The 288,358-nt window shown below is 46.5% G+C and overlaps 1 protein-coding gene across 1 annotated transcript; it reads left to right on the forward strand.

Moving 5' to 3' along the window:
- Positions 1 to 81,660: 81,660 nt before the first annotated feature.
- LOC147112643 (adhesion G protein-coupled receptor F4-like) lies at positions 81,661 to 240,038 on the forward strand. The gene is made up of 15 exons (XM_085997110.1): positions 81,661 to 81,886; positions 161,123 to 161,239; positions 171,906 to 171,972; positions 179,459 to 179,620; positions 191,210 to 191,557; positions 193,894 to 193,994; positions 195,655 to 195,713; positions 210,025 to 210,152; positions 213,095 to 213,267; positions 218,551 to 218,724; positions 228,868 to 230,244; positions 232,042 to 232,083; positions 232,172 to 232,228; positions 232,850 to 232,916; positions 236,311 to 240,038. Exons 1-15 carry the CDS (start codon positions 81,767 to 81,769, stop codon positions 236,379 to 236,381), a joined length of 3,063 nt encoding a protein of 1,020 aa, XP_085853236.1. The 5' UTR covers positions 81,661 to 81,766; the 3' UTR covers positions 236,382 to 240,038.
- The last annotated feature ends 48,320 nt before the right edge of the window (positions 240,039 to 288,358 follow it).

Here is a 288,358-nt window from a genome sequence, read left to right on the forward strand (position 1 = left end):
AACGGCTGCTGATTTTTGCCGGTGGCTCCAGATTGCCGGATAGCTCACCTCCGGATAGCACAAAGTTTCCTGTACAAGATATTTCAAATTTCCCACCTGAACTGCCTCCAATCGCACCTGCACGGACCCCAGAAAATTCCGGCCAATGTGTGGGTACCAATGGGTGGGCATGGATCACCTCTCTTGTATTGCAACATGCCTGCCATTCTTTCAGGGTGCTTCTCTTTTTTTCCAGCACCTCACACTGGAGGATTCCCATTTGGAAACCCATTGATGGCTGCAATTGCTGGAGAAATGAAATCAAAGCTGACATAAGAACATTACTAGGCACTTGGTCTAAGTATTAAACAAGGCTTTAATCAACTGTTTTTCAACATGGAGATCTAGTTGTGTCCTTCACTAGTTCCTGTTAACGAATGTTCTGAGGAAGCTGGGCCCATGCCCGAGTATTTATACTCTCCCTGGACAGCGCCACCAGCAGGCAACCCAGTATAATTTCATAAGTAATTTCCACATGAATGACAAGATTCATGTCAAAAGCCATGAGAGAAAAAAAATGCAGAACGATTAAGGAAAGCAGGCCAGAAAAGGTATCAATGCAGCAAAGTAAGTTTTTCTGTGGTCCTTTAAATGTACTTACTTGCATAGCCCATCAGCCAGTGAGCCTTGAATTGGGCGTTAACTTCTGTTCCAATAAACATGTTTTAAAAAGAAGAAAAAGACTCTGGAGGCCTCAGGACATCACTCATGTGTCATTTAATATTAAAATGAAGCTCCTGCCTGTTTCAATGGGAACTTACGCCACCCCACCCGCCCAGCCAGAATTGCCTGTCATGAGCTGCGGGGGTGATGATAAGGTGTTACGAGACTGTACCCAAATTCCTCATTTAAACATCCCAATGCATGCAACAATGAGGAAAAACAGCCTAATTTTTTTCCGGAGAGAAGTAAAGTTAGAAAAATAAAATATTGCAATCCAGAAGGCTGTAAGAATGTTACTTTGAAAGTTGTTTTCAAGTGGTACTGGAGCTTTGTTGCTTTCTAATTAATTTCTCTACAGCATTGGAAATAACATAGGAACAGGAGTAGGCCATTTAGCCCCTTGAGCCTGTTCCGTCATTCAATGAGATCATGGCTGATCTGCGACCTAACTCCATATACTGTACTTACCTTTGGCCCATATCCCTTAATATTTTTGGTTAACAAAAAGCTATCAATCTCCGATTTAAAATTAACAATTGATCAATTGCCGTTTACGGAAGAGAGTTCCAAACTTCTGCCACCATTTGTGTGTAGAAGTGTTTCCTAATTTCACTCCTGAAAGGTCTGACTCTAATTTTTAGGCTATGCCCCCTAGTCCTAGAATCCCCAACCAGTGGAAATAGTTTCTCTCTATCTACTCTATCTGTTCCCCTTAATATCTTGAAAACTTCAATCAGATCACCCCTTAACCTTCTAAATTCTAGGGAATACAACCCTAATTTGTGTAGTCTCTCCTCATAAATTAACCCTTGGATTCCAGATATCATTCTGGTAAACCTACACTGCACTCCTTCCAAGGCCATTATATCCTTCCTAAGGTGTGCCCAGAACTGCTCACAGTTCTCCAGGTGTGGTCTAACCAGGGTTTTGTATAGCTGCAGCATAACTTCTACTCCCTTGTATTCTCGTCCTCTAGATATAAAGGCCAGCATTCCATTAGCCTTTTTGATTATTTTCTCTACCTGTTCATGACATTTTAATGATCTACATACCTGGACCCCCAAGTCTCTTTGGACATTCACTGCTTTTAGCTTTTCACCATTTAGAAAGTACCCTGTTCTATCCTTTTTAGGTCCGAAGTGGATGACCTCACATTTGCCTATATTGAAATCCATTTGTTACAGTTTTGCCCATTCACTTAATCTATCGATATCCCCTTTTAATTTTATGCTTTCATCTACAATGCTGCCTATCTTTGTGTCATTGGCAAATTTGTCTATATGGCTTTCTATGCCATCATCTAAGTTGTTAATAAATACTGTGAATAGTTGAGACCCCAACACAGATCCCTGCGGGATACACACATCCTGCCAATTAGAGTACCTGCTCATTATCCCTACTCTCTCTCCTGCCACTCAGCCAATTTCCTAACCAGGTCAATTATTTGCCTTCAATTCGATGGGCTTCAACCTTAGTTAACAGTCTCTTATGTGGGACTTTATCAAATGCCTTCTGGAAGCTGAAATACAAGCTTATTGTCTTCAATTTTTCTCACACTAAGCTCATCATATGATAAATATAATAGCAATGTCTCAGATACAATTTGCACTTGTAACCAACTTTTCTTTGGTTTGACTATAATCATTTCGTAATTAAATTCATCTTGATCAACTCAGCCTCTTGATTTGCATTCCATGGGAAAATTTTAGAAACCAGCAAAGGATGACTAAAAAAATAATAAAGAGGGAGAAAATAGCTTATGAGAGTAAACTAGCAAGAAATATAAAAACTGACAGTAAGAGCTTCTACAAGTATAAAAAAGGGAGCGTAGCTAAAGTAAACATTGGTCCCTTGGAGGACGAGACTGGGGAAATAATAATGGGAAACAAGGAAATGGCAGAGGCATTGAACAAATATTTTGTATCTGTCTTCACAGTAGAGGACACTAAAAACATTTCAGTAATAGTAGAAAATCAAGGGGCAAAAGGGAGGGAGGAACTTAAAACAATCACTATCACTAGAGAAAAAGTACTAGGCAAACTTATGGGCCTAAAGGCTGACAAGTCCCCTGAACCTGATGGCCTGCATCCTAGGGTCTTAAAAGAAGTGGCTACAGAGATAGTAGATGCATTGGTTGTAATCTTCCGAAATTCCCTTGACTCTGGAAAAATCCCAGCAGATTGGAAAACCGCAAATGTAACACCCTTATTCAAAAAAGGAGGGAGACAGAAAGCAGGAAACTATAGGCCAGTTAGCCTAACATCTGTCATTGGCAAAATGCTTGAATCCATTATTAAGGAAGTAGTAGCAGGACATTTAGAAAATCATAATACAATCAAACAGCATCAACATGGTTTTATGAAAGGGAAATCGTGTTTAACAAACCTGTTAGAGATCGTTGAGGATGTAACGAGCAGGGTGGATAAAGGGGAACCAGTAGATGTATTTGACAAGGTGACACATAAAAGGTTACTGCATAAGATAAGAGCTCATGGTGTTGGGGGTAATATATTAGATTGGATAGAGGATTGGCTAACAGACAGAAAACAGAGATTCGGGATAAATGGGTCATTTTCAGGATGGCAATCTGTAACTAGTGGGGTGCCACGGGGATCAGTGCTGGGGCCTCAACTATTTTCAATCTATTTTAATGACTTGGATGAAGGGACAGAGTGTACTGTAGCCAAATTTGCGGATGATACAAAGATAGTTGGGAAAGCAAGTTGTGAAGAGGACACAAGGAGTCTGCAAAGGGATATAGATAGATTAAGTGAGTGGGCAAGAATTTGGCAGATGGAGTATAATGTGGGAAAATGTGAAGTTATCTACTTTGGTAGGAAGAATAGAAAAGAAAAATATTATTTAAGTGGAGCAAGCTAAATGCTGCGGTACAGAGGGATCTGGGTGTCCTCGTACATGAAACACAAAAAGTTAACATGCAGCTGCAGCAAGTAATTAGGAAGTCAAATGGAATGTTGGCCTTTATTTCAAGGGGGATAGAGTATAAAAGTAGGGAAGTCTTGCTACAACTGTACAGGGTACTGGTGAGACCACACCTAGAGTACTGCGTACAATTTTGGTCCCCTTATTTAAGGAGGGATATACTTGCATTGGAGGCAGTTCAGAGAAGGTTCACGAGGTTGATTCCTCGGATGAAGGGGTTGTCTTATGAGGAAAGCTTGAGCAGGTTGGGCCTATACTCATCGGAGTTTAGAAGAATGAGAGATGATCTTATTTAAACATATAGGGGGAAAAAGTCAGCTGGTTTGCATCTCCTGTTAGCGCCTTAAGAGGGCGCTAATGGGGTGCAAAGCAACTAGCACCCGGGCGCGGCAATATCTGTGGCTCTCGCGAAATTGACCGGACATTTTGCAGCGGTGCTAAACAATGCCGCCCGATCTCCTGCGCACGCAGATCTTGATGCCATTCGAGTGTGCAACGCCCTTGTGACGCCCCAGGACAGAAATTGAGTGGCGTCCCCCTCCTTTCCGCCTGGCGCAAGCAGCGACAGGTAGACTGGAATGCTTCCCAGTCGCTGTGGGGCTGGGGGAGCGCTATTTAAAGGGGGCCTCTTCCATTTTTGCACCACTCGTTCTGAGAGAGAGAGAGATTTTGAGAGAGAGAAAGAGAGACTTCTGCATTGAGTCAACGCTGTCTGAGGTAGTTTTGGCTTCTGACCATAACTTTGCAGGTACTTTGGTTTTCGACCTTCATAACTTTGATTGCCTAGATACTATGGGGGCAGCAATGGATGGGGACGTCGTCCTTCTCCATCACATTCGGAGGGCACAGAGATGCAGAGAGAGAGTGGCAATCATGGCCAGATGGAGGAGGGCCAACAGGAGACCTTACCCTCCCAGGGTTTTTCGCCAACAGTTCTCCTACATTAATATGTCTGAGGAGCAGTGTTTGCGAAGGCTGCACTTCAGCAAGGAGGTGGTCACTGAGCTCTGCCACCTGCTTCAGCCAGACCTGCAGCCTCAACTGAGGAGCAGGACTTCTCTGTCGGTGGCAGTGAAGATAACAGTGGCTCGCAACTTTTATGCCACCGGCTCATTTCAATCAGCTACTGGGGACACCACCAATATCTCCCAGTTCACGCATCCGGCAGGTCACAAATGCCCTCTTTAAAAGGAGATGAGAGTAGATCTCTTTCCCCATGACCCCGGACAAGCAGCAAGAATGCGCAATGGGCTTTGCGATGATAGCGGGCTTCCCCATGGTGCAGGGCACCATTGACTGCACGCATGTGGCTTTGCGTGCTCCGCATGAGAATGCCGAGGATTTCTGCAACCGAAAGGGCTTCCATTCCTTAAACGTTCAGTTGGTCTGTGACCACAGACAGCTGATACTCGCTGTCAATGCCCACTTTCCTGGCAGCAGCCACAATGCCTTCATCCTGCACCAGACTTCTGTGGCAGACCTTTTCCAGGCACCGCATCACCCAGGAGGTTGGCTTCTCGGGGACAAGGGATATCCTCTGTGCACCTGGCTGATGACACCGCTCCGTTTGCCCAAAACCCCTGCTGAGCTGCGATACGAGAGCCATCAAGCTACAAGGAACATCGTTGAGCACACAATCGGCGTGCTCAAGCAACGGTTCCGCTGTCTGGACCATTCTGGAGGAGCCCATCAGTACTCGCCTGAGCGAGTCTCCCACTTCGTTGTTGTGTGCTGCATGCTGCAGAACCTTGCAATCCTCAGGACCCAGCCAATGCCACCAGGCACTGGAGCACCACCAGAGGAGGAGGAGGAAGAGGAGGAGGAAGATGAGGAGGATGATCATCAGCAGCACCAAGGCGGGAGGGAGGCACACAATGTACAAAGTGGAAGGGCCGTCCGTCAAAGGCTCATAGCAAGTCGCTTCTAGGCCCCTTCTGAGGAAATGGCTTCTGCCATTCAAACAACCTGAATGAAACCATCCCGCAACCCCTAAGCCGGTCAAGGCAACAATGATTGCAAAGACCAAACATGTACATTTTGAATACAGAAACTTATTTATTTCTGCAGGACAAACTAATAGAAACACAAAAAAAAAGTCATTAACATAAATGGCTCTCACAACCTGGAGACAATGTCCAAAACAGTTAAAAAAATTTGACCACGAACCTCGGCCTTTAATAAAACAATGAACAACATTTTGTCACACCTCCTACTTTTTTCCCATCGCGGGTGATCTGCTTCCCTTGCGAAATTACCCCTTCCCACCCTGCAGCTCCTCCATAATGGGACCCCAGTGGCTGGAGCAAGGCTGGTGGAAGGCTGCTGATTGTCACAACCTGAGACTGCAGATGCCCTTGAAGGACGGCCTTGACCAGCTCTGGGCCTGGAGGGCCCGGCTGCAGACTGCACCAACTCTGCATGGGCGGCAGCAGTCTGTCCTACAGGTGGTGGCAAGTGCAGTGGAGAAGTGACAGTGGTGGCAGCAGGAATGCTGTCATCTTGAGAGAGGACAGCACCTCCCTGCTCGACCGACACACTGGCACTCCCAGGGGCAGCACTTCAGCATACAGAGCAATCTGCTGGAGCACAGATTTCTGGCCTGCTGCAGCGTGGTGAGAGCTCCGGGGAAATGTGTCCGAACCAGCGAGAATGGCAGCAGTCAGTGCTCGCGTGGCCTCAATCTGCATCTGCATGAGAGCAGCCAGTGACTGCATTGCAGCACTAAGCTTTTGCGTGGCAGCCACCTGTGCTACAGCGAAGTGCTCCACACTCCTTGCCAGTGATTCAATGGATTTGGGCACCCTTGCCACTGCACCCATGAGCTCAGTGCGCCTGTACTCCACCTGGGCGCTCATTTCAGCGAGGACCCGTTCCTCCTCTGCGTCCACTGCAGCAGGACTCAATGGCATACTCTCCCTCCAGGGAGAAGGCCCCCGAGCTTCCCTACCCCCATCGCGTTGCTGCAGCCCGCTGGGTCCTGGAACTTCACCCTCATCAGACCATTCCCCCTGCTCCCCTGCAGGGAAGGCGTGTTCCCAGTGTGGGTTTGGGCTTCCTCGGGAGAGGGTGGCGCTGATGCTCCGGCTTCCTCTTCCTCCTCGCCTTCAGCTTCACTCCCACTGGCAGCGTCTCCTCACCTGGCGAATCACCATCTGAAAGCAGGGAGGTACAAGAGTGGCTTTAGCTTGAGGACAGGATGGCAGCAAGGGAGGCATGAGTGCAGCGATTTAGTAATTTGGATTGAAAGTGTCAAAGGCTGGTGTTGTGAGGAACAAGTGGAAGGAGAGAGGACAAAAAGGTGATGACCTTACCATTGCTGTCCAGAACGGGGTCGGCGTCTCCAGTGGTGACGGGACCAATCACCCGGCTTGCCAAAATCCTGTGGACGTGCACCTCAAGATCGCTGAGGGGTTGCAGCTGAGGCCGCCCTCCACCGGTCCGTTGCTGCTGTCTCCTATTATGAGACAGCTTGGCCTGCAAGGAAAAGGACAGCGTCTGAGTAAATATACAGCCATGGTCTTGCCTGAAATGCCTCCCATAGTTGAATAGCCCTTACTGTATGCAGCCATGGTCTTGCCTGAAATGCCTCCCATAGTTGAATAGCCCTTACTGTATGCAGCCATGGTCTTGCCTGAAATGCCTCCCATAGTTGAATAGCCCTTACTGTATGCAGCCATGGTCTTGCCTGATGTGCCTCCCATAGTTGAATAGCCCTTACTGTATGCAAACTGTGGATTGTGTGTGTGTGTTTGATGAAAGGGCCATAGGTGTTGGATGAGTGTTGGGCATTGGGGTTTTTAAGACCCTCTGACCATAAAGTGAGGTTAAGATGGAGGGATGAAGAGGTTTTGAAAAAAAGGCACTCACCCTGACGACCCGAGTGAGGTCGTTGAACTTTTTCCTACATTGCACATGGGTCCTAGGCACCATGCTGCTTGAGGACACTCTCTGAGCCACCTCCCTCCACACTCTTCTGTACTCGCATGGCAAAGGCCTCCTGCCACTCTCTGGGTACAGAATGGATCTTCTGCGCTCCACCGCGCCAACCAGAGCCTCCAAGGCCCACTCGCAGAAGCGATATGCTCACTCCCTAGCCCTCTCCATAGTGTTTGGCTGCAAGATTTAGCCACAGGTCTGCCCAGGCCGAGATTCAAGGCTCCAATGAGCAGGGTGTGGCTGCAGAGCAAGATCGACCCTCCCCTTTAAGAACTGACCGGCGCCAGCGTGTTTGTGTTCAATCGCTAACTGACAGCACCTGCGCTGCACCCGCCCTCTGAGGTAGCGCCTCGCAACTCGGCCTTTGCGCCTTAAGAGAGGTGTGTAGCGCCTGATTTAGCGCTCCAATCACCTCCAGGGGCGATAAAAGCCAAGTTTGCTGTCGGAGGTGATAATTAGTGGCAGGCGCTAAACTTTGCGCATGCCGCTAATGGCGCCCCAAACAGGGCGATACCGAATTTCTCCCCCATAAGCTTCTGAGGGGGTTGGACAGGGTAGATGTTGAGAGGATGTTTCCCCTCGTGGGGCAATCTAGAATGAGGGGGCATAGTCTCAGAATAAGGTGTCGCCCATTTAAGATGGAGATGAGGAGGAATTTCTTCTCTCAGAGGGTCGTGAATCTTTGGAATTCTTTACCCCAGAGAGCTGTGGAAGCTGAGTCATTGAATATATTCAAGGCTGAGATAGACAGATTTTTGAGCAACAGGCGAGTCAAGGGTTATGGGGATCGGGCAGGAAAGTGGAGTTGAGGCCAAAATCGGATCAGCCATGATCTCATTAAATGGTGGAGCAGGCTCAAGGGGCTGAATGGCCTGCTCCTGCTCCTATTTCTTATGTTCTTATGTTCCAATGTGTCGCCCCTTTCCTGTTTTTCAAGGGTCTTCTAAATCTAGGCTCCCTTTTTGCTGACCATAGAATTCAACTGACCCTTTGTTTCCTTTGTCAATTAGTCCTCCATTGTATACGTGACTGCAATCAAAAAAAAATTGGCTCAGTAAGCATATCCAGTTAATACATCAAAATGAAGTATTCCTAGACATACACACAACAGCAAACAATATGGCCGGAATTTTCCAGGGGGTCAGCGGGTGGGATTGGTGGTGGGTCGGGTGGGAAGTTTGATATTTTTGACATAGAGTCAGGAACCCGCTGTCAACTCTCTCCCATGCATCTTTCCTGATATCGGGTCTGTCAGCGCTGACAGACCCAACAGGCAGTGGCGGGCAACCCAATTCAGGTAATTAGTGTCTTGTTTAGAGCCACTTAAGAATGATTTTCAGCTTACCTTTTGCATTTTACAGCTCGTCCACGGGGTCCACGTTGGTTGTGGACCACACCTGTCAAGCTGAGGCGGGAGTTCAGTGGCCATTGAATCAGCTGATGAGTTGACAACTTCAAATGTAAAGTAAAAGCTCCCTCCTTACAGAGATATCTTCCCTCAGCCACAAGCTGTTCCTCACTGCATTTCCACAACAAGCTGCACGTGTTTACACAAGCTTCCATCCAGTATGACCTCATTACCTCGCTCACCTTTGACAGATCGCTTCTATCATCTCAACTTCACCTGCCATCTATTCCATCAGCATGGATGCCCTTTATACTCTCTCACCTTGGTCCTCAGAATCTCACGACGATCATCCCCAACACCAGCAGCACCAGGCACACCAGCAGCACCAACAACAACACCAACCTTCTCCGCAATCACCTGATGCTGGACAGGACAGAGGGCATCAGCACTCGACCACATTGCTGGCCCATGGCCAGATTTATTTCACTTCATGCTGTACACCCTGGCTGCCACTTGATGCGCCAGGTTGGCACCACCCCATACCAACACCATAAAGCATCCCTACAATGCCCAAGCCATTCCTTTCACACTCATCACCATTGGGGGGATATCGTTATGTCTCACCATTCACTGCAACTCACTAAGCCACTTCCAAAGGTGCACACAAATCTGTCCAAGAACACAAAGTGTTGAAAATAAAGATTTCAATGTTTGACAGCACATTAACAGAAACTTTACATGAACATTGCATAAAACACCCAAATGCCTACCCTTGTGTGTTATTGTGTGTGATTGGACTAGGATGAGGGCGAGTGTGAGGGGTGGCTAGTGAGATGAGGAAGTGATAATGTAGATAGAGAGGGATGGGTGGAGGTCCAAGGTAAGTTGGTGTGAGTAAGGATGTGCAGGAGTAGGGTAGGGAAGGCAGAGTGATGGAGATGTGATGAGCGACACAGCAGGTTGAGGTTGAGTGTGGCTTTGTACTAACGTTTCGTGATCTACTGAGATCATTGAAATGTTTGCCGTACTGCACCCAGGTCCTCCTGACCACACCCCTGCTTGTGCCCTCCTCTGCAATGTGCAACCAGGCTGTGTTGATCTCCTGGAGAAGTCTCTTCCACCCATGAGAAGGGAAGAGGACCTCCCTGCATGCTCTGATTTCCTCCATAAGCATATGGAGGGTGTCAGGCAGAGCCTGGGAGAGCCTGGGTGCAGCCCTGTGCCTTTGTGCAGTAATTGGCAGTGTTTTCAGCACCTGAATGCTGTAGAACACTGACAGCACAAATGTCAAAAGGACATGGTCCCTTTAAGGAATCCGACTGTTGACGCGTCATCAAATGACGTCACCAGACCCGCTTCCTCTAATTGGCCGGGAAACGACCTGGGCGGACTTAACAAGCCCCATCAACGTAAATCCATTTCACAGAGCAGGATGGAGCCAGCAGCGGGGTCGGGACCCGCAACTGATGTCGCCCACCGAGGTAAGTATGAAATAGGAGGTCCTTTTATGAATGTACTTTAGCAGTGCTTTTGTTTAATATAATAGTACAATCACATGTTCTCCATTAAGTAGTAAATTTTTTTAACATTTATTTTCAGGATGTGGGTGTAGCATTTATTGTCCATCCCTAGTTGCCCCTGAGAAGGTGGTGGTGGGGAGACTTCATGAACCGCTGCAGTCTCTTTGGTGAAGGTACACCCACTATGCCATTAGGTAAGAAGTTCCAGGATTTTGACCCAACAACGATGAAGCAGCCGAGATATATGTCCAAGTCAGGGTGGTGTGTGACTTGGAGAGGAATTTGGAGGTGATAGTGTTCCCTTGCACTTGCTGTCCCTGTCCTAGGTGGTAGAGGTCGTGGTTTTGTGAAGTGCTGCCGAAGGAGCCTTGGTGAGTTGCTACAATGCATCCTATAGAGAGTACACACTTCATCCACGGTGTGCCGATGGTAGAGGGCGTGGATATTTAACCTGGTGAAATGGAATGAAATCAAGCGAACTCCTTTGTCCTGGATAGTGTTGAGTGTTGTAGAGAGGTTTGTGTAGTCAGGAAGTGAGCCACTTGCCTCAAAATACCCAGCCTCTGACCAGCTCTAGTAGACATGGCATTTAATATTCATTAGCAAACAAATAATATGGTCAATATCAAGCAGATTTTCCTGCCCTGCCTCCCCACCAACACTCAAAATGTGCTGCTCTTGTCCACCCTCAGGATCTCTTGTTTCAGGCATTTTAAATGGTCTTAGAGCACTGATAGAGCAGAAAGGCAGGAAAGAGAGACCTGCTGCTGTTTGTTGGGCGTCAGACATTGTTCCATGACACTGCGCCATGTTCCTTGGACAGCCCTGCCCTGGGGTGCCCAACGAGTGGACAAACAGAAAAATGAAGCAGGAGGCTGGGAATGCCCCCTCCTGCCTCTTTAGTATGCCTTAGACTGGCCTGCACAACTGTAGGTGCAGACCAAGCTCCACGTTCCTTCCCCCGCAGAAAAGCCCTGAAAATCCCAACAACATAAAAGGGGCAGAGTCCCAGCAATCTCTTCCCCTTTTGCAGCCATTCCCTGGGATAAAAGTCAGAAAAATAGCTCTAATGCTCAAAGTCCAGTTAGTGAAGTCAAAAACAGCAGTCAGACGCAAGTCTCAATAATATGACAACTTTTCTTTAAATGGTGGTGTTCTACAATGAAAAGCTTGCAGGCCTCTTGGTGCCTGTTTTATATACGTACTCAGTGAATCAAGAGTTGCACTGCAAAAAGATACAGAAAATTGGAAGTGTCACACATTTGTATTGATTTACATAATTTTGTAGTGTTCAATGAGGCCAGTGCTCACACAGAGTGCTGCTTCCAAAACTTTATTGTTCTCCTGTTGAATCAGGCCAATCTTCTCGCTTCTGTGGATTGCCTGTGCTGATGGGGGTGGGGGTGGGGGGGAGTGTGGGGTTGGGTGGGGGGGGGGGTTGTGCCTGAAGTAGTCCACCATATAATTTAACCTAACATGGGCTCAAAGGACTTGAAGAAAATTAGTTGAGTGATTTGATTGGTCAGTTTTATGGTACTTGCTCTATCATGAATGGTAACTTTGAAAAAAATTGAATTAATTGCTTGGTTGGTTTTGGTGGTGGTTGCTAGTTGTTGCTTACCTACCAAATAGAACTGAATTTGGGTTGATTTGCATGTAGTCAATTATATATTTGAGCCAATCATGATGTTTGTCCGATGGAAGTGTGACTTCTTTAAGTACAGTAATATAATACTATGGATAAGCATTATAAACAAGACTTTTAATTGTATATAGGTATAGTATCTATATCTATAAAAGGATATGTCTCTCTGTCTGTCTCTCTGTCTGTCTCTCTGTCCGGCTATACAATCAAAAGTTATCGAGCGTACCTACACATATGTTATATCAAAAGAAAGCTCATCATTAGGGGACTCTTGTAGGCATATTTACTTTTTGCTCGGACAAAAATTGTGCCGATGGTCGGACAAAAATTGTGCCGACGGTATTCAAAACCGTTCAAAATTCTGCTCATTATCCGCTCATTTGCATCAAGTGGGGGCGGGTTCATTGTGTGTGCGGGCGGGCCATCCTACAGTTGAGTGACGTGATGATTGACCAATCCTACAGTTCAGTGACCTGACGGTTCGGTGCGTGTGTGGGCGGGCCTTATCATTCTGAACCGAGGTGAGTGGCCGCCATCTTGATTCCAAACTGTTCATTTCTTTTTCCCACTTTCTGCGTGTTTCTTTTCAAATCTACATTTCCAGCAAAAAAAAAGTTGCTTTTAAAACACAAATTGTTTTTAAAAAAAGTTAATTAATTTGTAAATCTTTTCTCTAACATCTAGAATTTTCCTACCTTTCACCGTTTTTCCAGGCCTGTAAGCCTGGGCCTCTGTTGCCCAGCCACACCCGAGCTAGGCACCTCCTGTCGCGCTGAACAAGTGGCTCGCGATCGCCGCCATCTTTGTGAAGGCTGGAGGGGGCGGGCCTGAGCCAAGCATCTCCACCGCCGCCATCTTAGTAAAGGCGGGTGGGGCAGGAGTCAGCGCGCGCGACTTGAGTCCGGCCGGGCCTCACGCAGTAGGTTGCGCGGCGGCATCTCTCACTCTGCTCTTGAAGCCGGCTCGGGCGGGGGGCGAGGCTCGGGAGATCGGGGTTCGGCAGATCGGGGCTCGGGGGGGGGGCGGGACTCGGGAGATCAGGCCTCAGGAGATCTGGGGGGGCGAGCCTCGGGAGATCATGGGGGGCGGGGCTCGGGAGATCGGGGGGCGGGCCTCCGGAGATCGGGGCTCGGGAGGGCGGGGGGCGGGGCTCGGGAGATCGGGGCTCGGGAGATCGGGGGGCGGGGCTCGGGAGATCGGGCCTCGGGAGATCGGTGCTTGGGAGATCGGGGGGCGGGGCTCGGGAGATCAGGCCTCGGGAGATCGGGCCTCGGGAGGGCGGGGGGCGGGGCTCGGGAGATCGGGGGGCGGGGCTCGGGAGATCGGGGGGCGGGGCTCGGGGAGGCGGGGTGCGGGGCTCGGGGTGGCGGGGCTTGGGCTGACGGGGCGCTCCCCTCCCCACCTCTCCCCCTCCTTCCCCCCTCCCCCTCCTTCCCCCCACCCCCTCCTTTCCCCCTCCCCCTTCTTCCCCCTCCCCTCCTTCCCCCCTCCCCCTTCTTCCCCCCTCCCCCTTCTTCCCCCCTCCTGCCCCTTCTTTCCCCCATCTCCCCATTCTTCCCCCTCCCCCTTCTTCCCCCTCCCCCTCCCCCTTCTTCCCCCCTCCCCCCTCCCCTTCTTCCCCTCTCCCCCTCCCCCTTCTTCCCCCCTCCCCTTCTTCCCCCCTCCCCCTCCCGCTCCCCCTTCCTCCCCCTCCCCCTTCTTCCCCCCTCCCCCTCCCCTTCTTACCCCCTCCCCCTTTCACCCCCTCCCCCTTCCCCCTCCCCCTCCCCCTTCCCCCCTCCCCCCTCTTCCCCCTGTCACTCTCTCTCTTCCCCCCAGTCGCTCTCTCTCTTCCCCCCAGTCGCTCTCTCTCTTCCCCCCCGTCGCTCTCTCTCTTCCCCCCCAGTCGCTCTCTCTCTTCCCCCCAGTCGCTCTCTCTCTTCCCCCCAGTTGCTCTCTCTCTTCCCCCAGTCGCTCTCTCTCTTCCCCCCAGTCGCTCTCTCTCTTTCCCCCAGTCGCTCTCTCTCTTCCCCCCAGTCTCTCGCTCTCTCTCTTCCCCCCAGTCACTCCCGCTCTTCCCCCCAGTCGCTCTCTCTCTTCCCCCCAGTCGCTCTCTCTCTCTCTTCCAACAACAACATGCCCTCAAAAGACCCTTGGCACCGCTGGGCACTTCAGCTAGTATAATATAAAAAATAGCAAACGAAATCCCTTTGTTTAGGGTATGGGTTGGTGCTCAAAACAGGACTTATTTTGTGAAGGGGTGAGAACCAGTTCATATGATTTTGGATCCACACCCAAAACATCAACCTGTTTTTCTCTCTCAGATGCTGACTAACCTCCAGTGCATTTTTCATCTTTATTATTAGAAACATGCCTGTAATTATCATTTAATTGCCATCTATAAGCATGTTCTGGTATGTTCTATTCTTACTAGAATGAGAGGCCTTACATCAGCATTGCCCAGAACACCAATGATATACAAATAAGAAAGCTACTGGGGTCAAAGAAGAAATGTATTGTCGGAATGTCTAGTTCCTATCAAGAGACTGAGGTCAACTCAGGCGATCAACAAACGATGTTTAATATAAAACAAACGGAGTTTAACAAACCAAAATCCGAGAACTACGAAAACAGGTCTAGTCAGTTCGGAGGCTCCACGAGGACTGCTAGGGCGGCCCCGTGGTTGGCGTCATGATGTCATCACGTTTTTCCCACCGTTGGAGATCACGTGATGAACGGCGTGACGTCATCGCCTTTGCCCGCGCTCTTAAAGGGACCGCGCTCTTAAAGGGACTGTGCTCTGTACATTCAAACAGTATATACAAAGGTACAGACTCAGGCTGTAGTTAACACACTGTTAAAGGGAATTATATACATTTGATCGGTGTCCCTTAGTGCCTCCGCCACAGTATCTTATTAAGTTTTAAAAGGTTCAGAACTAATATATGCCAAACATGCTGCAAAAACTGGGTTATAAATGGTAAAAGGCATATCACTTTCTCTCAATATTCTCAGTACTACCCAAAACTTTATTGAGCAACACCACACATATCCAAACTAAGGGATATATTTCTAACATATAATTAAAAAAAGATTAATTATGAACTAAATATGACACCAAAGTGGAGAATCTTGAGCATATTCTCGTAAGGAATACTTAAAGGTATGTCATGCAGCCAATATTCCGACATATGCTCTTCTTAAATTTCTATAGGTGTGCAACAGGAGGCAGTAACAAGACCCAGTGTCTCCCAAGAACATAGAGGTTTCCAGCACTCTGTATTTTCCATTACGCCTGCTGCCCTTGTCCTTCTAGGTGGTAGAGGTCGCGGGTTTGGGAGGGGCTGTTGAAAATTCCTTGGTGAGTTGCTGCAGTGCATTTTGTAGATGGTGCACACTGCAGCCACGGTATGCCGGTGGTGGAGGGAGTGAATGTTCAAGGTGGTGGATGGGGTGCCGATCAAGTGGGCTGCTTTGTCCTGGATGGTGTTGAGCTTCTTGAGTGCTGTTGGAACTGCACTCATCCAGGCAAGTGGAGAGTATTCCATCACACTCCTTACTTGTGCCTTGTAGATGGTGGAAAGGCTTTCGCGAATCAGGAGGTGAGTCACTTGCTGCAGGATACCCAGTCTCTGACCTGCTCTTGTAGCCAAATTATTTATGTGGCTGGTCCAGTTAGCTTTTTGGTCAATGGTGACCCACAGGATGTTGATGGTGAGGGATTCGGTGATGCCGTTGAATGTCATGGGGAGGTGGTTAAACTCTCTCTTGTTGGAGATGGTCATTGCCTGGCACTTGCGTGGCGCAAATGTATCTGCGCACCAGCACAGGCATTCTCACACCACAAGATTTGGGTAATGAACTATAGGAGGATGCACCAAAATACACAAAGCATGAGTGAAGCAGAGCAGTTGGTGATCACAGTAGAAGAGCGGAGGAACAGGCCAGCTCACATCTTTTCTCAGCTGCTGAGTTCGTGGAATCTGACCTCAGGGGATCTGAATTTAAAAGAAGGATGCTACCAGAGCACCACCATTTTCTGCAGCTATTAGATGGTGTGTCAAACACACTGCAAGATCTGAGGGTAAAGGCAGAGGAATCCACTATCCACGTCTGTGCAATCATGCCTTCTCATCACTGCATTCTACATAGATCACATAATGGGCAGAACTTTCAACATCAGCGGGGGGCGTGAAACTGGTGGTAACAGATTGGCCACCCGTTATACATCCTGTCCGATTTTCCTTTCCATTGAAGTTGTAAGTTCTGCCCAGTATTTCCCAGGGTGTGTGCACCTGAGTCCCCTGTGCTCAAAGCCCTAAGCCTAGTCAGAGTAACTCTCGTGAATGCTCAGACTGCTGCTATAGAAGCCTTGGGCTCCAACTACAAGAGGATCTCTTGTCTCAATTCAACATGTTGAGAGATTGAATAGAGAGTGCCGCTTTGCACAGCTTTACCACCCGTATATTTGCCCAGAGTTCTGTTGCCATACAAATTTTCTGGAGTAGGCACTGCCTCTTAGGGTAACACCACCCTCCAGCTTCCCCTTGTAAGAATTCACAATAATTTACAGCTCTGAAGATTAGTTTCTTTGATTAAAGAATCCCTGGGTGATACACCTTTAAAAATTTCAGGGATCAAAAATGGCCTTCAGACCGCATGGCCGAAGACAAAGGACTTGGAAAACAGCTTTCTGTGTCTGTGAAGAAAGGTTCAATGGCAGCCAAATCTGTCAATCAAAGGGAAGTTTACCCCGCCCTGCAGCAGGACAATCGATGCCTGTTTACAGAACGTTCTACAATGTTGACTCTAAGATCAAGTGCTTGAAACTGCCAGCATGAACAAAGGAACTTTGTTTGCTAAGCACTCAAGACTGTCAATCAATTGCGGTTCCAGATGACCACAGGACAATGCTTTGTTTGCAAAGAAATTGAATGCTATTAGCATTTGTTTGTATATCAAGTGGACACATCCAAACTGAGGAGAAACCGTTTAAATGAATGGGAGAACACATTCAAACCCATTACTGGACAATGGGACAGTTGGATCCCTTTTGTTTTAGCCCAGAAACATCCGGATCTGGGTGGGCCCCAAATGGGGGTATAAAAGATCACTTCCCAGAAGCTCTCTCTCTCTCTGGCCTCACCTCCATGTCCCTCTACAGCGTGGGAGTCTGTCTGTAGAAGCGAAACACCAGCAGTTTATTTTAAAACACTGGGGTGTTTTTCACTTCGGGGCAGTGAAGATCTAAGTTCACAGGACACGGAGCAGGCATATCCAGTGGTGAGCATATGTTTTTCTGGCCTTCCACAAGGCAACTTAGAATAGGTATGGGGGTGGGAGTAAAGAGGGAATTCCGTTAGAATTGTGATTTTAGTCGATTTCCTTCATTGTGTCCATTTCTCCTCCCCTATCTAAGCAAGACAGTGTTGCACTTAGCAGAGAAGTGCTATAGTGAACATTGAATTCGGTATTTAAAACTGTATTAAAAGGAATAGCTGTTTTAAAGTACTGTATGTAAAACTGTATTAAAAGGGGTGTTGCATCAAGCTGTAGTGCTGTGGTGAATGCTGTCTAGCTATTTAAAAAAAAATCTATATTAAAGTACTGTCTTTAAAATAAGGTAGTGTTGCACTGGGCAGGGAGCGCTCTAGTGGACACTGAGTGTACTGCATGTATTAAGGTAGTGTTGCACTGGGCAGGGAGCCCTCTAGTGGACACTAAGTGTACTGCATTTAAGCAAAAGTGTTGTACCAGGCATAAGAGCTATATCGATTTTTCTTTCTTTTGTTTTCAATAAATACTGGTCTGTTTTGCACCCAAACCATGAGTCACGTTGTTTTCTGTGTACATCGCCACTGAATAAGTCCAGTGGTCAGAACTCAGGAATAGGGGAGCACTTCAAAACTGCACGGGGGTCCCTGGAGCAGCTCAGAGGCTTCTGACTGGCCAGAGACAAATAACCCCAGCCCCGCTAGCGTGTGTGTGCTAATTCCGTACAAAATGGCGACCGTGGCAGGACCCTCGGCAATGGTGTGCGATGTGGCAGACAATGGTTTGGGTCTGGAAAGAGCAGCAGTTATTGGGTTTCTTTTTATCCCACTGGTTTGTTTGTGGTTAGGTTCCCGCAGGCTTGGGGAGGTTACCCGCAGGCTTAGGAAAGCCAGGGCAGAGAGTTGGGATAGGGAAAGGGAGGTTGAAGAATACCAGGCCATGGTAGAGCGCCTGGTAGTTCAGTTTAGTGAGGGGAAAAGCCACACGAGGCACGAGTCAGAGTACCTGAAGTGCCTAGTTGCAGAGGCCAAGAACAATGAGATGAGGGTGCGGGAGGAGAACGCTCGCCTCATACAAGAATTAAAAGAGCAGGAGGAGAAGGTTAGGGAAGTAAAGGCAGCATATAAGCTGGCCTGTGAGCAAGGGTTTGAGGAAGCAGATCATGGCTCCTGTAGAGCAGAGATAGAAAGCCTGAAGATGGCTTTAAGGAGGGCCAAGGGGATGATATGTCTGATCAGCCCGAAGGCAGGTCTGAACTTTCAGGAGCTCTGGCAGCAAAGGGGGGTGGAGGATGAGGTGGTAGAGACAGGAATTTCCCCCCCCCCCCGGGTCGAGTCACATTTGGAGGCAGTGCGGTCTCTTCTGACTGGCCAGGGGAGCGTAGTGACCCCGTCTGCCCCATCCCACTCCCAGCAATGGCTAGGGCCAGCGCAGCCTGTTGACCTGTGTCCCCGCAAAAATGCTGAGGGGAGCAGGCCCTATGTTGAGTTGGGGGTGGAGATGGTGCAGGGGAGATATTCGGTGGACACTGGAGCCTCCAGCATGGTGGTCCACTCGGAGGACCTGACCCACTCACCCCGGTCTAACAAGGTCCCATTTAGCTTAATGGGACCCACAGGTAAACAGGCAGCTGGGAGTGAACCTGAGAATAGTAATCCCCAGCCCACAGCAGGTCCAAGTTCACAGGCTGCACAGGCAGGCACTGTGGATTGCGTTAGGGGAGGAGCTATTCATGATTTTGAACAGGATTACTGGCAGGCAGCCAGTTATATCAAACAATGCAGTTTGTTTAAGCAGGGGGCAGGGGAACAGGCAGCTGGGATTATAGAAGCTCCCCAGCACTTGGCCTGAGCAATTCCCCCTCTCTTGTGGGACTCCGGGGAGGAGCCTGAACCAGGTTTTAGACCTGAAGTGGAATGCTCTCAGCCACCGGTAGCCAGTGGCAAGGGATTGCCTGTCCCCAGCCCAGGTTTGGGAAGGGAGGGACCCGAAGGAGGAGGTCCCCAGCCAGCAGGGAGTGTGACCCGAGCTAAGGGTCTGCTTGCCAGGGTAGCCCCCCCCGGCAACACTCCCTAGGAGATCTCTTCGGGTGCGCCAGCCCAAGAAAGTACGGTCACCCACTCTACAGTGGAGTAGGGCGGTCTCCCGAACCATGGAGAGGCCAAAGAACAGAGGTCCCCAACCAGCAGCCATAAGCTGTGAGGGACATGAAGCTGCAATCAGTCCAGCCACGCAGCAGGAAGCAGCCTGTGGCAGCCCAACCAGGGACTGAGCTGGCCGCCCGGAGACGGGCGGCGCTTGTATATAGATTTTGGTCAAGTAACGTGTGATTAAAGAATTAAGGTAGAACATGTTATTAAGGTAGAACGTGTATTAAGGTAGAACGTGTATTAAGGTAGAACATGTTATTAAGGTAGAACGTGTGTTAAGGTAGAACGTGTTAATTTTTGTTTGTTATATTGAAATTAATATTAGAGTATAAGTTTGAGTGTGGTATGGTTCCGGAATTGTATTGTGGATCAAGGTCGCGGGACCTGATTACACTTCCCCAAAGCCAGGGGACCTGGCGAGATGTTTTCTTTGTTTTTTTCAGAGTTCCAGAAAGCACAGGGGACCAACGAGTCATGGGATTCGAGAGCGGAAGCACCCCTAGTCCACGAAGGAAGGGGTCTGCAGGAATCAGATGCCCACAACATTTAAAAATGCTGCTGGAAATACAATTTAAGACTAAGAATTTATAGAACTGGTTAATTATTTCATTGCATGTTTGTAGCTAAAGGAAGCTCATTTGTCTTCCATCTTTTAGCAGACATGTTGGCTGGATGACAATCCCTTTAAAGATGTTGAAATTATGTTACAAGCAGTGCAGGGGCATAGGACCCCTCCATGCTTGACTTATTATGAATATAAGCAGTGCAGGGGTGTAGGACCCCTCCATGCTTGACTTATTGTGAATATAAGTGGTGCAGGGGCACTGGACCCCCTCCGTATATTGATTATTTAATTAATTTTGGGTTTTCTGTCAATAGATGCCTGCCGTACTACAATTCTCTCTGGGCAGGGGAGATGGAGGTGTCAGGGGATCAAAGATAGATTTAGTTAAGTATAAGGGAAGGTTGTTTATGGGGGGGTCAGAAATTATTGCTCACTTTTGGCAAGGATACTACAAGCAAGTTTTAGTACCCGATGGGGGACTGTAAGAATTCGCAATAATTTACAGCTCCGAAGATTAATTTCTTTGATTAAAGAATCCCTGGGTGATACACCTTTAAAAATTTCAGGGATCAAAAATGGCCATCAGACCGCATGGCCGAAGACAAAGGACTTGGAAAACAGCTTTCTGTGTCTGTGAAGAAAAGTTCAATGGCAGTCAAATCTGTCAATCAAAGGGGAGTTTCCCCCGCCCTGCAGCAGGACAATCAATGCCTGTTTACAGAATGTTCTACAATGTTGACTCTAAGATCAAGTGCTTGAAACTGCCAGCATGAGCAAAGGAACTTTGTTTGCTAAGCACTCAAGACTGTCAATCAATTGCGGTTCCAGATGACCACAGGACAATGCTTTGTTTACAAAGAAATTGAATGCTATTAGCATTTGTTTGTATATCAAGTGGACACATCCAAACTGAGGAGAAACCGTTTAAATGAATGGGAGAACACATTCAAACCCATTACTGGACAATGGGGCAGTTGGATCCCTTTTGTTTTAGCCCAGAAACATCCAGATCTGGGTGGGCCCCAAATGGGGGTATAAAAGATAGCTTCCCAGAAGCTCTCTCTCTCTCTGGCCTCGCCTCCGTGTCCCTCTACAGCGTGGGAGTCTGTCTGTAGAAGCGAAACACCAGCAGTTTACTTTTAAAACACTGGGGTGTTTTTCACTTCGGGGCAGTGAAGATCTAAGTTCACAGGACACGGAGCAGGCATTTCCAGTGGTGAGCATATGTTTTTCTGGCCTTCCACAAGGCAACTTAGAATAGGTATGGCGGTGGGAGTAAAGTGGGAATTCCATTAGAATTGTGATTTTAGTCGATTTCCTTTGTTGTGTCCGTTTCTCCTCCCCTATCTAAGCAAGACAGTGTTGCACCTAGCAGAGAAGTGCTATAGTGAACATTGAATTCGGTATTTAAAACTGTATTAAAAAGGAGTAGCTGTTTTAAAGTACTGTATGTAAAACTGTATTAAAAGGGGTGTTGCATCAAGCTGTAGTGCTGTGGTGAACGCTGTGTAGCTATTTTTTTTAAAGTCTATATTAAAGTACTGTCTTCAAGATTCAAGATTCAAGATTCAAGATCATTTTATTGCCATATGTAACTAGTACAATGGAATGCTTACTCCCCACTCACTCCCACAATACAAGCATATAATATAAAAGCAAAAAAATAAAAACAAGTATAAATAAAAACAATAAGCAAATAAGCAAAAAGTATAGCAATAACAGTCCAAGTTGCAGGATATGATGAATAGTACAAAAAAGCCTCAATTACCACTGGAATTAATAGTAATGTAATATGGTAAATATATGGTAATATAAGTATAATATATATATTTACATAAACATATAACCATAATATATGGGGCAGTGCGATTAGCAGTTCAGTAGGCGCACTGCCTGTGGATAGAAACTGTTCTTAAACCTGCTGGTCCTGGTTCGGATGCTGCGGTACCGACGTCCGGACTGCAGGAGGGAGAACAGTTTGTGCCCAGGGTGATTGGGGTCCTGGATGATGGAGCAGGCCTTGTTCCGGCACCTGGTCTGGAAGATCTCCTCGATGGACGGAAGTGCGCACCCGATGATCTTTTCTGCCGTATTCACAACTCTCTGGATGGCTTTCTTGTTCTGTGCAGTGGTGTTGCCATACCACACATTGACACCACTCGTCAAGACACTCTCTATGGTGCCGCGGTAAAAGTTCACAAGCCACTGTGTGCTTATGCCGCATTTCCTCAGGCACCGTAGAGGGTAAAGGCGCTGGTGTGCCTTCTTCAGCATAGCCTCAGTATTATGGTTCCAGGCCAGGTCATCAGAGATCTGCAGACCCAGGAATCGGAAGCAACTGACGACTTCCACTGGTGTCCCGTCTATGCTGATGGGGCGATGGTTCCCTCGGTGGCTTCTGAAGTCCACGATGAGCTCCTTAGTTTTGCCAACGTTCAGGGCAAGGTTGTTGTCATTGCACCATCTCATCAGCTGGACTATCTCATCTCTGTACTCCGTCTCGTCATCGTTGCTTATCAGGCCAATTACTGTGGTGTTGTCAACAAACTTGATAATCTGGTTATTGCTGTGTATGGCTGTACAGTCATGTGTAAACAGAGAGTACAGCCAAGGACTGAGGCAGCAGCATTGTGGCACTCCGGTGTTGAGAACCAGAGTGGATGAGGTGTTGTTCCCTATTTTCACCACTTGAGGCCTACCAGTCAGGAAATCCAGAATCCAATTGCAGATGGGGGTGCCCAGGCCTAGGTCCCTCAATTTCCGGACCAGCTTGGAGGGAATAATAGTATTAAAAGCAGAACTGTAGTCAATGAACAACAGTCTGACGTAAGTGTCCCTCCTGTCTAGGTGTTCCAAAGCAGTGTGTAGTGTTAGGGAGATGGCATCGTCTACAGACCTGTTCGCCCTATATGCGAACTGGAACGGGTCCAAGGAATCGGATATGATGCTGCTTATGTGTGTCATGACCAGCTTTTCCAGGCACTTCATGGCTATGGATGTTAGAGCCACGGGACGATAGTCATTGAGGCCTGTTACCTTGGTCTTTTTAGGTAACGGCACAATGGTTGTCTCCTTGAAGCACACTGGTACAACAGACTGCTGCAATGAGATGTTAAAAATGTCCGTGAACACAGGAGCCAGCTGGTCTGCGCAGGTCTTGAAGACACGGGGTGAAACCCCGTCTGGGCCGGCTGCCTTCCGTGCTTTCACCCTCCTGAAGGGTCTCCAGACCTCGGATTCAGTCAGCTGTAATGTGTAATCCTCTGGGTGGCTGGGGGTTTTGATGGCCGGCTCAGTGTTCTCCCTCTCAAAGCGAGCATAAAAAGTATTCAGTTCGTCTGGTAGGGAGGGATCGGTGTTGGTGACTCCCGCTGAGCTCTCCTTGTAGTTGGTGATGGCCCTTAGTCCCTGCCACATGCGTCTGGCATCAGAGCCCCTGCCATACTGAGACTCTAGTTTGTTCTTATAGTCTCTTTTTGCTGCTTTGATAGCCTTTCTGAGGTCATACTTGGCCTTCTTGTAGAGTTCGGTGTCCCCTGATTTGAAAGCGGTATGCCGTTCTCTTAGTTTGTTGTGGATGTCTGAGTTCATCCATGGTTTGCAGTTAGGAAATAAATGGACAGTCTTGGTAGGAATGCATTCATCCACCAGTCTGTTAATGTATCCAGTAACGTGACCTGCGTACACATCCAGGTCTGGGTTCTTGAAAACACTCCAGTCCGTTATTTCCAACCCACCCTGCAGTTGTAGTTCTGTGTCCGCTGTCCAGCTTCGCACCGTTTTTACTGTTGTGGGTGTGCTCTTTAACTTCTGTTTGTAAACAGGAAGTAGGAGTACGGAAATGTGGTCTGATTTTCCGAAGCCCGGCCGAGCAATGGCACGGTAGGCGTGCTTTATTGTTGTATAGCAGTGATCTAGAGTTTTTCCATTTCTTGTCGGACAGGAGATGTGTTGAAAGTATTTCGGCAATACTTTCTTTAAACTACAATGGTTGAAGTCTCCCGCAATGATAGGAACTGCCTCGGGATACCGGTTCTGAAGTTTACTGACCTCACTGTAAAGTTCACTCAGTGCAGCGTTTGCATCAGCTTGTGGCTGAATGTAGACTGCTGCCATGAGAATAGCAGAGATTTCCCTCGGTAAATAAAAAGGGCGACACTTAATTGTTAGTAGTTCTAAATTAGGTGAACAGTGTTGTGAAAGTACCTGGACATCTGTACACCAGTTGTTGTTGATCAGGCAGCAGACACCCTCACCTCTGTTCTTCCCCGTTGAATCAGCTGTTCTGTCGGCCCGAAACAGAAGGAACCCCTGGGGCTGCACCGCCTCATCAGGTATCATGGAGGTTAGCCACGACTCTGTTAGGAACATGGCACAGCACTCCCTAATGTCCCGCTGTGAGGCGATACGGCAATTCAACTCGTCAATCTTGTTTGCCAGAGATTGAACATTGGCAAGGAGAATGCTGGGCAAAGCTGGTTTCCACCCCCGTCTGCGTGATCTAACTAGCAGGCCTGCCCGCAACCCTCGCCTGTGGGCTCGTCTGCACCTACTCCCCGGGGCCTGATGGTTCTGGTCGAGGGGTGGACTCCCCTGCCCCCGCTGCTCTCCATTGTCCCTCAGTACCTCCACAGGAAAGTCTTTTGTTAAGTTTCTTGTTGTGATGTCTGTATTTCCGTGAAAAACCACTGGAATATTCTGTAGTTCCAAGAGTGTTTGGCGACTATGCATAATAACCACTTTCGCACTCAGGATACACATAATAATAAATAAAAAGCAACAGCGAACCTGCAGGAGATGAGGCGGTCGAGCGGCGGCGATGATAAAAGCGGCGGCGAGGCAGATAGGCACAGAGCGGCGACAGCAGCAGCAGCGGTCCTGTGAGGCAGGTATGCCTATATTCGAGGCAAGTAAGCCCATAGGCGAGGCAGGTAGGCCCAGAGACGAGACAGGTAGGTCTAGAGGTGAGGCAGATAGGCCCAGAGGCGAGGCAGGTAGGCCCAGAGGCGAGGCAGGTAGGACTAGAGGTGAGGCAGGTAGACCTAGAGGCGAGGCAGGTAGGTCCAGAGGCAAGACAGGTAGGCCCAGAGGCAGGTATGCCTATATTCGAGGCAGGTAAGCCCAGAGGCTGTGAGGCAGGTATGCCTCGCCTCGAGGCAGGTAAGCCCAAAGGCGAGGCAGGTAGGTCTAGAGGCGAGGCAGGTAGGCCCAGAAGCAAGGCAGGTAGGACTAGAGGCAAGACAGGTAGGCCCAGAAGGCAAATATGCCTATATTCGAGGCAAGTAAGCCCAGAGGCGAGGCAGGTGGTCTAGAGATCTAAAGGCGAGACAAGGCAGGTAAGTCTATAGGCGAGACAGGTAGGCCCAGAGGCGAGACAGGTAGGTCTAGAGGCGAGACAGGTAGGCCCAGAGGCGAGGCAGGTAGGCCTAGAGGCGAGACAGGTAGGCCCAGAGGCGAGGCAGGTAGGTCTAGAGATCTAAAGGCAAGACGAGGCAGGTAAGTCTATAGGCGAGACAGGTAGGCCCAGAGGCGAGGCAGGTAGGTCTATAGGCGAGACAGGTAGGCCCAGAGGCGAGGCAGGTAGGTCTAGAGGCGAGACAGGTAGGCCCAGAGGCGAGGCAGGTCTTTAAAATAAGGTGGTGTTGCACTGGGCAGGGAGCGCTCTAGTGGACACTGAGTGTACTGCGTGTATTAAGGTAGTGTTGCACTGGGCAGGGGGCCCTCTAGTGGACACTAAGTGTACTGCGTTTAAGCAGAAGTGTTGTACCAGGCATAAGAGCTATATCGATTTTTCTTTCTTTTGTTTTCAATAAATACTGGTCTGTTTTGCACCCAAACCACGAGTCACGTTGTTTTCTGTCTACATCGCCACCGAATAAGTCCGGGGGTCAGAACTCAGGAATAGGGGAGCGCTTCAAAACTGCAAGGGGGTCCCTGGAGCAGCTCAGAGGTTTCTGACTGGCCAGAGACAAATAACCCCAGCCTCGCTAGCGTGTGTGTGCTAATTCCGTACACCCTGAACAGAAAAAATTAACAGAAACAGGAAAGACTGGGCAGTCAGCACAGCGGGGGACATGACCCAGCACTTGGAAGCCGAGGGCTTCTTCATTCTAAAGAGGCTCTTACTTCGATCCAGCAGCCAGGCATGTCACTTACTCCACTTACAGCCACTGGGGAGCACCTTGAAGGAGTACATTATCAGCAAGGGAAAGCACTGAGGTAAACCACACTAGAGTAGATTTTCAGGTCCTGGCAAAGTTTAGTTCATAATTGCTAAGTTTAGTGCAGATGCATCCACAAGTATATGGTGGTTACCTGCACTCAGTTTTCCTCAATCAGCTCACTTCCATAATAACAATCAGCTTCCGGTACAGCTCTTACCTTGTGCAGAGCTAGCCCACTGAGAGAGAGGCCAGGAGCAATTGAAAAATTGCAGTGTAGGTGAAAGTTAAAAGCAAATGGCTGCAAAGGGTGACAACAATTCGTACAGCTTTTGGAAAATTTCAGAAGGCAATTCAACCTGTTCATAGTCTTTGCCAAAGGTTGAAGAGGAGACGGAAGAAAGAAGTAGCAGGCAAAAATTAAATAAATAAAATCCAAGGTGGTGGCACAATTTTGGAACCTGGGGCAACCAAAGGAATAGAATAGAACTTAGACCCATCATTTCATGATTGACAATGTGAACATCGTGCTGTATGTGGTGTGTATGAGAACGGTCGCCCTCCGCAGAGGGCATCAGTGCAAGAGAACAAAGTCCTGCAATTGGTTCCCTGCTCACCTGAAGCCTATGAAGGCAAGTATCCTTGGTCACAAGTAAGCTTCCAAGTATAATGGGTGGCATAATGGCAAGTGTGGCTTGTGCAGTTTAATTGCCACGCAGTCGCCCTGGCTTGCTCTATTTTATCTTGTGCCATTTCAACTATAAAATACTGTATTTAAGGCATATGCAAACTATCCCTCATCATAAACCTGACCTCCACTTGCTGCCCACAATAGGACACTGTACCTAGATGCCTCTTGGCTCCATGTGCTCCTGTGAAAGTCGATACTGGAAGAATTTCTATTCATGTGCTGCTATACTATACTTATTGATATTAATTTCCATCTACCACATTTTTGTCCATTCCACCATCTTATCAATATCCTCTTGTAGTTTCCTTTGGTCCTCAGAATTATTTATTACATTTCCTATTTTAGTACTGTCTGCAATACACTCGCTGGCCCTACATCGAAATCATTGATGTACACAGTGAACAGAAGCAGTTTCAAAACAGAACCTTGTGCGACACTTCTACTCACCTGCAACTACTCTGCGAAATTGCCCTTAACTCCTACACCCTGTTTCCTCCCTTCCAAACAGTTTATAATCCAATTTTCTAATCTTTCCCTAATTACATACCTTTTAATCTTCTCCAGTATTCTCCTGTGTGGTAACTTTTCAAAGACCTTCTGAAATTCCATGTACACTGTTGTGGGATTTCTCTCTGCCCCAAAGCAGACGGAGATGAGCATGTACTGGTTCCAAGTGATCTTTATTCAAGCACATGCGGGGAGAGGCACTCTCAATCCGAACTGAGATGGGAGTCTAATTTTTACATTCGAGCAGTTGGCTTATATATAATCTTACATCTTGTTTCCTTCACATCTTCGGGACTTGGCCAATTATTTGTCCAAATCACATACACTTAATTGCATCTCCACAAAACACATCTTGTTTATTTCATTTGCCCTGTTTCCACATCTGCCATTGTTCTATCCAATTTACGTACGCTTAACCTCATCTTCACAAATCACATCTTGGCGGCCCATTGTTCAGTATATGGTCTCCTTGATTCTTTTACTCCCCAATCATCGTGTAATATGCTTTTTCCAACTGTCTTTGTTCTGTCAGACTTCTCCTTTATTACATCAGCCAGCTAGTCAGTTAAGCCGCTGATCTAACTTTTAACCCCTTCAGTCCCCCCTTTTGGCCCTTGGTGATAGCCCAAGATGGCCAACTAACTTCACCTGCCCGTGCTCCTTGTCCCATTACTGCTGGCCAGGCAGGTGGTTTGATTCATACAGGTGTAGCTACTTAAACTTCCTCTAACATTCGCTGCTTCTCTCCCAATCTATACTGTGTTTTAACAATGGTTTATCAATGGTTCTGTTACGGCGTCATTTACATCGAGTACAATACTCAAAAATAAGTATGATGACAATTAGCAACTGAACCATCACCAAAACATTTTTAAAAAATGTTTTATTCATTGATGGGATGTGGGCGTCGCTAGCTAGGCCTGCATTTAGTGCCCATCCCTAATTGCCCTTGAGAAGATGGTGGTGAGCCGCCTTCTTGAACCGCTGCAGTCCATATGGTGTAGGTACACCCACAATGCTGTTAGGAAGGGAGTTCCAGGATTTTGGCCCAGCGACAGTGAAGGAACAGCGATACAGGTCCAAGTCAGGATGGTGTGTGGCTTGGAGGGGAACTTGTAGGTGGTGATGTTCCCATGCGTCTGCTGCCCTTGTCCTTCTAAGTGGTAGAGGTCGCGGTTTTGGAAGGTGCTGTTGAAGGAGCTTTGGCGAGTTGCTGCAGTGCATCTTGTAGATGGTACACACTGCAGCCACAGTGCGCCGGTGGTGGAGGGAGTGAATGTTGAAGGTGGTGGATGGAGTGCCAATCAAGCGGGCTGCTTTATCCTGAATGGTGTCGAGCTTCTTGAGTGTTGTTGGAGCTGCACTCATCCAGGCAAGTGGAGAGTATTCCATCACACTCCTGAATTGTGCCTTGTAGATGGTGGAAAGGCTTTGGGGAGTCAGGAGGTGAGACACTCGCCGCAGAATTCCCAGCCTCTGGCCTGCTCTTGTAGCCACAGTATTTATATGGCTGGTCCAGTTCAGTTTCTGATCAATGGTAACCCCCAGGATGTTGATAGTGGGGGATTCAGCGATGGTAATGCCATTGAATGTCAAGGGGAGATGGTTAGAGTCTCGCTTGTTGGAGATGGTCATTGCCTGGCACTTGTGTGGTGCGAATGTTACTTGCCACTTGTCAGCCCAAGTCTGAATGTTGTCCAGGTCTTGCTGCATATGGACACGGACTGCATCAGCATCTGCCGAGTCTCGAATGGTGCTGAACAGTGTGCAATCATCAGCAAACATCACCACTTCTGACCTTATGATGGAGGGAAGGTCATTGATGAAACAGCTGAAGATGGTTGGGCCTAGGACACTGCCCTGAGGAACTCCTGCAGTGATGTCATGTGATTGAGATGAATGACCTCCAACAACCACAGCCAACTTCCTTTGTGTTAGGTCTGATTCCAACCAATGGAGAGTTTTCCCCTTGATTCCCATTGACTTCAGTTTTGCTAGGGCTCCTTGATGCCACACTCGATCAAATGCTGCCTTGATGTCAAGGGCAATCGCTCTCACCTCACCTCTTGAGTTCAGCTCTTTTGTCCATGTTTGGACCAAGGCTGTAATGAGGTCAGGAGCTGAGTGGCCCTGGCGGAACCCAAACTGGACGTCAGTTAGCAGGTTATTGCTGAGTAAGTGCCGCTTGATAGCACTGTCGATGACACCTTCCATCACTTTGCTGATGATTGAGAGTAGACTGATGGGACGGTAATTGGCCGGGTCGGATTTGTCCTGCTTTTTGTAGACAGGACATACTTGGGCAATTTTCCACATTGCCGGGTAGATGCCAGTGTTGTAGCTGTAGTGGAACAGCTTGGCTAGGGGCGCAGCTAGTTCTGGAGCACAAGTCTTCAGTACAATTGCCGGAATGTTGTCAGGGCCCATAGCCTTTGCAGTATCCAGTGTCTTCAGCCATTTCTTGACATCACGTGGAGTGAATTGAATGGGCTGAAGACTGGCATCTGTGATGCTGGGGACCTCAGGAGGAGGCCGAGATGGATCATCCACTCGGCACTTCTGGCTGAAGATAGTTGCAAATGCTTCAGCCTTGTCTTTTGCACTCACGTGCTGGGCTCCACCATCATTGAGGATGGGGATATTTTTGGAGCCTCCTCCTCCTGCTAACTGTTTAATTGTCCACCACCACTCACGACTGGATGTGGCAGGACTGCAGAGCTTTGATTTGATCCGATGGTTGTGAGGTCACTTAGCTCTGTCTATCACATGAGATGCAATTCTGATCCAGGGGTGTATGTCCATCCTAATACCCCATCCCAAAGTGTCTGCCACCATGAGGCATCTTCCAGCTTGGCCTCCACATCCTTCCCCAGTTGTTTGACCTCTTGCTCAATTCGGTGATACTGCTTAATTATCGCCCCAGCCTCTTTCCTCAGTTCCAGTAGGTGTTCTGGTAGTTTCGGGATGTCCTTCCCCTCAGGGAGTACATATTCGAGCATGCTGTCCTTTAGGTCCTCAGTTGGACTCACCCGTTCCTCGCAGGGCGACCGTAGGTAGGTTATGGTTGCATGTCCGATCGTTGTTGGGGCCCGGGGGCAGATACAGAAACTTGAGCTGGTCACTGGGCACTGGATGTTGCCATACTGGTATTGAGATTCACTGGTGGTCACACAGTATTCTCCTTTTCCCCGGTGTGCTGCTCGCGTTGGCTCATGGTGGGCGATGGAAATTTCAAGGGTACTGTTTAGGGTGGTGTTGAAGATGCACATAGTTCCTGACCCCCGTCCCCATGGGATGTGGGCAGACTACGTTACTCCCCCTTTCTCTGCATCCCTCTAGCGAGATCCCCGTCAGGAAGGAGCTTTTCTGTGTTGCATAACTTGGTGCATGGTGGTATCTGAGCCAATTGCCATCTCTTATGATCCCGACATTCTCTACCTCGTAGACGGGCTTGGATTCCCTTTCCTGCAGACTGGGTACAGCTAATACCATTCCTATCCAGGGAATTAACTGTGGATGTCCCTGCACTGTAAGCAGTGGCTATGTCATTTACCAGATTCCTCTTGCGGCGAGATAGGCTTGACCGCATCCATCCCCCAGAGGCCTGGAGGGCATCAGTAACTGTCATGTCGAGGAGCCGATGGTAAAACGACCTTGTACGCCACTCACACCATTTGGGTAACCCCATCTGGCTAATATTGCAGACAACCGAAACTATCTCATGGTATACATTCTCAAATAAGCGCCTATCAGAATCCTGGATCACGAACCCCCTTTGGGTCCTGAGCTAGGCTGTGGACACCTCAAGGGTTCCTCCGTAGTCAAAGTGTCGTGCTTCGGGGCTCCTGTTACTGGGGTGGTCGGTGTGGTTGTGTTGGTGGCAGTATCCCGGGGGTTCAGCTTCCAACACCAATCATCAGAGTTGGTGCACTTGGAGGTTGAGCACAGTTCCCACCCTCCTTCTTCCTGCTGCGGTACCCTGGACATCGGAGTGAAATCCCTCCCACATCTTAATTGCATAGTACCTCCCTGTACGCATGTTAATGTATCATCACTCTTCTTCCCGAAGCATACCGTCGTCATGTTTGTCTATCTAACAGCCATCCCCATGTTACCCCTATCCCCTGTGTCACCTGGCTTGCTGTCAAATATGGTTATGCCCATTAACCTGGAGCTACAATTTAAATACACTGTTTTATCAACCGTGCCAGTTAATGACCCACGTTCCCAATCGCAACTAACGCCGCTCGAGTTCTTGTAATACAGGCCTCGTTGCTCCCATCGGTCGACCGATGTGGCTCCTTCTGTGGTCGCCGTGGCCAGGCATATCAGTAAGGCCATCCGTATCTGAGTCCTGTACAGGGAGGTAAACAGTGGACGCCGGTTGTCACCGGTTTAGTCCTTATTATTTACTGTGCTTTTGAATTTCTTAAGTTGCGTCCTGTGTTTACACCGACCTTTTCCTTTCATATTTACGCATACGCAAGTGTTGCTGGTCATTAGGACGTTGTATGGTCCCTGCCAGCGAGGTGCCCATCCTGGTCTGGTGGGTAAGACTCTTACCATCACCCTGTCCCCTACTACTGGTAAATTTTATTCTTCCTCCGTTTCCTCCAATTCCATAACTCTGACTATTTGTTGGTCCCTGACAGCCTGTCTCAGATCATGCAGATGTTTGCATAGTTCCTTAATAAACCACCTAATCCTGTCCTAGGCTGGTCCCTTGTCTTCACTACCCGTGATTGTGCCCTCAGGCAGTCTTATGGCCCGCCCAGTCATTAGTTCAAATGCGATTAGTCTGGTTGTGCGATTGGGCATAGCCCTCAATTTCATTAGGATGCTAGGTAGTAGGTCCGCCCATGCCCTGCTGGTCTCGGCAATGGCCTTTGCGAGTGACGCCCTTAAGATTCTATTCATTCTCTCTACCATTCCTGAGCTCTGTGGGTGGTATGGTTTGTGAAACCTCTGCTTTACTCCTAATAGGGCACATGTCTGCTTGATGACTTTGCTAGCGAAGTGTGTTCCCTGATCTGAATCTATTTGCAGTGGCACCCCCCACTCCAGTCGTTCCGTGGGCCGGTACGACCTATTTCTCTGTGGCTAATTTTATCATTTCCCTGACTTCTTCTCGGGTCAGGGGGTTGCTAGACTGTCTAGGTCCCTGGCCCTCTTTGCCCCCTCCTTTGGCCTAGCAATCTGCTCGGCTGTGACCCGTCTTACGACAGTTACCACACCTCTGGTCCTTGTTCCCTTTCTCCAGTTCACATTCGCGGGCCCTGTGTCTGGGTTTGCCGCAGTTGTAACAATTCCCAGAATAGGTCACCGCTGCTACCCTCCCGCCGTGTGCTTCCTTACCCTTTCTGCTTCTTGTAACAACCTCGGTGGCCCACTCCACCACTTCCTCAAAGTCAGTCCCCACCGGTATTCCTAATTCAAGGAGCTTCTGGTGTTCTGCACTGAGTCCTTCCTTCAACATTTTTAGAAACACTGGATCATTTCTGCCTGGGTTATCTGTTCCCGAGAAGTCACAATACGTGGTGTATTTTCACTCCGTGTACTCATGGGCCCTTTCGCCTTTATTCTGGGTTAGTCCCACCACCGCTGACCAGATAGATCGGACTTCCCCTAGTCCTCCCTTTGCCAATCGCTTAAAATGGTTATATCTTTCTAGCTGATTCAATCCCCGTACATCCTTCCAATTTCCGCTAAGGATTAAGTAGGGCATCCCTAGCCAGGTTTGCCGGGGTACTTTGGAATTTACGAGGACGTGTATATCTTCTGGGTGAAGTGAGTGTACATCTATCATCTCCTCTAACTTATTCCAAAAGTCAGTGTTTGCATGGTGTGGTGAAATAAGTCTTATAAGTATATACCTTATTCTATCTGTGTATAGTTTCCTATTGTAATCTATTGTAACCCTGCTGTTTTCTTGGTTGGCCAGGAATGCTGATGTATTGTATACCACTCTGCTGTGCCATTGGTTGTCCTGATCTGTTACTTCACCCCTGGCTCCGCCTCCTAGTTCACTTCTGAGAAGCTGATCAGAAGGCTAACATGTGTGTTCTGTTCTGTCCAGTTCTAAGCTATTAAAAGCCAACTGTTTGAGCTATAACTACCAGTCTCTGTAGCTATTTAAGGTATATCACATGGTTTGTTTTATGGGTCGGGAGGTCCCTTGTCATCATCTGTTTCTCGGCTGGGGTGAACGGGACATATCGTACTGTAGTGTGAGCCTGCCCATTTCCCATTTGTCTAATCTCCGTCGTAATAGGGGCCATGGCCATTACTCCCGTCGTCCTGGTTTCGGGCAGTGGCGGGGCCGATGGTTCCTCTGCGCCATATTTAGGTGGGGGCCCCCAACCCCCATCATCATCCTGTCTGTCGTAATCTGCGGCTTCCTTCTCTAATTCTACCCAGTCAACGTCGTCATTATCATTTGTCACTCCAAACCTTGGTCCCGGTGCCCGCACCGCACCGCACTGATCTTAAACTTTTCCTTTTCTATATAACTTTGTACATGTTTACTGAGTCCTAAGTAGCTACTAATAATTATAAGTATTCCCTTCACTTTCTTACCCTTATACTGGGCACCCCACCATTCCCTTTGCCTGTCCGGACTGTCGTTCGGACTCCAGCCTTTCTTTTTCATTTTCTCAAATAGTTTCTTATTTTTTTCCTGCTATAAATTTGGTTATGGACCCTTCCGGTCCCCAATCTTCCCCTCCTGTGTCCATTTTTTTTTATACCTCTGGCCTGCGCAAACGATAACTTGGACCTTCTTACTACATCGTGGTTCTGGTTACCTACGGCGGCTCGCGGTTCTACTGCGCAGAGATCACTCCAGTACCTGCTAGTCTCCTGTTTGGATTCCCTACAGTCTCATGTTGAGTGATTTCATTGGTCAGTTTTATGGTACTTGCTGTATCGTGAATGGTAGCATTGAAAAAAATTTAATTCATTGCTTGGTTGGTTTTGGTGGTGGTTGCTAGTTGTTGATTGATAGCTTTCCTACCAAAGAGAACTGAATTTGGGTTGATTTGCAGGTAGTCAATTATATATTTGAGCCAATCATGATGTTTGTCCTATGGAAGTGTGACTTCTTTAAGTACAGTGCTATAAAACCTGTCTGGCCACAGGGGTGGTGCCAGAGGACTGGAGGACAGCTAACGTAGTACAGGTAGACTACCCTTTATCCGGACTTCCGAAAACCGAAACCCTCTAAAAACCGAAGGTTTTTTCGTTCAGCATAAGTTGTGCGTACGAACGAAAAAACCTTCGGTTTTTAGAGGGATCCGGTTTCGGAAGTTCGGATAAAGGGTAAGTCGTGCGCACGACCCCCCGCCGACCCCCCCGCGGACCCCGCCGGCCCCGACAACCGCCGACCCCGCCAGCCCCGACAACCGCCGACCCCCCCGCGGACCCCGCCGGCCCCGACCCCCGCCGACCCCGACTGACTTATGCTGAGCGTCAGCGTAAGTCGTGCGCACGACCCCCCGCCGACCCCCCCGCGGACCCCCGCCGACCCCCCCCGCGGACCCCCGCCGACCCACCTTCCGAAATCCGAAATTTTCCTTTATCCGAAACTCGGCTGGTCCCGAGGTTTTCGGATAAAGGATAGTCTACCTGTACCATTATTCAAGAAGGGTAGTAGGGATAAACCAGGGAATTACAGGCCAGTGAGCCTAACAACAGTGGTAGGGAAATTATTGGAAAACATTCTGAGGGACAGAATCAGTCTCCACTTGGAGAGGCAAGGATTAATCAAGGATAGTCAGCATGGCTGTGTCAGGGGGAGATCATGTCTAACCAATTTGATTGAATTTTTCGAGGGGGTGACTAGGTGTGTGGATGAGGACAGTGCAGTTGATGTAGTGTAGTCTACATGGACTTCAGTAAGGTTTTGACAAAGTCCCGCATGGGTGACTGGTCAAGAAGGTAAGAGCCCATGGAATCCAGGGCAATTTGGCACATTGGATACAAAATTGGCTTAGTGGCAGGAGGCAGAGGGTGATGGTCAAAGGTTGTTTTTGTGACTGGAAGCCTGTGTCCAGTGGTGTACCGCAGGGATCGGTGCTGGGTCCCTTGTTGTTTGTAGTGTACATTAATGATTTAGATATGAATATAGGAGGTATGATCAGTAAGTTCGCAGATGAAACGAAAATTGGTGGAGTGGTAAATGGCGAGGAGGGAAGCCTCAGGCTACAGGATGATATAGACAGGTTGGTCAGATGGGCAGAACAGTGGCAAATGGAATTTAACCCTGAAAAGTGTGAGGTAATGCATTTTGGGAGGACTAACAAGGCAAGGGAATACACAATGAATGGTAGGACCCTAGGAAGGACAGACAATCAGAGGGACCTTGGTGTGCATGTACATAGATCCCTGAAGGCAGCAGGACAGGTATTGTTAAGAAGACATATGGGATACTTGCTTTCATTAGCCGAGGCATAGAATATAAGAGCAGGGAGGTTATGATGGAGCTGTACAAAATGCTAGTTATGCCACAGCTGGAATACTGTGTGCAGTTCTGGTCACCACACTATAGGAAGGATGTGATTGCATTGGAGAGGGTGCAGAGGAGATTCACCAGGATGTTACCTGGGCTGGAGCATTTCAGCTATGAAGAGAGACTGGACAGACTGGGGTTGTTTTCCTTAGAGCAGCGAAGGCTGAGGGGGACCTGATTGAGGTGTACAAAATTATGAGGGGCATAGATAGGGTAGATAGAGGGAAACTTTTCCCCTTGGTGGAGGCGTCAATAACTAGGGGGCATAGTTTCAAGATAAGGGGCAGGAAGTTTAGAGGGGACTTGAGGGAAAAAAATTTCACCCAGAGGGTGGTTGGAATCTGAAACTCACTGCCTGACAGGGTGGTAGAGGCAGTAACCCTCACAACATTCAAGAAGCATTTAGATGAGCACGTGAAATGCCATAACATACAAGGCTACGGACCAAGTGCTGGAAAATGGGATTAGAATAGACAGGGCTTGATGGCTGGTGCAGACACGATGGGCCAAAGGGCATCTTTCTGTGCTGTATAACTCTATGACTCTATGACTATGGATAAGCATTATAAACAAGGCTTTTAATTATATATAGATACAGTATATAATATATAAAAATAGCAAACAAAATCCCTTTGTTTAGGGTATGGGTTGGAGCTCAAAACAGGACTTATTTTGTGATGGGGTGAGAACCAGTTCATATGATTTTGGATCCACACCCAAAACATCAACCTGTTTTTCTCTCAGATGCTGACTAACCTCCAGTGCAATTTTCATCTTTATTATTAGAAACATGCCTGTAATTATCATTTAATTGCCATCTATAAGCATGTTCTGGTATGTTCTATTCTTATGGAAAAATAGGCCTTACCACAGTATTGCCCAGAACACCAACGATTTACAAATAAGAAAGCTACTGCAGTCAAACAAGAAATTTATCTTAAATAACAACAGAAAATGCTGGAAAAACTCAGCAGGCCAGGCAACATCCGTGCAGAGAAAACAGAGTCAACATTTCGAGACAAACCCTTTGTCAAAATTTATCTTACTCAGTTTTAAAAGTTTCAGAACTAATATATGCCAAACATGCTGCAAGCACTGGGTTATAAATGGTAAAAGACATATCACTTTATCTCCATGTTCTCAGTACTACCCAAAACTGTATTGAGCAAAACCACACATACCCAAACTAAGGGCTATATTTCTATCATATAATTTAAAAAAGATTAATTATGAACTGAGTATGACACCAAAGTGGAGAATCCCGACCATATTCACGTAAGGAATACTTAAAGGTATGTCATGCAGCCAATATTCCGACATATGCTCTTCTTAACTTTCTATAGGTGTGCAACAGGAGGCAGTACCAAGACCCAGTGTCTCCCAAGAACATAGAGGTTTCCAGCACTCTGTATTTTCTTTTAATTCATTCATGGGATGTGGTTGTCGCTGGCAAAGCCAGCATTCATTGCTCATCCCTAACTGCCCTGGAATAGGTGGTGGTGAGCCATCTTCTTGAACTGCTGCAGCCCTTGTTGTGAAGGTACTCCCACAGTGCTGTTCGGTAGGGAGTTCCAGGATTTTGACCCAGCGACAATGAAACAACGGTGATATATTTCCAGTCAGAATGGTGTGTGACTTGGAGGGGAACTTTGAGGTGATGGTGTTTGTTGTGTATGTACCTTTAAGGGAATAACTGGTCTTAGACTGCAGTACCGGCAGTGACCACCCCTGTATAAAAGGCCCTAGCAGGCTTCTGTAGTTTCAGTTTCAAGCTGCCTCTTGTTCAGTAAAGTACCTGGTAAACTGTTCTCCCGAAGTCCGTGTATTATTGAGGTGCGGACTTTACAGTGTTCCCATTACGCCTGCTGTCCTTGTCCTTCTAGGTGGTAGAGGTTGTGGGTTTGGGAGGTGCTGTTGAAAAATCATTGGCGAGTTGCTGCATTTTGTAGATCGTACACACTGCAGCCACGGTATGCCGGTGGTGGAGGGAGTGAATGTTTAAGGTGGTGGATGGCGTGCCGATCAAGTGGGCTGCTTTGTCCTCGATGGTGTCGAGCTTCTTGAGTGCTGCTGGAACTGCACTCATCCAGGCAAGTGGAGAGTATTCCATCACACTCCTTACTTGTGCCTTGTAGATGGTGGAAAGGCTTTGGCGGGTCAGGAGGTGAGTCACTCGCTGCAGGTTACCCAGTCTCTGACCTGCTCTTGTAGCCACATTATTTATGTGGCTGGTCCAGTTAAGTGTCTGGTCAATGGTGACCCCCAGGATGTTGATGGTGAGGGATTCAGTGATGGTAATGCCATTGAATGTCAAGGGGAGGTCGGTAAACTCTCTCTTGTTGGAGATGGTCATTGCCTGGCACTTGCGTGGCACAAATGTATCCAAGCGCCAGCAGAGGTATTCTCACACTACAAGATTTGGGTAATGAACTATAGGAGGATGCACCAAAATACACAGAGCATGAGTGAAGCAGAGCAGTTGGTGATCACAGTAGAAGAGCGGAGGAATAGGCCAGCTCACACCTTTTCTCAGCTGCTGAGTTCGTGGAATCTGACCTCAGGGGATCTGAATTTAAAAGAAGGATGCTACCAGAGCACCACCGTTTTCTGCAGCTATTAGATGGTGTGTCAAACACACTGCAAGATCTGAGGGTAAGGACGGAGGAATCCACTATCCACATCTGTGCAATCATGCCTTCTCATCACTGCATTCTACATAGATCACATAATGGGCAGAACTTTCAACATCAGCGGGGGGCGTGAAACTGGTGGTAACAGATTGGCTGCCCGTTATACATCCTGTCCGATTACCCTTTCCATTGAAGTTCAATGTTCTGCCCAGTATTTCCCAGGATGTGTACACCTGAGTCCCCTGTGCTCAAAGTCCTAAGCCTAGTCAGAGTAACTCTCGTGAATGCTCAGACTGCTGCTGTAGAGGCCTTGGGCTCCAACTACAAGAGGATCTCTTGTCTCAATTCAACATGTTGAGAGATTGAATAGAGAATGCCTCTTTGCACAGCTTCACCACCCATATATTTGCTCAGAGTTCTGTTGCCATACAGATTTTCTGGAGTAGGCACTGCCTCTTAGGGTAACACCACCCTCCAGCTTCCCCTTAACAGAAAAAAATAACTGAAACAGGAAAGACTGGGCAGTCAGCACAGCGGGGGACATGACCCAGCACTTGGAAGCCGAGGGCTTCTTCATTCTAAAGAGGCTCTTACTTCGATCCAGCAGCCAGGCACGTCACTTACTCCACTTACAGCCACTGGGGAGCACCTTGAAGGAGTACATTATCAGCAAGGGAAAACACTGAGGTAAACCACACTAATGTAGATTTTCAGGTCCTGGCAAAGTTTAGTTCATAATTGCTAAGTTCAGTGCAAATGCATCCACAAGTGTATGGTGGTTACCTGCACTCAGCTTTCCTCAATCAGCTCACTTCCATAAAAGCAATCAGCTTCCGGTACAGCTCTTGCCTTGTGCAGAGCTAGCCTACTGAGAGAGAGGCCAGGAGCAATTGAAAAATTGCAGTATAGGTGAAAGTTAAAAGCAAATGGCTGCAAAGGGGGACAACAATTCGTACAGCTTTTGGAAACTTTCAAAAGGCAATTCAACCTGTTCATAGTCTTTGCCAAAGGTTGAAGAGGAGACGGAAGAAAGAAGTAGCAGGCAAAAATTAAATAAATAAAATCCAAGGTGGTGGCACAATTTTGGAACCTGGGGCAACCAAAGGAATAGAATAGAACTTAGACTCATCATTTCATGATTGACAATGTGAACATCGTGCTGTATGTGGTGTGTATGAGAACGGTCGCCCTCCGCAGAGGGCATCAGTGCAAGGGTACAAAGTCCTGCAATTGGTTCCCTGCTCACCTGAAGCCTACGAAGGCAAGTATCCTTGGTCACAAGTACGCGTCCAAGTATAATGGGTGGCATAATGGCAGGTGTGGCTTGTGCAGTTTAATTGCCACGCAGTCTCCCTGGCTTGCTCTATTTTATCTTGTGCCATTTCAACTATAAAATACTGTATTTAAGGCATATGCAAACTATCCCTCATCATAAACCTGACCTCCACTTGCTGCCCACAATAGAACACTGTACCTAGATGCCTCTTGGCTCCATGTGCTCCTGTGAAAGTCGATACTGGAAAAATTTCTATTCATGTGCTGCTATACTATACTTATTGATATTAATTTCCATCTACCACATTTTTGTCCATTCCACCATCTTATCAATATCCTCTTGTAGTTTCCTTTGGTCCTCAGAATTATTTATTACATTTCTTATTTTAGTACTCTCTGCAATACACTCTCGCTGGCCCTACATCGAAATCATTGATGTACACAGTGAACAGAAGCAATTTCAAAACCGAACCTTGTGCGACACTTCTACTCACCTGCAACTATTCTGCGAAATTGCCCTTAACTCCTACACCCTGTTTCGTCCCTTCTAACCAGTTTATAATCCAATTTTCTAATCTTTCCTTAATTACATACCTTTTAATCTTCTCCAGTATTCTCCTGTGTGGTAACTTTTCAAAGGCCTTCTGAAATTCCATGTACACTTTTGTGGGATTTCTCTCTGCCCCAAAGCAGATGGAGATGAGCGTGTACTGGTTCCAAGTGATCTTTATTCAAGCACATGTGGGGAGAGGCCCTCTCAATCCGAACTGAGATGGGAGTCTAATTTTTACATTCGAGCAGTTGGCTTATATACAATCTTATATCATGTTTCCTTCACATCTTCGAAACTTGGCCAATTAATTTTCCAAATCACGTACACTTAATCACCTCTCCACAAAACACATCTTGTTTATCTCATTTGCCCTATTTCCACATCTGCCATTGTTCTATCCAATTTACGTATGTTTAACCTCATCTTCGCAAATCACATCTTGGCAGCCCATTGTTCAATATATGGTCTCCTTGATTCTTTTACTCCCCAATCATCGTGTAATATGCTTTTTCCAACTGTCTTTGTTCTGTCAGACCTCTCCTTTATTACATCAGCCAACTAGTCAGTTAAGCCACTGATCTGACTTTTAACCCCTTCAGTTCCCCCTTTTGGCCCTTGGTGATAGCCCAAGATGGCCAACTAACTTCACCTGCCCGTGCTCCTCGTCCCATTACTGCTGGCCAGGCAGGTGGTTGGATTCGCACAGGTGTGGCTACTTAAACTTCCTCTAACATTCGCTGCTTCTCTCCCAATCTATACTGTGTTTTAACAATGGTTTATCAATGGCTCTGTTACGGCATCGCTTACATCGAGTACAATACTCAAAAATAAATATGATGACAATTAGCAACTGAACCATCACCAACACAAGATGCAATTCTGATCCAGGGGTCTATGTCCACCCTAATACCCCACCCCAAAGTGTCTGCCACCATGAGGTATCTTCCAGCTTGGCCTCCACATCCTTCCCCAGTTGTTTGACCTCTTGCTCAATTCGGTGATACTGCTTAATTATCGCCCCAGCCTCTTTCCTCAGTTCCAGTAGGTGATCTGGTAGTTTTGGGATGTCCTTCCCCTCAGGGAATACATATTCGAGCATGCTGTCCTTTAGGTCCTCAGTTGGACTCACCCATTCCTCGTGGGGCGACCGTAGGTAGGTTATGGTTGCATGTCCGATCATTGTTGGGGCCCGGGGGCAGATGCAGAAACTTGACCTGGTCACTGGGCACTGGATGTTGCCATACTGGTATTGAGATTCACTGGTGGTCACACGGTATTCCCCTTTTCTCCGGTGTGCTGCTCGCATTGGCTCATGGCGGGCGATGGAAATTTCAAAGGTACTGTTTAGGGTGGTGTTTAAGACGCACATGGCTCCTGACCCCCGTCCCCACGGGATGTGGGCAGACTGCATTACACCCCTTTCTCTGCATCCCTCTAGCGAGATCCCCATCAGGAAGGAACCTTTCTGGGTTGCATAACTGGGTGTGTGGTGGTATCTGAGCCAATTGCCATCTTTTATGATCCTGACATTATCTACCTCATAGACGGGCTTGGATTCCCTTTCCTGCAGACTGGGTACAGCTAATATCATTCCTATCCAGGGAATTAACTGTGGATGTCCCTGCACTGTAAGCAGTGGCTATGTCATTTACCAGGTTCCTCTTGCGGCGAGATAGGCTCGACCGCATCCATCCCCCAGAGGCCTGGAGGGCATCAGTAACTTGTCATGTCGAGGAGCCGATGGTAAAACGAACTTGTATGCCACTCACACCATTTTGGTAACCCCATCTGGCTAATATTGTGGACAACTGAAACTATCTCATGGTGTACATTCTCAAATAATCGCCTATCAGAATCCTGGCTCATGAGCCCCCTTCGGGTCCTGAGCTAGGCTGAGGACACCTCAAGGGTTCCTCCGTAGTCAAAGTGTCGTGCTTCGGGGCTCCTGTTACTGGGGTGGTCGGTGTGGTTGTGTTGGTGGGAGTCTCCCGGGGGTTCAGCTTCCAACACCAATCATCAGAGTTGGTGCAGTTGGAGGTTGGGCATAGTTCCCACCCTCCTTCTTCCTGCTGCGGTACCCTGGACATTGGAGTGAAATCCATCCCACATCTTAATTGCATAGTTCCTCCCTGTACGCATGTTAATGTATCATCACTCATCTTCCCGAAGCATACCGTCATCATGTTTGTCTATCTAACAGCCATCCCCATGTTACCCCTATCCCCTGTATCGCCTGGCTTGCTGTCAAATATGGTTATGCCCATTAACCCGGAGCTACAATTTAAATACACTGTTTTATCAACTGTGCCAGTTAACGCCCCACGTTCCCGATCGCAACTGACGCCGCTCGAGTTCTTATAATACAGGCCTCGTTGCTCCCTTCGGTCGACCGATGTGGCTCCTTCTGTGGTCGCCGTGGCCAGGCATATCAGTAAGGTCATCCGTATCTGAGTCCTGTAGAGGGAGATAAACAGTGGACGCCGGTTGTCCCCGGTTTACTCCTTATAATTTACTATGCTATCAAATTTCTTAAGTTGCGTCCAGTGTTTCCACCGACCTTTTCCTTTCATATTTATGCATGCGCAAGTGTTGCTGGTCATTGTAATGATCAGTAACCTGTCATTCTGGAATGGTACACTAGGTGGTGCTGTATGTATATAAGAGTGGGCTACCCACGATTTCTGTTGTGGCTCAAGGACTTGATTCACTACTGGGTGACAAAGCTTGTGAGGACTTAGAACTGGTCAAGAGAGTATACCGTATAAACTGTGCCATAAGCAGACCGGATGACTCAATGGATTCTGCTCGACTGTGACCCATCTTATGGCCGTTACCACACCTCTGGTCCTTGTTCCCTTTCTCCAGTTCACATTCGCGGGCCCTCTGCCCGGGTTTGCCGCAGTTGTAACAATTCCCAGAACAGGTTACCGCTGCTACCCTCCCGCCGTGTGCTTCCTTACCCTTTCTGCTTCTCGTAACAACCTCGGTGGCCCACTCCACAACTTCCTCAGAGTCAGTTCCCACCGGTATTCCTAATTCAAGGAGCTTCTGGTGTTCTGCACTGAGTCCTTCCTTCAACATTTTTAGAAACACTGGATCATTTCTGCCTGGGTTATCTGTTCACGAGAAGTCGCAATACGTGGTGTATTTTCACTCTGTGTACTCATGGGCCCTTTTGTCTTTATTCTGGGTTAGTCCCACCACCGCTGACCAGATAGATCGAACTTCCCCTAGTCCTCCCTTTGCCAATCGCTTAAAATGGTTATATCTTCCTAGCTGATTCAATCCCCGAACATCCTTCCAATTTCCACTAAGGATTAAGTTGGGCATCCCTAGCCAGGTTTGCCAGGGTACTTTGGAATTTACGAGGATGTGTATATCTTCTGGGTGAAGTGAGTGTACATCTATCATCTCCTCTAACTTATTCCAAAATCAGTGTTGTAATGATCAGTAACCTGTCATTCTGGAATGGTGCAATAGGTGATGCTGTATGTATATAAGAGTGGGCTACCCATGATGCACTAGGCTACCCAGAAGGCAGCAGTCAAGATGGATGCCTCTACAGATACTGTACCTAGTCCATATGTGCTCAATAAAGTGTCTAGCAAAAGCTAGCTGTTCTTAATAAAAATGACTAGTTATTAATGAACATAACATGGTACCAGGATTGGTAAGATCTGCTGAATATTGTGCAACGCGACATGGAGAATTTGAAGCCACCAGAGCGTTTGAAACTCACAGGAAATGTCGACTACAATTGGTAGACTTTTAAACAACAATTCGATCTCTACATTGCTGCCATCGGGTACGGTACGAAGCCAGACGCAAGGACAATAGCGTTGCTGCTCACGGTTTCAGGCCCACAGGCGATAGAGGTATTTAATACATTTGTATTTAATCCAGAGGAGAACAGAGAAAAATTAGACAATGTGATACAGAAGTTTGATACACATTGTTCTCCCAAAAAGAATGAAACCTATGAGAGGAACATCTTCCATTCTCAGACACAGAAGCAAAATGAGACTTTTGATAGCTTTGTGACTGATCTGAAACTGAAAGCACAGACATGTAATTTCTCTGAGCTGAAAGCATCCATGATTCGAGACCAGATTGTGTTTGGTATTCATGATAAAAAAAGTCAGGGAACGTCTGTTGAGAGAAACCGAACTAACATTGGAAATTGCTGTGAAAATATGCCAAGTCAGTGAGCTAGCTCGAAAGCACGCGAAGACTTTCAGTGAAATCAATAATGATGCGATTGTAATGAGTGATAATGCTGCTGTCGGTGCTGTGTCCTACAAGGGGAAGAAACGTGGGCAGAACAGAAATGAAAAGCAATTGGAGGATGAAGTTTTTAATTGTAAACGCTATGGTTACAAATACCAGTTAAGACAATGCCCAGCGTTTGAAAAAATGTGCACAAAGTGTAATGGAATGAACCACTTTGCCAAACAATGCTTTTCAAAAGTAAAAACAAAGAAAGGGCAATGAGTTAATGTGATTGAGGACACTGATTTAAGTGAGACATGTTTTGTAGGAATGGTGTCATGTGACAATATCAAAAAGGATACAGAAAATGTGCAGCCCTCAGGAATTAACAATGCTGAACATAAAGTTAATGCAGTAAAGGAGGACAAATGGATGATCCCACTGCAGGTAAATGGAGCATTAGTTACATTGAAACTAGACACTGGGGCAAAAGCAAACTTAATCAGTATGAGTGACATTAAAAATATGAAAGAAAAGCCCAAAATACAGAAAAAGTCAGTACTACTGAAGGACTATAATGGACAGAAAATAGATAGCTTAGGTGTATGCAGACTTAAAGTGACAGTCAAAGACAAAGTGCATCATCTCATGTTTTCTGTTGTGGCTGAAGGACTTGATTCACTACTGGGTGACAAAGCTTGTGAAGACTTAGAACTGGTCAAGAGAGTCTACCGTATAAACTGTGCCATAAACAGACCAGATGACTCAGTGGATTCTGTAGTAAATAATTTCCAGGATGTGTTCAAAGGACTTGGAGTTCTACCATTCACTTACAAGATCCAGCTAAAGGAGAATGCTCAGCCAGTGGTACATGCTCCACGAAGAGTTCCAGCACCCCTGCGTGACCGGCTCAAGAATGAACTGGACAGAATGACCACACTAGGAGTCATCAGGAAAGTCGAAGAGCCAACAGACTGGGTTAACTCCATGGTATGTTAAAGAAAAAGAACAATGATTTAAGAATATGCATGGATCCAAAGGACTTAAATGCAAACATAAAACGTGAACACTACCAGATTCCCAAGCGAGAAGAAATCACCAGTGAAATGTCAGGTGCCAGATAATTCACAAAGCTCGATGCCTCACAAGGATTTTGGCAACTAAAACTGGAAGAAGAAAGCACCAAATACTGTACCTTCAACACACCATTTGGCAGGTATTGTTTCCTCAGAATGCATTTCGGGATAATATCTGCATCTGAAATCTTTCATAGAGCGATGGAACACATAATTGAAGGTCTGGAAGGAGTTCGGGTCTATGTTGATGACATCATCATCTGGGGCTCCACAGTGAAAGAACACAATGAGAGACTGACTAAAGTGCTACAGAGCATATGCCGGAATGGACTGAAGCTCAACAAAGCCAAGTGTCAGTTTCACGTCCAGGAAGTCACTTTCCTAGGAGATAATCTATCTGGTAAAGGAATAGAGCCAGATATGGAAAAAGTAAACGCCATACTCAAAATGCCCCGAACCACTGACAAAGAAGGAGTACTACGCATCATGGGGATGATAAACTTCATTGGAAAGTTCATTCCTAACTTGTCAGCCAAGACAGCCTGTCTGCAAGACCTGCTACATAAAACAAATGAGTTCGCATGGACAGAAAGACATGAACAAGAGTGGATGAATCTTAAAACAGTGCTGACAACCACACCTGTACTCACTTTCTTTGACCCAACAAAGAGAATCAAAGTGTCAACGGATGCATCAAAAGATGGCCTAGGCGCGGTCTTGCTACAAGCAGAGGGTGGAGATTGGAAGCCTGTTGCCTATGCCTCCAGGTCTATGACTGATACTGAGTGTCGATACGCCCAGATTGAAAAGGAATGTCTAGGCTTGGTAGTTGGACTAGAAAAGTTTCATGGCTACATATATGGACTTCCCACCTTCACAGTTGAGACAGACCACAGCCCACTGGTTGCCATCATAAAAAAGAACCTGAATGAGATGTCTCCAAGGATTCAACGACTCATGATGAAGCTGCAAAGGTATGACTTTGAACTGATCTACACACCAGGCAAATACATAGTGTTAGCAGATGCACTATCCCGAGCACCCACAATGAGTCATGTGAGCTCTACTGAAGAAGACGTGGATGTTCATGTGAGTATGGTCACTGCTGCGCTGCCTGTGTCAGACACAAAATGAAAGCAAATAGCAGAAGAAACAGTAAAAGATACAGTATTACAAACAGTAATAGAGAACATTCATCATGGTTGGCCAAAATGTTCCTGGCCAAAATATTTTCACATAAGGTCAGAATTGAGTGTCGCAAATGGACTATTACTAAAACAGAACAGAATAGTCATTCCACAGGCTCTATGTCAAGACATGCTCAAAAGGATTCATGAGGGACACCTTGGAATTGAAAAATGCAAAAGTAGAGCAAAAGACACTGTTTATTGGCCTGGCAGAAATAAGGACATTGAGAACATGATAGGCAAATGTGGGACATGTCAGAAACACCACAACAAACAAGCAAAGGAACCAATTATAGTAGCTGACATACCAACAGCACCATGGCAAAAGGTTGGTATGGACCTTTTTCATTTAAATAGTAAAGCATATCTCATAGTGATTGACTACTATTCTAACTATCCTGAGATGGCGCTGCTCTCAAGCACCATAGCAAGCAGTGTCATAATGCATGTGAAATCCATCTTTGCCAGACATGGAATTCCCAGGATTGCCGTTAGCGACAATGGTCCATGCTTCAACTGTAAGGAGTGGCAACAGTTTGCAGCACATTATGACTTTCAACACATCACATCCAGTCCTTTGTATGCTCAGTCGAATGGTAAGGCAGAGAAAGGTGTTCAAGTTCTCAAGCAGCTACTGAAGAAAGCGACAGAAAGCAAGTCTGATCCTTATCTCGCCCTGCTGAGCTACCGAGCCTCACCTTTAGACTGTGGTTCTTCACCTGCTGAACTCCTAATGGGTCGCAAGTTGCGTACCACGCTACCCTGCTGTGCAAAAGAAAAGCAGAGTAAGGAACTGAGACAGAGACTTCAACTGTTAAAGCTGAAACAGAAATCATACTATGACAAGTCATCCAAAACGCTGAAACCATTGACAAGGGATGATGTTGTCAGGATTGAGGATCCAGATGCATGGAACAGGAAAGCTACAGTTCTTGAGAAAGTAGGACCAAGGTCATACACTGTTAGAACTGAGGAAGGACAGATTCTCAGGAGGAACCGCCGTTCCCTCCTAAAAACACAAGAGTCTATCGAAGAGCAAATCGATGACAATGCCGCAACTGAATCTTGTCACTCACCACCAGAACAATCTAACACAAATACACATACAGGCTCTCATGAAAACACATCAGACTTACCTGTGCTGAGAAGATCCACACGTGAAGTAAAAAAGCCTGATAGACTTAATCTTTGAGTACAAAGAAAACTACATTGAAAATGTATTGACTTTTGAAGATGTTTATGTTGTTATTGATTGATATTGATTGATACTGATTTTGTTTATCCTCAAAGAAAGGGGGGTGTAATGATCAGTAACCTGTCATTCTGGAATGGTACACTAGGTGGTGCTGTATGTATATAAGAGTGGGCTACCCACGATGCACTAGGCTACCCAGAAGGCAGCAGTCAAGATGGATGCCTCTACAGATACTGTACCTAGTCCACATGTGCTCAATAAAGTGTCTAGCAAAAGCTAACTGTTCTTAATAAAAACGACTAGTTATTAATGAACATAACAAGTGTTTGCATGGTTTGTTTTAGGGGTCGGGAGGTCCCTTGTCATCATCTGTTCCTCGGCTGGGGTGAACGGGACATAACGTACTGTAGTCTGAGCCTGCCCATTTCCCATTTGTCTAATCTCCGTCGTAATAAGGGCCATGGCCATTACTGCCTTCGTCCTGGTTTCGGGCATTGGCGGGGCCGATGGTTCCTCTGCGTCATATTTAGGTGGGGGCCCCCAACCCCCATCATCATCCTGTCTGTCATAATCTGCGGTTTCCTTCTCTAATTCTATCCAGTCAACGTCGTCATTATCGTTCGTCACTCCAAACCTTGGTCCCGGTGCCCGCACCGCACCGCACTGACCTTAACCTTTTCCTTTTCTATTTAACTTTGTACATGTTTACTGAGTCCTAGGTAGCTACTAATAATTATAAGTATTCCCTTCACTTTCTTACCCTTACACTGGGCACCCCACCATTCTCTTTGCCTGTCCGGACTGTCGTTTGGACTCCAGCCTTTCTTTTTCATTTTCACAATTAGTTTCTTATTTTTTTCCTGCTATAAATTTGGTTATGGACCCTCCCGGTCCCCAATCTTCCCCTCCTGTGTCCATCTTTTTATACCCCTGGCCTGCGCAAACGGTAACTTGGACCTTCTTACTACATCGTGGTTCTGGTTACCTACGGCGGCTCACGGTTCTACTACACAGAGATCACTCCAGTACTTGCTAGTCTCCTGTTCGGATTCCCTACAGTCTCATGTTGAGTGATTTCATTGATCAGTTTTATGGTACTTGCTGTATCATGAATGGTAGCTTTGAAAAAAATTTAATTCATTGCTTGGTTGGTTTTGGTGGTGGTTGCTAATTGTTGATTGATAGCTTTCCTACCAAAGAGAACTGAATTTGGGTTGATTTGCATGTAGTCAATTATATATTTGAGCCAATCATGCTGTTTGTCCTATGGAAGTGTGACTTCTTCAAGTACAGTGCTATAAAACCTGTCTGGCCACAGGGGTGGTGCCAGAGGACTGGCGGACAGCTAATGTAGTACCATTATTCAAGAAGGGTAGTAGGGATAAACCAGGGAATTACAGGCCAGTGAGCCTAACATCAGTGGTAGGGAAATTATTGGAAAACATTCTGAGGGAGAGAATCAGTCTCCACTTGGAGAGGCAAGGATTAATCAAGGATAGTCAGCATGGCTTTGTCAGGGGGAGATCATGTCTAACCAATTTGATTGAATTTCTCGAGGGGGTGACTAGGTGTGTGGATGAGGACAGTGCAGTTGATGTAGTGTAGTCTACATGGACTTCAGTAAGGCTTTTGACAAAGTCCCGCATGGGAGACTGGTCAAGAAGGTAAGAGCCCATGGGATCCAGGGCAATTTGGCACATTGGATACAAAATTGGCTTAGTGGCAGGAGGCAGAGAGTGATGGTCAAAGGTTGTTTTTGTGACTGGAAGCCTGTGTCCAGTGGTGTACCGCAGGGATCGGTGCTGGGTCCCTTGTCGTTTGTAGTGTACATTAATGATTCAGATAAGAATGTAGGAGGTATGATCAGTAAGTTCGCAGATGAAACGAAAATTGGTGGAGTGGTAAATAGCGAGGAGGGAAGCCTCAGCCTACAGGACGATATAGACGGGTTGGTCAGATGGGCAGAACAGTGGCAAATGGAATTTAACCCTGAAAAGTGTGAGGTGATGCATTTTGGGAGGACTAACAAGGCAAGGGAATACACAATGAATGGTAGGACCCTAGGAAGGACAGAGGATCAGAGGGACCTTGGTGTGCATGTACATAGATCCCTGAAGGCAGCAGGACAGGTATGGTTAAGAAGGCATATGGGATACTTGCCTTCATTAGCCGAGGCATAGAATTTAAGAGCAGGGAGTTTATGATGGAGCTCTACCAAATGCTAGTTAGGCCACAGCTGGAATACCGAGTGCAGTTCTGGTCGCCACACTGTGGGAAGGATGTGATTGCATTGGAGAGGGTGCAGAGGAGATTCACCAGGATGTTACCTGGGCTGGAGCATTTCAGCTATGAAGAGAGACTGGACAGGCTGGGGTTGTTTTCCTTAGAGCAGAGAAGGCTGAGGGAGACCTGACTGAGGTGTACAAAATTATGAGGGGCATAGATAGGGTAGATAGAGGGAAACTTTTCCCCTTGGTGGAGGCGTCAATAACTAGGGGGCATAGTTTCAAGGTAAGGGGCAGGAGGTTTAGAGGGGATTTGAGGGAAAACTTATTCACCCAGAGGGTGGTTGGAATCTGGAACTCACTGCATGAAAGAGTGGTAGAGGCAGGAACCCTCACAACATTCAAGAAGCATTTAGACGAGCACTTGAAATGCCATAGCATACAAGGCTACGGACCAAGTGCTGGAAAATGGGATTAGAATAGACAGGGCTCGATGGTCGGCGCGGACACGATGGGCCAAAGGGCCTCTTTCTGTGCTGTATAACTCTATGGGCTAGATTTTCAGTATAGGCAGTTTTGGGGCGCTAGCTTTAGCGCCCGCCCGAAGTTAGCGCCCGCCCCAAAGTAGCGCCCCGTTGCCGGGAATTCAGTGGCTTCGCCCTAAGAGGTTGGTGGAGCGCTAAAAGAGGCGTTCCACTACTCTCTTTAGGCGCTAAGCCGGCGGTCCAGAGGGATAGCGCCCAGGCGGGGCGCAGCACGGGTGCGGTCATTTTTGCACTGACAGCAGACCCCGTGGTGCCGACCAGCTCTTAAAGGGGGAAGGGACGAATTGGTCTGCTGCCACGCCCTGCACACTGCAGCCTTGCAAAGAGGCCTCAACACTACTGCTCAGCCCCAGGGAGTCATGGCAACGCCAGAGAAGGCCCGTCAGCGTGCCCTGCGCTTCTCAGAGGGTGATCTGGACATAATGGTCACAGCTCTGGAGGTGAGGCGCAAGATCTTGTTTCCAGAGAGTGGGAGGAATCCAACCCACCACGACTACACCAAAGCCTGGAAGCAGATCGCCCAGAGGGTGACGTTCACCGGCGAGGCCCCCAGGACCCACAAACAATGCCGTAAGAAATACAACGATCTGACCAGGATTGTGAGGGTGAGTAGCCTTTCCAGTCTCCTCCTCATTCTTGCATGTACACCTGACATGATGGGCAAAGGGACCTGAAAGTCCTTTTGGCCAGCCCTCAGCCAGCAGCATTGGGACAGTCATGAGCATCAAATGGCCATTCGGCACTCTACACTTTGGCCAAGCTATTCCTCCATGGGAGGCAGTGGACAGTACATCAGGGCTTCACTCTGTCCAAGCTATTCCACCATGGGAGGCAGTGCACACTACATCAGGGCTTCACTCTGTCCAAGCTATTCCACCATGGGAGGCAGTGCACACTACATCAGGGCTTCACTCTGTCCAAGCTATTCCACCATGGGAGGCAGTGCACACTACATCAGGGCTTCACTGCGCACTTACAGCCCGTCCTTTCTCTTGCAGGCTAAAGTAGCGTTTAATCGCCAGGCCCGTGCCAGGGGTGGCCGCGCCAAGCTGCAGAAGCTCACTCGGCTGGAGGAGCGCGTGTGTGTGCTCATGGGAGCCCGTGTGATTGTCCCCACAGCGTGCGGTGTATCCGACCCTCCACTGCCCGGCAATGGTAAGGACCTCGCCTTTTGGCCCTCTCGCGTCGCACTGGCCCATCCGAGCTACCTCCTTTGCCACTGTCCCACCAATGCGCTGAATCCCACCAGTCCTAACTCCCTCGCTGACACCGTCTCCTCACTCTGAAGCTACTCTTGTGCATTCCTGCTTTCAGCTGGTGACGACCAGGACCCTGAGGCTGCCAGTGACAGCACCTCCAACCAGGAGGAGGAGGAGGAGCAAGCCGGACCTTCGGGGGAACAGTCACGTCCCGCAGGAGAGGAGGAAATGCTTGACACCTCCTCACTGGACGAGTGCCTGGAGGAACTGTCGCAGGGCAATGCAGCTTCTGGGACCAGTGGCGTCCAGCCACCCAGCAGCCGTGCGCGTGGCCCGCGGCCTTCCCCCCAAAGGGGGGAAGGATCAGAGGGGAGTGCTGCTGCTCGGCACACTCGCCGTCACCAACGCGGCAAGGGTCTCCCAGTTCGGCCCCCTCCTCCCCAGCGGGAGAGTCGCGACTCCAGTCCGGACACCTTCACTTCGGAGGAGGTGCGGAAGCTCGATCAGATGGCCGATGACTCGGACCGGCGCCACACGGAGCTCATGAGCGTGGTGGGGCGCATGCCTGAGGCCATCGAGTCGCTGGCGACCAGTGTGCGCGAGTTCGGGGCAGCAACTGCCGCGACTGGCCGCATGCTAACTGATGCCGTCAAGACCCTGGCGGATGTGATGCGCGCGCACACCAGGACCACAGGGCCACTCACTGCTGCCACACGCGCTGTCTCAGGCAGGCATCGCCAGGGCAGGCGCCGCGCTGGACCATCCCAGCAAGCCGGCCGTCGGCTGATTGCTGCGGATCCTGCAGTGCGGGCCCGGCCGAGTGCCACCGCGCCACAGCACCAGCCAGCGCATCCCAGACGCCAGCTGGCCCACATTGCGCCATCCGTCGCCGCCATTCCCCCTCTGGGGCGTCGACGGCAAGCGGCTGCAGCTGATGGTGGCCAGGCTCAGGTGCGCCACTCAGCAGACGGCCCCTCGAGGCCCAAACGCCGTGTAGGCCGCCCCCCAGCGGCATCTGGCGGAAGGGCATCTGAGTCTCAGGCGCCTTCCCCCAGCCTCGCAGCAGCCACTGGGCAGAGCTTGCGAAGGAGCAGCAGGCAGGGCAGGGGAGGCAAAATGCTGGCCAAGGTCTCGCCCTCGCGGGCCACTCAGTAGAGGGTGTGGCCAGCTTTCCTTTAATATGGCGGTGGCCATCTTTATTTTGCCCATGGTTGTGCTTTTGGAGGGCTTTTTTTTTGCGTTAGGCCGACGTTGAGGCCCGGTTTCAATAAAGGTGGAGTGGCTCCTCCCCAGTTTGTGGGAGTGAGTCGTTTGTTGGGCTTTTTGTGGGGCCCGTTTATTGTTTTTGGGGATTCATGTGGGAAGGGCTTTTCATTTTTGTGTAATAAAAAATTATCTTTATTCATGCAGTCTCCATGGTTGTTCTTCTTAGTGTTTGTTGGCTTCGCCGGCTGAGGGCTTGCGGAGCGGCTGCATTCATCTTCCCTCATGGCCCCTGGCCATTCCCTGACAGGGGGCTTAGAAGTACCGTGTAATAAGGTGGCGTCGTGCGGCCCTTGGCCCTGGTCGCTCCCTCCTGGGAACGTACTCCTGCTCCTCCTCCTCCTCCTCCTCATGCTCCTCCTGCTCCTCCTCCTGAGGTGCTGGTCCAACGTCAGGTGGCAGTGCCTGAGTCCTGCGGATAGCCAGGTTGTGTAGCATGCAGCAAACCACCACAAATTGGGAGACCCGGTCCGGCGAATACTGGAGAGCTCCTCCGGAGCGATCAAGGCAGCGGAACCGCTGCTTGAGGACCCCAATAGTTAGCTCGATGATGTTGCGGGTGGTTTGATGGCTCTCGTTGTAGGCCTCTTCAGCAGCGGTCCTGGGCGCGCGGAGCGGGGTCATGAGCCAGGTGCACAAAGGATAGCCTTTGTCCCCGAGTAGCCATCCTCTTGGGGGAGGCTGTGCCTGGAACATGTCATGCACAGTACTCTGCCGCAGGATAAAGGCATCGTGGCTGCTGCCTGGGAAGCTGGCATTGACTGCCATGATGCGCTGCTTGTGGTCACAGACCAGCTGCACATTCAGAGAATGGTAGCCCTTCCTGTTGCGATACTGCTCGCCATGCTCCAGAGGGGCCCGCAAAGCCACATGCGTACAGTCAATGGCGCCCTGCACCAAGGGGAATTCCCCGAGTCTGGAAAATCCCAATGCGCGCTGATGCTGGCTCTCCAGGGCCATGGGGAAGGAGATGAATTGGCTTCTCCTTCTGAACAGTGCTTCGGTCACCTGGCGGATGCAGCGATGCGCGCCGTACTGGGAGATGTTTGCTATGTCCCCAGCAGCGTATTGGAAGGAGCCGGTGGCATAGAAGTTCAATGCCACTGTCACCTTCACTTCCACCGACAGAGACGTCCTGCACCTGAGCTTTGGCCGCAGATCTCGGCGAAGCAGGTGGCAGATCTCTGCAATCACCCCCTTTCGGAATCGGAGCCTTTTAACACATCGCGCGGCACTCATGTTTAGGTAGGAGCGCTGCTGGCGGTATAGCCTGACTGGGTAAGGCCTACGTGGCCGACGCCTGTAGCCCCCTCTGCCTCTAGCCAGGGCTGCCCCTCTCACAATGCGTCTGCGAGCCCTACGGACATGGAGCTGCAGCTCCGCGTTGGCACCCCATGCAACCCCCATCAAATCCTGGCAAACACTCTAATTTCCAAATGGCCACTTGCAGCGCTGTTGCCTGAGTCCAAAAATACCTGGCTCTTGCTGCTTGAAACCAGTTAGCTATCCTCCTTGTTGTGTCTCCAGAAATGCGTTGCACAAGACTGTTTTCTGAAAAAAGGATGGCCTTTATACTGGAGAGGACGTTCCCTTTAATTAGCGCCCCCCGGGGCCCGCGCTGGTTGTGTTGCGTTCCTTTTTCCAAACGCTCCGGCCGCCCGCCGCACAATGGGGCGGTCCGACTGAAGTTTGCAATCGGGGCGGCCAAAGGGCGTTGCACGAGGATGTGACGTCATTTTCTGCGCGCGCATCCGGGCGGGCGCTAAACTTTGCGCCGGCGCTAACGGGCAACTTAATTTGGGGCGGAGCGCAAACTGCGCTGCGCCCGGGCGCTACACGCATAGCGCCCGGAAATCACTTCTCTTAAGGCGCTAACTGCTGGCGCAAGCTACTGAAAATCTAGCCCTATGACTCTATGACTATGGATAAGCTTTATAAACAAGACTTTTAATTATATATAGATACAGTATATAACATATAAAAATAGCAAACAAAATCCCTTTGTTTAGGGTATGGGTTGGAGCTCAAAACAGGACTTATTTTGTGATGGGGTGAGAACCAGTTCATATGATTTTGGATCCACACCCAAAACACCAACCTGTTTTTCTCTCTCAGATGCTGACTAAACTCCAGTGCAATTTTCATCTTTATTATTAGAAACATGCCTGTAATTATCATTTAATTGCCATCTATAAGCATGTTCTGGTATGTTCTATTCTTACGGGAATGATAGGCCTTACCACAGTATTGCCCAGAATACCAACAATATACAAATAAGAAAGCTACTGCAGTCAAACAAGAAATTTATCTTAAATAACAACAGAAAATGCTGGAAAAACTCAGCAGGCCAGGCAACATCCGTGGAGAGAAAATAGAGCCAACATTTCGGGTCAAACCCTTTGTCAAAATTTATCTTATTCAGTTTTAAAAGTTTCAGAACTAATATATGCCAAACATGCTGCAAGCACTGGGTTATAAATGGTAAAAGGCATATCACTTTATCTCCATGTTCTCAGTACTACCCAAAACTTTATTGAGCAAAACCACACATACCCAAACTAAGGGCTATATTTCTATCATATAATTTAAAAAAGATTGATTATGAACTGAATATGACACCAAAGTGGAGAATCCCGACCATATTCTCGTAAGGAATACTTAAAGGTATGTCATGCAGCCAATATTCCAACATATGCTCTTCTTAACTTTCTATAGGTGTGCAACAGGAGGCAGTACCAAGACCCAGTGTCTCCCAAGAACATAAAGGTTTCCAGCACTCTGTATTTTCTTTTAATTCATTCATGGGATGTGGTTGTCGCTGGCAAAGCCAGCATTCATTGCCCATCCCTAATTGCCCTGGAATAGGTGGTGGTGAGCCATCTTCTTGAACTGCTGCAGTCCTTGTTGTGAAGGTACTCCCACAGTGCTGTTCGGTAGGGAGTTCCAGGATTTTGACACAGCGACACTGGAAGAACGGCGATATATTTCCAGTCAGAATGGTGTGTGACTTGGAGGGGAACTTTGAGGTAATGGTGTTCCCATTACGCCTGCTGTCCTTGTCTTTCTAGGTGGTAGAGGTCGCGGGTTTGGGAGGTGCTGTTGAAAACTCCTTGGTGAGTTGCTGCAGTGAATCTTGTAGATGGTACACACTGCAGCCATGGTACGCCGGTGGTGGAGGGAGTGAACTTTTAAGGTGGTGGATGGGGTGCCGATGAAGCGGGCTGCTTTGTCCTCGATGGTGTCGAGCTTCTTGAGTGCTGTTGGAGCTGCACTTATCCAGGCAAGTGGAGAGTATCCCATCACACTCCTTACTTGTGCCTTGTAGACGGTGGAAAGACTTTGGCGAGTCAGGAGGTGAGTCATTCGCTGCAGGTTACCCAGCCTCTGACCTGCTCTTGTAGCCACATTATTTATGTGGCTGGTCCAGTTAAGTTTCTGGTCAATGGTGACCCCCAGGATGTTGATGGTGAGGGATTCGGTGATGGTAATGCCGTTGAATGTCAAGGGGAGGTGGTTAAACTCTCTCGTGTTGGAGATGGTCATTGCCTGGCACTTGCGTGGCACGAATGTATCCAAGCACCAGCACAGGTATTCTCACACCACAAGATTTGGGTAATGAACTATAGGAGGATGCACCAAAATACACAGAGCATGAGTGAAGCAGAGCAGTTGGTGATCACAGTAGAAGAGCGGAGGAACAGGCCAGCTTACACCTTTTCTCAGCTGCTGAGTTCTTGGAATCTGACCTGAGGGGATCTGAATTTAAAAGAAGGATGCTACCAGAGCACCACCGTTTTCTGCAGCTATTAGATGGTGTGTCAAACACCCTGCAAGATCTGAGGGTAAGGATGGAGGAATCTGTAATGTATGTACCTTTAAGGGGGGAACTACTTTCTACAGCTCATGTATACTGTAGTACCGGCAGTGACCACACCTGTATATAATGCTGAGTAGTAATCTGTTGTTTCAGTTGCAGTTTGAACCACGCTGAGTAAACACCTGTTGTACCGTTCTCTGCAGTCCTTTTCTTATTATTACACGGACGTAACAGTGGCGACGAGCAAGTTTGAACCTACCTGCAACTCTGCATCACCTCCCAGGGATTCGCTCCTGGAGAACAGTGGAAGAAGGTCGAGTCCAGAAGCACGGGCGTCGACCACGGGCAACCGCCCAGTCATCCAGCGGAGATTTGAGCATCGCAGGGGAGGCTGTCGAGAGCCAGGCTTGGCTTTCCAGTCACGGTGGTCCAGCGAAATGGGCTGGCAACAGGTACTGCGCAGACCCTTCCCGGACAGCGACAGGCTAGAGCCTGACCGAGCGGCACAGAAAAAGGCCGAGCAGCGTCGATGGGGGAGAGAGAGAGGGCAGAGTGCACAGGGCACAGCCGGTGTTCAGGACTGAGCGGCGTCAACAGGGGAGAGAGGCGAGAGAGAGCAGAGCGCAGCCGGTGGTCAAGGGCAGAGCAGCATCAACGGGGGAGAGAGGCGCGCAGGAAAACGCGAGGCGCTGCCATTGCCACGAGGACCGCAGAGAGCGGCGTTGGCAGCAGCGCAGGAGCAGCGCACGAAACCCATAGGGCGTTGCCATTTGCCACGAGGACCGCCGAGAGCGGCGTTGGCAGCAGTGCGGGAGACGCCATTTTAAGCCGCAGCGGGGAAGAAAGGAAAGCATGGGAGACGCCATTTTAAGCCAGTCTAACCACACCCAAAAATGCCGAAGAGTGGCAGTATCACAGCGTTCGACAATGAAGTCGAAGATTGGACGACATATGTCGAACGCATAGAAGTATACTGCAAGGCGAATGAAGTGCCAGATGACAAGAAAGCGCTGGTATTGTTGAATTCAATGGGTGCAAAAACGTATGGCTTACTATGAAACCTAGTAACCCCAGAGAAGCCAGTAGAAAAGGATTTTGAAAACATAGTGTCAATCCTACAGGACCACTTAAACCCCACACCGCTGCTGATATCAGAAAGATTTAAGTTTCACAAAAGGAACCAGCATAAAGATGAAAGTAATGCTGAGTATTTAACGGAACTGTGCAAGCTATCGAAACACTGCCAGTTTGGTACGGGACTAGCAGATACTTTAAGGGACAAGTTTGTGTGTGGGCTTCAAAGTGAAGGAACCCAGAAACGGCTTCTATCAGAAAAGAATCTTACGCTGGACAAGGCTTTCAGCATTGCAGTATCACACGAAGCAGCATTACGGGGCGCTGCAGAGTTATAACAGAGACCACAAGAGTATGGCACAAATGAAATGTCATACGGAACAGTGAAGTGCTATCGCTGCGGCAGAACAACACACGACCATAATGATTGCTGGTTCAAGGGCAAAGTGTGCAGACAGTGTGGAAAAGTAGGACACATAGCAAGAGTCTGCAGGTCGGGAAAGAAAACCAGCAGCAAGAAATCTCCACAGGAGAAGTACAAGAAGGTACATAAGGTGACGGAGAGTAGTTCAGATGAACAGAAGAGTGATACAGACTCCGGAAGCAAGGAGCTGGGTTGTCTGAAACTACATAATGTGATCAAAACAGAGGATCACCAAACTATCTGGGTCACGCTCAAGATAGCAGGAGTCCAAGTGAAAATGGAATTGGACACAGGATCAGCCCTAACAGTCATAAACCGAAGGGACTACAAGCGGCTATTCTCACATATACCCTTGAGAGATACAAAGATTGTCTTGAAGACGTACACGGGGCAAAAAGTCTACCCCAGAGGAAAAATAAGGGTGAACGTTATATATAGCGGCAAGGAAACACCAAAAATGAACCCAGATGGAGGACCACCACTACTAGGACATGAATGGATCCGGAAGATACAGCTAGATTGGCATTCCATGCAAGCACTGACTGTAGATGCCAAAAAGGATGACGACGTCACACCTGGACGACTGTCAAAAATGCTAACTGATGCACAAGAAGTGTTCCAGCAGGGACTCGGAACACTAAAAGGCATAACAGCGATGATCAAAATAGAGGAAAATGCAAGCCCAAAGTTTTTTAAGGCCAGACCGGTACCTAATGCAATCCGCCCAGCCGTCGAAGCAGTGCTGGAAGGTTTGGAACGTTCAGGAGTACTGTCCAAAGTGGACTGGAGCGAGTGGGCTACACCCATCGTTCCTGTAATGAAGAGGTCATTGAGTAATATGCCTGGGGAACCAAAGAAGGTTCGCATCTGTGGGGACTTTAAGGTGACAGTGAACCCAGTCCTTCACACTGTACAATATCCGCTTCCGCGGATTGAAGATATTTTTGCCTCGCTATCTGGAGGGAAAGACTTCACTAAGATTGATCTGGCCCAGGCGTACCTGCAAATGGAGGTAGAAGAAGCCTCGAAACAGTACCTCACGATCAACACTCATAAAGGTCTCTACCAATACAACCGGCTGGTGTTCGGGGTAGCATCAGCTCCGGCTATTTGGCAAAGGGCAATGGAACAAGTCCTGCAAGGGATTCCAGGGACCCAATGTTATTTGGACGACATCCTGGTCACGGGCGAAAATGACAGTGATCACCTCGCCAGCCTGGAGCAGGTGCTCACTAGATTGAAGGACTATGGGCTCCGAGCTAATCGCCACAAATGTGAGTTTTTCCAGAAGCAGATCTCGTATTGTGGCCACGTTATTGATAAAGAGGGGTTACATAAGTCCCCTGAAAAGATTGAGGCAGTAGTCAAGGCTCCAGCACCGGAAAATGTGTCACAACTGAGGTCGTTCCTCGGGCTGGTGAACTACTACCATAAGTTCTTACCGAATTTGTCTACCGTACTACACCCACTGAACACCCTACTGCAAACGGGGGTACCATGGAAGTGGAGTGACGAATGTAAACGAGCTTTCCAGAAGAGCAAAGCATTGATCACATCAAAAGAGGTGTTGGCTCATTTCAACCCAGCACTACCAATTCGGTTGGCGTGTGATGCATCACCCTATGGCATTGGAGCGGTGCTGTCGCACAAATTCTCAGACGGCTCAGATAGGCCAGCAGCCTTTGCGTCTCGGTCACTAACCTCAGCCGAGCGTAACTATGCCCAGGTTGACAGGGAGGCCCTCAGCCTAGTGTGGGGAGTGAAAAAGTTCAATCACTATCTGCACGGGCAGAAGTTCACCTTGCTGACTGACCACCAACCACTTGTCTCCATCTTTAATCCAAAGAAGGGCATTCCGGTGATGACTGCGCAACGGCTACAAAGATGGTCCCTTTTTCTAGGGGCGCACCAATATGAAATCGAGTATAAGGGCACGAAACAGCATGGAAACGCTGATCGGCTATCACGCCTGCCACTGCCTACTGTGGAGGAAGCACCAGCAGTGGATCCTGTTGAAATATTTCATTCGACTATAATTGAATGCTTGCCAGTAACTAACGCTGGTGTAGAGAAGGAGACCCGAAATGACCCGACACTGTCTCGGGTATATGATTTGACGGTGAAGGGATGGCCAGCACATGGCGACTCACTGTTGCCAGCATTCTCATCCAGAAGAGAACAGCTGTCAGTATGCCAGGGGACCTTGATGTGTGGATCCCGAGTGGTAATTCCACCCAAGTTAAGGGAGAGAGTGCTCAATGAGCTTCACGAAGGTCATCTGGGAGGGATGAAAATGAAAAGCCTTGCTAGGGCTTATGTGTGGTGGCCGGGGATCGATCAGCAAATCGAGGACCTGACAAAGAGCTGCTCAGGATGCCAGAAGGTCCAAAATGCACCACCACATGCCCCTCTACACCCATGGGAGTGGCCCTCATCTCCATGGCAGCGGGTGCATATTGATTTTGCTGGTCCATTCATGGACTCAATATTTTTAATAGCCGTGGATGCGCACTCGAAATGGCCTGATGTGATCAAAATGTCCTCCACCACCACGAAGAAAACTATTGCAGTCCTACGGACCATTTTTGCCAGGAACGGCTTGCCAGAGCAGATTTGCTCTGATAATGGACCACAGTTTGTGTCTGAAGAGTTTCGAAGATTTATGAAAAGGAATGGGGTAAGGCATTACACATCCGCCCCGTATCATCCAGCCACAAATGGATTGGCTGAGAGGTTCGTACAAACCTTTAAAAAAGCAGTAATGGCCATGTGCGATGACGACATTCCACTGCAGCATAAGGTGGACAATTTCCTGTTAGCCTACAGAAATGCGACCCATGCAGTCACCAACCAGGCCCCGGCCATGATGTTCTTTAACCGAAGGTTGAGCTGTCGTCTGGATTTGCTCAGACCAAATGTACGAAGAGATGTTGAGAGTAAGCAATTCCAGCACATCAATGAGAAGCCGACAAGGAGCTTCAATGTAGGGCAACCAGTCCTGGCCCGCGACTTCCGAACAGAGAAATGGCAACCAGGAACGATATGCACACGGCAGGAGCCACTAATGTACACAGTGGACGTTGGGGAGAGCATCGTGAGATGCCATGCTGACCAGATCCTAGAGTCAAAGGAACGAGTCAACCCCATGCCTCGCCCATACGTACCTGGTGATGAACCCGATGTACAGGTCGCATCTACCCCAGAAACAGTAGCATCGGAAGCTGATGAACCAACCAACGACAGGGGGCCAGAATCGCCTCCGCACCAAGAGCAAGACACTCGGGAAAGGCGCTATCCAGAAAGGATCAGGAAGCCTCCCCAAAGACTGAATTTATAAATAGACTATTTTCAGCTAATGTTGCATGTTAAAAGTGTTAATTGTAATTAGTTTGATATTTAATTGTTAAATGAGTGTTATGGTACTGTTAATCTAAAAGGGGAGGAATTGTAATGTATGTACCTTTAAGGGGGGAACTTCTTTCTACAGTTAATGTATACTGTAGTACCGGCAGTTAACACACCTGTATATAACGCTGAGTAGTAATCTGTTGTTTCCGTTGCAGTTTGAACCACGCTGAGTCAACACCTGTTTGTAGTATATGTACCTTTAAGAGGAACTATGTTTTTGAAGCCCCTGTGTACTGTAGTACCAGCAGTGACCACTCGGGTATATAAGCCTGTATAGCGTCTTGTGTAGTTAGTTCACCTCCAGGCTTTGTTCAGTAAACACTTGTTAAATCAACTCCTGCATTCCATGTCTCCATTAACACACGGATCTAACAGTGGCGACGAGTTAGCAATGAACTTACCTGCAATTCGGCAGCGCCTCAAGGAGATCGATTCCTCAGACGAAGGTCGAAGCCAGAAGCAAGTAAAAAAAAAAAAAAAAACTGGTTTCACCAGCTAAACGGGCTGGTGGCAGGTAGTGCACTGATCCTTCCTGGGCTGCGGCGGGCTGGGGCTCGATCGGGTGGCTCTGCAGCGGGGCCGGGCAGCGAGTCGGAAAGCAGAAGCAAAGAGAGACAGAGGGTGGAACACTCAGGAGGCGGCCGGTGCTGCAAAGCAGGTCGGTGTTCGGACCGAGCAGAGGGAGGGGAAAGTCCCAGAGGGTCCGCTCCATGACGGGAACAGTTCTCCAAGTAACGGAAAAACTGTTTAAAAGATATATATATAAAAAAAAATAGAAATAACGCGAAAAGCTGCAGGTCGCAACGGGAACCGCGGAGAACAGCGTTGGCAGCAGCGGCAGCGGCGGGAAAGCACAGGAGGCGCCATCTTGACTCAGCGGGGAAGAAGGAAAAGCGCGGGAGGCACCATTTTTGATTTTCAGGATGCCGAGACTGGCAATATTACTGCTTTCGATAGTGATATAGAGGATTGGACCACATATGTGGAAAGAGTGGAGGTATATTGCAAGGCGAATGAAGTAGCGGATGATAAAAAGGCATCAGTACTTCTAAATCTGATGGGCGCAAGGACATACGGGCTGTTACGAAACTTGATCACTCCAGCCAAACCGATGGACAAGAATTTTAAGGAGATTGTTGATACCTTACAGGAGCACTTAAACCCAACACCGCTGCTGATAGCGGAACGATTCAAATTCTTCAGGAGGAATCAGCACAAGAATGAAAGTAACGCTGATTACCTCACCGAATTACGAAAACTGTCAAAGCACTGCCAGTTCGGGGCAGGACTGGCAGATTCTCTACGAGACAAATTCGTCTGTGGTCTCCTAAGCGAAGGAACACAGAAAAGATTACTTTCTGAGAAAGATTTGACACTGGACAAGGCTTTCAGTGTGGCTGTATCATACGAAGCAGCAGCAAGAGGAGCTGCAGAGATAAAGCAAAAGCCACAGGACTGCGGCACACATGAAATGACACGGGGTTTCGAGAGATGTTATCGCTGCGGCAGATCCACCCATGACCAGAAGGACTGCTGGTTCAAGGACAAATCATGCAGGCAATGCGGAAAGATGGGACACATTGCACGTGTATGCAGATCTGGAAAAAAATCCGCTGACAGTAAAAAGGTCAATAAGGAAAAGTACAGAAAGGTACAAATGATGACGGACAGTAGCTCCGAAGACCAGAAGAGCGATAGCGACTCCGGAAACAAGAGACTAAGCTGTCTCAAATTACATAATGTAATTGCCAAAGAAGATTACCAGACCATTTGGGTTACCCTCACGATAGCGGGGTCCCCAGTCAAAATGGAGCTAGATACAGGATCAGCTCTGACGGTCATGAGTCGACGGGATTACGAACGGCTATTTCCGCATATACCTTTGAAAGACACATCCATTGTCTTGAAGACATATACGGGGCAGAAAGTATACCCCAGAGGGAAAATAAGGGTGCCTGTTGTATACAACGGCAAGGAAATACAGAAGTTGTATTTATACATTCTGCAAGATGGTGGTCCACCGTTGTTGGGACATGAATGGATCAGAAAGATAAGTTTAGACTGGCACTCCATTCAGGCACTGACGGTGACCAGTAAGAAAAAAAACGATGATGACGTCGTACCTGGACGATTAAAAGAAATCTTGGCTAACGCCAAAGAAGTGTTTCAACAGGAACTAGGAACCCTGAAAGGCGCCACCGCCTCAATAAAAGTGGAAGATGCGGCAATTCCCAAGTTTTTTAAGGCAAGGCCGGTGCCATACACAATTCGTCCAGCCGTCGAGGCAGAGCTGGAGAATTTGGAAAAAGCAGGCGTGTTATCCAAGGTAGATTGGAGCGAGTGGGCAACACCCATCATCCCGGTAATGAAGAAAACGTTGAATAATGATAAATCTGAAGAACAGAGAAAAGTTCACATCTGTGGGTACTTCAAGGTGACTGTAAACCCGGTTCTTCACACGGTACAGTATCCTCTTCCGAGGATAGAAGATATTTTCGCCTCACTATCCGGGGGGAAACGTTTCACCAAAATTGACTTAGCACAGGCATATCTACAGATGGAGGTTGAGGAGGCCTCTAAAAAGTATCTCACGATAAACACACACAAAGGCCTGTACCAGTACAATCGACTGGTTTTCGGAGTGGCATCAGCTCCGGCTATCTGGCAAAGAGCTATGGAGCAAGTCTCAATGCTACCTAGATGACATCCTTGTAACAGGGGAAAACGACAACGAGCACCTTGCCAACTTGGAGCAGGTGCTCACGAGGCTGAGAGAACGGGGCCTACGAGCAAATCGCCCCAAGTGCAAATTTTTCCAGAAACAAATATCATATTGTGGCCATGTCATTAACGAAGAAGGGTTGCATAAGTCACCTGAAAAAATTGAAGCGGTCGTAAAAGCCCCCGCGCCTGAAAATGTCTCACAATTAAGGTCGTTCCTGGGATTAATAAAGTACTATCATAAATTTTTACCAAACTTGTCAACGGTTCTGCACCCTCTTAACGCACTGCTACAAATGGGAGTAGTTTGGAAATGGAGCGATGACTGTAAACGTGCCTTCCATAAATGCAAAGGCTTGATCACGTCCAGGGAAGTGTTGGCTCATTACAACCCATCACTGCCAATCAGACTGGCATGCGATGCATCCCCTTATGGCGTGGGAGCGGTATTATCGCATAGATTCCCTGGTGGCTCGGAGCGGCCGATAGCTTTTGCGTCACGCTCATTGAACTCAGCTGAGCGTAACTATGCCCAGATCGACAGGGAGGCACTCAGCCTGGTGTGGGGGGTGAAGAAATTCAACCATTACCTACACGGACAAAAATTTACCTTGTTGACTGACCATCAACCCCTCGTCTCCATATTCAACCCTAAAAAGGGCGTTCCCATTATGACAGCGCAAAGGCTACGGAGGTGGTCCCTTTCCCTAGGGGCACACCAATATGACATAGAATACAAAGGAACAAAACAGCATGGGAATGCTGACGGGTTATCGCGCCTACCATTGCCAACGGTAGAAGAGGCGCCTACAGTGGACCCAGTGGAGATATTCCACTCGACCATAGTGGAATGTCTACCGGTGATAAATTCTACCATTGAAAAGGAAACGAGAAATGACCTGACTCTCTCACGAGTCTATGATTTAACGGTGAAGGGATGGCCAGCACATGGCGAACCACTGTTGTCAGCATTCTCGCAAAGAAGAGAACAGCTGTCAGTGTGCCGAGGAACATTGATGTGTGGATCCAGAGTGGTGATTCCACCCAAACTCAAGGATAAAGTGCTAAAGGAGCTTCACGAGGGGCATCTGGGTGGAGTGAAAATGAAGAACTTAGCCAGAGCGTTTGTGTGGTGGCCAGGTATCGATGGAGACATCGAAGAAATGACCAAGAGCTGTCTAGGATGCCAGAAGGTCCAAAACGCCCCACCACAAGCCCCTCTACATCCATGGGAGTGGCCCTCATCTCCATGGCAAAGGGTACATATCGACTTTGCTGGTCCATTTATGGACTCAATGTTCTTAATCGCGGTGGATGCACACTCCAAGTGGCCGGAGGTAATAAAGATGTCCTCCACCACCACGGAAAAAACCATCACAGTATTAAGGACCATATTCGCCAGGAATGGGCTGCCTGAACAGATCTGTTCTGATAATGGACTGCAATTTGTATCCGAAGAATTCAAGAAGTTCTTAAAAAACAATGGGGTTAAGCACTACACGTCCGTCCCATACCATCCCGCCACCAATGGATTAGCGGAAAGGTTTGTCCAGACCTTCAAGAAGGCCATAAAGGCCATGGGTAATGAAGACATAAATCTACAACATAAGGTAGATAACTTCTTGTTTGCGTACAGGAATGCAACACATGTGGTTACAAACCAAACCCCTGCCATGATGTTTTTCAATAGAAGACTAAGATGCCGGCTGGATTTGGTCAAGCCAAACGTCAGAAGGGACGTAGAGAACCGGCAATTTCAAAGCATGAATGAAAGGCCAACTAGAACCTTCCAGATAGGTCAACCAGTTTTGGCCCGGGACTACCGTACCGAGAAATGGCAGCCTGGAACTATTTGCACACGGCTAGGACCGCTGATGTATGCCGTGGACATTGGAGAAAGCATAATAAGGCGCCATGCTGACCAGATCATAGAGTCATCCGAAAAAGGACAACCTACACCACAACTCTATACGCCTAGTGAAGAAGCAGAGATACCCATAGTATCTACCTCCGATCCGGTGATACTGGAACCAGATGAACCCGACACTGGCATTGAAGCCGAATCGACCTTGCCAAAGGAACCTACTACACCACCGAAACCTACTACAGCACCGAGGCGTTATCCGGACCGAGTCAGGAAGCCTCCAGAGAGATTGAATTTGTAATTGATTTACTTCAGCAAATGTGTAGATTATTGTTCTTGTAAAAATGTTATTTAATGATTACTTAAAATGTTATGTACTATTTATCTAAAAAGGGAGGAATTGCAGTGTATGTACCTTTAAGAGGAACTATGTTTTTGAAGCCCCTGTGTACTGTAGTACCAGTAGTGACCACTCGGGTATATAAGCCTGTATAGCGTCTTGTGTAGTTAGTTCACCTCCAGACTTTGTTCAGTAAACACTTGTTAAATCAACTCCTGCATTCCGTGTCTCCATTAACACACGGATCTAACATTGTTGTACTGTTCTCTGCAGTCCTTTTCTTATTATTACACGGACGTAACAGAATCCACTATCCACATCTGTGCAATCATGCATTCTCATCACTGCATTCTACATAGATCACATAATGGGCAGAACTTTCAATATCAGCGGGGGGCGTGAAACTGGTGGTAACAGATTGGCCGCCCGTTATACATCCTGTCCGATTTTGCTTTCCATTGAAGTTGAAAGTTCTGCCCAGTATTTCCCAGGATGTGTGCGCCTGAGTCCCCTGTGCTCAAAGTCCTAAGCCTAGTCAGAGTAACTCTCGTGAATGCTCAGACTGCTTCTATAGAGGCCTTGGACTCCAACTACAAGAGGATCTCTTGTCTCAATTCAACATGTTGAGAGATTGAATAGAGAATGCCTCTTTGCACAGCTTCACCACCCATATATTTGCCCAGAGTTCTGTTGCCATACAGATTTTCTGGAGTAGGCACTGCCTCTTAGGGTAACACCACCCTCCAGCTTCCCCTCAACAGAAAAAAATAACCGAAACAGGAAAGACCGGCCGGTCACCACAGCGGGGGACATGACCCAACACTTGGAAGCCAAGGGCTTCTTCATTCTAAAGAGGCTCTTACTTCGATGCAGCAGCCAGGCACGCCACTTACTCCACTTACAGTCACTGGGGAGCACCTTGAAGGAGTACATTATCAGCAAGGGAAAGCACTGAGGTAAACCACACTAGAGTAGATTTTCAGGTCCTGGCAAAGTTTTGTTCATAATTGCTAAGTTCAGTGCAAATGCATCCACAAATATATGGTGGTTACCTGCACTCAGTTTTCCTCAATCAGCTCACTTCCATAATAACAATCAGTTTCCGGTACAGCTCTTGCCTTGTGCAGAGCTAGCCTACTGAGAGAGAGGCCAGGAGCAATTGAAAAATTGCAGTATAGGTGAAAGTTAAAAGCAAATGGCTGCAAAGGGGGACAACAATTTGTACAGCTTTTGGAAACTTTCAAAAGGCAATTCAACCTGTTCATAGTCTTTGCCAAAGGTTGAAGAGGAGACGGAAGAAAGAAATAGCAGGCATAAATTAAATAAATAAAATCCAAGGTGGTGTCACAATTTTGGAACCTGGGGCAACCAAAGGAATAGTATAGAACTTAGACCCATCATTTCATGATTGACAATGTGAACATCGTGCTGTATGTGGTGTGTATGAGAATGGTTGCCCTCCGCAGAGGGCATCAGTGCAAGAGAACAAAGTCCTGCAATTGATTCCCTGCTCACCTGAAGCCTATGAAGGCAAGTATCCTTGGTCACAAGTGGGCGTCCAAGTATAATGGGTGGCATAATGGCAGGTGTGGTTTGTGCAGTTTAATTGCCACGCAGTCTCCCTGGCTTGCTCTATTTTATCTTGCGCCATTTCAAATATGAAATATTGTATTTGGGGCATATGCAAACCATCCCTCATCATAAACCTGACCTCCACTTGCTGTTCGCAATAGGACATTGTACCTAGATGCCTCTTGGCTCCATGTGCTCCTGTGAAAGTCGATACTGAAAGAATTTCTATTTATGTGCTGCTATACTATACTTATTGATATTAATTTCCATCTACCACATTTTTGTCCATTCCAGCATCTTATCAATATCCTCTTGTAGTTTCCTTTGGCCTCAGAATTATTTATTACATTTCCTATTTTAGTACTGTCTGCAATACACTCTCGCTGGCCCTACATCAAAATCATTGATGTACACAGTGAACAGAAGCAGTTTCAAAACAGAACCTTGTGCGACACTTCTACTCACCTGCAACTACTCTGCGAAATTGCCCTTAACTCTTACACCCTGTTTCCTCCCTTCCAAACAGTTTATAATCCAATTTTCTAATCTTTCCCTAATTACATATCTTTTAATCTTCTCCAGTATTCTGCTGTGTGGTAACTTGTCAAAGGCCTTCTGAAATTCTATGTACACTGTTGTGGGATTTCTCTCTGCCCCAAAGCAGACGGAGACGAGCGTGTACTGGTTCTAAGCGATCTTTATTCAAGCAGATGCTGGGAGAGGCCTTCTCAGTCTGAGCTGAGATGGGAGTCTAATTTTTACATTCGAGCAGTTGGCTTATATATAATCTTACATCTTGTTTCCTTCACATCTTCGGGACTTGGCCAATTAATTGTCCAATTCACGTACACTTAATCACATCTCCACAAAACACACCTTGTTTATCTCATTTGCCCTGTTTCCACATCTGCCATTGTTCTATCCAATTTACATACGCTTAACCTTATCTTCGCAAATCACATCTTGGCGGCCCATTGTTCAATGTATGGCCTCCGTAATTCTTTTACTCCCCGATCATAATGTAACATGCTTTTTCCAACTCTCGTTGTTCTGCCAGACTTCTCCTTTATTACATCAGCCAGCTAGTCAGTTAAGCCGCTAATCTAACTTTTAACCCCTTCATACACCCACTACATTTTCCCCCTTCCCCTTTCACCATATTTGTCACCTCCGCAAAGAACTCTATCAGGTTTGCCAAGCATGACCTTCCATTCTGAAATCTATGTCGGCTACTTCTAATTATTTTTCCTTCATCTAGGTATTTCGTTTCTAAATAGTTAGCTTTGCCTCCTGCTTTAAAATTGGATATTACTTTGGCCAATCTCCAGTCCTCTGGCATACATCCAATCTCAATAGAATCCTGATATTTGGCCTTGAATTTCCTGAATACTTACACAATGTCATTATTTTATCACAGATGTTCCAGGAAATTATGGCCTTATTGACTGACGCCATAACTTACCCTATGCTAAGATTTTCCGGTCTATTTATGCTGCTCCACCGTTGCCCTCACCGAAACAATATTTAAGCTATTATCATAGCTGCGCCCCCATCAAAATCAATGAGAATCCAAAATTTCCTGACTGGACACTTGTTTTCTAGCCACTTAGACTGAAAAATAATGGAATGGTGACCTTGTGACCTCCAAGATCAAAATGGAAAATGGAAACCCATTCATTTAACTTCATTAGGTTTTACACTCATAAGAAAAGTAAGAATTGTCATTTTATTGATTTCATGGTTATTATTTATTGTACATAAAGCCCCTTGAAAATGTCCTTAAATTTGATTACACAGTGAATTAAAAGTCTGAAATCTCAATAAAATTTCCAGAGTCAAAATTTGATTGAATTGGACACTAACCAGAACCATGCATGTAAGGACACAATACCAGCAAAAGCAATATTCTAATGTGTTTTCAATATTGAGGAAAATACCTTGTGCATTGTTTTGATGCAACAGAACAAATTATAACAGATAAAACTGCAGAGCCCAAAGTCACATTAGCCCAATAAATAACCATGATCACAACTTGTCTAGTTAATGGTCATTTATCACTTGGAGATTACTGGATCTGAAAGGCATTCACAGGGCAGATAAACTCCAAGCTGAAATTAATGAAGCACAATCATCATCATGCAGTATAATTCAGCTGACAGCAACTTTTGTCAGGTTCATTGCCTTTTTAAATACTACTTTCCAGTTTATTGCTTCATCAAATTCGCATAGGGCGATTTAAAATTGTTCCATTATCATGGATCAACTTCGGAAGGCAGAAGGAAGAAGTGGGGACTTCGATTTGGTCACAATTTTAAATAAAAGATATAAAGAACATTAGACTGTTGCTAATTACATAAATTTAAAACAGAAATAGACAGTTTCCTAGAAGTAAAGGGAATTAAGGGTTACGGGGAGCGGGCAGGAATTTGGACATGAGTCTAGGTTCGGATCGGACATGGCCCTGTGGGTAGCAGAGCGGGCCCAGGGGCCGTGTAGCCTGATCCTGCTCCTATTTCGTGTGTCTAATTCTGTTAGATTCAGGAGATGGTTCTGTGATAGTGGATTGGCGGTTCGGATCAGATCAGCCATGATCTTATTGAATGGCGGAGCAGGCTCGAGGGGCCGATTGGCCTACTCCTGCTCCTATTTCTTATGTTCTTATGTTCTTATGTAAGACCCAGAAACGAATTTCAGTAAAATTATCCAGAAAAGTTTATCTACTCAGAAATAGATTAATAAACATATTAAAGGCTAAACTGCTCTAATGATGAGATTACTCTTTTTGATTAAATAACTATGTTTTTGTAGTTTCAAGAATTAATATAAAACAATCATTGTCATAGACAGATGCCACATGTCACTAAAGGATATAAAATATCAGTATGATTCCAAATATTTATAGCAAGATTGCCAGAGGGTCCTGAAATATCAATGGTATATGTAGAAACCTGCATCAGAAGGTAAAACAAAAGCAAAATACTGCGGGTGCTAGATCAGAAAGTAAAATGCTTTGTAAAAATGTTGAAACCTCTTTTCTTATCTACATTGATCCTCTCTACAGCATGTATTCCCTCTTTCACCAATATTGCCACTTTTCCTTTCTTCCTACTTTAATAGCATCTGCCCAATCAAGTGATTCACTCTCGAACTATCACAGCAGGGTATCTGCTACTGTCTTCATGTCAGCTGAAAAGGATCTCTCTCTACCTCTCTCTCTCACTGCCACCCTAAATTAGGGCTTATCTTTATCTAATAGCAAAATACTGCGCATGCTGGAAATCTGAAATAACAACAGAAAACGCTGGAAAAACTCAGCAGGCCAGGCAGCATCCGTGGAGAGAGAAACAGAGTTAACGTTTCAGGTCGAAGACCTTTCATCAGAACATCTTTATCAGTCTGGTTATCCCCTGGACCACTCAACTAGATCCTTCTTTGTCTTCCTTCAAACAGTGTCTCACTCCCACTCCCTATGTAAATCTTTCTCTTACTACTGTTCAGACCTCGAGAATTACGAATTAGCTTAACAATGACAGACAAGGATGTGATCAATAAAATTGGTCTTTATTCACACTATAGTTCAAAATTCGAGTGTGCATAGAAATACCTTTGGCAATAAATTCAAAAAATTCTCGGCAATGAATATGCCTGCAACTTATTAATTCAAATGTACATAAAAGTACCCCCTTAACAATTCAAACGTACGTAAAAGTACCCCTTTAACAACACCTAAGCTTACGTCCGACTTTCATACATACTCCTTTATCTCTGGGTGATCGGTCGAGAGAAATTGTAAGTCGAAACATAGACTGGCCAGCTTTCTCAGCTCATTCTTCCTCCTGCTCTGTCTTCTGGGCTTCTTCTGAATCCCTCTTCGTTCCTTCGGTGTTCCTTCTGAATCTTGAATCTCCTGCCCCTAGGTTACTTCTGTTATCTTACTGTCTGCCTCCCTCTGATAGGTCAGTTTCACTCCAAACCTCCCCTGATTGAAGTTCCTTCCGCATGACACATTCCTGTTCCTGTGAGATGTGTGGGGGTGGGACCTCCTTGTCAATCATGTTCTTCCTTCTTGTCCATGTGACCTCTCAAACAAAGGACCATGCTGACCACTAGGCAAAGGACCCCCTTGCTGACTTCCACCATTTTGTGTCTTCACAAACAAAGAACACATGCTGATTTCCTACATTTTGAATCCGTCCGTTATCATCTCACAATTTGTTCGCAATTTCGATCTCCACAAGGTAGCAGCAGTTTTATTACAATTTTCAGAATCTTACAGTCCTCCCTTAAATGTCTCTCATGTTTATTCATGTGCAGACATTTCACCAGAGTTGGAGTAGTATGTATTCCAATCGGACATAGTTCCCTTTTATCCCCTATAATACAATATTTATACCCCATTTCACATTGTCAAAGCTAATTTTGTAACAGTCCCCTCGTATGCCTAAATTGTCTTCCCTTGTTCTTTCTTTGGTTACGTCTTGCCCGCATTCCTCAGTCCCACATAAGCATGATCACACACATTAGCTGTAACCATAACAGAGCTTGTGAGCACAGTCTTGCATATGGAACTAATTCTATACGATTAAATCCCAAATCCCACCAACAAGTCGCCTCGTTCATTAACGAGTTTATTATTCTGGCATTAGCACCATTCCTCCCTTTTAATACTGAGAATGTCCTTCCCACTTCGCCAATCTGTTTTGCAAACTCAGTGAGATTTTCATTTATCCATGGTAACCCATATCCAAAAATGGACATGTATTTCCCCAAATCATCTATCTCGGTTGATGCCTTAACATGCATTGGATTCTGATCCATTAAAGGCAGAATAGTCCTGTTCCCGATTTTTACCATCCTTTTAGGTTTAATACACATAGTACTGTTAGATACCAGACATATTGATAATAACCTCACTTGCATCTAATACAACATCATGTAACATTGACAACTCACTCGGAACCAACACCAATCCGTTAATTGGAGCAGGGAATGGGGTGGGGCACTTTTCACTCCCCTCATCAGGTGGCACTGGTTTCTCTCTCCCCTTTAATTGAATGGCTTCTTTGGACTGATCAGGACATTGAATATTATCATAACGATTTTTAATTTGAGGATCATCATGGGAGAAATTTCTGTTTACACAGATAAATGTGATTACTTGACCAGAAATTTGTCCAACAGTAACTTGTCCCATCAATTAACGGGGTAGCTACGATTCCTCTTGCCTTCCTCAATCTCAAGTTATTTGTGGTCTCACCTGGTGCAAACCGGAGTTCTAGGATCGTCTCGTTTGGTTTAGTCCTTTGCCCCTCTTGCACCCTCTGCTCCGTTACCCTCACTGTCCAATTATGGCATTTTATAGTTAGATTTTTAATTGTTACATTCATCTCATTTACAACAGAAAACCCTGTATCCAGTGAGGTTATGGTTCCATTGGTGCTGTTTCCGAGCTGCCGTGATTCCTGATATAGTTCAATCCCATCCATTACAAGCATCAAAGCGCTCAATGCATATAGGAGTTTCCCCATCCTGGAACTGCACCTTCAACACTCATCTGGCCCCCTGCTTAAAAGAAAAAACAGACAATCCATTGCGGCTTTCCTAAGAGCCAAATGGATTAATTTGTCAATTTCCAACCCCCTTCTCTCAATGTGGGGAACATCCACTCAAATTTAAAACTTAAAAATTTAACAATGCCCAAAATGTTTACAAAACCCACATCTGTTTGTGGAGTTAAAAACAGAGTTCACAGCTGTTTGTGAAAAGAATGAACTTCTTTCTTTTGCATTTCAAGAGAAGACAAACACAGACATCAATCACTGTCAGGTTTGCTCACACAGCTTCTCACAGCTTTCAAGTAATTCTTTACTTTTGCAAAGTCTTGTAATTTTAAATTTTTTGTTAAGATCCTGATCAATTCACTTTAGCAGGTAAAAAAAAACATGAGACATCCTAAACATTCTGTGAAGCAACTCCACACAATAGCATTTCCTTTTTTTTCCTGGTCACCCATACTTGCAATTAGTCAAAAATTTCCAAAAATTGTTGATGTGTTTTTGCCACATATCCAGAGCTAGTAGCTTCCACACAAATTTACACCAACCAGAATTTCACCGTGGCCGCAATAAAAATCTGGTTTTAATAAGTTAATTAACCTCAATAACTCCAATTCAATTCAAACTGATATTTTTAAACTAAGCAGTATCACTTGAAAAACAAAGGAAGAAGTCACACTAACAAAGAAACATTCACACATACTTTGTTAGCATTCAAATTCATTTTATTACAGGCACATTAACTTCAAGGAGGAAGCTTATCTTTTGTAAAACAATTAACAAACTTAAAACAGCACACACTTGTCCATCATTCAAGACAAAACAAGCTCTCAGTACAGAAAAAGTGGGTGGAGCTGAAACAAACACACCAGACACTTTCTTTCAAAGACAGAAAACTACTACACTTTTAACACACACTTTCACACAAACTGAAATTCCAGCATTCTTTTCTGATCCTTTCACTCAGTAAATCTTGTGTTTTACTTGTTTTGGACAGAAACTAATAGCTTCGTGTCGGTAAAACTTTAATTTTTCCCTTCTTTTTCATTTTCTTAAATTGCCTCAACAACTTATTCTCCCAGTCATATCTCACTTGCAGTTGCATCATGCAGCTCCAACTATCCACTTTATTTCCCTTTGGGATTACCTACACCTCTCCTGATTTATCCTCTTCTGCTGCGCCCCACAAACAATTATTATGCAGGTCCACTATCATATTGTGGGCCAGCCTCCAATCAGAGCCTAGCACCCCATGCCCGTCCTTATCCCAATTCATAAGAACACATTCCCACTTCAATTCTAGTCCCCCTACCTTAACTTTTAAAGGTCTTGATACCGCCCCTGCCTTTTGGTTGCTCGTGAAACCGGCTAACATGTATGGTGTTCCTGACAACCATGGGGAACTATCAGGACATTCCGAGTGAATCACGGTGCTTGAGGCTCCAGTATCCACTAGACATGTCCCGTTTGTATGTTCTACTTCTACTTTCACACATGGTTGTCCCCAATTGTCGTACCTGAGGGGACACAGGTACTCAGGCTGGGCACGGCCCCTTCATTGTGATCTTAGTGGTGTATCGCTTCCTTTTGCAGCAGTCACCTTCCCAGTGACCCCCAGTTGTTTCAGGGCTTCCACTAAGGCCAGCACCGCCTGATCGGTTACGGTTGCCTTTGTCTGCTCTGTAGGCGCAGTGGGTCTTATAATTGGTTCTTCATTTCTATCCTTCCTCAGTCTTCTGCAGTCTCTAATAAAATGTCCCTTTCCTCCACAATTAAAGCATCGCTTATCCTCCTTTGAGGGGTAATCTCCTTCCTGTTTCCATCCCCTTGTCTCACACGCCTTACCCTTTTGTCCCAACTTAATAAGGCTCCCTTCTACCTCTTCCTGTCTTTCTCTTTCAAAAGCTAGGGTTATTTTCCGCAAGGTCTGTACCTCAGTCTGGTCGCCTTTGGGGTTATACCATGCTTCTGTCACTGCACTAATATGTGGCAGGCTATTGGCTATTAATGGTCACAGCCAATGATTCAGGGACCCTGCTGCAAGGTTAGCTCTAACAAGTATCCCTCCAGAGGCATTGTTATATACCAGCCACAACCTTTCTGCATAACTCTCAGGGCTCTCCCCGGGTCTTTGCTTAGTTTTGCCCACCTGTTCGAATGGGTTACCTGACCCATACCCTATTGCTATCGTGATTTGATCTTTAACTTCCTGCAATGTACCTGCACCCCTTTTTGTGGCGGTTGGTAAGACAGTGTAAATAGTAACATCTTAATGTGTTCTGGTTCATCACACACATTTATCGCGGCCGCAGCTGCTACTTCCTGAAACATAATTGTAGGGTCATCTCCCATTATTAGTTTCCCTAAATCACCCACCATTTCTTTCAATTGCGTGGTGTTATACGGTATGGTATATTCACTCTGTAACACCCCTCTATTCTGTGCTCCTACAGGGGGACCACATTTGTGCTGCCTCATAGGATTCATTGGCGGTGGAACCAAAGGCTCCGGTACTTCTGGCAGGGGTCTCAATTCACTGTATTGTGGCCAATCATCAGACCACTTTCCTTCCCCCTCTATATCCCCTTCCTCTGGGGTCATTAAGCATATTATCCCCTTCTCTACCGATAGACGAGCTTTCAATTGCTCAATTTCCTTTCGGCATTTAGTGTGATCAGCTTCTCCTGCATTTTGTTGCTGCAACACCTTAAATGCTGTTTAAACATTGCTTAACACTTCCTCAGCCGAGGCTGCCTGTCGCTGTTGCTTATGGCTTTCCTTCTCCCATTCATCAGCTCTTCACCAATACTCCATCACCTGACACTGCAAGTATTCTATGTTACTTTCTCCTTTTACTTTTTCAGCTTGTCTCTGTTCTTTTAATTCCTCTAACTCTTTTAATAAATGGTTCACCACTGTTTCCCTGTCGCTCGCCTTTTGTTTCAGTTGCTCAATCTCTTTCTTACTTTGAACTAATTGTCTTTGATAGGCTAACAGCCATATCGCTTTATACCATGGAACCTTTCCAAATGGACCTTCCGTCCATTCCTTTGCTTTTTGTACAGGGTCATTGTTGTGCACAATATCTCTAACCCATGGTTTATCTGTATCAAATTTTCCATTAATATATTTTGCTACCAAATCCTCCATACTTCTCACTTTCTTTTCCGACATTGTTATAAAAATGTTTTTTCCTCTCGAGGTCCCTTCATGGTCGTCAATTATGTAAATCTTTCTCTTACTACTGTTCAGACCTCGAGAATTATGAATTAGATTAACAATGACAGACAAGGATGTGATCAATAAAATTGGTCTTTATTCACACTATAGTTCAAAATTCGAGTGTGCATAGAAGCACCTTTGGCAATAAATTCAAAGAATTATCGGCAATGAATATGCCTACAACTTATTAATTCAAACGTACATAAAAGTGCCCCCTTAACAATTCAAACATACATAAAAGTACCCCTTTAACAACATCTAAGCTTATGGCCGACTTTCGTACATACTCTATCTCTGAATGATTGGTCCAGGGAAATTGTAAGTCGAAACATAGACTGGCCAGCTTTCTCAGCTCATTCTTCCTCCTGCTCTGTCTTCTGGGCTTCTTCTGAATCCCTCTTGGTTCCTTCAGTGTTCCTTCTGAATCTTGAATCTCCTTCCCCTGGGTTACTTCTGTTATCTTACTCTCTGCCTCCCTCTGATAGGTCAGTTTCACTTCAAACCTTCCCTGATTGAAGTTCCTTCCGCATGACACATTCCTGTTCCTGTGAGATGTGTGGGGGTGGGACTTCCTTGTCAAAGATGTTCTTCCTTGTCCATGTGGCCTCTCAAACAAAGGACCATGCTGACCACTAGGCAAAGGACCCCTTGCTGACTTCCACCATTTTGTGTCTTCACAAACAAAGAACACATACTGATTTCCTACATTTTGAATCCGTCCATTATCATCTCACAATTTGTTCGCAATTTCAATCTCCACATGGTAGCAGCGGTTTTATTACAATTTTCAGAATCTTACACCTTCCTGCCCCCAATAGTGCCTGTCTTCTTCTCCTCCACCCCAGTGCTAAACTAAATAATTCTTTACTTCTCTTTTCATCTCTCTGCATCTCCTTTGCTCTCCTATTCCTTTTCTGAACTTTCTTAATCTTCTGTTCTACATTTCTTTCCAGTTTGCTATTGCAACATTTTCCCTCACTACCAAATCCCAGCTCATCTAAAACTCTACTGAAACATCTTGTCCCACACTGAGTCCCACTCACCCATCACACTTGTCCTTGCCAACCTCCAGATGTTTCTTGTCGTCCAACGCATTGCATTCAAAATCCTTGTCCCTGTTAACAAATATCTCCATTCCCTCACCTCACCTTCCCTTCTCCAGCCCTATATTGCAGCTTGCTCCCCTTGTCCCTCCAACTCTGACCTTCTGTGCATTCATTCCATTCTCCATTCCTCCATTAGTGGTAGAGATCTTCAGCTGTCTCAGCCCTACTTAAACCCCATCACCTCACCCCCTCTCTCTTTATCTTTAGAAGCCTCTTCAAAGCCTATATTTATGAATTAGGAGCAGGAGTAGGCCACTCGGCCCTTCGAGCCTGCTCCGCCATTCAATAAGATCATGGCTGATCCGATTACTCCACATTCCCGCCTACCCCCGATAACTTTTCACCCCCTTGCTTACCAAAAATCTATCTACCTCTGTCTTAAAAATATTCACAGACTCTGCTTCCACCGCCCTCTGAGGAAGAGAGTTCCAAAGACTCACGACCCTCTGACCACACGTTCGTCATCTCCCCAATCTTTCATTATTGCTTTTCATCTGATTCTGCTTTGTGAAATACTTTGTCATGTTTTCTCCATTAATGGCGCTATATAAATACAAGTGGTTGCTGGTGTTTTGATTCTATTCTGCTATTTGATCAATAAAATGATGAAAAGTTAAAATAAGAACTTTAACTTGCAATAATTAATGCATACAATAAAATTAAAGGTGCTGCTGTTGATATCAGCAGTTATGAGGGTGCATGAAAATAGTTGAGAAACCATCAGGTTGAAATTGGTTTAAGCCCATTTTTGGGTGCAGAATGGACACCACGCTCGGAGCATACGCCCAATCCGTGGACACAGCTGAGGCCCCAAGTTGGTGCTCCTAATTAATTTAAATAAAATAGGTATGCATTGTTGACACCATTTAAAGGCAGCCTGCACATTTTAAAGGGGAAGTTCACTTTGGCTGCAGGCAACTGTCACTGAAGATTGTCGATAATGGAAAGCAGAGAAGCAACTAGGGCCCCCCTCCTTTTTCTGGCACTGTATTGGAGGTATTGGTGGAGGTGGTTGGCTGATTAAGAGACATCTTCTATCCACCAGGCTACAGGAAGATTTCAAGGCAAAAGCAAAATACTGCAGATGCTGGAAATCTGAAATAAAAACAGAAAATGCTGGAAATACTCAGCAGGTCAGGCAGCATCTGTGGAGAGAGAAACAGAGTTAATGTTTCAGGTCGATGACTCTTCGGCAAAACTGGAAAAAGCTGGAGATGGAACAGGTTTTTAAGCAAGTGTGGGGCAGGGAAAGGGGGGAGGAGAGGAAAGAACAAAAGGGAAGGTCTGTGATAGGATGGAAGGCAGGAGAGATTAAGAGAGATTAAGAGATGGTGCAAGGCAAAAGGAGATGGTAATGGGACAAGTTAAGAAACAAAAGATGGCTCTAGATGAAGTGTAAATAGCATTGGCAGATTTCAAGGCAAGCTGCCCAACACAAATGGGCAGAGGTGGCATAGCAGGTGAGCACCAGGAGGATCTCCCCGAGGAGATGGCTGAAAAAAGTTCAATGACCTCACAAGGCTAGCTAAGGTAAACCTCCTAACTCATGTCTCTCATTACTCTCTGCTTAGCCCTGGACTACCTGTTTCCCCAGCTCTCAAAGCCCTTCCCTCCCCACTTCCCAGTGCTTTCCTTCAATCACTGCAGCACACTTCACTCCACCTCTTTCTGCTCCTTCTGCAGCACTCTGCTCCTACTACTGTCCTCACTATTACTTCCCTCACCTCTTTCCACCGCTGCCATCTTTCACACACCAGTAACACTATTATACTCTGACATGCATATCGTCAAAACTTCTCACTAATCTAATACTAACGCATTCCTTTCTTCTTTGCAGGGCAAGTTGAACACAATACAGGGAGCAGACCACTGCAGGAGGAGGAACACGCTCATCTTGAAGAACAAGTTATGGATATCCCAACTCCATTTTGTATTGAAAGATTCTGGAGCATGAAGCAAACTATTATGAATCATGATACTCACTCTGGACTGGACTGAAAGACTCTAGCTGAGCAGTACAGACAACAAACCATTGTTTCAAGACGTAATGTTTCTGACTGAGTAAACCCTTACAGCATGTGGACTTTCAGAAACAGAAGATCATACCTGAACCTTGCAAAGGAGCAGTGTGTACGGTGGCTGCATTTCCACAGGGAGACAGTCCCTTACCTGTGCCACCTGTTGAAATGAGAATTGGAGCCAAACACCAGATCGTACACTGTGACAGGGAAGGTCAGGGCGTAATGGTTTGCTCAGTCAAAAGCTTTGGCATGGCTCAGATAATATCTGCGTTGGTGCCAGGGTTCCTGAAAAAGGTCATGAGCCAGTTGGTGAGGGGGTACCTCTTGTCCCCCAGCAATCTGCCACCTGATGGTCTGGGTGGAACAGAAAGGGTATTGAGGACTGGCGCAGTATGAATGCATCATGACTACTGTCAGGAAACCAGGCACAGGCCTGCATGAGTCACTGCCCATGGTCACAACAAATTGAACATTGAGTGCATGGAAGCCCTTCCTGTTGAAAAACAGTGCTGGTTTCTGATGGGAAGCACACTGGGCTATGTGGGTGCAGTCTATAATGAGATGCACCTCAGAAAATCCAGCAATGTTCGCAAATCCTAGCGCTCTTTCATCCTGCTTGTCAGCCTTCATAGGAAATCAAATGAACTGTTGTCACCTCGCAAACAGTGCATCAGCGACCTACCGGATCGCCGTGTGCACAGCACAGATGTTGCTAATGTCACCAGAAGTTTGGAAGGAGCCAGGGGCATAAACGTTTAGAGCCAAGGTGACCTTCCCTGTCACAGTCTGGTGTTTGGCACCAATTCTCATTCCAACAGGTGGCACAGGTAAGGGACTGTCTCCCTGTGGAAATGCAGCCACCGTACACACTGCTCCTTTGCCAGGTTCAGGTATGATCTTCTGTTTCTGAAAGGCCTCCTTTGCCCTCATCTTGCAGCCTGTTGAGGTCTTTGCTGCCTTCCTTGTGCTACTCTTCCTCCTGTTTTGGGAGCCTCGAGGGTAAACCCAGCAGCATAACCATGTTCACCAATTGAGAACAAGCAAATCTTGTGCTCAACTGCCTTGCTGAAAAATATTATTTTGTGTCTTAAAACAGCATCTTTGTTTAATGAGAGTGTATATGAAGGAATGGGAATGAGACGACGTTTGAGAATGCCTTCTCTTCAATCCGCCCTCACAGGCCTTCATGAATCCTTAATCAATGTTTAAGGGTTTGCCCTCAGCTAGTAGATGCACCTGCACACACTGCACCTCCGTTCGCGGTGTCTGTTTCAGGGAACTGATTGATTGCTCCAGCAGCTCGTCCCGTGTCTGGTGGGCGGCGCTTGAAGTCACTCTCAGCGACTCTGCAGCAGCAGATGAGGAAGTGCTTGACCATATTTAACTCGAATCTTTCATCAGTTTTCCAGCGATCTTCACACGGGACAGGAGCTGATGACAGTGATTTAAACGGAATCAGTCTTTTTTTCGGAGAAAAGGTAGGAAAAAGTTACCGTTTAAAAAATGAGAACTGCTCATAAGGAAAAATTCTTCAAAAGAAAGCATAAATTACTGTTCACGTATATTTTCAGTTTCCGATATGCAGAAGAATTCCTTTGCGTGTTCTGTTTAATGAGATCGTAAACTTGTTGTCTATAAACGAGATTACCATTACTTTAGCAGAAAGCTAATATGCCCCCCTTCGAAGCGTTCAGGCTCTTTGTACCAGGATACAAGAGAGGTTTTGCAGGAATCATACCCCCTTTGTCAAATTCTTCAATTATTAAGGTTGAAATTCTCCTGCCACTTGTCGCTGCAAAACGGGTTCAGGTGTGTATGGATTTGCAGCGTGTCTTTGGGAGTTAGGGCCTGATGTGAATTTTTAATGCACTAAGGCAAAGTGTTAGGGGTTTGACACGGTTTGGAGTACCACTCAAGTCTGGTGGTGTTAGGTTTAAAATTACTGAGGTGGTCTGTTAAATTTCCTGGGCACTTTAAAAGCTTAGTATTGAGCCTCTTTAATGTCACGGGAAAGTGGATACCACCCCTTGCTCTGTCCCAATTCTTAAAATATACTTTCCCATATCTGTGTCCAGGTAGTCAGCAGCGGAGGTTCTAAACAGGTGCAGTCTATCAGCCCTGGCTCAGTGGGCAGCACTCAGAAGGTTGCGGGTTCAAGTCCCACTCCAGGGGCTCGAGCACAAAAAGAATCTAGGCTGGCACTCCAGTGCAACACTGAGGGAGTGCTGCACTGTCGGAGGTGCCGTCTTTCAGATGAGATGTTAAACCAAAGCCCCGTCTGCTCTCTCAGGTAGACGTAAAAGGTCCTATGGCACTATTTCAAAGGAGGGCAGGGGAGTTATCCCCGGTGTCCTGGCCAATATTTATCCCCCAATCAACATCACAAAAACAGATGGTGTGATTGTTAACACATTGCTGTTTGTGGGAGTTTGATGTGCGTAATATGGCTGCCACGTTTCCTACATTACAACAGAGACTACACTTCAAAAGTGTTTCATTGGCTGTAAAGTGCTTTGGGATGTCCTAAGGTCATGAAAGACGCTTATATAAATGCAAGTCTCTTTTTTTCTTTACTTATGCACCCACTGCAGATTCTCAGCCCCAATATGTTTGATTACACTCCTGTGAAGCACCTTGGGACATTTTATTACATTTAAGGCACTATATAAATGTGTGGTTCTTAGAAATTGTTTCTTATAAAATGAAAAGAAATTATATGCAAAACAAAGATACTGTTTTACACTTTTAGATTGAGAAAAATATCAAATGCTAGAAATCTCAAATAGACCCACTAAATGCTGAAATGCAGAGCAGATTAATCAGTATCTAAAGAAGAGAAATAGCTGCATGATTTAGGTGCAGCCCATCATCAACGTTGTCACAAAGGGTCTTCACCTAAAATATTAAACTGCCTTTTCTATTTCAGGTGCTAAGAGGCCTGCTAATTTTTTCTGGCAATCATAGTTTCTCTTTTTATCTCTACTACATACATGAACTGATTAGATAAGAGACTGTTAGTATCAATGATATTATTTGTATAATTTATACAAGAAACTGGCTGGGATGGGAATAATACAAGATTGAAGCAATGGTGGTCCAATAATAAACAAGTGTCGGGACTGTGTCAGGGATTTGAGGGCAGGTAGGTTGATTGAAGGATAAAACCAGCTACTAGGAATAATCAGTGTTCTCTCGGCACAACTGAGTTTAAATCTGTTCTTCCTGTTTAAAAATAATTCCTGTTGTTTCAAGCATACTGATAAAGATTGGGTCATAATTTTAATCCAGATGATAACTTAGATTAACAAAACATTTGTGAATTATTTTTGTTTAATATTCTTGGTGGTCATGGTTACCTCTGAGTTTTAGATTCCAGATACATAGAATCATAGAAAGTTACAGCACGGAAGGAGGCCATTTCGGCCCATCGTGTCCGCGCCGGCCAACAGAGCTATCTAGTCTAATCCCACTTCCCAGCTCTTGGTCCGTAGCCCTGCAGGTTACAGCATCCCAAGTGCACATCCAAGCACTTTTTAAATGGGGTTAGGGTTTCTGCCTCTACCACCCTTTCAGGCAGTGAATTCCAGACCCCCACAACCCTCTGGGTGAAGACATTTTCCCTCAAATCCCCTCTAAACCTTCCCCCAATTACTTTAAATCTGTGCCCCCTGGTTTGTGACCCCTCTACTAAGGGAAATAGGTCCTTTCTATCCACTTTATTTCGGCCCCTCATAATTTTATACACCTCAATAAGGTCTCCCCTCAGCCTCTTCTGTTCCAAGGAAAACAGACCCAGCCTATCCAGTCTTTCCTCATAGCTAAGATTCTCTACTCCCAGCAACATCCTTGTAAATCTCCTCTGTACCCTCTCTAGTGCAATCACATCTATCTTGTAATGTGGTGACCAGAACTGCACACATTACTCCAGCTGAGGCCTAACTAGTGTTTTATACAGTTGAAGCATAACCCCCCTGCTCTTGTATTCTATGCCACGGCTAATAAAGGCAAGCATTCTGTATGCCTTTTTAACCAACGCAACACAACGCAAGCCTACATTTCGTTGTACTGCACTTGTGCACTAACAATGACAATAAAGTTGATTATTATTATCTACCTGGCCTGTTACCTTCAGGGATCTGTGGCCATGCACTCCAAGGTCCCTTTGTTCCTCTACACTACTCAGTGTCCTACCATTTATTGTGTATTCCCTTTCCTTGTTAGCCCTCCCCAAATGCATTACCTCACACTTCTCCGGATTGAATTCCATTTGCCACTGTTCTGCCCACCTGACCAATTTATTGATATCTTCCTGCAGTCTACAGCTTCCTTCTTCATACCAGGTAGGAACTTTGCAGCTGTTTTGATAAATCAGGATTCCAGGAAAAGGGAGGTGTCCTACATGGTGACCATGAGAAACTGATAGTCTCACAGTCTGAAGTCTGCTGTGCATATATTTAAATATTCCTATATGATAGATGCACCAGTAACCCCCCACCCCACTTCCCCACCTTGCCTACCAAAAAAAAAACTCTGGGAGTTGGTTTTAATAATTTGTTGAACTAATGGTTTTATTTACATTACATTACAATCAGTAATCTTATCTAGAATTTTGGCCTGGGTAACTTCCATGCCAAAAATGATGTATACTTATACTAATGATTATTAATTAATTGATGTCCCCAACAATTTTCTCCCTTACTCTTTTGAAGACACTGACATGTTCCACCAGCTCAGGTAATGCCCGATACTTTGTAAAAATACCATTCTTCTTCTGTGAGTGTCAACAGGGTTGGTACATGCTGACAGGCTATTGACAGGCGCTGAACATCCTAACCAAGCCCAGTTCTGTCCTTTTCTGATGTGTATGTGTGCAGTATAACAACCAAGAGTTCTGGATGATTTCCCCCCTGTATAGCCCAGGAATACTATGACTAAGCCCTACCACCACTTTGGCAAAGACCAATAATTATAACAGCGGCCTTCCTAATCTGTATGACATAGTTCCACACGTTTTTTTTAATTGTTCGTTCATGGGATGTGGGCGTCGCTGGCAAGGCCAGCATTTATTGCCCATCCCTTGTTGCCCTTGAGAATTGGTGGTGAGCCGCCTTCTTGAACTGCTGCAGTCCATGTGGTGAAGGTACTCCCACAGTGCTGTTAGGGAGGGAGTTCCAGGATTTTGACCCAGCGACGATGAAGGAACGGCGATATACTTCCAAGTCAGGATGATGTGTGACTTGGAGGGGAACTTGGAGGTGGTGGTGTTCCCATGCGCCTGCTGCCTTTATCATTCTAGGTAGTAGAGGTCGCGGGCTTGGGAGGGCACACCTAGATGGCACATTAACCTACTAAGCTATTAAGGAATTTATTTTTTATGGATAATTTATAAAATAATGTTTGATTTTATGAGTTTTATAACTTCAGTTAGGCATATATGTATTTTAATATCTTGCTTTGGAGGTAAAGTGGGATAAAGTTATAGGTCCTAAAGTTCCTTGTGATTTAATCCTGGTGATTACATTTGCTTCGTGATTAGAGGGCAAGAGAGTATACTGGATTTAGGCAGGGGTTGTGGAAGAGGGAGTGGGAAGGAGCAGAGGGAAGGGAAAGGTGGGGAGAGAAGGACAAGGGGGTGGGAGGAGAACTAGAGGGGAGGTGAGAAGGGGGAAAAGGGGGGGATGGGGAGAGGTGGAGTGGTGGGTTGAGAAGGGAAAGGAGGGGAGGGGATTGGGGCAAGACGAGGAATAGGGAGAGTGAGATATGCGGATGGGAGTAGCAAAAGGAGGGAGGGGCTGGACCAAAATTAGTTTTGTTGGGTGGGTGGGCTTTGCTGAGTAAAAGCTTCTTTCCCATCTAGGGGAACAGAGAAGGAGATGGAGAGAGGGGCAAGAGGGAGGGCGATGAGTATGGGGGTAGCAAGGGAAGGTAAACAACTTCTGCCCTTCCTGGCCCCGCTTGTCTTGGTGTGATTTGGGGGGGGGGGGGGATTGCTGGTTGAGGTGGCTTTTCCTTCTTTGCCAAGCTTGTTTTTCTCAGAGTTGGTGGGGGGTAATTTCATTGCATACCATACAAACGTCCATTTTCTTCTCGGTAATGGAAGGAGGGGTTAGAATTTATCTCCTCCCAGGGCTTGGTTTCTGTTTTGGGTGGCGGTGGCATTGCATTCCCTATAAGGCTCTAAGGGAGGGTGGGGAGAGCATTCCCTATAAGGGAAGCCCCAATTTAAGTTTCACTGTTGGGATTGTCTTGATATGAGCACAACCAAAGGTTCAACTCGATTGAGATTGTATCGTTCATCGGCTGGGTCTTCTACTACTTAAACCTCATGGGGAACATTACCACTGCTTCCTAGGGCCTAAAAAAAGTTTCATAATTTAAAAATCTGCTATTAAATCTCCTGTTAGTCTGTTCTTCTCTAGTGGAAACAGTCCCGGTATCACACCTCTCTCCTCATAGCTATAGTTTCCCATCCCTGGCATTATCCTAGTGAATCTAAGCTGTATGCTCTCTATGGCTTTAATTTCCTTTCTATTATGGGGGGGGGGGGCACAAAACGTCACACAGTATTCTAACTGTAACCTTAACATTTATACATATTTGTACAAATTTAACTTCTTTACTCTTGTATGCCCCAATTTATGAAACCCAAAATGCTGTAGGCCTTTTTAAATCACTTTATCTACCTACACTCACACTTTCAGTGAATTATGTATTTGAACTCCTAGATTTATGTTCCTCCACACCCTTCATTGTCTTTCCATTAAGTGTATACATCTCATTACTAGCTTTATTTCTCCAAAAATGTATTGCCTCACATTTCTCCACATTAAATTTTATCTGCCACCTGTCTGCCCATTCTACTAACTTGTCTGTCTTCCTGAAGTCCTCTTCACTGTTTACCAAACCTTCTATTTTTGTGTCAGTGGCAAATTTTGAGATATGCTTCTTATGCCCAAGTTAAAGTAATCTATATATACAGAGAACAAAAGTGGGCCTAGCACTGACTCCCATGGTATACTATATCCAACCCTTCTCCAATCCGAGCAACACTGATTTACCCTAACTCTTTCTTCCCTGTCCATCAGTCAAGCTTCTACCCATGCTGCTACAGCTCCACTTATACCATGCATATGATTTTTCTTTCTAACAAGCCTTTTGTATGAATGCCTTTGGAAAATCCATATTTACTGCATTCCTTTTATCTATCCAATTTGTCACTTTCAAAAGACACTATTAAATAACTCTGGAGTAGTACGAAGATTTAGCTGCAGAGCGGAAGAGGCAGTTTTGCTTGAGGTGGTCCAGCCAGACCTAGCAGTGAATGACTAAACCAGTCATGTGCCAGAGGGGCTCAAGTCTGCAGCCCTCAGATTTGAGGATGCAGAGGTGGAAACAATACAGGTGGAATGATGGTGGAAGAGCACAAGAGACTTGGGGATGAAGCCATCAAAACCCAGGGAGCTGGTGAATAAGTTTATAGGAGATGCGGTGTTATGGAGATTGTAAAAGTTAGGAGTGTGTGAGGGAGCTTGAGGAAAGTATTTACCAATGATGTAAGTTAATCGAAGTGGAGGCAGACCAGGAGGTATGGATTTTGAGGGCGGTGAAGGTGATCAGAGATGACTTTATCAATGACTGAAACCGCCGAGGTGGCGAGTATTCACATGGTGGTGAGGTCTGTTGTGTATGTACCTTTTAAGAGAATAACTGGTCTCAGACTGCAGTACCGGCAGTGACCACCCCTGTATAAAAGGCGCTAGAGAGCCTCTGTTGGTTAGTTTCGTTTATGCCTTTCACCAGTAAAGACTTGTTTGTTTCTCTCCTGCTAGTCCGTGTCTCAATCATTCACGGACCTAACACTGGCGACGAGTTAGAAATGAACTTACCTGCAACTCAGCAGCAGCTCCGACGACGTGTTGAAGGTCGGAGCCAGAAAAAAAAAAATAGGCCATTGAAACTCGAGAAACGGGCGTCGACCGTCAATCATCGATTTCAAAACTTGCAGGAGAGACTGTCCAGAGCCAGGCTGGGTTCCTCGGTCCGTGGTTTCCCAGCTAATCGGGCTGGTGGCAGGTAGTGCTCTGATCCTTCCTGGGCTGCAATGGGGCCGGGCAGCGAGTCGGGAAGCAAGGAGAGAGAGAGAGAGAGAGGGTGGAGCATACAGGGCGCGGCCGGTGTTTCGAAGCTGGGCAGCGTTTGGACCTCAGAAGAGGGAGGGAAGTGTTCCAGAGGGTCCGCTCCACGACGGGAAAATAATAAAAGAAAAAGAATACGCGCAAGAAACCGTGGAAAACAGCGCTAACAACAGCGGGGAAGAAGGAAAAGCGCGGGAGGCGCCATTTTGTTAAATCGGAGAAGAAGGCAAAGCGCGGGAGGTGCCATTTTAGATTTGCAAGATGCCGATGATGCGCTGCCGATGATGCGCTATCAATAACTCAAAAGACTGAGATTAAGCGAGTAATTAACAGGCTTTTATTAACAAGAGAATGAAGGTGTGCCTCGAGTGGTCGACCGGTCCAGAATACAGAGGGACTGTGGAGCAGTCACCTTTATACCTGGACTCGTGGGAGGAGTCAGCCGAGACATGTACAGGCATGTACACAGTGGAATACAAACAGTGGTTTACCACAGCCGAAGACTGGCTGTATCACTGCTTTTGATAATACATTAGAGGACTGGACCACATATGTGGAAAGAGTCGAGGTATATTTCGAGGCAAATGAAATAGCGGAGGGGAAAAAGGCATCAATATTGCTAAACGTAATAGGTGCTAGAACGTACGGCCTATTGCGGGATCTGATTACTCCAGCCAAACCGAAGGCGAAGAGTTTTAACGAAATTGTTGCTGTTCTACAGGAGCACTTAAACCCTGCACTGCTGTTGATAGCAGAAAGATTTAAATTCCACAGGAGAACTCAGCACAAAGATGAGAGCAATGCTGAGTATCTTACGGAACTACGCAAGCTATCAAAGCACTGCCAGTTTGGAGCAGGACTGGCAGATACCCTACGGGACAAATTTGTCTGTGGACTCCTGAGTGAAGGAACACAGAAGAAGTTACTCGCAGAAAAAGAGCTGACGCTAGATAAGGCTTTCAGCGTGGCAGTATCGTATGAAGCAGCAGCCAGGGGAGCTGCAGAAATTCAACAAAAACCAGAGGAATACGGCACCCACGAAACGACACGGGGATATGCAAAATGTTATCGCTGCGGCAGAACTAACCATGACCAGAAGGACTGCTGGTCCAAAGACAAAATATGCAGACAATGCGGGAAGATTGGACACATTGCACGAGTTTGTAGGTCTGGGAAGAAGACCAGCGACAACAAAAAGGCTACTAAGGAACCGTACAAGAAAGTACAAAAGATGAGTGATAGTGAATCCGAGAGCGGGAGATTAAGCTGTCTCAAACTTCACAATGTAATCGCAAAAGAGGATCACCGAACCATTTGGGTCACCCTCACGATAGCAGGGTCCCAAGTTAAAATGGAATTGGATACAGGATCAGCGCTAACCGTCGTGAATCGACGAGACTATGAGCGGCTATTTTCACACATACCCTTGAGAGAGACATCCATCGTCTTGACGACGTATACGGGGCAAAAAGTATACCCCAGAGGAAAAATAAGGGTGCCTGTCGAATACAATGGCAAGAAAATACGGAAATTGTATCTCTACATACTGCCAAATGGTGGACCACCGTTATTGGGACGGGAATGGATCAGGAAGATCAACTTAGATTGGCATTCCATTCATGCAATGACGGTGGACGGTAAAAAAGATGAAGACGTCACTCCTGGACGATTGTCAACAATCTTCGCTAACGCCAAAGAGGTATTTCAACAAGAACTGGGCATGCTTAAAGGCGTAATCGCCTCATTAAAAATAGAAGAGAATGCAGTTCCCAAGTTTTTCAAAGCGAGACCGGTACCATATGCAATTCGTCCAGCTGTCGAGGCAGAGCTGGAGAATCTGGAGAAGGCGGGTGTGTTGTCTAAGGTTGACTGGAGCGAGTGGGCGACACCCATCGCTCCTGTCATGAAGAAAACGTTAAGCAATAAGTCCAGAGAGCCAAGGAAGATTCGCATCTGTGGGGATTTCAAGATGACGGTGAACCCTGTCCTTCACACAGTACAATATCCTCTTCCAAGGATAGAAGACATCTTCGCCTCACTGTCTGGAGGGAAGCATTTTACAAAAATTGACCTAGCACAAGCATATTTGCAGATGGAGGTTGAAGAGTCCTCTAGGAAGTATCTCACGATAAACACTCACAAAGGTCTTTACCAGTATCATCGATTGGTATTCGGAGTAGCATCGGCTCCGGCGATATGGCAAAGAGCGATGGAACAAGTCCTGCAAGGGATTCCGGGGACTCAGTGTTACTTGGACGACATCCTTGTGACAGGTGAAGATGACAGTGAACACTTTAACAACCTAGAACAGGTGCTCACTAGACTACGGGAACATGGGCTGCGAGCCAACCGCCCCAAGTGCGAATTTTTAAAGAAACAGATATCGTATTGTGGCCACGTGATTGATGAAGAGGGGTTACATAAGTCCCCTGACAAAATTGAAGCGGTTGTTAAGGCCCCAGCGCCTGAAAATGTGTCGCAACTGAGGTCATTCCTCGGGTTGGTGAATTACTATCATAAGTTTTTGCCGAATTTGTTGACAATTCTGCATCCACTCAACTCCCTGCTACGAACGGGGGTAGCATGGAAATGGAGCGATGATTGTAAACGTGCTTTTCAGAAGAGTAAGGACTTAATCACTTCGAAGGAAGTATTGGCTCACTAAAACCCAGCACTGCCAATCAGGCTGGCGTGTGATGCGTCTCCCTACGGCATTGGGGTGGTACTGTCACATAAATTCCTTGATGGTTTGGAGAGGCCGATAGCCTTTGCGTCACGCTCGTTAACTTCTGCCGAGCGTAACTACGCCCAGATTGACAGAGAGGCCCTCAGCCTAGTGTGGGGGGTGAAGAAGTTCAATCACTATCTGCACGGTCAAAAATTTACTCTACTAACCGATCATCAACCTCTTGTCTCCATTTTCAACCCTCAGAAGGGCGTACCGATAATGACGGCGCAACGGCTGCAGAGATGGTCCCTTTTCCTAGGGGCACACCAATATGACATCGAGTACAGGGGAACTAAACAGCATGGAAATGCTGATGGATTGTCACGTCTACCGTTGCCGACGGTGGAAGAAGAAGACCTTGCAGTGGATCCAATGGAGTTATTCCACTCGACCATAGTCGAATGTCTCCCTGTGACGAATGCAAACATAGAAAAGGAAACACTGAATGACCCGACACTATCACGGGTCCATGATTTAACGGTGAAGGGATGGCCAGCACATGGCGAACCACTGCTGCCAGCATTTTCGCCGAGAAGAGAACAGCTGTCAGTGTGCAGAGGAACCTTGATGTGTGGATCCAGAGTAGTAATTCCACCTAAGTTGACGAATAGAGTGCTCAATGAGCTTCATGAGGGTCATCTGGGTGGGGTAAAAATGAAGAACTTAGCCAGAGCGTTTGTGTGGTGGCCGGGAATCGATAGAGAAATCGAAGAGATGACCAAGCGCTGTGCAGGATGCCAGAAGGTCCAAAACGCCCCACCACAAGCTCCTCTGCATCCATGGGAGTGGCCCTCATCTCCATGGCAAAGGGTGCACATTGATTTTGCTGGTCCCTTCATGGACTCGATGTTTTTAATTGCGGTGGATGCACATTCAAAGTGGCCAGAGGTAATAAAAATGTCCTCAACCACCACGGAAAAAACTATCGCAGTTTTACGAGCCATATTCGCCAGGAATGGGCTGCCTGAACAGATTTGCTCTGACAATGGACCACAGTTTGTGTCTGAAGAGTCCTGGAGGTTCTTAAAGAACAATGGTATTAAGCATTACACATCTGCCCCATATCATCCAGCCACTAATGGATTGGCCGAGAGGTTTGTCCAAACATTCAAGAAGGCTATCAAGGCAATGTGTAATGAAGATATACCCCTACAACACAAGGTGGACAACTTCTTGTTTGCCTACCGGAATGCGACACATGCGGTTACCAACCAAACTCCAGCCATGATGTTCTTCAATCGAAGACTACGATGCCGCTTGGATTTGGTTAAGCCAAACGTCCGAAGAGATGTGGAGAACAGGCAGTTTCAGAATATGAATAAAAGGCCGACCAGGAGTTTTAAGATAGGTCAACCAGTTTTGGCCCGGGACTACTGCACTGAGAAATGGCAGCCAGGAACGATTTGTACACGACAAGGACCTCTCATGTATACCATGGACGTTGGGGAGAGCATTGTAAGACGCCATGCTGACCAGATTCTAGAGTCACTGGAAAACGTCAACTCCACACCACGATCTGATACACCTGGCAATGAAATCGACGTTCCAATTGCAGCTACCGCAGAACCGGTAATATTGGAAGCAGATGAACCAAACAACGACATTGATTCCGACTCAACATTGCCAGAAGAACCTGATACTCCAAAGAGGCGTTATCCAGACAGAATCAGGAAGCCTCCTCAAAGACTGAACTTATAATTGCTTAAACTTAACCAATGTATCTAGCAACAGTAATTGTGATTGTAATTCGTTATCATTAGTTGTTAAATGAATGTTATGTACTGTTTATCTAAAAGGGGAGGAATTGCTGTGTATGTACCTTTAAGAGAATAACTGGTCTCAGACTGTAGTACCGGCAGTGACCACCCCTGTATAAAAGGCGCTAGAGAGCCTCTGTTGGTTAGTTTCGTTTATGCCTTTCACCAGTAAAGACTTGTTTGTTTCTCTCCTGCTAGTCCGTGTCTCAATCATTCACGGACTTAACAAGGTCCATTGGGTTGGCTGAGTTGTGGGCAGCAACGTTGATGTGCAGGGTGAGGTTGAGTGAGGGGAAAAAGAGCAAAGAATTCAGAGAAGAAGTAGGTCATGGTTGAAATCCCGAAAATAAGGATTTGCTTGGTACAAAAATTAAGTGAGGCAAATAGGGCAGAGATCTCAGTGAGGAAATCACTGCAGGGCTTTGAAGCAGTGGACCATATGGGTTTGAAAACAAAGCAGTGAAGCTATGGCAACACGAGGCAGTCATTTTATAATCAGATAACATTTTCAGAAAACAAGGAAAGCCCCGAACTCTCTTGATTCAGTATTTTGCTTCCTGTCTCCCAATTGAACAGGTTTTTTCTGAGCATTGCATTAAATAAGAATTAGGTAGTGAACAAGAAAAACTGGCATAAGGGGGCAGGAAGAAGGAATGTAGAGAAGGGATGGGGGGAGCCAATTTAGTACAGCGGTTGGTGGCTTCCATGGAGTTTAGATTTTGATATTTGATAATGCAGGTGAATGCCCTACAGTCTACCAGCTCCCTTAATGGCTTCATATTAAAAAATCCTAAGGAGCATACACACTGAAAGATCATCGCAACCATGGTTTCAAGTGGGTACTATTATGTCCGTGTATAATTGAGACACGGACTGCAGGAGTTGGTTATAACAGGTCTTTACTGAGTGGAGACAACCTGGAACTACTATGCAAAAGTTACTACACAGGCTTATATACAGGGGTGGTCACTACTGGTACTGCAGTATACAGGGGCTGCAGAATATAGTTCCTTCTGCAAAGTACATACACTACAGGTACTGCAGCAGTATCTTAGATTCAGGGCTAGGTGGTCCGTTGCACTGAAAGTTTGAGACTGCTGTAACTTGCAGAACATTTGAGAATGGGAACAGGGTTTAGTGGACCATGGCCTGTATATTGGAGGAAGAGAATGAAGAACAGAAAAAGTCAGTCTGCTGTATTGGGTGGTATTCATCACTCTGTGCATTCCCATCAATACTGAACATTACAGGTATACCATCCTAGGCAGAGCTACTTGGAGCAATATCTTAGGAGTCTCGGGCTAAGCCAGGAATTATTGACCGAGCTCTTCCACTGGCTCCATCAGCACCTGCTGACCACATCTACCATTCACACACTGGCCGTGAAAGTTACCATGTCGGTCAGCTTCTATGCCCCGGAGTCCTTCCAGGCCAGCAGAGGGAACATCTGCATCATTCAGTTGCTGTGCATAAATGTATCAAGTAATTGATGGATCCCTTATTCTGCAGGATACACAATTTCAACACCTTTCCTAGATGTATCAGGCCAGGTCAGTACAATTGTACAGGTCTGCTGGCCTCCTCCGAGTCCAGGGCATCACTGATTGCATACTTGCAGCCACTTGGACCCCTGTGCACAACAATGCTCTCTTACTCCATAAATATCCAGCTGGTCTGCAACCAGCGGCACAGAATAATGCAGGCGAATGCCCTACAGTCTAGCAGCTCCCTTAATGGCTTCATATTAAGGCAATTCTCTGAGCCCCTTTAATTGAAGGAGAAGTATGAATGGACGGTCGACTGCTGGGAGACCAGGGCTGCCTTTTTCAGCCTTGGCCCATGGTATTTTTATGTCAACCATGGACAGAACCACAGAATCTTGCAACAAAGATACTAATAGAGCATACCATTGGCATCCTCACACAGTACAGCTCCTCTGCCACACCTGGGTTCTTCAATGCATGTAGTATGCTGCATGCTACATAATTTTACTCTTCAAAGAGGAATGACGATGGAGAAAAATGCACAGTATGACCAAGCCAGGTCACAGAGGGAGAGATAAAGTGATACTAATGAGGCAGCTGTAAATTTCACAATGCAGCAAAGATCGCTTGTCCATCAAGCACTCATTCTGGATGTCTTCCTCTTCCTATAAGTTCCAGAATTGCCACAGTAACAACATAGAATTCTCAGATAACTTTGGCATTTGACAATATCACCATCTTTCTTACTTCTCTGCCCTGGTACCATCTGTTGGCAACTTTATGTCAGGTCCATGTCTATCATCCCAAATGACACACCAAGCCTCAGTACTGTATCTAGTTACAAAGTGCACTTCTTTATGCAAATAAGTGTGTTGTGAATGCTGTCAGCATGATTTGCGATAGTCCTTTTACTTTGTGCCAGCTTGCATGCATTGTATGACTCCTACCTTCCTATTGAGATTCTCCTTTGGATTCCCCAATGGAAGGAGCGCGTGTGCTAATTGTTGCAAACTTGCAGGGTATCGCTGCACACTGGCTGGGATTCCGGTGGCACAACACCTCTGTGGACTATGGGCAGAGATGCCAATTGTTGCTATGTCTGTCACTTCCTGATTGTGACTGGCACCTGAGCAAGGATGCATGGTGGTCTGGAAGTGGCATTGAGAGGAGAGCCAATTGCTAGTTCCTTAACAGTGATCCTGCTGGAGAACACCCTGTGTGCACTGACCTGTCTGAGAGTAGAAAAGTAGGCATTATGAGGTTTGAAAATCCTTGCCTCAAAGTTGACTGAAGCCATTTTGCAAGCTAGTTACTAATGCCTCAATAATAGCTTGCTGCACAACAGGTTGTAGTGCACACAACCTTTCCTCCATGGCTGCACAGATTATGGTAGCAGACTCTTCCTTTCTGCTCCCAAGATCTTGCATGTTTAACATGGAGATAAGGGATTCACATAATCCTTTCTGCTAGAATTCTGTGTTGTGATGTTTGAATCCCCAGGTGCTGCAGCAGGGCGGGGTTCACGTGTTGGGCCACTGCCAAACAGGTGGCTGGCCTTGGGCACCCATCACCACTCACTCCTCCTCACTCAGTAATTCCCCCATTGCTTCTGTGGGGGAGAAATTCAATATTGTTGCGCTCATTTTACAGGCGTAAAATGGACATGCCGATGAATGTAGTAGTGCAACAGCCCACCTGAAACAGGAGTTAGGCCCTTCAATATGTTAATCAGAGGCCTACCGCCTGTTTAAGGACTGCTTGGAGAAATTCGTCAGTGCTGAGCAGAGCAGGACACATTCCCGTGTTTGCTGAGGCCTAACCAGCAGCCGCCAACAAATGGATACATTATTTTTTAAAAGCAACTTTAATGTGGAGCCAGCAGGAGCAGAAATTTATCTTTACAAAGGTTAGAATTTTTTTGAATACCTAAAACTCAGTTTTCAGATCTTAAAGGAAAATGTTCCTCGGTAATGTTTCATTCAAGTAGCAGGATATCGGTCTCGATAATTTTTGAAATCCTTACCAAAGCCACACGGAAATAGTTTCCTTTAAGCACTGGTGTCAAAAGATCACTCATCAGATAATTCTCTTACAGCATTTAGGAAGTAGTGATTTAAAAATCTTTATTTGAAGAAAATCAAGTTGATTTATGGTTCGGTGAGTTTGCAATGAATAGCTGAGTCATACAAAGCAGGAAAGCCGCAGGTTTAATTCTCAGCTTATATTGAGTTACAGGTTGAGCGTCCAAAATCCGGAGTTTTGGAATGTTCTGGAATCTGGACTCCGAGACGATTGGTGGCAGTGTCGTCCGGAATCCGTAAATTGTTCCGGAATCCGGGCACCCTGTCAAACTGCAACCTGGGCCCAGGCATTTCCGGACTCGGAACGTGTTTCTGATGTCCAAAGTCTGGAAACGCCCAAGCCCAGGTTGCGATATTTCCAGACTGCGGACATCAGAAACACGTTCCGAAGTCCGGAAAAACATGAAAACCGGCTCGGCCTCGGTCCCGAGGTTGCTGGATTCAGGACGCTCAACCTGTATCAGTTTTCTGATGGAGCAGCAGTAGCATCATTATAATCAAAAGGCTCTCAGATATGCAGGGGGAAACTTCTTGAATCATAGATTGGTTACAGCGCAGAAGGAGGCCATTCGGCCCCTCGAGCCCATGCCAGATCTCTGCAAGAGCACTTCAGCTAGTCCCACTCCCTCGCCCTTTCCCCGTAGCCCTGCAAATTTCTTTCCTTCAGGTACTTATCCAACTCCCTTTTGAAAGCCGTGATTGAATCTGCCTCCACCTCCTTTCACGAGGTACATTCCAGATCTTAACCATTCGCTGTGTAAAATAGTTTTTTCTTATGTCACCTTTGGTTCTTTTACCAATCACCTTAACTCTGTGTCCTTTGGTTCTCGACCCTTCTGCCAATGGGAACAGTTTCCCTCTATCTACTCTGACCAGACCCCTCATGATTGTGAACACCTCTATCAAATCTCCTCTCAATCTTCTCTGCTCCAAAGAGAACAACCCCAGCTTCTCCAGTCTATCAATGTAACTGAAGTCCCTCATTCTTGGAATCATTCTCGTAAATCTTTTCTGCGCCATCTCGAAGGCCTTCACATCCTTCCTAAAGTGTGGTGCCCAGAATTGGACACTGTTGGGGCCGAACCAGTTTTTTTTATACAGGTTCATCATAATTTCCACACTTTTGTACTCTATGGGGTCGATTTTAACTGAGCCGTCAGGCGGGCTTTGAGGCATGCGGGGGGTTAAAATTGCTAAAACTGGCGGGCGGGACCCCCCCCCGCCTGGTTCCCGACCCCGAGCCATTTTAACCCAGGCGTGTCTGATGGTCCTGAATCAGTCCCGCCTCCAACAGGCGGGACTGGTCATTAAGGTCCTTAATCAGCAATAATTGGCCTTTATAATGCCATTTTAACAGGCCCTTGCATTTTTAACCCTTTTCCCACATAAAACACACCTGGTGGGGATCACGCCTGTGAAACCTGGCGTGAGCACTATTGGCTTGCTGACTATCAGCTGCAGGTCAACCATTAAAGAGGAGATTTGATCAGTCATTTGCAGGTGGCAGGACTTTGTTGTTTCAGGCCTGGGGCAACTTTTACCAGGCTTAACCATACCTGTGGAAGGTTGGAGCCTCTCACACATCTCCAGTGTGAACTCCTGGGAAACCCCTCTCACTACCCTCACTCAGTGCTTCCTCAGCGGAGGCATATGCCAGAAGCATGGGAGCCATTTTTCTCCTTCCCTTCTTGGCATTAGAGGAGCTCGAGCACCAGGCGCGGCAGCAGCAGAACCAGGAACAACAGCAGCACCAGCAACAACAGCAGCAGCAGGAGTGACAAGCTGCTGCTCACCCACCTGAGGCAGCACAGGCCAGAAGGGGCCAGCGCATGGAAGCCCGTCGGCATAGGAGATACCCCCCAAACAGGGTCTACAGACACAGGAAACAACAACAGAAAATGCTGGAAAAGCTCAGCAGGCCAGGCAACATCCGTGGAGAGAAATTAGAGTCGATGTCCCGGGTCTAACCCTTTTTCAAAACTGGAGAGGAAATGAAATAGATTGAAAGGTAGGGCTGGGACAGAACAAAAGAAGTGAAGAGACATTAAGAGGTATTCAAAACGAGATGAGATGGTGATAGGACTAGTGGAGACAAAAGACGGCTCAGATTAGGTGTGAAATGTTCTGGCAGAATGAGAGACAGCTGCCATGTGGGAGAGAGAACAAGGAACGGGGGTGGGGGGGGAAGGGAGAAACTGCAAAGGGGTGGATAAAAAATATAAGTAAAAATGAATACCTCTTAATGTCTCTTCACTTCTTTTGTTCTGTCCCAGCCCTACCTTTCGATCTATTTAATTTCCTTTCCAGTTTTGAAAAAGGGTTAGACCCGAAACGTCGACTCTAATTTCTCTCCACGGATGTTGCCTGGCCTGCTGAGTTTTTCCAGCATTTTCTGTTGTTGTTTCGGATTTCCAGCATCTGCAGTATTTTGCTATCTACAGACACAGGGTCAGCTACCTCAACATGACTGAGCAGCAGTGCCAAAGGCAGCTCCGACTTTTGTGACAGGTAGTGACTGACATCTGCGCAATGATACAGCAAGACCTGCTGCCCAGAGGACCAGGTGGACACTCCTTACCAGTGGCCATCAAAGTCACCACCACACTCAACTTTTTTACCTCGGGCTCATTCCAGGGATCATCAGCAGACATCAGCGGCATCTCCCAGTCGGCCGCACACACTTGCATCACGCAGGTAACCGATGCCCTCTTTGCTCTCGCGCGCAATTACATCCATTTCACCAGGGATCACGCAAATGTGACGGCGCGAGCAGTTGGATTAGCTCATCTGGCAGACTTTCCTAGGGTGCAGGGCGTCATTGACTGCACACATGTGGCCCTTAGGGCACCCCATCGTAATCCAGGTATTTTTGTCAACCGCAAGGGCTTCCACTCCCTTAACGTTCAGCTGGTGTCTGACCACAAGAAGGAGATTTTGCATGTTTGTGCCAAGTACCCTGGCAGTTGCCATGACTCCTTCATACTGCGCCAGTCTAGTGTGCCTCTGCTATTCAGGCCGCCAGACCAACTTCACGGATGGCTACTTGGAGACAAGGGCTATCCCCTGAGGACTTGGCTAATGACGCCATTGAGGAGGCCAGCCAACGAAGCTGAGGAGCACTACAGCTCCAGCCACATTTCCACCAGATCCATAATTGAGCAAACCATCAGCTTGCTGAAGATGCGCTTCAGATGCCTGGATAGATCAGGTGGAGCCCTGCAGTACTCAGCAGCCAGGGTCTCCAGAAGCATCGTGGTTTTCTGTGCACTCCACAACATGGCACAGCGTCGTGGCTTGCAGATTCCTGAGGACCAAGTGGCTCCTCACATACCCTCCTCAGATGATGAGGAGGAGGAGGGCGAAAACGAGCATCCTGCAGAGGCCCATCAACCTGCGGCAGCATTACATGAGAACATTGCTGCCCGGGATGCAAGGAACGCACTCATCCTGGCCAGATTTGCTTAGCCTAGTAAATCAAACACTTTTGCCTCGCAGCTTCTTACCTGAGCATCGACAATGGCCAAACCCTGCGGATTCCTAGCTATTTGACCAGCATCCTGACAACTGCAAGTAATCCTAAGCCCTCAATGTGTGAGCCTCATTCGCGAAATGACACATGCCAGAACTGCAACAGTTGCCATCAGAATTTTTATGCACAGGAACCAACTGATGGCATTTTTACAATATACACAACATTTCACCCAAGTGACTGTAGTGTATGTAACCGTTCCACCTTTAAGAGAACTATTTTAAGGGTTGCACTACTTTATCTTGGCTACGGTATACTGTAATACCGGTGGTGACCACACCGGTATATAAGTGCTGTGTAAGGATTTATTGGGCAGTTCCGCCCTGACCTTCGACTAGTAAAGACCTGTTAAAATTTACTCTTGTGGTCTGTGTAGTAATTCTCAATATAACACACAGACTTAACAGTGGCGACGAGTATGATCTTACCCTACGGCAGAGATACATCCAAGGCAGTTGACGGGCGTTGAGAAGAGGCATCCGCCCTCATCATTCTGCTGAGAAAAGACTCGGGCCTGCAGAGCAAAGGAAGAATTCTGACACGAAGCCTTCCATCAGCAACAGGCAGTGATCATCCCTTCTATCACGGTGGTGGGTAAGCCGATCAGCGACGAGCAGCCAGTCGGCCACGTTGGCTGTGAAGTAGGGGAGGGAAAAACGGAGGACATAAGGGCGGAGAACTCGACCACGGCCGGGGAAAAGAGCTGGAGTCGGGGCCAGAGGTGCTGAGACTGGGGCAGCGTAAGGCACGGAAGCCGCGATGAATGCAAACGCAGCCGGTGTGAGAGACCGGGCTACAAGCGGGCTGGGAGATGCAACAGCGTCGAGAGAGAGCTCGACCGCGACCGGTGAAAAAGGCCGGGCAGCTACCGAGGCCGCGAGGCGCAGCGACCGGGACAGCGTAAGCGCTGGAGAAAATAAATAAAAAACCACGGCGAACTCAGCCGCAGCCGGGGGGGAAAGGACCGGACTGCAAGAGGGGCTGGGAGGCACGATTTGAAAACCGCTGGGGAGGGCGAACGCAGCAATACAGCAATCGCCATTACAGCCAGTGGGGGAGAAAGGCAAACGCGGGAAGCCACCATTTTCGTAGGCGGGGGAAGAAGACGAGCGCGGGAAACCGCCATTTTGAAAAAAAATAAAAGAAAAATTTCTTTTTGTCTCTCAAGAAGATTGCGAGGATGCCTAAGCGTGGTAACATCAATGATTTCGATCCCGATATTGAAGATTGGGCCACGTATGTAGAACGCATAGATATGTTGTAAGGCAAATAAAATATCAAATGAAGATAAAGCACTAACCTTACTAAACTCAATGGGTGCGAAGACATACGGGCTATTGAAGCATCTTCTATCACCAGCTAAACCGGCGGATTAGACTTTCGCCAATATTGTTGCTGTCCTGAAGAATCATTTGAACCCCACACCGCTGATGTTAGCGGAACGATTTAAATTTTATGCGAGAACGCAACTGAAAGAGGAAAGCAACGCGGAGTATTTAATTGAACTGTGTAAGCTAGCGAAATACTGTCAGTTTGGGGAAAGACTGACAGAGGCACTGAGAGACAAATTCGTGTGTGGATTGTCGAAAGAAGGAACACAAAAGTGGTTGCTTGAAGAGAATGATCTTACACTTGATAAGGCTGTCACTATTGCAGCATCGCACGAAGCCGCAGCGAGAGGCACTGCGGAAATGCAGCTGAAGGCAGCGGTACTCAGCATAGATCAAATGGCTTTGGGTACAATGAAATGTTATCGTTGTGGAAAGACAACACGCGATCAGAACCAATGCTGGTTTAAAGACCAGGAATGTAGAAAATGTGGCAAGCTTGGTCACATAGCTAAAGTATGCCGGTCAGGAAAGAAGACCAGCAACAAAAAGTCACCGCAGGAAAAGTGCAGAAAGGTACATAAGGTGGCTGAGAAGAGTTCGGATGAACAGAATTCGGATTCAGACTCCAACAGCAAGGAACTGGGTAGTCTGAGAATTCACAATGTGAGTAAGGAAGCTGACCGACAAACTATCTGGGCCACACTGCAGATAGCAGGAGTCCAAGTGAAGATGGAATTGGACACCGGATCGGCATTGACGGTCATGAATAAGCAAGATTACAAAAGGTTATTCAAACATATTCCCCTACGGGATACGGAGATAGTATTAAAGGCATACACTGGGCAAAGTGTATACCCCATCGGAAAGATAAAAGTCAAGGTGGTACACAAGGGCAAAGAACACCAAGGAATGGACATATATGTACTACCTGAGCGAGGTCCACCACTTTTGGGACGGGAGTGGATCAGGAAAATAAATATGGACTGGTACTCCCTAAAAGCAATAACGGTAGATTCCGAGAAAAACAAAGATGTCAAACCTGCACGATTGTCCAGAATATTGGATGAGGGCATATGCAGCAGTGACAGTGACAAAGCAGAGAGTGAGAACTCGGTGAAGACAATCAGCTCAGACTCTGGTACTGATGATGGTAAGACCAGCCCATGTGCAAAAGACCAGTCCAAAATGGACTTGCAGACTAATGATGGAAAAACGAAGGAGTGCATAAATGCTTCAGGAGAGAACCAAGTATCAGAACAGAATTCCACTGAACAACAACAACATAGTTTGACAGAGAATTCTGCGTCTGTCCAGTCTACCGACATGCACATTTCTGAGGAACACCGGGCTCGAACTCAACTCAATTTCAAACTACAACAGCAATTAGAACAAATGATTCGCCGTTTTGAGCAAGAGATGAATGCAAAGAAAAAGTTCTTTGACGCAGAGTTGGAGAATCTGGGAAGACAGCAGAAGCAGCTGATTGAGAAAATGGAACAGGAACACACAAACCGTCTGCGCGATGAGGCCAAACGAATCAAAGCTGAGCAAGAAAGGGAATATGTCAAATTCGTCGATCAGTTGAAAGCTAAGAAGAAAGAGCACCCTTTTGTGAGCAGTGTCAGCAGTAATAAGCCACTCAGGGAATTGGTGGCAGAGGCAAAAGCTGAAGTGATGGATGAAATAGAAGACAATAGAGAAGAAGCAGAAGATGATGACTCATCTGAACCATTATCACCCCTACCAGGTCACGCACGTGGTCCCTCCGAACTGAGCCAAATCAGTCTGGAAATAGAAAAACTTCCCAAGGTACTCGAGCCTTTAGAAGTCAGCAATGCTGGTTCTGAAGTTATGAAAGTTCAAGCTGTTAAGTCCAGTGAAGGACTATTAGATGAGTCACCCCAGCAACGAGAACCTACTACACCACCGAGAACTACTACACCACCGAGGCATTATCCGGACCGAGTCAGGAGGCGCAGGAGGCGCCTCCTCAGAGACTGAATCTGTGAACTGTTTTTACATGAAGTTGTGTATATATGTTATGATGTTATGTTTAATGGGGAATATATACTGTTAAGCTAAAAAGGGAGGATTGTAGTGTATGTAACCGTTCCACCTTTAAGAGAACTATTTTAAGGGTTGCACTACTTTATCTTGGCTACGGTATACTGTAATACCGGTGGTGACCACACCGGTATATAAGTGCTGTGTAAGGATTTATTGGGCAGTTCCGCCCTGACCTTCGACTAGTAAAGACCTGTTAAAATTTACTCTTGTGGTCTGTGTAATAATTCTCATTATAACACACAGACTTAACAGTGACGACCCTTGTGACTACTTGTGCTTTATTTTCCTCTTACGTGTGCTCCTACGTAGTGGTTCCCCTGTGGCTTCAGCAGATGTGGAGGCCCCTTGCTCACTTTCCTGCTGCTCCTGTCTCGACACCTTTGGCGGGTGTCCTCTGGGGTGGCGAGCTGTGCAAGGGTTGAAACATCTATCTCACTTGGGTGTGGACTCTGGCGGGGCTCTGACCGAGGGCTCTGCAGTGGCATGGAAGTGTGAGCACTTGGAGAGGAACTCCCACTTCCTTGAGGCCTGCCACCAACCTCCCTCTCATGGGTTAGCTCCCCCTCCGTGCCTGCAAGTGGCTTGAGAGCACCTTGCTGCACATCAGGAGGGCCATGGGGACCCGTCTCTGCAATGGCAGTCCTACTCAGAAGGACTTCCATGAAGGTCTGGTTTCTCTGTTCAGTAGATGCCCATCACTCCTCAAGAGATGTCATTCTATTCTGAACACTCACCATGTTTTCCATACCCTGGCGACTAACCTCCTCCATGGCCGTAGCCCTCCTCTCCTCTACCGCAGCCAGCCTTACCACGGAGGCAGCAATCATTTCCATGTAGGTAGCCATCCTTTACGTGTTGATGCATTCATGCGCCACTGACTCCACAAAGGCTCTGCTCATGTTCGCTGTGGACTCCTCCGTTCGCTCCACACTCACAGCGACCCTGGAGACAAAACCTGCCAGAGACTCCTGCATCTGTGCATGGAGTTCCATCACCTCTGATCTTATGGATGGACCCAGAGGCAGAGGGCCGACATGCAGCTGAGCTGAGCTGGCAGAGTCCTGCGCCCTCCAATGAGGAGTCTCCACTGCTGTCCCTGTCTCCACAATCTACTGATGCTCACTTGTGAGCTGTGATACACCAGGTGACAACACTACTCTATGTCTCGAAGGTCCCACCGAGGTGTGAGTGTCTGCGCTGGTGCTGGTTGCGCTTATTTCTGCTGACGCTGCGGCCTCAGAGGTTGCAGATTCCTCTGAGGAGTCTGGAATCTCAGGCTCTTCCTCCTGCACAATGGGGCCGGGGGCTCTCGATGGTCCTGTGGGGGAGTCAAGGAAAAAGTTAGCGATGTGATGCCAAGGTTACATGCACATTGCATTTTGCAGATGATCATAAGTCCATATGATGTAGCTTCAGAATCATTATCAGCGACTCATGCAATGTCAATGAGAGAGATAGAAAACTATTCTGTCACCAGCTTGCAGGGATGCACCTGTCGGTCCTTCCCCAACTTCCGCATCTCTGTCAGCCCCGACAATCTCCAGGACGGCTTCCTCCCAGGGGGTGAGCTGGGCTAATGAGGGTGGCCCTCCTCCTATCCCTCTCTTGTTGTGAGCTCTCTTTTCCTGCATTGAGGGAGACAAGTGGAGGTTGAGTGAGAATGAAGGAGTGAGTGTAGAGATTGCATAGCATAGATACTTCGAAGGAGACAAAGATGGAGTGAGGTTGCAAGACCAAGGGCCCTCCCTGTGTGTTGTCAGTTGTGTTCAAAGCATCAGAGTGAGAGGGAGTGTGAGGGCTGCATGGTCAAATAGTTAGGTGAATGTGAGCATAGAGAGAGAGGGAATGGCTAAGGGTGCATGGATGTGAGTGTCAAGTGGGATGTGGAGGAAGAGATTGCTAAAGCTGTGTGCTGGTGAAGAAAGGCAATGAGGATCAGATTGAGGGTGATGGAAACTTCATACTTACTTTTCCAGTGCGATGAAGGTTATGGAATCTTTTCCTGCACTGCATCCAGGTGCGCCGTGTGAGCCCCAAGGAGTTGACTTCCCCAGCCACCTGTAGCCACACAGCCTTGGTCTGACTGGGAGGCCTCTTCCTCCCTGAAGAAGGGAACAGGACCTCCCTGTGGGCCCTAGCCCCATCCAACAATGCCTGCAGTGATGCCTCATCAAATTTAGGTGCAGCTCTTGCCCTCCCGCTGGCCATTGTTCCTGCAGGCTCCTGTGCCATCATAAGGGGAAAGCGTGGAAGCCTGCAGAGGAAGCAAGGCTTGCTGTGGACCTTAAATGCAGCAGCAATGATGACGTCATCGGAGGGAGCTTGCAGTCATGAAAAACCCATTTGCAAAGGCTTCCCACACGTTAGAAATCAATTGGCCAATTGAGTTAAAATTGCATCAATCTCACACATCCATTTAGATTCGTGTGGGAAACACTAAATTTGGGGAACCCGACAATTGCCCGCACCTGAGCTAAAATCGACCCCTATACCTCTATTTATGAAGCCCAGGATCCTGTATGCCTTTTTAACTGCTTTCTCAACCTGCCCTGCCAAATTCAATGATTTGTGCACACATACCCCCAGCTCTCTCTGTTCGTGCACCCTCTTCAGGATTGTACCATTTTGTTTATATGTTCTCTCTTCATTCTTTCTACCAATATATGTTCTCTCTTCATTCTTTCTACCAAAATGTATCACTTCACACTTTTCTGCGTTAAATTTCATCTGCCACGTGTCCGCCCATTTCACCAGCCTGTCTTATATCTTCCTGAAGTCTATCACTCTCCTCCTCACTGTTCACTATACTTCCAAGTTTTGTGTCATCTGCAAATTTTGAAATTGTGCCCTGTACACCCACGTCCAAGTCATTAATATATATCAAGGAAAGCAACCCCTGGAGAACATCACAGTATATACCTTCCTCCAGTCCGAAAAACACCCATTCAGCACTACTCTCTGTTTCCTATCACTTAGCCAATCCCGTATCCATGCTGCCACTGTCCCTTTTATTCCATGGGCTTCAACTTTGCTGGCAAGCATATTATGTGGCACTTTGTCGAACGCCTTTTGGGAATCCATGTACACTACGTCAACTGCATTACCCTCATCAAAGAACTCAGGCGCTTTCCTGCTTCTGATCACTATTCTTTGGAAGTAGGTTGTAGGTGAATGATGGGAGGTGGTGCCCTGTGACACCCACCCACGCTATGGTCAAATCAATTGCCAACATTCACTGTTAAATCTGAGTGAAACCCAGAAAAAAGTGAATGTTACATTTCCAGGATGAAAATCATGGGGAAGTTAAATGTTAATAAAAAAACTCAGCAAAAAGAGCAGGGGAGTGAGACTAATTGGATAGCTCTTTGAATCAGGCAGGATGGGCCAAATGACCACCACCTATGCTTCAAGATTCTATGAAAAACTTGTGCACTTGTTTACTTTATAGAGATACTAGCTGGAGTGCCCGGCGGTGCCGAGGCTTTTTCGAGGGCATGTTGTTGTTGGAAGAGAGAGAGAGAGAGAGAGAGAGAGAGCAACTGGGGGGAAGAGAGAGAGAGCAACTGGGGGGAAGAGAGAGAGTGACTGGGGGGAAGAGAGAGAGCGACTGGGGGGAGGAAGGGGGGGAAAAGAGGGGGGAAAAGAAGGGGAAGGGGGGAAGGGGAAGGGGGGAATGAAGAGGGGGGGTGGGCCCTTCCCACCTTCCCACCTTCCCACCTTCCGCCCGTGGGCCCTTCCCACCTCCCGCCCCCTTGGAATGGGTGGGAATTCGTCAGGAATCGGTGGAAACCCGTATGGCCGGGACAGAGGCCACCTGGTGACACAAGGTAGGTGGCATCTTCTGTGGGTCTCGCGTTCAGGAAGAGGGGTGAATACGGGGCAGAGAAGATCTATGATTTCCTTGCTGGGCCCGGAGGAGCACAAAGGAAAGAAAATATGTACTTTTTTTGGCCTTTTCTGGGGCTGATCTTCTCCTGGGTTGGCCTGGCAGAAAAGCCGAAGCAGCTCAGGAGAAAAGGTTAAAATCACGGGCGGTAGGATCCTGGCAGCTCCAAGCCGGATAACTAAATTGTACTCTTGCTTCTCCCGGCTCCATATTAAGATAAATTATTTACTTTTTTGTTGCAGGCATTCTGCAGGGTTGGTTTCCCTGAGTGCAGCCTGCGATGGCGCTGCCTGCCTCAGGGCAAACCAATCTTGCAGTGAGGACCTCAAGCAGGCATTATTTGCATATGCAAAGGTTCTAATATCTGCTTCAGGCATGGGTATCTCCTTTCCCAGTATAGCAACCTGGGATGTAATGTTTAAGTTATCCACCAGATGGAGCCAAATGTTAAGGGTTCACATTCACCAGTATTTAAGGCAATGGGTCAGGTATTCAATGTCCTGGTATACCAGTTAACACTGTAATGTGGCATTGCATTATGGGTATGACTCAGAGGTTGATCCTCCATCTTGTCTCGTGCAATAAGAATTGTATGCCTGGCCTCCAGCTTGTAAGAGATATGTTCCTCTGTTACACCGTGTAAATAAACAGTTGGGTTTGTTCCTAATATCTTGCTTCTCTCAGTTTCTGACCTTACCACTAGGATATCACATAGTGGCGACGAGGATAAACAGATCACAATTTGACAAAGAAAAAAAAAGAAAAGGAACACTGAATAATGGATCATGGCTACTACGGTAGGAATGATCTCTGCTTTTGATGTTCAGACGCAGACCTGGGATGAATACTGCGAGGTGTTGATGCATTTCTTTGAAGCAAATGATATAATTGATGTCAGAAAAAGGAGAGCTATTTTGCTCACTTCCGTGGGAAGTCAGAAGTATAGTTTAATGAGAAACTTATGCAGTCCTGCAAAGCCTGGAGACAGATCATTTGCTGACTTAGTGGCCTTGCTAAAGGACCATTTCAATCCCAGACCGAGTGAGATTGTACGGCGTTTCAAATTTAATTCACGGAACAGAAAACCGGGAGAGACTGTATTGGATTATGTGGTGGTGTTGCGGAAATTGGCACACGATTGCAGTTACGGCAACAACCTGAAAGACATGCTGAGAGGTAGGCTAGTTTGCGGGATAATGGATGATCGAATGCAGCGGAGATTATTGTCCAAGACTGGGTTTACGTATGAAAAAGCGTTGGAACTTGCTCAAGCCATAGAGACAGCGAACCGAGATGTAAAAGAAATACAAGGTTCAGACTGGGCTACTACAAAGCAAGTTGCAGGTCAGGTTATTGTGCACAAGTTACACATGCGTCAGAAACCACAATGTGAGCATGTAAAGGCATGTTATAGATGCAATGGTGATCACCTGGCGAGGGAATGCAGGTTTCGGGAGGAAAAGTGCCACAAGTGTGGGGAAAAAGGACTCATAAAACGGGCATGCAGGGCAAAAGCAACCGTGGAGGAATATAAACCAAAAGGGGGAGGAAAGCAAAACCTAGGAAGAGAAGTGAAAAAACAGGGCGCACATCGCATCAGCGGAGAAGCTGAGAAAGAAGACGACATGTTCATAATGCATAGTATGGTAGAGAACATTCCAAAAGTGGATCCTATCACTTTGCAACTGAGAGTAAATGATTCTAAAGTCAACTTTGAAGTGGATACATGATGCGGTGTAACCATAATGAACAGGGAGGAGTACTCAAAATTGTGGAACCATGCAAAAGTTCCAGAGTTAAAGTCTTGCTCTATGCAGCTTAAAACATATACCGGTGAATGAGTGGCGACATTGGGTACAGCTACTGTAACTGTGCAACACAGGGACACCGTGGAACAGCTACCTGTAGTTGTAGTATCAGGTTCCGGACCAAACCTGTTAGGTCGGGGCTGGATACAAGAACTTAAATTAGATTGGGGAGCAATAAATCAAATAGAGGGAGGCAAACAGTTGTCTTTGCAAGAAGTGTTGATTGAACATGAGAACGTGTTCAAGGAAGAACTTGGCACATTTAATGGCCCCCCAGCTAAGATTTATGTAGACAAGGAGGCACTGCCAAGGTTTTTTAAACAATGACCTGTGCCGTATGCCGTCGGGGGGCACGGTGGCATAGTGGTTAGCACTGTTGCCTCACAGCGCCAGGGACCCGGGTTCAAATCTGGCCTCGGGCGACTGTCTGTGTGGAGTTTGCACATTCTCCCTGTGTCTGCGTGGGTTTCCTCCGGGTGCTCCGGTTTCCTCCCACAGTCCAAAGATGTGCGGGTTAGGTTGATTTGGCTATGATAAATTGACCCTTAGTGTTAGGGGATTAAATACGTGGGGTTACAGGGATAGGGTGGGATATGTGTCGGTGCAGGCTCGATGGGCCGAAATGGCCTCTATCTGCACTGTGGGGCTTCTGTGATTCTGTGTGAAACTGAAGGTAGAGGCTGAGCTTGACCGTCTTTTGAGAGAGAACATACTGGAACCCGTGAAATGTTCAGAATGGGCAGCTCTCATTGTACCTGTTTTAAAACCAGACAATTCGGTAAGACTCTGGAGATTATAAATTGACAGTAAATAGGGTGTCTAAACTAGAACAGTATCCTATTCCCAAAACAGAGGATCTCTTTGCAAACCTGGCTGGAGGGAAGAAATTCACGAAGCTGGATATGAGTCATGCATACTTGCAGATTACACTAGATGAGGAATCCAAGAAGTATGTAACCATAAATACACACAAATTCGGTGTCTCATCTAGTCCAGCTATTTTCCAGAGGACTATCGAGGGTGTACTGCAAGGGATCCCACATGTTTCAATCTATCTGGATGACATTCTGGTGATGGGAAGAACCGACCAGGAGCATCTGAGCACTCTGAGAGAGGTACTACAAAGACTGGATAAGGCTGGGTTACGGCTCAAGAGGAGTAAGTGCACTTTCCTGGGGAATGAGGCCGTGTTCCTGGGACACAGAGTGGATGCCACCGAGCTCCATCCAATCAAGGAGAAGGTACAAGCACTGCAGGAGGCCCAAGCTCCTACCAATGCGACTGAGTTAAAAGCTTACCTGGGACTGCTAAACTATTATAACAGATTTTTACCAAACTTGGCAAGTGTTAGCACCTCTTCACAAACTTCTGCGCAAGGAGAAACAGTGGCAGTGGGAAGAGGAACAGAGGGTTTCATTTGAACAGTCCAAGAAACTGATGCTGTCCTCGGATGTGCTGGTTCACTACAATGCAGAGAAAGACCTCATTCTCTCTTGTGATGCTTCACCTTATGGGGTGGGGGTGGTTCTTTCACACAGCTTGGAAGATGGAACAGAAATACCAATAGGGTTTATGTCTCAAACTCTGACACCGGTGGAAAAAAACTATTCCCAGTTAGATAAAGAGGGGGTTAGCAGTAATGTTTGGGTTACAGAGGTTTCACAAGTACATATATGGCAGGAAATTCACCATATGCACCGATCATAAACCTCTTCTATCTCTTTTTAATGAAATGAAAGCAGTACCACAGATGGTGTGACCCCGGATCCAGTGGTGGGCAGTGACGTTGAGGGCAAGTACCATGGGAACGCAGATGCCTTGAGCCATCTTCCACTGCCAGATACACCTATCCGTGCAGCTCCAGAGGACAGAGTTTTGATGTTGGAGAACACTGACACGGCAATTGTGACCGCTGAACAAGTAAGGACATGGACCGGTAAAGATCCAGTACTGTCTAGAGTCCGAGAATATGTGATGATGGGTTGGCCACAGCATCCGGAAGGGACTGATTTCACACCTTAGTGTCAGGAAGACAGCTGGGTGTGCAGGATGGTTGCGTGTTGTGGGGAGCACGAGTGATTATTCCACAGCCAGCACAACAGTCTATCCTAGGGCAACTACATCAGTGTCATCCTGGAGTTTCGCATATGAAAGCCTTGGCAAGGAGTTACTTGTGGTGGCCAAAGCTAGATGAGGAGATAGAAAATCTAGCCAAGACATGCAGCACTTGTCAAGTACACAGGAAGGCACCAGCAGCAGCTCCTCTCCACCCCTGGGAGTGGCCGGATAAACCATGGAGAAGATTACATGTAGATTATGCGGGTCCATTCATGGGAAAGATGTTCCTCATAATCATTGATGCCCATTCCAAATGGATGGATGTTTATCCTGTAAATTCTGCTTCATCTACTGTTACTATAGACTGCTTGCGTAGGAGTTTTAGTAATCAAGGGCTACCGGAGATCGTAGTAAGTGACAATGCCACATGTTTTGTGAGTACAGAAACAAAAGAATTCATGAGAAACAATGGCATAGTGCACGTGACCTCAGCTCCATATCATCCGTCTTCAAATGGACTTGCGGAGAGAGCCGTACAAACATTTAAGGAGATGATGAAAAAAAGTGCGGAAGGGAGTTTGGCAGCCAGGGTGTCATGAGTTCTGTTCAGCTACAGAATAACACCTCAATCTACCATAGGACTCTCCTGCTGAGCTGTTGTTAGGACGTCGACTACGCTCCACTCTTGACCTGGTTCACCCAGATCTAAAAAGGAAGGTGGAAAACCGACAAATCAAACAAAAGGAGAAACATGACCGAAGGACAAAGAGCCGCAGTTTTGGAGAAGGAGATGCAGTCCTTACCAGGAATTTCAGTTATGGTCCAAAATGGATTCCTGGCGTCATAGACTCAATGACCGGTCCAGTATCATATACGGCCATGGTGGGAACTGGTCAGGTAGTACGCAGACATGTAGATCAGATACTGACCAGACAAGGGGAAATCGAACTGGAGGTTCCAGAGGAGATGTCGGAGGACAAGTTGGCCCCCAGTTATCCAAATGCATCGGTGGTACCACCACCATGAACAGAGCCAGTTCCACCTGGACCCCTTCATCAAGAGGAAACCATCGTAGCAGAGTCAGATACTCTGAGTACTGCTCAGGAGCAGCAGGTGGCTCTACCACAACCAAGCAGGGACTTTACTGTAAGACGTTCACCAAGGGCTCACAAGCCGCCAGAGAGATTGATAACGACCTGCTGGATTCGTTCAGTATGGACTATCGTTAAAGGAGTTTCCTTATGGAACTTTTTAAGAATGTTGTTAAGAAATTAATGTTCAACTTAAGAGGGGAGGGATATAGTAATCTGGGATGTAATGTTTAAGTTATCCACCAGATGGAGCCAAATGTTAAGGGTTCACATTCACCAGTATTTAAGGCAATGGGTCAGGTATTCAATGTCCTGGTACACCAGTTAACACGGTAATGTGGCATTGCATTATGGGTATGACTCAGAGGTTGATCTGCCATCTTGTCTCGTGCAATAAGAATTGTGTGCCTGGCGTCCAGCTTGAAAGAGATATGTTCCTCTGCTACACCGTGTAAATAAACAGTTGGGTTTGTTCGTTAAATCTCGTTTCTCTCAGTTTCTGACCTTACCACTCGGATATCACACCCAGTATGGTGGACAGCGCACTGCTGGATGGAAGTGTATGCGTGCTTCCGGCATTCAATTTTGGGGACTTAGGAGGCCGCGTCACACCTGAAAAATGGCACTGCACAACCCAATTGCTAGGGTCTCTGCTATCTCTCTTCCCCAAAACACCCAGGGCTACTTGGATATATCCCATCTGGAGCTGGCAGCTTGTCCTCCTTCAGCTTAACTTCTCTAATTCTTTGCCCTTATTTATTATTATATCTTGCATCCTGCTTTAAACCAATTAGGGTTTTGCCTCCTCCCCAATATCCTCTTTTAGAAACACTGATGCAAAGTAGTTAATTATTTCAGCCAATTTTCTTTTATCCTCACTATCCTTTTCTCTCAGGGGTTCCATCTCACATTTGTTAATTCTCTTTTTACTGATATATTTGTAGAATACTGCTCCTTTTAATACTTTTTATGATTCTCTCCTCATTTTCGCTTTGCTTTCCTTATTCATTTCTTAGCCTCTTTCCTCATTTTCTCATTCTCTCATTTTTGTCTCATAATAAGAAAGAGCATGCATTTATATAGCACCTTTCATGACTTCAGGACTTCCTAACATGCATTACAGACCCCTATGCAAAGTAGTTAAGTATTTCTTCAAAAGTACCTTCTTCAATTTTAGTTTGTTTGCAATCTCATTTTCAAAAATATATCCAATTGTTAATCTACTGTCCTGTCTGCCAAATTCTCTTTCCAGCTTACCTCAGCTAGATCATTCCCCAACTTTTTAAAATCTTCCCTATTCCAACCTGGTGCCTTTATTTTTGTGGTAACCTTTTCCCTTACTATTTTAATATGCAAGCTCTATTTCTTTATATTGACTCTCTGAACTGCTCTGTGTGTGTACATCAGCCCATTCTTCAGCAAGTATTCCCTTCTTCACCAATATCGCCACTCCTCTTTTCTTGCCTATTCTGTCTCTCTTAAAAAAATATAACCCAAAAAAAAAAAAAAATTGGCCCTTAGTGTTAGGGGGGATTAAATACGTGGGGTTACGGGGATAGGGCTTGTGTGGGATGGCTGTCGGTGTAGGGACCGGGTGCTAGGGTTTGGATGATCAGCCATGATCTCGTTGAATGGCGGAGCAGGCTCGAAGGGCCGAATGGCCTACTCCTGCTCCTATCTTCTATGTTTCTATGTTTATTTTTCTCTTCTGCCCAATGTGCAGCCTTGCCTCTGTTAGTGCTGTTCAATCTATATCTTCATGTGCCATAATTGCTTCTAATTCCCTAGTTTATTTCCCACACTCTGAGCATTACAATACACTTTATCTTTTGTTGTTTGTATTTAATTCTACTCCTTTTCTCTTGATTTGTTTTGTCCAAGCTAACACTTCATTCTTTTAACTCAGTCTTTCCCCTGCTTATTTCTTCGGCATGCTATCCCTTTTGCGACTTGTTTGTATATTTACATCATCTATTTCTACCTTTTTCCTATTGCCTATTTTGCTGCCCGATTTCTTCCTTCCTAGTTTAATGACTCTTCACTTTCTTTTTTTATCCACTTTTCCAGGTCATTAGCTCCCCGCTTGTTCAAATGAAGCCCATAACTCCCATTCTCCCAAGAACTGGTGCCAATGTATCAAAGTGTAAACACTTTTCCTGACACCATTCCTTTAGGCACATGTTGGGCTTCCTATCCTGACCTATTCTAGCATGTGGCTGGGGAAGTAATCCAGAGATTACCACTCTTGAAGTCCTACCTTAAGCCTGTTTCCTAAACTCCTTTTGCAGGACTTCAGACCTCTTCTTTACTATATTGTTCGCTCTCAGATGGACCATGATGATTAGCTGCTCTCCCTTCCCTTCCATAATCTTTTCTAGTCATTCTGAAACATCCCTTATCCTCGCACTTGGAAGGCAACAAAGTGTCCAGGACTCTTGGTCTGCTCTGCAAAAGAAAGTGTCCACCTCTCTAACTATTGAGTATACACCTGGACAGCTTCACTGCTGCTTGTGGATTAGGATTAGGTCTGACTAGATGACAATATCACACTCTTCAAATTGTTTCAAAGGTGAGAGTTATATTGTGCTATTGATCCAGGATGTACATCCAACAGGACCATCATTCCATTGCCTGGCTGTGAATCACATTATACAATGGAGCATTGGTTATTTTCAGTCAATACATTTGGAATAGACTACATTGGTATATTAAAATGAATGTCTCACTGCAAATGTAGGTCAGAATGTAACAGGGAATTCAGGGTTTATGGCAAAGTAATCAGTCACACTATTAAAATAGGTTTCAGTTAATTAATATATATAAGTTTCATTGGTCCATTTCCTGGTTGATTGTGATTTGACAACAAGCTATATGTGCAAAACAGAATTGTCCAGTGTAACCTAGTCTACATTCCTCACATTAGTTCTATAACACAGTGGCTATGAAATTCATCTCCTCAGTGCCGGCTGTTAAGGCCGATTTCGGTGAAAAAAATAGTGGCTTCCTCACTTCTCACCACTTCCAGCAGGTCCCATGGCAGCTGCAATTTTGGGCAGGTTGGCAGTGCTACCATTGCCTGCGCTCACTGGAGAAATGGTAATGAGGCAGATCATAATGTCAATGAGTGTGCAACTCTGATTTGATGCATGACCTGCCATTTTGGATGTCACCGCTCCATTCAACACCTGAAGGGATAATTACTAGTCCTAGCTCTTTTTGGGCTACCCCAGATCAGGCATATTCCCCAGACGTTCACCTTCAACTAAAGTTAAAGATGGCCGAATTCTATAAGATGCTTAATTGGGCCTAAAGGAAAGGAACGACGTGAAGATGTTACCGTCCTCCGTATAGCACTTTTAATAAGTTTAACTAGACTGTAACCTTCCGGATATTATGAGTGTCCGGAATACCCCCCAGAATTCTGCAACTCCTTACAAAAGAGTGTACAGAAATTGAGTTCGCGAGTTTGATACAGAAATACTACTTGAGACAATTCTAAAAATATATAAATTTATTTAAGAGCTGACACACAGTTAATAGCTGTTGAGTCAATCGCAACATTAACTGTTCAAAAACAAATAGCTTACATTTCTTATCCTCAGAGATCCTTATTCTCAAATCTTAACTTCGTACATTTTTACATTTCTTATTCTTAATTCTAATCCAGAATATCCACCAAAATCAAATTAAATGTACCTTGATCCCCGAGACTCGAGTTAAAAACTTATAGAGCGTGCCCCTGAAGTTGAGAGAATCGCTTTGCCCCTTTCCAGTGACTTCTGACTGTCTATCTGAAAAGCTCTTTTTTTATACCTTTTTTTAGTGGTTTATCCTTTGAAGTTTTCTGCTGATGTAAGCTAATTCTCTCTAGTCATCTTCCTATTGACTTTTCTCTATACTTACTGCCAATTCAACTGTTAGCTTGCAGACTTCTGTCTGTTGTTTAGGTGTTCCAAAAACTTATCATATAAAATTGTTATTACAGAATTATCTCTGATGCCATTCTTATCGAAGGTCTTCCATTCAATTCTAAAACCACCTTAACTGGTTACAACCACAGACTCCTGTCTCCGTGGTGTTCCAAGTTCAATACAAAAACCATGTGATTGCTTGGTGCATCTATTGAAGTCATATCTTCAAAGTGTTCTGTTGGTATCATATTTACAACATGTTAATTAAAGACACTTCAACTAGGGTGTTTGTTTTCCTAGCCATCTTAGTTGGTTATATTATCGTGTTTCCTGTTTCATTTGATGTTACTTTTACAAAGGCATATTTTTTTTAATATTCTGTGTTCCTGTTCGAAGTGTTAGTTTTTAACACTTTACTTGGGTCATTCCATTGTGTTTCTCCCAAACTTCAGACCTTCTGGAAGCACCAAACTGCTATTTCAATAGGGCCATTCTTTTAGTATTTTTAACCAATTCCCATTTCAAAAGCTTGCGGTGTTTACAACTTTTGTGTTATCAAACCATCCCATCTTAGAAGCCTGTTTGCACAGCTTGTGTTGTTGAGGCTTTAGATTTTTAAACCCACTATATCATGTATTAATAAAATCAGAATTCTGTTCATATGATGGTGTATTTTTCTGAAATATGGCTTATTCCTTCACACACCATCTCCAAATCACAACCAGCTGAACATGCGCTATTTAAAGGGATCAGCAACAAATTGCAGATGATTGCTTTTTGATTTCTACTGGCTTTTTGTAAGTTTTGTGCAACTGTTTGGAGCTTTCTACTGCTATTTAAAGTTGGTGAGATGACAGGGAATGGATACATAAGTGCAGAATTTCTTGCTTCTGATTGAAAGGGTTCTGCTCACACCACGTGCTCCCAGTCATGGGGGCTTTACTTACCGTCACCCTTGAGAATGGCAGGGAGACGTAGCAGAGGCAGCGAAGAAGAGGACAAGCTGCTTGCAAAGGGAGGAGGGGGAGGAGGGCTCTCAGCAGGAGGCCTTACCAACCTAGGGTCTTCCGAAAGCAATTCTCCTACCTGCACTTACGCCAGGAGCAGTGCAGTAGGAGGCTCCACTTCACCAAGGAGGTGGCCACAGAACTCTGCCACCTCCTACAACCAGACAGGCAGGCTCAGAGCAGGGTGATCACGGTGCTGCCAGTGGCCTTCAAGGTCACCGTGGCCCTCAATTTTTTTGCTACCTGACCAGATCCTTTCAGTCTGGAGCAGGAGACATAGTTAACATCTCTCAGTTTGCCATCCATCGTTGCATCTGGGAGGTCACAGAGGCTCTGTACTCCAGGAGAGGGGACTTCATTGTCTTTTCTCTGAACAGAGAGAAGCAGAAGCTTTGCCAGGCTATCAGGCTTCCCCATGGTGCAGGGCGCCATTGACTGCACACGTGATTTTGCGGGCACTGCATATCAATCCTAAGATGTACCACAAAGATTATTACTCACTTAATGTGCAGTTGGTGTACAACCATGCCCAGCACATCATGATGATGAATGCCTGGTATCCTGGCAGCAGTCATGATGCATTTATTCTGTGCCAATCCAGTATACCAATAATCTTCCAGCCAACACGTTGAACCCGAGGGTGGCTGCTCAGAAACAAGGGCTATCCACTCTGCACCTGGCTGATGACTCCCCTCCGCAACCCCACCAGTCGTGGCCAGCAAACATATAATGACAGCCATGCTGCCACGAGGAACTTCATCGAGCAGACCATCAGGATGCTAAAGTAACGGTAATGCTGCCTTGACCGCTTGGGAGGAGCCCTCCAGTACACGGGTGTCCAATTTTGTGGTGGTCTGCTGCATCCTCCACAGCATGGCCATCATGAGACCGTTGCCCTTGCCACCACAGGTTCTGGGACCACCGCAGGAGGAGGAGGAGGAGGAAGAAGGGAAGAGGCAAGTAGCAGATCCCCGTTACGAACAGGCGTCATCAGACTCTGGTTCAAATGAATGAAACCCTAGATCCCTGTTGCTCACCACTTTCCCACCTTACCATCCCGCTATCACAGAACATCACAGTGGCCTCCTGGGCACAAAACTAAAATGAGAGTCACCACAAAACAAACATTCTAACATAATTTTTAAATTTATCAGTTCCAATACTACACAGCAACGTCAACTAATCATCCTTGTGCATTTCTTTAGTGTCTGTCTTTTGTGTTCTTTTTCTTACTCTAGTGCTCCTATGCAGTGCTACCCCAGTGGCTGCAGCATGACTGGTGGAAGGCTGCTGACTTTCAGTAGGGGAGACTGCAGATGGCCTTGCAGGACTACCTCGAGCCGCTGTGGGCCTAGAAGGTCTGCACCACCTCGGCGTGGGCGACAGCAGTCTGGGCTGGCTGGATGACAGGCAGCAGCAAGGGTACTGGTGGAGTGGCAGGGGTGGGAGTAGGAATGGTGTTATCCAGGGTGGTGTCTCAGCATTCCTAGCCATCTGTTGGAAGACAGATTGCTGGACTGCTGTGAGACCCTGCAATGGCAAGCCTGTTGGAGAGCCTATTGTCAGTGTCAAGGAGCATGGGGGAGTCCGTTTCCAACATGGCATGGGGTATTGCGTGGAGCTTGGAGCCTGTGATTTCCAGGATGGAAATGATGGGCAACTTCATTAGAGAAATCTCCTTTCCACACTCGTAAATGCAGCCACAATGGCAGCAGTCTGATCTTGCGTGGCAGCAAGCTGAGACTACAGTACTGACACGTTGGGTTGCTTCCGCCTGTGCTGCAATGGAACCTGTGAGATCGCACATCACACCCAGTTGGGTCCACAAGTTCTCTAATAAAGTTGCCCATCATTTCCATCTTGGAAATCACAGGCTCCAAGCTCCACGCAATACCCCATGCCATGTTGGAAATGGATTCCTCCATGCTCCTTGACACTGACAAGAGGCTCTCTGACAGGCTTGCCATTGCACCAAGCATTTCTGTGTACATGATCAGCACCCTTCTTCCAAAGGCTGCCCCATTGAGGTCATCATCTGAGTCCTGTGCAGCAGAACTCGTACGCAAACTCGCCCTCCGGGGAGCTGGCATCCGAGTTACCATTTCCCCCTGGCCTGGCTGCAACCCACTTGTGCTCGGTGACTCACCATGTGCAGATTCCGCCTCTATACTCTCCTCTAAAGTCCGTGCAGTGCCATTTTCTGAGCTGGTGCCTGGGAGTGTCAGATGCAGTGACGGTGCCTCTTCGCCTTCACTCTCCTCCTCCATATCTTCGGTGACAGGCTGGGCTGGTGGGACTTCTTGGGTATCTAAAAGGAGAAATGCACAAGGGTCGGGTTGTGGTGAGGGAATTGGTGGTAAAGGAAGATGTGCATTCTTACACCATCAGCAGCTTGTAAGTGAGAAGAGATTGTGGGATGAGGGGGAAGTGGGATGTGAGAAGAAAGATTCGGTATGAGCATACCGTCATCATCAACAATGCTTTCAACTTCGCCACTTGCCATGGCCTCTCCAATTATCTCCAGTACTGTGTCCTTCAGCTCTGTGAGGTTGCGAAGTTGGGCTTCCTCTCCGCCTGTCTGCTGCTGCTCTCGGCTGTTATGAGCCACCTTTGCCTACAAGAGAAAGGAAAGTGTATCAATGAGTGTGGTGCAATATGTCTGGGTGGTGTGCCTGCTATGGTTGAATAGTTGGCAGTGTGTGCAAGGTGTGAGATGTGGGTGTGAGTCTTGCAGCAGTGGTAAGTGTTTGAGGGTGAGGTGAAGCTATGTATGTGAGGTACGAGTGGTGATTGCTAGAGATTGTTGGTAGGTGAGTGATGGGGGTATGGTGTATTGAGCAGTGTGTGAGGTTAGTGGTGCAGTTGATGGGATATGGCATCTGAAGATGCATTCATTCACCTTGACCACTCGTGCGAGGTCATTAAATTTCTTGCAGCACTGTTGTGGCCTGTGATCAGATGGTGGAGAGTTCAGAGAAGGATTACTCCGCACCGTACCTACCGGTCATTCTAGGCTGGCACACTTCTGTATAATACATAGCTACCTGGTGCTCGGCAAGGAGGAATATATGATGAGACTTGGGCTGAGCAAAGAGCCCTGCTGTTTTCTGTGGGATGATTTACATCCAAGTTAATGAGAACATTAGCACTGCCAATGGACTTCAAGGTAACCACTACACTGCATTCCTATGCTTCTGGGACCTTCCATGTACCTGCCAGAGTCTTGACAGGAATCATCTGTCATGCAAGACACCACAACATTTGTGATGCATCTGAAGCTCTCTACTGGAAGAGATACCAGTTCTTTGATTTCAGCATGGAACATAAGCAGCTGGAATGAAAGAAAGTTCACTTTTGCCTCCTGTCCCACTTGCCCAGATAGCAGGGCATTATCAACTACACCGACGTTGCCACTTGTGTACTTCCTCATAATCCAGGTTCAAGTATGGATGTAAAAGGCTTTAACTCTCTCAATGGACAGATGCAATGTAGAGGCTGCACCATTTACAGCTGCATTTCTGCACTCCTTTGCTGGCTATCCTTAAGTCAATGTACTTCTTCTTCATAGCTTGCCATGCCTTTTCGAGTTTCTGAGAAAGTGTTGATGCTCAGTAATACATGTCCAGGCAGTCTGGTCCAAACCTTGGTTATTGGGTTGCCGTCTGGTCCTAGGAGGGTCATCTTGTTTCTTATGCATGCTGTCGAGAAGGATGGTGATAATCACATTCAGAATGTGTGCATTTGGATTTCCTCATTGTATAGCTGCAGTAATGGTGACTAAGCAGCTCAGTCACTGCTGGAGAAGTATGAGCATGAGCATCCATGCAGGTATTTGCGGATTGCCCAACAGAAACTGGGCAACAACGTTATCAAATTTGTGGCTCTAACCAGAAGAAACCCAGTTTTGCCCACCATTTTTGATTGGCAGGTGATAGTCACAAACCGGAATGACTGAACTTCAATTATTTCTAAAGGAAATAATGTGGTAGTGTATATTTAAATAGGTTTTTATTTCATCCCTTTTTGCCCATAATATTACTCCTTCGAGATTAATAGCTCTGCTTAGAAGAGTAGCATGGATAGTTTCAAAATTATAATCGCTGCATCTGTCTATTAAACCTTGGTATGGCAGCTTACTTGTATTACCGGTTCATATATGTCAGCTGACATTCCTATGGTATCTAAACAACATACCGTCATAAGCATTATTTTTCTCTAGCTTCCTGGTAATTAGAGGAGAGATTTTCTGCTTTGATTCACCAGCTGCACGCCAGGAATGTGTATAGGAAAATTGTGCACTCTCAGCCTATTATTTTCTGTCTGTCTTTTAATGGGTCTAAGCTCACTGACTGGGAATAAGCAATTTTCCAGTGTGTGTCAGGAGTGCTGAAGCAGAACAACTTCCCCATGATTTCCTCATAGTAAGTTCATTCCACAATGGTAACTTCTATAAAAGGCCTTGTAGAGATTCACGTATCTCTGGTAAACAGGATCGAGTGCAAACCAATATGGTGGATATATTGTGTTTAATCAGAGTTTAGGACGGAATATAACACACTAGTAATACAGCAAAAACATACGATCGTGATGAGCAGCTTGTAACGGACCCGATCAGACAGATGGCTGGCATGCGTGAACAGTTCTCTGGCTTCTGGCCTCTCTCTCTCTAGGGCCTTCGATGGTGAGCATGGGATCACTCTCAAAAGAGCGTTCGACCAGCCCAACTTCTCTTTGCAACTTCTGTTCGCTCTCCCTCCACAGTCTGTGTGCAAGCCCTTGGGGTGTCACTTTTTATTCTCTTTTTAGGGGTGGGCCTGAGGCCAAGTTATTGACAAGACCATTTAACCTATAGAGGTTCCTCCAAAACTTCATCAACCAATGACAGCTAAGTTCTTTGGCTTGGTTCTTGGGTGAAAGCCCTCCCCAAAAGAGGGTCTCATTACTTCATCCAGTTTATCTTTCTTGTTTTTACATTTTGAAGGTTCCTCCACTGGAATCCATCTTATCTCTTTTGACTCTATCCTCTTTAACCCAGCAAGTACAAGGCCCAGCCCTGTCCTTCTTAATCATGGCCCCAGCCAGAGCTGTCGCACATTAACCAGTCGCTATCTCACCATTCTGACCTTCACAAGTAAGGTCTATGATTCCCTCCCCTTTTCTGCTGTGAGCTTTACTATGAGAAATACATAGCAACTTGCAGCTGCTTAGGCTATCTCACCTTCATCTAACAAATGGCCCATTCTAAGATGGATAACTTAGCCTCCTCAAATTCCTTTCATTCTATGTCTTTTCCTAATTACCTTTTAATTATCTTCAAAAGCAGTTCTGCTAAACAAACTCCAAATTCTATCTGTGGAGATTATAATATGGTTATTAGTAATAATGGAAGAAACATAGGTTGGGCCTTCACTGGCCAAATTAAAGATACATTAACAAAGTCAAAACCCTAACTTACAAACAACAGATAACTAGCCTGGCAGGACCATCCTATGGGCCCCTGTGTGGAATGTTTATGTTTCACCTAATCTAACTGATTAAAAAGACTGTCTCAAATTCTAATGCAAGCTTTCCAGGAAAACAAAACTTATCATTTAAACACAGTATTATTTGTGTAGCCATATACATTTTTAGGCACCCCTAGTTTCTAACAGCCTGTATTTATATAATTGCTCAAAAATATATTTGTTGTAAAGTATTTTATTTCATACAAACTACATCATTGTGGTCAGAATTTAAAATACCTCAGTGTTACCAGAACTTCTTGCTTCTTACCCATGTTGACAACGATTTGAAGATGACTGACTATTGATTGGTTTTGTAGTAGATACTGGTTCCTTGTTGAACATTTTGAAGAAAAAAGATAAATTTGGTCAGTTAGTTTTGTGAGCTTTGTGGGTTCCTGGTAGTGGTAGCTTAGCTGTTCTTACCTGTTAGATATTTGAGCAAATCAGCACAATTTTAAGTCAGTTATTAAAGTATGACCGATGACTCGTGATTCGATGGAAAAATATGCTGCACACATTTAAGATGTGGTGCACACTAGATGCAAGACTTTGAATGATATATTGATGGATTGAAATCCGCAGCTCAGAATGATTAGTACATTTAAACGTTCCATTCATCAGATTATTGAGAGTATTTGAAAAACATTTAAATGAATCCTTCATTTTATAGCATGCCATGCTGTGATTTGCATTCTTGAAGATCAGTCATTGTACTGTGGTGAGGCTTGGACACTAGTAGGGCCCATCTTGTTGAGCCTGTAGTTCTAGCGAATCTGTGACAGGTGTACATGACAAGTATGTACGTGCACTTTGCCATCCTATGGTTGCACGACTGTACATGACCCATTTTTGCAGCGTGGCACATTCAATGCTTCACATCTTCTCAAACACAACGTTACAAATAAGATAGACAAACTCAATTTTAAAACCCATGCTGCTCTCCACTCTAATTACCCCTGGCATGCCTCTCATCTGATGATCTACATTATTATCTCTTTGGCCTGCTAAGACCCTCTGCCTGTCTGCACTCAGTGCCTTCTGTTGTATGCTGACATCTTGTAAAGTACTGTGTTTATCAGAATGTTTGAATGTGAAATGTGTTATATCCGTGTATCTTAATGTTGTGTCCTTCAATAATCAGACAAAGACTGCAGGGAACGATCAACAGGTGTTTACTGAATGAGGGTTCAAACTGCAACTGACTGTACAGATCACTACTCAGGGTTTATATACAGGTGTGGTCACTGCCGGTACTACAGGATACAGGAGCTGTAAAAAGTAGTTCTCCCCCTTTAAGGTACATACATTACAATTCCTCCCCTTTTAGATTAAAAGTACCATAACACTCATTTAACAATTAAATATCTACTAATTACAATTAACACTTTTAACATGCAACATTAACTGAAAATAGTCTATTTATAAATTCAGTCTTTGGGGAGGCTTCCTGATTCTTTCTGGATAACGCCTTTCCCGAGTGTCTCGCTCTTGGTGCGGAGGCGATTCTAACACCTTGTCATCAGTTGATTCATCAGCTTCCAAAGCTATTGTTTCGGAGGTAGATGCGACCTGTACGTCGGGTTCCTCACCAGGTACGTATGGCCGAGACATGGGGTTGACTCGTTCCTGTGACTCTAGGATCTGGTCAGCATGGCATCTCACAATGTTCTCCCCGACATCCACTGTGTACATTAGTGGCCCCTGCCGTGTGCATATCGTTCCTGGTTGCCATTTCTCTGTTCGGTAGTCGCGGGCCAAGACTGTTTGCCCTACATTGAAGCTCCTTGTCGGCTTCTCATTGATGTGCTGGAATTGCTTACTCTCAACATCTCTTCGTACATTTGGTCTGAGCAAATCCAGATGAGATCTCAACCTTCGGTTAAAGAACATCATAGCCGGGGCCTGGTTGGTGACTGCATGTGTCGCATTTCTGTAGGCTAACAGGAAATTGTCCACCTTATGCTGCAGTGGAATGTCGTCATCGCACATGGCCTTTACTGCTTTTGTAAAGGTTTGTACGAACCTCTCAGCCAATCCATTTGTGGCTGGATGATACGGGGCGGATGTGTAATCCCTTACCCCATTCCTTTTCATAAATCTTCGAAACTCTTCGGACACAAACTGTGGTCCGTTATCAGAGCAAATCTGCTCTGGCAAGCCGTTCCTGGCAAAAATGGTCCGTAGGACTGCAATAGTTTTCTCCGTGGTGGTGGAGGACATTTTGATCACCTCAGGCCATTTCGAACGCGCATCCACGGCTATTAAGAACATTGAGTCCATGAATGGACCAGCAAAATCAATATGCACCCATTGCCATGGAGATGAGGGCCACTCCCATGGGTGTAGAGGGGCATGTGGTGGTGCATTTTGGACCTTCTGGCATCCTGAGCAGCTCTTTGTCAGGTCCTCGATTAGCTGATCGATCCCCGGCCACCACACATAAGCCCTAGCAAGGCTTTTCATTTTCACCCTTCCCAGATGACCTTCGTGAAGCTCATTGAGCACTCTCTCCCTTAACTTGGGTGGAATTACCACTTGGGATCCACACATCAAGGTCCCCTGGCATACTGACAGCTGTTCTCTTCTGGATGAGAATGCTGGTAACAGTGAGTCGCCATGTGCTGGCCATCCCTTCACCGACAAATCATATACCCGAGACAGTGTCGGGTCATTTCGGGTCTCCTTCTCTATACCAGCGTTAGTTACTGGCAAGCATTCAATTATAGTCGAATGAAATATTTCGACAGGATCCACTGGGCAGGCGTGATAGCCCATCAGCGTTTCCATGCTGTTTCGTGCCCTTATACTCGACTTCATATTGGTGCGCCCCTAGAACAAAGGAACATCTTTGTAGCCGTTGCGCAGTCATCACCGGAACGCCCTTCTTTGGATTAAAGATGGAGACAAGTGGTTGGTGGTCAGTCAGCAAGGTGAACTTCTGCCCGTGCAGATAGTGGTTGAACTTTTTCACTCCCCACACTAGGCTGAGGGCCTCCCTGTCAATCTGGGCGTAGTTACGCTCGGCTGAGGTTAGTGACCGAGACGCAAAGGCTACTGGCCTCTCCGAGCCGTCTGGGAATTTGTGTGACAGCACCGCTCCAATGCCATAGGGTGATGCATCACACGCCAACCGAATTGGTAGTGCTGGGTTGAAATGAGCCAACACCTCTTTTGATGTGATCAATGCTTTGCTCTTCTGGAAAGCTTGTTTACATTCGTCACTCCACTTCCATGGTACCCCCGTTTGCAGTAGGGTGTTCAGTGGGTGTAGTACAGTAGACAAATTAGCAAGAACTTATGGTAGTAGTTCACCAGCCCGAGGAACGACCTCAGTTGTGACACACTTTCCGGTGCTGGAGCCTTGACTACTGCCTCAATCTTTTCAGGGGACTTATGTAACCCCTCTTTATCAATAACGTGGCCACAATACGAGATCTGCTTCTGGAAAAACTCGCATTTGTGGCGACTTGCTCGGAGCCCATATTCCTTCAATCTAGTGAGCACCTGCTCCAGGTTGGTGAGGTGATCACTGTCATTTTCGCCCGTGACCAGGATGTCGTCCAAATAACACTGGGTCCCTGGAATCCCTTGCAGGACTTGATCCATTGCCCTTTGCCAAATAGCCGGAGCTGATGCTACCCCGAACACCAGCCGGTTGTATTGGTAGAGACCTTTATGAGTGTTGATCGTGAGGTACTGTGTCGAGGCTTCTTCTACCTCCATTTGCAGGTACGCCTGGGCCAGATCAATCTTCGTGAAGCGTTTCCCTCCAGATAGCGAGGTGAAAATATCTTCAATCCGCGGAAGCGGATATTGTACAGTGTGAAGGACTGGGTTCACTGTCACCTTAAAGTCCCCACAGATGCGAACTTTCTTTGGTTCCCCAGGCGTATTACTCAACGACCTCTACATTACAGGAACGATGGGTGTAGCCCACTCGCTCCAGTCCACTTTGGACAGTACTCCTGAATGTTCCAAACCTTCCAGCTCTGCTTCGATGGCTGGGCGGATCGCATAAGGCACCGGTCTGGCCTTAAAAAACTTTGGGCTTGCATTTTCCTCTATTTTGATCGTCACTGTTATGCCTTTTAGTGTTCCGAGTCCCTGCTGAAACACTTCTTGTGCGTCAGTTAGCATTTTTGACAGTCGTCCAGGTGTGACGTCGTCATCCTTTTTGGCATCTACATTCAGTGCTTGTATTGGAATGCCAATCTAGCTGTATCTTCCGGATCCATTCACGTCCTAGTAGTGGTGGTCCTCCATCTGGCAATACATATAGGTCCATTTTTGGTGTTTCCTTGCTGTTATATATAACGTTCACCCTTATTTTTCCTTTGGGGTAGACTTTTTGCCCCGTGTACGTCTTCAAGACAATCTTTGTATCTCTCAAGGGTATATGTGAGAATAGCCGCTTGTAGTCCCTTCGGTTTATGACTGTTAGGGCTGATCCTGTGTCCAATTCCATTTTCACTTGGACTCCTGCTATCTTGAGCGTGACCCAGATAGTTTGGTGATCCTCCGTTTTGATCACATTATGTAGTTTCAGACAACCCAGCTCCTTGCTTCCGGAGTCTGTATCACTCTTCTGTTCGTCTGAACTACTCTCCGTCCCCTTATGTACCTTCTTGTACTTCTCCTGTGGAGATTTCTTGCTGCTGGTTTTCTTTCCCGACCTGCAGACTCTTGCTATGTGTCCTACTTTTCCACACTGTCTGCACACTTTGTCCTTGAACCAGCAATCATTATGGTCGTGTGTTGTTCTGCCACAGCGATAGCACTTCACTGTTCCGTATGACATTTCATTTGTGCCATATTCTTGTGGTCTCCGTTGTATCTCTGCAGCGCCCCATGCTGCTGCTTCGTGTGATACTGCAATGCTGAAAGCCTTGTCCAGCGTAAGATCCTTTTCTGATAGAAGCCGTTTCTGCGTTCCTTCACTTTGAAGCCCACACACCAACTTGCCCCTTAAAGTATCTGCTAGTCGCGTTCCAAACTGGCAGTGTTTCGATAGCTTGCACAGTTCCGTTAAATACTCAGCATTACTTTCATCTTTATGCTGGTTCCTTTTGTGAAACTTAAATCTTTCTGCTATCAGCAGCGGTGTGGGGTTTAAGTGGTCCTGTAGGATTGACACTGTTTTCAAAATCCTTTTCTACTGGCTTCTCTGGGGTTACTAGGTTTCGTAGTAAGCCATAAGTTTTTGCACCCATTGAATTCAACAATACTGTTAAGTCTTGTGTTATAGTGAGAATTACTACACAGACCACAAGAGTAAATTCAACAGGTCTTTACTGGTTGGAGGTCAGACTATACTGAATACAATATTATTACACTGTGCTTATATACTGGTGTGGTCACCACCGGTATTACGTATACAGCAGCCAAAGAAAGTAGTACCTTTCTTAAGGTGGACCAGGCTTAAGTTCTCTTAAGGTGGAACAGGTTACATACACCACAATCCTCCCTTTTTAGCTTAACAGTCATATCCCCAAATAAACATAACATATATACATATATAACTTCAGGTATAACAGTTCAAAGGTTCAGTCTCTCAGGAGGCTTTCTGATTCGGCTTGGATAACGCCTTTCAGTGGTCTCTGATTCTTGTTGTTGAGGTGCCTCCTCTAGTTGGTTGCCAATGTATTGGGTGTCATCATCATCAAATACATTCTCGGCCGAGGTAGATGCTTCAGGTTCATGAACGTCTTCCACAGCTGTCTCTGTCACAACCATGAGTTCGACCCTTGCTCTCGACTCTACCAGTTGATCCGCATGATGCCTTATCACCTTATGACCAATATCTACGGTGTACATCAGAGGTCCTTGTCTGGCCCGGATTGTTCCGGACTGCCATTTGTCGTTTCCATAGCCCCTTGCCATCACTGGTTGTCCTACGTCGAAAGTTCGAGTGGTCTTGCTGTTAATATGCCGAAACTGTTTGTTTTCCACTTCCCTCCGCACATTTGGTTTTAACAAGTCCAACTTGGACCGCAACCTCCTGTTATAAAACATCATAGCAGGACTTTGGTTAGTCACGGCATGATCGGCATTTCTATATGACATCAGGAACTTATCGACCTTGTGTTGCAGCGGAATCTGATCATCATTCATGGCCTTAATAGCCTTTTTGAATGTCTGGACAAATCTTTCAGCCAACCCGTTTGTCGACGGATGATATGGGGCAGAGGTATAATGTTTAACTACATTCTTCTTTAAGAATTGTTGGAATTCTTCCGATACAAACTGTGGTCCTTTGTCCGAACAGATCTGTTCTGGCAATCCGTTCCTTGCGAATATTGTTCTTAACACCACAGTTGTCTTTTCTGAAGTAGTGGTATTCATCTTGATGACTTCTGGCCATTTGGAATGTGCGTCCACCGCGATTGGGAACATGGAGTCCATGAATGGACCAGCAAAGTCAATGTGTACGCGTTGCCATGGGGCTGAAGGCCATTCCCATGGGTGTAGCGGTGCTATCGGAGGTGCATTTTGCACTTTTTGACACCCAGCGCAGCTTTTCGTTAACTCCTCAATCTGTTGGTCAGTACCCGGCCACCATACGTAAGCCCTAGCAAGACTTTTCATTTTAACTCCCCCCAGATGACCTTCATGTAGTTCTTTTAAAACTCTTTCCCTTAACTTGGGAGGAATAATCACTCTTGTCCCGTACATCAAAGTACCATGGCAGACGGACAGCTGGTCTCGCCTTGCCGAGAATGCCGGTAACAGAGGATCACCCCGTGTTGGCCATCCTTTCACTGTCACCTCGTAGACTCTGGACAGTGTCGGGTCGTTCCTGGTTTCTCTTTCAATACTTGCGTTGGTGACAGGTAAACACTCGATAATGGTCGAATGAAATAACTCAACAGGGTCAACTTCCATCGTGTCTTCATCTTCAGGTAGTGGCAGGCGCGACAGGCCATCAGCATTGCCATGCTGCTTCGTACCTTTGAATTCTATCTGATATTGATGTGCCCCTAAGAAAAGAGACCATCTCTGGAGACGCTGTGCTGTCATCACCGAAACACCCTTCTTAGGGTTAAAAATGGACACCAATGGTTGATGGTCCGTCAGAAGTGTGAATTTTTGGCCCTGCAGGTAATGATTAAACTTCTTCACTCCCCATACAAGGCTAAGGGCCTCCCTATCGATCTGCGCATAGTTGCGCTCAGCGGAGGTCAATGATCTGGATGCAAACGCGACTGGCCTTTCCGTGCCATTTGGCAATTTATGTGAGAGTACTGCCTCAATACCATATGGAGAAGCATCACAAGCCAACCGAATAGGCAGTGTCTGGTTGAAGTGAGTCAACACTTCCTCTGAGGTGATCAATTCTTTGCTTTTGCGAAATGCCGCCTTACAGTTTTCGCCCCAGTCCCATGGCACCCCTTTTTGTAAAAGAGCGTTCAACGGATGCAGCACCGTGGATAGATTTGGCAGAAATTTATGGTAGTAGTTAATTAATCCTAGAAACGACTTCAACTGAGAGACATTCTCCGGAGCGGGAGCCTTTACAACTGCCGCTATCTTGTCAGGAGACTTATGAAGCCCCTCCCGGTCAATGACATGACCACAGTACGAGATCCGCTTCTGGAAGAACTCACATTTCTGCCGATTTACCCTAAGTCCATACTCTTTCAGTCTGTTGAGCACCAGTTCCAAGTTAGCGAGATGCTGTTCATCACCATCACCTGTGATCAGAATGTCGTCCAGGTAACATTGTGTGCCTGGAATTCCCTGTAATACCTGCTCCATGGCCCTCTGCCAAATTGCTGGAGCCGATGCCACACCAAAAACCAGCCTATTGTACCGGTACAACCCTCGATGCGTGTTGATCGTGAGGTATTGGCGTGACTCTTCTTCAACCTCCATCTGCAAGTACGCCTGCGCCAGGTCTATCTTGGTGAAGTGTTTCCCGCCAGACAGTGAAGAGAAAATATCCTCAATCCGTGGAAGCGGATACTGCACCGTGTGAAGCACCGGATTAACGGTGATCTTGAAATCTCCACAGATGCGAACCTTCCCTGGATCTCCTGGCTTATTGTTCGCAGGACGTTTTATAACGGGAACAATGGGCGTAGCCCACTCACTCCAATCTACTTTAGACAGTACCCCTGAACGTTCTAGTGCTTCCAGCTCCGCTTCAACCGCAGGTCGTATTGCATAGGGTACCGGTCTGGCTTTAAAAAATTTTGGTTGTGCATGTTCATCAATCTTGATGTTTGCCGTAATTCCTCTCAGTGTTCCCAGTCCCTGCTGGAACACCTCTTTAGCATCATCCAATATTCTGGACAATCGTTTAGGTTTGACAGCTGTTTCCCCGGAATCTACCGTTAGTGCTTTCAAGGAGTGCCAGTCCATATTCATTTTCCTAATCCACTCCCGTCCTAGTAGTGGTGGACCTCCTTCAGGTAGCACATATAAGTCCATTACTTGGCTTCCTTCGCCCTTGTGGACCACTTCTACCTCTATTTTTCCGATGGGGTACACTCTTTGCCCCGTGTACGTTTTCAATATAACCTCCGTATCCTGTTAGGGAATATGTTGGAATAACCTTCTGTAATCTTTCTTATTCATGACCGTCAATGCCGATCCAGTGTCCAATTCCATTTTTACTTCGACTCCTGCTATCTTAAGAGTGACCCAAATTGTCTGGAGGTCTGTATCCTTACCAACGTTGTGTATTCTTAAGCTATCCAGTTCATTACTGCTAGCGTCTGAATCTGACTTCTGTTCGGTCAAACTGTTCTTTGTCACCTTGTGTACCTTTGCATATTTTCCTTGTGGTGACTTTTTATTGCTGGTCTTCTTTCCTGACCGGCATACTTTAGCTATGTGGCCAAACCTGCCACACGTTCTGCATTCTTGGTTTTTAAACCAACACTAGTTCTGATCGTGCGTTGTCTTTCCACAACGATAACATTTGACAGAACTCAAACCCAATTTGTTTGTACCGAGTTCCGGTGGCCGTAGCTGCATTACTGCCGTGCCTCTCGCTGCGGCCTCGTGTGCTGCTGCCATAGTGACCGCCTTCTCGAGAGACAGCTCATTCTCCTCGAGCAGTCGCCTTTGTGTATCCTGTTTAAATAAACCACACACAAATCTATCTCGAAGTGCCTCTGTCAGTCCCGTTCCAAACTGACAATATTTTGCTAGCTTACGTAATTCCATCAAATATTCAGCATTGCTTTCATTTTGCCGCTGTCTTCTATCGTAAAATTTAAATCGTTCCACTAGCATCAGCGGCGTGGGGCTAAGATGATTTTTTAGGACAGTAACAATCTGTTCGAACATCTTATCCGCCGGTTCATCTGGTGATAACAGGTGTTTCAATTGCCCGTATGTCTTCGCACCCATTAAGTTTAGTAATGTTAGTGCTTTATCTGTCTCAGGAATTTTATTTGCCTTACAATAGTTTTGTATGCGTTCTACATACATAGCCCAGTCTTCTATATCACTGTCGAAGGCATTAATGTTCCCATGTTTAGGCATCGTAGAAATTTATCGTATTTTTAATGTTATCTAAGATGGCGGCTTCCCGCTCTTGCTGTCGTCCTCCGCCCACAAAATGGTGGTTTTCCCGCGCTTGGCGGTCTTCACCCATCCCCCGACGCTGTCTCCGCTTCACCGCGGCTCTCGCGCCTTCAGTTTCCCCAGACGCTGCGCCTTTAGCCCGAATGCGGCCCTTATCTCTGGTCGCGATCGATGTCCCGCGCTGCGCCTCTCGCTCGAAAGCGGCCCGGCCCTTATCTCCGGTCGCGATCGACCTCACCGCCCTTATTCCTCCGTCTTCCCAGCCCCGTCTGTACAGCCAACGCGGTTGACTTTCTGTCGCGTCGCTGCCCGGCTTACCCACCACGAGGTAGTAGAAGAAGCTGACAGTCGCTGATGGAGGCTTCGAGGTCAGGATGTCTTCTGCACTCCGGTTGCTCGATGCCTGCCGCTCGACGTTTCTTCCCGTAGGTGATGAGGGTGGAAACCTCTCTTCGACGTCCTGTCTGTGGACGAAGTCGCCGTGGAAATTACGGCAGCAGGGTAAGAATCGGACTCGTCGCCACTGTTAAGTCTGTGTGTTATAGTGAGAATTACTACACAGACCACGAGTAAATTCAACAGGTCTTTACTGGTTGGAGGTCGGACTATACTGAATACAATATTATTACACTGTGCTTATATACCGGTGTGGTCACCACCGGTATTACGTATACAGCAGCCAAAGAAAGTAGTACCTTTCTTAAGGTGGACCAGGCTTAAGTTCTCTTAAGGTGGAACAGGTTACATACACCACAAATACCAGCGCTTTCTTGTCATCTGGCACTTCATTCGCCTTGCAGTATACTTCTATGCATTCGACATATGTCGCCCAATCTTCGACTTCACTGTCGAACGCTATGATACTGCCACTCTTCGGCATTTTTGGGTGTGGTTAGACTGGCTTAAAATGGTGTCTCCCGCGCTTTCCTTTCTTCCCCGCTGCGGCTTAAAATGGTGTCTCCCGCGCTGCTGCCAACGCCGCTCTCGGCGGTCCTCGTGGCAAATGGCGACGCCCTGTGGGTTTCGTGCGCTGCTCCTGTGCTACTGCCAACGCCGCTCTCTGCAGTCCTCGTGGCAATGCGCCTCGCGTTTTCCTGCACGCTTCTCCCCCCCGTTGACGCTGCTCGGCCCTTGAACACCGGCTGCGCTCTGCTCTCTCTCGTCTCCCCGTTGACGCCGCTTGGCCCTGAACACCGGCTGCGCTCTGCCCTTTCTCCCGTCGACGCTGCTCGGCCTTTTTCTGTGCCGCTCGGTCGGCTCTAGCCGCTGCTGTCCGGGAAGGGTCTGCGCAGTACCTGTTGCCAGCCCGTTTCGCTGGACCACCGTGACTGGAAAGCCAAGCCTGGCTCTCGACAGCCTCCCCTGCGATGCTCAAACCTCCACTGGATGACTGGGCGGTTGCCCATGGTCGACGCCCGTGCTTCTGGACTCGACCTCCTTCCACTGTTCTCCAGGAGCGAATCCCTGGAAGGTGATGCAGAGTTGCAGGTAGGTTCGAATCTGCGTCGTCGCCAATGTTATATCCGTGTATCTTAATGTTGTGTCCTTCAATAATCAGACAAAGACTGCAGGGAACGATCAACAGGTGTTTGCTGAATGAGGGTTCAAACTGCAACTGACTGTACAGATCACTACTCAGGGTTTATATACAGGTGTAGTCACTGCCGGTACTACAGGATACAGGAGCTGTAAAAAGTAGTTCTCCCCCTTAAAGGTACATACATTACAAAATGCATCAATGGAAGTAAATCATCAATCTTTTTTAGCTGCATTTTTCTGGTTATTCTATTTTGTCTGCTGTTCTTATTCTCAACCATCATCATTACTTTGTGTTTCAAATGCTGTATATTTACTGGATACATTTGATAAAGTACTCAAGCATGATATTTTCACGTTGATTGTTATCGATAGCTACCTATATAATCACAGGACCATAGTATAGTGTATGACTGAGGAAGACTAACAGGCCTATGTTAGCTGATCCACCTACAAGGGCAGGATTCTCCTCCATCACCTTACCTGAAATTGGCAGAGAACGATGGAAAATTCAAGCAATGAGGCCTACCACAACCTCTCTGCCTGACCTGTGTTTCCTTCCGCCTGCCCCTGCCATTGGCTACTCCTTTCCTACCCATTGCATAAAAATGGTGGCAGGCCAGCAGGGCTTGGGTTCCTAGTAGATTTCCCTGCTGTCTGCCAGTGTTGCTTCTGTTTCCCAAGATGGCAGCGGGAGTCTCCATTGAACGGCAGTAACAGTTCTGAGGTTCCCCAATGGAGGGAGAGGGCTCTGCTTTTACTTCCAATCTGGCCCCCAGTTATTTAACTGTGTCCATCAGTCTTTGGGGCCCTTCTGCCTGCCCCTATCATGCCATTCCTGCCTTTCATGGTGCTGCAGCTGCAGGCCCATTGCAGCACCTCCAGCATTTCCCACGGGGATGATGGCAAGTCCCTCTTGGCAAGAGTACTGCCAGAGCCCACTGCCAGAGTACATAGGACATGACCCCCCAATGTAAGAAAACTACTAGGCACTTGGTCTAAGCGTTAAACAAAGCTTTAATCAACTGTTTTACAACATGGAGGTCTAATTGTGTCCTTCACTAGTTCCTGTTAAGAATGTCCTGTGCAAGCTGGGCCCTTGCCCGAGTATTTATACTCTCCCTGGACAGCGCCACCCGCAGGCCACTCAGTATTATTTCATAAGTCTTTCTTTCATGAATGACTGATTCATGTCACCCCTCTACCCAGGTAAATGGGTCAGAGGTGAGTGGAGTCTCTGGGCAGCTGGAAGTTCAGCCCCATCACTGCTACTCCTCCCTTTTAAAAGAAAACCCATCCCAGTCGCATAATAATATTCAAGTTTCTTAACTGATTCCATTTTGTCTCATTTACCCTATCTAGAAGTCTGTTCAAAGGTCTATTCACTCTGAAGAAAACCTTCCTAACATCAGTCCTAAATCAACCTTTCACCAGTCATCACTGTTTGCAATGTTCATGCATTTCCTCATTGTTAACAAACTTTAATCGAGCTGGTAACACTAAATCTAGTGTAGCATCTACCCAGCCACCCATTTCAGATGTTTTTTCAAGAAGCAGTCACCGATTACTTCCGTTACTTGATTCCAAATTTTTTCAATGGGAAGTTTTCCGCCTAAGTTAAGAACAAAGGACAATCGCACCATTATCTGTTCTATATTATTACCTGGAGGAATCATAGCCAAGGATAGATACAGCTCAATTTACTACCTGGTCCATCGACTAAAATGTGACTAAACTGAGAGTTTCTGGCAAATTACCGTGACCTATAAGCCTGTGCCTTTCAACATATGGTTAACTGTAGGAAAAGCACAATGTGCCAATGTACCTGTAAGAATATCGATATGTTTTTATATTACTTTTGCTTCCAATAAAGACAAAACAGTAATGTAGACAGAATTGATTTAAATCTTGTTCTCAAAAAGCTTGTGGTGCTATGAGTGCATACATTAACAGTTGGTTTACAACAAAGCTATGGCTTGGGAGATGTAATGAAAGGAAGTGACAGCATGGTGTGAAAAGGCATGGGGGCTCTCATCATTCGTGATCGGTTCGAGCAACTGGGTGGACATAAAGCACTGGATAGGTTGCATCCAACAAGAAGAGAACCATAAAAGAAAATGGTATAAGAGGGATGCCATGTTTTTACTTAGTTAGATAGAAAGACAGAAAGACCATTGGTGCCTTTGAGACCCTGGGGTATGAACAGGCTTCAAGAAGCCACCTTCACGGGGCCTCATTAAATCCATGTACAGTAAGTTTTGGGCACAGGACAAATGTGCGCTATTCTGTGTGTTTCTTAGTGTGTTTAAGATGAAAGTTTTGTCAATAATAAATGAAGTGAATCATCAAACATATTACTGTCTCTAGTTATACGAATCTGTTTAATGGGTAAAGGATTTATCCAACATAGATACATAGAAGATAGGAGCAGGAGTAGGCCATTCGGCCCTTCGAGCCTGCTCCGCCATTCAATGAGATCATGGCTGATCACCCAAATTCAGTACCCGGTCCCTGCCTTCTCTCCATATCCCTTGATCCCTTTAGCCTTAAGAAATATATCCAACTCCTTTTTGAATATATTTAATGAACTGGCCTCCACCGCCCTCTGTGGCAGAGAATTCCACAGGTTCACCACTCTCTGGGTGAAGAAATTCCTCCTCATTTCAGTCCTAAATGGCTTACCCCTTATCCTTAGACTATGACCCCTGGTTCTGGACTCCCCGGCCATCGGAAACATCCTTCCTGCATCTAGTCTGTCCAGGCCTTATAGAATTTTATAGGTTTCGATGAGATCCCCTCTCAATCTTCTAAACTCCAGTGAGTATAAGCCCAATCGACACAATCTCTCCTCATACGTCATTCCTGCCATCCCAGGTATCAGCCTGTTGAATCTTCACTGCACTCCTTCCATGGCAAGAACGTCCTTCCTCAGGTAAGGCGACCAAAACTGCACACAATACTCAAGGTGTGGTCTCACCAAGGCCCTGTACAACTGCAGCAAGACATCCTTGTTCTTGTACTCGAACCCTCTTGCTACGAAGGCCAACATACCATTTGCCTTCTTAACCGCCTGCTGCACCTGCATGCTTACCTTCAGCGACTAGTGTACAAGAACACCCAGGTCTCTTTGCACTTCCCCTTCTCCCAATCTATTACCATTCAAATAATAATCTGCCTTCCTGTTTTTGCCACCAAAGTGGATAACCTCACATTTATCCACATTATAGTGCATTTGCCATGTTTCTGCCCAATCACCCAACCTGTCCAAATCGTGCTGGAGTTTCACGACATCCTCCTCACACCATACCCTCCCTGCCAGCTTTGTGTCGTCTGCAAATTTGGAGATATTACATCCAATTCCCTCGTCCAGATCATTAATATATATTGTGAACAGCTGGGGTCCTAGGACCGATCCTTGCGGTACCCCACTAGTCACTGCCTGCCACTCGGAAAACGACCCATTTATTCCAACTCTTTGCTTTCTGTCCGCCAACCAGTTCTCTATCCAAGTCAATACCTTGCCCCCAATCCCATGTGCCTTAATTTTGCACGCTAATCTCTTATGCGGGACCTTATCGAAAGCCTTCTGAAAGTCCAAATACACCATATCCACTGGTTCTCCCTTATCTATTTTACCAGTTACATCCTCAAAAAATTCCAGTAGATTAGTCAAGCATGATTTACCTTTTGTAAATCCATGTTGACTTTGTCCGATCCAGTCACTGCTTTCCAAGTGCTCTGCTATTACATCTTTTATAATGGACTCTAGCATTTTCCCCACTACCAATGTCAAGCTTACCGGTCTGTAATTCCCTGCCTTTTCTCTACCACCTTTTTTGAATAGTGGGGTAACATTAGCTACCCGCCAATCCATGGGTACCGTTCCAGAGTCTATCGAGTTCTGGAAGATGACCAGCAATGCATCTACTATTTCTAGGGCCACTTACTTAAGTACCCTGGGATGTAGATTATCAGGCCCTGGGGATTTATCGGCCTTCAGTCCCATCAATTTTCCTAACACCATTTCCCTACAAATACTGATTTCTTTCAGTTCCACCCTTTCATCAGGCCCTATGTTCCCCGGCATCTCTGGGAGGTTATTTGTGTCCTCCTTTGTGAAGACAGAACCAAAATATGTATTTAGTTGGTCTGCCATTTCCTTGTTCCCCATTATAAATTCCCCCGATTCTGACTGCAAGGGACCTACGCTTGACTTCACCAATCTTTTTCTCTTCACATATCTATAAAAGCTTTTACAGTCAGTTTTTATGTTCTCTGCAAGCTTACACTCATATTCTATTTTCCCTTTCTTAATTAATCCCTTTGTCCTCCTTTGTTGAATCCTAAACTGCTCCCAATCCTCAGGATTATTGCTTTTTCTGGCCAATTTATATGCCCTCTCCTTGGACCTTATGCTATCCCTAATTTCCCTTGTTAGCCACGGCTGGGTCACCTTTTTTTTATTTTTATGCCAAACTGGGATGAACAAATTCTGTAGTTCATCCATTCGGTCTTTGAATGTTTGCCATTGCCTATCCACCGTCAACCCTTTGAGTGCCATTCCCCAATCAATCCTACCCAACTCACTCCTCAGACCATCATAGTTTCCTTTATTTAAATTGAGGACCCTAGTCTCTGAGTCAACTACTTCATTCTCCATCTTAATGAAGAATTCGATCATATTATGATCGCTCCGACCCAAGGGGCCTCTTACAACAAGATTGCTAATTAATCCTTTCTCGTTACATAATACCCAGTCTAAGATGGCCTGATCTCTGGTTGGTTCCTCGACATATTGGTCCAGGAAACCATCCCATAAACACTCCAGGAATTCCTCCTCCACAGTATTGTTACTCATTTGGTTGGCCCAATCTATATGTAGATTAAAGTCGCCCATGATGACTGCTGTGCCCTTATTGCACGCTTCTTTAATTTCTCTTTTAATATCATCCCCAACCTCCGCCTTACTGTTTGGAGGTCTATAAACCACTCCCACTAACGTTTTTTTTCTCAATTCTCCCCATACAGATTCCACCTCATCAGAGCTAATATCCTTCATTACAATTGTGTTAATCCCTTCTTTAACCAGTAATGCTACCCCACCTCCCTTTCCTTTTTGCCTATCTTTCCTGAATATCGAATACCCCTGGATGTTGAGTTCCCAGTCCTGGCCTTCCTTGAGCCACGTTTCCGTAATCCCAACCAAATCGTATTTGTTTACTTCTATTTGCGCAGCCAATTCATCCACCTTATTACAAATGCTCCTCGCATTAAGACACAAAGCCTTCAGGCTTGTTTTTTTAACGCTCTTAGACCTATTAGAATTATTATTTACTGTGGCCATGTTTGATTTAAACCGTTGATTTCTCTGACTGCCACTTTTGGTTTTTCTCCTTCCTATCTTTTGCTTTTATCCTTGTTTCCCTTTCCTCTGTCTCCCTGCTCATGTTCCCAAACCCCTGCCATTTTAGTTTAAACCCTCCCCCAGAGCACTAGCAAACACTCCCCCTAGGACATCGGTTCCAGCCCTGCCCAGGTGCAAACTGTCCAGTTTGAACTGGTCCCACCTCCCCCAGAACCGGTTCCAATGTCCCAGGAACTTGAATCCCTCCCCCTGGCACCATTCCTCTAGGCACGTATTCATCTGAAGTATCCTTCTATTTCTACTCTGACTAGCACGTGGCACTGGTAGCAATCCTGAGATTACTACCTTTTGAGGTCCTGTTTTTTTAATTTATCTCCTAACTCCCTATACTTCGCTTTTAGGACCTCATCCCGCTTTTTACCTATATCGTTGGTGCCTATATGCACCACAACAACTGGCTGTTCACCCTCCCCTTCCAAGATGTTCTGGAGTCGCTCGGAGACATCCTTGACCCTTGCACCAGGGAGGCAACACACCATCCTGGAGTCTCGTTTGTGGCTGCAGAAACGCCTATCTATTCCCCTTACAATTGAATCCCCTATTACTATAGCTCTACCCCTCTTTTTCCTCCCATTCTGTTCAGCAGAGCCACCCCTGGTGCCAGGAAGTTGGCTGCTGCTGCCTTCCTCTGATAATACCGCCCTGCCTTGGAGGATGGACTTCACATGATGTATCTATTGTTTCTCTGAATAAAAAGAATGTTAGAAGCTGCAAACGGTTGATTGAAAGTCTTAACCAACAGAAACAGCTACCCATGCCTGAAGCTGGATCCGAAGGCAGCACGCAATGCCTTTGATACCTCTTTCATTATATTATGGTTTGAGACGTTGACATCTGTAGACTTATTCAGGGCGCCTGGGCTATCCTTAATGTTTGCTTTTTTTATGGCCACTCCCAAAAAGATGTTTCTTCCTAGCTGGTTAGACTTGTGGGACTGGAACTGCCTAATTCTGTATCACCTGGTGAGATAAGGCAGGTAGCTTTAATAAATTGGGTAATAAGCTTCAAGTAGCTACATTTGCCAATAGCTGTCAGACTGTACATTCCTGCTACACCACTTCCTCCTATTTAATATAGTTCTGGGATGGCCAACATTGGTATCACTGGGATGCAAAACATGTTTTTTTTCTAGCCATCTATTGGAGTACAGATTGCTGGACTGCTGTGACACCCTGCAGTGTCATACCTGGCACAAAGGAAGATGGTTGTGGTGGTTGGAAGCAAATCATCTCTGATCCAGGACATCATTTCAGGAATTCCTTAGAGCAGCGGCCTATGTCCAACTATTTTCAGCTGTTTCATCAATGATCCTCCCTCTATCATAAGGTCAGAAGTGGGGCTGTTTGGTTCCATTCGCAGTTTCTTAGATAATGAATCATTCCATGCTTGCTTGCAACTTGTCTGCAGCAAGACCTGGACAACATTCAGTCTTGGGCTGATCAGTGGCAAGTAACATTTGCACCACACAAGTGCCAGGCAATGACTATCTCCAGCAAGAGAGATCCTAACCACCTCCCCTTCACATTCGTGGTCTGCCTCATGCTCCACAACTTCACCATTGTGAGGGCACAGCCCTTGCCACCAGGCATATGGTGACCAGCTGAGGAGGAAGAGGAGGAGGAGGGAGTGGAAGAGAAGGAAGCGGAAGGGAGGAAGCAACCTAGCCAGCCCCCTTTCTGCCTGGGCTGTCCATGATCAACTCATCCCACTGCGGTACCACTGAACGCAACCCCAATTCCCCAAGAAAGTAAGCTTGAGGGGCCTGGAGGAAGCAGTCCTGCTTCTCTTGGCCCACAAGTAGTGCTGTAAGGGCACTTACCTTTTCCCCAAAGCTGTCCTCGTCTCTCTTGAGCTGCCAGATTTTCTGAGGCCTGGGAAACCTGGCCAGCCAGAGTTAAACCTGTAAGACAAGTTCAATGTGAGGCTCCCAGCCTCATAATATTGAAATGGCCAACCCGCCTCCTGGGAGCGGGTTGGCTGCCTGTCCCCTGTCCTGCCTCTGCTAAACCTGGAAGTAGGCAGGTTGGGGTCGGGTTTGAGATTTTAAAACTTTTTACATCTCGCCCGACCCCAACCCACCCATTTCTGGGGGTTAAAATTCCCCTAATGTATATGTATAATAAAGGTGGTTTGCCTGGACAGAGACCACAGACTTTCAGCTCCACATCACTTTCAGCAGGCACTGGGTTCAATCCTATCTATAATAAAATAGTGCCATAAGTGTACTGAGCTGAGCTGAGCATACTTGCTTAGGCGAAATTTTACATTTCTACATTTAAAATAATGCACAGAAATAAAATATGAATAGAATTTTTTTATAAAGGAAACCTTCATATTAAATTAATATTTTCACTGAAAGGTACTATATACATTTACCAGGACATTGGAGACTTGATTCGGGGCTGGTTACCCATTTGAAAATCATGCCAAGTTCTCTTGTTAACAGTTGTTCAAAATTTCCTGTTCCTTTTTGAGAAGAATTACCGTTTTAAGATAGGCATTTGAGAGCTGATATTGTTAAACTACTTTCTGTTCATATGTAAATTGCCCAATTTCTGTACAGGTCATGAGACTAATGCCAGATGATGTGGAATAATAATGATGTGTGACCTGAGAAAATACGATGTTTACAGTGTGGAAGGAGGCCATTTGGCCCCTCGAGCCTGTGCTGGCTCTCTGCAAGAGCACTTCAGCTGGTCCCACTCCCCTGCCCTTTCCCCGTAGCCCTGCAAATTTTTTTCCTTCAGATACTTATCCAACTCCCTTTGGAAAGCTGTGATTGAATCTGCCTCCACCACCCTTTCAGGCAGTGCATTCCAGATCTTAACCACTCGCTGCCTAAAAAAAGTTTTCTCTTACGTCACCTTTGATTCTTTTGCCAATCACCTTAAATCTGTGTCCTTTGATTCTCGACCCTTCTGCCAATGGGAACAGTTTCTATCTACTCTGTCCAGGCCCCTCATAATTTTGAACACCTCTATCAAATCTCCTCTCAATCTTCTCTGCTCCAAAGAGAACAACCCCAACTTCTCCAGTCTATCAGCATAACTGAAGTCCCTCATTCCTGGAATCATTCTCGTAAATCTTTTCTGTACCCTCTCTGAGGCCTTCACATCCTTCCTAAAGTGTGGTGCCCAGAATTGGACATAGTACTCCAGTTGAGGTCGAACCAGTGTTTTATACAAGTTCATCATCATTTCCACACTTTTGTACTCTATGGGGTCTATTTATGAAGCCCAGGATCCCGTAAGCCATTTTAACTGTTTTCTCAACCTGCCCTGCCACCTTCAACAATTTATGCACACATAACCCCAGGTCTCTCTTTTCGTGCACCCCTTCAAGATTGTACCATTTAGTTTATATGTCTTCTCCTCATTCTTTCTACCAAAATGTTTCACTTCTGGATGCATGCAGCCAACTGCCTGACTGCACGATCATGAGATCACTTGAATTGGGATAAATTCACATTCAGATTCAATCTACATACCTTCTTGAAAAATTGTTTTCATTTTCTCCACGTGTGTTGCGTCGACATATCCTCTGCATTCTGTCCTCTGATTAGGAACAGAAGTAGACCATTCAGCCCCTCGAGCCAGTTCCACAATTCACTTAGATCATGGCTGATCTGCGACCTAACTGCATATACCTGCCTTTGGCTCATATCCCTTAATACCTTTGGTTAACAATAAAGCTATCAATCTCCGATTTAAAGTTAACAATTGATCTAGCATCATTTGCTATTTGCGGAAGAGAGTTCCCACCCTTTGTGTGTAGAAGTGTTTCCTAATTTCACTCCTGAAAGGTCTGGCTTTAATTTTTAGACTATGCCCCCGAGTCCTAGAATCCCCAACCAGCAGAAATAGTTTCTCTCTTTCTGTTCCCCTTGATATCTTGAAAACTTCGATCAGATCACCCCTTTACCTTCTAAATTCTAGCGAATAGAACCCTAGTTTGTGTAATCTCTCCTCATAACTTAACCCTTGGAGTCCAGGTATCATTCTGGTAAACCTACGCTGCACTCCCTCCGAAACCAACATATCCGTCCTAAGGTGTGGTGCCCAGAACTGCTCACAGTACTCCAGGTGTGGCCTAACTAGGGTTTTGTATAGCTGCAGAATAACTTCTACCCCCTTGTATTCTCGTCCCCTCGCTATAAAGGCCAGCATTCCATTAGCCTTTTTCAATATTTTCTGTACCTGTTCATGACATTTTAATGATCTATGTAGCTGAACCCACAAGTCTCTTTGGACATTCACTGTTTTAGCTTTTCACCCTTTAGAAAGTACCCTGTTCTATCTTTTTTCGGTCCATGTAAAAATCTAGTGATGTACTGTCATAATTAGCAGTCTTTCTTTCATTGTGTATGTTATTTTTTATATATCGAAATCTTCACACAGATCCACCCTTGCAGAAATAGCATTTCATTTAAATACATCATTCATCAACGGTGCTATCTGAAATGTAAACAGAAAATGCTGGAAATACTCAGCAGGTCAGGCAGCATCTGAGGAGAGAGAAACAGAGTTAACGGGGGATATTTTAACCCCCAAAAATAGGTGGGGTTGGGTCGGGTGGGATGTAAAAATGTAAAAAATCTCAAACCCGACACCAGCCAGCCTCCAACTGGCCGACTTCCGGTTTTAATAGAGGTGGGATGGTGGGCGGGTGACCAATCCACTTCCAGGAATCGGGTTGGATATTTAAATATTATGATGAGGCTGCATGTCACAGATTTAATCTCCATGCTGTTTCATGCATGCCGTCTGGGTTTCCCGGGTCTCAGGAAACCCAGCAGTTAAAGGGAGGCAAGAGCTGCTGGATCCAGGAAGTAAGTGCCTTTCCACTTACCTGCTGGATCCAGCTTACCTGCTTCCCCCCCCCACCCCGCGATAGAACAACTCCCATCCCCAGCCAATATCACCCATCAACACGGCCCTTCCAATCTCTTCCTGCCCTGATGCCTCCGATCTTCCTTCCGGCCTAGAAATTGAACAATTCATAAGCAAATACAGAGCCAGGGAAAAGAGAGAAGGGAAGGAAAGAATAAAGCGTTGGAAGGTGGTTGCTGCCTGACCTGCCGAGTGCTTCCAGCATTTTCTGTTTTTATTTCAGATTCCACAGTATTTTGCTTTTGTGGAAGCGTGCGGGTGACGTGGAAGCATGCGGGTGACGTGGAAGCGTGCGGGTGACGTGGAAGCGCGCGGGCGATGTGGAAGCGCGCGGGGGAAGTGGAAGCGCGGGGGCGACGTGGAAGCGAGGGGGCGATGTGGAAGCGCGGGGGCGGTGTGGAAGTGTGGGGGTGATGTGTGTAGTGTCCGTGTGTTGATAGAGACACTGAAGACATGAGTTGGTTCATAGGTGTTTACTAAGCAAAGTCTGGAGGGGTACTAACGGATATAACACAATATACAGGCTTATATAGCCCGAGTGGCCATTACCGGCATTACAGCACATATGGGGCTCTTAAAGGCACATACACTACAATTCCTCCCCTTTTAGCTAACCAGTACATCATATTTTAAGTAATTATTAATTACATGTTATAAGAAAATAATATACACATTGCTGTAGTTAATTAATTATAAGTCAGTCTCTCTGGAGGCTTCCTGACTCGGTCCGGATAATGCCTCGGTGGTGTAGTAGTTTCTGGTGGTGTAGTAGGTTCTTTTGGCAAGGCTGATTCAGCTTGAATGCCAGTGTCGGGTTCATCGGGTTCCAGTATCACCGGATCGGAGGTAGATACTATGGGTATCTCTACTTCATCGTTCGGCGTATAGAGTTGTGGTGTAGGTTGTCCCTTTTCGGATGACTCTATGATTTGGTCAGCATGGCACCTTATTATGCTTTCTCCGATGTCCACGGTATACATCAGTGGTCCTAGTCGTGTGCAGATAGTTCCAGGCTGCCATTTCTCGGTACGGTAGTCCCGGGCCAAAACTTGTTGACCTATCTGGAAGGTTCTAGTTGGCCTTTCATTCATGCCTTGAAACTGCCGGTTCTCCACGTCCCTTCTGATGTTGGGCTTGACCAAATCCAGCCGGCATCTTAGGTTTCTATTGAAGAACATCATGGCGGGAGTTTGGTTGGTAACCATATGTGTTGCATTCCTGTATGCGAACAAGAAGTTATCCACCTTGTGCTGAAGTTTTATGTCTTCATTACCCATGGCCTTTATGGCCTTCTTGAAGGTCTGGACAAACCTTTCAACCAATCCATTGGTGGCGGGATGGTATGGGGCGGACGTGTAGTGCTTAACCCCATTGTTTTTTAAGAACTTCCTGAATTCTTCGGACACAAATTGTGGTCCATTATCAGAACAGATCTGTTCCGGCAGCCCATTCCTGGCAAATATGGTCCTTAATACTGTGATGGTTTTTTCCGTGGTGGTGGAGGACATCTTTATTACCTCCGGCCACTTGGAGTGTGCATCAACCATGATTAAAAACATTGAGTCCATAAATGGACCAGCAAAGTCGATGTGTACCCTTTGCCAGGGAGATGAGGGCCACTCCCATGGATGTAGAGGGGCTTGTAGTGGAGCGTTTTGGACCTTCTGGCATCCTAGGCAGCTCTTGGTCATTTCTTCGATGTCTCCATCGATACCTGACCACCATACAAACGCCCTGACTAGGTTCTTCATTTTCACTCCACCCAGATGCCCCTCGTGAAGCTCCTTTAGCACTTTATCCTGGAGTTTGGGTGGAATCACCACTCTGGATCCACACATCAAGGTTCCTCGGCACACTGACAGCTGTTCTCTTCTTTGCGAGAATGCTGGCAACAGTGGTTCGCCATGTGCTGGCCATCCCTTCACTGTTAAATCGTAGACCCGTGAAAGAGTTGGGTCATTTCTCGTTTCTCTTTCAATGGCAGAATTTGTTACTGGTAGACATTCCACTATGGTAGAGTGGAGCATCTCCATTGGGGCTACTGTAGGTGCCTCTTCTACCGTTGGCAATGGTAGGCGCGATAAACCGTCAGCATTCCCATGCTGTTTTGATCCTTTGTATTCTATGTTGTATTGGTGTGCCCCTAGAAAAAGGGACCACCTCTGTAGCCTTTGCGCTGTCATAATGGGAACACCCTTTTCAGGGTTGAATATGGAGATGAGGGGTTGATGGTCAGTCAACAAGGTAAATTTTTGTCCGTGTAGGTAATGGTTGAATTTCTTTACTCCCCATACCAGGCTGAGTGCTTCCCTGTCGATTTGGGCATAGTTACGCTCAGCTGAGTTCAATGAGCGTGACGCAAAAGCTCTCGGCCGTTCCGAGCCATCAGGGAATTTATGCGATAATACTGCTCCTATGCCGTAAGGGGATGCATCGCACGCCAGTCTGATTGGCAGTGATGGGTTGTAATGAGCCAAAACTTCTTTGGATGTGTTTAAGTCTATGCATTTATGGAAGGCACGTTTGCAGTCTTCGTTCCATTTCCAAATTACTCCTGTTTGTAGTAGTTCATTAAGAGGGTGTAGAAGAGTTGATAAATTCGGTAAAAATTTATGATAGTAATTTATTAATCCCAGGAACGACCTTAATTGTGAAACATTTTCAGGTGCTGGGGCTTTTATGACCGCTTCAATTTTTTCAGGTGACTTATGCAACCCTTCCTTATTTATTATGTGGCCACAATATGATATTTGATTTCGGAAAAATTCGCACTTGGGGCGATTTGCTCATCGGCCCCGTTCTCTCAGCCTAGTGAGCACCTGCTCTAAATTGGCAAGGTGCTCGTTGTCGTTTTCTCCTGTTACAAGGATGTCGTCTAGGTAGCATTGAGTCCCCGGAATCCCTTGGAGGACTTGCTCCATGGCTCTTTGCCAGATAGCTGGAGCGGATGCTACTCCGAAAACCAGTCGATTGTACTGGTACAGGTCTTTGTGTGTATTTATCGTGAGATACTTTTTAGAGGCCTCTTCAACCTCCATCTGTAGATATGCCTGTGCCAAGTCAATTTTGGTGAAATGTTTCCCTCTGGATAGTGAGGCGAAAATATCTTCTATCCTCGGAAGAGGATACTGTACCGTGTGAAGGACCGGGTTTACAGTCACCTTGAAGTCTCCACAGATGCGAATTTTTCTCTGTTCTTCAGATTTATCATTCTTCAATGCTTTCTTCATGACTGGGACGATGGGTGTTGCCCACTCGCTCCAATCTATTTTAGATAATATGCCTGCCTTTTCCAAATTCTCCAGCTCTGCCTCGACTGCTGGACGAATTGCGTATGGCACCGGTCTTGCCTTAAAAAACTTGGGAATTGCTGCATCTTCCACTTTTATTGAGGCGGTGATGCCTTTCAAGGTTCCTAGTTTCTCTTGAAACACGTCCTTGCCGTTGGCCAAGATGTCTTTTAATCGTTCAGGTATGACATCATCATTTTTTTCCTTACTGGTCACCGTCAGTGCCTGAATGGAGTGCCAGTCTAAATGTATTTTTCTGATCCATTCACGTCCCAACAGCAGTGGACCACCATCTTGTAGAACGTATAAATACAACTTCTGTATTTCCTTGCCGTTGTATACAACAGGCACCCTTATTTTTCCTTTGGAGTATACTTTCTGCCCCGTATATGTTTTCAAGATAATGGATGTCTTTTAAAGGTATATGCAGAAATAGCCGCTCGTAATCCCATCGATTTATGACGGTCAGAGCTGATCCTGTATCTAGCTCCATTTTAACTGGGGACCCTGCTATTGTGAGGGTAACCCAAATGGTCTGGTAATCTTCTTTGGCAATTACATTATGTAATTTGAGAGAGCTTAGTCTCTTGTTCCCGGAGTTGCTATCGCTCTTCTGGTCTTCGGAGCTACTGTCCGTCATCATTTGTACCTTTCTGTGCTTTTCCTTATTGATTCTTTTCCTGTTAGTGGACTTTTTGTTTCCAGATCGGCACACCCGTGTAATGTGTCCCATCTTTCCGCATTGCCTGCATGCTTTGTCCTTGAACCAGCAGTCCCTCTGGTCATGGGTGGACCTGCCGCAGCGATAACATCTCTCGAAACCCCGTGTCATTTCATGGGTGCCGAAGTCCTGTGGCCTTTGCTGTATCTCTGCAGCTCCTATTGCACTGAAAGCCTTGTCCAGTGTTAAATCTTTCTCAGAAAATAGCCTTTTTTGTGTTTCTACACTTAGGGGACCGCAGACGAATTTGTCTCGCAGAGAATCTGCCAGTCCTGCCTCGAATTGGCAGTGTAGGGTATCAACAATCTCCTTAAAATTCTTGTCCATCGGTTCGGCTGGAGTGATTAAGTTTCGTAACAGCTTGTATGTCTTTGCGCCCATTAGATCCAGAAGTACTGAAGCTTTTTTCTCATCTTCTATTCCATTTGCAGTGCAATATACCTCTACTCTTTCCACATATGTGGTCCAATCCTCTATTTCGCTATTAAAAGCATCAATATTGCCAGAATTAGGCATCTTAGAAAAGATATGGCGTTTCCCGCGCTTTTCTTTCTTTTCTGTAGAAAAGATATGGTGCTTCCCGCGCTTTCCCGCCACAGCTGCCGATGACGATGCTGTTTCCCGCGGTTTCTGTTTTTTTTATTTATTTACAGTTGGAGACTCGTTCCCGCCGGACTCTCTCTCTAGGTCTGAACGTCGACCTGCTTGCAGCCGCGGCCGTCTCCCGAGTGCTCCCTCCCCGTCTGTTACTGCTTGCCTCCGCTTTCGCTGCTTGGCCCAGCTGTAGAGCCAGCCGCTGGAGCCCCAGCCTGACTCCCAGGAAGGACTACCGTAGTACCTGCCACCAGCTTGGCCAGCTGGTGAAACAGCTTCTTTCACTTCTTGATTCTTCTGGACGCCAGAGGAATCGATGTCCTTGAGGTGCTGCCGAATTGTAGGTAAGTCCGTTTCCACTTCGTCGCCACTGTAGTGTCTGTGTGTTGATAGAGACACTGAAGACAGGAGTTGGTTCATAGGTGTTTACTAAGCAAAGTCTGGAGGGATACTAACGGATATAACACAATATACAGGCTTATATAGCCCGAGTGGCCATTACCGGCATTACAGCACATATGGGGCTCTTAAAGGCACATACACTACAATGTGCAAGTGTGGGGGCGATGTGCAAGTGTGCTGGTGCTGAAGTCTGCTGGTGCTGAGTGACGTAATAAAGACTGACTACGCACTTGGTTGTACATAAAGCAAGGCTTTAATCGACCTGTAACAAAACATGGAGGTCTAGTTAGTAGTCACTAGCTTCCTGTTTCCAGATTGTCTCTGGCCACGTTGGGCCCACGCCTGAGTATTTATACTCCTCGGACAGCGCCCTCAGCTGGCCGTTCAGTAGTACTTCCTGAGTAACTTCTTGTAGAAGTTGCGATTTATGACATTCTTCCTCTTAAAAGGTTTGGAAGTCCAGTCTTCCTTTAACGGAGTAGGCGGACCAAAAATAGCCGTAGTCGTTTAGCTTTCTGCTTGTGACTGGAAGGCATGTCTCCCCAGACCGTGTCCTGGTCCCTGGGTCGCTTGGCCCGTACCGGTAAGTCGGTAGAGTCCGCGTCATCTTGATCGTCCTGTGGAGGCCTGGGAATATCATGACTCCGGGTGCGGGTCCCCACAGGCGCAGAGCTGGCCTCATCCTGGGTCGTAGCCGGAGATTGTCCGGCATCCTGATTTCGGGTGGCCATCCCTGAGTTGATCCGGTAGCACTTCCGGCAGATCCCTCGATGTCCCAGGTAGGGCGTCATCTTCATAGCGATGCGGAGTGTTGACATCATCGTCGTGGGATCCTTCATCATTCGGGCCCGTGTGACCGGTTGGGCAGGGAGCCAGATCTCTGAGCAAGACGGTGGACTCCCTGCCATCGGGGTACCGCATGTGCGCATACGTGGGGTTTACCTCCGTTAACTCCACCTAGTCAACGAGAGGGTCATTCTTGGCAGACCGGACGAACCTCCGGAGTAGCACAGGGCCTGGAGCCACCAACCATGATGGTAGAGATGTCCCATGTGTAGAGCGACGCCGGAACTTGAAGAATCGCTCATGAGGTGTGACATTAGTGGATGTGGAGAGAAGAGACCTGATAGAGTGTAACACGTCGGGGAGCACAGTTTCCCACTGCTGGTCTGGTAGGTTGTGTGACCTCAGTGCCAGACGGACAGCGTTCCAGATGATGGCATTGTATCGTTCAACCTGTCCGTTGCCGATTGGGTGATATGGTGTCGCCTTACTCAAGGCAATTCCCCGTTGGGATAGTTAACTTTTAAGTTCACTCGACATAAAGGAGGGACCCCAATCCGTGTGGATAAAATTGGCCGTCCCGCAAAGGGAAAAGACCTGATCGAGGCATTTAATTACCATACAGGTAAGCATATTGGGACAGGGGAAGGCAAAGGGAAAGCGTGAATACTCGTCTACCATCGTAAGTAGGTAGGTGTTCCGCGTCGACGAAGGCAATGGCCCTTTAAAATCTATGCTGAGTCTCTGCATAGGCTGCATTGTATGTATGAGTAAGTCATCCGATGGGCGGAAGAATTGTGGTTTCAATTCAGCACAAATCCTACAGGAGGAGCATGTTTTCTTTATGTCCTCCGTTGAGAATGGTAGATTTTTGGAGCGCACAAAGTGCAACATACGGGTAACGCCAGGATGGCATAAGTCCATATGCAGATTCGCCAGAGTTGACGTTGACATTGAATAGCAAAATGCCCGTGTGAAGGTATCTGGGGCCACATTCTGTTTGCCGGGTCGGTAACGGATAGTATATCCAAAAGCGGCCAGCTCCATCCTCCAGAGTTGAATTTTATTATTTTTGATTTTCGTGCGCTTCCGGTTATCCAACATGAAGGCCACGGAGCACTGGTCAGTTATGAGCGTGGAATGACGCCGAGCAAGAAAATGACTCCGTTGGCGTACAGCCTCAATGATGGCTGTAGCCTCCTTCTCGACGGGGGGGGGGGTAATGGAGCTCGCTACCCTCTAAGGTTCTGGATAGGAATGCCACGGGTCGACCACCTTGATTCAAGGTAGCCGAGATCGCCATCTCCGATGCATCGCATTCAACCACAAAAGGAAGGTTTTCGTCAATGGAGCGAAGCGTGGCTTTCTCCAGCTGTCGTTTGAGGAGGTTGAAGGCAGAAATAGCCATTGCTTCCAATGGAAAAGACTTCGCATGAAGCAGGGGAGAAGTGAGGTATCCACTTTGCGTAATAAGCAAACATGCCAAGTGCCCGACGAAGAGAGTCGAGATTTGTAGGGGGAGGGAGCTCCTGAAGTGGACGAAGTCACTCCGGGTCTGGTTTAATAACACCGTTGCCCACCCAGTAGCCGAGAATGTTCACTGATGGCACCGATTTCACCGATTTGGATTCGTTTAACGTTAAGTGGCGACGACGGAGAACGTCAAAAAATCTCTGAAAATTGGCGTCATGCTCCTTTTGATCATGGCCGGCAATAGTGATATTGTCTAAATACGGAAAAGTATACGTCAAGTTCTCTTGCCGGGCTAGGCCATCCATTGCCCATTGGAAGATGGCCACCCCATTGGCGACCCCAAATGGAAGGCGACAAAACTGATAAAGCCAACCATTGGCCTCAAAGGCCATATACTTTTTGTCAGAGTCTTTCAACGGTACCTGATGGTACGCGCTCTTTAAATCGAAGGTTGAAAATACCTTGTATTTGGCAAGGTTGTTGACCATGTCATCTATGCGTGGTAGCGGGTAGGCATCCAGATCGGTATATTGATTAATAGTCTGTGAATAATCAATACACAGACATTTCTTATGTTGTTTTAAAGGGTTTTTCACAACGACGACTTGAGCCCGCCAGGGAGATGAACACGGCTCGATAATACTGTCAGCTAAAAGGCGAGGGATTTCTGCGTCGATAAATGCTCGATCGTCTTGGCTAAAGTGCTGCGATTTGGTGGCTATGGGTTTACAGCGGGGGGGAGAGATTGGCAAACAGGGAGGGCTCACCGAGTAAGGCTGCCGAGAGCGCACAAAACGGCACCTTAGAAATGGTAAGCTCCGGCTTCGACCCTCCAAACTCAAAAGTGAGTCTTTTGTGCTGCTTCTGGAAGTCCTGTCCCAGAAGCACATCACTACATAAGTTTTCGAGTACTCTGAGCCGGGTGGAGGGATACGTGCGACCATTGAGGATGAGGTTGATAAGACAGAAGCCAGAAGAATTGGTGGTCAGAGTCGTCCGAGCCATTGCAATCTCCCTGTCCGAGGGATAAATGCGCAGCTTTAACCTGCTGACAGCCCGCTTACTAATGAAGCTGTCAGAGCTGCAGGAGTCAATTAGCGCGCTTAGAGTGTGCCCATTTACTGAAACCTTCGTGGCTGCATGGGACAAACTTTGGGGAAAAACAGCTGTGATGGGAGCAGGGGTAATTTTTCCTTCGGCACCTGTAGCCTTAGCAGTGGTTCTTGGGGGAGGAACAGCTCCATATATAGCAGCCATGAAGCTAACAGAGCTCTCGACCGGTATACTTTAGAGGAGTGGCCTTTCTTGTTAGCAGAGGCCCGTGACTGGCATACCTTGGAAAAGTGTCCTTTCTTGCTGCAATGATTGCAGGTCTCATGACGAGCCGGGCAAAATTTTCTGTAATGGAACGTACCTTCACAAAAGAAACACTTTCTTCCTGATTGCCAGGATGCTGCTAGGGCGGGGTCATCATCAGCAAAGGCCTCAAGGGTAGGGTCGTCATCCGTTAGAGTAGAGTCATCATTAGCGGGGACATCCACCCGAGACCTATCGAAAGACTTATTAAAGGTGATAGCCGCCGCCCGTGCACGTGGCGGGAGATAAGTGTCTGCATTCTTCTTGGCCAAGTCCAGGGAACACGCCTGGTCATAAGCAGCCCGTAAATTGAGGGTTTTATTTTCCAGCAGGCGCTGACATAAAAAAGGGGACGCAATCCCATTGATAAAGGAATCGCGGATTAGTTCCTCTTGATACTGTTCAGCTGTAACCGCTTTAAGGTTACAATCTTTGCTGAGCCTGCGAAGTTTCTGGAGGAATTCATCGAGTGATTCCCCAGGCTGCTGCCGAGTTGTGGCCAGTAGGTGTCGAGCAAAGATTTCATTCGGGGACGTGACATATAGCTGCTGCAAAATTTGGATAGCAGCATCGTAGTCTATACAGTCCTCAATATAATCATACACATGAGGGGATATGTAGTTAATAAGCATTCGTAACTTATTAGGGGCATCCGCCCCACATTCTTCAAGAAAGTTGCTAAAGGTACGAAACCAATGCTTCCATACCTTCGCTGCCGCAGGTGCATTCGGGTCCAGGTCGAGACGAGCGGGTCTAAGGAGTTTTTCCATGATGGATCTGTTTCTTGCCCAAGTCCCTTTCTGCAGTTCGAGTTGCAGCTGGTTGTTCCGAATCACCCAAGGCGTGGAGACGATAACAATTTGATTAAATTGACGTAATAAAGACTCACTACGCACTTGGTTGTACATAAAGCAAGGCTTTAATCGAATTGTAACAAAACATGGAGGTCTAGTTAGTAGTCACTAGCTTCCTGTTTCCAGATTGTCTTTGGCCAAGTTGGGCCCACGCCCGAGTATTTATACTCCTCAGACAGTGCCCTCAGCTGGCCGTTCAGTAGTACTTCCTGAGTTCCTTCTTGTAGAAGTTGCGATTTATGACCATGTGGAAGTGTGCGGGCGATGTGGAAGTGTGCTGGTGATGTGGAAGTGTGCTGGTGATGTGGAAGTGTGGGGGCGATGTGGACGTGTGGGGGCGATGTGGACGTGTGGGGGCGATGTGGACGTGTGGGGGCGATGTGGAAGTGTGGGGGCGATGTGCAAGTGTGAGGGCGATGTGCAAGTGTGGGGGCGATGTGCAAGTGTGGGGGCGATGTGCAAGTGTGGGGGCGATGTGCAAGTGTGGGGGCGATGTGCAAGTGTGGGGGCGATGTGCAAGTGTGGGGGCGATGTGCAAGTGTGGGGGCGATGTGCAAGTGTGGGGGCGATGTGCAAGTGTGGGGGCGATGTGCAAGTGTGGGGGCGATGTGCAAGTGTGGGGGCGATGTGCAAGTGTGGGGGCGATGTGCAAGTGTGGGGGCGATGTGCAAGTGTGGGGGCGATGTGCAAGTGTGGGGGCGATGTGCAAGTGTGGGGGCGATGTGCAAGTGTGGGGGCGATGTGCAAGTGTGGGGGCGATGTGCAAGTGTGGGGGCGATGTGGACGTGTGGGGGCGATGTGGACGTGTGGGGGCGATGTGGAAGTGTGGGGGCGATGTGCAAGTGTGAGGGCGATGTGCAAGTGTGGGGGCGATGTGCAAGTGTGGGGGCGATGTGCAAGTGTGGGGGCGATGTGCAAGTGTGGGGGCGATGTGCAAGTGTGGGGGCGATGTGCAAGTGTGGGGGCGATGTGCAAGTGTGGGGGCGATGTGGAAGTTTTAAGTCCGTGAATGATTGAGACACGGATTAGCAGGAGTGAAAACAAACAGATCTTTACTGGTGGAAGGCAATGACGAAACTAACAAACAGAGGCTCTCTAGCGCCTTTTATACAGGGGTGGTCACTGCCGGTACTGCAGTCTGAGACCAGTTATTCTCTTAAAGGTACATACACAACAATTCCTCCCCTTTTTAGATAAACAGTATATAACATTCATTTAACAACTAAAGGATAACGAATTACAATCACAATTACGGTTGCTAGATACATTGGTTAAGTTTAAGCAATTATAAGTTCAGTCTTTGAGGAGGCTTCCTGATTCTGTCTGGATAACGCCTCTTTGGGGTATCAGGTTCTTCTGGCAATGTTGAGTCGGAATCAATGTCGTTGTTTGGTTCATCTGCTTCCAATATTACCGGTTCTGCGGTAGCTGCAATTGGAACGTCGATTTCATTACCAGGTGTAGCAGATCGTGGTGTGGAGTTGACGTTTTCCAGTGACTCTAGAATCTGGTCAGCATGGCGTCTTACAATGCTCTCCCCAACGTCCATGGTATACATGAGAGGTCCTTGTCGTGTACAAATCGTTCCTGGCTGCCATTTCTCAGTGCGGTAGTCCCGGGCCAAAACTGGTTGACCTATCTTAAAACTCCTGGTCGGCCTTTTATTCATATTCTGAAACTGCCTGTTCTCCACATCTCTTCGGACGTTTGGCTTAACCAAATCCAAGCGGCATCGTAGTCTTCGATTGAAGAACGTCATGGCTGGAGTTTGGTTGGTAACCGCATGTGTCGCATTCCGGTAGGCAAACAAGAAGTTGTCCACCTTGTGTTGTAGGGGTATATCTTCATTACACATTGCCTTGATAGCCTTCTTGAATGTTTGGACAAACCTCTCGGCCAATCCATTAGTGGCTGGATGATATGGGGCAGATGTGTAATGCTTAACACCATTGTTCTTTACGAACCTCCGGTACTCTTCAGACACAAACTGTGGTCCATTGTCAGAGCAAATCTGTTCAGGCAGCCCATTCCTGGCGAATATGGTTCATAAAACTGTGATAGTTTTTTCCGTGGTGGTTGAGGACATTTTTATTACCTCTGGCCACTTTGAATGTGCATCCACCACAATTAAAAACATCGAGTCCATGAAGGGACCAGCAAAATCAATGTGCACCCTTTGCCATGGAGATGAGGGCCACTCCCATGGATGCAGAGGAGCTTGTGGTGGGGCGTTTTGGACCTTCTGGCATCCTGCACAGCTCTTGGTCATCTCTTCGATTTCTCTATCGATTCCCGGCCACCACACAAACGCTCTGGCTAAGTTCTTCATTTTTACCCCACCCAGATGACCCTCATGAAGCTCATTGAGCACTCTATCCGTCAACTTAGGTGGAATTACTACTCTGGATCCACACATCAAGGTTCCTCTGCACACTGACAGCTGTTCTCTTCTCGGCGAGAATGCTGGCAGCAGTGGTTCGCCATGTGCTGGCCATCCCTTCACCGTTAAATCATAGACCCGTGATAGTATCGGGTCATTCCGTGTTTCCTTTTCTATGTTTGCATTCGTCACAGGGAGACATTCGACTATGGTCGAGTGGAATAACTCCATTGGATCCACTGCAAGGTCGTCTTCTTCCACCGTCGGCAACGGTAGACGTGATAATCCATCAGCATTTCCATGCTGTTTAGTTCCTTTGTACTCGATGTCATATTGGTGTGCCCCTAGGAAAAGGGACCATCTCTGCAACTGTTGTGCTGTCATTATTGGTACGCCCTTCTGAGGGTTGAAAATGGAGACAAGAGGTTGATGATCGGTTAGTAGAGTAAATTTTTGACCGTGCAGATAGTGATTGAACTTCTTCACCCCCCACACTAGGCTGAGGGCCTCTCTGTCAATCTGGGCGTAGTTACGCTCGGCAGAAGTTAACGAGCAAGACGCAAAAGCTATCGGCCTCTCCAAACCATCAAGGAATTTATGTGACAGTACCGCCCCAATGCCGTAGGGAGACGCATCACACGCCAGCCTGATTGGCAGTGCTGGGTTGTAATGAGCCAATACTTCCTTTTGGAGTGATTAAGTCCTTACTCTTCTGAAAAGCACGTTTACAATCATCGCTCCATTTCCATGCTACCCCGTTCGTAGCAGGGCATTCAGTGGGTGCAGAATTGTCGACAAATTCGGCAAAAACTTATGATAGTAATTCACCAACCCGAGGAATGACCTCAGTTGCGACACATTTTCAGGCGCTGGGGCCTTAACAACCGCTTCAATTTTGTCAGGGGACTTATGTAACCCCTCTTCATCAATCACGTGGCCACAATACGATATCTGTTTCTTAAAAAATTCGCACTTGGGGCGGTTGGCTCGCAGCCCATGTTCCCGTAGTCTAGCGAGCACCTGTTCTAGGTTGTTAAGGTGTTCACTGTCATCTTGTTACAAGGATGTCGTCCAAGTAACACTGAGTCCCCGGAATCCCTTGCAGGACTTGTTCCATCGCTCTTTGCCATATCGCCGGAGCCGATGCTACTCCGAATACCAATCGATGATACTGGTAAAGACCTTTGTGAGTGTTTATCGTGAGATACTTCCTAGAGGACTCTTCAACCTCCATCTGCAAATATGCTTGTGCTAGGTCAATTTTTGTAAAACGCTTCCCTCCAGACAGTGAGGCGAAGATGTCTTCTATCCTTGGAAGAGGATATTGTACTGTGTGAAGGACAGGGTTCACCGTCACCTTGAAATCCCCACAGATGCGAATCTTCCTTGGCTCTCCGGACTTATTGCTTAACATTTGCTTCATGACAGGAACGATGGGTGTCGCCCACTCGCTCCAGTCAACCTTAGACAACACGCCCGCCTTCTCCAGATTCTCCAGCTCTGCCTCGACGGCTAGGCGAATTGCATATGGTACCGGCCTCGCTTTGAAAAAATTGGGAACTGCATTCTCTGCTATTTTTAACGAGGCGGTTACGCCTTTAAGCGTGCCCAGTTCTTGTTGAAATACCTCTTTGGCATTAGCTAAGATTGTTGACAATCGTCCAGGAGTGACGTCTTCATCTTTTTTACCGTCCACCGTCATTGCATGAATGGAATGCCAATCTAAGTTTATCTTCCTGATCCATTCCCGTCCCAATAACGGTGGTCCACCATTTGGCAATATGTAGAGATACAATTTCCGTATTTTCTTGCCATTGTATTCGACAGGCACCCTTATTTTTCCTCTGGGGTATACTTTTTGCCCCGTATACGTCATCAAGACGATGGATGTCTCTCTCAAGGGTATGTGTGAAAATAGGCACTCGTAGTCTCGTCGATTCATGATGGCTAGCGCTGATCCTGTATCCAATTCCATTTTAACTTGGGACCCTGCTATCGTGAGAGTGACCCAAATGGTTCGGTGATCCTCTTTTGCGATTACATTGTGAAGTTTGAGACAGCTTAGTCTCCTGTTTCCGGATTCACTATCGCTCATCTGGCCTTCGGAACTACTGTCCATCTTTTGTACTTTCTTGTATGGTTCCTTAGTAGCCTTTTTGTTGTCGCTGGTCTTCTGCCCAGACCTACAAACTCGTGCAATGTGTCCAATCTTCCCGCATTGTCTGCATTTTTTGTCTTTGGACCAGCAGTCCTTCTGGTCATGGTTAGTTCTGCTGCAGCGATAACATTTTGTAAATCCCCGTGTCATTTCGTGGGTGCCGTATTCCTGTGGTTTTTGTTGAATTTCTGCAGCTCCCCTGGCTGCTGATTCATACGATACTGCCACGCTGAAAGCCTTATCTAGCGTCAGCTCTTTTTCTGAGAGTAACTTCTTCTGTGTTCCTTCACTCAGGAGTCCACAGACAAATTTGTCCTGTAGGGTATCTGCCAGTCCTGCTCCGAACTGGCAGTGCTTTGATAGCTTGCATAGTTCCGTAAGATACTCAGCATTGCTCTCATCTTTGTGCTGAGTTCTCCTGTGGAATTTAAATCTTTCTGCTATCAACAGCGGTGCAGGGTTTAAGTGTTCCTGTAGAACAGCAACAATTTCGTTAAAACTCTTCGCCTTCGGTTTGGCTGGAGTAATCAGATCCCGCAATAGGCCGTACGTTCTAGCGCCCATTAAGTTTAGCAATATCGATGCCTTTTTCCCCTCCACTATTTCGTTTGCCTCGAAATATACCTCGACTCTTTCCACATACGTGGTCCAGTCCTCTAATGTATTATCAAAAGCAGTGATACAGCCAGTCTTCGGCATCTTGCAAATCTAAAATGGCGCCTCCCGCGCTTTGCCTTCTTCCCCGATTTAACAAAATGTCGCCTCCCGCGCTTTGCCTTCTTCCCCGCTGTTGTTAGTGCTGCTTTCCACGGTTTCTTGCGCGTATTCTTTTTCTTTTATTATTTTCCCGTCGTGGAGCGGACCCTCTGGGACACTTCCCTCCCTCTTCTTAGGTCCGAACGCTGCCCGGCTTCGAAACACCGGCTGCGCCCTGTGTGCTCCACCCTCTCTCTCTCTTTGCTTCCCGACTCGCTGCCTGGCCCCGTTGAAAGGCCACCCAATCGAGCTTCAGCCCGCCGCAGCCCAGCAAGGATCAGAGCACTACCTGCCACCAGCCTGATTAGCTGGGAAACCACGGACCGAGGAACCCAGCCTGGCTCTGGAAGTCGCTCCTGCAAGTTTTTAACCCAATGATTGATGGTCGACGCCTCTTTCTCGAGTTTCAATGGACTCTTTTTTCTTTCTTCTGGCTCCGACCTTCAACAACGTCGTCGGAGCTGCTGCCGAGTTGCAGGTAAATACGTTTCTTACTCGTCGCCAGTGTTAAGTCCGTGAATGATTGAGACACGGACTAGCAGGAGTGAAAACAAACAGATCTTTACTGGTGGAAGGCAATGACGAAACTAACAAACAGAGGCTCTCTAGCGCCTTTTATACAGGGGTGGTCACTGCCGGTACTGCAGTCTGAGACCAGTTATTCTCTTAAAGGTACATAAACAACAGAAGTGTGGGGCTGATGTGGAAGTGCGGGGCTGATGTGGAAGTGCGGGGCTGATGTGGAAGTGCGGGGCTGGTGTGGAAGTGCGGGGCTGGTGTGGAAGTGCGGGGCTGGTGTGGAAGTGCGGGGCTGGTGTGGAAGTGCGGGGCTGGTGTGGAAGTGCGGGGCTGGTGTGGAAGTGCGGGGCTGGTGTGGAAGTGCGGGGCTGGTGTGGAAGTGCGGGGCTGGTGTGGAAGTGCGGGGCTGGTGTGGAAGTGCGGGGCTGGTGTGGAAGTGCGGGGCTGGTGTGGAAGTGCGGGGCTGATGTGGAAGTGCGCGGCTGATGTGGGGGCGATGTGGAAGTGTGGGGGTGATGAAGTGTGCTGATGATGTGGGAGTGTGGGGGTGATGTGGAAGTGTGGGGGTGATGATGTGTGCTATGATGTGGAAGTGTGGGGGTGATGTGGAAGTGTGGGGGTGATGTTGAAGTCTGCGAGCGATGTGGAAGTGTGCGGGCGATGTGGAAGTGTGCGGGCGATGTGGGGGTGATGTGGAAGTGTGCGAGTGATTAAATGTACGGGCGATGTGGAAGTGTGGGGGTAGTGTCGGGGTGATGTGGAAGTCTGCGGGCGATGTGGAAGTGTGCGGGCGATGTGGAAGTCTGCGGGCGATGTGGAAGTGTGCGGGCGATGTGGGGGTGATGTGGAAGTCTGCGGGCGATGTGGAAGTGTGCGAGTGATTAAATGTACGGGCGATGTGGAAGTGTGGGGGTAGTGTCGGGGTGATGTGGAAGTCTGCGGGCGATGTGGAAGTGTGCGCGTGATGTAGCGCGCCGAGGCTGAGAAACATCAATTCTATTTTGAGATGTTCTATTCGCAGTGTGGAGACTCACTACATGGCTGTGCGGTTGCAGAATTGTGTTCAAGTCCTTGCTTCAGTCCACATTCCCTTTTCTATGGCTCTGCTCCCAGATGGTAGCCTCACTAGAAGGAAGTCTTATGTCTTTGTACTTGGTTTTGTAAGGATATTAGTTCAATTTTAAAGCTCTGCTCCCAGCATTGAGCAGCACTAGAAGGATCAGTCACCTTGCGCTGAGTTTAAGAAATTATTTTTCATTTACAATTTTTTTATAATACAGGTGGGGAGAGAAATTGAAAAGCTCACGGAGGAGGGAGATCAGAATCTTGACAATGGAACGTGCAGGGTTGGGAACATCTGGGGCAATTCTGCGATTTGTAGAGGAGAGGAGAAATGCGGGGGACATAACTCCAGTCAGAAATATTGGTGTGACTTGCCCCCTGTCACTGCCCCACCTCATTTCCTCCCTCCGCCCATCATGATCACATGTGAAACTGCTGCCAAGTTCAGGAGTTCTGGTACTCTGCATGTCACTACTGCTCACTGCTGGCGGTTTTCAGCCATTTCTTCCCCATAAATGCATTTACAAAGTAGACTATATATCTGCTGTTTTCTAATCATGTATTTTTATTGCTTTTTCCATTTATTTCTATTTCTATGATTTTAGATATTTGCAATGATGGCTCGACATGGGATTATACCACACTGCCTGTTGCTGTTGCTTTTCTCTCAACGTGCAGATGTTGAAGTTGGTCGGCCATACAGTTCCAATCCTCCTCTTCCAGTAAGTAGCTACCTTCTGTAAACTGCTTGTAACAGAAAGCAAAACAACTGAAATTCTAGCCTCACACCAATGTGCTTATATTTTTAACTCTGCTGTTACCCAGAGATGAATGAATTTCCTCCAACCAAAACAAATTTAATGCAAACTGTGACATGTACTTCATAAAGGAAATATTTGATGAAATTTGGTTCATACGTAACCAAAACCCCAAGGTTAGGGAAGGAACAGTGAGAGCAGAGATTCCTTAATCTGTGCAATTGTGTGACAGATGTTTCCAATCATGTTTCCCTAAACTCTCTATGGGGTCAGAAATCCACAGCCCTTCTAGCCCACTCCTGCCATAACTTCAGCAAGGACCAAAGTGTAGGCTGGGACCCGGTATAGGTCCTGGCCTTATGTGAGAGTTCTCTGGATGGCCTGGTAGGAGTTGAACCTCTGTCTGCCACAAACAGGGCCATCAAGGGAGGAGGGGTCAGGACTAGGGGCAGCAACTCCCCATGTCAGGAGTTCCTGCATCTCTGGCCTCAGAAGGACCCAGTGTTTCATTAGCGGTGATATGTCTGTTAGTAAAAAAGGCAGAATTGGGCCCCATGTGGGAATCTAGGGCAGGATTGTGGCTTGAAACCCCAAAGAAAGAGGTAATTAATAATAAAATAAAGCCATATATATAATATATATTTCCCTTACAAGGGAAGATGTTGGAGCCAACCTTTGCACCTTCCATAGGCACAGAGTCCTTGCACCCACAGCCCGTCGTCTCCCGGAAACTCAAATTGCGTTGGTCCTCCTGATGGGGACCCCATCTGAGCCCCTGGTGGATGTAGATCAGGGTACCTCATTGGAGACCCCCCACACCCCACCAACATGATGCGATTTTTGGCTCTTTTATGTGACAATGTCGTAACAAAGAATGAACTGTGAATACTCTGCTGCTGAACATTTCTAAAATGTATATCTGGTGACAAATGCAAAATTACTGCACCGAACCTGAACAAAACCCAATCCTTGTGCTAAAGACTTAGGTGATGAAATTATTCCATTGGATACGAACGAATGATTGCTTAGCACATTTGAAATTCCTTGCACCCCTATCTTAGTGGAGGTGCCAACCAGTTTTCAAGAAAAATAAGTTAATGCTGAAATAATAGACAAAGGAATTTCAGGTACATGTATTAACCGTTTGTATCTGTTATTCCATAATATTATTTGAAGGCCCCAGGGGGTGAAATTATATTGTCCAATATTTGTACGGCATGAATGTGTTCTGGTTATTTCTTTAAATGGATCAATGACTGTTCAAATAGCAAACAGATGGATTTCACTCTGATGTGAGAATTTTTTTTACAAATAGCGCAGACCAATTTCATCTGCATAATTGGTAATCACGAAGGTGATCTTGACCTTCATGTACAGATGGACAGTAAAGGCAGTGACCTTCCCAGCGGAGTTTTGCCCATCAGTGGATCTCGTAGGGTTTTCTGTCTGTTAAAATCGGACATAATGTATTCCCGGTGGGCTCTGCTATGCACCAGAGTGTGTCTGGTACAAGTTCATAACATTTGCGCTTGCGTGTCAGCAGACTATTAGACTACGGGTGGCTTCACAACCGAGCCCAATCCTGTCCTTAGCTGGCATGGTGACTACACAGTGATCAAGAGTATGAAGCCATGGCAGCTTTTGTTTCCTAGTCCAGAGGCATTGAGGTTAACGTTACTGCCCCACTGCTACCTCAATTGAAATCCCAGAACTCAGCAGAGACCAGGGATTGAAGCTGGGATTTTCTTGGCTTGCATAACTCAGTACCACACCACAAATGACATTTACCTACTGACCATGAGGGCAGTTGGCTCTGGGATTCATTTGACAGAATTATTGTGAATTAGGGTGGTCATCCATGCTGTTTTCAGCAAGATTTGTGTAGGGTAAACAATAATCAGTTTAAAACCACACTGTATGAGTCCAGTTTTGAAGAAGTTGGAGAGAAGAGGAATTTGACTCTGCTTGGACAGCCTTCCATCAAATTTTGATTGATACCGCTCCTGTGAAACAGCCTGGGGATGTTTTACTATGTTAAAGCCGTTACATAGGAACAGGAGTAGGCCATTCAGCCCTTCGAGCCTGCTCTGCCATTCAATGAGATCATGGTTGATCTGTGACCTAACTCCATATACCCACCTTTGGCCTTAATACCTTTGGTTAACAGAAAGTTATCAATCTCCAATTTAAAATTAACAATTGATTTAGCATCAATTACCGTTTGTGGAAGAGAGTTCCAAACTTATACCACCCTTTGCAGAAGTGTTTCCTAATTTCACTCCTGAAAGGTCTGGCTTTAATTTTTAGACTATGCCCCCTAGTCCTAGAATCCCCAACCAGCGGAAATAGTTTATCTCTATCTACCCTATCTGTTCCCCTTAATATCTTGAAAACTTCGATCAGATCACCCCTTAATCTTCTTAATTCTAGCGAATAGAACCCTAATTTGTGTAATCTCTCCTGTAACTCAACCTTTGAAGTCTGGGTATCATTCTGTTAAACCTACGCTGCACTCCCTCCAAGGCCAATACATCCTTCCTAAGGTGTGGTGCCCAGAACTGCTCACAGTTCTCCAGGTGTGATCTAACTAGGGTTTTATACAGCTGCAGCATAACTTCTACCCCCTTGTATTCTAGTCATAAAGGCCAGCATTCCATTAGCCTTTTTAATTATTTTCTGTACCTGAACCCCCAAGTCTCTGGAGCTCCACTGTTTTTAGCCTTTCACCATTTAGAAAGTACCCTGTTCTATCCTTTCTAGGTCCAAAGTGGATGACGTCACATTTGCCTACATTGAAATCCATTTGCTACAGTTTTGCCCATTCACTTAATCTGTTGATATGCCTTTGTAATTTTATGCTTCCAGCTACACTGCATACAATTCCACCTATCTTTCTGTCATCGGCAAATTTGGATATATGATTTTTTATGCCATCATCTAAGTTGTTAATAAATACTGTGAATAGTTGAGGCCCCAAAACAGATCCCTGCGGGACACCACTTCTGCCAATTTGAGTACCCATCCATTATCCCTACTGTCTTTCTCCTGTCGCTTAGCCAATTTCCTAACCAGGTCAATATTTCTTTTATTTGTTCACGGGATGTGGGCGTCACTGGCAGTGCCAGCATTTATTGCCCATCCCTAATTGCCCCTGAGAAGGTGGTGGTGAGCCACCTTCTTGAATTGCTGCAGTCCTTGCGGTGAAGGTACTCCCACAGTGACTTCTTTGTAGCGGTTTTGTACAACTGAGTGACTTGCGAGTCCATTTCAGAGGCCCGTTAAAAGTCAACCATATTTCTGTGGGTCTGGAGTCACATATAGGCCGGAAAAGGTAAGGACGTCAGTGAACCAGATGGGTTTTTACAACTAACCAGTAGTTTCATGGTCAACATTACTGATATTAGCTTTTTATTCCAGATTTATTTAATTGAATTTAAATTCCCCATCTGCTGTGGGTTTTAGAACTCACATCTCTGGATCATTAGTCCAGACCTCTAGATTACTAGTCCAGTAACATAACCACTATGTTACCATACCCCAATAAATTTGCCATCAATTCCATGGACTTGAACCTTAGTTAACAGTCTTTAATGAGGGACTTTATCAAATGCCTTCTGGAAGTCTACATAAATAACGTCCATAGACATTCCCCTGTCCATTACTTCAGTCATCTCTTCAAAAGATTCATAGCATCCATAGACATTCCCCTGTCCACCACTTTAGTCACCTCTTCAAAAAATTCAATCAGGTTTGTCAGGCATGACCTACCTTTCACAAATCCATGCTGGTTCTCGCTGATCAACTGAAAATTTTCGAGGTGTTCAGTCATCCTATCCTTAATTGTAGACTCTAGCAATTTCCCGACAGCAGATGTTAGGCTAACTGATCTATAATTCTCTGGTTTCCCTCTCTCACCATTTTTAAATAGTGGAATGACATGTGCAATTTTCCAATCTAAAGGAATGGTTCCTGAATCGAGAGAACTTTGGAATATTATAGTTCAGCATCTGCAATAGAAACATAGAAAAATAGGAGCAGGAGTAGGCCATTCGGCCCTTTGAGCCTGCTCCGCCATTCAATATGATCATGGCTGATCCTCTCTCACAATACCATATTCCTGCTCTCTCCCCATACCCCTTGATGCCTTTTGTGTCTAGAAATCTATCTATCTCCTTCTTAAATATATTCAGTGACTTGGCCTCCACAGCTGTCTGTGGTAGAGAATTCCACAGGTTCACCACCATCTGAGTGAAGAAATTTCTCCTCATCTCAGTCCTAAATGTACTACCCCTCGTTGTAGACCCCCCAGCCAGGGGAAACATCTTCCCTGCATCCAGTCTGTCTAGCCCTGTCAGAATTTTATACGTTTCAATGAGATCCCTTCTCATTCTTCTAAACTCGAGTGAATACAGGCCTAGTCGACCCAATCTCTCCTCATACGACAGTCCTGCCATCCCAGGAATCAGTCTGGTGAACCTTCGCTGCACTCCCTCTATGGCAAGTATATCCTTTCTTAGGTAAGGAGACCAAAACTGCACACACTACTCCAGGTGTGGTCTCGCCAAGGCCCTGTATAACTGTACTAGGACATCCTTGCTCCTGTACTTAAATCCTCTTGCAATGAAGGCCAACATACCATTTGCCTTCCTAACGGCTTGCTGCCCCTGAATGTTTGCTTTCAGTGACTGATGTATAAGGACACCCAGGTCACATCAACATTTCCCAATCTATCACCATTGAAATAATACTCTGCCTTTCTGTTTTTCCTACCAAAGTGGATAACTTCACATTTATCCACGTTATACTGCATCTGCCATGTATTTGCCCATTCACTCAACTTGTCTAAATCACCTTGAAGCCTCTTTGCATCCTCCTCACAATTCACAATCCCACCTAGTTTCGTGTCGTCAACAAACTTGGAAATATTACATTTGGTTCCCTCATCCAAATCATTGATATATATTGTGAATAGCTGGGGCCCAAGCACTGATCCCTGCGGTAACCCCACTAGTCACCGCCTGCCACCCCGAAAAAGACCCATTTATTTCTACTCTCTGTTTCCTGTCTGTTAACCAATTTTCAATCCATGCCAGCATATTTCCCCCAATCCCATGTGCTTTAATTTTGCACACTAACCTCTTATGTGGGACTTTATCAAAGGCCTTTTGAAAATCCAAATACCAGGAAACTCTCTTTTAACCGGCATCTCAATATCCAGAAATCTCTCTCAACCGGCAAAATTCAGGAGTAGGTTCAGGTAAGTTTTCCTATATATTAGTTGCCATGTAACCGGGGTTCCTGGATCTGTGGCCGTGTAACCGGGGCTCCTGCACCTGTGGCCGTGTACGGGGCTCTCGTACCTTGGTAAGTATACCTCTCTGTAATCCGGACTATTTGATCATTCGGCACCACGCCGGTCCCGTCAGTGCCGGATAAAAAAGAGTTTCCTGTTTACACCACATCCACTGGTTCTCCCTTGTTTATTTTGCCAGTTACATCCTCAAAAAAACTCCAGTTGGTTTGTCAAACACGATTTCCCTTTCATAAATTTATGTTGACTTTGCCTGATCCCGTTGATATTTTCTAAGTGTCCTGTTATCACATCCTTTATAATAGACTCTAGCATTTTCCCTACTACTAATGTTAGGCTAACTGGTCTGTAGTTCCCTGTTTTCTCTCCTTCCTTTTTTAAATAGTGGGGTTATATTTGCCACTCTCCAATCTGCAGGAACTGTTCCATAATCTATAGAATTTTGGAAGATGACAACCAATGCATCCACTATTTCCATGGCTACCTCTTTTAGTACTCTGGGATGCAGATTATCAGGCCTCGGGGATTTATCAGCTTTCAGTCCCATTAATTTCTCCATCACTTTTTTTACTAATACTAATTTCCTTTAATTCCTCCTTCTCACTAGACCCTTGGTTCCCTAGCATTTCTGGGAAGTTATTTGTGTCCTCTTCCGTGAAGACAGAACGAAAGTATTTGTTTAATGGCTCTGCCATTTCCTTGTTCCCCATTATAGATTCTCCCATTTCTGACTGTAAGGGGCCTACATTTGTCTTCACTAATCTTTTTCTTTTTACATACTTGTAGAAGCTTTTACAATCCGCTTTTATGTTCCTTGCAAGTTTACTCTCATACTCTATTTTCCCCTCTTAATCAATCTCTTGGTCCTTTTTTGCTGAACTCAAAACTGCTCCCAATCCTTAGGCTTGCTACTTTTTCTGGCAACTTTATATGACTCCTCTTTGGATCTAATACTATCCTTAATTTCTTTTGTTAGCCATGGTTAGGCCGCTTTTCCTTTTGTGTTTTTGCGCCAGAAAGGAATATATAACTGTTGCATTCATGCATTCGTTCCTTAAATGTTAGCCATTGCTTATCCACCATCATGCCTTTTAATGAAGCTCCCCAATCTATCATAGCCAACTCCCTCCTCATACCTTCGTAGTTTCCTTTGTTTAGATTTAGGACGCTAGTTTCGGATTGGACTTCTTCACTTTCCATCTTAATGAAGAATTCTATCATGTTATGGCCACTCTTCCCTAAAGGACCCCGCACAACAAGATTATTAATTAACCCCTTCTCATTGCCCAATACCCAATCTAAGATAGCCTGTTCCCTAGTTGGCTCCTCAACGTACTGGTCTAAAAAACCATCTTGTACACACTCCAGGAATTCATCCTCCACAGTATTATTGCTAATTTGGTTTGGCCAGTCTATATGTAGATTAATGTCACCCATGATTACTGTAGTACCCTTGTTACATGCATCTCTAATTTCCTGTTTGATGCCATCCCCGACATTACTACTACTGTTTGGAGGCCTATAGACAACTCTCACCAATGTTTTCTGCTCCTTGGTGCTTCTTAGCTCCACCCAGACTGATTCTACATCTTTATTTTCTGAGCCAATATCCATTCTCACTATTGCTCTGAGTTCATCCTTTAGTAACAACGCCACCCACCTCCTTTTCCTTTTTGCTTGTCCTTCCTAAATATCGAATATCCTTGGATATTCAGCTCCCAGCCTTGGTCATCCTGCAGCCATGTCTCTGTAATCGCAATGATATCATATCCGTTTACATCTATTTGCGTTGTTAATTCGTTTACCTTATTATGAATGCTTCGTGCATTCAGATACAGTGCCTTTAGATTTGTCTTTAACATTTTTAGACATCTTAACATTTTTTTGTACTATGGCCCTATTTGTCTTATTACGATTTTTCTTACCCGGACCCTATTTGTTAGTGCACTCCTTTGTTTGTATGCTCTGTCCCTTCCTGACACAATCTGGTTATCCTTACCCCAATCACTTTCCTGCACTGCTTCCTTGTCTTTTCTCTTTAGCATTCTAGATTTCTCTCCACCGGGACCCTCCCCCCCCCACTGCCCTTATTTAGTTTAAAGCCCTATCTACCTCCCTAGTTATTCGATTCGCTAGAACTCTGGTCCCAGCATGATTCAGGTGTAGTCTGTCCCAACGGAACAGCTCTCTCTTTCCCCAGTACTGGTGCCAGTGCCCCACGAATCGAAACCCACTTCTCAATCTTAGAGCCACGCATTCATCTCCCTGATCCTATTGACCATATGCCAATTTGCTCATGGCTCTGGTAATAATCCAGAGATTATGACCTTTGTGGTTCTGCTTTTTAATTTAGTCCCTAGCTGCTCACACTCTCTCAGCAGAACCTCTTTCTTTTTTGTCCTACCTATGTCGTTGGTACCTATGTGGACCACGACAACTGGATCCTTCCCTTCCCACTCCAAGTTCTTCTGTAGCACAGAGGAGATGTCCTTTACCCTGGCATTGGGTAGGCAACATTGCCTTCGGGACTCATGCTCCTGGCTGCAGAGAACAGTGCCTATCCCCCTAACTATACTGGCGCCTATTACAACCACCTTCCTTTTTACTCCCCCTCACTTGAATGGCTTCCTGTACCACGGTGCCGTGGTCAGTTTGCTCATCCTCCCCGCAGTCCCCACACTTGTCCACAAGGGTTGCAAGAACCTTGAATCTATTGGACAAGTGCAGGGACTGAGGCTCCTGCAATACTACCTCCTGGATCCCCGTACCTGCCTCACTCGCAGTCACACCCTCCTGTCCCAAGCCTGGAAGAAACTTAAAACAGTAAATTTAAGTTAAATGCTAATTGCAAGCACATAAGACTAGATTTTATCAAAAAGAGATTACCGTTAAGATTCACTCCCACATTTACCAAACTCCCAGTTGTTCACTCTGTGCCAAGCTGCACTCCCCTACTACAATGTACTCACTTACTTCCTTTAAAACCCTGGGATGGAAACCATCTGGTCCTGGGGATTTGTTACTCTTTAGTGCCATTATTTTCTTCATTGCTGTTATTTTGCTTACATTAATTTTATTGAGCATGTCCCTGATTTAGTTTCCTTGGCATTTCTGGCATGTACTGTAAATACTGACACAAAGTAATTACTCAACATATCTGCCATTTCCTTATTATCATTGATAATATCACCACTTTCAGTTTTTAAGGGGCTCCTGTCTACCCTCTTTTTCCTAATATAATTGTAAAAAAAAATTGTGTTGATGTTGATATCCTTTGCAAGTTTTCTTTCATACTCCCTTTTTGTAGCTCTTACTATCTGTTTTGTCACCCTTTGCTGTTCTTTGTATCTTTCCCATTCGCCAGGATCTGTGCTATTTTTTGTATTTTTGTATGTTTTTTCTTTGTTTTATGCCGTCCTTTACTTCTTTAGTTGTCCATGGCTGTATTTTTATGGCAAGTAGAGCTCTTGCCCCTCGGGGGTATAAACTGCTTCTGTATCACATTACATTCTTTTCTGAACATCTCCCACTGATTTTCTGTCGTTTTACACATTAACAAATTTGCCCAGTTTACTGTGGACAGTCTCTGCCTAATCCCTTTGAAGTCAGCCTTACCCAAATCTAGAATCTTAGTAGCTGTTTCGTGTTTCTCCTTTTAAAATGCTACATTGAACTCGATCATGTTATCATCGCTATTGGATAAATGTTCATGCACAGTTAGGCTGTAAACTAAATCTAGCTCATCACTCATTACTACATCTAATATGGCGTGCCCCCTTATTGCCTCTAGGACATATTGTTGTAGAAAACTATCCCGGGGACACACAAGAAATTCACTACCTTTCTGACAGGTGCTAGTCTGCTTATCCCAATCTATATGAAAGGTAAAATCCCCCATTAAAACCACTCTGCCTTTGCTACACGTTTGTCTAATCTGCAATATAAATGCAAGTTGTTATTGTTGTTCAAGTCAAAAAGCTTGTCAATTTATTGATGAGATTGGTAAAAGAAACAAAGAAAGACTTGCATTTATATAACACCTTTCACGACCTCAGGATGTCCCAAAGCGCTTTACAGTCAATGAAGTACTTTTGAAGTACAGTCACTCTTGCAGAGAGCTGGCACGGGCTCGACGGACCAAATGGCCTCCTTCTGTGCTGTAACCGTTCTATGATTCTATGATAAAGCTTTGCAGATGTCCATTACCTTATCAAATGTTCACCCTATTGTGGACAGGTGATGCAGAGGGTTTTGGATGTGGAAGAAGAAGGTGGAAAATTTGGAAAAAAAAGTAAACATCATTGATGGCCCAGAAATTCGGGTCGGAAGCTTCCCGTGGGTGCAAGCCCCAGACCTGCACTTACATAGCGCGCCTGCCATTGTGTTGTGGGCCCGCGTGGAATTCTGATCCTGGGCCTCCTCCAGCTGCCGGCACACAGCGCTCGTGTATCCCAGGGGCGCAGTTAGCTTGAAGCGTCCCCTGGGATCACGTGGGCCATGGAGAGCCAATCGTAGCAGGGAATCTCTATTCATAGATTTGACAGGAAGACCTGTCAAATCTATGAATAGAAATCGGCCCCAAAACCTAACTAAAACTTCAAATAATTTTTTTTTTTAAATCACATTTTAAAAATAACTATAAATTACTTAAAATAACAATTTTAAACAATAATTTAAATTTTTGAAAAAATTAATTACAGTTTTTAACAGGGCTAAAAATAAACTTACCTTTCTTTAAAGTATTTAAAAATAATAAACCTGTAGAATTTTTTTTTAAATTTTACTTAATTCACCTTGTTAAAAGCAAGCCTTGCGACTGCTTTTTAAACGTGCAGCTGCTAGAAACGTAGCCTCCCGGAGAAACCTGTTTTAAAAAAAAAAAAAAAAAATGGAAGTTCCAGGCGTACGCGCTGCCTCTCCGGCACACGCGTTTGACCTGTGAACCCCTTCCTTCAAGGGAACGGAAGTTCCGGTTTCCAGCACATGCGCAGTGTATGCCCAGTGTGTACTCACCCGTGGGGACCTGAATTTCTGGCCCGATGTCTGCACAAGTGTTTGGCTCCAGCCAATTGTGCAAGTCTTATTGTTAACATCTTATTTCAGTCTGAAGTTTTGAAGTCAAATTTGTGTTCAGTTTATTTTATCATACTTGCCATTATTTAATAGTACAAATGTTCTGAAATTTGGTGTGTGAACTAAACTTAATGTGGAGTGTATCTTTGATATTGCTACTAAAGAAACAATGAATTCTGTGAACTTGCAAGACATTTTTATACTTAATGCTGTATAATCCAATAACCTCAATATATTATAATTTAGGCAGAAGATAATTCCATAACAGAAGATAGTAATATTCAAGTCCATCTCAACAGACTGAAAAGAAATGGTAAGAAATGAGGACATATTACTACTCTAGGAATTCCTACAGGTTCCTTTAAGATGAAGGTGACATTCAGAAATGATTTCCTAAACTTTGCCTCTAATGACTGATATTTGTTTAAAATTGTCATATTGACTTTTGAAATAATAAAATGATTCTAGTTTTATTAGTCAAGTAAGTGGAAAGCAGTACATGGTTGGGGTTAACTAAAGTCTGAATTTCAGTGTGTCAGGAAGACTATCACAATCATTTATTGTCAACCTTTCACTGAAATCCTTTAAGCTAGACTAATGTTGAACTAGTTACTTATTACTGGTTCACACTTGCTTAGAATGAATGTCACTGTGCTAAACCTTAGGTCATAGGTCAATTCTCAACAGTGTTGGGAAGACTCCATGGGGTGACATTCATTTTCTACACCCAGGTGGTGACCTGGCAGAGCAGAGTGCCTGCCATTTATAAAACCAGACTGATTTTCATCCCAGTGATTTCAATGGAGTGAAGATGGCAAGTTCTGTAAAGGATGGACGATTCACTCTGCCAGATCACTGCACAGGAGGTGAAGACAATAATCTATCCAGGGGTGGGGTGGGTGCATCTTCTGCCAGAGCCTCGGGTTCCCGTGCCATAGTAACAGGGTGCTGCTCTTATTTCTGCCACCTCATCAGGCTAGGCGCCTGTGTTGTATCTCCATAGGTACAGGACATCCACTACAATAATTTGGGACGGGGTCAATGGCTAGGCAAAGCAGTAGGTGGAAGTCCTGCTCCACTGCACTACTGTTGTCATACAAGAGTCTGTGGAATTTCAGAATTTTAATTTTCAAAACACTGTACAATTGTTATGCCAGTAACTTATTGATTGAATGCAACAAAGCAGAGCTTTAAATACCTGGTTTTCTTTAATCTTGGACGGCTCAATGCAAAATTCTGAAGTAAAATTTGTATTAAAGTTATTTTATATAATGACACAGGAAGACATTGGTAATCAGGGCTACCAAATCAAAACTAATTTATTACTTTATTTATTGATAGTAATAGAATTTTGAAAAATCAGTTTACACAGCTTTCATCCCCTGTTCTTTCATCCCCCTCCCCCCTTTCCCAGCCCCTACACTTGTTTAAAAATCTGTTCCATTTCCTGCTTTTTTCCAGTTCTGATGAAAGGTCATCGACCTGAAATGTTAACTCTGTTTCTCTCTTCACAGATGCTGCCTGACTTGCTGAGTATCTCCAGCATTTTCTGTTTTTATTTCAGTTTTCACAGCAGTTGGCTTGTTGTACAGTCAGTAACTGTTTGGCATATTACAGCTAACTTCCCTGCAACAACTTGCATTTATAGAACACCTTTAACATAGAAAAACATCCCAAAGCATTTCATAGAGGCATAAAAGAGCCAAAAAGAAATTTAGAGTGGTGACCAAAGCTTTGGTCAGTGAGGTGGGTTTTAAGGAGAGTTGTAATGGAAGAGAGAGAGATAGTAAGGGGAAGATGTTCAGGGAAGGAATGCCTAAGCTGAGTTGGCTGAAGGTATGGCTGACAATAGTAGAACAATGGGAGTGGGGTTGCACAAGAGGCTAGAGTCAGAGAAAGCAGTCTAAGCTGTACAGTCTAGAAAGGGGACCTCATTAAAGTATTAAAAATATTAAAGGGAATAGACAAAGTCAACTCTGAATATTACTTCAAAACAAGCCAGCAAAGCAGGATCAGAGGAAATACATTTAAATTGGCGAGAAAGACCATTTGGCTAATCTTAATTCATCCACCCAGGGAGGTCCTGTCATTTTAACATCTAACTATTACTTCCGGTTGTCGCCTCCACTGCACTGTCTGGAAGTCTATTCAATTTGTTGATCATTCTTTATATGAAGAAGAACTTCCTGATGTCAGTCCTAAATTTACCTTTTACTAATTTAAGTCTGCGTATCCTTGTCGTACTTTCATTATTTAATGTAATGCAATATTCTGGATTTACCTTTTCTTTCCAGTTACTATCTTACATGCCTCTATAAGTTTGTCTCTCAGCTGCCTCTTCTCCAGGCTGAATAGCCCAAGTCTTCCCTCATAACTCAGCCCTTGACACTAGAGATCAGCCTTGTGACTCTTCTCTCTTCTGCCTCTAGTACTTGAGTTTCTCCCTTGTGTCCCAATGACCAGAACTGGATGCAGTACTCAAGGTGCAGTCTGACTAAAGCATTGTATGGTTTTGGACATGATGGCCCGTAATTTGCGGCCAACATCGACGCAAAGATGCTCGCTGCTGGCCTCGAAGATAGCTGCCCACAGAGATCCCGCAATCTCTGTCGTGAGAAGTTTACCTTTTTCGATGTGCAATTGATTGTAGCGCTGTGTAATGTGAAATTTGCAGGAAAATTACAGAGATGTGAAAGAACTATAGAGCAGTCATAATGGGGGACTTCAACTATCCTAATATAGACTGGGATAGTAATAGTGAAAAGGGCAGAGAGGGGGAAGAATTTCTGATGTGTGTTCAGGAGAACTTTCTTGATCAGTACGTTTCTGGCTCAAAGAGGAAGGAGGCATTGCTGGATCTGGTTCTGCGGAATGAAGTGCGTCAAGTGGAGCAAATGTCAGTAGAGGAACATTTAGGAAACAGTTAGCTATGGAAAATGACATGGAGAAATCTAGAGCAAAAATACTTTTGGAGGAAGGCCAATTTTAGTGGGTTGACAATGGATCTGACCTGGGTAAACTGTAATCGAACAATGGGCTGCCTTTGAAGAGGAGATGGTTCGGGTACAGTCTAGGTACATTCCCATGAGGAGGAAGGGTAGGGTGACCAAAGTCAGAGCTTCCTTGATGACGAAAGCGAGAGAGAGTAAAATGAAGCAGAAAAAGGGGGCATATGACAAATGTCAGGTTGAGAATACAAGTGAGAACCAGGCTAAATGTAGAAAGTTCAGAGGGGAAGTGAAAAAGGAAATAAGCGGGGCGAAGAGAGAGTATGACAATAGACTGGCAGCTAACATAAAAGGGAATTCAAAAGTCTTCTATTGGCATATAAATAATAAATGGGTAGTAAGAGGAGGGGTGGGGCCGATTTGGGACCAAAAAGGACACCTACACATGGAGACAGAGGGCATAGCTGAGGTACTAAATGAGTACTTTGCATCTGTCTTCACCAAGGAAGAAGATGCTGCTAAGTCACAGTGAAAGAGGATGTAGTTGAGATACTGGATGGAATAAAAATAGATAAAGAGTAGGTACTAGAAAGGCTGGTGTACTTCAATAGGTAAGACACCAGGACTGGATGGAATGCAAATTTAAAAAAAAATTATTAGTTCATGGGATGTGGGCAAGGCCAGCATATAGTGCCCATCTCTAATTGCCCTTGAGAAGGTGGTGGTGAGCCGCCGCCTTGAACCACTGCAGTCCGTGTGGTGAAGGTACTCCCACAGTGCTGTTAGAGAGGGAATTCCAGGATTTTGACCCAGCGACAATGAAGGAACGGCGATATATTTCCAAGTCAGGATGGTGTGTGACTTGGAGGGGAACTTGGAGGTGATGGTGTTCCCATGCACCTGCTGCCTTTGTCCTTCTAGGTGGGTAGAGGTCACGGGTTTGAGAGGTGCTGTCGAAGAAGCCTTGCCAAGTTGCTACAGTGCATCTTGTAGATCGTACACACTGTAGTCATGGTGCGCCACTGGAAAGAGTTAATGTGAATAGTGAATGGGGTGTCAATGAAACGGGCTGCTTTGTCCTGGATGGTGTCGAGCTTTTTGAGTGTTTTTGGAGCTGCACTCATCCAGGCCAGTGGTGAGTATTCCATCACACTCCTGACTTCTGCCTTGCAGATGGTGAAAAGGCTTTGGGGAGTCAGGAGGTGAGACACTTGCCACAGACCTCTGACCTGCTCTTGTAGCCACCGTATTTATGTGGCTAGTCCAGTCAAGTTTCTGGTCAATGGCAATCTCCAGGATGTTGATGGTGGGGGATTTGACGATGGTAATGCCATTGAATGTCAAGGGGCACTGGTTAGACACTCGCTTTTTGGAGATAGTCATTGACTGGCACTTGTGTGGCGCGAATGTTACTTGCCATTTATCAGCCCAAGCCTGATTGTCGTCCAGGTCTTGCTGAATGCAGGCATGGACTGCTTCATTATCTGAGGAGTTGCGAATGGCACTGAACACAGTCATCAGTGAACATCCCCACTTCTGACCTTATGATGGAGAGAAGGTCATTGATGAAGCAGCTGAAGATGGTTGGGCCTAGGACACTGCCCTGAGGAACTCCTGCAGTGATGTCCTGGGGCTATGATGATTGACATCCAACAACCACAACGATCTTCCTTTGCGCTGGGTATGACTCCAACCACTGGAGAGTTTTCCCCTGATTCCCATTAACTTCAGTTTTACTAGGGCTCCTTGATGCCACACTCGGTCAAATGCTGCCTTGATGTCAAGGGCAGTCACTCTCACCTCACCTCTGGAATTCAGCTCTTTTGTTCATGTTTGGATCAAGGCTGTAATGAGGTCGGGAGCCGAGTGGTCCTGGCGGAACCCAAACTGGGCATCAGTGAGCAGGTTATTGGTGAGTAAGTGCCGCTTGATAGCATGGTCATTGACACCTTCCATCACTTTGCTGATGACTGAGAGTAGACTGATGGGGCAGTAATTGGCCGGATTGGATTTGTCCTTTTTATGGCGGACAGGATATACCTGGGCAGTTTTCCATATCTGCCACATCGGCAGATAGATGCCAGTGCTGTAGGGATGGGCAATAAATGCTGGCTTTGCCAGCGACGCCCAGATCCCATAAAAACGAGTATAAAAAAAAAAAAAAGCTGCACAGGAACAGCTTGACTAGAAGTAGGAAGAATGAGGAGAGGCAATATAAACTAAAGGGTACAAATCTAAAGGGGCTGCACAAACAGAAAGACCGGGGGTATATGTGCACAAATCATTATAGGTTACAGGGCAGGTTGAGAAAGCGGTTAAAAAAGCATACGGGATCCTGGGCTTCATAATTAGAGGCATAGAGTACAGTACAAAAGCAAGGAAGTTATGATGAAACATTATAAAACACTGGTTCAGCCTCAACTGGAGCGCTGCGTCCAATTCTGGCCACCACACTTTAGATTGGGATCACTTGCAAATTTGACCACTTTCCCAAAAACCAAGCCCTGGGGCATCCTGCTCAGTACCTCCCCCTCGCCTCATCCTAATATAACTTCTTTAATGAGCACTTGTTGTTTTCTACCCTTCAGCAATTTCTTTACCCTGGGTCATCAATGGTTTGTGCTTAACTAATAGGCCCCGATATTTACGGGGAGGCGGAGAAGGAGCGGAGGAACGTGTTTGTGGGGTGAGGAAAACCCGGAAATGATGGGAACACAGAACTCCTACCGAATTTAACGGCAGGACCTCATTAGCACTTTTTTACTCTGCTTCCCGTCTGGAGGCTGGCTGGCTGCTGGGCGGGAAAGTCAATGGTAGAGGCCGGCAGCTGAGGACTGCTGGGTACGGCCTCTGGCAGTTGGAGAAGATCGAGGCATGGTGAGGGGGATCGGTGTGCGGCAGTGAGGAGGGAGGGAGAGATCGCGGGTTGTGGCTGAAGATTGCAGAAGAAGGTTTGCTTGAGGGGCCGGAGGAAGCACTCCTGCACCTCCTGGCCCACAAGCAGTGGTTTAAAAAGCACTTACCTACTGGATCCATTACCTCTACCGCCCTTAGCTGACGGGTTTCCCGAGCCCTGGGAAACTCAGCACATAGCCGTTAAATTCAAATGGCACCTGAAATCTGAGGAACAGAACATCATTAACATATTCTAATCACTGAGCTGCCTCTCCAGAGCGGGTTACTCAGATGCCCCCAAATCCGCTGCAGTTAAACTAGACATAGGCGGGTTTGCGGTGGGTTTGGGTCAGCTTTCACATACTTACCGATTTAATCACTACCTCCCCCCACCTCCGCCAACCCTCTGATGGCCATCGTGGGGTTGGGGAGGGGAACCCCTGCTACATAGGGGGGAAAATTCAGTTGCTTGTGCCTCCTGTTAGCGCCTTAAGAGGGCGCTAATGGGACGCAAAGCAACTGGCGCCTGGGCGCAGCGATGTTTGCGCCACTCGCGAAATTAACTAGACATTTTGCAGCGGCGCTAAACACTACCGCCATGATCTCCTGCGCCGGCAGATCGTGACATCAGTCGAGTACGCAACGCCCTGGTAGCGCCCCGGACCGGATATTGAATGGTGCCCCCTGCCTTATCTCCTGCCGCTAGCAATGACAGGTTGAGGGGAGCGTTTTGCAGTCAGGAAGGGACTGGGGAGCGCTATTTAAAAGTGGCCGCTTCCTGCCTTTTTTTGTTGGTGACATTTTTGCACCACACATTCAGAGAGAGAGAGAGAGAGAGAGAGACTTCTGGAGGGATTCAACACTGTGTGAAGGAGTTTTGGGTACTGAGCAGCACTTTGCAGGTTCATTTTGATTTGCCCTTCTTTGTATCGATTTAGAAGAGACTGTGGGGCTGCACTCTGAGCTCTTTTCCTGGGTCTCTCCATTGTTCTTTACAGCAGATTTGATGTACAGGTCTCTCCAGGATGAGATTCAAGGCTGCAATGAGCAGGATGTGGATGGAGAGCAAAATCAACCCTCCCCTTTAAGATAAAAACAGAAAACGCTGGAGAAACTCAGCAAGTCATGCAGCATCTGTGAAGAGAGAAACAGAGTTGATGTTTCAGGTCGATGACCTTTCGTCAGAACTCCCCTTTAAGAACTGGCCGGCGCCAGTGTGTCTGTGTTCCATTGCTGACTGACATCACATGAGCTTCACCAGCGCTCTGAGGTAGCGCCTCGCTCCTTGGCCTTTGCGCCTTAAGACAGGTGTAAAGCGTCTGATTTAGCACTCCAATCACCTCCAGGGGCGATAAAAACCAAGTTTGTCGTTGGAGGCGATAATTAGCGGCAGGCGCTAAACTTTGCGCACGGCCGATAATGGCGCCCCAAACGGGGCGATACTGAATTTTTCCCCCATAGTCTTTAATGTGGAACTTTGTCAAATGTCTTTTGGAAGTCCAGCTACATCATGCTGTAGAGGTTCCACAGTCTGGGATGTCAATTCCTGAAAGAAGTTGAGGTGATTGATTAGGATCTTCTTCATCTGAATCTGTGTTAATTGCTGTTTACTAGGTTAGTATTGTATAGATATTCTTCATGTTTACTCCAGATAATCGATTCCATTAGTTTAAATGGAATGGCAGTAAGACTAGTGGGTCTGTAGTTGCCTGTATTTGTTTTGTCCCCCTTTTTAAACATGAGCTCTAGATAAGCCTGTTTCCAATCTTCTTGGAGGTTACTGGGATTTGTTTCCACAGGCATTCCAGTTTAAATGAAAAAAAAAATCATTTCCACTGATGTTTTGTTTTTGGTGATGGCAAATTATTAACCAGATTTGACTGTTTTGCTATTAAATGTTACTGTTTATTATTTTTGCCTTGAGCTAATTTTCTTTTTGTTTGTTAAATGCTACAGTCAAACAACTGGAATATGAGCTGGATGTTGAATTAAGCATAAACGAAAATAACTACACTGACTTGATGAATCATTTGATGAATGGGTTAACAGCTCCCGTTAAATTGCCTGTTGATTCAATAAATGGCACTTTCACTGTTACTAATATCACCCATACAACAGGTGAGTGTGGATAGAATATATCAAAAATCTTCTGCAAAATATGGCATTTGCAAAGATAACACATTTTATACCATCTCAAAATTGGCCTGTGGACAACCGTGATATGGTGAAAGTTAACCAATATATTTAATGTTCTTTTTTGCATGATAGTTCTAATTTTCCTGAAATTCTGCTTCAGCTGAAAATTCTCTCTTTAGTACAGTTCATAAAAATCATGGCACAGAAGGAGGCGCTTTGTACTGCACAGTAGCTATCTGCGTTGGTTCACCAAGTTCTTCTGCTGCCTTACTTGGTTTAGCCACCATCAGGTGTGATCTTATTGGGAGATTCTGGGGGTTATTTTGGCCAAAGGGTGAAAACAATTTCTAAATGGGAGCTGTGCTAATAAGACACGCCTGTTTGAAAGTCTGGATTTAGCGCACAATTTTGGTCCTAATTGCTGATTACCATAATTTGAACTTGAACTGCTGAAACAGACACCTGCAGGTTTAGCACTCAAGTGCTGATTAGACACAATTTTCCTGGAGCAGTAGATGTGGGCTCCTCGCACCCACTTCCACTGAAGGTGTGGAGTGCTCTGGCTGGCACATAGCACACATTGCAGGATGGCTCAGGGACCGAGGGAGAGGGTGCACAGGTCATCGGACGTGGCACCCCAGGTCCTGGTGGAGGAGATCCAGAGGAGGAGGGATGTCCTCTAACCACAGTGGGGAAGGATACCAGCTTGGCCCCCTCACCCTCCTGTCCCCCTCTCCTGCAGCAGCTGCTGCTGCTCTGCCTGGCCTCATGTCCTCCTCTCATTCCTCGTCCAGACCAAAGGGGGAGTCCAAACAAGATGCCGATGACCAAGCACTGCCTTTCTCCTGGTCACTCCTACAAGTTGGAGCAGCTCAGCACTTATGCTTTTTAGGTGAAGTCCTTGGAGAATTTCTGGAATAAATGTTGCTAGAGTGTAGGTGAAGTCTTGATGAAGTCTCCCAGAAAGTCTCCCGATGTGTTTGAGGTCCTCTTCATAGCTCCAGTAGCAAATGACCATGAAAAGGTAAGTATTCCTTTAAGTCGCGCTTGAAATTGACATCAACACCATGTTTACTCCCAAACAGCTGGTTGCTGTTAGGAGAGGGTGTTAGGACAAGCATTAGCTACCAGAATGCCGTGCAGCCACAGCAGGCATTTTAAGTGGCAATCAGCCCCTTAACGTGCCTCTGGGCAGCCGTGCCTAGCGCAGGCGTCAACTCCTTTACCAAGATGGCGTCTTGCGCTAAATGCGGGCTAAACCAGCATTTCAGCACAAGACCCCACCTTGACCACCTGAACGTGCTGCCAAAAATTGCCCCCTCTAGGTTCAATCCCAGTCTGTGCTGAGCTTGCTAATCACAGGAGGTTTGGGGAGAAATCAACCAAGGCTACTGCTTCTGATTTCTAACCAATGACTGCTGTTGGAAAGTGAATAGGCATTTTGTGAGGACAGAATCAGGCTTGCTGTGATACTCCACATCAAATTGCCAGCCAACAATTACTGTGTGGTCTTCCTGATGAAGAAGAGCTTCATCGATGAATACCAGGCTGCCAGTGCTTACGGTACATTCCCACAGTGAGAGTCAGTTGTCTTCAGGGAAGAAGGGAACATAATGGACAAAACTGAAAAATAAATTACATAGTATTTGGTACATACACATAGGATTAAGGTAGAAGCTAAAATATCACAAACAAACTTAAAAAATAAAATAAATACATTTTTATTTATTTTAAAAATCTATGGAAGTTTTATCATGAAATGGAATGAATAACACTCCACAATATAAAATTAGTTTTTCAGGGCCAGAGAGATTGTTCAGCAGTAATTATGACTTAGTATGCCATTAAAAACTCAGGTACACCTCATTCAATAAGGCTTAACTTTTTCAATGGTTTTTACAGCGAGAATAGAGCGTAAAAAGTTGAAGTTCTCGTCAAATCAAGTGATTTCTAATGTATTCCATCTGCAACAGCGCACCCTGTGGTGGAGTAGGGTATCATTGACAGCAACTTCCGGACTTCTGCGTTTAACTATGCATGTGCGAAGGCCAGAAGTTGCTGTCAGTTTTACACAGTAATAATGGTGAACGCTGACAGTTTTGTTGTCGTTACAACCGCAAATTCAGGGCCATGGATTCAGCTGCCCATTATACATCTCTCTCGATTTTCATTTCCGTTAACTTCAGTATCAACCATATTCCTCCATCGAGTGGCCAGGAGTTGTTAGCAAGGAAAATGACATAGAAACATAGAAGATAGGAGCAGGAGTAGGCCATTCGGCCCCTCGAGCTTGTTCCGCCATTTAATGAGATCATGGCTGATCATCCAATTTCAGTACCCTGTCCCTGCTTTCTCCCCATATTCCTTGATCCCTTTAGCCTTAAGAAATATCTCTAACTCCTTTTTGAATATATTTAATGAATTGGCCTCAACTGCCTTGTGTGGTAGAGAATTCCACAGGTTCACCATTCTCTGGGTGAAGAAATTCCTGCTCATCTCAGTCCTAAATGGCTTACCCCTTATCCTTAGACTGTGACCCCTGGTTCTGGACTCCCCCGCCATCGGGAACATCCTTCCTGCATCTAGTCTGTCTAGTCCTGTTAGAATTTTATGTTTCAATGAGATCCCCTCTCATTCTTCTAACCTCCAGCGAGTATAAGCCCAATTGACCCAATCTCTCCTCATACGTCATTCCTGCCATCCCAGGTATCAGTCTGGTGAATCTTCGCTGCACTCCCTCCATGGCAAGAACATCTTTCCTCAGATAAGGCGACCAAAACTGCAACACAATACTCAAGGTGTGATCTCACCAAGACCCTGTACAACTGCAGCAAGACAACCTTGCTCCTGTACTTGAATCCTCTCGCTATGAAGGCCAACATACCATTTGCCTTCTTAACCACCTGCTACACCTGCATGCTTACCTTCAGCGACTGGTACACAAGGACACCCAGGTCTCGTTGCACTTCCCCTTTTCTCAATCTATTGCCGTTCAGATAATTTGTCTTCCTGTTTTTGCCACCGACATTGAGTGCCAATCCTATCTGCTGCAGTCCCAACCAAATACAAATCTCCAGCACGCTTTACAATCTCTTGAAACTTATAGAAAAACTATTCCCAGAATTTAAAAAAAAATTAACTTCTGTTGTTATGCTTTCAGGCAATTAGTTTAAAAAGATATCACAATATTGACCATAGCTTAGATATATTAGAAACATAGGGGGAAAAATTCAGTTGGTTTGCGCCTCCCGATAGCGCCTTAAGAGGGCGCTAATGGGGCGCAATGCAACTAGTGCCCGGGCGCGGCGATATCTGCGCCCCTCGTGAAATTGACCGGACATTTTGCGGCGGCGCTAAACAATACCGCCCGATCTCCTGCGCACGCAGATCTTGATGTCATTCAAACGTGCAATGCCCTTGTCACGCCCCGGTACGGAAATTGAGTGGCGCCCCCATCCTTTCCGCCTGGCGCAATTAACGACAGGTAGACTGGAACGCTTCCCAGTCGCTGTGGGGCTGGGGGGGAGCTATTTAAAGGGGGCCTCTTCCTGGCTTTTTCTGTGGTAGACATTTTTGCACCACTTGTTCTGAGAGAGAGAGAGATTCTGCGAGAGAGGAGAGAGAGCATTGAGTCAACGCTGTGTGAAGTAGTTTTGGCTACTGAGCGTAACTTTGCAGGTACTTTGTTTTTTGACCTTCATAACTTTGATTGCCAAGAGACTATGGGGACTGCACTGATTGGGGCCATCGTCCTGCGCCAGCAAAATCGGGGGCCACAGAGACGTAGAGAGAGAGTGGCAATCATGGCCAGACGGAGGAGGGCCAATAGGCCTCTGTACAGGAGACGTTACCCTCCCAGGGTATTTCGCCAACAATTCTCCTACATTAATATGTCTGAGGAGCAGTGTTTGCGAAGGCTGCGCTTCAGCAAGGAGGTGGTCACTGAGCTCTGCCACCTGCTGCAGCCAGATCTGCAGCCTCAACTGAGGACCAGGACGTCTCTGTTGGTGGCAGTGAAGATCACAGTGGCTTTGAACTTTTATGCCACCGGCTCATTTCAATCAGCTACTGGGGACATCGCCAATATCTCCCAGTTCGCGGTCCATTGCTGCATCCGTCAGGTCACAAATGCCCTCTATAAAAGGAGACAAGAGTACATCTCTTTCCCCATGACCCCGGCCAAGCAGCATGAACGCGCTATGGGCTTTGCGAGGATAGTGGGCTTCCCCATGGTGCAGGGCGCCATTGACTGCACGCATGTGGCTTTGCGTGCTCCACATGAGAATGCAGAGGATTTCCACAATCGAAAGGGGTTCCATTCCTTAAACATGCAGTTGGTCTGTGACCACAGACAGCTGATACTCGCTGTCAATGCCCACTATCCTGGCAGCAGCCACGATGCCTTCATCCTGCGCCAGACGACTGTGGCAGAACTTTTCCAGGCACCGCATCACCCAGGCGGTTGGCTTCTCAGGGACAAGGGATATCCACTGTGCACCTGGCTGATGACACCGCTCCGTTCGCCCAACACCCCTGCTGAGCTGCAGTACAACGAGAGCCATCTCGCTACCAGGAACATCGTTGAGCACACAATCGACGTGCTCAAGCAACGGTTCCGCTGTCTGGACCATTCTAGAGGAGCCCTGTAGCACTCGCCTGAGTGAGCCTCCCTCTTTGTAGTTGTGTGCTGCATGCTGCATAACCTGGCAATCCTCAGGACGCAGCCAATGCCATCAGGCCTTGGAGCACCACCAGAGGAGGAGGAAGAGGAGGCGGATGATCATCAGCAGCACCAAGGCGGGAGGGAGGCCCACAATGTAGAAACTGGAAGGGCCGTCCATCAACGTCTGATAGCAAGCCGCTTCTATGCCCCTGCTGAGGAAATGACTTCTGCCTTTGAGGACAACATGAATGAAACCAACCCACAACCCCTAAGCTGGCCAAGGCAGCAATGATCCCAAAGACCAAACATATACATTTTGAATACAAAAACTTATTTATTTTACAAACTCTGTGTGTGTCATTTCCTCAAAAAAACAGTAATTAACATAACTGGTTCTCTCAACCTGGAGATAATGTCCAAAACACTTAACAAAAGTTTGACCACGAACTTCGGCCTTTAATAACAAAATGACCAACATTTTGTCACACCTCATACAATTTACCCTTCGAGGGTAATCTTCCCTTGCGCACTTCCCCCCTTCCCACCCTACTGCTCCTCTATAGTGGGACCCCAGTGGCTGCAGCAAGGCTGGTGGAAGGCTGCTGATGGTCAGAACCTGAGACTGCAGATGCCCTTGAAGGACGGCCTCGACCAGCTCTGGGCCTGGAGGGCCCGGCTGCAGACTGCACCAACTCTGCATGGGCGGCAGCAGTCTGTCCTACAGGCGGTGGCAAGTGCAGTGGAGAAATGACAGTGGTGGCAGCAGGAATGCTGTCATCTTGAGAGAGGACAGCAACTCCCTGCTCAACCAACACACTGGCACTCCCACGGGGCAGCACTTCAGCATCTGGAGCAATCTGCTGGAGCACAGATTGCTGGCCTGCTGCGGCATGGTGAGAGCCCCGGGGAAATGTGTCCGAACCAGCGAGGATGGCAGCAATCAGTGCTCGCGTGGCCTCAATCTGAGTCTGCATGAGAGCAGTCAGAGATGGGGCCATGGCAGCCAGTGACTGAATTGCAGCACTAAACATTTGCATGGCATCCGCCTGTGCTACAGCGAAGTGCTCCACACTCCTTGCCAGTGATTCAGGGCATTCGGGCACCCTTCCCACTGCACCCATGAGCTCAGTGTGCATGTCCACCGCCTGGGTGTTCATTTCAGTGATGAGACGCTCCTCCTCTGTGTCCAGTGCAGCAGGACTTGCTGGCATACTCTCCCTCCGGGGAGAAAGCCCCCGAGCTTCCCTACCCACATCGCGTTGCTGCAGCCCGCTGGGTCCTGGAGCTTCACCCTCATCAGACCCTTCCCCCCTGCTCCCCTCCAGGGAAGGCGTGTTCCCAGTGTGGGCATGGGCTTCTTCGGGAGAGGGTGGCGCTGATGCTCCGGCTTCCTCTTCCTCCTCGCCTGCAGCTTCACTCCCACTGGCAGCTTGAGGGCCAGTCTCCTCAGCTGGTGAATCACCATCTGAAAGAAGGGAGGTACAAGAGTGGCTTTAGCGTGAGGACAGGGTGGCAGTAAAGGAGGAATGAGTGCAGCGATTTAGTAAGTTGGATTGAAAGTGTCAAAGGCTGGTGTTCACAGAATCACAGAAACCCCACAGTGCAGATAGAGGCCATTTCGGCCCATCGAGCCTGCACCGACACATATCCCACCCGATCCCCGTAACCCCTACACCAACACATATCCCACCCTATTCCCGTAACCCCACGTATTTAATCCCCCTAACACTAAGGGTCAATTTATCATAGCCAATCGACCTAACCCGCACATCTTTGGACTGTGGGACAGGTGGAAGGAGAGAGGACAAAAAGGTAATGACCTTACTATTGCTGTCCAGAACGGGGTCGGCGTCTCCAGTGGTGACGGGACCGATCACCCGGCTTGCCACAATCCTCTGGACACGCGCCTCAAGATCGCTGAGGGGTTGCAGCTGAGGATGCCCTCCACCCGTCCATTGCTGCTGTCTCCTATTATGAGATGGCTTGGCCTGCAAGAAAAAGGACGGCGTCTGAGTAAATATACAGCCATGGTCTAGCCTGATGTGCCTCCCATAGGTGAATAGCCCTTACTGTATGCAGCCATGGTCTTGCCTGATGTGCCTCCCATAGGTGAATAGCCATTAATGTATGCAAAGTGAGGAATGTGCGTGTGTTTCATGAGAGGGCCATAGGTGTTGGACGAGTGTTGGGCATTGGGGTTTTAAGACACTCTGGCCATAGAGTGAGGTTGAGATGGAGAGGTATTGAAAAAAAGCCACTCACCCTGACGACCCGAGTGAGGTTGTTGAACTTTTTTCTACATTGTATATGGGTCCTGGGCACCATGCTCCTGGAGGAGACGCTCTGAGCCACCTCCCTCCACACTCTTCTGTACTCGCGTGGCAAAGGCCTCTTGCCACTCTCTGAGTACAGTATTGATATTCTGTGCTCCACCGCGCCAACCAGAGCCTCCAAGGCCCGCTCACTGAAGCTCTGTGCTCGCTCCCTGGCCCCCTCCATAGTCCTTGGCTGCAAGATTTAGCCACAGGTCGCCAGGCAGAGATTAAAGGCTCCAATGAGCAGGGTGTGGCTGGAGAGCAAGATCGACCCTCCCCTTTAAGAACTGGCCGGCGCCAGTGTGTCTGTGTTCCATCGCTAACTGAGAGCACCTGCACTGCGCCTGCGCTCTATGTTAGCGCCTCGCTCCTCGGCCTTTGCGCCTTAAGACAGGTGTGTAGCACCTGATTTAGCACTGCATTCAACTCCAGGGGCGATAAAAGCCAAGTTTGCAGTTGGAGGCGATAATTAGCGGCAGGCGCAAAACTTTGCGCACGGACGATAATTGCGCCCCAAACGGGGCAATACTGAATTTTTCCCCCATAGAAACATAGAAGATAGGAGCAGGAGTAGGCCATTCAGCCCCTCGAGCCTGTTCCGCCATTTAATGTGATCATGGCTGATCATCCAAATTCAGTACCCTGTCCCTGCTTTCTCCCCATATCCCTTGATCCCTTTAGCCTTAAGAAATATATCTAACTCCTTCTTGAATATATTTAATGAAATGGCCTCAACTGCATTCTGTGGTAGAGAATTCCACAGGTTCACCACTCTCTGGGTGAAGAAATTCCTCCTCATCTCAGTCCTAAATGGCTTACCCCTTATCCTTAGACTGTGACCTCTGGTTCTGGACTCCCCCACCATTGGGAACATCCTTCCTGCATCTAGTCTGTCTAGTCCTGTTAGAATTTTATGTTTCAATGAGATCCCCTCTCATCCTTCTAAACTCTAGCGAATATAAGCCTAATCGATCCAATCTCTCTTCATACGTCATTCCTGCCATCCCAGGTATCAGTCTGGTGAATCTTCGCTACACTCCTCCATGGCAAGAACATCCTTCCTCAGATAAGGTGACCAAAACTGCACACAATACTCAAGGTGTGGTCTCACCAAGGCCCTGTACAACTGCAGCAAGACATCCTTGCTCCTGTACTCGAATCCTCTCGCTACGAAGGCCAACATACCATTTGCCTTCTTCACCACCTGCTGCACCCGCATGCTTACCTTCAGCGACTGGTGCACAAGGACATCCAGGTCTTGTTGCACTTCCCCTTTTCCCAATCTATTGCTGTTCAGATAATAATCTGTCATCCTGTTTTTGCCACCAAAGTGGATAACCTCGCATTTATCCACATTATACTGCATCTGCCATGCATCTGCTCAATCACCCAACCTGTCCAAATCATACTGGAGTTTCTCTGCATCCTCCTCACAGCACACACGCCCACCCAGCTATGTGTCGTCTGCAAACTTGGAGATGTTACATCTAGTTCCCTCGTCTAGATCATTAATATATATTGTGAATAGCTGGGGTCCTAGCACTGATCCCTGTGGTACCCCACTAGTCACTGCCTGCCACTCCGAAAAAGACCCGTTTATTCCAGCTCTTTGCTTCCTGCCTGCCACCCAGTTCTCTATCCAAGTCAGTACCTTACCCCCAATCCCATGTGCTTTAACTTTGCACGCCAATCTCTTATGCGGGACCTTATCGAAAGCCTTCTGAAAGTCCAAATACACCACATCCACTGGTTCTCCCTTATCTATTCTACCAGTTACATCCTCAAAAAATTCAAGTAGCTTAGTCAGGCATGATTTACCTTTTGTAAATCCATGTTGTCTTTGTCCGATCCTGTCACTGTTTTCCAAGTGCTCTGCTATTACATCTTTTATAATGGACTCTAGCATTTTCTCCACTACCGATGTCCGGCTTACCAGTCTAAAATTCCCCATTTTCTCTCTCCTTTTTTAAATAGTGAGGTTACATTAGCTACCCTCCAATCCATGGGAACTGTTCCAGAGTCTATAGAATTTTGGAAGATGACCAGCAATGCATCTACTATTTCTAGGGCCACTTCCCTAAGTACCCTAGGATGTAGATTATCAGGCCCTGGGGATTCATCAGCCTTCAATCCCGTCAATTTCCCTAACACCATTTCCCTACAAATACTGATTTCTTTCAGTTCCTCCCTTTCATCAGACCCTATGTTCCCCGACATCTCTGGGAGGTTATTTATGTCCTCCTTTGTGAAGACAGAACCAAAGTATGTATTTAATTGGTCTGCCATTTCTTTGTTCCCCATTATAATTTCCCCTGATTCTGACTGCAAGGGACCTACGCTTGACTTCACCAATCTTTTTCTCTTCACATATCTATAGAAGCTTTTACAGTCAGTTTTTATGTTCCCTGCAAGCTTACTCTCATATTCTATTTCCCCCCCTCTTAATTAATCCCTTTGTCCTCCTTTGCTGAATCCTAAGCAGCTCCCAATCCTCAGGTTTGCTGCTTTTTCTGGCCAATTTATGTGTCCTCTCCTTGGATCTTATGCTATCCCTAATTTCCCTTGTTAGTCATGGTTGAGTCACCTTTTTTGTTTTATTTTTATGCCAAACAGGGATGAACAAATTTTGTAGTTCATCCATGCGATCTTTGTATATAGTGAAAATTTTGCAAGATTTCTGAGATGTTCTTGTCTTCCTTATGATAACTTCAGAGCATTTTGCTATGTTCTATTTCACTTTTTTTATTTGTGGTAAAATAATAAATGCCAGATTCGGCCCCAAACCCTATCTGGCTGCATATCTGATGTCCAGTTCCTTTATGGTTCTGAGATGAATAACATGGATAATGTGAATGTATGCAGTATAATAAATCTAGAGAATACAAGCAGAATTAACATAATTCAAGCAAGACTAGAGATTTTTATAGAACAGAACTGGGCACTGTGTTGAGTTAGCAACTGTTCTAGTACCACTGGCACATGGGATCAAATCCAACCCAGACTGATGAAATGAACATAGGAACATAGAAGATAGGAGCAGGAGTAGGCCATTCGGCCCCATGGCTGATCATCCAAATTCAGTACCCTGTCCCTGCTTTCTCCCCATATCCCTTGATCCCTTTAGCCTTAAGAAATATATCTAACTCCTTCTTGAATATATTTAATGAATTTGCCTCAACTGCCTTCTGTGGTAGAGAATTCCACAGGTTCACCACTCTCTGGGTGAAGAAATTCTTCCTCAGTTCTAAATGGCTTACCCCTTATCCTTAGACTATGACCCCTGGTTCTGGACTCCCCCGCCATCGGGAACATCCTTCCTGCATCTAGTCTGTCTACTCCTGCTAGAATTTCATAAGTTTCAATGAGATCCCCTTTCATTCTTCTAAACTCTAGCGAATATAAGCCCAATCGACCCAATCTCTCCTCATACATCATTCCTGCCATCCCAGGTATCAGTCTGGTGAATCTTCGCTGCACTCTCTCCATGGCAAGAACATCCTTCCTCAGATAAGGCGACCAAAACGGGGCACAATATTCAAAATGCGGTCTCACCAAGGCCTTGTACAACTGCAGCAAGACATCCTTGCTCCTGTACTCGAATCCTCTTGCTATGAAGGCCAACATACCATTTGCCGCCTTAACCGCCTGCTGCACCTGCATGTTTACCTTCAGCGACTGGTACACAAGAACACCCAGGTCTCGTTGCACTTCCCCTTTTCCCAAGCTATTGCCATTCAGATAATAATCTGTCTTCCTGTTTTTGCCACTGAAGTGGGTAACTTCGCATTTATCCACATTATACTGCATTTGCCATGCATCTGCCCAATTACCCAACCTGTCCAAAATCTCTGCTGATTATAAAATCTTATTTAAAAATGAGTTTGGACAGTCTCAACTCAATCAGGCCCAGAGCAAAAAAATGCTCCCAATTTGGCACAAATTGCCACCAAATTGACAATCCCACTCGGAGCAATGGTAAATGGCAAAATTCATATGGTGCAATAGGGAGTGTTTTAATGCTCACTGGAAAATGGGGAGCATCATAAATTGGATATGCTGACCTCTGAGCCTAATTCTCTGATCTGTGTTCCCATTGAGCGAGGCTCTGTTGTGGGAGTGACGTCTTGTACATTTATATTAAATATAGGAATCATGTGTAGAAAAAGCTTAGGAATTAATCAACACCTTTTTGCTAGTTAGTCTCGCTACAATGAGGGCAATAGTTAAGTAATTCATTTCAAGATTAAATTGGAATTTGGCTTTGAAAAATTACATCACTTATCAAGTAATTACTGATTTTTGCCCCCTTTGGTAAATCACAAGTTATACTTAGGCTTCAGCAAGGTTATTATTTTTTTGTTAGTAACTATTTTTCCATTTTCAAAGTAATTTTATGGCTAGATAGAATTTACAATTCTCTATACTTAGTTCACAAACGGTCACAAGAACATCTATTGGTCTTTGATTTGTTAACTTCGTTAAATATGTCATGGGTCCATTACTAAGTGATGGGGAAAATAAATCTCTGCTGTGTACTTGGTAACCACAGATTACTGGCAATGTTCTAATTACTTTTGCTTTTTTTCGCCATAGTCTGTCAATCTGTGAACAATGAAATTCAATGCATGTGTCATGATCAATTTACTTGGAACTCAACATTTTGTACAAAGTACCAGTCTTGCAGTGCAAATATTACAAAAGGCCAGACCTGTGACTGCATCAAGGATTATCCAACAGAAGGGACATTCTGTGAGCTCAAACCTATAATGACAACCCCCACACAAAGTACTGCAGCCACAACTACACCAGCAAGAACAACAACAACAACACCAACGACTACATCAACAACAACTGCACCAAAGACTACATCAACAACAACACCAACAACTGCATCAAAGACTACGTCAACACCAACAACTGCGTCAACGGGAGTTAAGCCAAGTATATTGAACAATGTTTATCCCTTTCATTAACAAGAAAGTACATTTGTAGGTCTGAACTGAATGTCATCTAGCTCACATTACTTTAAAGAACTAACAGTAACAATACTGATCTGTGGAACAAATCTAAATTGGTAGTGTAATTGCAGAATTTTTTTTTGAAATTAATTACATTATGACAATCAGTACTGAGATATCGACCATTTCAAGAATCATTAACTTTGCATGGCTCACTAGCAGAGCAGAGAATGGGGGCAGGATTCTGTGTTATGCCCCTTAAAAGTGCAGGTAGAGCACGATAAAGGTGTATTTAAAGGGTGTTGTGAGTTCTGACGAAGGGTCATCGACCTGAAACGTTAACTCTGTTTCTCTCTCCACAGATGCTGCCTGACCTGCTGAGTATTTCCAGCATTTTCTGTTTTTATTCAAGAATCATTAATCTCAGTTGGTGCCACTGACAGCTTTTTGACCATAATCCTCCACTTACTGAATACTTAGGGAGTGAATTTCTATGGGGATTCTCCCACTTGTCCGCTTTAACTTCAGTGGAAGAGCCGCGGAAACCTTGCAAAATTGGAGTACACACCATTAAGACAGTTTTTTCGGGCTTTTCATAGGCCCTCTGCTGAAAGTTAGTGGAAGAGTAGGAGAATCCTCTGAGTCTCAGTTATACTGTTATTGCGTGAAGTTAAGCTTTTATAGTCACCTTCTGGCAGAAAATTACCGAGGTTAGTTTTTCCCACTAGACCTCTCAACTGAGGAAGTTATCTGGTGTGGAGGGTCCAAACAAGGCAGTGTAAGGAGGTGGTGTGGCCAGGGCAGAGCCTTCCAGCCCGAGTGTTCCTGTATTCTGGCCCGGGAAAGACCAATGAAGAAATTACCGGTCTTGCCAAGTTTTGTGCAGTTTCTTCATTAACATATGGGTGCTGCGCTCCCAGTGCACTTTCCACGGCTCACTAGCAGAGCAGAGAATGGGGGCAGGATTCTGTGTGATGCCCCTTAAACGTGCAGGTAGAGCACGATAAAGGTGTATTTGCACATTGTGTGGGGGAGGAAATGAATGGTTTGGAGAGCAGCTTTGTACTGAAGCAGAGTACAAAGTCTGACAATTCCAAGGTTGCAGGCATGACTTCTCCATTTAATGATCGAGCCTTGGAAGTCATGTTCATGGAGGTGCAGGCAAGGAAGCGTGCCATCTTTGGTTATAAGAGGCACCTTCCTCAAAAAGAAAAGGCAGTAAGGGCTGCATGGGAAGAGGTGGCAGAACAGGCTATTGCCAACTATTTCAATATCATGGAAAGTTGTGCAACTGAAAAGAGCCATACGATACACAGAGCAAAAAAAATGAGATTTTTGGCAGAAGGATGAAACAATTTTGTATTTATTTCAAATATTGTAAATTTAGTGAAAGAGATAATTGTGAGATTGCATTTAGGCTCTATCTGTCCATTTTTTGTACTGATTTTTTTATTATATATACACTGAACATCAGATTTTCCTCTTGATTTATGTCACTGCAGGATAAATTGAATGGAATAGGGAGCCACTTTTGCAAGGAAGTGACGAGGAAGTAGAATGTGTTCTGCCATGTATGGGTGGCCATTTGTAATGGTATGCTAGTAATACCTGCACCATAGCAACAGCAATGTCAGGGGTGCCTGATATTCAGCGTTACCATGTATGGTGGAGAGGAGGGATTTAAAAGTTAAAGGGCCCAAATGGTCAGTGTAATCAATCATCTTCTCAGACAGAGACTCTTGCAGAGGTCGGGGAACCTGCCCTAAAATATACAAAGTGGCGTAAACCTGGAAAATTGGTGACGTTGGGGGCGTATCTTTACAGTAAATGGGACTTGTACCTTGACAAAGATTCCGCAATAGTGAAAAACCCCGACCACAATGTGCTGGCAATCAATGACAGGTTATCTCTCAGCAAGCAATGCAGTACTGAGGGCCACCATCTTTTGCACTGTTGAGGGAATATTATCACTCATTGGAGACATGGAACATACTGAGCTGGCACGTAAATTGACAGCTACACTGCAGTGGCTAGCACTAAAACTGACCAAAGATAGACCAGGTAACATTGACACAGCAAGTGTTAGAAACTAGCCGGAATCTTTTAATTTCACATATTGATCATTCTATTTTTGCTAATCTGTGAAATTTTCAGTTTTCTATAATATTTTTCTGAAAAATTCACCCATAATTCTTTGCGGGATGCTGGATTCTAGAATAACTGTAATTCATTAGTAATATAAATTACCTGAATAGCAAAAAATACACATTCTTTATATTTAAAACAGTAAAAGATTAATAATGGCTACTTTTTTCACAGAAACATTTGCAGTCAAACTTCTAAACATTGCCTATACAGATGAACTGAGTAATCCTTCCTCAAACTACTATAAAAACCTCTCAGGACATTTTAAGATACTGGTAAGTAACTGAATGAATAACATTACAAACTCAAAAATGTATTTTTTCATCTTTGTGCTACTGCTGTGGAGCCTTGCCCTTCAGGAGTGTATAACAGAAATTCTGGTCGAAGCCGGGCTAATGCCTTAAAGTAAAACCTTTAATAAAGATATTAAAAGACTCAAAAGGCAATTAAATGGGAAAATGTAATGCTGTCATTCTGCAATATGTAATTTGTTTGATTTAAAAAAAAAAATTGGTCTAGTACCTAACATCGGGCACAGAAACTTCAGTTACTGGGTGAAAACCTTTTCAAAAAGCATTTTGAGGGAATCGGTTCATTAACCAACTGTGACAGCCAACTGTTTATATATTATTTTCCTATTATAAAAGTTTCCATATGGTTTTCCCATTTTAAGTGTTGACGTGAAAAATGTTACAGGAAGTAATATTTGTGGCACTAAGCGTGCATAATACAAGAGATTTTTTAATAATATATAAATATAGCAATATTATTTTTTAAACATAGAAATGAACCTGACTTGCTATTGTGGAATATTTGCAATGGACTTCATGCAACTTGGGGTTTAAGCATAGACACTGCCCTGGCCTTGGTGGATTTATCTACCCATCATATGTTTTCTGATTTGCTTCTGTCATGAATGTGGTGGGTAATTGAACCATATGAGAGAACCTGCTGCAATCCAAAGCTAATTCTCTTCATAACTGGTAGCAGATCCTTCCTGCATTGGTTCCTTCTGTGGTTGTATTCTGTGTTTTTCAATGCCTGTTTTCTTTGGCATTAAACCATTGTCAAGCTTATTAAACTCCACCTAGTGGTAGAAATGTGCTGCTGCAGACACCTTTTATAATGCTAAATCCTATTGCGATGCTACCTCGAGGCATGACAGAATGGTGATGCCCAAAAAAGGAGTGTGTGACATACATAGTAAACGTAATGGGCAATAATTTGGTGTCACAATAACGGTGAGGCTAATGACGCTCACTGTTGTTTATACGTAAACGCTACAGTGGCTTCAGGCACGGGGCAGATGCACATATCCAAAAGTTGCTGTCCGAGGTGCACCGCTTCACTGTTAGCTTAGCGAAAACGGCATCTCGCTGTCTGCTTCACTATTGACATACATTGAATGGTGTGAAGTTCCAAACTAAATACAAACTAAACTCACCACAGAAAGTTAAATCTCTGGAACTGAAAATTAACTATTACAAGTGTGGAGTCTCATTCCTTCAGGTTTTAATTGTTGGAGATTTTAAAATATATAAAATGTAAAATTTTACATAAAAAAAAATATTTTCCTTTGTCTCTTTAATCTCTCTCTTTTAATCCAATCTTTTTTCCCTTTTTCTCTTTCTGTACCTGATTTAATATTGAATTCACCCACTCTATGACTTGCACTTCCTTCTCAGTTCATGCGCTGTTAATTTCACAATCCTTCAACCTGAATTTAAAAATCTAAACATGCACGGGCAAGTCTAGCTAAGGGCAAATGGCCTGCTACAGCAAATTATGGGCCATTATATTATAGAGTATTGATCTGAATGTATTTCATTTTTATACATATATTCCTGTAGAATTAAAAATGTTTTCACCCTTTGTTGTTTTCACATTTATTTTTCAAATGCCATGTTTCTAATCTATTTATAACCATTTCTCTAGTTTGAAAAGGCCTACCAAGCAGTGCGAAGCGATGCTAAAGTAAACATTCTAGGATTCACGTAAGTGAAACATTTCAAGGAGAGACTTTTTCAGCCGCATTTTATTCTGAAGGTCCAATGACCAGAAACAGAGAACCTGATGATTAAGTAGGAGCTGAAAAGTGGGATCCAACACATGAAGCAATAGAATATTTATGGATTACATTTTATTTTGGGCACATGGGGGTAGGTTTTCATTATTATTGCCATTGCCTGGATCCTGAAAATCTACTCTGCAATAAAATGTTTTTTTAAGGTGGCTCCCTTTGTAAAGGGACCGCAGGGGCACCTTAAAACTACTTCTGGGAGGGGCAGGGGACACAAACCCCACTAACGTGAGCACCTTTGGCTGTCTTTCTGGACTCTTTAGCAGGGTGCAGTCCAGATGCACTACCCTCCTACCATGGGCATGCAAATCATGAAAATTCCCCCGACCCTACAAATTTTGGGGGTGGGGTGGGAGGGGATCAGTGACCAAGGTCCAAGACAGCTGCATCTTGTCATGACAAACTGTGCTGCCCTGCAGATTTTCACAGCCACAGTCTGCAGTAGATTAGGATTTAGCAGCCCTGAGCATGTGTTATGTAGTAGACAGCCACCACATATACTCCCACCACTCGGGTGGCAGCTAAAAGAAGCATTAGAATAGGGGATAGCGGTGTTTAAGAATCAACTGTCACTACATTAATTGTCTTGGAAAGAAAGAAAAGAAAGAAATTGCATTTATATAGCATCTTTAACAACCCCACTGTTACTGTGCTGGACACAGTTGGAGTTTATGAAATGGTTTCCCTTATTAAATTTGCACATTAGTTGTCAACCAGCAGTCATGGGATACCTGCTGCCTCCTCTTGTACCGTTGTTGATGATCTTCAGCCTGATCAATCTGTTGCTCTGGCCCACCTTTCTCTTACTCCTCCAAGTCATCTATGACAAGTTGTCTTTGCAAGTTGTGTACGATGCAACACACCATAACACTTCTAGACAATCTAGCTAGGTTACATTGGAGATATATTTGCAAAAGAATATTTCCCTTTTTCTAAGATAATGTTGCTTACTTGAGCTGTGAAAAAACATTAACTATGATTCTTCATTATTTTGAAAAAGATGCTTGGGTTTTCAGTTTGTCAGGACTGGTCCCATTGGTATGTAACAGGCATTTGAAGGCTGAAAAATTCAGCAAGGAATCCTTGATTCCTCTTCAATTAGAGCAGCATGTGGTCGTCTGGCCAGCCTGCCAAACTGGCCTAAAGTGTTCTCATAAAATGTGTGGGAGCTTTATTTTAATATAAGGATGGATGGCAATGACCCCAGCACAATTTCAGACCTGTTTACAATACAATCACGCTGTTTGCCCGGCTTGCCCTTCTAGGATGTAATTTAGTGGTTGTGTTACTGGACTAGTAATACAGAGGATTGGACTAATAAGCCAGATAATGTAAGTACATGTCCCAGTATGGCAGTGTGAGAATTTGAATTAAACCTGCATAAGGTCCCCTCTCCAGCATTGGTTTGCCCTGAAGCAGCCAGCATTATCGCGGGCTGCACTCGGGGAAACCAGCCCGAGGGATTGCCTGCAACAAAGAAGATAAATAACTTGCCTGAATCTGGAACTGGGAGGAGCAGGAACAGGACCCAATCTCTGCTCCCGACCCCTCATCACCACCGCTCCCGATATTCCCAACCACCCCCAATCTTCCAGCCCTAATCTCCCTCTCCTGAGATCCAAGACCCCTGACCCGATACTGGTCTGCGACTCTGCGTTTTCTCGCCTCCCCCCATCCCCAACCGACCCCCGGACCTACTTACTTGAGGGCCACTGAGGCGCTAGCTGCAGCCCAGTTTCGTACCAGTCATTGCCAGCTCTATTACAGTGAGATCTGAGGCTCAATATCAGAGGGGTCTCGGACCTCACCAAAAATGGGTGCTCCTGAATTTCTAGGCCCTGGAAATAAAAAGCTGGCGATGACTGAGGATAACTGCTCTGCACACTTCGGTCAGCACGGAGGCAGTTGCAGAAATGTGCCAGCTCCTACTAGGTCAGAAGAGACTAATCTGCACCATAGAGATGGCATTGCCAGTTGCAGTCATAGTGCCCAGCGCCCTCAACATTTATACCTCTGCCTCCTACCTGGGGATCATCTATGTTCTGCAGTATCAGCCATGTGCTGCCTACCTGTATCAAACCAGTGACTGATGCATCAGTCAACATGGTCAGAACTTTCATCTCCCCCCTCGACAAGTAGTAACAGGAGTATGGCATGGCTACCCAACTTGATTGCATTGTTGCATTTTCCAAAGTACAGGGGCCATTGATGGCAGTCGCATGACTGGATCTTTGCTTCTCCTCTTGGCGACCATTTTAAGCAGCTTACATCAGTTCCACCAATCTCCTGGTAAAGATGTATGTAGCTGTGCTGCCACTTGTAAATGTTGATGAGAGGGAGCTGGGTGCTGTGAGATAATGCAGCTGATTTCCATCTTCAGTGTACATCAGGTGGGTGGTGGGCAGAGCAATTGCCATACCCGCCCGATATCACCAGTGAAAGGCCCAAATAATTTTGGCCAGGCTTCACTTGCATTGAACTGGTGAGCTGCCAGCCATTTGCAAGCGTTGATGGGCAGCTCGTTGTTTTTGGGGGGAGGCAGGAAATTCGGCAGGCCATTCACAGAGCACCGTCATACGGCTTGGGATCGAAAGGGAAAGGCTGGACTGATGGGGGTAGGGGCAATGGAAAGCATTGTTGAAAAGGTGGAGGGCTGGCAATAAGGTGCTGGGAGAGCAATTATGCTCATCCTGCTGCCCAAAAAATGACAAATGAATGATTGTTTTAATTGTTCCCAGAGCTTCTTCCAGCGATCCCTTTAAGGGATGCTGCTTCCAGCCATTTCCTACTCTGAGCAGTGGGTGGTCTTATGTTCATTAATAAATAGACATTCTTATTATGAACACAGCCAGCTTTTGCTAGACACTTTTATTGAGCACATGTGGACTAGGTACAGTATCTGTAGAGGCATCCATCTTGACTGCTGCCTTGTGGGTAGCCTAGTGCCTCATGGGTAATGTAGTCTTAATATACATACAGCTGGATAGTGTAGTCTTATATGCAGCTCTACACAGCTCTATGGCTCCACCTAGTGTCCACTATAGAATGACATGTTATTGATCATTACATCCCCCTTTGAGGTTTAACAAAATCAATATCAATTAACTTTCAAGAAAACAATAAAGATAATATCAGTAACACTTTTGTTAGTGCTCTATAAACATAAACATTTTCAAAACAGTCAACATATTTTCAAAGCTTTACATTGTACTCAAAGATTAAGTCTATCAGGCTTTTTTACTTCACGTGTGGATCTTCTCAACATGGGTAAGTCTGATGTGTCTTCATGAGATTGTTCTGGCGGTGAATGACAAGATGCAGTTGCGGCATTGTCATCAATCTGGTCTTGAATAGTCTCTTGTGTTTTTAGGAGGGAACGGCGGTTCCTTCTGAGAATCTGTCCTTCCTCAGTTCTAACAGTGTATGACCTTGGTCCTACTTCCTCAAGAACTGTAGCTTTCCTGTTCCATGCATCTGGATCCTCAATCCTGACAACATCATCCCTTGTCAATGGTTTTAGAGTTTTGGATGACTTGTCATAGTATGATTTCTGTTTCAGCTTTAACAGTTGAAGTCTCTGTCTCAGTTCCTCACTTTGCTGTTCTTTTGCACAGCAGAGTAGCGTGGTGCACAACTTGCGACCCATTAGTAGTTCAGCAGGTGAAGAACCACAGTCTAAAGGTAAGGCTCGGTAGCTCAGCAGGGCGAGATAAGGATCAGACTTGCTTTCTGTCGCTTTCTTCAGTAGCTGCTTGAGAACTTGAACACCTTTCTCTGCCTTACCATTTGACTGAGCATACAAAGGACTGGATGTGATGTGCTGAAAGTCATAATGTGCTGCAAACTGTTGCCACTCCTTACAGTTGAAACGCGGACCATTGTCGCTAACGGCAATCCTGAGAATTCCATGTCTGGCGAAGATGGATTTCACATGCATTATGACACTGCTTGCTGTGGTGCTTGAGAGCAGCGCCATCTCAGGATAGTTAGAATAGTAGTCAATCACTATTAGATAGTCTTTACCATTTAAATGAAAAAGGTCCATACCAACCTTTTGCCATGGTGCTGTTGGTATGTCAGCTACTATCATTGGTTCCTTTGCTTGTTTGTTTTGGTGTTTCTGACATGTCTCACATTTGCCTATCATGTTCTCAATGTCCTTATTTATGCCAGGCCAATAAACAGTGTCTCTTGCCCTCCTTTTGCATTTTTCAATTCCGAGTTGTCCCTCATGAATCCTTTTGAGCATGTCTTGACGTAGAGCCTGTGGAATGACTATTCTGTTCTGTTTTAGTAATAGTCCACTTGCGACACTCGATTCTGACCTTATGTGAAAATATTTTGGACAGGAACCTTTTGGCCAACCATGATGAATGTTCTCTATTACTGTTTGTAATACTGTATATTTTACTGTTTCTTCTGCTATTTGCTTTGATTTTGTGTCTGACACGGGCAGCGCAGCAGTGACCATACTCACATGAACATCCACGTCTTCTTCAGTAGAGCTCACATGACTCATTGTGGGTGCTCGGGATAGTGCATCTGCTAACACTATGTATTTGCCTGGTGTGTAGATCAGTTCAAAGTCATATCTTTGCAGCTTCATCATGAGTCGTTGAATCCTTGGAGACATCTCATTCAGGTTCTTTTTTATGATGGCAACCAGAGGGCTGTGGTCTGTCTCAACTGTGAAGGTGGGAAGTCCATATATGTAGCCATGAAACTTTTCTAGTCCAACTACCAAGCCTAGACATTCCTTTTCAATCTGGGCGTATCGACACTCAGTATCAGTCATAGACCTGGAGGCATAGGCAACAGGCTTCCAATCTTCACCCTCTGCTTGTAGCAAGACCGCACCTAGGCCATCTTTTGATGCATCCGTTGACACTTTGATTCTTTTTGTTGGGTCAAAGAAGGTGAGTACAGGTGTGGTTGTCAGCACTGTTTTGAGGTTTATCCACTCTTGTTCATGTCTTTCTGTCCATGCGAACTCATTTCTTTTATGTAGCAGGTCTCGCAGACAGGCTGTCTTGGCTGACAAGTTAGGAATGAACTTTCCAATGAAGTTTATCATCCCCATGATGCGTAGCACTCCTTTTTTGTCAGTGGGTCGGGGCATTTTGAGTATGGCGTTTACTTTTTCCATATCTGGCTCTATTCCTTTACCAGATAGATTATCTCCTAGGAAAGTGACTTCCTGGATGCCAATCTGACACTTGGCTTTGTTGAGCTTCAGTCCATTCCAGCGTATGCTCTGTAGCACTTTAGTCAGTCTCTCATTGTGTTCTTTCAGTGTGGAGCCCCAGATGATGATGTCATCAACAGAGACCCGAACTCCTTCCAGACCTTCAATTATGTGTTCCATCACTCTATGAAAGATTTCAGATGCAGATATTATCCCGAAAGGCATTCTGAGGAAACAATACCTGCCAAATGGTGTGTTGAAGGTACAGTATTTGGTACTCTCTTCATCCAGTTTTAGCTGCCAAAATCCTTGTGAGGCATCGAGCTTTGTAAAGTATCTGGCACCTGACATTTCACTGGTGATTTCTTCTCATTTGGGAATCTGGTAGTGTTCACGTTTTATGTTTGCATTTAAGTCCTTTGGATCCATGCATATTCTTCGATCATTGTTCTTTTTCTTTACACATACCATGGAGTTAACCCAGTCTGTTGGCTCTTCAACTTTCCTGATGACTCCTAGTGTGGTCATTCTGTCCAGTTCATTCTTGAGCCGGTCACGCAGGGGTGCTGGAACTCTTCGTGGAGCATGTACCACTGGCTGAGCATCCTCCTTTAGCTGGATCTTGTAAGTGAGTGGTAGAACTCCAAATCCTTTGAACACATCCTGGAAATTATTCACTGCAGAATCCACCGAGTCATCTGGTCTGCTTATGGCACAGTTTATACGGTAGACTCTCTTGACCAGTTCTAAGTCCTCACAAGATTTGTCACCCAGTAGTGAATCAAGTCTTTCAGCCACAACAGAAAACATGAGATGATGCACTTTGTCTTTGACTGTCACTTTAAGTCTGCATACACCTAAGCTATCTATTTTCTGTCCATTATAGTCCTTCAGTAGTACTGACTTTTTCTATATTTTGGGCTTTTCTTTCATGTTGTTAATGTCACTCATACTGATTAAGTTTGCTTTTGCCCCAGTGTCTAGTTTCAAGGTAACTAATGCTCCATTTACATGCAGTGGGATCATCCATTTGTCCTCTTTTTTACTGCATTAACTTTATGTTCAGCATTGTCCATTATCCTTTTTGATATTGTCACATGACACCATTCCTACAAAAAATGTCTCCCTTAAATCAGTGTCCTCAATTACATTAACTCGTTGCCCTTTCTTAGTTTTTACTTTTGAAAAGCATTGTTTGGCAAAGTGATTCTTTCCATTACCTGTGCACATTTTTCCAAATGCTGGGCATTGTCTTAACTGGTGTTTGTAACCACAGCGTTTACAATTAAAAATTTCATCCTCCGATTGCTTTTCATTTCTGTTCTGCCCACGTTTCTTCCTCTTGTCGGACACAGCACCGACAGCAGCATTATCACTCATTACAATCGCATCATTATTGATTTCACTGAAAGTTTTCACGTGCTTTCGAGCTAGCTCGCTGGCTTGGCATATTTTCACTGCATTTTCCAAATTTAGTTCGGTTTCTCTCAACAGACGTTCCCTGACTTTTTTATCATGAATACCAAACACAATCTGGTCACAAATCATGGATGCTTTCAGCTCAGAGAAATTACATGTCTGTGCTTTCAGTTTCAGTTCAGTTATAAAGCTATCAAAAGCCTCATTTTGCTGCTGTGTCCTTGAACAGAACATGTATCTTTCATAGGTCTCATTCTTTTTGGGAGAGCAATGTGCATCAATTTTTTTAACACATCTTCTAATTTTTCTCTGTTCTCCTCTGGATTAAATACGAATGTATTAAATACCTCTATCGCCTGTGGGCCTGCAACCGTAAGCAGCAACACTATCTTCCTTGCGTCTGGCTTCGTACCGAATCCGATGGCTGCAATGTAGAGTTTGAATTGTTGTTTAAGAGTCTGCCAATTGTAGCCAATATTTCCTGTGAGTTTCAAACGCTCTGGTGGCTTCAAATTCTCCATGTCGCTTTTCACAATTTTCAGCAGATCTTCACCATCCTGGTACCGTCTTATGTTCATTAATAAATAGACATTCTTATTATGAACACAGCTAGCTTTTGCTAGACACTTTTATTGAGCACATGTGGACTAGGTACAGTATCTGTAGAGGCATCCATCTTGACTGCTGCCTTGTGGGTAGCCTAGTGCCTCATGGGTAATGTAGGCTTAATATACATACAGCTGGGCAGTGTAGTCTTATATGCAGCTCTACACAGCTCTACGGCTCCACCTAGTGTCCACTATAGAATGACATGTTATTGATCATTACAGGTGGGTCCAACACTCAGTGGGCACCGAGCTTCACTGCACCAAAATGGTATTGGTGCCTTAATGATGCCATTGGACCCTGACTTGCATTGGACGATGAGGCTTCTGCTTGTTTCCACTGACAGCCCTGGCTGCCTAAATTGAGGTCCACTTGAAAATGGCAGCCTCTCTTCCCCGACTTCTTGTCCAATGTTATCACAGCTCTAGAGAATACAAGTACAAAACTGATTTCAGTGACGCTACAAATTTGGAAAAACTTCCCACATGTGAGGAATAGATTTTTACCAATGTTATTAAAAAAAAATAAGGTTGGACGGGAAGGGAGAAGATATAGTTAAGGCTGTTCGTGCAGTGAACAGATCTGGTAGTCAAGAGAACCCTCCGGATGGCGTAAGTGTCTCTTCCAGCCAGTAATGCAGCCTCTGCATCCTCTTTATGCTGCTATTGCTTGGCTGCCTGAACCCCCTGCTGCCCCTTAGTAAAATTGCAGGTTCCCGTCATGCTGCTTTCAGTTGTCCATGGGGAAGGGGATAAACTGGCTTGTTCAAGTATCTTGAACTTGCATCATGCATTTCTGCACAGCTAATTGTATAATGTGACTGATGTCCCAAGTGGCAGCCTGAAATGACCTTGTAAAGTAAAAATTCAAGCAGTGGTGATCTTCACAACCACTGCCACTGTGGCGCCTCTGCTGCCGGCCGCTTCCAGGTTAGGTTGTACCCATTGATGGCCTTGTGTGTGAAATACAGCCACTACAAGCACTGCTTCTGGGTCAGGTGGTGGTAGGAGGCACTGGGTGTGTATATTCTGGAGTAAGAGTACCAGAGGGTGATATCATACGCCTCTTGTACTGCCTGACCTCCCTATGTTGTTCCTCCTCCTCCTCCCCTTCCTCTAAGTGACATTGATAGAGAGAAAACTCCAATGCCCTACCCCTAACACTAGCTGATTTGCATATTTTAGGTTTTTCTTTTGAATTCCCCCTCTATATTGAATGGGCAACAATGGAAGCCCCAAAGCCGAAGGCAGAAATCCAAACTTTGATGCACTTGTGATCAGGATTCTACCCCACCCCCTCCAAAAAAAACTAGGAAAAGGTTTTGAAAAATACAAATTTTAGACCAATTTGTCAGTACAATACTTCTGCCTCTACATTGCTGCCTAAAAATATGGGGCACTTGTTTTATCCCAGCATAGTTAATTTTAGACAGAAATGAAGTCAGGGAATTTGACATCTGATGCTATTGGCATGTAATTGTAATTCATGCACTCATATTTGGGTAGGTGATTCCTGCTGTTACCACTTCTGACAGAAATCCAAAACTGATGCTTCCATGGGTGGGAATATAATGTTACACATCCCCACCTGATTTACTGATATTGTCTGCCCTAAAATTGACAAGAAAAGTGGGAAAACACAAGTCTGGATGTATTCCCCAGGCCTGAAAATTTCCCCTGCAGCAATTCGAGATGAAGACTGGCACCCCATCCAACACCTTAAACATTCACTTCCTCCACCACCGGCATACCGTGGCTGCAGTGTGTACCATCTACAAGATGCACTGCAGTAACTCGCCAAGGTTTCTTCGGCAGCACCTGCCAAACCCTTCCACCTAGAAGGACAAGGGCAGCAGGCTCATGGGAACACCACCACCTCCAAGTCCCCCTCCAAGTCACACACCATCCTGACTTGGAAGTATATCGCCGATCCTTCATCGTCGCTGGCTCAAAATCCTGGAACTCCCTCCCTAACAGCACTGTGGGAGTACCTTCACTACACGGACTGCAGCGGTTCAAGAAGGCTTACCACCACCTTCTCAAGGGCAATTAGGGATGGGCAATAAATGCTGGCCTTGCTAGCAACGCCCACATCCCGTGAACGAATAAAAAAATCCCACCTGTGATCAAATGCACAATGCATGAATAAGATCCCATGGGATTCCAATAAATTAGACATACTGGTATAGGTCTTTTGATAGTGATGCAAATGATGGCACATTCATTTTAATGGGTTACTGTCAAGTGTGATGATCAGATAATCTAGTGTACATTGTCTGGGTCTCCAGCATTTGCGTTACAGTATACAATTCATACTTGGATCGAAACAACTGGGGGTAGATTTTCTTGTTATTTTTCTTGACATACAAGATCACCCTGGTGCAGTACATTTGAGGAAAGTGGGCAGGGAGGATTGCATATCTGTAATGGACACACCAGATTTCTCTGCATTATTTTTAAATCGGACACACTTCATTGCGGCCTGCAATCCTGCATCCCCAATTTCATTTCATGCACTGTGCACAGGTGATCCAAAATACCCAGGTGCAATAAAAGAAAAATTGCCCCCATTGATTTCCTGATCAGCAAGTTTTGTCCCCTTCATACAGATAGTGGTCAAGACTTGTGGCTTTGGTAAATCCAGCAGGAATTCTACCCACTGCAATAGTCTGCCCCAGACCCTGCCCTCTGGCTGATTTGCATATTTTAACTGTGGAGATAATAGTGGCAGTAGGTCATTGGGCATCTGCCACAGTGCGGGTGGCTCGCTGCCTCAGGGTGACCGCAGGTCGTTGGGTATCTGCCACAGTGCGGGTGGCTCGCTGCCTCAGGGTGACCACAGGTCGTTGGGTATCTGCCACAGTGCGGGTGGCTCGCTGCCTCAGGGTGACCACAGGTCGTTGGGCATCTGCCACAGTGCGGGTGGCTCGCTGCCTCAGGGTGACCACAGGTCACTGGGTATCTGCCACAGTGCGGGTGGCTCGCTGCCTCAGGGTGACCACAGGTCGTTGGGCATCTGCCACAGTGTGGGTGGCTCGCTGCCTCAGGGTGACCACAGGTCGTTGGGCATCTGCCACAGTGCGGGTGGCTCGCTGCCTCAGGGTGACCACAGGTCACTGGGTATCTGCCACAGTGTGGGTGGCTCGCTGCCTCAGGGCGACCACAGGTCGTTGGGCATCTGCCACAGTGTGGGTGGCTCGCTGCCTCAGGGCGACCACAGGTCGTTGGGTATCTGCCACAGTGCGGGTGGCTCGCTGCCTCAGGGTGACCACAGGTCGTTGGGTATCTGCCACAGTGTGGGTGGCTCGCTGCCTCAGGGCGACCACAGGTCGTTGGGTATCTGCCACAGTGCGGGTGGCTCGCTGCCTCAGGGTGACCGCAGGTCACTGGGTATCTGCCACAGTGCGGGTGGCTCGCTGCCTCAGGGCGACCACAGGTCGTTGGGTATCTGCCACAGTGCGGGTGGCTCGCTGCCTCAGGGTGATCACAGGTCACTGGGTATCTGCCACAGTGTGGGTGGCTCGCTGCCTCAGGGTGACCGCAGGTCGTTGGGTATCTGCCACAGTGTGGGTGGCTCGCTGCCTCAGGGCGACCACAGGTCACTGGGTATCTGCCACAGTGCGGGTGGCTCGCTGCCTCAGGGCGACCACAGGTCGTTGGGTATCTGCGACAGTGCGGGTGGCTCGCTGCCTCAGGGTGACCGCAGGTCACTGGGTATCTGCCACAGTGCGGGTGGCTCGCTGCCTCAGGGTGACCGCAGGTCGTTGGGTATCTGCCACAGTGTGGGTGGCTCGCTGCCTCAGGGTGACCACAGGTCACTGGGTATCTGCCACAGTGCGGGTGGCTCGCTGCCTCAGGGCGACCACAGGTCACTGGGTATCTGCCACAGTGCGGGTGGCTCGCTGCCTCAGGGTGACCACAGGTCACTGGGTATCTGCCACAGTGCGGGTGGCTCGCTGCCTCAGGGTGACCACAGGTCGTTGGGTATCTGCCACAGTGCGGGTGGCTCGCTGCCTCAGGGTGACCGCAGGTCGTTGGGTATCTGCCACAGTGCGGGTGGCTCGCTGCCTCAGGGTGACCACAGGTCGTTGGGTATCTGCCACAGTGCGGGTGGCTCGCTGCCTCAGGGTGACCACAGGTCGTTGGGTATCTGCCACAGTGCGGGTGGCTCGCTGCCTCAGGGTGACCACAGGTCACTGGGTATCTGCCACAGTGCGGGTGGCTCGCTGCCTCAGGGTGACCGCAGGTCACTGGGTATCTGCCACAGTGTGGGTGGCTCGCTGCCTCAGGGTGACCGCAGGTCACTGGGTATCTGCCACAGTGCGGGTGGCTCGCTGCCTCAGGGTGACCGCAGGTCGTTGGGTATCTGCCACAGTGCGGGTGGCTCGCTGCCTCAGGGTGACCACAGGTCACTGGGTATCTGCCACAGTGCGGGTGGCTCGCTGCCTCAGGGTGACCACAGGTCACTGGGTATCTGCCACAGTGCGGGTGGCTCGCTGCCTCAGGGTGACCACAGGTCACTGGGTATCTGCCACAGTGCGGGTGGCTCGCTGCCTCAGGGTGACCGCAGGTCGTTGGGTATCTGCCACAGTGCGGGTGGCTCGCTGCCTCAGGGTGACCACAGGTCACTGGGTATCTGCCACAGTGCGGGTGGCTCGCTGCCTCAGGGTGACCGCAGGTCACTGGGTATCTGCCACAGTGCGGGTGGCTCGCTGCCTCAGGGTGACCACAGGTCACTGGGTATCTGCCACAGTGCGGGTGGCTCGCTGCCTCAGGGTGACCACAGGTCACTGGGTATCTGCCACAGTGCGGGTGGCTCGCTGCCTCAGGGTGACCGCAGGTCGTTGGGTATCTGCCACAGTGTGGGTGGCTCGCTGCCTCAGGGTGATCGCAGGTCGTTGGGTATCTGCCACAGTGTGGGTGGCTCGCTGCCTCAGGGTGACCACAGGTCACTGGGTATCTGCCACAGTGCGGGTGGCTCGCTGCCTCAGGGTGACCGCAGGTCGTTGGGTATCTGCCACAGTGTGGGTGGCTCGCTGCCTCAGGGTGACCGCAGGTCGTTGGGTATCTGCCACAGTGCGGGTGGCTCGCTGCCTCAGGGTGACCGCAGGTCGTTGGGTATCTGCCACAGTGCGGGTGGCTCGCTGCCTCAGGGTGATCACAGGTCACTGGGTATCTGCCACAGTGCGGGTGGCTCGCTGCCTCAGGGTGACCGCAGGTCGTTGGGTATCTGCCACAGTGTGGGTGGCTCGCTGCCTCAGGGTGACCACAGGTCACTGGGTATCTGCCACAGTGCGGGTGGCTCGCTGCCTCAGGGTGACCGCAGGTCACTGGGTATCTGCCACAGTGCGGGTGGCTCGCTGCCTCAGGGTGACCGCAGGTCGTTGGGTATCTGCCACAGTGTGGGTGGCTCGCTGCCTCAGGGTGACCGCAGGTCGTTGGGTATCTGCCACAGTGCGGGTGGCTCGCTGCCTCAGGGTGATCGCAGGTCGTTGGGTATCTGCCACAGTGTGGGTGGCTCGCTGCCTCAGGGTGACCGCAGGTCGTTGGGTATCTGCCACAGTGCGGGTGGCTCGCTGCCTCAGGGTGACCGCAGGTCGTTGGGTATCTGCCACAGTGTGGGTGGCTCGCTGCCTCAGGGTGACCGCAGGTCGTTGGGTATCTGCCACAGTGCGGGTGGCTCGCTGCCTCAGGGTGACCGCAGGTCACTGGGTATCTGCCACAGTGCGGGTGGCTCGCTGCCTCAGGGTGACCACAGGTCACTGGGTATCTGCCACAGTGTGGGTGGCTCGCTGCCTCAGGGCGACCACAGGTCGTTGGGCATCTGCCACAGTGCGGGTGGCTCGCTGCCTCAGGGTGACCACAGGTCACTGGGTATCTGCCACAGTGTGGGTGGCTCGCTGCCTCAGGGCGACCACAGGTCGTTGGGTATCTGCCACAGTGCGGGTGGCTCGCTGCCTCAGGGTGACCGCAGGTCACTGGGTATCTGCCACAGTGCGGGTGGCTCGCTGCCTCAGGGTGACCGCAGGTCACTGGGTATCTGCCACAGTGCGGGTGGCTCGCTGCCTCAGGGTGACCGCAGGTCGTTGGGTATCTGCCACAGTGCGGGTGGCTCGCTGCCTCAGGGTGACCACAGGTCACTGGGTATCTGCCACAGTGCGGGTGGCTCGCTGCCTCAGGGTGACCACAGGTCACTGGGTATCTGCCACAGTGCGGGTGGCTCGCTGCCTCAGGGTGACCACAGGTCACTGGGTATCTGCCACAGTGCGGGTGGCTCGCTGCCTCAGGGTGACCACAGGTCACTGGGTATCTGCCACAGTGCGGGTGGCTCGCTGCCTCAGGGTGACCGCAGGTCGTTGGGTATCTGCCACAGTGCGGGTGGCTCGCTGCCTCAGGGTGACCACAGGTCGTTGGGTATCTGCCACAGTGCGGGTGGCTCGCTGCCTCAGGGTGACCGCAGGTCGTTGGGTATCTGCCACAGTGCGGGTGGCTCGCTGCCTCAGGGTGACCCCAAAGTGAAAAAATAAGTCAACTCTTTTTACAAGGTCATCCTGCAATTGCTCGGGCAAAAGCTGCACTTATTTTTTTTATTTTTCTGTCCCGCCTGCTCTCCTGGATGCCAGGAATGCACAGGGGTCTTAGCACTCAGCATTGCTGGGATAAACATGATGGAAATTAGGTCAAATTACATATTCTTGTCATTTGTACATACGGGCAGGCATATTGCACATCCCTGTCACTTCTGTCAAAGAATTCTGGACGTGGCGAATGAGCCACTGGAGTTACCCTAAGGAGCCACTGAAACTTCGGTAGAAAGTTCAGCCTGGTGAGTCACAAATTTTACACTTTGAAGCTTATTGAAGAGAAAGCAGCTTCTATTTTAACCCTAGCTACTCCAAACTATACACGATAAAGGCAGGAATTCCAATTTGGCCGCACCTTCATTAGGTTCTTAGTTTGAATTACTTTAAGGAAATGGCTGTAATAACCCCCTTTTCTTGCCTTTATTAATTTAGTAGTGGGAGTGTAATTGTGCTCTATGAAGTAATCACTAGCACCACTTTAGAGGAAGCAGAAATTGGCGCCAGCCGCGAAGAATTGAAAAAATCTCTTCCTGCTATATACACACCTGAGTTCATTGACAGTAAGTAGTCTTTTGAATAATAAAATAATTTTGATAGAGTTTAAGTTAAAAATGTGTAGTTTATGGTAGAAATAGAATATTTATTGCCTAACTAAATAGGGTGTCTATATTTACATTGTTGGATGTTAAAGCACTTTCGGCAATTATGTAATGGTAAGTACATTCACTTACTAAATATGCTGCATAGTCTGAGCCACTAGTGGGAAGACATGTGCTCATCTCAAAGTTGAACATCTATGTAATCAGGACTCCTATTAGTCTCAGGAATTCTGGGAGCAGGGATGGTTGGGAAATGTAAACTTTAGCACAAAGAAGAAATTAAACCAGACTTGCATAACCTTTCAGGTTTTGAACAATTGGAGCAAACACTCCTGGATGATCTGGGCCTCATTGATATCACTTTGCATACCTGGTTGTACCTGTGTTCAACTTTGGTGTCAGGGAGGTCCAATGGCTAAAATATGCATGACTGCTATTGTTTCCCTGCCTGCTTCCCATGGAAGAAGATGCAAAAAGCTTCCCGGAAATAGTGGACAACCAAGGATCTAGCAAGAATGAAGAATTGAAATATATTCGTATTAGTAAAAAAGTAGTACTGGAGAAATTAATGGGACGGAAAGCTGTAGATGCAAGGAGGATGTTTCCCCTGGCTGGGGAGTCTAGAACCAGGGGTCACAGTCTCAGAATAAGGGATTGGCCATTTAGGACTGAGATGAGGAGAAATTTCTTCACTCAGAGGGTGGTGAATCTTTGGAATTCTCTATCCCAGAGGGCTGTGGAGGCTCCGTCGTTGAGTATATTCAAGACAGAGATCGATAGATTTTTGAATATTAAGGGAATCGAGGGATATGGGGATAGTTCAAAAAAGTGGAGATGAGGTAGAGGATCAGCCAAGATCTTGAATAGCAGAGCAGGCTTGAAGGGCCAAATGGCCTACTCCTGCTTCTATTTCTTATGTTCTTATAAAGGCAGCGCAGTTGGAGCTGTTGATGCTCTGGTTATGAATGATTTTTTTGTGAGGACCGATTTTCCTCTTGGGTTCTCTGTTGGGTGGAAGTCAGGTGCAGTGTATCCGCTGTGTGCTGAGCGAGGAGTCTGCTTAAATTTCTTGAGCCAGGCAATTTGCCTGGCCACAGTACCCGGTTGGCACAAGTCCAACTCTGACCAGGCTTTCTGTGGCAACGTCAGTTAGGGATGGAAATGGGAGCATAGCTGTAGGTCTGAGAGGCATGCAGCTGCAATGTTGGCCATCGGCACTGTTTCTCATGTAGCCTTAATGCCTAGACTACCACATACTGCCGGACAAGCAGGTGTGAAATTACTGACAGGTTGAACATAAGAACATAAAAAATAGGAGCAGGAGTAGACCATACGGCCCCTCAATCCTGCTCCGCCATTCAATGAGATCAGACTGATCTTCTACATCATCTCCACTTTCCTGCCCTGTACCCATATCCCATGATTACCCTTTTATAGCTCAGACTATGATATTCCATAATGGAAGATGAAGCGAGAGGGCTGGGTCACCCACTCCTGCCATATTAGCATGTTTATGCTAGGCCTGCGCCTACTGCAGTTACGACCCAGTCCCATCCCGGAAATCCCAGGGTGGTGTTGCGAGGGAACAGATCTGGCACAATGGCTGTCTGCCCAATTTCTCTTTTCTGAGACTCACTTTAATTGGATCAGGCCCTTCCCCTAATAATTGGCTCAATTGGTGCTTTCAGTCCTCCAGCATAACATACTTTTTGCCACTCTATGGCTTCATCAGAATTTGTGGACTGGGATTAGTAGTTTCCATTGTAACCTTAATGCCTAGATTGCTGCATACTGCATGACAAGATGTGAAAGTTACTGCCAGTTCGAATATAAGCTTTGTCATTACCCTTCTAAAAATCAAACTATGGTCTTCGATGCAAGATTTTGAAATCCAGAAAGCAGAATCATTCAAGTTGAATTCTCCCTTGGCAGCAAAGTGCAGAATTCGGCAAAATACAACTTGTAGGGCAAAAATGGGGTGTTAAATTCGCCTGGGCGCTACTTTTAGCGCCCCGGAAAAATTAGCACTCCCGCGCCGGAAATTGATTGGTTGCGCCCCAAGAGGGAAGTGGGGTACTACTGGAAGTGCCCCGCATCCCTCTTGGGCTGCTGCGAGTCAATATCGAGGCGCAACGTGCCGCCAGATGTCCTGCCCCCACCCACCCTACCCCATCGGTGTAGCCGCTGTAAGTGTGCGAGCAGCTCGCCGATTATATTTAAATGCGAGCCAACCACAAAAATGGTCCCCGACTGCTTCAATCAGGTGAAAGGCTGGCTCCTTCCACCCTCCTCTGGCCTGATGGAATTGATCACTTCAAACTTGTTCCCATTGTCTCTTACATTTTTTTTCCCCTTTCATTCATTTCATTTTTTTTTTAGCAAACTAACACATTTCAGTTCCTAATGAATCAATTGATGTTTGTATAACACTCATGGATGGAGAACTAGTTGGCAGTCGATAGTTATTCTCCATTATACTTTTAAGCATTTATTTCATGCTGTGACATATATTCACATAGCGATAATCAAGTATGCTCAAAGCAAGTGAGTATGGAACAAAATATAATTTAATAGGAACAGCAAGGACCAGATTGTATAGCTTTTGGAAAGCTGTATGAATGTTGTGATGTGCCTCAATGAATCCGAGACTCGACGTTAACGGAGCAAAGCAAGGCTTTTATTAACTCAGAAAGTAATACACATTGGAGAAGTGTCTCTCATCCAGAGATCTGCTGTACTCCTGTGAGACACGCTGGGACTTGCTTAAGTAGGGGCCAGGTATGGGCGGAGCCCTACACACAATACAATACAGGTAAGGAAATGAAACTGAAACTAAACTAAACACAGGGAATACAGTGCCTGATGAATGGCATATTTCATCACATGTTGCTTTCTTTAAACAGAGGCTGTAATACCATGCACTGATCCAGATTATGGCACAACAAATTATAATTCCATCGCAGAAATCCCCTGCGAGGGGGCGGCAGGGGTCAAGAAGAGAAAATGTGGAAAGGATGGACTCTATGATCCAGTAACAGATTTCTGTATATCATCTGCAATCAATGATATTCTTCAGGTACGAATTTTAAGAGAAACTACAATAAGCACTGTCCTTGTTCAAATGTAAAATGTGCTCACACCAAATTCTTCACTGCATTATTTTAACACAGCTGTTAGCTGGTTTAAAACAAAAAGCTAACATTCGTGCCACCTAATTGTTAGACAATGGCCATTATCAAAACAAAAGCCCAACCACATCCCCCTGACCTTCAAGAACACCACAATTACCATTAAAATCCTCTGGATTACCATTGATCTGAAGTTCAACTGAACCAGCCATATCAACATTGTGGCTACACGATCAGGGCAGTGACCGGGTACTTTGTGATGACTGGCTCACCTCCTGAGCCCTCAAAGCCTCTCAAAGCACCTGCAAGGCACAATTCAGGAATTTGATGGAATACTCATTACTTTGCAGCTGTAACAGCACTCAAGAAGCTCAACACCATCTAGCACAAAAGCAGTTTGCTTGGTCGGCATACCAGCCACTGACTTCCATATCCAACCCCCTCCACCACTGGCGCACTGTGGCTGCAGTAGGTACTAACTGCAAGATACACTGCAGCAACCCACCAAGCTTACTTTGACAGCACCTTCTTGCCCTGTGACCTCTGCCACCAAGAAGAACAAGAACAGCAATGTTGCAGGAATGCTATCATTTCAAATTCCCCTCCAAGTCAAGACTTGGACCAGGAATCCCAACCCTCCCGCTTTGCGTGGGAGTCTACCAGAATGGGCGATTCGTCTCCTGGGCACTGCTGCTGGTGACTCAGGAGAAACGGACCTTGTATGCGCGGTTTGCGCATGCGCAGGACCCTGGCTGTCACAGTTTGTAACCAAACCGCATTGTCTGAGCCCTGCTGGTCCCCCCGTTATTTGGAAACACTGCTTCATTGCCGATTGTGAGTAAGACCGCATCGTGGCCAACAAAAATAGCCGAGTCCTGAGTGAGCAACTGGGGGAGGGAGGGAGAGAGAGAGAGCAACACAAACTTGAGGAGGGAGAGAGAGAGAGAGGATCTCAAACTAGGGAGGGAGAGAAAAACACAAACTGGGGAGGGAGGGAGAGAAAAACACAAACTGGGGAGGAAGGGAGCGAGAAACACAAACTGGGGAGGGAGGGAGCGAGAAACACAAACTGGGGAGGGAGGGAGCGAGAAACACAAACTGAGGAGGGAGGGAGAGGAAAACACAAACTGGGGAGGAAGGGAGCGAGAAACACAAACTGGGGAGGGAGGGAGAGAAAAACACAAACTGGGGAGGAAGGGAGAGAAAAACACAAACTGGGGAGGGAGGGAGCGAGAAACACAAACTGGGGAGGGAGGGAGCGAGAAACACAAACTGGGGAGGGAGGGAGCGAGAAACACAAACTGGGGAGGAAGGGAGCGAGAAACACAAACTGGGGAGGAAGGGAGAGAAAAACAAACTGGGGAGGAAGGGAGCGAGAAACACAAACTGGGGAGGGAGGGAGCGAGAAACACAAACTGAGGAGGGAGGGAGAGAAAAACATAAACTGGGGAGGGAGGGAGAGAAAAACACAAACTGGGGAAGGAGGGAGAGAAAAACACAAACTGGGGAAGGAGGGAGAGAAAAACACAAACTGGGGAGGAAGGGAGCGAGAAACACAAACTGGGGAGGGAGCGAGCGAGAAACACAAACTGAGGAGGGAGGGAGAGAAAAACATAAACTGGGGAGGGAGGGAGAGAAAAACACAAACTGGGGAGGAAGGGAGCGAGAAACACAAACTGGGGAGGGAGGGAGAGAAAAACACAAACTGGGGAGGGAGGGAGCGAGAAACACAAACTGAGGAGGGAGGGAGAGAAAAACACAAACTGGGGAGGAAGGGAGCGAGAAACACAAACTGGGGAGGGAGGGAGAGAAAAACACAAACTGGGGAGGAAGGGAGAGAAAAACACAAACTGGGGAGGGAGGGAGAGAAAAACACAAACTGGGGAGGGAGGGAGCGAGAAACACAAACTGGGGAGGAAGGGAGAGAAAAACACAAACTGGGGAGGGAGGGAGAGAAAAACACAAACTGGGGAAGGAGGGAGAGAAAAACACAAACTGGGGAAGGAGGGAGAGAAAAACACAAACTGGGGAGGAAGGGAGCGAGAAACACAAACTGGGGAGGGAGGGAGAGAAAAACACAAACTGGGGAGGAAGGGAGAGAAAAACACAAACTGGGGAGGAAGGGAGAGAAAAATACAAACTGGGGAGGGAGGGAGCGAGAAACACAAACTGGGGAGGGAGGGAGAGAAAAACACAAACTGGGGAGGAAGGGAGAGAAAAACACAAACTGGGGAGGGAGGGAGAGAAAAACACAAACTGGGGAGGGAGGGAGCGAGAAACACAAACTGGGGAGGGAGGGAGCGAGAAACACAAACTGGGGAGGGAGGGAGCGAGAAACACAAACTGGGGAGGAAGGGAGAGAAAAACACAAACTGGGGAGGGAGGGAGCGAGAAACACAAACTGGGGAGGGAGGGAGCGAGAAACACAAACTGGGGAGGGAGGGAGCGAGAAACACAAACTGGGGAGGGAGGGAGCGAGAAACACAAACTGGGGAGGGAGGGAGCGAGAAACACAAACTGGGGAGGGAGGGAGAGAAAAACACAAACTGGGGAGGAAGGGAGAGAAAAACACAAACTGGGGAGGGAGGGAGGGAGGGAGATAAAAACACAAACTGGGGAGGGAGGGAGAGGAAAACACAAACTGGGGAGGAAGGGAGTGAGAAACACAAACTGGGGAGGAAGGGAGTGAGAAACACAAACTGGGGAGGGAGGGAGCGAGAAACACAAACTGGGGAGGGAGAGAGAGGAAAACACAAACTGGGGAGGGAGGGAGAGGAAAACACAAACTGGGGAGGGAGGGAGATAAAAACACAAACTGGGGAGGGAGGGAGAGGAAAACACAAACTGGGGAGGAAGGGAGTGAGAAACACAAACTGGGGAGGGAGGGAGCGAGAAACACAAACTGGGGAGGGAGGGAGAGGAAAACACAAACTGGGGAGGAAGGGAGTGAGAAACACAAACTGGGGAGGGAGGGAGCGAGAAACACAAACTGGGGAGGGAGGGAGCGAGAAACACAAACTGGGGAGGAAGGGAGCGAGAAACACAAACTGGGGAGGAAGGGAGTGAGAAACACAAACGAGGGAGGGAGAGAAAAACATAAACTGGGGAGGGAGGGAGAGGAAAACACAAACTGGGGAGGAAGGGAGTGAGAAACACAAACTGGGGAGGAAGGGAGTGAGAAACACAAACTGGGGAGGGAGGGAGCGAGAAACACAAACTGGGGAGGGAGAGAGAGGAAAACACAAACTGGGGAGGGAGGGAGAGGAAAACACAAACTGGGGAGGGAGGGAGATAAAAACAAACTGGGGAGGGAGGGAGAGGAAAACACAAACTGGGGAGGAAGGGAGTGAGAAACACAAACTGGGGAGGGAGGGAGCGAGAAACACAAACTGGGGAGGGAGGGAGAGGAAAACACAAACTGGGGAGGAAGGGAGTGAGAAACACAAACTGGGGAGGGAGGGAGCGAGAAACACAAACTGGGGAGGGAGGGAGCGAGAAACACAAACTGGGGAGGAAGGGAGCGAGAAACACAAACTGGGGAGGAAGGGAGTGAGAAACACAAACGAGGGAGGGAGAGAAAAACATAAACTGGGGAGGGAGGGAGAGGAAAACACAAACTGGGGAGGGAGGGAGAGGAAAACACAAACTGGGGAGGAAGGCAGCGAGAAACACAAACTGGGGAGGGAGGGAGCGAGAAACACAAACTGGGGAGGGAGGGAGCGAGAAACACAAACTGGAGAGAGAGTGAGAGTGACATAAACTTTGGAGGGAGAGAGAACAACACAAACTGGGGAAAGAGAGACACAAACTGTTAAATGCAGATAGAGTCCTATGGAATTGGTGGGACGATCTTGGCTTGGATAAGGAATTGGTTGCATCTTTTAGGCAGAAGATTGTTATTAATGGTAGTAGTTCTGTGTGAAGACTGGTTATGAATGGAGTCCTGCAGGGATCAGTGTTATGAACATTGGTCTGCACAATCTATATTAATCATCTGGATGAAGGCTTGGGGGGAACTTGTTGCCAGTTCGCGAATGAGACAAATGGATGTTAAAAAATAACGACTGCAATCAGATCCAGATGCAATGGGGGAATGGGCCTGTGTTTGGCAGATGTCATTGAATACCGGTAAATGTAATATTATGCATGTAGGTAGGGCAAATGCCAAGCATATGTATACCATGCAACAAATGTTGAGTGGGAAAAAGACCTAGGTGTTATAAGCACACACATCGCTAAAACCTTACAACTGATACAGCTAGACTATAGCTAAAGCATATAAAGTATTAGGATGCATTGCTAAAATGATCTAATATAAAACTAAAAATCAGTGTACTGTCTTTGTATAAGACCTAGGTCAGGCCTTATCTAGAATATTGTGTCCAGTTTTGGTCCCTCACATGATGGGTGATATAAAGGCGTGAGTAGAGGTTCAATGGAGGGCCATTAGATTGATGCATAGAATCATAGAATGATACATCACAGAAGAAGGCCATTCAGCCCATCGTGCCTGTAATGGCTCTTTGAAAGAGCTATCCAATTAGTCCCACTCCCCTGCCCTGCAAATATTTCCCCTTTAAAAAAAACCTTTAGTTAACTTAGAGGCTTAGAGAGCTGAGTCCTTTTACTGTAGAAAAGTGAACATTTTGGGGAGATTTGATTGAGATGTTTAAAATAATGAAGGGACTAGAATGTGACCATGTGGATAGACTATTTGAATTAGATAGGTTAGGGAGAACGTGGGGATATGCATATAAGTTACATAAACATAGAATTAGATTAGGTGTCAGGAGGTTTTTCTTTTCGCAGAGGGGCATCAATCTTTGCAGCAAGTTACCAGCTTGTAGAGTGAGTGCGGATTCGCTGCAAGCATTCAAAAGGGATGAACTCTTCACTGTGGCTGATATTGCAGCATACAAAAAGGAAGGTAGAATATTGGATGATGACTCTCACAGTCACTGTGCTCTCCTGGAACTAATTTTGGTTGCCTTTGTGGGTCAAAGAGGAATTTCCCAGACGTTTCCCCCCCTGAATTGGTGTAGGGTTTTGAAAAACCTGTTTTCTTGCCTCTCCTAGGAGATTATGCAGCTGTTGGGTGGTGGGCTGGAGAGTGCATTGGGGATCATGATGGTCAGTTACACCATGACTGCACGGAACACGCACGATTTACCAGCTTAGCTTTTCCATCAATTTCATATGTTCTTGTAATCATTTCTAATTTCATTTTTCAGGAGACAAACTCCAGCAATTTGGCAAAGAATTTTTCCAGTCTTCTTCAGCAGTTAACCAACGCCACAGCCATAGTTAAGGAGAATATAACCACCCCTGGAAATGTCCAAGCTGTGGTTGGCATTCTGACAACATTTTCAAATGTAAATATCTCTGTTGACGAAACAGATATGGAGGTAAGAACAAGTATCTGCCAGGAACAGTCTCGAGCCGACTACAGCATTTTTCTGTATGATGTCTCTTTTGTGTGATAGTGAAGTTTAGCAAGGTGAACGTTGAATGTGTTGCATATAGAATCCTATTTTCTTCTCTGTAACAACACTGGGTGATGAAGTTTGTCTTTCACCTCCGTAACCTGGTTCAAATCCACAGATTGTTGGCTGTAAGGAAATGAGTTTGGGCAGGCCTTAACCTAGTTTATAGCATCCGTTTGCCCAAAGTGCCCATAAATTGAGACTAGCATCTCTCTTAGAGCTTCTACAGCATGGGTTGTGTGAAAAATAAAAAAAAGTTTCACAGTGGTGCAGTAGGAGTACTCTTTCGAGGTTTGGATGATTGTCATATGCTTCTTCTTTTACAATATATATACTGAGGGGACTCTCTTTTACATTTGATGCACAAGTAACAGAAACTGTGAAGGTACAATTTACTAGTGCAGTGGAGGTATGTGATCCAATTCTTAGCTGTGAGACTCCAGCTGATGTGTGAGTTTTTTTTGGCTTGCTAACAGATCTCTTCCTAAGGAGTCTTGATTCTGATCATTATTTTTCCACATAAGGCTTGCTTGAAGATTAGCTATAAGGCTTGGAAATTGCCTAAGCTGCTGAAAAGGAATCTTTGACCTACAGAATGTCCAAATTTGGTTCATCCGAGTGCTTGGGATCCAGGTCAATAAGAAACACTTCAACCTCAACAACATTGAATCAAATACAAGTTGGAAGCATTTTTCCCAAAACAGCCTCATGACAGATTCACAGGTTGTGCTTCATTCAACTACACCATATAGAACCAGGGAAAAGAACTTGAAACTAGACACAACAGTCTAGAAGTTGGATGGCACGGAATTGGGATGCGATCTGGATGCAGCGCATGCTGTCAGGAAAGATTGAACTGGCTGGGGCTCTTTTCTCTAGAAGAGAGATGGCTAAGGGGTGAACTGATGGAAGACATTAAGATTATGAAAGGGTTTGATAGTGTAGATGTAGAGAACAGGGCCATAAAATTTGCAGACTTATCGCTGGCCATTAAGGCCCATTTTGGGAAAAAAAATTGCAGTGCTGGCCCTAGAAATATAAATCAGCAGAGAGTGACGTCAATCGGTGTGCAACGCCGACTGACGCCACCTCTGCAAACTTCGCCCTTTTTGCTGCGTTTACCACGCTCAGAAAAGCGTGTGTAAAGCAGACCTACAGAGATGCTGTCAGCGCTTCTTAAATGGACACACACATCTTTCAGGTAAGTTTGGATTTAAGCTTTTGGACATTTTTACATTTTTTATTGAAGTAGTGGCTTGGCGCAATAGATGTTAAAAGTTTTTAAAGTGTGCAGCGAGTGCTGCTGGATGCTTGCGAGGCTTTGGATGGTAAAGGAAGGCCTCTAAGAAGACAGAAAATGCTGGAAATACTCAGCAGGTCAGGCAGCATCCATGGAGAGAGAAACAGAGTTCACATCTCATGTTGAGATACTGCCTGATCTGCTGAGTATTTCCAGCATTTTCTGCTTTTATTTCAAATTTCCAGCATCTGCTGGCAGAGGGAAGAGGAAGGCGCTGAAGAGGAAGACGCAGAAGAGGAAGTGAAAGGAAGGATGCAACCCAGACAGCCTCTTTCTGGCCGGAATATCCGGGATGGAATCATCCACCTGCAGTACCAGTGACCACAGCCCCAATTCCCCTTTCAACATTGGCCCCACACCTTAACTTCCCTCTGTTATTAACCATCACAGCGTCCTCTTGGCCACAATGCTGAAAGAACAGCCACCACAAAGCAAACTTTCCAATCCAACTTTATCTATCCATATGACATCAAGAAATCAGTTAATCACCTTGTGCATTCCCTTAGTGAATATCTTGTGTGTGCCTTTGTCATGCAATGCTACCCCAGTAGCTGCAGCATGGCTGGTGGAAGGCTGCTGACTTTCAGTGGGGAACATTGTAGATGGCCTTGCAGGATGACCTCAGAGTTGATGGCTGGGAGTGTGAAATCGAGCGACGGTGTTTCTTCTTCTCCTCTTCCTCCGCCTTCCCCTCCTCCTCCTCTTCCACTTTTTCCTTTTCCCTTTCCTCCTTCCCCCTCCTCCTCATTCCTCCCCTTCCTCCTTCCCCTCCTTCTCCTCCTCTCCCTCTTCTTCCCTCTCCCTCTTCTTGGCCAACCACTGACTGGGCAGGCTGGATTTCTTGGGTGTGTGAAATAGGAAGGCATAAAGGTGGAATTGTGGAGAGGGGAGGTCGGGAAAGCAAGAACTGCATGCTTCCAACATGTGCACCTTGTAAATCAGAAGATATTGTGGGATGAGGGGGAAATGGGATGTGATAAAGAATGAGGATACCAGCATCTTGTATTATTTCAGGCCCACTGCTGGCCAAGGGCTCAGCCATGCTCCTGCCAAGAATGGCCAGCATCATCTCCTCCAAGGGGGTGAGGTGAAGCTAGGAATTTGAGGTGTGCCTCGTGTTTGGAATATATTGTTGGTAGATGAGTGATGGCCGGGGGTGGGGTGGGATGTGCGAGGTCATGCAATGAGTAGCGTGTGAGGCTAGCGATGCAGTTAGTAGGAGACGGCTTTTGAAGATGCATTCACTGACCTTGACCAGTGGTCTGAGGTCATGAAGCTTCTTTGGGCACTGGAGCCAGGTCGTGGGGGTGGCACTGCTGGTGGTGATGGCCTCGGTGATCTGGTCCCACATCGTTCTTTCTGGAGGGCCTCCTGGCCCCTGTGGGTAGAGTGTTGACCCCTGGCACAAAGCTGAAGTGCTGCATGCAAAACCCTGTGTAGTGTATGTAACCGTCTACCTTTAAGAGACTATTGTATGTAACCGTTCACCTTTAAGAGAACTATTTTAGGTGTGGCACTACTTGTTTGGCTTCTGTATACGGTAATACCGACGGTGACCACACCGGTATATAAGTGCTGTGGCATGATTTATAGGGCAGATTCGCCCTGACCTTCGAATCGTAAAGTCCTGTTGTATGTTACTCCTGAAGTCTGTGTCGTAATTAACTGCACAACCCACAGACTTTACAGTGGCGACGAGTCCGATCGTACCCTGCGGCAACAATAATTTCAAAGCAACGAAAGAGCGTCGAAAAGAGGTAACCGCCCTCGTCATTCGGCTGGGAGAAAACTCAAGGCTGCAGCAATAGAAAGGAGGAAGACTTTAGCGACAAAAACTTCCATCAGCAACAGGCACTGACTGTCCCTTCTGCCACGGTGACTGTGAGTAAGGGAAAGTGAAAAGAATAGCCGGAGGATAAGGGCTGGGCACTCGACCACGGTCGAGGGGGAAAAGGAGCCGGACAAAAAGTCGGGTCCAACGGCGTCGTGAGAGACCGTGACCGGCGGGAAAAGCCGGGCGGTGACCGAAGCCACGAAGCGCTGCGACCGGGAGCGTAGGCGCGGGAAGAGAGAAACTCAGCCGCAGCCGGGGAGAGAAGCACCGGACTGCGAGAGGGCTGGGAGGCGCGATTGGGGTCCGAGCGAGCGGGAGAGGCAGAGCCGACCAAGAGAGACTGCGCGAGAGCCAGTCCAGCGGCTGAACTGTCCTCCGTCAACGGGGTGTAACCAGCGCCGGTAGAGCCGAGCGAGCGGGAGAGAGACAGAGCCGAGCAAGGGGAACTGTGCGAGAGCCAGCCCAGTGGCTGAACCTGTTCGCCGTCAACGGGGTACCCAGAGCCGGTCGCCCTGCCATAAAATAAAAAAAAAAAGGGAAAGCCTTGAAGCCGACGCGCAGGCTGTGAACCTGAAAGCCAGCGGCCGTTGCCCGTGGGGAAAGTGTACCCCTCCCGCCAGGGAAGAAACGCGGGAAGCCGCCATTAGGCGGGGAAGAAGACAGAAGCGGGAAACCGCCATTGAAGTGGGTGGGGAGAGAAGATAAGAGCGGGAAACCGCCATTTTCGCGGGAAAACCGCCATCTTAGGAAAAAAAAAGAAATAATAATTTAAAGAAATACTTGTGTTCCCAAAGAGAGGAAGATGCCTAAGCGTGGTAACATCAACGATTTTAATTCCGAGGTAGAAGACTGGGCCACGTACGTGGAACGCATTGAGATCTATTGTGAGGCCAATAAAATAGAAGAAGATGACAAAGCTATAACCTTGCTGAACTCGATGGGCGCACAGACATACGGGCTCTTGAAGCATCTACTAGCACCGGCTAAACCGGCGGATCAGACTTTCGATGATATTGTGGCTGTTCTGAAGGACCACTTGAACCCTACACCGTTGATGTTGGCGGAACGATTCAAATTCTATGCAAGAACGCAACGGAAAGACGAAAGCAACGCAGAATACTTGGTCGAACTGCGTAGACTAGCGAAATACTGCCAGTTTGGAGGGAATCTGACAGAGGCATTGCGAGACAAGTTCGTGTGCGGGTTGGCAAAGGAAGGAACGCAAAAGCGACTACTCGAAGAGAACAACCTTACACTTGACAGGGCTGTCCTTATTGCAGCATCGCACGAAGCTGCAGCGAAGGGAACTGCGGAAACGCAGCTAAAGACAGCAGCACTAAGTCTGGATCAAATTACCTCGACAACAACAAAATGCTATCGTTGTGGGAAGACAACACACGACCAGAACCAATGCTGGTTTAAGAACCAGGAATGTAGGAAATGTGGCAAACTGGGTCACATAGCTAAGGTATGCCGGTCAGGGAAGAAGACCAACAACCAAAGGACCAACAACCAAAGGAAGCCATCACAGGAAAAGTACAACAAGGTACACAAGGTGGCTGAGAAGAGTTCAGACGAACAGAATTCAGACTCAGACCCAAACGGCCAGGAGCTGGGTAGTCTGAGAATTCACAATGTGAGTAAGGAAGCTGACCTACAAACTATCTGGGTCATGCTAAAAATAGCTGGAATCCAAGTGAAAATGGAGTTGGACACTGGATCAGCTCTATCAGTCATAAATCGAAGGGATTACCACCGGCTATTCTCACATATACCCTTAAGAGATACCAAGTTCATATTGCAGACATACACGGGGCATAAAGTATACCCCATGGGAAAGATAAGAGTCAAAGTGAGAGATAGGGGTAAAGAACACCCAAGAATGAACTTATACGTACTACATGAGGGAGGACCACCACTTCTAGGACGGGAGTGGATCAAGAAAATAGACATGGAATGGCACTATTTAAAAGCCATAATGAGTGAGGACTCGGTGCAGACAATCAGCTCAGATTCTGAAATGGATGACGATAAGACCAACCCAAATATGAAAGACAAGGCTGAAATGGACTTGCCGACGAAGGTTGGAAAAACGAAGGCATGCATAAAGGCTTATGCTCCAGAGAAGAACAAAGTTTCAGAACAGAACTCCACCGAACAACGACAACCTAGTTCGACAGAAAATTCTGAGCCTGTTCAAGTTACGGACATATCCATGACGGAAGAACACCGAGCTCAGACTCAAACTTATTTCAAATTACGACAACAATTAGAACAATTGAGTTACCGTCTCGTACAAGAGATGAAAACAATGAAAAAGTTCTATGACACCGAATGGGAGAATCTGGAAAGACAACAGAAGCAGCTAGCTCAAGCAGAGAGCGACCATAGAGCCATCGTGACCAATTACCGATCACATCTCCCTTATGCTGTTCAGGAGTTAGAATATTTGCAGGAAGAAGCAAATGAAGAGGAATCTTCAGGAAGCCAGGATTTTATTCCAGTTCTTCTCTACGACTCCTTACAAGCAGAGTGTGAGAAGTTGAAAGAACAGTATGAACAGGCCCAGGCTACAATTCTGGAAGGGGTTAACTCGGCAATCTCCGAAAAGCTAGTTTCAGTGGAAGCATATGAGCAACTGAAGGTTGAACATGAGCAAGAAGTCCAAAGGCTGCAGGAAATTCTTGATGAGCTCAAGGCCAAGACAGACTCATCGGTAGAAGTTCCATCCATAGATGAGAAATTAGAGGTGAAAGACATGGCAGAACCTGAAAGACAAGATGTACAAGAACTCATAAAAATATTAAAGGAAACCCAAGACAAATATGGGGCGGCAATGACCGAGATTCAACAACTTGAAGAACAGATTCAACTGGGAATCCGTTCAGTGGAAGAAAAGGGAACTGTAAGAAACACAGAGACTGTAAGAATGGCCTCTGAACATGAGCTAGAGAGCATCAAGGCGCAACTTCTCCGAGCGCTGGAAGCCAAAGTACAAGAGGAAAAGAAGGTGAAAGCATTGGAGGAAAAGGTGGATGAAATGGAGAAGACTCTGACCCACAGTGTTCCCGTGGAAGAGTTAACGGTCAGCCAACTCCTTCATATGCTGAAGGACAAGACTCTACAATGGGAACAATCTGAACACGAGCTTCAATCTTCAAAGGGAAGGAGTTCGGAGCTCTCAAAAGTTATGGAAATAGCTGAGGCTGCAACACAGATTTTACAGGGATGCCAAAAGTACGCTGAATCACGTCAATGTGAACAGCAGAATGTTGAAACAGCTGCTCCAGTAGAAGGATTGAATAGCCTGATCAATCAATCCCCGAGGGAAGGGGAAGTATTGAAATCACAAACGAGGTCATTAGTGAAGGATTTGCAGGAAACCCAGGAAGAGCGGGATGAATATGAACGCATGAAGAAGTCTCTTCAGGAAAGATGTCTAGGGAGGGAACAACAGTCGGCTAACGTCCAGTTGGGTACGGAAGAAGTAGCAGGCCCTCTCGCTAGACTAGCTCAGGACGACACCGAATATTACCATGACCTGTTGAGTGACACTGAATATTGCGAGGATCTGGTCTGCCCAGCTTGTGATGAAAACTCCCAAAGTGCAGAAATCAGGATGAAGCACTTAAAGTCTAAGGAACATAGAGAGATGGTGGCGCTACAGCTGGCAGCTGATAAGGGAGCCCCGAGAGTCTCCAAGAAGCAGAAAAGAAAAAGAAGAAGCAGAAGATGATAACCATCAAAATCATTATCACTCCTACCAGATCATGCACGTGGGCCCTACAAAGGGAGATAAATCAGTTGGAAAGTAAGGAAAAATTACCAAGGCAATACAGCTGTTTGTAAAAGTCAGCATTGCTGGTTCAGCAGGACGGGAGTTCAAGCTGTTACGTCAAGGGGAAGACTAGTGGAGGAGTCACGCTAGCAATGTGAACCGGCTACACCACAGCGATGTTGTTCGGACCGAGTCAAGACTAGAGACTGAATCTATACACTGTTCCCACAGAGACTGAACCTGTGAACTGTTTCCCACAGAGACTATATCTGTAAATTGTTTACCTGAAGTTGAATATACGTATGTTAATGAGAAATAGTATGTTGTAAACTAAAAAGGGAGGATTGTAGTGTATGTAACCGTCTACCTTTAAGAGACTATTGTATGTAACTGTTCACCTTTAAGAGAACTATTTTAGGTGTGGCACTACTTGTTTGGCTTCTGTATACGGTAATACCGACGGTGACCACACCGGTATATAAGTGCTGTGGCATGATTTATAGGGCAGATTCGCCCTGACCTTCGAATAGTAAAGTCCTGTTGTATGTTACTCCTGAAGTCTGTGTCGTAATTAACTGCACAACCCACAAACTTTACACCCTGGGTACCCCTTCCCTGGCTTGTTGAACCATTTGTGTTAGTGCTGAAGCCAGTTGAGCTCTAAGTGCCTATTTTAAATTTTTTTGGAATTTTTTCATTTTACAAGGCAGTTCCCCTTTGAGGGACCGACACTGCTTTTTAAGATGACGCTGCTCTTGCTCAGGGATGCTACAGCCACGCAACATTGGGCCTCCTGCTGAGAGTAGCACCAGAAAACCAGTCTTGCATGGTAGGTATAGCACGGCGCTTATTTAAATTAGCAGGCAGCACCAAAATACCGATGCTGCCTGCACTATGATTTCAGGCAGCCGTTAACTACGGCCCATGGTGGCACCGGCAGGTTTCTGGCCTACTGCAATTTCTAGGCCAATGTTTCCACTTGTGGTGGGAAGACCAAAACTAGGGCTGTAAATATAAAATGATCACTAATAAATTCAATAGGGATTTCAGGAGAAACTACTTTTCCCAGAGTGTGTTTAGAATGTGGAATTCGCTACCACTAATCAACTAATGCATCAACTATTGCCAGCACCAGGCCTTTAGCTGAAGCTCAGGTGATTAGTTTACCTCCACCATTGCAGTATTTGGCTTTGGTTGGGGTAGTTAACTCAGCCCTCAACAGCTGTCTATCCTAACCGATTTGAACCACAACTAATAGTGTTGGGTTCAGTTGTGAGGAATCAAGTGAACAAGTAGCTCATTGAAACTCAATTTCCAGCTAAAACATAAATAACGATAACTTGGTAAAGGCTCATGAGGGCTGCTGTGAAATCACAGTGTAAATTCAATGATCCCACACTATCAGTAGGGAGTCATGCTTAAAGGGACTGCATTTCAGATATATGGCTACAATACTGCATTCCAGCTCTATGACCCACATTGTTTTCGAATAAAGCTCCCACATGGGAGCAGGAGAGTGGTGAATTTACCCTCATACTCCAGTGTGAAATGATGTTCTTGGATACAGGAGAAAACCGGAAAGGAAAGAGCAATATAGCTTCTACGGGGCATGTGATAGCCTGACAGGGAGTTTGAGTAATGCTTGACATATTCCATTTTAGTGTGATAATGCACAAAGGTCACTGAATTATAATTACAATTCAAGGGGTAATAGCCCCCAAATTCAACAGGGCCAATTATGCTGGTTTTGTCCCACTGGGCCAGGACTTGCACCTGCTGATCATCTGCAGCTCACTTAAATATCCATTGGTGGATCTGGAGTGCAAGCCCCATGTAAAACTGAAGTGCTGTGCTGGGGTTGCTTGGAAATGAGAGTGCAGCCATTAAAAAGCCACGTCTGACTGGAGACTGCAGCAGCAGGCGGGGACAGCAGCAGGTAAGTAGCAAAGTGCTGACCTCACTGAGTTGACTGTCAGGTGGCTGTAATGGATGGCTCACATGAGATTTTGTGCCACCTCTCAAGAATGTCTTCCACTGTAGGATCTGGCAGAGGCAACCATAGAAGAGAGAAGGGTGTTGCACAGTGACAGAGCACACAATTTAACCTAGATTAAATGCAGTGTGATGCATGTGGGTAGGACTAAAATAGAATATACTTATCATTTATAGAGAACAATACTGGAAGCAGTTGAAAGAGAAAAGGCTGTATATGCACAGATCACTCAAAGTTCACAACCAATGCAGAGACACTGTAGCCCACTGTAGCCAAAACAAACAGTGTATTGGGTTGTATTAATAGAACCATTCAGTACATATCAAATTATATCATTCTATCATTATATAAGACATTGGTTAGACTGCATCTGGAGCAACCTGGATAGTTCTGGTCCCTTCACATGGTTTGTGATATACTAGCATTGGAAAAGGTTCAGAAGAAAACTATAAGAATGTTCCCTAGCTTAATGAACCTTAATTACTCAGATAGGCTTAAAGATCTGGATCTATTTACTTTAGAGCTGCGTAGACTTAAGAGGGGAAGTGATAGAGGTGTGTCCATTGATAGATTATTACAGTTTGACAGATTGGGGAGGACTTGGGGGCATGCATTTAAACTACACAGAAGTAGGAATAGGCTCGATGTCAGGTGGTTCTTTACCCAGAGAGCAGTGAACATCTGGAATGCGTTGCCGACTTGTGTGGTTTTTGCTAACTCTCTGCAAGCCTTCAAGAGGGAACTGCACCAGTTCTTGGCTGGGGCAGAGATCACATAGTATCAAGGGTAAGTGGATTTACAGTTAAGGTACATATGGTCAAAGGGACCTCCTGGACTGGTTTCAATCACCTGAGGGGGTCGGAGAGGAATTTTCCAGATTTTGATTTTACTTTATTGGCCCTGGGTTTTTCTGGTTTTATATCTCTCCCAGGAGATTACATGGCTGCGCAGGGGGTTGGGGGTAGTAAGGGCCTAGACAATTTGCTCCAGGCATCATGAGTGTGAGACAGGCTTAATGGACCAGTAGGTCTTTTCCTGCCCGTCATTTTTGTATGTTCTAGCCCAAATCTTTTGGCCATTTTCTGATTCCAAAAATATTTGATTTTCTGTGAATTGAATTTGAACATTTGATTAATAAAGCTTTCTTTTGTGTTTTTCAGAATTTCTTGCAAACTGTAAGCGCTGTGATCGCTTCTGCATCAGTAAATACATGGAAAATTTTCACTAGCACAACAAATGAGAGTAACCTTAGTTCTCAATTATTACAGTCAGTGGAAAGGTTTACTGGTCGTCTCAATCTGGAGAACAACAGTTTAATCATCAACGCAGACAATCTTAAGCTCAGAGCTATTAGACTGGTTCCTGAAAGCAACAACTCTATTGATGTAACCTTTGATAATTTTAACATTACGGGATATTCCAATTTAAGTGCTAATATATTCATTGACACTGATGAATTGAAAAACGCACAAAATGGCACAGTTACCAGTATTGCATATCCAACATGGATTGATATTTTACCCAATAATACAAACTTTGGTGACACCTTTTCAATTAATGGTCTTGTTGTGACAATAACATTAAGCGTTAAGAATCCTGTTCACATTAACATGACCTTCGCACCAAGAAATGCCTCACTTGATTTCAACACTGCCATGTGCGCGTTTTGGGATTTTAGTGGCAATGGTGGATGGAATAACACTGGCTGTACGCCTGAACATAACGGAGAAAATATCACATGCAACTGTGAGCACTTGACATCCTTTTCTATTTTAATGTCCCCTGTTTCTTACGATGACGCAGCTTTGGATTACATAACCAAAATTGGAGTTGCCATATCACTAGGAAGTTTACTAATCACCATTATTATAGAGGCCATAGTGTGGAAGTACGTGACCAAAAATAAAACCTCATATATTCGCCATGTTGGAATTCTGAACATTGCTGTAAATCTGCTGGTAGCTGATATATGGTTCATTGTGGCTTCATCTATGGAACCAACAACAGATGCTTGTGTAGCTGCTACTTTCTTCATTCACTTTTTCTATCTGGCCTTATTTTTTTGGATGTTAACCCTGGGCCTACTACTTGTGTATCGTTTGCTTTTCCCTTTCCATGATCTCAGTAAGTCAGGTATGTTGGGAATATCATTTAGTATTGGTTACCTGAGTCCACTGATAATCTCAGTCATCACAATCGGAGTTACCTATCCAAAAAGCAATTACACAAGAGAAGACGCCTGCTGGCTCGGCTGGAGGGAAGAGTACCCCCTACTTGCATTTATTATACCTGCATTGGCTATCATCGCAATCAACACCATTATTCTGATAGTAGTCATATTTAAGCTGCTGCGACCAACAATTGGGGATAAACCCAGAGGCTATAATCAGGAGAGAGAAATGCTCAAACAAGTTGTGAGAAGCATTGCTGTACTAACCCCAATCCTCGGTCTCACCTGGGCAGTTGGAATACCGACCTTTCAAGAGGATTCTGATATTGCTTTCCATTATATATTTACAATTCTCAATGCTTTTCAGGTATGTATTATCTATGATTTATAACTTTTGTCTTATAACTGCTTAGTTAACTCATTTATGCAGTAGAATTCATACAACGCACTAATCATCAACTAAGCATGCTCAGTTACTTGCTTGCTCAGTTACTCAGTCTTGACAAAGGGTTTTGACCTGAAACGTTGACTCTATTTCTCTCTCCACGGATGTTGCCTGGCCTGCTAAGTTTTTCCAGCATTTTCTGTTATTTCGGATTTCCAGCATCTGCTGTATTTTGCTATCATGCTCAGTTACTTCATGGATAATTCCTTAACATGTGCACATTTATAGCTATCTGGAAGTAAGCAAAGTCCACCAAAAAATAAGCCCATTAGAGCAAGCTTAGCAGAAAAATCAGCTTTCTTGACAGCCCATTTTTCATGATAAGTAGATGAGTGAGAGTATCACTATTCCATGTGCGGCTTGTTTATATAGCACCTTTCACATTGTCAGGACATTACAAAGTGCTTCACAACCAATGAAGTATTTTTTGAAGTGTAATCACTGTTGTAATGTAGGCAAAAGAAGTTATTCTAATTGTACATAGATAAGATTTTATATAGAGGCTCCATTTAGAATATTGGGGGAAGATTTCTTCTGTGCATTATGCGTGACAAAATCTTGAACTTTTTGGGTATATAATTTTGTCATAGTTAGGTCACAGAGGAAGTCGTCCCACATTGAGTATAATTTCATACATCATACACTTGAAAGAACATTGGCGAACATGGCTACTTCCAGTTTAACTGGGGTGGGTTGGGGGTCGGGTGACTAACCTGCTCTTGAGAGGTGGGTCAGTAATTATAATATGATAATGAGGCTGCTGCCTCATATTTTAGCAGCTATTTGGATTTAAGGGCTTGGGAAACTCAGCAGCTAAAGGGAGACAAGAACTGCCAGATCCAGCAGGTAAGTGCTTTTCCAGCACTTCTTGTGGGCCAGGAGGAGTAGGAGTGCTTCCTCCTCACCCCACAAGGTAACCTGCCATGATCACCGGACCCCCTCCCCACAATCACCGGACCCCCTGCTCGCCGTGATCTCCAGTCTCCCTCTCCGCGACCTCTGGACCCCCTCCTCCCAGCAATCTCCAGACCCTGCCTCTGCCATCTCCAGACCCCTGCTCGGGAGTACTCCCCTCGCAATCTCCAGACCCTCCTCCCTGCGATCCCCACACCCAGCTCCCTGTGATTTCTCCCCCCCCCCCCCCCCCACAATCTCCAGACCGGTCTTCGGCTGCGGCGTCGTACAGCAGGTTTTTCCGCATGGCAGCCAGCCAGCTTTTTAATCTGGCCATCTGCGGTGCAGGAAACTGAGTATTAAATTCTCCGCCTTTCCCGGCTGCTGACAGTCTCCCCCCTGCTCCCTCCTCACCTCACCATAAATATTGGGGCCATAGAGTACAAAAGCAAGGATTTTGTAAACAAGGATGAGAATTTTAATCATCCTGAACACCCTCTGCATAAGAAATGTATAGATTTTAACTGGGAGCGGGATTTAGGTAGGCGGGGTCCAGACCCAAAAATGGCCCAGCATCACGCTTAGCATCGTGGGGCAGGGAAAAAGTTAGTTCTCCAGACCTGCCAGCAATCTAAAAGTTAAGCTCTGATAACAATGGTATTGGATATCACTGGTTGAAGAAAGCTTCTGCTTTTGAAAGCTATTTTAATCTGAGTAAACTATTTGGCAGATGGCCATTTTGTATTAGTTAATGGCATGTTAAAAAGTGTTTGCAATTACTTAAAGATCTATTTGTTAACTTAAGAATATCTTCCTTTTCTTTAGGGATTCTTTATTTTGATTTTTGGAACATGCATGGATAGTAAGGTGAGCTACAGGTGTTATTTCCACCAGTTTTCCAGCATAATCTATTTTCACTTCACCTAATAAATGCTTTCTTCTGCTATTAACTTAGGTACGAGAAGCCTTAATGAAGAACTTTTCATTGGGAAGACTTTCTTCCCGAACAAAGGTAAGGTTATGAAAAATAAACACAGCAGATCATTAGCATCTGAAAGAGAAATGATATATTAATGTTTTAATGTAATTAATATGCTGAAATAACCATAGTGTTCCCCAGGAACCTTCAATCCTACAATGGGTTGATGTTGCAAAATGCTAAGCTATGGAGGCTATATTATTGTCTCTAACCCATGATTCTTTATACAATGATGAATTGCCAATCTTGGGATGCCCTGTCTAAGTGATATGTCAAGTGAAAATGAAGCACTTGCCATCGGGGAGAAAGTAAAATTCAAGGGTAAGCTGCCCCCATGCCACTTTCAAACTCCAGATGGCTGGATCAAAGTGACATGGCGGCAAGTTGTCTGCTGATGGTGCTCCTTGGGAATAGTGTATGATATTTGAGAGAGAATTTCCACAATCTTGTGTTCCCAGCAAGGAGCAGTGCTTGTAGGGAGAAAATCTCATGAAATTCTGGACTGCGTGCTGGTAATTTCCTGAGATGTGCTCCCAGTGAGCACTGATCCTTTTTGAATCACTCCTTGGAGAACTGAGAAAGTAGAAAAAAAAGTCAAAAATAAATAAACAAAGGCCGCTTCATGCATTAATACTTGTGCATTTACTTTTTCAGACTGTACAGAGCACTTCTACTGCAAGGTCTTTCTCAAAACCCCATTATGGTTTCTTTGCTAAAAAGCGTAAGTATGACCATGAAACTGAACATAAATAGATCCAGTTCCAGGATAAAAGTTACTCCAAAAAATTAATTTATATGAATAACTGTAATTTAATGGTTATTACTGAAGTGAAAGAATTTGTGTTTTGCTGTATATTAATTATATGATCAAATTGGCAGTCTTGGGTCTGGATTTTAACTCACAGTAGATTTCCGGCAGGAAACTGCACTTGCGAGTTAATTTCCCGCCCCACCCCCACCCCGGCACCAGAATAAAGTCCTGCCAATTTTAATGACCGGGCCCCATTTAAGTTCCAGGCAGGAAGTCAGCAGGAAGCGGCTTAAAATCACGCAGCCCAGGGACTGCCTGTCAACACCAAGTGAGTACAGGATTGGCTGTCGGGGCTGTTTTCTGGCGGCGTGTGGGGGGTGGGGGATCTTGAGATCAGGAAGGAGAGGGGGGGGCGAGGGTCGCGAGTCTGCAGCACACCTGCTCTTCCTTGCCTCACAAAGGAAAGTTTTTAGATTTACCTGTCAGGGCCTCTCTGTTTTCAAACCTGCTCCTGGCTATTAGGAAAGCCATCCCTGCTTAAATTGCTAATCTTGGTCCGGTTAAAACTGCCATCAGGTCCTATTGATATGGCAGGATGCCAAATTTCATAGATTTATGAGGCTCCTGCCTGCTTTAGGTGAGCACCTCAACTGTTTGCAAAATCCCGCAGGTTGAAATCGGAAATGGCCGGGAGCTGAGCGGGTAAGTAACCTGCTCGTTTTTAACTGCCCACCCGTCCAGCATCCGCTAGGCCACACTGAGATAAAGCAACCTACAGACAGTGTACCTTGTATTTTTATTGAGTGCATAAGAAAGTGTTGATGGATTCAATGCATTTAAAAGCACATTGATAGTTTTTAGTATACTGCCAATCAGTGTGATGTGCATTGGATGTGTGGAATAGAATGTTTTTAAAAATTGAAAAATTAGAGAAAACACAGTAAATACATAATGAAATTCCATTGATGGGGTCTGATGGAGCAAAGGTTTGATAAGTAAATGATTTGTCACCTATAGCTGTCTCTTGTCTATCAGTTAAATTCTTCACAGTAATAGATCTTTGCAAGCCTTGCCCTAGATCTTGGGGACAATTGTTTTCTTGAGTTTTAGTGATCTGCACAAAAAACATTTTTACTGGTTTTCTCTCAATTTACCCTTTTTTTTGCCATCAATCGCTCCCCACACCCCACCCCACCTAATTCTCTCCTGGCTTTTGAGTTAAAAAAACAAAACCTGAAATCACCTGGAAAAAAAACCCGGGATTAAGATTGGCTTTAATGATCTTGTGCAAATAGTATTGGTTCTACTTAATGGAGCATTGCCATCATAACAAAGGGCTAGTTTACAACATTTATATCCAATGTGCAATAATATTGTCAGTTATATGATGATGATATCATGTTGGTGATCACAGTTTCCATGGCCCTAAAATGACACCATCTAATGTACAATCACTTGGCAGTTTCATCTATAATTCTTCTCTTCACTATTTTAGTGAAGGTTCTAATCCATTAAAAATAAATATGGGTAATTTTGCAGGGTGAGGATCCCAGTGGGGATCCTCATTATACACGAGCACAGGTTGCAGAAGTGACCCTATAGTAATATAGCCCCATCCCCAACTCGCATTGCCACCTAGCAAAACACCAAGTTGGAAGCAAAGCCTCACAAAACTAACCCTAATGTATTAGCAAAGAGAAGAATTTCTGATTAAGTTGATAAGTGTTTGTTGGTATCGCACGCTGTAGTGCCAGAGCCCAAGGCTTTCTGTATTGCAGTTGTCTCGGGCTGCCGCTTGTTGTCCTACTGCTTGTTCAACATCAAGCTGAGGGTAACAATCTACAAGATTTTCAACAAGAGCTTGCTGTTCAGCTACACCAAAAAAAGTCTGCCCTCTAGCTCTAGATTCTGTCCCCCTCCCCTGGCAGATTGCTCAGGCTGAGCCAGACTATGCACACCCTCAGTGTTCTATTTGACCCTGACTTGCATTTCAAACCCCATATCCGATCCAACATTAAGACTGCCTATTTGCACCTCGGCAGTATTTGCTGCTTCCACTCTTGTCTCTCTCCCAACACTGCTAAAAACTTTAGTCAAGACTTGCTCATTTCCAAAATAACAACAGAAAATGCTGGAAAAACTCAGCAGGCCAGGCAACATCCGTGGAGAGAAAATAGAGTCAACGTTTCGGGTCAAACCCTTTGAAGAAGCACAGGAAATGAAATAGATTAAAAGGCCAGTATGGGGGCTGGGAGAGAACAAAAGAGAAGTGAAGAGACATTAAGAGGTATTCAAAACGAGACGAGATGGTGATAGGACTAGTGGAGACAAAAGACGGCTCTAGATTAGGTGTGAAATGTTCTGGCAGAATGGGAGACAGCTGCCATGTGGGAGAGAGAAAAAAAAGGAAAGGGGGGGGGAAGGCCAAAACAAAGGTGTGGATAAAAAATAAGTAAAAATGTAATAGGGGCCGAGGTTACGATCTGAAATTGTTGAACTCAATATTGAGTCCGAAAGGCTGTAAAGTGCCTAATCGGAAGATGAGGTGCTGTTCCTCGAGCTTACGCTGAGCTTCCGTGGAACAATGCAAGAGCCCGAGTACAGTGAGATCTGAGTGGGAATGGGGCAGTGAATTAAAATGACAGGCGACCGGAAGCTCGGGGTCATCCTTACGGACTGTTGCCTGGCCTGCTGAGTTTTTCCAGCATTTCCTGTTGTTATTTCGGATTTCCAGCATCTGCAGTATTTTGCTATCGTTGCTCATTTCCAAGCTTGATTACTCCAGTGCTCTCTCGCCAACCACCCAAATTTCACCCTATGTAAACTGAAACACCTATCCTGCACCAAGTATCCTGCTCCCTTACCAACTTCAATTAACTCCTCAATGCATTGAATTCAAAATGTTTGCCCTGCAATGCCTTACCTCTTCCTACTTCTGCCACCTCCTCCAGCCCTATATTCTAGTATGTGCTCTCTGCTCTTCAAACTGGCTCCCTTTTCACTCACACCATTAGGTGACAGCCTCCGGCTTTCCTAGCTCCACATTTTAGGCACTCTCCACAAAGCCCTCTGCTTTGTTACCTCTTGCCCTTTGCAAAGCTCCTCATAAACTATTACTATGACCACATCTTCAGTCACCTTACCTAGCCTTTCTCCCATCACTGATCAGTGTCCAGTTGTCAAACACTGTAAAATGCTTCTATTACATCTAAAGGAGCTATAAAAATACAAGTTGTAGTTGCTGTAGATGCCTAACCCTATGCTGTAATTAAAAACAGCTGACCAGGTAAGTAAATTCACATTAATACTGCGTTGCTACAAGACTCCAACTCTTTCTAACTTTTCTCCTGCTCTGATCTTTCAGAAAGCTACGATTTTACTCATCAGTTACACTCGAATGATAACAAATCGCTGAACTATTCTACTCTGAATTAACTGCTGGAGCTGAGTAAATAAAACTGACCCTCTTCAGATGCAGAAGATCTGATAAAAAATCAATTTACACCATGAGAAGCTGTTTTAGAAATGATTACTTTTGTTAAAAGTGTATAAAACTGTGTGGCACATTGGGCATCTCATTAACATACATTACTTTATTTGATGGGGTAAGAAATATTTTTCATTGCGCACTGGGGCGATAATTCATATCAATGAAAGAGAAGAACATTTTGGGTAAATTATTAGTTGATAGTTGACAATTGCCTGCAGTGTCATGCAGCTCATTATAAGGTTGTGCTAATATTAGTGAACTTATTTACTGTCGTAGATACCTCACTTGTATAAGTAAACCAAATAACCTGGTTATGTAGACAGTGTCTTAATTAATTTTACAGGGGTGACTTTGTATTCTGTTTGGTTTTTGTGAGTAAACATCCCTTCTACAACCCGCCCCCACCCCCAGGTGTATTCCCCTTTTCCTGTTATAGGTCTACTTAGGGTTTCACAACTTCTTGGGCTTCGAACCTTCACAACAATGTAAGATCAGGATGGGATACTGAAATTTTGCTTGATTTTCTGTTGGAAGTATGGAGAACTTTGCAGAAACTTTCCTCAGGAAACTAATGTGCTGGGTTACCTTCCTTCAATAACTTAGCTGGTAAATACACTGGTCAGTGTGGAACTGAGCCATGCAGGTAGCTTTGTCAGTTTCAGCAGGGTTGGTAATAGGAATGGCCTTGGTATCCCTGGGTAGAGAGGAGGATAATAAATTGCCAGGATTCCCAGTTTTGAGTGCCATTCACTGACTCCTGCTGGAAAGTGTGCTTGTGTGGATGCTGGGTAAGGACAGGACCTGGCTTTGCAGTGGTACCCCTCCCCAGGTTTGAATAACCTGTTGTCACTCACTGTCTAGGTTCACACATGAAGCATGGCCAGCGGACTACTTGTGTCCTTGGAACAATACTGCAAATTGAGACAACATCTTCCACAGACATGCTTCCAGGTTCCTACCAATATTTAAACTAGCCATTGTGAGTCTCCCTCTCTTGTATCTTGAGTGCATATTGAGAACTCATAGGGAGATCGGTGGGCCCCACAGGATTTTCCAGCACTGTCCTCCTGGCTTAGAATGCTCCACACCGGGAGTAAAATTCATTAAATCTACCCATAGAGTTTTACTTGAATTGTGAATCGTGTTCAGGAAGCAATCAGGAGGCCTTTTCTGGGTCTCCTCTGACTAGAAAGTATAAAAATGTTGTAAACTTTAATACAAATTTAATGCAAATTACTCCTGCCCCAGTGCACATCTTAGCTTTTTTGTTTGCTTTAAAGCATTTGTTATTTTCAGGGGTTTCTCCATTCCTCACACTGATGTAAATTCTATGAGTTAGCGTGTTCAATGCAGGGCCTCATTCGATAGGAGGACAGGTCAGACAGGCGTGGAAGTTAGCAGGCTGCCTCATGGGCCTCCCAATTTTATGGTTATTCATTTTAACGGCCAAGAAATCAGCAGGAGTGCGAATCAGGCATACTGACTTCTGATCCTGACCAGGCCTTCCTATTGATTGAGGCACCACGATAGGAACATAGCCTCATTAAAGTTTACCCACACTCTAGCTGATGAAAACTGACCATAGGAGATGAATAGAAGCAACCTGTGGTCAATCTCCATCCAATTTTTTCCTCTCCCTATCGGAAACCATCTTGTGATAAATTTTCAGTTTAGTGTTCCCGTTTCAGAGAGTCGCAAATTGGGAGCACATCTTGGGATATTGGGCACCCTGATCAGCCATCTTCCATCTGGGCTCTATAGCCTAAAAATTGAGTAGTGCCCCATTTGGGGTACTAACTTCGCTGGGGCGCTACTTTTAGCGCCCCGGAAAAATTAGTGCACCCGCACCGGAAATTGAGTGGTTGCGCCTCAAGAGGGAAGTGGGGTGGTACTGGAAGCACCCCACATCCCTCTTGGGCGCCGCGGATTTGCAGGCCTTCCTCCCCTTCTTAAAGGGGAGGGGCCTTGCACAGCGCTACCCGGGGCCCAGCTGGGCCCCCGGGGATTGGGAGTGCCGGGCTCTTGGAGCTCTTGTAGCGCAGCTGGCACTCCGCGGGGGGGGGGGGGTAGGGGGCCATTCAGGAGGCCGGAGACAGGAGCGCTGGCAGGTGGCCAGCAACAAAAATGGCCTCCCCGGCCGCAGGTAGGCCCCCCTGACCCCGTCGGACATAGCATCCCGCAGTAAGTCAGGGGGCGCTCCTGAAGATAGCGCTGGGGCACTGCGCACGGTGATGACGTCATCGCCGGCGGCGCAGCACCGTGGGGCGCTACCGGTTAGCACCGCCGCTAACCTCCCACTGAATTTCATGGGAGGCATGGACGGCGCCACGCCTGGGCGATAGTTGCTTTGCGCCCCGTTAGCGCCCTCTTAGGGCTCTAACGGGAGGCACAAAGCAACCCAATTTTTCCCCCTATGTCTCCCCATTGTTGAGTCTGGAAACCTAGCAATAGATGGTTATAGATGCAAACCTGCTTCTGATGTAACACATTGGGGTCCAAGGTACAGAGCTGTCCTTCAGGGATTTGACTGGGACCTGGTCATGTTGGGGCCCTGCCTCTTTATCTGCCTGTCGTAATTTCTGCCAGAAGTGAGGGCAGCCGCATAATATGACTGCTCACGTATGGCAGCACACTACGATGCCACACAAATAAGTAAATCCATCATACATTGCACCTCCCATCATTCATGTCCTAATGCTGCTGGCTGCAAGGGAGTCTGTCCCTGGCATTCAGTGCAGCTAACGGCCTGGGGGCAATCTAAATTTTAAGAAGTTGGTTTTAAAACCTTTAAATCGCACAATGATCAGTTTATTGCCATTCAGTATCTTGGGCTATGTCTAAAAGATGTGTTCAATGTTGGGCTGGTCTCCGTGCCGCTTATAGTTCAGCAAGGTGTGATTTCCCTTCCCTCCCCCTCACACGCACCCGCCCAAACATAAAGCGGGCACTCCAACCATGCTGCAAATGGCACCTGCACCTGCCCAAAATATTTAAATGGCCCAACCTCAGAAAGTAGGCTGGTGTTAGGAGCACAAACATGGTTGGAAGGAAGCTCTGCTTAGCCCCACTTCTGCTAGCAGAATACAACCACAGGAAATTTGACGTCTTTATATTTATCTCAGATTTTCAGTGTGAGCTCTGTGACTGTATGGAAAAAGTACAAATGTCTTAAATGCATCTAAACTTCTGATCAGTTTGTGATAGCTGGATAAGAACAGTGATAATATATTTATGCATAAGTTTTAGTTCAAGATTTTAATTTTGTTTTCTCATTTACTGCAATATGATTTTTCATTAGCCCTTTGAGTGTTGTGGACAAGTTATCTTGTCCCAGGTGCTGAAGATAACTCATCCAACAGTAATGCTTCTGTATTTAACATGGACAAATTGCATGAGTGGCTGATGTATTGGCATCTGTAATATGATTGTGTCGGTCTGTAGAATTCTAGACCTAAATTGGCTAAAAAAACTATTTCTTAGAGATACTTTCAGCTAACAAAGAGCAGGGTCGGTACAAAACGATCAGTGAACTCCAAGACATGGAGGAAAGTTGAATAAAATATATTATGAAAGGAAACACAAAATAAAGGGATTTAACATAAAAACAGAAAATGCTGGAGATACTCAGCAGGTCAGGCAGCATCTGTGAAGAGAGTGTTTCTCTCTTCACAGATGCTGCTTGACCTGCTGAGTATCTCCAGCATTTTCTGTTTTTATTTCAAATTTCCAGCCTCTGCAGTATTTTCTTTTTGTAAAGGAATTTAACATTTGTTCACAGTTAATGTAACTAAACTTAATGTGTTCTGTTAAAGTACTGCAAGTACAATTGTTAAAACGTAAGAAATAATTAATGCGATAAGGTTGCAGCATATATATGATTTAAAAATCATCTTTTTGACTAATGTTAAAATCTTTTTATTACTTGTACGTTTCAATTTTCTGTTAAATAATACTTTAAACCTTAGAAAAAGGCTGAATCTTTAGGAAGTGGCTTTGGTTTTAAGACTGGGAATATTTACAACAATATTATTATGAGTGGAATGTAAGTTGTTTGTATATAATTGACATTGAGAAGCCATCACAAAGGGCAGTTGTGAATGTGCTTTGTTCCTATTCATGGCTCATTTTTAACATGATATAACATTTTTCAATCTGTATATTTTTATGATATTTGTGAATGCTAGATACAAGCCTTTGTGACCTGTGTGAATATAAATTGTTGATTATGAGTGACATAAATAAACAAAAACTACATGCAATTAGTGCAGCAAATGTAATGACTGGCACTTCAATGTTAATGTTCGTGATCTTTTATGTGTGTGATTTGAGTTACGTGACTATGTACAGTAGTATACTAGAATGCATGTTTGGTCTGTACCTATTCAAACTCCTTAGTAAGAAGATGTCTTGCATTGTATCCTAGATTGGAGAAAATCAAACTTTTTTTCATTTCTGCTCATAACATACAATTCAAACATTTGTACTGACCAGCATCAGAAGATTGGCTTATTTTATAGGGCATCAACAAAAACATGTAAAAATCAAATTAAATATCATTTATGGTACTGTACATGAAAGCACTGACTGGTCATTTTGGAATAACATTCAATTTAAACACCTTTATTTGTACATTCACAGTAAAACCTTCATTAAATTGATTTGTATTTATCTGAGTTGCTTTGTAAGCTTAGAAATTATTAATGCTTAAAGAGCTTTAAATTAGCTAATGAGACTGCACCTCCAATAATCCTGAGCAGAGCTGCTTAAAGCACCAACTCACTATTTAAGCCTTTTAATTTGTAAGATCTAGAATTTCCTCTATTTTATACTACTGTTGCACCTTTTTAAACAAAGTGTTGCATCCACCCATGACCTCTAGGGGGAGATGCTCACGAGTTTGTTGGATTTGCTGATTTGCATTCCCATTGATGCAAGCAGGAATGTAAAATGACTAAGTGGCTAAGCTATCTGGAAACATCTGTGCAGCCTTTAAAAGGTGGGCTGCATTCTCCTTAAATCCTGCCTGATTCTCCTGTGCTCCACCCTGTGCTGCTGCTCCTCCTCCATGATCATGGCATAGAACGTTATGCCTGTAGGGAATGCCATACTTGCTCCTGAGAAGCACTCACTGTAGGGGGTGGGTGTCAGAATCAGTGAGAAGCAAGTCCAGGTGTCTGTAGACAGAATGTAGGCAAAAAAAAATTGCTGTAAAAAATGTTTCCCAACTGTAGAAATCAATATTGAAACACTTCAGCCTCAGAAACTTTCCACTTCTGCTGATCTCAAGTGATCCTGGCAACTGCTGCACCATATAAATCTCAGCATACGTTACCCAGAGAGCATGAGGAGTGCAAAAATCAGGAAACTGGGAGCTGCAGCCACTGGCTCGCACTTTGCTGTATGCAAATGAGGCCAGTCAGGACTGGGCAGGTAGATCGGTAGAAGGCTTAAAAAGCATGAGGAAATCTGGGGGAAGTATTTTGGTGGAAATCAGGCGGAAAAAATTTCCTGCACTGTTTATGTCCCTCTAATGCACTGAAAGTGGTGAGGAAATTCATCCCATTTGCTTCTAAGATTGAGACCAGCCGTAAAGCTGCCTTTGTCTCTTCCTTGTTTCCTCTCAGTCCCAATCTATGATCTCCCGCAGTCTCCTACGCACTCTAGCCCTGAACCCTTGTATTTTTACTAATCATCTGATAACAGGGCATCTTGGTGGAGTAAAAAGGAATTGTATTGTCAGGATTAATGTTCCAAGTGGCGAGGGCAACAGGGCATTTGGGACCTTAGTGAACAGCGGAACCAACATTACATCTCCTTAACCAATGAGATTAAAGGATTGAGAAATAAACAGGAAAGACTGAGAAGGAGGGTGAATTAGAGTGGGTGAATTCAATGTCAAATCAAGTATAGAAAGGGAAATAAAGGCAGGAATTTTGTGGGAGGTCAGCGGGCACGATCGGTGGTGGGTCGGGTGGGAAAGTTTTTTTTTTTTACAGTGGGGTCTGCTGCCACGCGCCTTTCCCAATGTCGGGTCTGTCAGCGCTGAGCAGTCCTGACTGGCAGTGGCGCGGTAAGATGCTTAACAGCCTTTTTTCACTTACCTTTTATCGTTAACTTCATGACCACGGGATCCCCACTGTGCGCAGACTGCGGCTGTCATGCTGAGGCATGAGGTTAGTGGCCATTGCTCCCATTGATTACTTGACAGCTTCAAATGTACAGTAAAAGCTCCCAACTGACTGACATTCACTTTCCTCAGGCAGAAGCTTTTTCACACTCCATTTCCAGCACACATTCTGCAGGCTTTCCACTTTCCACTCTCCAACCACTCTCACGTCATTGGAAGAACTCTCTCACCATTGACAGAATACTTCTGTCATCTCTACTTCACCTGCCATCTATTCCATCAACATGGGTGCCCTTTATACTCTCTCACCTTGGTCTTCAGAATCCCACCACGATCAGCCCCAACACCAGCAGCACCAACAACAACACCAACACAATCACCTGATGCTGCACAGGATACAGGGCATCAGTACCCGACCACATTGCTGCCTGGGAGGCCAGAGCCCCGAGACCGGAGAGGCAGCGGACCTGCGAGGGATCACCAGAGGCGGTGGAGGTACTTAAACAGCAGCCCGAGGCAGCGAGGCCCAGAGCCCCGAGACTGGAGAGGCAGCAGACCTGCGAGGGATCACCAGAAGCGGCGGAGGATAAAAGGAGCAGCCTGAGGCAGCGAGGCCTGACCAATCCAGGTTCCGGGAGAGAGGTAAAAAGTAACCCAAGTGTGACGTCAGCAGGAAGCAGGTAAGTGATTGGTTGGTGAGTATTTCTCTCTTTTTTAAAACTTTAACTCTGTTTTATAGTTTCTAAGGTCTCTCTGGTGTAGCGGGGACTGTTGGTAAACTATTTAACTGTAGTGTAATTAGTGGGATTGATTGATTTAATTTAAACTCAATTAATTAAAGGGAAAGTCATGGCAGGACAGCCCGGCCCTGTGGTCTGCTCCTCCTGCGAGATGTGGGAATTCAGGGACACTTCCTGTGTCCCTGACAACTACGTGTGCAGGAAGTGCACCCAGCTGCAGCTACTGACAGACCGCATTGCGGCGCTGGAGCTGTGATTGGATGCATACTGGAGCATTCACGATGCTCGGGATATCGTGAATAGCATGTTTATGGAGTTGGACACATCGCAGGTAGAGGTTGGACAGGAAGAAAGGGAACGGATGACCAACAGACAGAGTACTAAGCGCAGGCAGGTAGTGCAGGGGTCCCCTGTGGCCATCCCCCTCTCCAACAGATATACCACTTTGAGTACTGTTGGGGCGGATGGCTTATCAGAGCAAGGCAGCAGCAGCCAACTTCCTGGAACCAGGGGTGGCTCTGCTGCACAGAATGGAAGGAAAAAGAGTGGTAGAGCTATAGTAATAGGGGATTCAATTGTAAGGGGAATAGATAGGCATTTCTGCGGCCGCAAACGAGACTCCAGGATGGTGTGTTGCCTCCCTGGTGCAAGGGTCAAGGATGTCTCCGAGCGACTGCAGGACATCTTGGAAGGGGAGGGTGAACAGCCAGTTGTCGTGGTGCATATAGGCACCAACGATATAGGTAAAAAGTGGGATGAGGTCCTAAAAGCGGAATATAGGGAGTTAGGAGGTAAATTTAAAAAACAGGACCTCAAAGGTAGTAATCTCAGGATTGCTACCAGTGCCACGTGCTAGTCAGATTAGAAATAGAAGGATACTTCAGATGAATACGTGGCTAGAGGAATGGTGCCAGGGGGAGGGATTCAAGTTCCTGGGACATTGGAACCGGTTCTGGGGGAGGTGGGATCAGTTCAAACCAGACAGTTTGCACCTGGGCAGGGCTGGAACCGATGTCCTAGGGGGAGTGTTTGCTAGTGCTGTGGGGGAGGGTTTAAACTAAAATGGCAGGGGGTTGGGAACCTGAGCAGGGAGACAGAGGAAAGGGAAGCAAGGATAAAAGCAAAAAATAGGAAGGAGAAAAACAAAAGTGGCAGTCAGAAAAATCAACGGTTTAAATCAAACGTGGCCACAGTAAATAATAATTCTAATAGGTCTAAGAGCGTTAAAAAAACAAGCCTGAAGGCTTTGTGTCTTAATGCGAGGAGCATTTGTAATAAGGTGGATGAATTGGCTGCGCAAATAGAGGTAAACTAATATGATTTGGTTGGGATTACGGAAACGTGGCTCAAGGACGGCCAAGACTGGGAACTCAACATCCAGGGGTATTCGATATTCAGGAAAGATAGGCAAAAAGGAAAGGGAGGAGGGGTAGTATTACTGGTTAAAGAAGGGATTAACACAAGTGTAATGAAGGATATTAGCTCTGATGAGGTGGAATCTGTATGGGTAGAATTGAGAAATACTAAGGGGAAAAAAACATTAGTGGGAGTGGTATATAGATCTCCAAACAGTAAGGCGGAGGTTGGGGATGGCATGAAAAGGGAAATTAAAGAAGTGTGCAATAAGGGCATAGCAGTCATCATGGGTGACTTTAATCTACATATAGATTGGGCTAACCAAATGAGTAACAATACTGTGGAGGAGGAATTCCTGGAGTGTTTACGGGATGGTTTCCTGGACCAATATGTCGAGGAACCAACCAGAGATCAGGCCATCTTAGACTGGGTATTATGTAACGAGAAAGGATTAATTAGCAATCTTGTTGTACGAGGCCCCTTGGGTCGGAGCGATCATAATATGATCGAATTCTTCATTAAGATGGAGAATGAAGTAGTTGACTCAGAAACTAGGGTCCTCAATTTAAATAAAGGAAACTACGATGGTCAGAGGAGCGAGTTGGGTAGGATTGATTGGGGAATGGCACTCAAAGGGTTGATGGTGGATAGGCAATGGCAAACATTCAAAGACCAAATGGATGAACTACAGAAGTTGTTCATCCCAGTTTGGCATAAAAATAAAACAAAAAAGGTGACTCAACCGTGGCTAACAAGGGAAATTAGGGATAGCATAAGATCCAAGGAGAGGACATACAAATTGGCCAGAAAAAGCAATAATCCTGAGGATTGGGAGCAGTTTAGGATTCAACAAAGGAGGACAAAGGGATTAATTAAGAAAGGGAAAATAGAATATGAGAGTAAGCTTGCATGGAACATAAAAACTGACTGTAAAAGCTTTTATAGATATGTAAAGAGGAAAAGATTGGTGAAGTCAAGCGTAGGTCCCTTGCAGTCAGAGTCGGGGGAATTTATAATGGGGAGCAAAGAAATGGCAGACCAACTAAATACATTTTGGTTCTGTCTTCACAAAGGAGGACATAAATAACCTCCCAGAAATACCGTGGAACATAGGGTCTGATGAAAGGGTGGAACTGAAAGAAATCAGTATTTGTAGGGAAATGGTGTTAGGAAAATTGATGGGACTGAAGGCCGATAAATCCCCAGAGCCTGATAATCTACATCCCAGGGTACTTATAGGAAGCGGCCCTAGAAATAGTAGATGCATTGCTGGTCATCTTCCAGAACTCGATAGACTCTGGAACAGTACCCATGGATTGGAGGGTAGCTAATGTTACCCCACTATTCAAAAAAGGTGGCAGAGAAAAAGCGGGTAAGCCTGACATCGGTAGTGGGGAAAATGCTAGAGTCCATTATAAAAGATGTAATAGCAGAGCACTTGGAAAGCAGTGACAGGATCAGACAAAGTCAACATGGATTTACAAAAGGTAAATCATGCTTGACTAATCTACTGGAATTTTTTGAGGATGTAACTGGTAAAATAGATAAGGGAGAACCAGTGGATGTGGTGTATTTGGACTTTCAGAAGGCTTTCGATAAGGTCCCGCATAAGAGGTTAGCGTGCAAAATTAAGGCACATGGGATTGGGGGCAAGGTATTGACTTGGATAGAGAACTGGTTGGCGGACAGAAAGCAAAGAGTTGGAATAAAAGGGTCATTTTCTGAGTGGCAGGCAGTGACTAGTGGGGTACCGCAAGGATCGGTCCTAGGACCCCAGCTGTTCACAATATATATTAATGATCTGGACGAGGGAATTGGATGTAATATCTCCAAATTTGCAGACGACACAAAGCTGGGTGGGAGGGTATGCTATGAGGAGGATGTCATGAAACTCCAGTACGATTTGGACAGGTTGGGTGATTGGGCAGAAACATGGCAAATGCACTATAATGTGGATAAATGTGAGGTTATCCACTTTGGTGGCAAAAACAGGAAGGCAGATTATTATTTGAATGGCAATAGATTGGGAGAAGGGGAAGTGCAAAGAGACCTGGGTGTTCTTGTGCACCAGTCGCTGAAGGTAAGCATGCAGGTGCAGCAGGCAGTTAAGAATGCAAATGGTATGATGGCCTTCGTAGCAAGAGGGTTCGAGTACAAGAACAAAAGTGTCTTGCTGCAGTTGTACAGGGCCTTGGTGAGACCGCACCTTGAGTATTGTGTGCAGTTTTGGTCACCTTACCCGAGGAAGGACGTTCTTGCCATGGAGGGAGTGCAGCGAATGCACCAGGCTGATACCTGGGATGGCAGGAATGACGTACGAGGAGAGATTGTGTCAATTGGGCTTATACTCACTGGAGTTTAGAAGATTGAGAGGGGATCTCATCGAAACCAATAAAATTCTGTCAGGTCTGGACAGACTAGATGCAGAAAGGATGTTTCTGATGGCTGGGGAGTCCAGAACCAGGGGTCATAGTCTAAGGATAAGGGGTAAGCCATTTAGGACTGAAATGAGGAGGAATTTCTTCACCCAGAGAGTGGTGAACCTGTGGAATTCTCTGCTACAGAGGGCAGTGGAGGCCAGTTCATTAAATATATTCAAGAAAGAGTTGGATATATTTCTTAAGGCTAAAGGGATCAAGGGATATGGGGAGAAGGCAGGGACAGGGTACTGAATTTGGATGATCAGCCATGATCTCATTGAATGATGGAGCAGGCTCGAAGGGCCGAATGGCCTACTCCTGCTCCTATCTTCTATGTTTCTATGTTTGCAGCACCTCAAAGCTGTAGAACACTGACAGCACAAATGTCAAGACAAATGTGGCCATGGTCCCTTTAAGGAAACCAGCTGATGACGCGTCATGAAATTACATCACCAGACCCACTTTCTCTAATTGGCCGGCAAATGCGCTGGGCAGGCTTAACACGCCCAATCAATGAAAAGTCAGTCTACACAGCGGGATGGAGCCAGCAGCGGGGTCGGGACCCGCCACCGATATCGCCCGCCACAGACCCGCTGAAGTGAGCAAAATCGCAGCCAAAGAGAGGGAAGAAACATTAGATTAAGAGAGTGAAAATTAGAGGAAAAAAGAGACAGAAAGGAAAAGTAAGAAAAAAAAATTTTATTTAAAAATTTGACATTTTTAAAACCTCCAACAATTCACTACCTGAAGGGATGAGACACCACACTTTTAGTTGTTCACTTTCTGGGCCAGAGAGGTTGATTGGCAATCTTTAACACTTACCACTTTGTTAAAAGTGTATTTACGCTGTTAATTATTAGACTTAACTTTCTGTGGAGAGTTTAATGGACAATTAATATGCAAAAGCAGCAACATCATGAAAATCACAGGGAGGTTACAGGCAAGCTGTTGTTTTCACACTGCTAATGGTGGAGCAGCAAAAATTTACCAGCAACTTGTGGTGATTTGCATTTCATGGGGTATCTCTTTCTCACCAAGTTTTTGGCTGATTTGCGCATTAATTATGGTGTGCGTCATTTACACACATTCTTTTCAGCAAATTCTGGGCCAATGATAGATAATCATACTACATATAATATTACTACACTTATTTAATGATTTGTTAGAACAAGGCATAGTGCCAGAGGACTGGTGGATAGCTAACATGCAGCACTCCAAGGTTCGATATAAGTTTAGCATCCCTCTAGAAATAAACCCTAGTGCTTGGTTTGCTTTATTTATGGCCTTGTTAATCTGTGTTGCAAATACCTATATTTAAGAAGGGAACTATAGACCAGTCAGCTTAACATCAGTGGTAGAAAAATAATGGAATCCCTACTAAAGGAGAAAATAAGAGAACATCTAGAAACCAAAAATATAATATAGGCCCAGAAATTTGAGTCAGTGGCTTCCCGTGGGTGCAAGCCCCCGACTTACCTAGCGTGCTTGCCATTGTGTTGTGGGCCCGCATGGGATTCTGATCCTGGGCCTCCTCCAGCTGTCGACGCGCAGTGCTCGCGTATCCCAGGGGCGCAGTTAGTTCGAAGCATCCCGTGGGAGCACGTGGGCCATGGCGAGCCAATCGTAGCAGGGAATCTCCATTCATAAATTTGACAGGAAGACCTCTCAAATCTATGAATAAAGATTGGCCCCAAAACCGAACTAAAACTTCAAATAATTTTTTTAAAACATCACATTTTAAAAATAACTATAAATTACATAAAATAACTATTTTAAACAATAATTTAAATTTTTGAAAAAATTATTACAGTTTTTAATGTGGCTAAAAATAAACTTACCTTTCTTTAAAGTATTTAAAAATAATAAACCTGTGGAAAAAATGTTTTAATTTTACTTAATTCACCACTTACCTTGTTAAAAGCAGGCCTTGTGCCTGCTTTTTAAACGTGCAGCTGCTAGAGACTTACCCTCCCGGAGAAACCTGTAAAAAACTGAAGTTCCAGGCGTATGCGCTGCCTCTCTGGCGCATGCGTTTGACCTGTGAATCCTTTCCTTCAAGGGAACGGAAGTTCCGGTTTCCAGCGCATGCGCAGTGCATACACGAAACTGGCACTTTCATTGGCCCTACGCGTGAGTATGCAGCACGTACTCATCCGTGCGGACCCGAATTTCTGGCCCAATGATTAGTCAGCATGGATTTCAAAAGGGAAAGTCTTGCTTGACCAACCTCATTGAATTTTTTGAAGAGGTAACAGAGAGAGTAGACAAGGGTAATGCAGTAAATGTAATTTATCTAGATTTTCAAAACGTCTTTGATAAGGTACCACAAATTAGACTAATGAATAAGGTCAGAGAATGCAGAGTCAGGGGACAATTATCAGATTGGATAGCTAGCTGGCTTTAAGGCAGAGAGTAGGGGTAAAGTGTGGCAGAAGGTGGGAAGTGGTGTTCCACAAGGATCAGTGCTGGGACCACTGTTGTTCACAATTTATATTAACGATTTAGACTTTAGAATTGGGGGGGGGGCGGGGGGGATAGTCAATACTGAGGAGGACTGCAACAAATTACAGGAAGACATTAATAAACTTGCAGAATTGGCATATAATTGACAAATGATTTTCAACACAGATAAATGTGAGGTATTACATTTTGGTAGGAAGAATAGGGAGGTCATTTATTACTTGGAGAGTGCAGGTCTGGGTGGGGTAGAGGGTACAATGAGATCGCGGAATACAAATCACTAAAAGTTGTGACACAGATTAACAAGGCCATAAATAAAGCAAACCAAGCACTAGGGTTTATTTCTAGAGGGATGCTAAACTTATATCGAACCTTGGAGTACTGCATACAATTCTGGTCGTCATATTATAAAAAGGATATAGAGATACTGGAGAGGGTGCAGAGAAGATTTACAAGGATGATACCGGAAATGCGAGGGTATACATATCAGGAAAGGATGAACAGGCTCGGTCTTTTTTCTCTTGAAAACAGAAGGTTGAGGGGCGACCTAATAGAGATCTTTAAAATTATGAAAGGTTTTGATAGAATAGATAGAGAGAATGTTTCCACTTGTGGGGAAGAGCATAACTAGAGGCCATCAATATAAGATAGTCATCAAGAAATCCAATAGGGAATTCAGAAAAAGCTTCTTTACCTAGAGAGCGGTGAGAATGTGGAACTTGCTCCCACAGGGAGTGGCTGAAGCGAATAGTATAGATGCATTTAAGAGGCTGTTAGATAAGGGTAGAGAGAAAGCAGGGAATTATAGACCAGTAAGCCTTACATCGGTTGTGGGCAAAATGCTAGAGTCCATTATTAAGGATAAAATAGCGGAGCACTTGACAAATGGGGAAAGGATCGGACAGAGTCAACATGGATTTACAAAGGGTAAATCGTGTTTGACTAATTTGCTGGAATTTTTTGAGGAAGTAACTGGTAAAATAGATGGGGGAGAGCCAGTGGATGTGGTGTACCTTGACTTCCAGAAAGCCTTCGATAAGGTTCCACACAAAAGATTATCATGCAAAATTAAGGCTCATGGGATTGGGGGCAAAGTATTAACGTGGATAGAGAACAGAGAGTTGGAATAAACAGCTCGTTTTCGGAGTGGCAGGCAGTGACCAGCGGGGTGCCGCAAGGATCTGTCCTGGGACCCCAGCTGTTCACAATATATATAAATGATCTGGATCAGGGAGTTGGATGCAATATTTCCAAATTCGCTGACGACACTAAACTAGGAGGAGGGGTGGGCTCTGATGAGGATGTCAGGAGGCTACAGTGCGATTTGGACAGGTTGGGGGAATGGGCAGATACGTGGCAGATGCACTATAATGTGGATAAATGCGAGGTTATCCACTTTGGGGGTAAAAACAGGAGGGTAGATTATTATCTAAATGGCAATAGATTGGGAGATGGGGAAGTGCAGAGGGACCTGGGTGTTCTTGTGCACCAGTCACTGAAGGAGAGCATGCAGGTGCAACAGGCGATCAAGAAGGCAAATGGTATGTTGGCCTTCATATCAAGGGGGTTCGAGTATAGGAATAGGGATACCTTACTACAGCTGTACAAGGTGCTGGTGAGACCGCATCTGGAGTATTGTGTGCAGTTTTGGTCGCCCCATCTGCGGAAGGATGTTCTTGCCATGGAAAGAGTGCAACGGCGATTCACCAGGCTGATACCTGGAATGGCGGGAATGACCTACGAAGAGAGAGTAAATAGTTTGGGCTTGTACTCACTGGAGTTTAGAAGATTGAGAGGGGATCTCATCGAAACATATAAAATTATGGCAGGCCTGGACAGGCTGAATTCAGAGAGAATGTTTCCAATGGCCGGGGAGCACAGAACCAGGGGCCACAGTCTAAAAATAGCGGGCAAATCATTTAAAACAGAGATGAGGAAGAATTTCTTCACTCAAAGAGTGGTGAGCCTGTGGAATTCCCTGCCACAGAGGGCTGTGAAGGCTAATTCAATAAATATTTTCAAGAGAGAATTGGATATATTTCTGAAGGCTAAGGGGATTAAGGGTTACGGAGAAAAGGCGGGGACGGGGTACTGAACTGGTAAGATCAGCTATGATCTCAGACGAAGATCAGCCATGATCTCATTGAATGGCGGAGCAGGCTCGAAGGGCCGAATGGCCTACTCCTGTTCCTATCTCTATGTTTCTATGTTTCATATGAGGGAGAAGGGAATAGAGATTTATGCTGATAGAGTTAGATGAGGAAAGACGGGAGGAGGCTCGAGTGGAGCATAAACACCGGTATGGACTGGTTGGGCCAAATGGCCTGTTTCTTGCTGTATATCCTATGTAATCCTATGTAATCATACTTTAATTAGATGCTTGAACTACCAGTAATGTTTGGCGTGCTTATTACAGTTTAAGTGGTGCCTTTGTAATTGACTTTTTCACATTTGTGGAGAATATTTAATGCATCAGAGAACCAATTTCCTGGGATTCTTCAAACAATGATGCCCATTTTTAATCAAGTGCTGTGCACCAGGGTAATTTACAATTGCTGCAGTTAGTTTTACCACAATCTAATTGAAAGTTGGTTGAATATATACATAATCATTATTATGGATTTTTGGGCTGGCAGTTCCTTCTAACGTTTCCCACTGTAGGTGTTTCTGCTGTTATAAAGAGAAATAACATTCAGTACAGGGACTGTTTAAAGGTGAATGTCTGTACCTAGTGTTTCCTGTGGAACATTTATAACAATGATTAACCAAGACTATTAATGAACACTATTATAGAAATGAGTCTTCTCTCTACTACACTATTTATACAATGGGTTCTGTCAATATTAACCATTCCAAATATTAACCTTTGTTCACAAGTGCCTACGTAATAACAGCCACTCAACCCCAAAAGTAACTATTTATGTGAAGCACTTTGATAAGATGCTGTGCTATAAGTGCCTCCTCTACACAATTGTAAATTGAAATCAGGCTCACAACAACCAAATCCTCTTTCCAATCCTTTTAATTGTCACTGTTTTATGAAATACTGTAATAATATGGATTTTCAATTCACGGTATAATTATTGCTACAATAAACTGAGGTAGATAATAGAAATTGCACTTTCGTCAATGTTTACATGGAACATTAATCCTAATAATACAATCCTTTTTACTCCACCAAACTTAATTTGTGTTCTCAGTTCATGTAATGAAGTAAATGTAACAAACACAAATGCAGGTAACCACAGCACAAATGCATGCGACTGCATGAAGCATTGTGTTTCCATAAATACATTCAACTGAACAATTTTAAGCTCATTGGCCTAGAAAACCCATGGAGGCACAATGCCAAAAGTTATGCTGGGACCGAACCCAATGCAGAGCGCTGCTAACCCAGCCAAAGTTTGTAGCGTCAGGGGGAGGAGGCTACATGAGTGGACCTTGGGTATTTTGGGGGTGCATCTATGACCCTTTCATCGAAGACCCAAGAAATACCAGTGAAAGCTGGCATGCCCAATGAATGCCTGGTTCTCCCACCAAACCCCCCCCTTCCACAACCCAGAAGAACAATCTGAGTGACGGTCTCAGGTAAAAATGGTCGCTTCAAACCCTGCAAACCCCCTGCACCGTCTGCAGGAGTCCAGACTTGACCCCCCCCGCCTCCCCGCCCTGCCCATGTGGACTCCCACTTGAGCCTGATTCACCATTCAATTAGATCCTTGTGTTTAAACCCCTTCATGGCCTCACCCTTCCCTATCTCTGTACTCCGTAATCCCTTCCACCCGTACTTCTCTTCATCCTACCTTTGGCACCTGTGCCTTCAGCCATCTAGGTCCAATGCTCTGGAATTCACCTCTTTATCCAAGCTTTTGGTCACCCCTCTTAATATCTCTGCCTTTGGCTCAGTGTCCATTTTTGTCTGAATATGCATCTGTGTTTTAGGATGTTTTTCTATGCTCAAGGTGCTTTAGAAATCCAAGTTCTTATGTTGGTGGAGCACTCAGTTGCCCTTCCCAACTTGGTGTGACCACCTATTCAGAGGTTGTCTACCTGATTGGCAAATGACAGTGGCCCGTAAATTCCAATAGGAGGCTTCCTGCGTGCAGATGCCTCCTATCGGAAAAAAATCTACGCTTTTTCCTGAGGGCTCCTGAGGTCCGGCCACTTCCGATCCTGGGCCTCTCCACAGTAGAAATGCGCAGGGCCCACGTATCCCAGGGGCGCATGCGGTTAGACCTGTCAAAATATGAATGGAGATCACCCCAAAAACACATCAAAACATTAAATAATTTTTTTAAATCACCTTTTTAAAATGAGTTAAAATTACATTAAATTAAATATTTTAAACAAAAGTTTTATTTATTTTTGTAAAAATAATTAAAGTTTTTTATGGGGCTAAAAATAAACTTACCTTTTTTAAAAGTATTTTTGAATTATAAATGAGTGAAATTTTTTTATTTTTTTAACTTTTTTAAACCCTTATGCTGGTAAAAGTAAGATTTTTACGTGTTTTCAGCGGGCGGAGGTTCTGCAGAAAGCGGAACTCTCCACCTGCAGAGGCCCTTCTCTAGGGCAGGCATCCGTCTGTCAAGAGGATTCTTGACAGATCGGAAATGTCGGTTTTCATCGCATGCGCTTCGCATGCCTGAAACAGGCATTTCCGATGTCCCTATGGGTGTGTACACAGCGCGTACACACCCGTAGGCATCGGAAATTACAGGCTATAGAATCATAGAATAGTACAGCACAGAGGAGGTCATTCAGCCCATCGAGTCTGTGCCAGCTCTTTTGAAGAGCAATCCAGTTAGTCCCACTCCCCCGTTCTTCCCCATATCCTGCAATGTTTTTCTCTTTTAAGTATTTATTCCCTATTGAAAGCTACTATTGAATCTGTTTCCACTATCCTATCAGGCCGTGCATTCCAAATCCTAAACACTCATTGCGTAAAAAAGTTTTTTCCTCATGTTGCCTCTGGTTCTTTTGCCAATCACCTTAAATCTGAAAAAACAGTCCAGGAGAGATTCATCCACCAATTTGTAAAATATATAGTACAAGGAGCTCTTTGTTCTGCAGATTTAAAAAAATATTTTAAATAAAATGTGAAATGAATGATGAAGTGGAAAGCAGCAAGAAATGTTTTATTTTCCTTGCTTCTGTAATAAAGAATACAATTATCTGTTGCAGCGCAGTCAGAACGTGACCCGATAAGAGTGTATCAAAGAGAATGAGTAACATTTTTCAGTTAAATTTATTTATAAAACATAAGGCTGTTAAACATGGAAATCCAGACGTTGATACCCTACTCCTTTAAAGGGTGCACTGTTGCAATCTTTGCTGATGGAATCAAAATAGAACTCGCTGATTTGTCATGAAATTAAATTAGTTACCCACTATTCTCGCTGTAAGGACCAATGAAAAAGTTAAGCCTTGTTGAATCAGGAGTAACTGAGTTTTTAATGGCGTACTAAGTCATAATTACTGCTGAACAACCTCACTGGCTCTGAAAACTAATTTTACAAGTGTGGAGTATCAATCTCTCAGAAGAACATTTAAAAATTGCAGATTTTAAAAAAAATAAATTACTTTTTTTTTACTTTGTGTTCTGATATTTCTCATGTGTATGTTCCAATCTTTATTTCATTTTCTGTACAATTATATAAATGTGATTTATATTTCCTGCTTTTTACTTCATGTTTTGTTGTCCATGAGAATTCTTCAATCTGACTGGCTGATCAACCTGCCTGCTGCCTGCCATATTACTGGAAGCCACAGATCCCCTGTAGAAGGTGTTAAATTGAAACTGATGTAGGAATAGAGGAAGTCTACACTCTAGAGCCTGCTAAAGTTTGTGGGCAGCTTTCTTTGAGGTTAATGATGAGCGCCATTCCTCACCGCTAACTGCAAAATCCGGTCCATTCATCTTTTTTATTTATATTCGTTCATGTGATGTGGGCGTCACTGGCAAGGCCAGCATTTATTGCTCATCCCTAATTGCCCTTGAGAAGGTGGTGGTGAGCCGCCTTCTTGAACCGCTGCAGTCTGTGTGGTGAAGGTATTCCCACAGTGCTGTTAGGGAGGGAGTTCCAGGATTTTGACCCAGTGAGGATGAAGGAACGGCGATATACTTCTAAGTCAGGATGGTGTGTGACTTGGAGGGGAGCTTGGAGGTGGTGGTGTTCCCATGCGTATGCTGCCCTTGTCCTTCTAGGTGGTAGAGGTCGCGGGTTTGGGAGGTACTGTCAAAGAAGCCTTGGCGAGTTGCTGCAATGCATCTTGTAGATGGTACACACTGCAGCCACAGTACGCCGGTGGTGGAGGGAATGAATGTTTAAGGTGGTGGATGGGGTGCCCATCATGCAGGCTGCTTTGACTTGGATGGTGTCAAGCTTCTTGAGAGTTGTTGGAGCTGCACTCATCCAGGCAAGTGGAGAGTATTCCATCTCACTCCTTACTTGTGCCTTGTAGATTGTGGAAAGGCTTTGGGGAGTCAGGAGGTGAGACACGTGCTGCAGAATTCCCAACGTCTGACCTGCTCTTGTGTCCACAGTATTATGTGGCTGGTCCAGTTAAGTTTCTGGTCAATGGTGACCGCCAGGATGTTGATGGTGGGGGATTCAGTGATGGTTAGATGCTGGTTAGACGGCGGTGGTTAGACTCTCGCTTGTTGGAGATAGTCATTGTTTGGCACTTGTGTGGCGTGAATGTTACCTGCCACTTATCAGTCTAAGCCTGAATGTCATCCAGGTCTTGTTGCATGCGGGTATGGACTACTTCATTTTCTGAGGAGTTGCAAATGGAACTGAACACTGTGCAGTCATCAGTGAACATCCCCATTTCTGACCTTCTGATGGAGGGAAGGTCATTGATGAAGCATCTGAAGATGGTTTGGCTCAGGACACTGTCCTGAGGAACTCCTGCAGCGATGTTGTGAGCTGTGATGATTGACCTCCAACCACCACAACCATCTTCCTTTCCTATGACGCTAGCCAGTGGAGAGTTTTCCCCCTGATTCCTATTGACTTCAGTTTTACAAAGGCTCCTTGATGCCACACTCAGTCAAATGCTGCCTTGATGTCAAGGGCAGTCACTCTCACCTCACCTCTGGAACTCAGCTCTTTTATCCATGTTTGGACCAAGGCTGTGATGAGGTCTGGAGCCGAGTGGTCCCGGTGGAACCCAAACTGGGTATCAGTGAGCAGGTTATTGGTGAGTAAATGCTGCTTGATAGCACTGTCGATTACACCTTCCATCACTTTGCTGATGATTGAGAGTAGACTGAGTAGACTGATGGGACAGTAATTCGCTGGATTGGATTTGTCCTTCATTTTGTGGACAGGACATACCTGGGCAGTTTTCCACATTGTCGGATAGATGCCAGTGTTATAGCTGTACTGGAACAGCTTAGTTAGTGGCGTGGCTAGTTCTGGAGCAGAAATCCTCAGCATGACAGCCGGGATGTTGTCGGGTACCATAGCCTTTGCTCTATCCAGTGCGCTCAGCCGTTTCTTGATATCACATGGAGTGAATCAAATTGGCAGAAGACTGGCTTCTGTGATGGTGGGGACCTCAGTAGGAGGCCGATATGGGTCATCCAGTCGGCACTTCTGGCTGAAGATGGTTGCAAACGCTTCAGCTTTGTCTTATGCACTCACGTGCTGGGCTCCACCATCATTGAGGATGGGGATATTCATGGAGTCTCCTCCTCCCGTTAGTTGTTTAATGGTCCACCACCATTCACGACTGGATGTGACAGGACTGCAGTGCTTTGATCTGATTCGCTGATTGTGGGATTGCTTAGCTCTGTCTATAGCATGTTGCTTCTGCTTTTTAGCACTTACAGGAAACTGTGTTATCCAGAGGCTAAATGTCCGGCAAGCTCGAGCCACCAGCAAAAATCAGGAGCCGTTTTGTTAGGTTTTTTTCTTCTCATGGCTTTTTTTTCAACAGTCAGGCTCTGCAAAGTCTCTGTAGCTTAGCAACAGCTTCAGAGAGACGCTTCCAAGGTACGGGCGGACTGTTTAGAAGCTGTTGCTAAGCAACAGTGTTTGTTGTCAGATACGGAGATGAAAAGCTCCGTATGCTTGAACATTAACGCTGGTGTGTCCGGCAGTTTTGAGAGAACGGCAACAGCTCGGTCCCGTCGGTGCCGGATAGCACAAAGTTTCCTGAATGTAGTCCTGTGTTGCAGCTTCCCCAGGTTGGCACCGCATTTTTAGGTACGCCTGGTGCTGCTCCTGGCATGCTGTTCTACACTCCTTATTGAACCAGGGTTGGTCCCCTGGCTTGGTGGTAATGGTAGAGTGAGGGATATGCCAGGCCATGAGGTTACAGATTGTGGTGGAATACAATTCTGCTGCTGCCCCACAGCGCCTCATGGATGCCCAGTTTTGAGCTGCTAGATCTGTTCTGAATCTATCTCATTTAGCGTGGTGGTAGTGCCACACAACACGATGGAGGGTGTCCTCAGTGTGAAGACGGGACTTCGTCTCCACAATGACTGTGCGGTGGTCACTGCTATCATTGCCAGGTGCATCTGCGACAGGCAGATTGGTGAGGATGAGGTCAAGCAGGATTTTCCCTCATGTTGGTTCTCTCACCACCTGTCGCAGGCCCAGACTGGCAGCTGTGTCCTTCAGGAGTCAGCCAGTAGTGGTGCTACCGAGCCACTCTTGGTGATGGACTTTGAAGTCCCCCACCCAGAGTACATTCTGTGCCCTTGCTACTACTCAGTGCTTTTTTCAAGTGGTGTTCAACATGGAGGAGCACTGAATCATCAGCTGAAGAAGGGTGATAGGTGATAATCAAAAGGAGGTTTCCTTGCCCATGCTTGACCTGAAGCCATGAGACTTCATGGGGTCCGGAGTCAATGTTGAGGACTCCAAGGGCCACTCCTTCCCGACTGTATACCACTGTGCCGCCACCCCTGGTGGGTCTGTCCTGCCGGTGGGATAGGACGTACCCAGGGATGGTGATGGAGGAGTTTGGGACATTGGCTGGAAGGTATGATTCTGTGAGTATGACTGTCAGGCTGTTGCTTGACTAGTCTGTGGGACAGCTCTCCCAATTTTGGCACAAGTCCCCAGATGTTGGTGAGGAGGACTTTGCAGGGTCGACTGGGCTGGGTGTGCCGTTGCCATGTCCGTAGCCGGTGCCGAGGCCGATGCCGGGTGGTCCGTCCGGTTTCTTTATTCTTATTGTTTTTCGTGGCGGTTTTTTACAACTGAGTGGTTTTTCAGGCCATTTCAGAGGGCAGTTAAGAGTCAACCACATTGCTGTGGCCATAGGCCAGACCAGGTAAGGATGGCAGGTTTCCTCCCCTAAAGGACATTGGGTTAAAGTGAACCAAATGGGTTTTTACGACAATCGGATAGTTTCATGGTCACTATTACTGATACTAGCTTTTTATTCCAGATTTATTTAATTAACTGAATTTAGATTCCCCAGCTGCCGTGGTGGAATTTGAACTCACTTAGTCCAGACATATGGATCAAGGACAATGATGCATAGACACCATTAGTGCGCTTACAACCCTCTGAAAACAGAGATAATCAATGAAAGGCTGACTCAGATTACATTGTTTAATAACGGGAAGATTTCCCTGTGCGTGATCTCCATCAAGTTTTAATACCCACCATCACACTGACATATGGGTGGTCGGAGCCACAACGATCAACTGAAGGGCTGAGTTCCTGTGGGGTTTCTCCGAAGGTCCTGCTGTAACTCCAGCAACAGATCGGCAGAACACCCGGAGAAATGGTGCAAGAGGCCATTTTCAGCTTCTTCCGGCAGTGCTCCGGGCTTTCTGCCGATCTCCGCCAAAGTTGTGGCAGGAGATTGGAGGGCCGACCCCTGCACAAATTCAAGATCAAGTTCTTCACTTTGTCTTTTAAATAAAAAAAAATATATATCTAGAGGCATAGTGAAAGTCTGGTAAAAGTGAACTGTGCAAATCATTGTGGGTTGCCATTTACCTTGACTGCATTTTTCTGTAAGTCACTTGGTTGTTTTCGTGTGTTTTACCAACGCTCAAAATTGAAAAAAACTGACTTTTACTGTTTTTCTCCAAATTTACCTGGGTTGTTTGGGGTCCACCTATTTCCCCATAATTTTACGGGTTTTACACTGATATTCCGCTGAAGTTACAGCAGATGGTTGGGAAAAGTCCTGTGGACGAATTGGATTGCGCGCCAACTTTTCAAATTATTGGAGCCGGAAATCTTTGGCCTTTCTGGCACGTTGCTGCTAAAAGTCCAGAGAGAGCGCGGTGGAAAGGCCACGATTGAGGATTGGACTCCAATAGACCCAATCGCAACTTTCCCTGGCAGTTTCCATCAAGCCTTGTTAGGGGAGGAACCCCCACCAGCCCTAAACAAAGGCAGTAACGTGGGAGGCGGTGTAATCAGGTGGCCCTGGCCTGGTGGAAGAGCAATGGGCTCGTACACTGATACAGGTCTTCACCGCACGTCAATTACAAGAGAAATGCAGGTAACAGCACCAACCGCTATACATGGCCTTCTTTGATCTCACAAAGGCCTTCAATACTGTCAACCATGAGGGATTATGGAGTGTCCTCCTCAAATTTGGTTGCTCTCAAAAGTTTGTCACCATCCTCTGCCTGCTTCATGACGACATGCAAGCTGTGATCCTGACCAACAGTTCCACCACAGACCTAATTCACATATGAACCGGGGTCAAGCAAGGCTGTGTCATCGCACCAACGCTCTTCTCGATCTTCCTTGCTGCAATGCTCCATCTCACCCTCAGTAAGCTCCCCGCTGGAGTGGGGCTAATTTACAGAACAAACAGGAAACTGTTCAACCTCCGTCACCTCCAGTCCAGATCCAAGGTCGTTCCATCCTCTGTCGTCGAATTACAGTATGCAGACGATGCTTGCGTCTGCGCACACTCGGAGGTTGAACTCCAAACCATCATCAACACCTTCACCGAAGCATACGCGAGCATGGGCCTTACACTATAAACATCCATAAGACAAAGGTCCTCTACCTACCTGTCCCCGCCGCAAAATACTGCCCCCCGATTATCAAAATCCATGACAAGGCCTTGGACAACATGGACCACGTTCCATACCTCGGGAGCCTATTATCAACAAGGGCAGACGTCGACGACGAAGTCCAACACTGCCTTCAGTATGCCAGTGCAGCTTTCGATCACCTGAGGAAGAGAGTGTTTGAAGACCAGGACCTCAAACCCGGCACTAAGCTCATGGCCTACAGAGCAGCAGTGATACCTGCCCTGCTGTATGCCTCAGAGACATGCACCATGTACAGCAGACACATCAAGGCACTGGAGAGGTACCACCAACGCTGCCTCCGTAAGATCCTGCAAATCCATTGGCAGGATAGGCGCACCAACGTCAGTGTTCTTGCTCAGGCAACATCCCCAGCATTGTAAGGGGTTCTTTGATCGCAGAGGTTTCTCTCTCTAGAGGCCTCTCTCTCTCTTTTGCACAGTAAAACCTTGAGTGGTTCGACCCACTCGCCCCTTAGGTTCTAGACACTGGTCTTTGAGGCAGGAACTACAATGCAGAGAAAACTCTATAGACCAGATTTAATGAAAACGAAATGAAACTTTATTGTATAAAGGAACAAATCAAACTGCAAGCAAATAAGGTACGTGGGAGGGAAAAGCAAATCATAACACAGTACTAGCTAAGATATATGCAGGCATATTGTACTTTACAAAAGTCATAACGAAATGGGGAAACACATGGAACATCGAGGGACAACAATTCATAATTAATTACCCTTAAAATGCCCACCCGCTAAGCCTATCTAGATCAGATTATGAGGGGTCCGAAACATGCTCACTAATCCCAGTTAGAAACATAGAGGTTTTGAGGTCTGCGTTTTGATCCTCTCAGGCGTCCTGTCTCCACATGGTCAATGGGTTGTAGGCGCAGCGGGCTGTCCAGGCTGATGGCGGCTCGACCGCTTTAAGTCAGCAGGACTCGCCGTCCATCGTTTCGCCCACAGGCTGTCTTCTCGGTGATCCTGCAGACGATGATGGTGGTCACCGCCTTGATTTCTCTGTGCTCCTGTACACGACGCTGGTGGCTACCCATCCTGTAGGGCGTTTCGTCTCCTCTTCTCGTCAACGGCCCGGGGTTTTTGTCGATGATCTCCTGATGACTACCCCGGGTCTCTTCTTCTTCTTCGAACCACCTTCTTGGATGGCAATCGATCTGTGTGCCCCCCTGATAGCTACTCCGGGTCTCCAAATATACTTCTCAAAAGAGACCTTATCTCCCGCCTAGATCAAGGTTAGTCTTTGTTCAATTTTTGGCAGGCTTGTAGCACAGTGGGGTAGTTATTATGTTTTAAGCTACTTTGGGATGGCCGGTAACGGCCATCTCTGGTCTGGAATGACCCTGCATTGTTTTTAATGTCCTCTTGATGTCTTTAATGGGTCTTGATGTTCCCCTTATGAATTTGAAACTGTTTCCCTTTGTCTGGGTAAACATTTAGATGGCCTTTATCTACAGGCCGATCTGACTGGATCTGCATCCAATCCATATGTATGTGGTTCTGTCTGGTTTCGTTTTCTCTGAAACGGCCTTCCAGAACTTACTGTGGGCTGAATCCACAAAGGCTGCCTGGGGACTGCAGGAACCATTTTAAAGTGTCCCAAAAAGTTGGTCACGGGGTCTGGCGGCCATTTTGTGTGCCCCTTTTCTGGGCTTCTTTTAAAACAGTCTTTAAAATTAAGGCCTCTTCTGCCAATAGACCCTTATAGGACAATGTTCAAATTTTGCGAATCTTAGTCTCCCCTGATGATACTATAACTTGCTTGAAGTATCGTAATTCTGGGTGAGCAAAATTTTCTGACTCTCCACAATCAAACCATCCCCTGTATTTACCTATCTATGACCCCACGACACATGCATTTCCCATTTCAGAAAAACCCACAGTGTACATTAATCATCTATAGATGGCAATACATTGGAATTGAAATCTGACACACACATTTCCAGGCATGGAGAGGGGCCTAATACCCCTACACCACCTGGTTCATACCTTTCTTTTTATTAATAACAACACAACCTAAAACTTCAATAAAAATACCATAAAGAAAGAAAAATACACACAAAATCAGACATGAATAACATCAAAAATAGAGAGAGGGAAACTTTAACTTTATACATAGCAGCAAAAATCTAAAAGGGTGTCTCCTCTTCTACCCACACATAATGCTCTCTCCATTCTCCTCTGTTCTCATACTTCTGGACACGCTTGTCACTCTTACAATGTACAAACAGTAAATAAATCACAATAAAAACCTGACACACCACAAGGATGTGGGAGGCTATCCTAATCCAAGAAGGGACTTCTATATTAGTGAACAGGTCCCACCACTGTGAGGTCACTATATCCAATATGTCTGCCCCTATTTCTAACGTCTTCTGCTCCAGCGTGTAAAAATGTTTCTGTGAAACGGCAACGGCTTTTAGTATCTTGGTGAGGTGTTCAGGGAGAGGGGGAATGATATAGCCAAAATGTGCAACGAATCGTTGCAGATCGGTGACATTTTCTTTGACAGTGATGTGAACAGTGGAAGGTTCAGGAATGGGGACAATTTGCTCTTAGGCCACTTGAACTTCTGCCTTGGGTTTGAAGCAGAAACTGCTGTCACTGACCGGACACCAGCCGTGCTGTCCATGTTGGTAGTGGGGCACTGCAGTGGTGACACAGTATGTCCCACCTATATATGCCACATGGCTTTGTGCCATTGCCTCCATGGTGCAATTTATAGGCTTCGCGCCAGCAGTTCTGAACCCGCACTGTGGTTTCGAATAGGCATTCAAGTGCTGGGGACACAGGATGATGTGTGCTCCCCAGCTCTGGCACCCCGAGAGGTTGGTACCCGTCATTGCATGCTCCCATCGAATGACGTACGGTGGGACTGCTGTGTAGCGAATGTGTGCACCCCCTTGAATGACTCCAATGTTCTCCACCCTGTATACTGGGGCAGGTTTAGCTGTCTTTCCCATAACTGGCATTCTTACCACTATACCCATAATGGTGTGATTAGACCGCCCACAGTTCACTGGGACTGGGTAGGCCTCTGAAGCTAGCCTGAGCTGGCACGGACTCAATGCGTTCTCAAAAGGGTGGAGGGCTGCGAGGTGCTTATTGCTGATCCAGGAGGGGACCAAACCTTGTTTTAAATCCTCCAGATTACTGCGGCCCTTGCCCAGTAACCACGCCCCGTACAGCACACACGCTTTGTTCTGCGCAGCCTGATCTGACGCATTCCGATCCTCCCTGATGAGAGCATTTACCGTTTTAGCGTGTTTCTCCAGTTCAGCTATGATTTCTTTTAAGTGTAGTGTCATGGCCTGGTCCTCATGTAACTCAGAACCCACTACCTTATTCTCATCCATCAGTATCTTTCTTAACCGCCCTTTTAAATCATTGATCTGAGTCTGCAGCTCCACGTCATCCAGAGTGTTGATGACGGAAGTCCCTGTGTTAAAAGCTGTAAAAATATCATTTACTCTACCCCTTCTTTGTCTCCCTACCCTGTCCAAGACCTCATGTGGTGTGGTGTACAATCCGGCTCTGTCGACATCGGCAAAGTCGAACTCATAAAACTGTCTGAACATGTTTGTTAACAGGACCTGGTATAATTCCTCCGTCTCCTTGGGGCACCACTCTGGCAATCGCACCTCGGTGAGGTTCAAAATCACCGAGGCCACCGCGTAGTGCACCCCTTGGTACAGCACCTGACCTATGGGCACTAATACCAATCCATTCCCGGGTCCCTTGGTACTGGTGGGGCACCCTTCCTTGCGGGCTTTGGCTACCAGAATCGTGGGCAGGGGCTTGCGGGGGCGGGTGATGAGCTCAGTGGCGTTTACCGGGATCTGAGAGTATGGGACTCTGCACGCCCGTGTGCTGACATCCCACCTCATTCCTTTCCCAGCATCCTGCCACTGCCTTTGGAAAAAGATGGAGACGCCTGTGGGGCAGACGCGTTCTGAACCCCACATACAGATGTAAATCCCCTCGTCTGGTTCCCACCATTTGTCCCAACAGACACTCAATCCCCCATGAGTCCCCGTAATAGCCCGATGGGTATTGTTACCCAGTCGCTCCCACTCGACCGTGGAGTTTTTCATAGCCCTGCTCAACTTCCGCAGCCACCACCATTGGTCCAAAGGAACATGTCCGGTGCAGGCCAAGCAAATCCTTTTCCCGACGGTAACGCTGACTCTGGGTGCAATGATCCTCACCCTGGGGCACATTAGAGAAGTCTCTCCATATGCGAATCCGGACTGGCTGGAGTATTCTGTAGAGTTTGATCCCAGCCATCCTGGCCACCTCCCCTCGTGGAAATAGGTAGCTGTCTCCTCAACGTCACGTATGCCCGTCCCATCCGTCGCGATGGGGGCTGTGTCCCCGGAACATCCATAGACTATGGAGTCCTTGGTGTAGCCCCGATAGGCCAAGCTACACCCGATCACCGCGAACACAATGAGGGTCTTTTCCATAGTACTTCTGGTTCCTGCAACAGATTAAACGATACAGCCAGGCTCCCGAGAGATTCTGGCCTAGGTGAAGGCATGACCGGGTCTGTCGACCTCGATCCAAAACAAACACACATGCTGGGCAGATTCCAAAACTATTACTTATACATACTATCGCCTTAAAATTACACACCTTAAACTTAACCTTAACTTAAACTTAACTAACTTATGTACAGCGCCGCCCGTCCCCGGGCGGCTTGCCTAATCCCTGTTTGGACTGCGGCTCACCGCTCCCTGTGGCGGGGCCGCACTGACCTGTAGCTTGAGTCCCCCGCAGCCTTTTGCTGCCAATTGGGGACTGCGTTTTTCCAGGGGTTTGCCAGGTCAGTGTCTGCTGATGTAGGGGGAATCTGGCCAGGGTTTCCTTGGCTGAGGCGTCCGAGACGACCTGCGAGGGGTTACCTTGGGCGAGGCTCCCTTAGCGAGTGGACCTGCGGCTGGGGCTTTAGCCATCACAGCCCGTGGCTCCTCCGCGACTGTCTGCTTCGGCTCCCTTCCCTCAGGCTCCATCCCTTTGGGATTTGGGTCTGTGGCAGATGACTCCTCCCTACCTGTCCCTACAGGTGGAGGATCTCCGCCCCCAAATTCTACCTCCCCTAAGCTTGAGTCGAGGGCGAGACCTCCGTCCTCTGACTCCGCCTCCTCCAGAATCGTGTCAAGGGCGGGGTCTAGCTGTTCGGGCTCTTCCCCGTCCGAGTCCCAGGCCAATGGGGAAACCTCCCAGGTGGGCGGGATAGCTTCTCCCCTCAAGCAGGCTGCGGTTCCAGCCTGTGTGGTCTGGGAGTCTTCGCGCGCCTCAGGCTGAGGATTTTTACCCTCAGATCTGTCTTCAGTTGTTGGCTCTTTTGCACCCGGCTTAAACAGTTTGCACTGATTGATGTGAAACCATTTAGTGAATCGGGGCAACTTCACTGCGCTGGTGGTGTGGACCGGTGGGTCTTGCACTGACTCCCGTCTAGCCTCTTCTATGGCTCTCTCCCCAGCGCGGATGGTCAGACCTAGGAATTCTATTTCCTGCCGACCGACCCGTGCCTTCTTTGGTTTCACCTTGAAACCCTCTTTTCCTTTCTCTCCCGTACTCACTCCCCAGAGACAATGATTTCTAAGAACCACGAGAATCCCGTGTTCTACTAGGAAATCAGACCCAAGGACCCCCTTTCCACCCCCCGCCTCCCAATTCATTAGGGTACACTTCCACGTGGTGCGGAGTGGTCCTAAATGAATGGAGAGGGGAATGGAAAATGCGCCAGCCTGTTCTTTGCCTGTGAAGCCCGATAGCATATATGGAACCCCGGTGGACAGAGGTGAGGTGGTAGGGTTATCTGAGTGGATCACGGTGCACGATGCCCCCGTATCCAATAGATAGGTCCCCTTCACCTCCTCTACCTCCATCTCCATGATGGGTCTTTTCCATACATCATATCGCAACGGACACAGATAGGTGGGCTGCGCGGGCACTAGTCATTTGGGTGCAGCGATCGGGGCTGCAGGAACGACGGGACCGGTGGCGACGGCTATCTTCCCCTGCGAGGTCATAAGAGACCGTATTGTCTCTAAAATTGACTCTATTGCACCGGTTCCCTTTTCTGGGACAGGGGTTGTGGTTTGGACCTGCACTCGTGCTGGGGTGGCGGTCTGGGATTGGGCTTGGGCTGCAGGAGATTTTCCCTTATAATCCTTCCACAGATTTTTACAGTCCTTGCGCCAATGTCCATCCTTCCCACACCCGTAGCAATTGAGCTTGGCTTGGGTAGGGCGATTCCCTTCCTGATACCACTCCTTTTTACTTGGGGCTGCGGGTTTTGCCTCATGCACTTTTCCCTTAGAGGGAGGTGTCTCCTGACTCCTACAATTCTTGTATGCAACGGTGAGCTGTCGGAGCATCGTCTCCTCCATGACACCGGGACCTTGGGGGTCAAACCAAGATTTGGCTTGGGCCTTCATCTGCGGCAGGCTGTTGGCAACCAGACAACGGAGCCAATGAACCCGCTGAACGCCGTTCATTGCGGCCCGTTCAGGCATGCCCGGACAGCTGCGCTGATACACTGGCCTCAGCCTTCCTGCGAAAACCCATGGGGGTTCTCCAGTTAGCTGCACAGTCCCTTCCACATGGAGGAACGGATTACCTTCGTCCACTCCCAGAACTTCCAGGACCTCATCCCTGAGTTCCACATGCCCTTTCTGTCCCCTCTTGCTCCCTGCTGAGAGACACTGGAGGATTGTGCTATCCAGGGAGAATAGTAACATCTTCGCCTGCTCAGGATCATCACAATCATTGATGGTGGCTGTCTCCTCTACCTCCCTGAAATGGACTGAGGGATCTCCCTTCTCGGCGAGCTTTGGGAGGTGGCTTACTATTGCCCTGAGTTGTTGGGCACCGTGGGGCAGCACGATTTGGTTCATGTGGGGTCCGTCCGTGCCATCGGCGGCGGTGGGACACATTGGTGCCGGCTCCGGCTGTACTACCAGGCGTTGTTCCTCCTCCTGTTCCACCTCGGCTTCCCTTTCTTCCACCACCCCCTTTTCGGGCCAAGCTTCACTATAGCTTGGCGGTGCTGAGGGCTCAGTGGCTGGTGCCACAACTATTTCGTGTGGAATCGGTCTTTTGGATTCCTTTAGGAAGTCTATCTGACTCGCTTTTGGGCTTACGAGGCATACCATGCCTTTTGCCTTAACCAAGGCCATTCTTAGGTCTTCTATGGTCTTTTGGCAGGGGCCATGGTCTGCGCTCTCAAACCCGTGCTCGAGGGCCAGCTTGTAAGCTGCCTTAACCTCTACTACTCTCTCCTCCTGCGCTCTTAGCTGTTGTGCGAGGCGGGCGTTTTTCTCCCGTATCCTCGCTTCATGAACCTTTGCCTCAGTAACCTGGCATTCCAGGTACTCTATTCTAGCCTGATGTTGGCTGGCTATGGCTTGGTGTTCCTGATTCAGCGCTTGGAGCGCTGTGATGAGTTTTTCCCCAACCATGGCCTTTTCCTCTATTTCTGCTGCTTGGGCTGTGATCTTGGCTGCCTGCGCTGCAATGACTCTGTCCAAAATCTGGACTTGTCTTTTGTAGCACATCAGCCACACTGCCTTCTCGACTGACTTCTTATGCTCTTTGCTCTCTGTCCACCTGGTGGCTGTGTCTACCGGACGCCCATCCCGTAAGAGATCGGAAATCCACTGTTTAGTGAGATTTACCTTTCCAAAGACATAATCTGCTATCCTCTCATCCATAACATTTTGTCCATTCAAACCTGGGTCTAATACATTGCAATCCTGTTGCCAGTATCCTGCCGTGGTCGCCATTTTCTGTAAGGGGTTCTTTGATCGCAGAGGTTTCTCTCTCTAGAGGCCTCGCTCTCTCTTTTGCACAGTAAAACCTTGAGTGGTTCGACCCACTCGCCCCTTAGGTTCTAGACACTGGTCTTTGAGGCAGGAACTACAATGCAGAGAAAACTCTATAGACCAGATTTAATGAAAACGAAATGAAACTTTATTGTATAAAGGAACAAATCAAACTGCAAGCCAATAAGGTATGTGGGAGGGAAAAATAAATCATAACACAGTACTAGCTAAGCTATATGCAGGCACATTGTACTTTACAAAAGTCATCACGAAATGGGGAAACACATGGAACATCGAGGGACAACAATTCATAATTAATTACCCTTAATATGCCCACCCCCTAAGCCAATCTAGATCAGATTATGAGGGGTCGGAAACATGCTCACCAATCCCAGTTAGAAACATAGAGGTTTTGAGGTCTGCGTTTTGATCCTCTCAGGCGTCCTGTCTCCACGTGGTCAGTGGGCTGTAGGCACAGCGGGCTGTCCAGGCTGATGGTGGCTCGATTGCTTTAAGTCAGCAGGACTCGCCGTCCATCGTTTCGCCCACAGGCTGTCTTCTCGGTGCTCCTGCAGATGATGATGCTGGTCACCGCCTTGATTTCTCCGTACTCCTGTACACGACGCTGGTGGCTACCCGTCCTGTAGGGCGTTTCGTCTCCTCTTCTTGTCAACGGCCCGGGGTTTTTGTCGATGATCTCCCGATGACTACCCCGGGTCTCTTCTTCTTCGAACCACCTTCTTGGATGGCAATCGATCTGCGTGCCCCCCTGATAGCTACTCCGGGTCTCCAAATATACTTCTCAAAAGAGACCTTATCTCCCGCCTAGATCAAGGTTAGTCTTTGTTCAATTTTTGGCGGGCTTGTAGCACAGTGGGGTAGTTATTATGTTTTAAACTACTTTGGGATTGCTGGTAACGGCCATCTCTGGTCTGGAATGACCCTGCATTGTTTTTAATGTCCTCTTGATGTCTTTAATGGGTCTTGATGTCCCCCTTATGAATTTGAAACTGTTTCCCTTTGCCTGGGTAAACATTTAGATGGCCTTTATCTGCAGGCCGACCTGACTGGATCTGCATCCAATCCATATGTATGTGGTTCTGTCTGGTTTCGTTTTCTCCGAAACGGCCTTCCAGAACTTATTGTGGGCTGAATCCACAAAGGCTGTCTGGGGACTGCAGGAACCATTTTAAAGTGTCCCAAAAAGTTGGTCACGGGGTCTGGCGGCCATTTTGTGTGCCCCTTTTCTGGGCTTCTTTTAAAACAGTCTTTAAAATTAAGGCCTCTTCTGCCAATAGACCCTTATAGGACAATGTTCAAATTTTGCGAATCTTACAGCATCGAAGCTTTGACCACGCTCGATCAGCTCCGATGGACGGGCCACATCGTCCGCATGCCCGATACGAGACTCCCAAAAGAAGCGCTCTACTTGGAGCTCCGGCACGGCAAGAGAGCCCCACATGGGCAGAGGAAACACTTCAAGGACACCCTAAAAGCCTGCTTGAAAAAGTGTAACATCCCCACCGACACCTGGGAATCCCTGACCCAAGACCGCACAAAGTGGAGGAGAGGCATCCGGGAAGGCGCCGAACACCTCGAGTCTCTTCGCTGGGAGCAAGCGAAAGCCAAGCACAGGCAGTGCAAGGAGCGCACGTCAACCCAAGCACCCCACCCACCCGCCCCTTCAACCACCGTCTGCCCCACCTGTGTCAGAGACTGTAGGTCCCGCATTGGACTCATCAGTCACCTGCGAACTCATTTTTAATGTGGAAGCAAGTCATCCTCGGTTCTGAGGGATTGCCTAAGAAGGAATACACTGAGTGAGACTAGCACACTGGCCTGCCGATTGGCGGAAGTGGGGCCCCCAAAGATCACAACACTTTTTGCATAATTTTTGACCCCCTTTATAAGAGCACAATTAAGGACTCTTTCTGGTGGGGGGGCCAGTCTGCCCCAGGCATTACACTCTATGTAACACTTTCCTGGCAGTTGCGACCCTAGTGACATGGATATCCATTGCCGTTGTTTTAAATGGGTGAACTTCTCCTGACCCCATATACCTTGAAATGGTCAGCAATGGAGGTGGATGGATTCCAACACTTATACCAGAACTGTGGTCTATGGGTTTCCGGAGATGGTGTATCTAACTTAGTTGAAGGCAATCAAACATGAGCACTAGAAAAATAAGGATCAATGCTAGAAGAAACAGAATAAAAAGGACCGGCCATGGACCAACATCATCAATTTCTGAAGCAGAATACAAGCTCATTCCAAGGAGCAGCTTAATTCAACTACTGGTTCAGACCCATAAACTACTGAAAACCAAACAAGTAGTGCACCAGGCATCACAGCAGGCTCCTCACAACTGCCAGAAAAGATAAAAGACAGACACATAACTCAAAACAAAAGATTTTAATTAGGGACAGATAACAATAACCTTGCTGATAACAACCAAACACAAAATACCCAAAAAGAAACCAAAAAAGCTGCGATATTATTCACTGCAAGTTGACACATGAAAACAGGCCACTCACATAATGGAGTTCATTTTCAACTTCATTGCATCAAGTAATGCAGTAGAATGTAATTTAGCTGGATTTTCAAAAGGCCTTCGGTAAGGTACCCCATAATAGACTGATGAACAAGATCAGAGAATGCGGAGTCAGGGGACAAGTAGCAGAATGGATTGCTTGCTGGCTTCAGGACAGAAAGCAGTGAGTAGGGGTAAAGGGTAGCTATTCACAGTGGCAGGAGCTGGGTAGTGGTGTTCCACAAGGATCAGTGCTGGGACCACTGCTGTTCACAATTTATATTAATGATATAGATTTAGGAATCATAAACACAATTTCTAAATTTGCGGATGACACCAAATTGGGGGGAATAGTCAATACTGAGGAGGACTGAAACAAGTTACAGGAGAACATTAATAAACTTGCAGAATGGGCATATAATTGGCAAATGAAGTTCAACACAGATAAATGTGAGGTATTACATTTTGGTAGGAAGAATAGGGAGGTCACTTCTCACTTGAAGGGTGCGAGTCTAGGTGGGGTAGAGGAACAAAGGGATCTCGGAGTACAAATACACAAATCATTAAAAGTTGTGACACAAGTTAGCAGGACCATAAAAAAGCAAACCAAGCACTAGGGTTTATTTCTGGAGGTATAGAATTGAAAAGTAGGGAGGTTATGCTAAACCTGTATCGAACCTTGGTTAGACCACACTTGGAGTACTGCGTACAGTTCTGGTCGCCATATTATAAAAAGGTTATAGAGGTGCTGGATAGGGTGCAGAGAAGATTTACAAGGATGATACCAGGAATGCAAAGGTATACATATCAGGAAAGGATGAATAGCTGGGTCTCTTTTCTCTTTAAAAAAAAAAAAAAATAGAGGTCTTTAAAATTCTGAAAAGTTTTGATAGAGTAGATACAGAGAGGGTGTTTCCACTTGTGGGGAAGAGCAAAACTAGAGGCTATCAATATAAGATAGTCACCAAGAAATCCAACAGGGAATTCAGGAGAAACTTCTTTACCCAAAGAGTGATGAGAATGTGGAACTCACTACCACAGGGAGTGGTTGAAGTGAATAGTATAGATGCATTTAAGGGGAGGCTAGACAGGCATATGAGGGAAAAGGGAATAGAGGATTATGCTGATAGATTTAGATGAAGAAAGACGGGAAGAGGCTCCCGTGGAGCATAAATGCCGGCATGGATTGGTTGGGCCGAATGCCGTACATCCTATGTAATCCTATGCATGGGCGTTAATTTGCCGCAGTGAATTGCTTGCCCATTGTAGAACCCGCCCGCTTTTCATTCCATTCTGAAGTTGAAAATTACTCCCAATGTCTACACACAAACAAAACGTAATTCTCACAGACGTTGTCCTTTCAATAGAAAGCACTCCATTGCAGATTGTGAGACTATCACTACACTATACTTTACAAAACATTGGTAAACTCCTCCAATTCCACAATTATAATTGCACGAGACACAAATCACGGCTCAATTCTTTGTGATGTTGCTACCACAAAACAGCCAGAGGACCAGTGTCCCTCTAGGAAAGAAAATACCGACTGATCTTTTTCCTTCCCTGGAACAGATACACTGAGGTGAATTGTAGCATCCCAACCATTGCTTTAGCTAAGTCCAACTGTAAGGGGTCGTTTTAACGAGCTTGTGGTGTGCGAGATCGCTTTTTGATTTCACACTGCTCGTGAGCGGTTCCGAAGCGCTCCCCCCTCACCGGTTCTAGACACTGGGCTTATTGCCAGACCACCTTGATGTGTTGGCCCAACTTGTGACTCGGAAGACAAATGGATCAGGTGAGACAAGGTAAGTTTTAAATCAAAGGTATCTTTATTTTTAAGGAGAATAAAACATAGAGAATGAAGAAACAATGCAGACAAAAATCATGAACACGCCTCTCAATGGGAACTAAAATTTAACACACAAGAGTTACTTTGACTATCATAATACATCAATTCTAGATCAGCGATATAATAAAAACGGGGGTGGAGAAAGCGCACGGCACAACGAAGGATGAATAACACTCCCGAATTACAAAGCCCTTAATATTAAAAACCCTCCCGCTATCTAAAGTATACCTCAACTAGATCAGCTAGGTGGAGTTGGGCCTCTATGCTCACCAGGGTTTTTAAAACTGTCCTTGACCTTGGTGCTCCTGTATCGTCCGGGGTCTCCAATCTTCCTTATGGGACCGGCTCCTGAACCTGCTCTCCTGCTCGAACTTGTAGGCCCTCCGTGCTCCTCGAACCTCACCAGGGCTTTAAAACTGTCCTTGACCTTGGTGCTCCTGTATCGTCCGGGATCTCCAATCTTCCTTATGGGACCGGCTCCTGAACCTGCTCTCCTGCTCGAACTTGTAGGCCCTCTGTGCTCCTCGAACCTCACCAGGGTTTTAAAACTGTCCTTGACCTTGGTGCTCCTGTATGAAACTGTGTTTCTTCTGAATGACTCTTTTCCCCCAACAGTTATACTGCTTTCTTGCCCTTATCTTGGCGCCAAATCAGGGGTTTTCTTTTGTTAAAGTAATGGGCAGGCTGCTATGACAAATTGGGTACTTTATTTTAATGTCTTGTAAATGAAACTAATGGGATCTGTCCTGTGTCCCTCTGAGTTTGGTACAGATAATAGGTTTTGTCTGTGCTCTGCGATTTCAGAGATGGGTTTTCGTTTTGCTAGCAATTAACACACCTTGAGGTGTAAATACTTTTGTTTTGACTTCGTTACTTCTGTAACCATTTTACCATATCAATTGCAATCAGTTCTGGAATCTTCTAATCGGTGGCGACTCAGGTTTCTTTAAGATACTGCAGTGTTATGTCCTTCTGAAATGAGTCATGTGATCTGCCAACTCCATCTTGTGTTCATAAAATGTGGCCATTTCAGGGGTTTTACAATGTAGACTGTATTTTCCTGGATTTTTGCAAATCCTACAGTCCCCCCTGTGATACAATGGACATCTCAAATCGTCTTTTGTATCATGAATGTTTTAGGGTGAGCATAAATCCATTCCCCCCCCCGCCAACTGACCTTCCCCATAGTTTACCTGACTATGGAGTGTACCTCGCACACGCACCTTCCTCATCCCGAAAACGGAGTTGGGTAGATATCCCCTACCGGAGAAACATTTATGCTATGTACAGACTCACCTTAGAGTCATAACCCGACACAACACAATCTTTGTTATAATACACCAAAAACAGATGGAATAAAAACATTTAGCTACACGGGCGAGTCCCCGTTTATGCTGACATAGTGGCCCCGCCAATTCCGCTGACTAGGGAACTCCCTCTCGTGTCCCTTCCTCCTACACTGGACACAGACCAGGTACAGAACGATCCCTACCTGGCACACCACTAAGACGTGGGAAGCCAGTCTGACCCATGATGGGATCTCTATATTATCAAAAAGGTCCCACCATGGTGGAACCACTACGTCTTGGATTTTTGCCCCTATGTCGGTGGTTTTCTGCTCTAAAGTAAAGAAGTGCTTCTGAGAGACAGTAACTGCTTTCAGCAGTTCGGTTAAATGTTCTGGGAGAGGGGGAATTGTGAAACCAAAGTGGGCCACGTACTTCTGGAGATTGATGAAGTTCTCCTTGACAGTGAGGTGAACAGTGGATGGTTCAGGGATTGGGATAATCCGCAGCTGTGCCACTTGAACTACTGCCTCGGGTTTGAAACAGAAGCTGCTTTCACTGACCGCGCACCAGCCGTGCTGTCCGTGCCGGTAGTAAGACGCTGCGGTGGTGACACAATATGTCCCACCTCCTATGTATGCCACCTGTGGGGGAACATGGTCCTGTGCCATGGCTTCCATGGTGCAATTGATAGGCTTAGCGTCAGCAGAACTGAACCCGCACTGTGGTGTTGAATAGGCATTCAAGTGCTGGGGACACAGGATTATGTGTGCTCCCCGGCTACGGCACCCCGAGAGGTCAGTCCCCGTCATAGCATGCTCCCACTTAATGATGTAGGGTGGGACCTCTGCGAAACGGATGTGTGCTCCCCCCCGAATGACTCCAATGTTCACCACCCTATACACCGGCGCAGGTCGGGCCGCCCTACTCATCAACTGGGTCTTTAACCCGTTAACCTGCCGTTGCAATTCGATGTCGTCCATACTATTTATGATGGACGACCCAGTGTTAAACCCTGTGAACCAGTCGTTCACGGCGCCCCTTTGTCTCCCCAATTGCTCCCATTCCTTCTGGCCCTCGGTGTAGAGTTCGGTTCTATTGACCCCCGCGAAGTCAAACTCGTAAAACTTCTGCAGGGTCTCTTTCAGCAGGGCCTGATACAGCCTTGCCATCTCTACGGGGCACCATTCCGGCAGGTGCACCTCGGTCAGGTTGAGGATGACCGAGGCCACCGCGTAATGGACCCCCTGATAGGCCATTTGGTCAGTGGGAACTAATACTAACCCGTTCCCTGGTCCCTTGGTGGTGGTGGGGCATCCCTCTGCTACCGTCCGTGGTGTCTGGGTCGTGGGCAGGGGCTGTCGGGGGCGGGTCACTAGCTCAGTGGCATTAACCGCGATTGGGGAGTAGGGGACCGCACATGCGTCCAAGCGCGATTCCCAGTCTATCCCCCTCCCGTTATCTTGCCACTGGCTGTGGAAAATGATGGAAACACCTGTGGGGCAGACTTTCTCTGAACCTCACATACACACATAAATCCCCTGATCGGGTTCCCACCATTTATCCCAGCACACTGTCAACCCTCCCTGGGTCCCTGTGATAGTCCGGTGAGTGTTGTTCCCTAACCTTTCCCACTTTCCTCTGGGGTTCCCCATGTCCCTGCTCAGTTTCCTGAGCCACCACCACATTAGGCAAATACGTTTCCCCACAGTCACACTGATCCGCGTGGCCTGGATCTTGATCCGAGGACATGACAAAGAGACCTCCCCGTATGTGAAGCCAGTTTCGCTTGAATATTTCGTGGCGTTCGAGCCCAGCCATCCGGGCCAGTTGCCCTCGTGGGTGTACCCAGCGACTTCCTCTGCTTCGCGCAGGCCCTGCCCGTCGTGGGCCAGAGGCGCAGTTTCCCCGGAGCATCCAAAGATACGGTGATCCTCCGTTTCTCCTCTCCAGGCGACATTGAGGCCCACCAGGGCCGCGAGGATGATGCCTCCGACTGGCATCATCTTGTTATGATCTGGCGGAGAGACAAATAAAGGTTTCGAGCTGGGCTCCTCGGCTTGGGTGCGGGGTGAGTGGGCCCCGCGACCCTAGCTCACTTAAAACTTGCCACATTCTACCGCTCCAAAGTGCTACCAAACTTCCAGAAGACCACATCACTTATTTTCTAAAATTACAATAAACTAAACCTTATTACCCAAAACTATATAAATATATACATCTGCCGCCCGTCTCCGGGCGGCCAGCTTATAATCTGCGGGGACCGTCGCAGGCCTCCCCCTGCTGCGTTCCCACATCGGTCTCAGCTGCTGGTCCCTGGCAGCCCGTGGCTGCTGGCTGTGGACCGTTTAAACTTCTCGCAGCTTTCTTCCGGGGGGTCCCTCTTGTGAAAACCGGCGACCAAACCTTCTTCGGTTGCGGTTTTCTATTTGACCGTCTAAGGGTCACCACATATGAGGCTTCCTCGTAGGTCGGACCCTTGGCTGGAGTTTTGGCCCTGGCTGCAGTCCGTGGCTTCCCCACGACTGTCGGCTGTGGGCTTCCTCCCGCAGGCTCTGCCTCCCTAGGCTCTGGGTCAGCGGCAGGCACCTCCCCGCTACCTGGGACTCCAGGTTGAGAGTCTCCGCCCCCAGATGCCACCTCTCTAATGCTGCACTCAGGCAAGACCTAAGACCTCCGGCTCCTCCCCTTCACCGCAGTCGGGGGCGGGACCTTCGTCCTCCGACTCGGCTTCCTTGTGACCAGGGACAGGACCTAGGGCCTCCGGCTCCTCCCCTTCTGGGTGACCAGGGACAGGACCTAGGACCTCCGGCTCCTCCCCTTCTGGGTCCCAGAACAATGGGGGAGTCTCCCGTGTGGATGGGACAACTCCTCCCCTCACGCAGGCTGCTCGTCCAGCCTGTGTGACCTGCGGCTGCAGCTCCCCTGCAGTTTTTAATTCTTTGCTGCCTTTTTCAGCCCCCGCTGCCTGCTTCCCTGCCTCCGGCTTAAACAGCTTACCTTGATTGATGTGAAACCATTTTGTGCGCCGGGGCAGTTTCACAGCATACACCATGGGGCTGGCCTGATCTACGATGCTGTAGGGACCCATGTAAAGTGGCTCAAAACTCCCCACCTGGGCGAAGTTCCTTACCGTCACTAGATCCCCTACCTCCCAGCGATGGGTTTTACTGGGCTCGAGCAGCATCCTATTTCCCTGGTGCTGCCTCCCCATGTTATCTGCGGCCCCCTCATAGATCCTTTGGAGGCGTTCAAGGAGCATGCAGGCGAATTTGTCCCGATTCACCTCACTTAGCTGCCCCTCCATTAGGACTGGGGCCAAGACATGGGTGAGGGTTCTCATGACCCTCCCGGTCATGAGCTCATGCGGAAAGTACCCCGTACTCTTCGACTGGCTGGAGCGGATCCCCATGAGGACAAGAGGCAGGACTTCTGCCCACCTTTGGGGCAAACCCATTATCTCTTTCCTCATTTTTTCTTTTAAGGTGCGGTTCATCCGCTCCACAATCCCCGATGACTGTGGATTGTAGGCTACGTGCCATTTCCCCTGAATGCCCAGCAGCATCAGGGTGTTCTGCATTACTTGGCCGGTAAACTGGCTTCCCTGATCGCATTCCATGAACTGGGGCAGTCCCCATCTTGAGAACACCTCCCGCACCAAGATTCTCGCGGTCCCTAACGCTGTGGCTGTTCGGCAGGGGAAGGCTTCAACCCATTTAGAGAACACGTCCACCAGAATGAGGCAGTACTTATAGCCTCCCTGGGTGGCGGGTAAGGGCCCGATATAGTCAATTTGGATTGACTGCCATGGTCCCTCTACCCTCCTAACGTGTCCCATCGGCACCTTCCTCCTGTGAGGATCGGGGTTATTTGCCGCGCACACAAGACAGTTCGCGCAAAACTCCCGGACGTCCTCCCGGAGTCCTGGCCACCATCCTGCTTGTTCCACCCGCTGCCAGGTGACCTCAGGCCTGGGGTGCCCTGCTCCTGGTCCCTCATGGGCCAGTTGAAGGAATTCCCTCCGGTGCTGCTAAGGCACCACCCACTGCTCTTCTTTAAACAGCATCCCCTCTCTTTTATGGACAGGGATGCTGCACCATGCGGGCCTTCCATTTTCTTCCCCTCGCTAACCGCGTTAAATACCCCTCTCAGGGCAGGGTCCTGAGATTGGACCGATTTGAGGTCCGGGGCTAGCGCTACCCCTACACTCTTCTGGATCCCATCCCTGCCTTTTACAGCTGCCACTGGTCCGGACCCGTAGGGGTCCCAGAAAATGCCGGTCTGGGCACCCCCTCTCGCCAGTGCGTCAGCTCGCTGGTTCCCCTGACCGCGAGGTTCTGTGGAGGAGTGAGCCTTCACCTTGTGGATGAAGACCTCACCCTTCTCCCCCACAGCTGCCAGGATCTTCTCCAGCAGGGGCTTTACCACCAAGGGTCTCCCATCCGCGGAAGTGAATCCGCGACGGGACCAGATGGCCAGGTATTCGGTACACGAATTGCATGTAAACACGCTGTCTGAGCAAATCGTGTACGGGGTAGGGAAAACTTCAGGATGGGTAACTACATACGCCACAGCAGACAGTTCTGCCTGCTGGGCGCTCATGGTACTGGGGAGTTTAATCGCCAATGCAGTGTCAGCCGTTGGGTCATACACTCCGAACCCCGTGAGCCGCTTTCCAGCGGATACTGTGCTGGAACCATCCACGTAAATCTCACGGCCGGTGGGATGTATCCCAGCCCAGAGACCAACGTCGACCTCCCATACCCCTTCAACGGAACATTGATGGGCTGTCCCAGGGTAAGCCAGGTTGGCGGCTAATCTGGGCTCGCACAGGCCTCGTACCCGCAGATCCATTTGTGAGAGGAGTAGGGTCCAGTGCGCAATGCGGGCACTGCTTACTGTCCCATCCTTAATCCTCCCATCCAAAAGCATCTTGGTGGGCGTGTGGTGTGTGAGGAGGGTGATGGGGGAGGTGCCTGTGAAGATGGCGGATCTTTTCACAGCCCAGTGTGTGGCCAAGAGGTGCCGCTCACAGACCGAGTAGCTCCTCTCCACGTCGGTGAGCACCCTGGAGGAGTAAACCACGGGTCTCAGCTTGCCATGTCGCTCCTGGAGCAACACAGCACTCAGACTGTCCCCGCTGGCCGCCACCTCCAGGAAGAACCCCCTTCCCCCATCTATCGCTCCCAGGGCCGGTGCAGTCTGCAGCTTCCTTTTTAGGAGCTCGAACGCGGCCTGGCATCCTTCATCCCATGACCACTCCACTCCCTTGTGCAGGAGTCGGAGTAGTGGGGCTGCCATGGCCGCATAGTCCTCCATGAAGTCTCGGCAGTACCCGGTTAGCCCTAGAAACGACCTCACACCCTTTATGGTGACGGGGACCGGTAACTCCTGTACTGCCTCCCTCCTAGCCCTATCGATGGCCCTTTCTCCGGCGCGGATGGTCAGCCCCAGGAACTTGACTTCCTTTTGACCGATCTGCGCTTTCTTTGGGTTGACTTTGAACCCCCTTCTGGTCAGTAGTTCCAACAGTTCAGCCAGCCAGTGGGCCGTGCTCCCCAACCGTGTCGGTAAACAGGAGCAGGTCGTCCACGTACTGTACTAACTGAAGGGGCTGACTGAACTCCTTCAGGCTGTCCGCCATGCATTGGTGGAAAATGCTGGGACTATTGTGGAAGCCTTGTGGCAAGCAATTCCAGGTATACTGTTGCCCTCTGAAAGTAAAGGTAAATTTATACTGGTCCTCCCTCCGCACAGGGATCGACCAGAACCCATTGGAAATATCCAGCACCGTGAACGTGGTCGCAGATGCGGGGATACTCCCAATGAGGTCGGCCACTGCTGCCACTGTGGGGGCACATGCGGGGATGTTGCTGTTCAACACCCGATAGTCCACCGTGGCCCTCCAGGAATTGTCCGGTTTCTTAACCGGCCAAAGCGGAGAGTTCACATGGGTGGCTATAGACCTCAGCACCCCCTGCTGTACCAGCGCTGATATGGCCACCTCCATATCAGCCTCTGCTTCCTTTGGGAAGTTGTACTGCTTTTGGGGCCGGGCCATGGGATCCCCATCTACCCTAACCTCAAAGCCAGCAACCCTCCCACAGTCGTGTTTGTGCGTGGCGAACGCACCTAACTGAGCCTGCACCTCGGCTCTAAATACTTCTGGGATACCCTCCATCATTTCACCGAGGTCATAACTCCCTTTCGGCTTCATGGTACACAGGGTTCCCTTCCCATCCTTTCCCGGGCTTACTACCACTCCACTTTCCTTTCCGGTGTTGGCCCCCCAAAGGCAATGGTTCCTGAGGTCCACGAGGATCCCATGGCCCACGATGAAGTCGGCCCCTAGGATCCCCTTCCCTCCCTTCGCATCCCATCTCGCCAGGACACATGTCCACTTTGTCTGGAGTGTGCCCAGGCGGATCGAGAGCGGCCTGGAGAATGCACCCGTCTGCTCCGCCCCTGTGAACCCCGATAGGACGTATGGAATCCCGTTAGACAGAGGTGAGGTGGTGGGATTCTCCATATGGATCACAGTGCATGAAGCTCCCGTATCCAACAGATAAGTCCCCGTTTCCTTCTCTACCTCCATCTGCACAAGCGGTCTCTTCCATCCGTCGTACTGGAGCGCACATAGATAGATGGGCTGCGCAGGCTCCAGTCATTGCGGGCCACTTTGGGAAGGGGTTGGGGGAACCGCTGGACCGGTGGCGGCTGCTATCTTTCCCTTAGTGAGGACCAATGACCTCACTGAAGCCAGCAGCACGTCCAGCAGCTCTGGAGGGACAGTTGGCTCCGTCTCTCTCTCTGGGGCAGAGGTCGGGGGTGCGGCCGGGGCTTGGGCTGGGGCTGTGGGGACCTTTTCCTTTGTGTCCTTCCAGGGATTCTTATAGTCCCTGCGCCAATGCCCCTCCTTCCCGCAGCCGTAGCACGTTTGTCGGCTTTGGTTGGGACGGCTCCCTTCCTGGCGCCACTCTTTACGGGGCTGGTCACCAGGCCTGACCTCACAAACCTTCCCGTTTTGCTGGGGTGTCTCACTATCCCTCCCGTTTCTAAATGTGACAGTGAGTTGGCGGATCACCGTCGCCTCCGTGGTCAGAGGGTTTCGGGGGTCGAACCAGGCCATTGCCTGCGTTCGAACGTGGGGCAGGGAGTTATTCATCAAGCACCTGAGTCAGTGGACTAACTGGTCCCCATCCAGGTTCGCTCGCGCCGGCATTCCCGGGCATGCACCCTGGTAGACTGGCCACAGCCTGTCCGCGAACGCCTGCGGGAATTCCCCGGGGAGCTGGACTGTTTTCTCCACCCGGGTGAACGGACTCCCCTCGTTCATCCCCATGGCCTCCAGGATCTCGTCCTTCAGCCTGCCATAATTTTCCTGACCCCTCTTACACCCATCGGGTAGCGTCTGGAGGAGATCGCTACCCAGGGAGAACAACATTATCTTGGCCTTCTCTGCCTCGTCGCAGTCGTTAACACAGGCCGCCTGCTCTATCTCCCTAAAGTGAAGAGAAGGGTCCCCCTTCATGGTGAGCTTGGGGATGTAGCTCACCATGGAGCGCAATTGTTGCGCACCGTGTGGCACCAGGAATTGGTTCTGGAGGTCCCCAAATTCCCCGTCGTCACCGGGTGGCCCGTACCTCCGTTGTGTCACGGGGTATACCGGTCCCGGTCCCTGATTCTCTCTTGGGCTACCCTGGTCTACCTTGGATTCTTCATCCTCCACCCGCTCCTGATCCCAGACCTCTGGAAAACTAGGGGCTAGGGGTGGTGGCTGTGAAATCTCTGGTTCCCTAACCCGTTTTGTTCTGGGGGCTGCCTGCGGGACTTCCCTGCTTGGGTTACCGTTGAACTCAGCCTGGCTGACCTTGGGGCTAATGAGGCATATCATCCCCTTTGCCCTGGCCAATGCCAGATTCAGGCTTTCTATTTCCTGCCTACAGGGGCCGTGGTCTGCCTCCTCAAACCCTTGAGCACAGGCCAGCTTATAGGCTGCTTTTACTTCGCCTACCTTTTCCTCCTGTGCCTTCAGTTCCCCTGTAAGGCGGCTAATCTCTGTTTTTAATCTCCTCTCTTTCTCCCTGGATTCTCTTGCCTGATACTCTACGTGGGATATCGGGAAAAATAGGGACATTGGCAAAGGAGGAACTGACGCAAATCAATATCTCTAAGGATATGGTGTTAAGGAAGCTAAAGGGATTGAAGGTGGACAAATCCCCAGGGCCTGATAACATGCATCCTAGGGTACTGAAGGAGGTGGCCCTAGAGATAGCGGATGCACTAAGGATGATTTTTCAGAATTCATTAGACTCGGGAACAGTGCCGATGGACTGGAGGGTAGCTAACGTTACCCCACTATTCAAAAAGGGGGGTAGGGAAAAAGCAGGTAATTACAGACCTGTAAGCCTTACATCAGTTGTGGGCAAAATGCTGGAGTCCATCATTAAGGATGAAATAGCGGAGCACTTAGCAAATGGGGACAGGATAGGACAGAGTCAACATGGATTTACAAAGGGTAAATCGTGCTTGACTAATCTATTGGAATTTTTTGAGGGAGTAACTGGTAGAATAGATGGGGGAGAGCCAGTAGATGTGGTGTACCTGGACTTCCAAAAGGCCTTCGATAAGGTCCCACATAAAAGATTAGCATGGAAAATTGAGGCTCATGGGATAAAGGGGAAAGTTTTGGCGTGGATAGGGAACTGGCTGTCAGATAGAAAACAGAGAGTTGGAATAAACGGCTCATTTTCTGAATGGCAGGCAGTAACAAGTGGGGTACCACAGGGATCTGTCCTGGGCCCCCAGCTGTTCACAATTTACATTAATGACCTGGATCAGGGAGTCGGATGCAGCATTTCCAAATTTGCAGACGACACTAAACTAGGAGGGGGGGTGGGCTCAGAGGAAGAGACCAGGAAGCTCCAGAGCGATTTGGACAGACTGGGCGATTGGGCGGATAAATGGCAGATGCACTATAATGTGGACAAGTGCGAAGTTATCCACCTTGGGTGCAGGAACGGGAGGGCAAATTATTATTTAAATGGCAATAGATTGGGAGAGGGGGAAGTACAGAGAGACCTGGGTGTTCTTGTACACCAGTCACTGAAGGCGAGCATGCAGGTGCAACAGGCGGTCAAGAAGGCAAACGGTATGCTGGCCTTCATAGCAAAAGGGTTAGAATACAGGAACAGGGATACCTTGCTGCAGCTGTACAGGGCACTGGTGAGACCACACCTCGAGTACTGTGTACAGTTTTGGTCGCCTCATCTGAGGAAGGATGTTCTTGCCATGGAGGGGGTGCAGCGGCGATTCACCAGGCTGATACCAGGAATGGCGGGAATGACCTATGAGGAGAGACTATGTAGTTTAGGGATGTACACACTGGAGTTTAGAAGATTGAGAGGGGACCTCATAGAAGTGTATAAAATTCTGACAGGTCTAGACAGACTGGATGCAGAAGGAATGTTTCCCTTGGCGGGTGAGAACAGAACTAGAGGACATAATTTAAGGATAAGGGCTAAACCATTTAGGACAGAGATGAGGGGGAATTTCTTCACTCAGAGAGTGGTGAACCTGTGGAACTCATTGCCACAGAGGGCAGTGTACGCCAGCTCATTAAATATATTTAAGAGGGAATTAGATATATTTCTACGGGCAAAAGGGGTTAAGGGTTACGGAGAGAAGGCGGGGACGGGATACTGAATTAAAGGATCAGCCATGATCTCATCGAATGGCGGAGCAGGCACGAAGGGCCGAATGGCCTACTCCTGCTCCTATCTTCTATGTATCTATGTATCTATGTGTTCTACCCTGAACCTAGCACTCCCCTCCAGCTCATCTATCTTGCCCTCCAGCCTTTCTACCTTCCCCCGATGGTCCCGGACCATCGCTGCCCTCTCTTGGCTTATGGCCTCCAGAGCCACTAGCACCTTCCCTTCCGCTGCAACCTTTTCCTGCAGCTCCCGGGACAAATGCTTAATTTTGGTTTCCTTACTGGCCACCGCGTGGTCCAGTACCATAGCACATAAGCCACACCGCTTTTTCAATGCCCTTGTGGTGCTCTTTACTAGCCGTCCACTGGGCGGCTGCCTTTAGGGGACGCTCGGCTCCTAACAGGTCATATATCCATTTTTTTGCTACATTTACTTTGCCACACACGTAGGAGGATAACCTGCCCTCCATAACATCTGTCTCACCCGAGTCTTTTTCCACCACACAAGGGTTCTGTAGCCAGTGTCCCATCTGGGTCGCCATTCTGTAAGGGGTCGTTTTAACGAGCTTGTGGTGTGCGAGATCGGTTTTTGATTTCACACTGCTTGTGAGCGGTTCCGAAGCGCTCCCCCCTCACTGGTTCTAGACACTGGGCTTATTGCCAGACCACCTTGATGTGTTGGCCCAACTTGTGACTCGGAAGACAAATGGATCAGGTGAGACAAGGTAAGTTTTAAATCAAAGGTATCTTTATTTTTAAGGAGAATAAAACATAGAGAATGAAGAAACAATGCAGACAAAAATCATGAACACGCCTCTCAATGGGAACTAAAATTTAACACACAAGAGTTACTTTGACTATCATAATACATCAATTCTAGATCAGCGATATAATAAAAACGGGGGTGGAGAAAGCGCACGGCACAACGAAGGATGAATAACACTCCCGAATTACAAAGCCCTTAATATTAAAAACCCTCCCGTTATCTAAAGTATACCTCAACTAGATCAGTTAGGTGGAGTTGGGCCTCTATGCTCACCAGGGTTTTTAAAACTGTCCTTGACCTTGGTGCTCCTGTATCGTCCGGGATCTCCAATCTTCCTTATGGGACTGGCTCCTGAACCTGCTCTCCTGCTCGAACTTGTAGGCCCTCCATGCTCCTCGAACCTCACCAGGGTTTTAAAACTGTCCTTGACCTTGGTGCTCCTGTATGAAACTGTGTTTCTTCTGAATGACTCTTTTCCCCCAACAGTTATACTGCTTTCTTGCCCTTATCTTGGCGCCAAATCAGGGGTTTTCTTTTGTTAAAGTAATGGGCAGGCTGCTATGACAAAAGCGGGTACTTTATTTTAATGTCTTGTAAATGAAACTAATGGGATCTGTCCTGTGTCCCTCTGAGTTTGGTACAGATAATAGGTTTTGTCTGTGCTCTGCGATTTCAGAGATGGGTTTTCGTTTTGCTAGCAATTAACACACCTTGAGGTGTAAATACTTTTGTTTTGACTTCGTTACTTCTGTAACCATTTTACCATATCAATTGCAGTCAGTTCTGGAATCTTCTAATCGGTGGTGACTCAGGTTTCTTTAAGATACTGCAGTGGTATGTCCTTCTGAAATGAGTCATGTGATTTGCCAACTCCATCTTGTGTTCATAAAATGTGGCCATTTCAGGGGTTTTACAATGTAGACTGTATTTTCCTGGATTTTTGCGAATCCTACACAACTCATTCAGAACAACACAAGGCGGTATCTCTGCAGTGAACATGCCTCAATCTGGACAGGTTGGGTGATTGGGCAGAAGCATGGCAGATGCAGTATAATGTGGATAAATGCGAGGTTATAGAAACATAGAAACATAGAAGATAGGAGCAGGAGTAGGCCATTCGGCCCTTCGAGCCTGCTCCGCCATTCAATGAGATCATGGCTGATCATTCAAATTCAGTACCCTGTCCCTGCCTTCTCCCCATATCCCTTGATCCCTTTAGCCTCAAGAAATATATCCAACTCTTTCTTGAATATATTTAATGAACTGGCCTCCACCGCCCTCTGTGGCAGAGAGTTCCACAGGTTCACCACTCTCTGGGTGAAGAAATTCCTCCTCATTTCAGTCCTAAATGTCCTACCCCTTATCCTTAGACTATGACCCCTGGTTCTGGACTCCCCGACCATCAGGAACATCCTTCCAGCATCTACTCTGTCCAGGCCTGACAGAATTTTATAGGTTTCGATGAGATCCCCTCTCAATCTTCTAAACTCCAGTGAGTATAAGCCCAATCAACACAATCTCTCCTCATACGTCATTCCTGCCATCCCAGGTATCAGCCTGGTGAACCTTCGCTGCACTCCTTCCATGGCAAGAGCGTCCTTCCTCAGATAAGGCGACCAAAACTGCACACAATACTCAAGGTGCGGTCTCACCAAGGCCCTGTACAACTGTAGCAAGACATCCTTGTTCCTGTACTCGAACCCTCTTGCTATGAAGGCCAACATACCATTTGCTTTCTTAACCGCCTGCTGCACCTGCATGCTTACCTTCAGCGACTGGTGCACAATAACACCCAGACATATTAGAACAGATCATTAATATATATTGTGAACAGCTGGGGTCCTAGGACCGATCCTTGCGGTACCCCACTAGTCACTGCCTGCCACTCGGAAAACGACCCGTTTATTCCAACTCTTTGCTTTCTGTCCGCCAACCAGTTCTCTATCCAAGTCAGTACCTTGCCCCCAATCCCATGTGCCTTAATTTTGCATGCTAATCTCTTATGCGGGACCTTATCGAAAGCCTTCTGAAAGTCCAAATACACCACATCTATTGGTTCTCCCTTTTCTATTTTACCAGTTACATCCTCAAAAAATTCCAGTAGATTAGTCAAGCATGATTTACCTTTTGTAAATCCATGTTGACTTTGTCCGATCGTGTCACTGCTTTCCAAGTGCTCTGCTATTACATCTTTTATAATGGACTCTAGCATTTTCCCCACTACCGATGTCAGGCTTACCGGTCTATAATTCCCCACTTTTTCTCTGCCACCTTTTTTGAATAGTGGGGTAACATTAGCTACCCTCCAATCCATGGGTACTGTTCCAGAGTCTATCGAATTCTGGAAGATGACCAGCAATGCATCTACTATTTCTAGGGCCACTTCCTTAAATACCCTGGGATGTAGATTATCAGGCCCTGGGGATTTATCGGCCTTCAGTCCCATCAATTTTCCACTTTGGTGGCAAAAACAGGAAGGCAGATTATTATCTGAATGGCAATAGATTGGGCGAAGGGGAAATGCAACGAGACCTGGGTGTCCTTGTGCACCAGTCGCTGAAGGTAAGCATGCAGGTGCAGCAGGCAGTGAAGAAGGCAAATGGTATGTTAGCCTTCGTAGCGAGAGGGTTTGAGTACAAGAACAAGGGTGTCTTGCTGCAGTTGTACAGGGCCTTGGTGAGACCACAGCTTGAGTATTGTGTGCAGTTTTGGTCGCCTTATCTGAGGAAGGATGTTCTTGCCATGGAGGGAGTGCAGCAAAGATTCACCAGACTGATACCTGGGATGGCAGGGATGACGTATGAGGAGTGATTGAGTCAATTGGGCTTATACTTGCTGGCGTTTAGAAGAATGAGAGGGAATCTCATTGAAACTTATAAAATTCTAACAGGACTAGACAGACTGGATGCAGGCAGGATGTTCCCGATGGCCGGGGAGTCCAGAACCAGGGGCCACAGTCTAAGGATAAGGGGTAAGCCATTTAGGACAGAGATGAGGAGGAATTTCTTCACCCAGAGAGTGGTGAACCTGTGGAATTCTCTACCACAGAAGGCAGTGGAGGCCAATTCATTAAATATATTCAAGAAGGAGTTGGATATATTTCTTAAGGCTAAAGGGATCAAGGGATATGGGGAGAAGGCAGGGACAGGGGCTCGAGGGGCCGAATGGCCTACTCCTGCGCCTATCTTCTATGTATCTATGTAATCTCATATCATACCAGACATTTTTCCACTGAATCATTTGGGGCAGGCAATTCTTTTTAAACAACAATTTTTTTAAAATCAAAGGAAAAACAAAAATAAATTGAGTAAAGGAGTTATCGAGCGTTGCTGAAAATACAACAACACGCATATTAGAGAAACGGTATGAAATAACATGATGAAGAAGCAGTAATTAACAAAACATACTTAATCAATGTAGTTTGGTACCTGACGTATCACAGAAATGGTGATGGATAACTTTAAATACAGGTGAAAATCGATGGTCATTACTTGACATAAAAGATGGAATAAAAGACAAAAATAAAGATTTGGCTCAAGTTCAAATCCGACTGCATGTATTTGTAACAGAGAATAATATACCCTAGAGGCCCGGTCATAGCACACACACTTTACAAAATTACATAACCAAAATACATACTAACACATAATGCTTCTTTCTACTCTAGCACAAGTATTCAAAATCCAAAATCTGGACAAACTAAGACACAAGAAGAATATCCATGGGGTTTTCCTGCTGTAAGTTCGACAAAAGATTGATGGAAACCCTGGATAAATGGTGTGATCTTTAACCATTT

Source organism: Somniosus microcephalus, chromosome 9 (genome assembly GCF_052327205.1).
Source record: "Somniosus microcephalus isolate GS21.2 chromosome 9, FLI_Smic_1.0, whole genome shotgun sequence".
In the NCBI taxonomy this organism is placed as follows: domain Eukaryota; kingdom Metazoa; phylum Chordata; class Chondrichthyes; order Squaliformes; family Somniosidae; genus Somniosus; species Somniosus microcephalus.

Coding starts and splice junctions, on each gene's coding strand:
- LOC147112643 (XM_085997110.1), top strand. CDS start 81,767: ATGAGGAAGTGCTTGACCATATTTAACTCGAATCTTTCATCAGTTTTC. Junction 81,887..161,122: donor GTCTTTTTTTCGGAGAAAAG/GTAGGAAAAAGT, acceptor CTATGATTTTAG/ATATTTGCAATGATGGCTCG. Junction 213,268..218,550: donor CAATCAATGATATTCTTCAG/GTACGAATTTTA, acceptor TTCATTTTTCAG/GAGACAAACTCCAGCAATTT.